Source organism: Synchiropus splendidus, chromosome 8 (genome assembly GCF_027744825.2).
Source record: "Synchiropus splendidus isolate RoL2022-P1 chromosome 8, RoL_Sspl_1.0, whole genome shotgun sequence".
Taxonomy (NCBI): Eukaryota; Metazoa; Chordata; class Actinopteri; order Syngnathiformes; family Callionymidae; genus Synchiropus; species Synchiropus splendidus.
The window spans coordinates 25,423,022-25,711,379 of record NC_071341.1 but is presented as its reverse complement, the minus strand read 5'-3'; the positions used below and the strand labels follow the sequence as shown (position 1 = coordinate 25,711,379).

Below are 288,358 nucleotides of genomic sequence, written 5' to 3'. Positions count from 1 at the left end.
TGTTATTTTTTAATGAAATAATGAAAAGAAATGAATAATGAAACTGAGGTTGTTTTTTTTTTTTTAGTTCTTAAGAAGTCAAACAGTCAACAGATTTAATTGTGTTAAACACTCACTAGAAAAACAAGCATGACAAAGGCGCGGCAACTCAACCCAAGCTAAGACTCGTGCTGTGGCCTTGAGTCGACAAGCTCCTCTTCAACTGAAGGAAACCAGAGGATAGATTCACCTTCTGCAGCTGATGACGAAGCACCTTATTGTGTTGGTAATGCCATTAATCTACCGCAGCAAGGTTGGATTCTTAGCTCCCGCCCTCAAAGTGAGAAGAGGAATCCAGACTGGAAGAAAGGGTGAGCAACACACGGTCTATCACTCTCACTTGACTGAGCAGCTGAAATGTGGAGGTGCGTGTGTTCGGCGCTCGGTGGCAGGTAGCCGCATGTGTTGCAGGAAAACTTGGGTTCAAAGTTTCACGTCCTCAGATCATTGCCTTTTCCACCAATGAATGTGCCTCCGCTCTGTAACTCTGACCTGTCCACGGCTCACGCTCTGGTCTGGTCGACATAAATCATTGTTGTTGTTGTGGAAGTCCCCGTCCCTGGCTGAAGGGGGAGGATCCGCCTTCTGAGGAGATGAGCAGTAATAGACCTGTCAGTCGTCTTTTCCCCAGGAGCAAAACCCCCCCCCCCACCCTGAGGACCACCGCGGAGACCTCACCGAACGGCGTGTTTCACTGCGAGTGACTGGATATGAAAAATTGGCAAACTTTTTTGATGGAAAACAATCTGAACGCGACTGTCTCTTTGCTAATGAGCTTTCAGCAGCTTGTCAGAGCTCTCACTTTTGCAGCTGCTCCATTTGTCACCACATGACCTGCGCCTTGGGTTCACGCAGGTCAAGAGTGCACATCCTGTACACATGCACTTCTGAACATGAACACTTCCGCTCAACCTTTACACTCAGCTGCACAGATTCCAGTTTAAAATGATTCGTTTTTAATATTTCATTAAAAGCTACGATCAAGATTATAGATATTATACAAGGGAATGTGTCAGTGTTTTTTTTTTATTCAAGTTGTACAGCAGAAGAAAACAAAATCTTAAATAAAGGATTACATGAAATTACACTCAAGTTTCCTCTCTTTTTTCTGACAAATAACAAATAACTTGATGGCTGCAGCGTCTAACTAAAGGTTCTAACGGACACACAAGCCTGTTGTCCCACACTATTAAAGACACCGGGGGATTTATGGTGAGAACATGCATCTGTTTGCATCTTTCAAATGTTGACCTGCACTTTCAGGCGTTCGTTTTTACGTCCAGGGAGGAACGGACATGAATTAATAAGTCAGAGTCTTCAAACCTGCAGTCGACTTTGCATTAAGCAATAGCATCTTCATAGAGCCTTTCAAAAAGAGTTCATGCAAAACTGTGCAGTGTTTGTAGTGAAACACAGACAGGTGCAGAGAGCTCATCCTTAACCTTTCAGCTCGTACAGTAGCTCGTGTGCAACATACAAAAATAAAATAAAATAAAAATACTAAATGTAATTAAAAGGTAGTCGTACTTAAAGGGTCCCATGTTTCACAATGGTTTTTCAGTGCTCCAATATGACTAATGTGCTATCACGCACACATGGCACTGTCTTCGTCTGAGTGAGTCTCCGGCCATGTTGACTGGACTTGGAAGACACCGATGTTGCTACTCACTGATTTTCATAACTCCACAACACTGTGCAGAATAAATTCGATTGGTCTAAAGTACAACCATTTCTGAGTGAAAAAGGCAAGCCTCCAACCACATGCCCCAGTTTCAAATGACTCGCGTCATCTTAAACGTAAGCAGTAGACCAAAGCAAAACTCGAAGCTCCCATGTGACTGGAGACAAACATCACTGCTGGTTTCACACGTCAAACCTCTGTGGCCCAGATCACACTCCTGTCAATCAAACTCCCTTTTCTCGCTGATATTCTGTTGACTTGATCGGAAATGTTCGGATTCATTTGCTCGTTTTACATTCATAGTTGAACTTCCCAACCTTCATTTTGACAGATATTTTGTAGAGAGATCTTGTTTTGAACCTGCGTGATGCCAACAGAGAGCAGCAACTGGGGTTCAGGAGGGAGACGAGTGGGTGGTGGGTTTCTCTGCCTGTGATCATAACTCTCTCCCAGGCACAGCTGAGTACATGAGAGTCATCCGTACAAAATCCACCAAAGCCGGCTGTTCTGTTTCGTTTTCTTTCTCCCCGCTGTGACCTGGCCTGGCCTCTGAGGGACGGGCTCTTCTGCACCAGTTCACTTCCTGGTGTTCACCTTTCTGATGACCTTCACACACTTGTGAAAGGACCAAGATCAGAAGTTACACCTTCAGAAATTCTCCCAGCCACAGTTTCCATTTTGTGAAGAAGAAGTTGGTCACGCCCCCTTCGTCCCTGTAGCCGTCCGTCACGCTGTCCGAACAGACTTTATTTAGGCTACATGAAGAATGGGCGCAATAAGCTTGTAATCCAAATTTTACACCGAGTCTGGACTTCAGAAAGGAAGTTGCTGTGAAAGCCAAGGGGAAAAGCGCCGACGCTGTAACGTGGGATCAACTGAGGGGCTGAATGGCTGAGCAATTACGTATTTGTTGACAGCATGTTACATAGGTCTGTGCCCAACTGAAATAATACCAACTGGAAACGTGTGTGCGCCTGCCTCCTCTGCTCTCCTCACTGTTTTTTTCTTCCATCCACTGTTTTTCTTTTGAACTTGAGCAAAGACAACTTCCGTCATGTCAAGGTTTCTCAGCGCAGAGCTTCTTTTCCGACACAAATCCCGCAGCGCTGAAGCTTTCCGGCGCTGACAGAAAGGACTTTTCCTTTTTCACTTAATGAATGAGCGTGTGCCCTGGCAGAAAGACACGCAGCCACTTCGAGGGTGACGTGTGGAGCCAGCGGGCGCCCAGGTGAGCGAGCGCTCCCACCTGGAGAGGAGACCATGAGCGGCTATCTGGCGACTGCTTTGACAGCGGGGCATGTCAGGGACGGAGCTCCTCTACCTGGGCTGATGTCAGAGAGCAGGCTGCGGTCAACTGTCACACTTCAGGGGCGGGGTCTGTGGAGGGCAGGGCGTCCCTACCTTCAACAGTTACACAGCAGTGTCTAATTCACCTGTATCCTCGGGTGAGTTGCTGCAGTTGTCCCGACACAGACGGATACGTGAGTCATGACCCTTCTAAACTGATGTGAAGGAGCAGCTTTTCATTTCTTCGCCCAGATGAAAAACAACTTCTCTAAACTCATGGTTGAGAATGTGGAGGACATGTAAGTGGGAAAGGGATTTTTAGACGCAATTATCTGGCTGGGAAAAATATGGGTGTGGTTGAGGTTCTCATGGTCGGCACGGGTGTGCTGTGTTTGGAAAAGTACCTTAGGTTCGGCTTGGCAAAGACTGACTGCCCTACCAAAGGGCATGTGCTGCATGGCACATTTTTTCTCACGGAGTGGCAGAACGTAGAGCTTCAGCGACCTAAACCGTCCCCATGTAGAGATGAGAAAACATGTTCAATGATTGTTAACCACAGAGCCGGGGCTGCACGCGCCCCCAAGAGGGCCCCGAAAAGCTTTTTTGTTTCACCCGTCTGGACCGTGAGACGCTCAGTTCTCATACATGAGCCACGCATGGTGGCAGAAGTGTCTCACTGAATTGACTTGATAGCTGCAAATCTGTGATAGTCACCAACTATGGAGAAGTTCTTGAGAAGAAAAAAATGATAAAGAAAGTGATGGCGTCCGCAACAGTTCATGAAACCTGTTGAAGCAGTTTTGAAAATGAATTAAAACATTTTATGGCGATACTTTATTGACACCATACTTATGTCTTCTTTGGAGTTCAAATAAAATATATTGTTTTTATTTTATGACATTTAGTCATGGTTTTATTATATTTGTTTTATTCAGAAATGTGTTCAGTTTTTCCAATTCTCTCAACAGTTTGCTTTTGTTCTTTTTTCCTTTAGTAAATTTGATGACTTGCACCTGCTTCTGCTGCTGCCTGGACTTTTCCATGACAAATATCTTTGCGATGATGACAACAACAAACATGGTTTCATGTTCACGAGTCAGTAGATTAAATATGGTTATTGATGGCAAATGAAATCACGAGTCATGAATCAGTCCTATTGAATGGGCCCCGGGTCCATTTGTCCTGGGAAAGGTGGCCCCGAGATTGAAAAGCGTCAGAACCCCTGTGTTAATCAACTCCCCAGAAGGAGCAGGTTTCTGGGTGGGGAGATGTCTAGGCCTCTGTGCTGCGGCTGCTGCCCCCGCGACACACAAGCAGAGACGGCGACGGGTACAAGAAGGAAGCAAGTAACAGATGTTTGTTGAAAAGCAGCTCCTTAATAAGCAGCTATCCTTGGCCACATTAAAACGGTAATTGAGGAACCTTTCCTCCTGAACAAAGGCAGGTTTGTTTGGCATGACAGGCATGTTGACACCCCGATCTCATCTGTTCCTGTTGGCGCAGTAACGCACTGAGGGAGCGGGCGTGAGTCAACACGCTGCCACTCAGAAAGGAAGCTGCCACAAATGACTCCTCAGCCTGGTAAATAACCCCTCTCACACACAAATCACAGAGGCTCGCAGGATTCAAAATTACTCACATACATCTGTTTTGATAAGCCTCATAAGAGCAGTGGTTATGATGCCAGCCCCGTCTGGCGTTGATAATAACAATACTACAGAAGTTAAAAACCGTGTAAATGGAGCAGAAAAAAATGGGAAAAGGCTGTGAAACCGCTGGGAAATGGTGTGATTTCTAAGAGAACACAGGGCCTCTTCCCTTCCCTTCCACTGCAGTCATGAGGCTTCAGGAATAACAGCTCCATGAAGAGCTGCGAGGCTGCCAGGCTGCCAAAGGCTCGTCCCACTCCACCTGTTGTGGTGCTAGTTGCTATAAACATTTGAGTCATTTGAATTGACGGTGCACCGCAGAAATGTTGCCTTCAAGATGCTATCTGCCCGCGGCTGGCCCCACGCCACACACTCAGGGCGTGTGCGCGCACACACACCGACACACACCGGCTGGAAATGTGTCAAAAAGGAGCAGAAGAAAATCATAAAAAAGAGAGGACGCTGCAGAAGGTGGGGTCTGAACTGGGCCTTGACAAGGTGAGCAGCCCCGAGCGCTGACTGCGTAAACAACATTACAAGCTGGTGAAGCAAAAGGAAACGTCTCTGAGCCATCAGTGCAGCACGTAGATCATTTCATAACCACTTAAAGCTGATGAAACATAAGGGCACGGGAGATGGGAGCGATGCGAAGGTATGTTTTCTGACCTTGAATGTGTGTGTGTGTGTGAAATGACAAAAAGACAGGCACACTCAATCACAGTGACAGTCGGTGCCAAACGGAGGAGAGGAGCACATTCTTCAACAATGGAGCACATTATCCCAAACTGTCCGGTGTTTTTGGATAAGCCCTTTCAAATCTTTGTGTACAGACACTTTTTTTATTACTTAAACTCGTGTCAAATCATAATTGATGGTGAGATGATGACTCAGCAGAGAAGCAATGGCGTGTGACTTTGTTTATTCAACAGCTTCTTGCTTAACTGTTTCTTCATACTGGGTTGAAGAGTTTTGGTCAGAAAACGATTCGTGGGATCCTGATTTATATCTTCAACATTGTTTCTGGATGGGTGGTTTTTTTAACCGACTGAAAAAATTGAGACAGTGGAGAATGGTTTGGAGCTTCAGCAGGCCATGCTGATGCTGATGCCAAGTGAAGACAACGGTTACTCTCTGGTGAAGGGCTGAGAAATGTGTGCAGTGCATGTTTTTACACAGCCTTCCCTTCATAATTAACAGTGCTATGCCAATGTTAAAATTGTGTTGCTGTATTTCAAGCAGCAACCTACGAAATTATGAAATTAAAAAAATCATATAAGCTGGAGTTGATGGTCATCGTTTGACTTATCGGACAGTGGGGGAGCAAAAAAAAAAACCCTATAATGTGATCCATTCAACTGAATGTGTTTTGTGCTGGTACATGTTCACTGTTTCTGTTACATCTCTGACAAGGAGCTTATGTTTTCGACCACGTCCGTCCGTCCGTCCGTGTTCAAAATGACTGATGGACGGATTATGATATGGCACAAGGAACACATGACTGATCCGGATGATGTCGCAGCCATCGTTTCAGGCGTTCACTACACAAGATGTACAGACTTGGAAGGACTCCACGGATTGGATCTAAACCTGAAATCAATTTATTTTGTAGGATTTGGAAAGGAGTCGTGGGGGCTCCCAAAGTATGTTGGGCTGAATTTAATGTGTTTTCCTCTCAGTAAACTCATCATTCCAACACTTTAAACGTCATACACTGCATGTGCGATATGAGGCGATGGTCCGTCCGCGAGCCCTCGCCCAAGCGTGCGTCAACCACTCAACCCTCAAAAAGTCTGTTTTCCCCCAAATACTGTTTTTTCAGCTCTCCAATATTGCGTTGTACAGCATATAATATATGCAATATAAAAATCTCAATCTCAAATGAAAACAAGACACTGCAACACCAGGAAGAAATCCACTCGAGTGGCTTTAAAGCGACACAGATCAGTCTTTACAATTCTCCAGGCGCCGCCTCAAGATGGCATGTTTGGTGCAGACTCAGACAAGCCGGCCTTTGTGGGGTTAACAGCTCTGAGACCACCTGTTGGTGAGATTTATCACTTCACGATTTTCACTGTGGCTTCTGCCATTCATCACTGTCACCAGAAGCTTTCATCCGCACTGGGGAATCAAACATTTGATTTGAAGTGCAGCGAAGATGGTGATGGATGAGATGACATTGTTTCAATGCGCATCACTTTGCTTCACACTTCATCATCGTTTCAAGATAAGGATGGACATGTATATGATATATTCATTTAATAATATTGATGTAGAAACTGATAAAAGGCCGACCCTTCTCACCCTGGTCGTGGACTGTCTGTCCCTCTTCTCTGTGGCAGGAGAACCTCCCGTCACAGCAACAGCCGCCAGACTGTTGAATTTGTGATCAGACCTTATTTTATTTCATTTTCTTCTTATTATTACTATTGCTATTTTGTTTCTGAGTTAGTCCTCCTGTTAAATAGTCGTTGCTTATAGTGCAGAAAATATGGCTGTTAGCGGTCGACAGTTAGCGGTCGACACTCAGCGGTTTAAACCTTCTTTTTCCTGTATAGTTGTTTGAGGCGATGGTTGGGAACATACTGACATGCGTGTGGCATTTTCAGAGGCTGTTCAACAGGCAGCTCAATACATTCATTTGGTGCCTAGGAGACTGAGAGAAGTGGGGTCGGGAGCATGTCTATTAAAGGTGAGCGTAAAACTGTGGCGCGGCTGAGAACGCTCCCAAGCAGATGAACTGCATTCATGACGAACAAAGGCACTGCCGTGTCCAGTCCAAATCATTCTGGAGAAATGTCGGGCCATTTCCCTGCAGCCGGGTGTTAATGGTGCCGAGACATAAAAAGGCTGGCCAAGATCAAAGCGTTACCATTAACCCCAGTCATCACTGTTGGTGCACCATGCATGAAGCTATTAGGATGTTTTCATCTTTCCTGTGGCCGTGGGCGGCCGCGATTCGATTTGCCCGGTAAATAGGCACAAGACACTTCCTGATTAGTGCTGAGCAAAAGAAGAGGAGCCGCTTTCAGGAAAAGTGCTCCGCGATTAAGGCAGAGATTGATGAGGCAACGTGTCCCTAACAAGTCAGGAAGAGAAAAAAAGACTTGTCTTTCACAGGCGGAACATGGCAACCGAGCCTGGGGGGGATTTTCCTTCCAGTCCAGGGGCTTATTTGAATCGGATCTGCTGTTGATTGAAATGAATCGGCTCAATATTACAAGTCCTTACAACCCGATCCTGGGCACAGATGGAGCCGTCACCCGAGAGGACACTTTCTTTAATCCTCACTTCTCTCATATGTGCTGTGGCACTGTGGGATTTCGAGGAGGGACCAAAGAGAAGGGCTTAGGCCCATGACCCTCCTCCGGCTTCCAAGCGTCCGCGCACACTTTCACGCACAGATTCTCCGCGAGACATCTGCGCCTGTCGGCTCGGCGGCTAACTGATTTCATGGTAGACAGAGGTATGGGCTCAAAACCAACAGAAAGGTGTAGAACAGAGTGTTTTTTTAGCCTCACATCCCAAACCATATTTGAGGCCACGTCGGGCATGAGGTCAGAGGTCAAGGTGTCGGCTGTACTTATGCAAACATGGGCCTGACCTTTCAATGCCTTTTCTCGGGTTGAATTTCAGTTCAGTTTTCAGTTGCAGAAGAAAGTATATTTTTGTGTAGCGTTGTAGTTTGGCAATACATTCACAAAAATATGGTAAACACTTTACAAGCAAACCAAACTGTACTGCGCCTTTAACTGATGGAGAAGCCACAGCGTCGAGGTCAAGCTACTGTGAATAACGATATTTTCTTGGGAGAGAAAACGCTGTTCTTATCTTCAGATCATGCACATCAAAACAAAACAAAACAAATGGAAAACACAAGGGAGAGTTGCTGCTACAAAGTGCTTTACAAACCTTGCTAGCTGATGAGCAACAGTGTTGCAATTACAACGTGTCGAAGCATGGAATGGTGTCAAATGTCACAAGATCCAGAAGGTCTTCGTGAACAGCAAAACATGTAACTTAGCCAAATAATACATGCTTGCGAAGCTAAAAAGTTAGGTCCATCTCTTGCCATTTAAAATGACATTTGACATTTATTGTAAATGTTTCTTCAAAATACAACATTCTAAAGGAAGCCCGCCCTGCTTCTCATTCCCAGCGTTTTTGACCCTGAACGTTCTTCATCTAATAACTCGTGTGCAACCACCGTGAGCACATTTATCATAAAATCTGTCAATCAAAACGTATATTTCACCGCGGTCACAGTGAGTCACAGAGGCAGCATTGTTCCCGACCTGCCTTGGATACAAACCAGTGGTTGCTATCCACATCAACACCGCCACAGTTCACATCTGTACATTTGTTTTCACCTGAGCAGATACGACTGACAGTGTTCTGCGCTGCCTGACAAATGCAGGGAGACATAAATGATTTACTCAGCCATAACAGCGTGGAAGAGCGCACGTCTGCGATGACACACGGAGGAAAATACAAATAACTGTTGAGCAAGCACATTAGCTGCGTGGATACATGAGCAAACAATCACGTCTAAATAAATACACTCCTCAGGCATGACTCACATGTGCAGCTATCAGGGGAGGCTTGTATTTTTTTTTATCTCTGTGTGCTGGGTTAAACAAACAGAGAAACCACCTTACAAACAATACCACTTCTCCACCAGAAGCTGGCATGTACTGTTACCCAACCGTTTCAAACCGTTCATTTATCGACCAATATCACCTGTGATTCTGTAGACAGGCTGTTCCATTGCAAAAGGAAAGACGGTGTCATCATGCTATTGAACGTTTCAAAGCCAAGTTTTGTTTCTGCTACTGTTTTCTCAACTTTTTTTCAAAAGAAAAGAACAAGAGAAAAGATGAAAAAATAAAAATAGAGGATACTATCCAGAGGTTTTGGATTTGTCATTGGGTGATGCGCAACAGTGTCCTCATTTCCATTAGGTGGCGCTCTGTGTTTTAAAATGACCATAGTCAATGATTATTGCACAGAGAGTGTCGAGTGTTAGCTGGTGTTACACGGGCACTTTTCCCACAATCTTGATCAACGTGTTCGAACCTGCGATTAAAGCCAACGTTACGCTCAACGTTACGTACCAATCAGGATACGGACAGATGCTTCTGTCCAAGTTCTGCCTTCATTTCCACCATATTTCTGCAGGTCTCCACAAAGCTCACAGATACGGGCCAAGCCATGCAGTACCACCTGAAACCATGGGGGGCAGTGTTGCTGTTAATGCCCAATACGTAGCTCTAATGAGACATGAAGAAGACATAACTATGAACATGAAGTGGTGAAATCCTAGAGCTCTCTGACATTCCTCAGGTGGCATGGATGAGATGTTCCGATGAACAGCAGCGGACCTCCTCACAGCAAATGAGACCATTCAGCCTTTGGACTTTCCTGCGCCAGCTTAGTTTCTCCCTCTTGTTCGTGGCCACTGTTCATCCCTTCCAAAGGACAGTAGGAACTGGTGGTTATTGTTGAGGGCAACCTCCAGATGATAGTCCGCTACAGCGGTCTGTGTTGGAAACTTAGGATGGGATCTTCTCTCCCTCTGAGTGTTTCTGATTCTTGTTGAAACTACTGTGGTGTTCATGGCTGTTCTTTTCCATCCTATAAGTGCCATCCGGTGCGTGGAAAGGAAGGAGCAGTGGCTTGTCCTCAGAGCGACAGCACCGACACTGGCTACTGCCAGTACAGTGAACGGAGCTTGATCTTTCTGGAGACATCATCCACATGCTGGTCCACTCCACAGCACTGTCAGTGATTCCTTCAACGGCTCCTTCCTCCTCTCTCCTCTCCTTTTTGTGTGTCTTCTGTTGGAAAGTTGGCCGCTCCTCCTCGCACCAGGCCAACTCTCTCTGGCTGTTTATAGAACGACTACTGTCTCCACAGGAGTCGTGTTGCTTCATTATTGCGTCGGTGTTCCTCCTATTGTGGTAATTCCTTTAGTTTGTCAGTGAAGGCTGCACCAGAGCAGAAGACGAGCACCGTCGTCTTTGTATGAGATAAAAATCGAATTATTTTTTGTGACTCTAAGATAAAATCTCAGAAGTAATTAGGGAAACAAGAGGCAGAAAATGGAGGTCAGTGTTTCTGAGACTGACTGAAATTGACACTCCCTTTTCAGCTGGGTATTTTTCACCCAAACGGAGGAAAGACTGCATCAATAACTGCCACTTCAAAGCTCCCGGGCAGCGCAGGGCTCGTAATATATCGTTCTCTTAATGAAATGAAGACCTCCCACAGCCGGCATGTGGAAAAAAACAACGTGCAGAGTTCCATCTGCAAAAGAAACACTGGCCTTGATGGCTATTAGACAAAGGTCCTTGTTGTAAATTCTTTATTTTATGGAGACAATAAATCCATCATCTCTTCAACACAAAGCAGGATGCGCTGCGTTATTTGTTTCTCCACTTGTTGCTTCCGCCTGGAATAAAAACAGTTGCTCTGACTGCACTTTTATGTATTTTTTTCTTCCTGCGGCTCCTCCCTCCTCTTTGTCCCCAGGTGAAAGGAAATTGTTGGCACATGTACGAGGAGTGCTCAGTCAGTCATGATGTACTAACCTCGTTGACAGTAATCCTTGCTGATCTTTCCATGTGTGTCTGCTCGCTGCTTATGTGCGTGCCTGAGTGGACGCTGCGTGGCTCGGTGTGTTGGGCTGATGCTGTGTTGACAGCAACCTGCTGGGCGAGCTGAGTGCAAAGATTAAACTGGAGCGATGACACTGTGACACATGTCACCGGGAAGCATCCTGCTCACTCAGCAGCCTTTTGTCAGGCTGGAGCGACACACACTCAGGAAGTCAAAGAGTCGGTTGAGTATTTATTTTATAAATCTTCTGATGAGAGGGAAGAGCGCTTGTGGGACGTCAAGCTCAGCGAACACTCACACATGTGAAAAGAAGGAAATGATTGTGTAAAGGTCAGTGTTGTTGTGACTCAGGCGCAGGCAGGCTGTTAAACGATTACTCATAAATGTGTCTGTCAGAGACGCTGCTCTCATGATCACGCTGATTTGTTTTCCAGGCCCAGAGCAACTGCCGCTTATCTTAACACCTGCATCTGTCTTATTATATTCATAGAATTCACGGATAATGAGATGTCACCAGCTCATCAGCTCACCGTCTTCATTCCTGATTTAACCACTCAGGTTTGCAAGGCTGCATCTTGAAACATAGACACGTGTATCTCTTGTTGACGGGTGCTACTTCACCCATGCGGTAACAGGAAATACAGGACAATAAAGCCAAAAGTGTTTTTGTTCAGAAAACAATAACAAAACAACAACATTTACAAGTCGGAACAAGTCAGAGAAAGTTGGACTTAACTTTGACGCCTAAACTAACTTACTAAACTGCAGTCGAAACAAATCACCAAACTATATATTGTATGTTATAACTTCAAGTCAAGTCAACACACAAAGGCAAAATACCAAAACACATCAATATGTCTGATGTCTGTTTCACAATTCAAGTACTCAAAAACAGACATATAAAGGCACATTCAGTGCAGGAAGAGAAAAAAAAAGCATGTTTAACTTCGGTATTGCGCCATGGCTTTTTTTTTTTTTTTTTTTTTTTAACCTGTCGCACTGCCAACGTGTCCACATGTGACGCTGCAGGCCGCCTTTATCGTCAGTATAGGACGCAAAAGGGAACTTCCCTTAAAGCCAATATATTGCACCACTGGCTTTTCAGAGGTTCGGGTCACAGACATGCCCCACAGCTCTTTTGGGAGTGTTCCAGTGTTCCAAGGCCAATCCAGCAACAGTCTCTCCTTGGTCTGCCCCAGGGCCTCCTCCCATGTCAACAGGCCTATAGTTTCTCGCAGAGAGTGCGTCCAGAAGGTACCTGCACCGGCTTGTGAAGGAGCTGCGGTTCTGCTTTGAGTCTCACCAGAATGACATGCCTCAACATTTCTTCAACACTGAAAAAGCCAAATCATATTGTGCAATATCTGGAGAGAGAAACGGAGACTCTATTGTTTCTACGCGTTAACCTTCAACATATATACTGTGTTGCCAACGTGGACTGGCAGGGATGAAAGGCAGACATGCTTGACAAAACAAACCAGTGTCTGCTTCTCAAACACACCGCCAGTTTAAGCATATTCAGCACTCATATGTCCACAAGGGCCGACTTGCTCATCTGAAGAACCCAATCCTCCCTGAATTACAGGGAGATTAGGGCGGGATTACGCTGCCTCTGAGAATCCTCGCCAGAGAGCAGCTATTATATCCATCAGAGGAGACAGTGGCTGCACCTGTTGCTTCGCAGCCGCACGAGCAGGAACACTTCAGGCCCAATTTGGGACTTTCTTTCACTATTATTGCCGCAAATATTCATAAAACCTGGCTGTGTTGTTTTAACTTTTCATATTTATTCTCCAACGGTGCAATTTTAAAAAGCACCATATGTGAAATGTGCTTGGCGTTTTATGACATGACTTCATATTCTGGCCTCCAGAAGAACGTGGCTGTGTCCACGTCCCACGAGCTTCTTTATTGTGCCTGCGAGCACTTGACTACCAGCAGTTACTCACTTAGAGGTACTGGAAAAGATGGACCATAAAAAGGCCGGCAATTTCAGGAAAAACTGTGGCAAAAAAAGTTCATAAAACTGTGAGTTATTTCAGGGATAACTGCATGAATGGCTGCTAATGAGGCCGTAATGAAGGAGGGGAGGCAGCGGACGCTGCCGACTGTCGCAGGTGCAGAACATGGAGAGCATGTGGAAAATTTCCAGTCAAAACACTGCCGAAACCATGAAGAGTCCACACAGTCTGGCACATTTGGGTTCAATGCATGAGCAGCTTTGTGTGCCAAGCGTGCGTCACGGCGCAGGTATTTCCTATGTACGCTGTACATCATGACATACATTGCTCTGCTCTGCTCTCAGCTCCAGCTGAAGCAGTTGCGAAATGCCTCCGTGATCAAGTCACCTTCCCCCCAGTTGTGAGCTACCTGACTTAACCTTAGATAAATTGTCTTCAACGCTTCAACACTTGAAAGACATGTTGTGTAAGGTGGACTTTACTGGGCTGCATTATTCGGAATTCCTGAATAAGATACCATTAATCCAGTGATACAATTACTGAAAGCAACTGAAAAAATGCCAGTGAATGAGGAAACGAAGAGATTAATCTGACTGGACTGCCAGGGATTTAAAGGGCTGCGGGTAACTCCCTCTTGCCCTCGCAGGTTCTGGATGCACATTGCACAACCTCTCAGTGACCACGCCTGAGTCTGAAAGAAACTCTCCTGAGGTGTATTTACGCGGACAATGGCAGCCATTTTAGTCCTGCCAGCTCGGATTGAGCAAGTACTTAATGGTTTTACGCCACTGCATTTCTGTTGAATCAGCAAACCTGCAGCCTGTCGTGCAGGACGACGTCGTCCACCATTTGGACGTGGAAATACTCCAGAATATGATGGTTTGTTGGGAAGTGGTCGTACAGGACAGGATGTGCCCTGAGCCGAGACAAAGACTTGTTCTTTGTCACCAGTTAAAGTGTCACCAAGTCCAACTATAAATAAGGAGAGACACTTTACTGTCTTGTCAGATGACAAACGGGACAGGTAAGAGTTCACCCGTTTAAGAAAAAAAAAACACGACAGAGTGTTGCTAAGGCAACAGGCAAACAAACACAGGCGAGAAATGATGTGTGGCGTAAATCAGCCTAAAGGGACAAGGGGCCCGTCAGTGAAACACTTCGAGCCAGTTTCACAAGGCAGGCCGTGCCAAGTATTATTCACCGCCGAATACCTGAGACTAATCGTTTACGCTTTTTTTTTTTTCAGCCATTTCTCTTCTTGTCATAAATACTCAATTTGGGTTGGAAAAAAAAGGGATGTATGTTCTGTGTTCGTCCAAGCGAGGACATGCGCAGCGCCAGTCTGCACGCACTCATGAGCACATGCCTCTTTTGCTTCTTCAGGAAAAGAATCCGTTCCAAACACAAAAGCAATTCATTAAAAAAAAAGATAAAAATTTGATAAATCAACACGTGGTTGAGTAGTTACCACCTTGATGAAACTGTGTACAGAGCTTCAAATGATTGGGTCAAATCGTGTCTCTCGTCTTTGCACAAAAGGCTCAGTGGGACCTGCATGCGCTCAGCTACAGCAGGAGGCCTGACTTTATTGTGAGTATGAACCAGCCAATTCACTCTTAAGAACCAACTCTTCCCCATGTAAACTCCTGGTTCTGACCTCTTGAAACTCCGTCAAGACGTTGAGTGTGCAGCGTGTCATTTCCGTCCTGCCTGGGCCGATGACAGACGTGATAAAGAGCGGCGGATGGCTCTGCCTCTCAGTGTCATTGGTCGGCTGAACTGATACTGGCGCTCTGGTTTCGATGCAGTTCCGCTCCAGCAGGTAGTCTGGGGACATTCCTCAGATGAGCAGGGCACACTTCGCCGCTCTCTGACACACACCCCTGTCATACGCTGAATTCAGACAGCAGCATCTCATAATGTCTTTCTCTTCCTGACATCTGAGGAATGTGCGTGGAAGGTCCTCAGCAAGGCTCAGAGACCTCGGCCTCCCATCCCCATCTGGCAGCGATGAATGACTGACCACAGACTCACACCTCTGCGTCGGACGCTTTTATTCCCAATGAGAGTCGATAAGAGAATGGTGCAGCAGCATCAGTAACTGAATCAGAATCTCATCCCTGCCAGTCACCTACTCTCACCATGACTCCCATCGCTGCTCAACACTGGTGGAGCTCTGCGAGCCACGTCCCCACAAGACACTCGAATGACATGCACAACATCCCGTCTGTCTTTGGGGCATCACCACACACTGCTGTTTCTATCACATCTCCGTTGCAGCACACTGGAAACAAGCCTACCCCCCAGCACTTCTCCATGATCAGACCAAAACCTGCACAGCACTGTACAACCTTCATCCAAAGCTAAATCACCTGCGCTTTATTTAGTCAGGAGCATGAGTTCAACAATGTATCCTTTTCATTCGAAGATGGCAGTTTGGTGTGAAGACATAAACGTTAGAAAAAAAGGTTTTCCTGCTGATTTTATAGCCTCCTCGGCGCTGGCTGTTGTCAACACAGCTGCTGGTAACATCACTCGGCACCAGCGGCGTGAGCTAATGGCCCCCAGGTTACTTCATCGCGCTTCTAAGTGTCGGCTCATTTAGGAGAAGCCAGGATGACTGCAGAGGCACTAATAAAGCCATTCAGACCAGAGAGTCCCCAGAGGGTCGCAGGATTTGCTTGTGAATCACTGACAAGTGGTTCCAAAAGACCCAGGTGCCGCCTTTGCATTTAGCTCCGGTGGCTTAATGTGACCTTTCAATTCACCCCGTTCACAGCTCCATTAAAGAAGGAGAAAATCTAGTGTTTCTGTCTCTGTGTTGTTTTGAGGAAACAAATGCTCAGATCTGAACTCAGAAGATGTGAGGATGTACTTTTGCTTTTGAGGGCAGGGCTTCACTCAGATTCTCTGACAAATATTTCCATCAACAAACCCCTCTGGAGGGTCTTTATTCTGAAGAGGCGGTGACACGCATCATGGTCTTGGGCTCTGCCTCCAGGTGCTTCGCCCTGTCCAACAGCCTGAACCAAATTCTTCAAGTGCTATGAAACATCTCAAAGAAATCATGTAAGGATTCACAGAGACACCTGTCTGGGCGTAATGTGATATTTATTCTTTCCAGCAGAACTGGAGCATCAATCATGTGTACAGTACGTGCGGGTTCTCAAATGCTGGACGCTTCCATGCATCAAATCCTTCGTCGCTCCTGCACACTTCTTTGCTTTTACAGCTCGGGCTCTGCCTTCAAGGCGTTAGATGTCCATAAATGAAACAGCAATTACACAACTGGTTGACAAAGCCCACGGTTGTGTGTGTGCGTCTTGACATGTTGGCAAGGCTGTCAACACATGAAGCACGCAGGCAGCGTGGAGATGGTCATGTGCAGGAGTTTCACCTCAGACAAAGTTGGAATTGAGAAGTAGTTCACCACCTGGAATGGAAAAAAAAATCATTAGCAGTTGTTGTCACTCAGACGTTGACAGTGTTTTTCATTTTCACAGATCAAGCCACTGTCTATCGGACCCTAATATGTGTGTTTCAACTGAGTGAGTTGAGATAAGATTTTAGTGCACTTGCAGTGAGTCGGATCCTGAGGAGTTGCGCGTGAACTGTTGCTAAAACACCTCAGAGCCAGTGTCCTCATGAACAGAGCTCAGCAGGTGGCGCTCTTGGTTTATACATGATGTGAGGATTCATTGAAATGGTTGTTCAAATCCAAAGATTTTTGAGCAGAGAGCGCCATCTAGCGAGCTCTGAAAACCAGAACGCTGTTTCATGAAGCCTCATCAGCCCATGGTTCGGAGCTGGGTCTTGAGAAGTGAAGAGACGTGAACTGCTGAGATTCTGAAGATACAGACCTGATACACATCTTTCTTAAACAAAACAAAGACTGAATCAAAGTCTCAGTTACTACAAATGTCTTTGTTGACAGTTTCTTGGATAAAAAAAAAAACAGCAAAAGGTTTTGATATTGAACTTGTGAGGTGTGGATGAGGCGAGGATGGCAGAAATAAAAGCTGAAAACACGGCTAGATTTATTCACAAAAAAGTCCGTCGTCGTCTTACAAGTGGTCCCGGGAAAAAAGTCGGTCTGCACATGCGCAGAGGTCTGAACTGAGGCAGCCCCCTCTAGTGGCCAACCCTGGGGAATGTTGCCCATACATGAGCGTTAGCAACGAGTCTGAGATTCCAGAGGTCCTGCAGTTGCACAGTTCAAACATGACAGTATTCATGCACTTTTTCACCCTTATTCTTTTCTTTTCTTTTCGAAGAACATTGCCATCCCATGGTAATCCCTCATCAGTAGCGTCCTTGATGTGAATCCATGTGATCCCATCTCTAACCATCCATCTGCGTCATTCATGTTTCACTCACACTGAGCAATAACAAATAGTTGCTTAGGAACAATCCATCAAAATCAGCACAGTGACTCGTCGGGCTTGGACATTCTTTCTTGCAGGCTGTGGCCGACGTCTTGGATGACACGTTGGTGAACAAATCTCAGCTATGTAAAATAAGCCGCTTTGGAAAATAATGCTCAGGAGTTTTAGAGACAGCGGTGAGTAATACTTGTGTAAAGCGTTCATATTTCAGATTAGCCGGCGCGGTGTGACAGCAGCGCGCGCAGCATTAGAGGATAACTCTTAGCACTCTGAGGTTGATAAAACCCTCTGCCGACAGATCGACTCTCCCATGTCTCACTGTGCAAAGAGAGCAAAGACGGAGGCCCAGTCAACAGGTGCATTAATCATCATGAAGCTTCGTCTGGGCACAGATACGGCAGATGTTGTTGGAAACTGAGGGCCACGCTCTTTGAGGGTTCAGTGCTCAGTCATGACATCACTCCGCAAAAATGGTTTGCTTATCGTTTGTTCTGTTGGAGAGATTAAAAAAAGAGAAAAACCATCAGACCATGTCGGACGAGATGGAGGCGGAGTATGAAAAAAAAATAAATAAATAAAAGGTCCTTGATGACTCGATGTTTTCCTCGGCACCTTCTGTGGAACGTACTCCAAAAAAAAAAAAAAACTTCTGATGATGATTGAGCGTTTCATCTGTAACCCTGTCTGCATGTTACAAATGGTCCTTGGATTATTCGCTCACGTCCACGTTGCCGTGTTTGTTCCTATCAATCAGGAACTCTCTTCTGATAGAAACGAAGAAAGCAACATGCTGCTGCAAAGAAGACAGATTTTTGGCTCGCTGTTCTACATGGTAGGGATTTGAAACATCAATAAAACATCACATCAGTCTTAAATCCAGAGCGCCACCTGCTGAGCTCTGAAATAAGAACACTGTATCATGAAGCTTCGTGAGCTCATCAGAAATGTATTTTCCCCTCATATATATCCTCATTCATGACGTGTCCTTGAACACAACACGGCTTGCTTTGGCAAAGTTAAGCAGCACTGTCGACTGGAGGAAACAAAAATGTATTGAAGACATAAGCAGACTCATGACTCAAAAAAAATACCCATTTTAAAACAAAATTTGAGTAGAATTGTTTGCAGATTTGAGAAAAGTATGGAGGATGAGTCCACTGACAGTCTCCTCCTCAGTAAAATACAGGGACCAACATATTTGTGGGGGAAGATTTCCCATGACAACAACAAAAATTAAACCATTTGTTTTCACTTATTCATGAAGATATACCATAGTATGTGTGTGATGGAGGGCAAAGGCACTTTAATGAACCAAGAAGGTTTGAGGTTCTGGTTCTGTGATAAAAATAAAGGCATCATTCACATGGTATTGTACATAAGAAGTAAGAGTTGGGCATTAGTTGGTCTAAGTCAGTCCAACACATCCAGTGGGTGATCTGTCCTGGAACCTTCCTTGACCCCGTGGGAGGTGGTGTTCCAGTCGGTGGAAGTCTGTGCGAGCTTGTAAAATCCATCAGGTAGTCGGAGCTGTTTCTCTCACTCAGACTTGCTAAAGAGAGCTGTTCAGTTCAAGCTAAGACATCTTCAGAATTGGCCTGAGGACAAAGGGTTCAAGGAAAAGGAAGCAAGAAAGGCACCTATTCATAACAGTTAAAAACAGATGCCTGAGCTGCTGATAGACTTACGGCCATTGACTGATAAGGAGGATGGCATCTTTCAGCATGTACTCTCCTGCGGGGCTCACTTGAAGAGACGTACAATCCAGCATTCAGCAGAGAATCTGGTGCTCAAGTGACCCACATGAGGTTGAGAAGAACAAAAGCTGTCAGCTGATGTGGCAGCCAGCGGGTCACAAAACGTAGGGAAAACAACGTGAAACGTGTGCTGCGCTGAGGAGAGAGTCAGAGACAGACAGAAACACTGAAAAGAAATTGGGAGGCAGCCAGCAACTGTCTGGCAGCCATCCAGCCCCAGTGATGTAATTGCAGGGTAAAGTAGTTCAACAGAAGACAGGAGTTGGAGGGAGGCTTTTATACGTTTGGGGGTGACTGGAGAGCAGGTGAAACATAACAGCGCTTGGATCCGGTTCCCATGTATCCCTCTAGCGGAGCCTCAAAACCAGCGTGAGGCGACGGGGAGCTGTTAAATGCCTCTTTTATCCTTCCCCCTCATCTGTCACTGCGCTGCTCGGCGTCGGCGCACAGAAACTCCGTCAGCCGGGAGTGTAACAACACTGTCCTTGTCACTCAGCCACAGTCAAGCTTGATCACCGACAGGCTCAGATTTGTTCATGTGTACGAGGTTTTTCTACCATCTTCCAGTCCGTTTTTTTTTCCGGATAACAATATGTATTCAGGGTGACCCCTGAACAATTGGACTTTTAATATGACAAGACACATCTTCATGTCTGAATTACTTGCAAGTTCTAACTTGGATGTGTTATTGCCACATGTTGGTTTGTGGTCGGCATGATTTTTTTGCACAAGTTTTTTTTAATTTACAAAAAAAATATATAGATTTCCTGGTCAGAAAAATTCAGAAATGACACAGTAGATTTAGTTATCATAAACAAACATGAACTCATTGGATTGGCCTTAAAAAATGGTATAAGAATATTTGCCACAAGATTTTCAATTTGAATGAATTTGGTATATTACTGATTCAAATGATGGAGCCATACATACATTTAAACAACAAAATATTGTTTATTTTGCACCAGTCTGACAATAGCACAATAAACTGCGATGCTGGCTTTATTCCAGTTTTTATATCACCTTATTTAAACTAAACTACTCTTTTAATATCTTGAAAATATTTGTATCAGAATTTCAATGTGATAAGAACTTCAAGTCCATTCAGAGTGGTGGAAACCCTGGACATTGTGTAGTGAAAAGATTCCTCCATGTTTGTTGTTGTTGTTCTCATCCTAGCTGCCACGTGTCTGCTGCATCAGTGGCATCAGTGGAGCAGGAACTCCTGCACTGACACAGGTTCCCTGTTGTCTGGAGAGCACACTGGTCAATAAAGTTCCTCCACTAATATATATATATATATATATATATATATATATATATATATATATATATATATATGAATCTCCTGTTTATCATTTGGAGCTTGCATGCATTCAATAACAGCTCTGTCATTCATCACCAGCATAAATCAATCCGCCGTGGAAAATGAAACGTGTTTCCATCAGGAACATCATCATCAGAGATCTGACACACTTAACGTTCAGGTGCACAGTTGCCTGAAATAACACGGCGTTGTTTATCAGGTGACAGATTGAACGCAGCATTACAGCAGCGCGCATCAGCCTTGTTATTTTGTTTACGACGCCATGATGACACATCCGTCCATGGAACACATTCAGGGGTGTGTTTCTTCACGTATGCACGGTGCACGTGAAATGAGTGGCCAGATGGAAGCTGTTTATACAGCGGCCGTCACACGCTGCTCTGTGATTGCAGGGTGTGGAGGTGTATTGTGACATACAGTCGAAATAACCCAACTGTTTTGTTTTTTGTTTTTCTGTGACATTTGTTTGTTTCCTGTTGAGGTAAAGATAAGACTGCTTGTCTAAGTAATTGGGGTTAATGAGGGTGATGGATGACAAGTTTCTCTCAAGTCTGACAGGCGATTATACGCCCACACATCAGCACTGACACTGTATGAAAACATCGGTCGCATCTGATTCTAACTCCAGATATATTGCTATGAAACACATTTGAATGCATCTTCAATAAGAATAAACATAAAGCCAACAAAGTACTAAAGGACAAATCCATGAACTGATGGAGGGAGAGAGATTATCTCGACAGAAACAGCGTCTCTCTATGTTATAATGCAATAGCAAACACCAAGATGCCAATTTCATCTGAGCCGCTTTTCATTCTTCGGTCTTTTATATTCCGTAATTTTATTCCTTTCAGTGGAGAGCGGAGTGGAATAGCTACAAATCTGCTTGGACTGCAGCCATTTTTGTAGTCCTTCTGACTCCAACCACTTGGACAGGGCTCGAAAGGGCACGTGATTTTGCAATGCATTGTGGGCGATGGTCACCAAACTTTGTTTACATTTACCCTGGGATCCAGTGCTGCGAGAGCGTGAGATATCACGATTCAGCCCAGCCAATATGGAGTGTTTTCCAGTGCTTCGTCATACTGTCGTCATACAGGACGCAAGAGACGAGTGAGCCTTTTGCAGGCATGTTGGCGGCGTCCAGAGGAACCTAATAAACCCAGTGTGCCCCACACCTACAGTTGCTTCCTCAGTTGTGGCAGCAGGAACAACCACGCTGCCCAAGTCCCGTTGCTTGAAGATAATGTGTGTCAGTGCTAAATTTAACCCAAACATGAGGGCGAAACGCATCAGTGTTGCCATGGGAAGACACAAGTTGACGGCACAAGAGATGAAAAAAGAAGCAGGGGCAGCTCCAGGTAGCTGAATATAGCTTGGCGCTCACAGTCTTGATATGGCCGAGGGAAACCATACCCTGAAGTCAGCCGGGTCCTACTGAGCAAAATGGGAGGAGGTTTGCCAGCGCGCGAGCAGTGAAGCCGCTCTAACATCCACATGACATTACGGCTCGCTCTGCCGTTATTGGTCCGGGGAGAGGACATGGGCACATTCACGGAGAAGGCCTTCATTTACGGGAAGCTCATAAACGTTTGGGTTGGCGCTTGAAATATCAAAATGAGGGACATGTTATTCTTTGTCAGTAACAACATTGGGTTAGCCTTCAATCTGTATTTTAGCTTGCTTATTTTCCGATGAGACTCAAGTAATGGACGGCAGAGGATTACTGCGGCGCATTTCACGCACGCAGCTCGAGCCATGGCAAGTGTTAGATGAAATGTATATTATCCAGTGGGTCAGTAAAACTTGGATATTATTAAAAATACTGTTATTTTAATGACATTTGTACAGGACCAAACCCAAACCCAGCTGGAAAGCGATTGAGGAATTAAAAACGGAGTAAAATAGGCTCTTTTTACTCTCCCCGCTGGAGTGTCTGTCATGTTGCAAACCGTAGTAGTGTTTGTGTCAATGTCTGTAGTCTGACATGATGCAAAACAGTCTTTTGCAGAGACCTTAAATGCCAACATTGTAAATGATCATCATTATTCATTGTTTAATCTCCAACAGTTAATTCAGATTTTTCACTTCCCAGTCCAGACATCATTAGGTCCCGTTACCTCTTTATCGTTCCTTCTCCACCCATGCAAGCAGATCAGCAAACTAGGACATTGTTTCACGAAGCCCTATCATCCCATCTTTTGAGGCTTCATGAAACATTCCCCATAAAGAAATGTGATTTTGCAGAAGATAATGGTGATTACAATGTAGAAGAATCATGCAACACATTGTTGACAATTTATAAACAATAAATAATAATTGCAGCTCTACATAGAGGTGGGCTTATGAGGCTTCATGAAACAGTGTCCTCATTGTCAGAGCCCACGGGAGGGCACCCGCTGCTCCAAAATCTTTGGATTTCCACAACCATGTAGATGAACCTTTACACCATTTCTAAACCGCCAACTGAGCTCTGAAAATGAGGACACTGTTTCATGAAGCCTCACACTCTTTTCCACTTGTGCTTTGATCAGACTTGCGAGTGAAAACATTTTAAGAGACACACAGCTGACACATCCGGCCTGAGGTTGATGATACCACCTTCGTACGATCGGATAAGAGATGAAGACAGTGAATGTTTTGTATTGTTTTTCACATTTTCAATTGGACCCAGAGTGTGTGTTGAGGGGAAACAAGAAGCAAATCCTTTCGGGAACCAAAAAAAAGGATGGAAAGAAGAGTGGTAAAACCCAGAACTCAAGTTAGTCACGGTGGTCTCCCCCCCACCCCCATTTCCTTCCCTCTCATCTCGTCCTCCTCCACTCTCACTTCCTCTGGCAGCTCCTCTCCTTCAGTGGATCAGAAAGTGGCCACCTCTGAGTATGGCACAGTGATCTAACGGCTATAAAATGCCAAATGAAACTTATGGAAAGCCACGGCCAGAGTGCAGGAGCCTATACAGCACAATGAATCATTGTTATGGAAGAGATGAGGTCATGACTGTGCCGCACTGTTCCTCTTCACTTTTTTCAAAGGTAGGTTATTATTATATCTCCGTGTATGATGTCATGTTTCTCAATTATTATATCTGCGCACAGATCTATCACCATTATGAAGCCGTAAAACAACAGTAAAATCACAATTCAAAACACATTAAAATAAATGAAATTCTTTCTGCAATCTGTTTTACTTTCTGTTGGAAATGCAAGATCTAGTGAGATTACTGATTCTCTATCTCTATTAATAAATTCACTGAATTATAGTGAAGCAGAAGCACAAAACATGCAAGAGTGAGCCTTCAAGCAATGGCTCTGCAGATCAATCCTGAAACCTCATACCCGATGCTCTTGTTTGTCTCTCTTTCCATCCACACCTTTTGCAGCAAGATCGCAGTGTTCCGACCTGGACGTGGTCCATTACGTTGCTGCATCTTGGAAGGTCCACACAGTTGTTTACAGTTCAGTGAGGCGCACTCCCAAGTGTGAAGACTGTTATTACTTCAGGGACCCATTTTCACTTGCACTTTCAGTAGAGTATCTCCATCTCAGTCGGACTGGAGGTGAGTTCACCTTTGTGTCCGTTCTATCTGGGTCTGTTGTGGTAAACTGTTGTGGTAAATGTTTGCATGAGGATAGTATTAAGTTGTATTTAGAACCAATATTTATGATATGTATTTCTTATATAACACTGTTGTTGTCTGTGATGCATAGCAGTCACCTTGAAAGGTGTCACTGAACGCAGCAGGTTCTTGGGTGGTGAGAACCTGTGTGGTGGGGTCTGTTCCGGTGGTAGTTGGTCTCCTCGCCTCCTTCCCTGAATCTGGCTTGGCGATCGCACTCAGGTGTGTGTCTGTGTGCATGTGGAATTCCAAACTGTTGTTTTGATCCATAAGTAAATGGTTGAACTTTTATCAAGCAATATCAAATACAAAACCACGTCAGCAGCTAACACCGTGATTAAAAACTAAAGACCTCTTTTCATGATTGTTATTTTAACAGTTGCATTCCTTCAGGTCAACATCATCGTTGCACATCATCACCGTGGTTTTCTCAATGTTCAGTATGCAAACTCAGTGATCACTTGACTTGTTGCCCTGATTTAGAAACTATGTGCGCGTAATAACTCATCATGAGCTTCATTGGGCAGGTAGTCATTAAGTCGCTCAGCCATAAATCTCTGGCTCATCTCGTAAAAGAGGTTAAAAGGTTTTTATTTCTCTGCACAGTACCTGCTATAAATTATAATCCAGGCGGATATGAGCTGCGGAGGACGTAAGGTGAAGTGCACTGGCACAATATTCTCTCTGAGCGTAGCCTCACATTCAGTGAACAGCCGCTGAAGTGGCGTGTCATTTGTGCAATCTCATTGGACCAAAAAAATGACTATCATTTTGAAAGAATTCAGGAGAAAGCAGTCCCCACAGTCCCCTCTCAGAATTGGTTCAATGGAGGGTCAGGGTTCGCAACGCTATAGCTGTGCCACGGCGCTGTTGTGGCTGCTGTGATTCAGCCGTCTGGGCTATTGTTGGTTTGTGCTTCAGAGAGGTTAACGGAAGCCTCATCGTGATGTGTGAAACCGCACATGGGCAGCCAAAGCAGCACATGCTCGGAGCCTCCACATCTCCCGTCAACATCTCCAAGCGTCAGCTACCACGGCTGCCCAGCAGCAGCAGCAGCAGCAGCACCACCAGGCGAGGCGTCGGCCGCTCGGCCGGCCTGCGCTCCGTCACCCTGGCGTCGCATGACATTCTTTCCCACAGGCAGCCACATAGTTCCAGCGTCTCCTCATGCGAGGGGGCCTGGGACCATGCAACAGGCGGGGGGCACTTCAAAGGTCTAGCGGCCCACAGCTGCAGTCTGTCGCTCCAGCAGCCAGCTCCAGTTTGTAATCATTATTAAAGGCTTGACCTCAGAGGCATCTCTGCCGCTGTTCACACCCCCTTCCCACCCTTGATAACGCTGCACGGGGCTCCTCTCAAGGCGACTCCAGTTACCCATCAGTCCACTCCACTGTAAGAGATGGTGCGGAGCCATTGTTGTTGGTTGGACCGGGGCAGCCCCACGTCTGATGTACGACTGTATGCCATTTCTCATGGGAGGAGTGAACACAGCCACCAAGTCAGTCAGTCGAATGACATGGTCAAACCATATAGGTGACCATATCTTGACCCTTTTTGTCTTCAAATATTATTTCACACTGCTTTATAATAGCAGGTATTGGCTTGACCCGCCACTTGTAAGTGGGTCAAAAATCCCTCCAATGGATGTGGGTACTTTGTGGCGAAGACTCGGCTCTACATTGATGCAGAAGCTCATCCTGCTTTCAGCATATTTCTTCTCCTGGCGACGGCATTATTGCACATGACGGTCGTGTTGTGATTTTATCAAACACATTGACAGTCTCAGAAAAATCCCTGAATGAAAACCCAAACCTTCATTGTATTGACTATTAGCGATAGCTAAACACCACACTGGAGGTTCATCATGGACGGTTTGGTTTTGACATCAGATTGTGTAATGTGATGCACCCGGAATCGATCCACAGAGAAAAGAAAGTTTTCTCTACTTATTTCTACGCTGAAGTGCATGCATTCAAGTCCCTTCGCTAACTTCAAAACAGCATTTGAGGACGGAATTTTTTTCAATTCATTTCATTCTTGTCTGCAACATACTCAGCCTTCTGACTTACCACGGGACGCCGACGCTTGTCAGGACAATACAGAACAGGAAACAAAAGTTCAGTACTTAATAACAATCATCACCGGAGCATTGTGCTCGTATGTCAGTCATCCCGAAAAAATCTGTTGACAGACGTCGCTGTGCCAAAAGGCAGGATCACATCCTTTCCTTTTCTCATTAATTTCCAATATTGAGGTAATGCTTCTGAGTCAGAGCAAAACAAGAGCAGGTGTCCAATAATGGCAGCCCTGCCAAACCATTGGGAGCGGTCTTTACCAGGTGTGCTGTCGGTCACAAACATGTTGCATTATAACCCTTCATTAAAGATTCCACAATGAGTTCACCTCCACCGCTCTGGTTCAATCCTCACGATACCTCATGGGCTTTATTGGAGTTTTATATTGATATACTGCAGATGGTCTGGAATCTTCACGGCTGTTAATCTTGTCTTGTCAGAGGAAAGAGCTGCAGACAACAGAGGCTTGTTTTCAGTCGTAAAATTACCGCCGCCGCCGCCTTCTTCATTCACAAATTTCGCAAACTTTCCATTCGTAATACGGAGCTATTGGCAGGCAGGCGTCTTCCTCTGTGGGCCAGTTGAGCAGATTTGCTTGACAAAGACTCAAGTGAAATATTGAATATCAAGTCATCCATCAGCGGGAGATTAAAGAGGCAAATAATACGGCTTGAACGCTTCAAACTGAGCACATGAGCCCAAAAACCTTTGACCCGCCCGTGTCCTCGAACAAACACTTTGAACCAAGTTTCAAGCTTTGGAGTCACACTTTACAACTTCACGTTTGGATGAAAGAAAAGCTTCAGCCACACACCAAAAAACAAAGCAAAACAAAAACAAAACAACAACTTCATTTTGACCTGATTGTATACTTTGCACTTGTGTTTTGATCCAAGGTGAAAGCAATAAAATGACTTCATCCCTTGACAAAGTTAACCATGTGAGATTTGTTTTATGAAAGGCCAATACATAACGCAACCATGTATAATATGGAGGAGTCTTTACTTTAACTGAGATGAAACCAAGTCAGCTGCTTTCACACTCCTGGTTAAAAAGAAAACGCTCATAAATCACATTATAAAAGTGACTTCAGGTCAGGTAAGTCAAGTCGTGTCCGTACCGCCACTAGTGTCGACTGGCAGTTTTAAAGCAGTAAATCAGGAGGTAAATCTTTCGTTCCCAGTGACTTGTGATCTTGACACAAACAAAAACAAAACAGTTTGACTCGACTCATAAACTCACCGTTTTTTTTTTCAAATTGTTCCCTGAAGCCACACGCCCACAGCTGCAGGGAGGGACTGGACAAACGGCAGTTGAGGATGATAGACATATCACCATCCGATCATATTGAAGGGCTGGCAAAAATGATTGAACTTCATTTATTTATGTATTTATTTTTAACAATAGTCTACATTCCACAGATGACTGAAAATTAATCTAAAAGTCATTGGGGCAGGCGAATACTTTCATTTATTATTATTCAATTTTTCATCATACTGGTAAAGTGTCTAAAACAGGGGTCTGAAACTGACCCGCAGAGGGGCCACAGTGGAGGCAGGTTTTTGCTCCAACCAAACACTGTTGAACCAGTGAGGTGCAGCAGGAACAAACAGCACCAGACCGACAGTCTTCAGACACTGGTGAAGAGGTGCACCCACTGCAGCCCTTTGGGAGCGGTTTGAGACCCCTTCTACGACTTGAAAATTGGAAATAAAAATTCACATAATCTTCAAAATATCTCACCACATCAGGGCAAACACATGAGCACAGACGACGCGGCAGGAATAATTCAGTTGCATCAGCAGGAAAATGTAAGGTAAAGTCCAACATTGAGCTGGTGGTGGTTGAGGACACTTCACAATTGTTTATGTTGGTGTGTCCCTATAGTCACAAGCTTGTTGAGCCCCGAGCTTGAGGAGCTCTAGACATAATATAACGGTGGCAATAGATGAGAGGGAGACCACGGGACAAGACCTCCCAGGCAAACGACTGGAGCGGGATGCCAGGCATGGCTCTGCGGTCCCAGCGGCACGAGCCTCCCACACTTAACAAGCGCCTTGCAGTTGTCCCCGGCCTTGACCCGCCTCAGCCTCCGGGACATAATCCGTCACTCTGTCGTCCGAGGTGTCCTTCTTTCCTGTGCGTTCAGTGTTGTGCTCTGAAGCATGCAAGTGTTAAAGTTGGAAATATAGATGTATTTCAGTACTGCCTTCATCTTCATCTCCCTGTGAGTCTAGAGTTCTCCACCGACTTTGCTTGAGAGGGAGCAAGGACACATTCCCTGGCTCCATCAACTTCCTCTGGGACCTGCAGGGTCACGTACTGGACTCCGTGATGGCGGCTCCATGTCAGACAAGACGCTCTCGAGCAGGAACTCTTGCCAAGCCTTTCGTAAGACTTGGACCGGCGTGGAACGTCTCATGTTCGCTGCAGTCAAACAGACAAAGCCGAAGCCAGAGGATGGTAACGGGTGAGTGGGTGGCACATGGACCGCTCACTTGTCTTCTTTAGGTTGTCTTCAATTCAAAAGGGGAGGCACTGTAATGTGCCGATTCATGACGCTTGATTTCATTTGTGTTCAATGACCATATTTAATCTAGTGACACGTAAACAAACCAAACCCTCGTGAAATGACATGAAAGCATGTGATCATCGCAAAGATATTCATCATGGAAAAGTCCTACCAGCAGCAGAAGAAGGTGCAAGTCATCAAATTTACTAGGGAAAAAAAATACACTGGATGCAAACTGTTGAGAAAACTGTTAAAATTGTATGCCATGAATAAAATTCAGACTAAAATTAATACAATAAAACAATGTAAAAATATCATAAAATAGATCATCAATTTTATTTTCAAAATAAAATGTATGTGTAAATGAAAGTATCAGCAACAATTTTATTGAGATATTTTTACTGCCAAACTGCTTTGACAGATGGAGGTGGCATCACTTTTTCACTTTTACCATTTCTTATTTTCAAAACTTTGCCATACTTGCTAACTATCACAAATTTGCAGCTGTGAAGTCCATATGACGACACACTCCTGCCACCATATGTGCCAAATGTATTACAGCTGAGCGCCTCATGGCCCAGAGGTGTGAAACAAAAGAAACTTTTAGGGGTCCTCGAGGAGGCGCTCGCGGCCCAACCACGGGCCCCGGCCCTGTGGTTGAGAATCACTGCTCCTGAAAGCGTGGCCTTTAATGTCTCTCTAATTGGAGAGGCTACGAAGGGCCATAAGCATCTGTCCACCGTCCATTTCTCTGAGCCGAGACCAGCTGGCTCTCAGCCCACGCTCTGCTGCAAGGAATCACTTTTGACTGCATCCATCAAAGCTGCATTAATATTGCGTCTTAAGCAGCCCGCTGCTTGGAACAAGGCCGGGGGCTTAGTTACCCGGGGCCTTGCCAGAAGACGGGGACCGCAGGACAACTGTATCAGCTACACTCCGTCAGGGAGCAGGGCTCCTCCAGGCCCGCCCGCCTGCACCCGCACACGCCGGCGCTACAAAGGGCCCGGGAGGGGTTGGGTGTCAGAAATCAGGGACAATGGCAACAACTGCACATCTAATTTAGCTCCTTGTTTATCACAAGTTTGTCATCAGACCCCGCTGACAATGAAGGGGACACAATGGAATGGTGATCAGGGAGCTATTGTTTTTCAGGCTAATTAGTCTCTGGCCATACGTCGGAATTCAACCCGGGACTTAAATGGAGCTAAAAGTGGCCCACGGCCCTGGTGCCATTAGAAAGAGCCTTACAAGTCCATGGCATTCGGGGATGTGTTATATGACGGCCTGGTTATCTACTCATTACCAGGCTCTGCTGGACATAGCTTGGGCGTCTGGCCGCGCGGCGACAACGCTGGCAACACTTGTCTTCACTCTAATGGGCCCAGTTTGTCTGTTATCTGGCCGATTTGCTCTGTCCTCCGCAGGACGCTCAGTCAGTCAAATTCAAGGAATGCCACGCTACAACCCAGAGAATAAGTGACTCTATACTGCTGTTACGGGCTGAAAAATGTTGTTGACTCAGGTACAAACACCCTTTAATAAAGTGTATAATAAAGGTGTTTTTGTGTGAAGGAAATGTACTGCAGAGACTCACTAGGTGAAATGAGTCCCCCCTCTCAGTCTGAGGAGTCCTGGCTGTTGACGTGAACAATCGCCACACGGGGTGGGAACTGCCTCAGAATCAGAAAGCAAAAGCTGCCAACAAACCTTGTGGAAATAACCCCTGACCCGACAGCATTAGCCTCTGACCTGCGACAGGTGGAGACAGTGTCACTGCAGCCAGCCACCCCAAGTGTCAGGGGCTTTCCAGCATCGACTTGCACCTCTCTGGACAAATATTATCATTTTGCTGAGGAGTGCTGCGACCAACAGGGCCCAGACTCCATGTGAGGTCCGAGGGCACATGTTATTATGTGTGTGGATGCTGTGTCTGGGTGTTAGGAAGGGGACTGACCTCCCATGCACCTGTTTCTCCCGTTTCAGGACCCAGGAATTTTCATGAAAAACAATGGTTTATCAATTTTAAATTGGGTTTTGGACCGAATGTGTTTCTCAATAATTGTTCTGATGATAATAATCATCCATCACACAATAACCACACAGATCCATCAATTACGATGTAATGACTGTGTTATTACTTGTCTGAATCGAACATGTACAAAACAATTAAGATACGAAATGGACTGCCGGCATCCAGGATGTCATTAACCTTTTTAGTCGCAAATCACTATCTTATCAGAGAGCGAGACAGAGGCGGCTGGTTGTTCCTCATGAGTTGATGCTGTGAGGCAGGTTAAATTCTTCAGACCATCCACGAGACCTAACACAGTCACATTGTTATCACACAAGAAATAACTGCATTTCAAAGTTCATATGGAATTTCATTTTCAATGAGATATATATATATATGTAATCATCATAATGCTGCGGTATGTCATGTTATATCTAGCGCTGTCAGTCGATTAAAAAATCAATCGAATTAATCACATTTTTATGTCATATCTGCTAAAGGTCTCCTGATAAAGAATTTGAGTTCTAGGATATTAAGAAATTGTTGTGCATGACTAATCGATTGAATACAGTAAGAAGAGAAGATTTGAAATCCAGTTTTTTATAGGTGAACTGTGCTTCACGAATGAAACCCAAAAGTAAAGGTCGAACACATCCACAGACCAGTGAGGCCAGGTGCATGGTTCAACAATGTCAAACACATACAGCAATACAGTGAAATAAAGTGAAGCCGTCTTCAAAAATGTAATACAAACAGCAATACAGTTAAATATAATTCTAAAATAAAATAAGGCCGTCTCAAATAGGCACTAATAGACTTACACTTTCTTTATTGTCATTGCACAAAAGCATATCACCTTATTATGGCAACGAAATCTTGGTCTGAGGCCTCCAGTTTCCAAAAATAAAAACTATATGTCCAAAATAAATAAATAAATATCAGATAAAAACAAAAATAAATAAACAAATTAAATAAAAAAGAATAATAGCAATACATAAATTATTATTGTTATTAATAATAATAATAACCATAATAATTTTTAAAAATAAGCTCAATATAACAATTAAAAAATGAATAATAAAAGTATAACGCGCCTCTAAATGAGGCAAAATGAAGAACCGTTGATAGTCATAATTAATTGCGTTACATTTTTTAACGCATTAAATTGCGGTGTAATTATTTAATTGAATTAACGCGTTAAAATGACAGCACTAGTTTTATCATGTTAGGTTACAACACAAAAAAATGCATTGAAGCCATCCAAAATGTTAATACATGAAGCATCAACAAAACTGATTTTCTTCATTCATTTTTAATCATATTTTTGCGCAGTGATGAGAATGTGTTTCTCACAAATTCACTGTTTATAGTGGCGGTTTGGATTCAGATGCTGTGACCCAGTGTAACTACATTTTCGGAATTTTCGTGCTTTTTTACTGGTGAATTTAAGCCACTTCCTTTGCTGCTGCAGCCCTTGTAGGAAAGACACGTTTCACAACCTTCTGAAAGGATCACCCTCTGATGAGAATTGGAATTTTACAGACCAATCGCATTATATTAGATCTAATCTGCTCCACACGCTAAACTAGTGCTTTAAAATACCAGCTGTTAGTTCAGTGCAGAAGTTGATATATTGAATCTATTGCTGCAGACGTGCTGTCGAGGTGTAATGCAAGTTCCTCTGCATGGCAACACAATCCAACTTGGTTTCCCTCTTTCACCAGGAGTTCTGAAAATATCCATGCAACACAGCAACAGCAGCCTTTAAGAGTCTCGTTCAGTGTTTTTAATCTGTTTCCAACTATTTCTTAATCTTTACGGCTCCAGGACTTGTGCATTAGCGCTGGGCCAGGAGAGTGGTCTGTTGGCTGTGAACCAAACTTTGAAGTGCAACTGTGCAGTTCTTGGGGTGCGGACTCATGAGGCCGCCCAGATGAAGCGGCAGGCGCAGCCTCCCCAATAGGTGTCGGCAGTCGCCCTCCGCTCCGTCCTCGTCGCCGCCGCCAGGATGCCAGCAAGTGGTCCTCTGACAGTTCTCATGGAGAGGTCAGGGAGAGTTCCTGACCGACGGGCCCTGGGGCCAGGTGGCACATCACAGCGGCCCCGTCTGCAGTCATCCATAGAATGCGACACAGTGGCGTCGGCGACTTGGTCTCTGATCTGAAGGCTGTTGGGGCTGCTGCGCCCGCTCCACTTGCCAAGTGCAGCGCTGAACGTGGCACTTTCCAAATCCATACAGGAGGCGCAACATTGAAAAAAAGCAAACAATCCAATGGCATATCTTTTCTCCTCACTTGTCCTCCACAGAGTCCAACAGGCATTTAACGTTTACATTGAGCATGAAAGCAACTCACTATTAGTGTTAGAAATTGCATTGTGATTGTGTGATTTATTTAAAGTAATTTATTACTACTAGTTTCATGAAAGAAAAAGGCATGATTCTTGGCGTGTTTGGAATGGAAAGACAGGCTGAACCCATCTGAAGGCAGTGGGCGACACAGGCCTGAGCGACAACGGCGGTGAGCAGCGGTCCAGTGGCGCCATCTACTGGCCGCACACGCTGCACTTCAGCCGCAGCAGCAGCGGCTGGACCACCTCAGACAAGTCCGAATCAAGAGCCATCTGTCAACACAAGTGGAATCCGATGGCGCTCTCCACCTCTCGGATCCCTTTTCCCCACTTTAATGGAGCTGGGTGTCTTGAAGAGGACGCCGAGGACGAATGAGCCCGCGCACGGGCCACAAAGTGGCTCCGTCATCTGGAGGCCCCTGACACGAACGAACAGGCCCTCGCCATTCTCAGCTGTTGACATGGATATGAGGAGAAGAAAAACATTTGGAGACAGCAGCTGTCCTGTGGTTTCCACTCAGGAGAGCGGTGCTACGTCGGCCCCCGTCTCTCCAGTTAGAGGCCGGTGCTGTTGTGCCGCATGACACTCTTTGAGGAGATCGACTTTTATGAATGAGCTGCGATTCAAATAAAAAGAGCTGAGGAGGACAAGCCCCTGTGCAAACGCCTCATATATACAGGTCTTTCTGCAACATAAGCAACGCCTGTAGTACATGGTGGTTTGATGCTCAGCTGGTGAGATGATGTTTGCACGGAAATGATGAGAGTCAGTCAGCCTGTTTTTATACCTCTCTTATTTACCGGTTATATTGACCATGCGTACACAGTGACCTTCATCATAAATGAATCAATATTACAGTTTTTCATTTGTTGGAATAAAATCTGGACACAACATTCATTGCTTAGTTTTCTTTTCTGCTGCAGACATCATGAATCATAAGCAAAGAAATGAATTCACCTAAAACAGGGTTAAATACATGTATTCTGAAATTACCTGCTTCAGCAAAGTAGATTAGTTGTAATGTGATTGTATTTATTGTAGTTATTATTTTACCGCTTCGCTTCAATTTTCAGCACATTGAAATCTGTGGCAGCTGATCGTGTTTATTCCAGGGGGCGCTATAACTCCAAAATGATCCGTTATCACAAAATCTACTGTTTCACAAAAGTGTATTTACACAAATAAAAACCAACCAACAAAGGGAACAAATGAACTAATGATATTTCAAATGCTGCAGTGGTATTGGATGATTGTGGCAAGTCATATTGAGATAGACCATAAACCAATGTGAAATAATAAATAAATAATGGTTCATTTCCTTTAAACACTTCGCTACATCTGCCAAAATTTGGTGGATCCCAGGACCCTTCGTTTGAGTAAACACCTTGTAATTTGGGCTCGGCCAGTCACGATAATCAATGAGTCGATATTAAATAAATAAATACACATTTCAATGGACTGAAATGAATTGCTCTGCGCATGTTCCCTTGTTTCATTTCCTCTTCTCCTGTTTCCTTCAGCTTCGTCTGCCGACAGGAGGAGTCACTCTGCATCAATATTCGACGCTTGTCCGGGCACATTTATGAGCCGCTTGTCAGTCGGTACTGAAAATACGTCTTGTTGCCAATGGTCGAAATACTGATAATAAATGAAAGAAATACATGTAAAGATTGTGCTCGCGTTATCATTCAGAGTCATTCCCACTGTTGGAAGGCATGAATGAAAGTGAGCTGCCAAATGGGAGAAGTTACTGAACCCCCCCCCACTTTGTTCTCTCGGTTTATGAATTTGCGGTCCTATGAAACGGCCTCCTGCTGAGGGAGTGCTTCAACAGTGTGCACTAAAATAATCATCAGTGAGACCTGCCGTGTGGATAAACAAGTGTTTAGCCTAGTTTTTACACCTGTACCGTTTCATTAAGGAGCCTCCCCAACCTCCCTGGGGACCGCCAACATTTGAAGGTGGAGTTTTCATTTGCACATGGTGTGAATGTGAAACGTGGTGAATTAATGAGTCAGTGGTGCCGCAGCCCCGCCTTGTTATCCCACCACATTAGACAAGTGCGCTGCAGGAGTGCGGGGATTTCCTGTGGTAAAACAGAGCAGGTTTTTATCCTGAGCATGAATCATTAAGGGAGCAGCAGTTTAGTGGTTTGTCATGGTGAATTATGGAGGCTCTGTGGAGTTTCTTCAAGTTGAAAGTGAAAGAGAAAGCACTTTCAGACGCACAAGTTTGGGTCACGCTGTGAGCGCAGTTATTGTTTCAAGTGTTGGTTTAGTCCTGGGAGTTGAAGACTTTTTTTCCCCCAGATTTGTGGCACATGCTCATGCTCCGGTGGTCCCCCAGCACAACATGACGGCTTGGAATAGTCACTGTTAGGATGACGCCAGTCTCTTCCTTCTCACCCTGCCTGGTTGTTCTGTCAGCACAGCACCACATACTTCACTCAGAACTCAATTTCAACAACCATTTCACTGAAGCCTCGTGTCAGTTTTAAACAAGAGCGCTACCTCCAGGATGCCGTTTCATGAAGCCTCATCCATGCTGCAAGACCCTCCAACATCACAGACTGACTGTGTTGAGCACTCATTTGCACCCGTTTCATTTTTTTTTCACACAAAAACAATTTCACATTAATTCCACTGATATGTTGATGACGTTTCAAAATGACGTGGATGGCTCTGAGCTCACATGGCCAGTAGGGTTACAGACCCAGTTTGCACATCACACAAAGTGAGAGCAAAGACCAAATAATGGCAACTACAGTGGTACAATCTGTTCGAGAAGCGAATTGTTCAAAATCTGAATCGATTTTTCCCATTACAATGAATGGAAAAAGAACTAAATGTGTTCCAAGCCTTAAAATAGTCTTTTGTAGGAGTGAATGTAGAGTGTCTGCTGCAGGTGGCTGTTCCTCTATGTGTGTGGCCGCTGCATGTGGGAGGGGTTGCCGAGTGAGTGACGTCTCTCCAGAAGTGAAGAGGTGCCCGGTGCGTGTCCAGCTCTGAATGTGCGCTTCTGTGCAGTTTGGCTGTGACAAAGTCATATACCAAGTCACGCTCTGTCCCAGACTGGCCTCATCCCTGTCCCAGCTCCAGCCCACAACAGGACATCAAACCCTGGAGTGAGCGCTCCAGCACCTCCCCTGTGACACTCGACCACGGTCCAGTGTGGAGACAGGAAAGGTTTTACACCTCAATATGAAGAAAAAACAGTCAGTAGCTAACGGGACACGTCTGCATACAGAGGCTGTGTTATACACAATAACAAAGTGCGTCGTGGGTCAGTTGATCGGTCCGCAATGCTTTTTCCGGCTTTTTTCGGGGGCGTTCGAAATCCGAAGCAAAAAAATCTCGAAAATTTAGTTCGAACTCTAATTTGTGTGAATTCCAGGACGTTCGAAAACCGAGGCTCCACTGTACTTCCAAAAGGTTTGTGAAATCTGACGCTATTCTGGGACACCACAATTGAGACACACATAGTGGCGGTAAACTTCAAAGAAGTTTGAAGGACTGTTTAGCTCTGATTGCCTCCCTAGATTCACCCGTCTCACCTTTTGGAAGTTGCCGTCCTCTACGTTGCAGCTACAGTGTTGAAATCTCTCACCCGTGAGACCAAAGTCATTGTCCTCGACCTTTCCATGAAGCACAGCGTGGATGTGATATATATATTCAGCGATCATTATCTGGGGTTTAAGAAATGAAACTTGTACAGAAAGTATCTGAGAACACTTGGCTGATGGATCTGCACAGTCAACACGGATTGTGCTGGCAGCATGATGTAACAGACGGCCTGACCTTGATCATTCCTCACCAGTACTTAAGCCCAGATGGATGGATTGAATGAGACGAGCAAAGATTTTCTTGGTTTCGTCCTCAGATGCAAACGGCTCCTGAATAATTAAACAGTGAAACACTGAAATACACAAAGAGACCAGATTAAAGACGTGTGAGCGAGCCTCTCAGGGACCGGCTGGTTTGACAAATCCACACCATTGATGAGTGAATGTGGCTGATGATATACGATAGGGCCGAAGATCACCTTTCGATGGAGTGATGAAGGAGCGCATCCATTTTATTTTTGACATCTTTTCCCCTCTGATAAGCCTCAGAAGGCAAAGAAAAATGGAGCGCATCTGGCTGCTGCTGTATTCCCTGCACCACCGTCTCCAACAGATGGCAGTGGTGCTGCGCGGCTCGTGACTCGCTTCGTGTCTGCTGCTCGGTGGCTCCTGTGCAGACATGCCACATACAGATATGAGGATGGGCTTGATGTCATTTGGGCAGCAGTGCACGAGTGAGCACGAGGGTTGAACCACTGGCTAAAGACAGAAGATGGTCGGTCGGCTCAGCATGAATCTGTTGTTGGTCTGCTGAGCAGTGCACCGGGGTCAGCAGTGTCAGTGTCTGCAGGTACGTGTTGGACCACCATGATATTTTAGCTTGGATTTAGGACCGGTCTGTTGGGAGGGACCAGTCTGTTGGGAGGGACCGCCCCAGCCTCTCCTTAAGCACATGGATAAGTCCCCTATTAATTCAGCAACTCAGCGTTGTTTTTAATCCCACTACCTCACAGACAAAATGGCACTGTTGGACTATACCAACTTCAGATGATACCACAGGGAATTTTTAATACATCATTTAGTCTCTTTTTTTCCCCCCACTGGACACAACAAGGGACAAGCTGGCCAGTACAGGACACACATAGGGTGTGGACGGGAGTTGGGTTGACCGCAGTTTGCCGTGTTTCAGTGATGGCACATTTTTAAATCTGGAGTGCCTCTGTCAGAGCTCTGCACTGCAGACAATGCTTCATGTTATAGTTCTAGACGCGGGGCAGGACCCAAGTGCAGTGTTGAAAGAGCCACAGGAGGCAGGAGCGAGTCAATACAATCATTTAATCACAAGATACAATATATATATATATAATAAAAAGGCATCACCGAACCGGGGGAAGAAAACAGAAAACAAATCCAGAGCGTCACCGAAACTGGGAAGAGTCCACAACGGAATGAGTCCAAATCAAAAGCGTCACCGAACCGGGAGAAACAATGCAAGAAGAGTCTGTAACAGGAGAGCAAACACACAATGAGCAATAAAACAAAGTCAACTACGCACAAGTAGGGAGTAACAGAAAACAGAGAAAAAACCAAGAAGCCACACAGAGCAGGGAGAACAAAGGGAGTCTAAATACAAAAACTCAGAACACCAGGGTTTAGAAATCACTGAACAGAAGATCATTCAAAACATGTGATAAAAGTACGGGGGAAGACAGGAATGAACGCAAAATGAAGCAAAAGATCTGGCACACGTTGCTGGAGTCCAGGTGCTCTTATTCACAGGTGATCAGAGGGTGATTGGCTCCAGCCGTGTGACACAGGAACAGGAAGGAAGGAGGGAGAAAACAAAACAGCACCAAAATAAAAGCAGAATCATGACAGCCTCACCAGACCATCAGTAGGAAGAACATCCATCTTCCCTGGCAGTGGTCAACTTGGTGGCGCTTGGAAGGAGATTTGGGGAGTCAGGCCCGACAGGACACTCATCACACGACAAAAATATTGTTGTTGTCACGGAAATAATCAACTTTCATGCGTCTAGAGAATGTATTCTCTATGTCAGGCCTGGCCAACCCGTGGCTCCCCAGCCTCATGCGGCTCTTCACCTACTGAGCCGCTGAACTGGCTGCGGTTTTGGTCAAGTTGCTGTTGAGATGATGGTTTATACAGGAAATAAGAGGAAAAAGTAAGAGCTATTCCGGCAAAGACTTTGACTTGACTTTGAAACCTAAACAATAAACCTTGCGGCACAAGCCGGGGGCAGCGGGGGCAGCGGGGGCTCAGAGGGCGTTTCTATCTACGCCGCTTGATATTCCAGGAGGATCACAGAAAAATGTATGAATTTGAAAACTACACGCACAAGAGACGTACGCTGGACACGAACCAGCAACCTCGTGACACACAGGGATGTGCTTTAACCACTATACTGCCATGTGTCAAGTCATGTGACCAGCCGTTCAGGCTTTTCAGCAACACAGTGAAATACATGCATACATACATACGTTTTGCAGTTATAATAATAGTTTTGCACTCATCAGTATTTTATTATTGTTTGATCAAGCAATGACATTTCGTTGCCAAGGTCTCACAGTTGTGTTTCATTGAGCATTGACTACTAAAGGAAGTCTAAGGTCTCAGTCTGTACTGGTCAGTGGTTGTGGTTCGCGAACATCGGCGTGACGCGAAAGGTTGCTGGGTCGTGTCCAGCAAATGAATGTATGGAACCGATGAGAGAATCTAAGAAAAAATGGGTTCAAGAAGGGGCACAGCAGCCAAAGCACTGACTCCTCCATCCACCGATGCAACACCGAGGATGGGTGACAGTGCACACCTGTGACCTGCATGGCACATTGTCAGCACATCACCGCCGGTTTCTTTTTAAATGTAGAAAGTGCATAGATTGAACTAATTCAGCAGCTCGAAGACTAACTGCTGTGCCAGTGGGAGCAGAGCCGAGGCAGCACACGTGGCTACAGCAGGAAAAACAAGGGTCATTTTCCTGCGTCATTTAAGGGAAGGAACAACAGGATTTTCTGACATCTGAGCACTCTTACCTCATGCAAGACGTGACGTGCTTTGTTTTGCAAACAGCACATTTGCTTGCACCGGGCAAGACAAAGACTTCAGAATGTGATTGAAAAGATTTGTTTTCTGCTCTTTTCAATTACCTCCTGCCTGAGTCGGAAGCCCATCTCCTTCGCTGTGTGCCTGTCCAAGGATGAAGAGGGGAAACTGTATTGAGGAGAAGGAGGTGTGGGGGAGGGCTGCTTCCTGTTGACATGGAATACAAGATGGCACGCGTCACAGTTCATATGGTTGATCAGCAAATCCACAGGAATGTGGAGGCGTCGCGTAAAATGCAGCGTAAATACACATCCAATAGTCCGAACCCGGCAAACAACAATGCGAGTCTTTGTGGACGAGTCCCTCTGTAGGCCTGATGAAGTACAGCACCAATGATACAAAGATTAACCCAGTTACTTAAATGAGTTCCAAAACACACGTCCCAGTTGCCTCTCCCCCACTTGCACGTCTCCGTAATTAACAGGCAAAAACACTGAGTTCGACTTTGAATCCGTGGCTCGGATGAGGAGCTGTTACCCAAATATGTCCTTGGAGTGGAGTTTGCTGCAGCGACGGACGTTTTCCATTCACATGCGCGCGTGGTCTTTTCTGTCTTCCCACACCGGAGACCTCGACGGCGGCGGCTTTTAAAACCCACCGCCCACTTCAATCAACGGGATCATTAGCATGTTTGAGACCTGCTCCGAGCCGCGCTGACGAAACCCAACACCAGCCTCCAGCCCGCAGCCCTGAGGAACCAAGACGGGTCCAACCCAAGGTCGCACTCCTCAGGCAGCTGACGTGGTGTAGCCTGTCAACAAGTTCAGGTTGGTCAAGCAATGGCATGGAGAAGGAACCTCCAGCTCGACCTTGCAAAGGTCCAGAAGTCACTGCTGCTTCCTCAAGGGAAGATTGGAGCCATGCCAGTCTTTCAGTTTTGTTTTGGGTGGTAACTGTGAATCATAAATCCAAGCCTATAATAACCATAACCATCTAGTACTACTTCACCTGTATGAAGCACAAAACTGTTCTGGTCAAAAAGAATATAGGAAGAATTGATTTGAACTTAATCTCAACTCAAACTCCGTATAGTGTCAGCGACAATTGTACACACACGGTATCCACATGAACTTGGGGATAGTTTTTATTGATGTATTGTTTAATAAAGAGTGGAAATAAAGCGTGTTTCATTGTATTGTATAGTCCTTTTTCTTCAGATGCTGCATTGGAACACAAGTCATGTTTTCTTTTCCTTTCATAAAGATAATTTTCGTGTTAGTATGACACTCTTCTGCATCTAATGCCGTAAAGGAACCAAGAAAAAAAACAAACAAATAAAGAATGGCATCTCAGACCATCTCTGGTCATGTGACCATCATGAACATATTCTAAGCAACCAAACACTAGAAACCTGTGTCTTCGCGTACAAAAAAAAAAAAAAAAATACACACGTGTCTATGGAAAGTACATGACACAACCTCGAATGGCTTGAATGAGTCTTGATTCCCCATTTTGCACATCAGTTTCAGTGAGTTGAAAACGTCTCAGCATCCGTCCACCTGCATTGCAAAGTATCTCTCCGCATAAATCCAACAGCTTGGTTCATCGGTGTTGCCTTTTCACGCTCCTCCTGTTTTTTGAGGACGACTAGCGTTTTCCTTCAGTGTGACGCCCTGTACGCAGCGCCCCCATCAGTTTGCCAAACAACCAACACCTCATGATGGCGAGACAAGCTGGTACTGTCTTACTTTTTGCACGTTGGTATCGAATTGGTACAGAGGCGCTTGTTCTTGAAAAAAATACAGAAGACTTTCTGATGACCAAAGAAAACACAGGCTTTTACTTTGACAAGTGAAAGGTTTCCCCGGCCTTTCTCTGAAGACGCAGCTTGACATTATTCCACCCCAGACTGCTCAGACCCACGGAACATGCTTAGTTTTCTCACTACAACAGACGATGTTCCATCGTGACGAGTGAAGACGATGATGCCGACACAGTTGTGATGAACGTCCCGGTACAGTATGTCTCTCTTCTGACAAAACAACTGCATATCTCTGAACGAGTGTAATTGAAGTGATATATCAGGGCCATATCCTCCACATGTCATGCAACATCTATGGTGAAAAATCAAACCTCGGGAAGGTAACTGATCACAGGATGCCTCTTCTTGATGCTCTTGATCAAAATACACTGCGTTTCAAAGTCAGGCATTTATGCTCAGAGACAACAGCGAGCAGCTTTTTCTGGGAAGGATATTACAGTAGCACCTTTATTCTCTATCGCGAGGTTTTGATCATGAAGGCACGGCTCATGTTCATCAGAGACCACTGTAGGGTGTTGAGCTGTTACTGTTCTTTCTGCTGCCACCAACGTGGAAGCTAAACATTTGCAAAGGGAAGCGTGTTGGTGGAGCAGCTCATGTGGTTTCTCTACACCTGCAGCCAGTGCCAATGTGAGGAGGCATGTCGCAATGCCACGGCCGGCGGCTCTGTGGAACCCCAAAGTTACTGAGTCCATATGGAGAACAGCTGAGTCTTTCTTAGACCTGTAACTTCTGTTTATCTGAAGCGAAGCTGTGTAACGTTGTCTTCTTCAGTAAACATCACCACTAATCTAGACACGCTGTGGAGCTGGGAGCATCTTCTTTTAGGTAACATTTTTCACTTCACTAAAACAACGACATAAAACTCCTAGCACTGACATGAAACGGAGAGTAGACAAGTGACTCCAGCAACATGGTCCTCAGATCTTTTTGTCTCACGAAGCCCAAGTGGACACACATGAAACCTTGAAAGCCAAGTACCGTGGCATGTACAGAAAAGCGTCATGATGTATTAGCAAAGTCATGAACAACACATATGAGTTTCATTCCTGTACAATATATACTTTATTTTAGACACGCAGCATTTGAAGCATCATTGACTGCACTGAGCTTAATGGGTCAGCAGGTGGCAGCAGCGTCCTGGAACTTGTCCACAAACAGTCACAGAACCTCGGCTAATGTTATCCAACAAGTATTGAACAATGAAGGAAATCACAAACAAAACAGTTCTGTGCACGGTATGGAAGATGGATCAGACGGCAGGTGTGGTCCACAGATGCACAGACACGGGACAAAGAGGCACAGACTGGACAGAGCTGAGGAGGAAGAGGACACCTCAATCAAATGAGGAGGGGATTTTTACAGACCTTGAGATTCATTTTGATTCATTACTTAGATTTTTCCTCACATTATAACCAAAACATCCATGATGGAGGAGAAAAACTGAGCAGATAAAAAAAAAAATACATATTCTGATTATTACTGTCATTGTTAACAACAACAATAATAAAAATGCTCATCACCTGTGCACTTCCATCCATTAAAGAAATACTAAAATAGGATTATTTGCAATGAATGAATCATCTGACTCATTTTTATTTTTTCTCAACTGAAGTCCCAGTCCTTATTGAGTCATACTGAAGCAATAGTTTGTGCACTGGCTTACACGCACGGCCAACAAGTGCATATTTCAGTATAAATCTCTCTGACCACGTCAAACAACCGAGGAGGACGCGTGGCGACGGCGGCTCAGAGGAGCTGCGCGAGGAGCTGCGTGCGCATCAGTATGCATAACGCCTGTGCCTCCTCTTTGGTTTTGCGGGAAATTGATTTATTATTCTTTGCGAGGATGGAGTCAACTAAATCAGTCACCAATCATGCTTTGAAGAGAGTCCCAGCCTCCGTTGCTCACTCGCCAGCCGCCACTTCACGGCTGACCTCTGTCAGCCCGCCGTGCTCCTTTCCTCTTAACAACCTCATCGCACAGTCCTCTCTTCCTCTCACTTTCACTCTCTGCTCCTCCGTCACTGACGCTTAGCCCTTCACGAGGATTTCCTTTGCATCAGCTGACAACCTTCTCAGTGTTCAAGAGCAGGAGAAGTGAGGGGGAATCATAGCCTCTCCCTGACAGGCATTCAGATGAAATATTGAACTGAGGACTGATGCGCAGCCTATGGGATGTTTGATGGTATGATGAGGGTTTAGCATAGATGTTGAATAAATCACTTCCTTTATGTCTCTCACATGCCATCAGCATGGAGCTCTTTTTTTTTTTTTTTTTTTTTTCTATATTGCATGAGCTCCGTCTTAGCTACTGAAGAGCAAGTGATGCATTTTTAACAGAGGGTTGGCGTGGCGCTCTTATTTGGGTTTTTGGAGGCTGGTTCTCTCCATGGCTCAGCTCCACTCAGGGCTGCTGGTGTGCGGCTTTACAGTGTCATCCGCCATGTGTCGCTTTGGATTCTGCGATAGACAAATGAAACCTTCCCAAACAGATTTGGACATTCAAATGAGGTGTGAAAAAAAATAAAAAATAAATCAACAGTCATTGACCCACCACTTTTCAGGATAGCTGTGTGCCATATATTTTTGGAATTGTCAATATTCAAGCGAAAATGTGAAGCTAAATTGTTCTGTTTCCTCTCAGTTTGGATCCCGCTGTTAACATTCCCAAATTGCAGTGTTAAATGAGACCAAATAAAACAATGTCATAATAGTGGAGATTAGCGTGGCAGGAATGAGTTAGAGACTAACCAAGTGCCAGCTGCTGTTGGAGAAGACGTGAAGGCTCTCCTCCGTGTCATAAAGACGTCAGCGCTGGAGCACTCTCCGAGCAGACAGATAAAAGTAACACGGCCCGTAGGAATAGGCCTGTAATCTTTTACTTTTATGCCTCTTCCATGTTCTCCTTCCGTCTTGTTGTTTTTGTCGTGGCGTGAGGTGTTTTACATCGTTTGTCTTTTCAATGTGATTTGAGGAAATTGCTTTTTCTTGATTGTTTATTTCAAATGCGAGCGTTGGGGCGGGGGGAGGTGGAGGGGGGTAGGAAGGGCTGACAAACCCCGGATCTTCAAATGGCCATAAAAACAGACGGATCAGCAGCCCAAGTATATCATTGACACGGGAGGAGCGTAAACGTCGAAGCAGTGTGCTTCTGGGGGTCGTGCACGTTTCTCCAATGTAGACATTCAGGGATCAGGTTTTTCCCTGATCCAGATTCTTTATTGAGCTCATGAATAAAACCTTAATTGATGAAATCGAGGCGGAAATGAGAGTGACCTGAGTGAAAATCACATTTCTCTCTCAGCCTTTGAGGTTATTGAAAATAGGCTCCTGCTCAACATTGTTCACAGGAATTTTAGCCCCTCGACGTCGAAATATGGAGAACCAAAGGCAACACGCTGAAATCAATAAATAATTCAATGCATTAATTCAATTAATTATTTATAGTGGGATTTAAATTATTATTTATAATGGGATTTAAATAATTAAATGTTTTTGTTTCCACAGTACCGGGAACCAAAAGCTACAAAATGAAATACATAATTGAATAAATGTGTCAATAAACAAATAAAAGGGTATTAAATACTGTATGATTAAAAAGCAGACAATTAGAGCTCAACAGTTACATAAATGGCAGATACCAAATATTCTGCTAAACACGAGCCGTGAGAGAGGGAGCCCGAGATGAAGGTCGCCAGCCACAGCTGAGGGACTCGACGTCCAGAGAAGAAAAGAAATGAGGGCTTCAGATGACGCTGAAGGTGCCCAGCTCACGTCCCTTTAGAGTTGCACGAGTAAGCCAGCACTTTGGTGTGGTGCAGTCCAGCTCTCTGATGGTGCTGAGGATCATGTCTTTGCAACGCTTGCTTTAGAAAGTGAGTCAGAAAGTAGTGATGGGTTGATGAATCTTCATGAAACAGTCTCCTTATTTTCCGAGCCCACTAGATGGCACTATTGGGTTTAATTGACACAGTTGCTTAAATCCTTAGAGTAGACGGTGCCATCTAGTGGGCTCTGAAAATAGGGACATTGTCTCATGAAGCCTCATCATTTTTTTACCTTGTGGTGGACAACAAGGGAGGAAGACCACGCGGCTGCTCTGCCCTACCACACCAGCTAAAACGCCTGGACACTACACTGATCGATGGGCAGAAATACTCAATAATATTCTCATAAAAGGGCTGAAATTAAAGTTTATATTTGGCATGTAAAATAGGTCACCTGACCTGTTCATTGTTCTTTGTCATTAAGCAGGAAGAAGAGAAAAGAAAAGAAAAAGAATCACTGAAGCTGAATGCTCCAACATCGGTGGTGTCATGAAGGCCCATTTCCCATTCTCACTTGTGATGAATTTGGTTTTACGTTTAATGTAGCGTTTTAATTCAACAGATTCAACTTTGTGGACGTGAGATATGGTCATTTCATGCTACACATTCATTCATATCTCATAGCACTCTCACGATCAACCTGATATGACGCCCAAGATTTGAATTGAATTTCCTCTACAAATCAATCACTGGATATTTCCAGCCTCTCCTTTTTGACTGCAACTGTAGTTTAATGATCAGATGAGCCGAGTGGTTCTTGATACACGTGCAGGGGAAGCTGCTGCACCAACATTAGGCGGCATGTGTGGGTTCAGACACCAGGCTTTATGATGTGCTACACCTACTGTGGCTTTCATGTTCGTGCAACTCTTCCATGTCCTCAGGGCGCTGACGTTTTTAGGTACGACACCATCACGTCGGCTGAAGGTTTACACCTGGACTGGTGCAAGTCGCTCTAGCATCAGACCTTCATGGGACTCATGAGTACACTGATCCACGGAGGCTTTATGGAGTGAAGCTTCTCCGGGTGCTGAAATAGAAAAACCTCCACTTGGATCATCGACGATGACCTGAGGAAAAACTGAATGTCAATGTGGAGCCCATGTTTGCACATGACTCAACGGAGAGCAAGAACTACAGTGGGTTTCTTAAACCCCACAGACTTGAGCCTAATGGGGCGAGCAGAGTCCCTCGTAAGGAGGGAAGCATTCACCAACACATCTGCTCTCTCCATGTCGTGTCTTCGTCTCGGACCTTCACTTTACCTTTGAGCGCTATCGTTTACTCAGATGAAGGACACCGTCAGCCCAGCCTCACTGGACAGACGGCTCTTGTTTATCTGCTCCAGACGGTTGGTTTGCAAAGTTCCAGACATTTCATCAGCGTTAGGAAAAGTATGAAGAAGGTGAGCACCATGCATGATGAAACATAATGCAACCGCACGATCCACCTGCTGAACAGTGCGAGTTTTGTTGACTGAATACACAACTGAGATTTTGTTATTCACTGGTGATTGCAGATAGCCAGGCTTGGGAAAATGGCCACCACATTACATCACTGGTGTTAAATGTTTACTCAGCTCCATGTTTTTCTCTGGTTTTACCACAGGAAACGTGTCATACCTACGCGTCCTGAAGTGTGTGTTGGGAGCAGGGTCTGCCAGAGACGCCGAGGATGACGATGGAGGGTCACTGCCACGAGATCCTGCCTTTTGTGTTGCTCAGTGTTGAGGAGGAATCTAAACCCCAAATTGCTCTTGGCGTCCTAGAAGGGGCCTTGAATAAGAATTTTTCATTAGCTGCTTGAACACAATATAACGGTACCTTTTCTGCCCCAAAACTGCGCCTGAATCCCTCTGCAGAGACCCAAGCCTTCTTCCTTGAAGGCAAATTTCCCCACTTCAAATGTTTATTTAAAGAGTTTTATACATGTTAAAAGAAAAAGGTTTCTATTCTGTTCAGTTTAAAAGAGGATACACAATCCTTTGTTCAACTCACAGGTGAGGACTTTTATAGAGACGTTTAAAGTATTAATATTTGAAGCCAAATAAATTATTTCTCTTTCTCCATGTTCCAGAGGAGCCAGAGTCTCTTTTGGTGTCCTTTGGAACCACAGGTACTGAGTCATTCTGACCCAAAATAGACGTGTTCCGGTCTTACTCGCTTATTTGCATCGATGCCGAAATAAAGTTGAGAATAAAGTTAAGGATGGAGTGGTGGTGTTGAACAACTCATCGTCACTCCCACGCCGTCATATATAGATGTTGGGAAAGTGGACTTTTGCTCCCTCTACTGACAACAAAGGCAGCCTTCCTCATCGCATTTCCTTTATAACCCCTTACATGGCGCTCCTCCGTACCGACAGTGCCGTCAGGTCTGGGGCACCATCCCCTGGATTCCCCGGCCACAACCTCTGTGTTGTTTATTTTTATATTTTCACATCCCACGCTGCCGATGAAGTCAGGAAATGCAGTGGATGGCGGAACATGTGCTTCAAAAAGTCCAAAAGACTCAAAAGTCCACTTTCTTAGCATCAATATGACACCAGCGGAGTGAGCATGTGTTCATTTCTAACTTCGTACTATTCATCCTACCTGACGGCATGCTTGCCCTGATTGCTGGTGGCTCAGGAGGAAGTGTTTCTTTTTTCGTTTGACGACAGTGACACTGCGTCCGTGTTCCAGTGTCCGTCAACACCCACCACCAGGGTCACAAGGCAGACTGCGTCTGAAGATCATGACCATGACCTTGGATTCTTCACAGATGAAGTAGCTCGTCTGGACCATTCACGCTGTGGTTTCTGAGGAGGAAGCTCACATTTAACAGAATTAGAGAAGAAATGCGTGTGTCAGTGAAAAAACGAATCTTGAAATGATTAATAATTTCCGTTTCCTAGTCTATTTTCCTTTTCCGCACAAATGTATCTTGCTTTCTCAGAGAAAATACTTCTCTTGAATCCTTTGGATGTTTCGTCTGCCAGGCCAGGAGTGAGCGTGTGCCAAACGTTGACCAGTCCTCCAAGACAGAGCTCCACAAATTGCTCTGTTGATGAATATGTTTTCCTCTGAGTGGAACAGTTCACTTCCATCGCCAGGCCATGTGCCTTCAAAGGCAGGTTCATATGAAAGAGGCTTGAAGGCGGCAGCGGCTGGCGGAGGTGCGTGTTGATGGAAGCCTCTTCCTCACATGACTGCTTCTCTCTCCTGGCCTCCAATGGTGCAACAAGAGATGTGGTCTCCAGCAGAGGAGCGCTAGTCACGCGGAATCAATGCGCAGAGTTTCGGCGAAGCAGAGGATGCAGCGCAAGGTGTGAAGGTGCTGAAAGGTGCTAGAAGTCAAAACAGACTTAAAGTGGTGAGGCAAAGTCAGCCAGTGGTCCAGGACTCATTCTGGTATCCAACTCACTATTGATTCTGTGTCTCCTAATGAGTTGTTGTGGGCCAAGTGGGATTTGGGTCTGGCATTCTTCCCTTGACTGACTTTTTTTCTCCCTTCTGAGCAAAGGTGTTGTTTCCACTGGCATTGATTTATGAGCTTTCTTTGATATTGTCGACACATTTCCCTCCAAGCGATCTCTTTTCCCCAACAGATCCACCCCCCCCCCCCATCACTGCTCTGTCGTAACCAAAAACTGCTGCACGCCACGACCAGATGAGGTATAAATAATAATAATAATAATAGAATATAAATGAATACAAAAGGAAAAAGCATTAGAGCAGAATGTTTTCATGATTCTTTTTGCTTCGTAGCAAAGTTATAGACGCCTGACATGAAATGAATGGCATGGAGAAACTGGTCAGTGCTTCACTGCTCCTTTACATTCTCTGAGAATATGATGCCGGATTGACGGAGACAGACGGTTTAAACTGTATCAAATGATCTTATCGATGCCAAGGTTAGCGTCATTGCACCGATTCCCTTGTTTCTGCAAGTTCATCATGAAAACTGAACTCCTCTCTCACGTCGCTCACTCGGGTGGAACAGAAGGAAGAGGGGCTTTTTTTTGGTGCTGCTTTCCAGCTTTAGACAGAAAAGTGGGCCCCAGCCTGTAAGAGGTTAGAGGTGACCCCGGCCCTGTATGTGTCCGTACCAGACCACGGACGATCACTGTACCGCTGAATCATTTTCTTCAAACCAAGACTCACTTTCCTGATCATCCCCAGCTCAGCTCCTAACTTCCCACTTCAATAACTCACTCTGTCCCACTGGCTCTGCTTCGATCCGCCTCAGAATCATTGTGTCATTTTGTCTTTAAGTTGGCTTCACATTTGTTGTCCCTTTTCTGGAGAAAAGTGAGACTAGTTCATTGTAGCTCTTGATTTAAACCCAAATGAGTGTTGAATCCAAAGCTGACAAAAGTAAACGTTTTAACCAAGTATTGAGGGGATTACTTTTAACTGTGGTGCAAAAAAAAAAGGGTGGTGGAGCTGAAATCGTCAGATACTGAGGAAGAGAAAGTATTGATTCTCTCTCAGCACTTTGCGATGCCGGGACACCGTCTGCTCTTGGAGGGAGATCCTGGCTCTGTCAGCTGAAGTTTATCTTCAGTTGAAAATCAAGGCTTTAAAGGAAGAGAGTGTTCCCCCATGCAGTGTGAGATGTTTGCTCAGACGTCTCGATATACATGTGATTTGGGACTGTTACTAAGTCGAGCTGCTTCGGTTGGGGCCCAGCTTTGTCCATGGCTGGCGAGGAACCAAGAATCTCTGACACTATTATGGGGTATAAGATGGAATAAAATTGAACAGTCAAGCAGTGGAGCTACAACAAGAAAAAGTGACTTTCAAATTGCATTGAATTTTAATCGGGGACCTGAGCACTGCACATCCACGCGGGCAAACCTTGCTTCCCACAGAGCTACTACCTGCCAGTGAAAACTGTGCTCATCCTCTGCTCTGACCAAGACGCTCAGCAGGGGAGAGTCTGAGGCGTGAAGGAAAGAAAAAAAAAAGAAATCAGGCAATAAAAGAAAAAGAACACACCCACCCAAAAACATAGCAGAAATGAAAGGATTGGAAAAGAAACCGTTTCTTCCATCTCCTGGCTGAGCATTACAGACCATGAAGCCAGCCAGGTGCGTCACAGAGCAAATAAAGATGTATGAGAAACGGCTACTCTATTTGTCTTACTGCTCTGGTGTTGGATCCAAACCCAAGAGATGAAATAAATCAAACCAGTCTTTACAAAAGAGACCCACCACGACTGTTTACAATTGATGTTCAATGAGACCCTTCACTGTTGCAGTGAATACGCATCTCAGCCATTTGATTTGACATTATGGTAGTGTCTTCTCTGGGTTTTTTTTTTGGTCAATAATGTTTTATTTGTTCCTGTTTTTGGCCACACTTTAGATGAGGGAACATATAAACCATAAACAAACCACCAGCACATATGTGCATGAGCAGAATATTAGCTTGTGATGAATCTTGATCAAGTTCTTATTAGTGTCTTGTTCAGCCTGAGCACATTTTACCCAGGAACGGTCACCAAAGGTTCACTGTAAACAGCATCAGATTTACTGAATAGCTAAACTAAAAAGCAGCATGTGTTCCTCAGTGTAAAGTATGAGCCTTAGATATCAGATTCCTTTGGATGGCGTGCACGTATGAGCAGTGGAAGTTGTGGAAAACTACACGGATGTGTTACTGTAAGTGTGCTGTGCGTGTGTGATGTCAGGTGGGAGGATCATCTCTAATGCAGTGCAGCTGCGTGTAATTACAAAAAAAAAGAAAAAGAAAAAACACCAGCTGCTTGGAGAAAGCTGCATGAGAAGCAGTATAGAGGAACAGCATCACGGAAGAGTATGGAGCAGAAGGAGAAGAAAGAGGAAGAGGCATTTCTCAGGCTATAAACCCGAAGTGCAGGTGGAGCGGAGTGAGCTTCCTGTGGTGCTGGAGCCACACGGAGCAAAAGCAACGTGGTCCTGAGTCACCGCTGCAGATGTGGCTCAAAGATGCAGTTCGATAATTATAGAGCAGATTTTTCTTCTTTTTCACATGCTGGGTCCCAGCGTTGACAGGTTTTGTCTGTGATTCAATGTCGCTCCATGTCAAATGAATCGCCGTGTTGGTTCAGAATTTGCCAAAGGTGACTGGCAGCAGCAGAGGATCAAAGTTTGGACGAGAATGAGCCTCCAGCCGTTCATCTCATCTCCCTCTGGCCTCATCATGAGTCTCAGTACTTGACATTTACTTAAGTTTGATTACTTTTTTGCAAGTCCAAACATGTAAAGGTGGATTTTCACTCCCAGCCCAAGTGAACTTTGCCTCATTTGCCACTTCCTCTCACTTTCTTGAGACGTCCTCAAGAATGATGGTGGATTCCTCAAACGTCTGCCTTTGTTTATTCAGCGTTCTTTACCGCATGCTTTGTGCTTCTGCAGCCAAGGCGATGTCATGCCAGCACCGGAGACAGCAGCACGCCACGTCATGTGACATCTTCTGTGCCTCCAGTTTGTGTTCTCATCGCAGACGACACGAGTCAATGAACAAGCCCTGACCACTGAACTGGAAAGTCAGAGAGACGTCCTGCGGGGACAAGGCCAGGCGGGGCTTCGGCCGAAGCACAGAGGCGAGCAATCGACCAGATCAACCGTCCTACCTGATACTGCCGCCGCTGCGACGGGGTTTCTCACATCAGCTTCATGTTGCACAGAGCTGGCTATTTTCAGACTGGTCATACATCTTCAACACATGGACCAGAGGAGAGGCAATTATCTGGTGAAGAGAACAGTCACATGTCTTTTGGCTGCTGCTGTAAAAAGAGTTTTGAAATCGGTGGAGATTTTAATGGCATGAACGCAATGTATTTTACATTGAAAAAAAATCATTTCAAGTGTGTTAAGGTATGTGGAAATTATATATATATATATATATAACTTGCATTAACTATGTCTTTGTTTTCATCAAAACCACCTAGGTTTTCACCCTCTGTTTTTGCAGACAACTCTACATTCGTGCGGGGGTGAAAGGGAATGCAAAAAATAAATAAATAAATAAAAAAAACAAGAAATGTTTAAGGTTTTTGACATTGACTGCCTTCCTCTCGAGAGGCAGCTTCTCAATGATCAGAGCGTTGGACTCTGTCAGACGGCGTGTGGATGTTTTGCTCCCTTCCTGATGATGGAGCAGAGTGAAGACAACAAGCTCCACTCCACTGCCAGCTTCCACCCACTGCTATCTGGCGTGCCACTAATGATGCCACTGCTGTAAAAGCTCGGCGCTGCTCCTCGTCTTCTCCTCTTCTGCATCTGCTCCACAGCAGAGATGAGAGGCAACGATGGAAATCAAGAGATGTCTCAGTCAAATTCAGTTCATTCAAATCTTCTTTTTCATGGTGACGCCCATTTAAGGAGATATTGTCGGCTGAATTAGTTTTAATCTGAGTTTATGGAAATGTATTGGGGTATATTTTATTTATTCGGCTTTGCCTCCTAATCAGTGTGTTATATACAGAACATCCTTCATGTCACACTAAACAGGCTTTAACACATTGGCAGAAATGATTGAAAGAATGCAGCATTCAGACTTTTTTAAAGGTTTTCCATAATTTTATTTTCATGTGTACAATATAATCTGAATCATGACACACTTGGAACGTTTGTTTTTGCTTCCTAACTATCAGCTGCACCCTCACAATGCACCACGGAGCCTCGGCTTTGCTGGAGCTCTTATGGTGAGGAACCAAGAAGCGAGTGTTAGGAGGCTCTTACACGTGACTAACACAACACACACGAGGGCAGGCAGAAAGGAGAAGCCAGGGCATCATCAAGCTGGCAGCGGAACACTGGACTGGAACCTAGGGATCGAGACCTGATAATAGCAAAGACATGGTGATCGGAAACAGGAGAAATAAAATGGAGATCAATACGGCGGTGGTCACACAATAACTTAACCACCCAATAAAAAGTGGTGGTCAATACACACTGATGGATCTCTGTAGAAATACAAGAAGTTAGAACAAGGTAGAAAAGGTGTGGGGATCAAAACGCATCCACAGTCAGAACTGGCCCATGGAGACATACACTCAAAACCTCAAGCGCCAGGAACTGTGCAGTCCAGTCACCAGCAGGAGTGAAGTCATTGCCTTCACATCACACGACCTCTGAGGTCTCCTCCCCGTCAGGTCTCCCCTGCAGAAGCACACCTTCTGCAGTATGTGGTCTCTCCTTCCATGCCCTTTAATTCCACGGACATGAACCACTTCATTTTATCGCTGGTGAACCTCAGCCCTACGGCAGGGTTGAACTCAGGAGCTAAAGTTGCGGAAGACACCAATGACACACGAGTAGACGGCACTGTTGCTTTTCTGCTGATATTGGCACAGCTACCACCGCAATCCTCCCGATAATGTATGTACTGCATGTACAGGGATCATGGAGCTGAGTTCAACATGAGCATCGCTCAGCTTATTTAGCTGAGCGATGCTGAGCTATCTCAAACAAGTTGAAGGTGAAACAGCCGACAATGAAAGCAAAGTCTGACAGAACGATTAAGAAAAATGTCACTCAAAAACGCAGTGATGTGCTGATGAAGCTTCATGAAACTCCCGCTGTCTGTAAACAGAGAGCCCCATCTAGTGGGCACGGAGAGTGAGGGCTCAGTTTCATGAAGCCCCATGAGTCCATCACTAATAAAAAGTGATCCAAACAATGAAACTCATTGAAGCCTCTCCAAACTGCAAACCACTGTTGGATACATGATGCAGCAGACATTAAACCTGAGGCTACAAACTAGTTTATATTCACTTAAAGACTCACACCAGAAAAACACCAATTCTTCTGCTACACATTCCATTCCTCATCTTGGGTGTAATCAAACAATGGGATGACATATGGATATTGTTCATTATTCTGTACTTTAACTTCAAAGTAATTTGTTTTTGTGAATGAAATGTAGACGTTTGCGTTGTAATATACTTTTTCCAGTTATGTCACCATTGCTTTTTTCACCTCAGGCAAGTCGATCAGTGAGCTGGAGAGATGGTCGGCCACTGGCGTGTTTCATCTGTCTGATGGCTCGCTCAACGTTCATCTGAGCAGCCCCTGAACAGCCTTTATTTGGGAAGCGCAGCGGGAATTTGCCTTGGTGGCGTGATGCGAATGCTGGCCTCGCTTTGTCGAGCGCGCCGGCAAACGTGGACGTTGCATTTATGTTTTTGTGGGATTGTTTGCCCCAATTTAAGAAGTTGTGACCTGGATCCGAAAACTTCATCAGTTAAGAGTCCAGGTCCAAAACATCATTTTATAAATATTACTTTAATATGCCTTGGTGTGACTGTGTCTTGTTGAACTTTGTTTCTTCATCAAATCTGTGACAGCATTTCACGAACCGGTAAAAAGACAAAATCAACACAAGATAAACAGAACGCTCTCACGCACACTGACACACGAGTATCAAAGGGCCAATGATCCAGTTATTAGAGGCTCCAGAGAGAAAATGCGTGAATTAATTTTCTGCTAGTGACGAGGAGAGCAGAGGAAGCATGGTCCACTTGGTCTCCATGGAGACCCTCCTGTAGCCAGCTGCGGAGGGGTATTGTGAGTTCAGCGAGAGAAATGCAAATGGAACATTTGTCATCGTCCGAATACACCTTTTGTTCAGCAACACCACAGTGATAATGCACTTACATGATGCCCCAAAGAGAGCTGCCCCCAAAACTAACCCCCCCCCACTCCGATTACACAGCCCCGTGATTCTAATTTGAGCTCCGGCATTCACTGTGGGCATCGGACCCTGAATTGAAGCACCGACAACAGCGTCCTGTGTACGTTAACAAGTCTCTGAAGCCCTTATTAGAATTGCATTAGCTGAACGCGTTGTCTCGTCCAGTGGCCTCGATCCTCCACAACAAACAGTTGTGATACACAACACGTCCACAGTTAATCACTGACCATTGCCCACATTGTCCCTGTGTGCTCCAAAGCAGACGCGGGCTCTTGTGTTTGTGTGGTGGAACGAAACAAGGGAGATGCAGCTGATACCATCTTTCTGCCTCCTTCATCAGTGGGCTGAGCGTCTGGGGACTTGCGGCGAATTGCCACAAATAAGCAGCATGTAGCCGAGACGACCAGCTGCGATAATCCTGCCGAGATCAGAGCTCGCCGGCGGAGTTAAGCGCAACGAAAACATTTGCGAGTCTGAGTCTGCAAGGTGCACAGCCATTTGATGTACAGGTACTGTATATATATGTTTATATACTCTATATACAGACACATGGAAAAATACAAACCAAATAGAGTTTGAAGGCAAAAACGCTCAGAAATGTTGGAAGCGCTGGCGAGTATTCAGATCGGAGCTGTCGCACCCTGCTGGCTGCAGTGCATGGTGAGGACCATTAATCAAAGTCAATACATCTTTGCGACAAAAGTCGGGGTCAGTGTAAAGAAGCAGCGCAAGATAAATTGGGCTTGACAGCAGCAATGGTACATGACGGCACCAACAACAACACAACTTCGTGGATCATTGAGTCAATAGGTTGCAGTCATCTTCTTCGTCGCACACCTCGGCTGCTTCCCAGTCGCGATGGAGCGCCGACGCTTTCATCACACAAAACCCATGTTCTTTTGTTTCAGTCATGTCATGTTTCATTTTTTGGTTCAGCATGGACTACAGTTCATCTGCACTGATATGGGGTTTTATGAACGTATGAAATATTTCCTACTCGACTGTGCAAAATGTTTGAGTGCAGGTTCATTTTCCCTCCTCTTGACTGCTGAGTAAACCTTTTATGTGAGCAACCGTCTGTCCTCCAGAAGATCAAATCTGTCTTTCTGCATATGTAGTGTTTGGTGAGTCCTTGACAGCGAGTTTATTTCTCCGCCAGACCAAGTGCTTATATCAATCCGTCCTCACTCTCATAGTGTCATATATTGAGGATTTTTTTTGTGTCCTGTACTGACATCAAAGGCAGCCTCCAGCACATACAGTACGCATCGGCGTGTCAGTGAATTCCCTTACTATGTAGCATTGTAGGCACAAGGGTGTGGATTGTGTGGGAGAGAGAAGGATGGATGTCTTACTTTCCGTGTAGAGTTCCCACCTGGATTGCTGGCTACAGAGTGTGAGGAGGGGCAGCGCGAGGGACGGGAGATGTACGGAAGCTCTTTTCACTGAATCTTATTCGATGTCAGTTTCTATTTATAACCCAGACTTTAAATAGCAATTGTTCACACTGTTATCCATAGAATGAATGGAACGCCATCCCATGGCTTACCTAACCTCATACTCCATCTCATTGTTTTGTCTTGCCGCGGAAGGCGGAGCCTTGCATTCCCATGCGTCGCTGAAGGCTGTCTTTGACGTCAGCGCAGGATGCAATGGTCCACTTTCTCAACGTCAATATGACGCCATGGGAGGGAGGCTGGGCTGCTTGTCTACTGATCTTGTGCCAATTGGAAACAGTCATGAAAAGTAACCTAAATAGAATGATTATCTATAGCTCATGCAATAGCTATTCACTGGTCATAATTGCCTTTTTATTGTTCCCTGTTTCTTTTCCTTCATGTTACGCTGGCACCTTTCATTAGCTCCTCCCAACCTAACCCGTTTTGTTTTCAAGGACTGCACATTGCATTTCCAAAGGGAGGACGGTGGCACAAATCAGTGTGTGAATACTGGTTACTGGTCAAAAGACTGTGTGCACAATACACCTATGAAGTAGAACTTTAGCTATCCTCGACGACCCCCTGCTTTTTTTCTGCCTGTGATCATTTTTACATCATAATCCAACCTCCAGTTCCACCACTCTGGCTCCATGGAATGACTTTTTATGAGCAGTCTCTGTGGGCTGTTGAACAGGAAGTGTAACGGAATATTTCATGGCCGCATGTAAAGAAGTTCTGAAATTCATTGTCTCTGGGATTCAGACGAGCTTTCACAGCAATAGAAATGCTGACGAAGCTCTGCATGATGGATGAAACGTATATTCTTTCACAATAATTCAATCGAAAATGAGATGTTGTCAGTCAAGTCTAAAGGACGACATCCATCTGGACCTTTTAATCCATTTAAACCCTGACTGAAGTCACCAGGAAAGGAGGGATCTGGCAGCCTCTAGTCGTAATGATGAACTTGATTTCTACAGCAGATTTGCCAACATTATGTACACTGTTTCCTTCCTGTTTATGTATCCTGGTGCGGCTGGGTACGACTGTCTCCGACACTCGGTCTCCTCAGGGCTGTGTTCTCTCTCCATGGCTCTTCTCTCTGTACATGAACTGCTGCACCTCCAGCCACCAGTCCGTGAAGCTGATCAAGTTTGCGGATGACGCCACCATCATGGGGCTCATCTCAGATGGAGATGAGTCGGCTTACAGGAGGGAGGTGGAGCGGCTGGTGTCCTGGTGCAGCCACAACAACCTGGAGCTCAACGCCCAGAAGACAGTGGAGATGGTGATGGACTTCAGGAGAGTAACAGCTCCTCTGTCCCCTCTCATGTTGGCTGGTTTACCTATTCCTACTGTAGACTCCTTCTGCTTCCTAGGAGGCACCATCACTGAGGACCTCAAATGGGAGCCGACCATCAGGTCCCTCATCAGGAAGGCCCAGCAGAGAATGTTCTTCTTGAGGCAGCTATGAAAACTACTAACTACTATCTTTTGTAAGCAAGAGTCATACAGGAAACAAAACAAGTGTGAAGTGATATCAATCACCAAACAAGATGCTCATGATGCTGAGAAGTCTAATTTACTCCTCAGTTCATTCAGTAAAAATCGTAATTTGTCTGCTGTGGGTGAAAATCTTTATTTCCCTGTGGCAACACCGGCTGGAGGTGCGATTTAGATGAAGTGTCCCACGTGATCCCCCTGACATACAATATATTTTCAGGTCAACGCCAATTCAAAGTGAGAGGAGAAGTTTCAGAGATGCATGATACACCTCGGGATATTTCGTGAGAAGGTTTTTCTGACACGTAATACAGTGCATTTTTGTTAATTGATTAGTTTGGTAATCATTTCCTCTGCAAAAAGGATGACAAGGGTCATGAAAAATGCAAATCAGTTAAGATACGATGAGAGAAAAGTGTTGATATACGTTGGTGTAAAGCAATGTATTTAATTTCACTGACTTTTGCCTGGATGGAAGCTGGTCAACAGGGCCTTCAGCTTGGCAGTCCATTATTCAAACTCTGATGAGAAGAAAAACATGAATACGCTCTACAATTCTGCCAATATTATTATCATTTGGAGGCCAATCTGTAGCCTTCAGCCTCCAAATTTCCCCGCCACTGTTTGCCCTGATAATCTACACTGGCGCACAAAGACACTTGCAAGGTGAAAACAATAGCCTGCACATGCGCCGGCTGCTGCTGCTGCTGGTGAATGTGTCGTGCCAAAGCAAAGTGTGAAATGGAATGCAGTCAAGGGGATATGACAGTCATGGATGAGAGGATGTTCTGCCAGATTTCACACTGTCAGGTGTTGACAGTGTTACTCCGCATTCGACCTCGAGCCACGGAGGCAGTCATGGAAGGTGCCGCATCATTATAGATACAAGAGGAGCGCCGTTAATTACCACCTATCATCTGGTCTTTATCAATTGTTCACCAGATGAACATGACTTGCGCTGCAACAAAAACATGAAGTCAATCTAAAATTACACAAAAGGTAGGGCAAAACTTTTCACACAGAACATGTCAGCTCGCGGAGCTGTACCTCTCTGCTGTAAACAAAACTGCACTGAAAATGCGAGTACTGGGCAGGAAGAGACAAAGTTGGATTGAAAAATGATGGAACGCCTGCAGCTACATAAGACGCAGAGAAGCAGTTAGTGGTTGCAGTGGATTCTCACGTAGAAAGCCTGCTATTTAAATATCCTGGGGTAGCTTCTCCTTAGATCCAATTGTCTGAGCCTGGAGGGTGCTGAGCGAGCGTGTTTATCTGGCCTGTCAAAAACCCACTGGTTGGGCAATAATATTGATTTACACAGCGCCGCCTCCCCAAACACAAAACATTCACGGTATGCACGGCCTCATATCAGGAGCTTCAGCTCCGACACGTTATAGGTTCATGCCTCCACTTGAGTGAGAATATATCTTTATATATATATATATATATATATATATATATATATATATATATATACGTTTGACGTGATGCTGTACTTTCCAAACCTGTTTGTAACACTCCTGGCCTCAGGTTAGAGCATTTCCAACCCAAACACTGCTGCCGAGAGCTACCACCCAATCCTCCGCTTCATCCTACAAGTGATTCTAAAATAGAAGAAAATGATCCGACACCTCTCGCTGTCATTCCCGGCCTCGCCTTTTACACTTGCTTCAGTGGAAGCAGGGAGTAACGTTGATTTTGTGCAGATCGGTGACGCTTCGCGAAGCTCTGCTGACCCCCCGGTGTGATGGCATATGTTAATAAAAAGCACCGCGGGACGTCCCCTGCATCCTAATCTGCCGACGTCAAAATAAATTATGCAGCGGGAGGGTGGCGGGTGTCGGGGAAGTCTCCCAGCAAAAGCTGCCAGTTTGTCATTTGCCGCGCACGTACGGTGCTCAGCCAATCTGCATATCAATGTCTCTCATTTAAATGCAGCACTTATTGGGTGATGGTGGTAATAATGACCTGTTGTGCGGTGAGTAGGTCGCTGGCTCCCTCTGGGATGATTCCCTGGTTCGGGTCACTGTTTCTGAGCTGTGGAGTACGGTGCTGTGACATCAGCATTAGGCAGACCTCACGCAGTTTCATGAGGGGGGGCTGAGGTAAACAAGTTAGATGCTAATGCTCCACAATCTGACTGCTGGATTAGCTGCTGGTTCTTAAAAATTGCTTAAAATGCATTTTACACTGAGTTTGCTATTTCAAGAAGAAAAAAAAAAGTACCCAACCCACATGAATGTCTATGAAACTGCTTCTGCTTTTCAAGCTCACCTAGCTTACACCCCCCGCCCCGGCAAATACAATAAAAAGAACAAACCCAAAAACTATTTTCAACTTATCTCACTGTATATTTTAACTAATATGAAGCTTTATCATTTAATTCCATATTTTAAGAGTCAGCTTTATTCAGTTCACAACTTGGACGACACAGACATTCACTATCCACACAAAGCCATATACCTGCAGCGCCACCACATTGGACAACAGTAGCATATTAGCTAGTTCGGCAAAACACTTGTACACAGTTTTATATGCCTGCTCAGTTTTGTTTTGATATTTCTGAAGTTTTTTTTGTTCCACTGGAAGTGTCACCGATGCCTGAAGAAGTTGTGTCCTGCCGACATGGCTTGTCCATGTCAGACACAGCTGTGTATCTCAGAAGACTGAGCCTCAGTGGCAGGCCAGCTCAGGTGATACTGTGCATCACCGAAGTTGTGTTGCCTCATGGTGTGCATGTATGCAAGAAAATAACCCCTGACACCATATACCAAGGGAGAACACATGATAGTTCCTGACTTTCAAGTGTCAGTTCAAATATTTTCTGGTTCGTGGCTTTGTTTACTTCATTTTCAGTTCAGCTTTTTGGTGGTTTGTGATCGAGGCTGCAGGTCAAAGAAGCTTGATCCAGGGAATGTTACAAGGCCATCTGTCTCCATGTGCTGTGGTGCTGGACGGGTTGGAAGTAAAGGGAGCGGATCGTCCTTCTTCAGTTTGGACCTCAAACACAGAACCTCATGCTGTTTCTCTTCATTTGCATGAATTATCAGAGGCATCAGGACACAGCAGCGAACACAAGATCTGAACAGGCAAGTGAGTGGAAGAATTTAGGCTGCAAAGAAAATGGCTCCATCTGGCAGCTGCAGCTCTTTAAAGGCAGGTGGATGCCACTGAGCTAATCCTGTGGCAGGTCAGGGATCTCAACAAGATCTTTAAATATAGAACATAAATATAAAAATCATGGACATAACCACCACCAGTGCGCTTGAGGAAACACAATTCACTTATTTTTAAATGTCAGTCAACACGGTATCAATATATTGACAGAGATGTCACTTGAATATTCTTCAATGACAAATGTTTGTTAGTAGCAATAATAATAAAAAAATATATCAAAAAAAGCAGAAAGGAAAAAAAAAAAACTTCCAATGCCAAATGAAAATGTATCATATTGATTCTGAATCAAACTACTTTTGGTAGTAAATAATATATTTCAGTTTACTTTTAGATTTGGGATTTAAATGGGCGCCGCCGAGGCAAAAAGGAGCAGGGGAAGTGTGAGACAGGATTAGACGCGGCCCATGTATCTAGAAATGTGCAATGTTTACCGAGCAAACAGAACGTGTAAATGATAAAACAATAACAGGCGCAGGCAGCTTCATTTCAGCAGGGATTCTTCAGAAGGCCGCTTCATAGAATTATTGGATTTTCCGGTCCCGCGATTTCCACCCCAAAAAACAGTCGAGACATTTTGTGCACAAGCCGAGAAACGCAGCAAAAAAAAACGGTGAATGTGCGTTTGACTGCAATCAGCTGTGTCTGTGCCATTATCCTGCTCGGCTGCATCCTGAAGATGCCACTGAACATTGATAGCATGCCTGCTGCTTCTCCACAGTTGTATGGTTTCTGCTCGGCGAGACCCAACTTCCAAAATACAGTCGTAAGTACTTGTCAATTTAATTACCCGTCCTGTAGCTGGGGCTGAGCGTTGGTGGCGCACCGTTGGCTGGCTGGCCCCGCAGCTCGCCAGCTCGGGCACCTGGAAGACAAGTGGGCAGCAGCTGTTGGCCAAATCAATCCTGGACGTCCAATGACTCCAAATTCATCTTTTATTGCTTCTGTTTTGCCTCACGTCTTCTCAGCCAGATCTTCAGCACGTTTATTTACTGGAGTTTAAAAGTAAACCCTGAGAAATTTGTATGACTCCTGAAGTATTGCCAAGTTTTGAGTCTCCTGCCACAGAGGTCCAGTGAGGTTGTGCATCAGTTCCAGCGTACAATTTCATGCTTTACGTTGCCATTCAGACAGATTCACACAGAGACATGAATGCAGTGCTTCTGTGGTGCTTGAACTCTGAGTCCTTCTGTTCGTGCTGATGGTTTTGATGTTGTTCACCCAGTGACAAATGTAGTTTGTAATGAAAAGGAAAGCTCGAGTTTGTACGCGAGTTAAGGTAAAAAAGTACTGCGTCTAAAACATAACTTGGGTACCAGGGTAAAGACTGGATTGCAATATGAGGGCTGACTTTGACAACTGTTTTTATTTCTACGGAAATTTTAAATTTGCTTATGGTAACGATACTTATCAAAAACTGCAGCCTGCGGCTTGTGAAAAAAATCCGGTTGCATAAAAACAGAGGACAACAGGGAAATGCCACCAGTCTGCAAAAGAAGAGTGAAATGCTACATACTGAAATGCTAGCTACATGAATGCCACAGTACGTCTCAATGTACCACTGATGTAGCTAGCACGTAGCATGTACTGTTAAACCTAACTTTAACTAGTCTAAAAATGAAACCAAAATAAACACTGAACCAGGAAGAAAACAGTGGTGATGTCCTCGGTTCTTCCTTCTGTCGACTTGTGCTCACAATAACATGAGCATGTATCAGTCGACGTCGCTAAAGTATATGGACCGTTGTTGAAGAACAAGCATGGTGGTCTTCATGTCACAGGCCGGCGTGACAATATGTAGGAGGATTAAATGTCGTACCAAACGAAATGAAAAGCTCGGCCATCTACAAGTGCAATTTAAGTGCAGCAAGTCGGTATGGGAACGTACCCTCTACGTCTTCGTCTGAAACCACGTCTTTGGCCCTGTATTCCAAGTGGATTCATGCCTGGTCGGAGTAAACTGGCTCTCATTTTAGTGTCTAACCAAGGTCCTGTATTCAGGGCAGGATCTTCTTAACTCTGAGCCACACACACAACATGTCACAGTGCTAAACATCAACATGTCCAATGCTCTAGGAAGAAAAGGCTTGGCAGTTTTCGCCCAGAACACTTTCAGAAAGCCGTTTTTAAATTCAGTCTGTCTCCCAGCAGAAGTGTCCTCACAAGCCAAGACAGGCAGCAAGGTCAAGAGGACGAGGCGAGACAACCAGGGATTCAATAACAAGAGGAGGGCGTCAGACAGCGGCACGTTTGGGATAAACACTATACAGAGGAGTGTGAAGGGAATGTGGGTGAGGAACTCAGGTGTGAGGCAAAACCTCCAGCTGATCATCAGGATAATCACAAGAGCATGTCAAGCAGCTGAAGCAGTAGATGCTTCCACAGACTTCAGTCGTTTCCTCAATAAACTGGAATTATTCATGCTATTTTGTGGACATGAAAGCAGACGCTGCACAACTGAGGTGCGTTTACGGAGCGTTGGACGCACGTCCGTGTGCTGAAGCAGGATAAATGAGAAGAATGTCATGGACGTGTTCGCCCTCTTTCTTCCGTACGGTTCTTGGAATTACTTCACTAACATCCGCAGAGAGTACGCAGCCCCCGGGATGAATTCAATTCGATTTTAATTTTAAAGTTTGTGTGTTTTCTGGTTCTTTTGTTTCTAGTCATGACACAGACGCACATGCAGAAGATTTGGATCAGCCTCCACACAAACAAATCACTTCAAAATATTTTTCTTCACGGCCCCAAGTAAAATAACAATGCATTTATGTTGAAGGTAAACCATTGCAGTAAGACTTGACTGAATACATGAATTTTATTTCTGTAAAACGTGGACTTGAGATAAAGAGGTGATATTCTCTGTTTCCTAGTGCAGCACTTTCACAGCGTGTGGTGTCTGTCTGCATCGAGAAGTGAACGGCGAGGACGTGCGAGCAGGGCCTATTATCCGGGGATCAAACATCACACCTTATAGGCCAACCTGCAGCCCTGCTGTGGCAAACACTGGCATTGATGTGAGCCGTTCTGATTGTGGTTTTAACAGTGTCCAATCTGTGTCACCCACCTGTTGAGCCAACAAGTTGGGTTGGAAAAGACATATAAGGTCGACAGGCCACACTTTCAAGACTGCTAGCATTGTGTTCCTCGGCTATTTTAACACCTAGCAAGTGTTAAACTAGCAGCCTGAACAAACTTACCAGGCCGGCTTCATTCACAAGGTACATCTTTTTTGTCAGTATAAATGCTCTTCGCTGTGTAGTAAAGATTGCTTTCAAAATGTTTTGAAGTGTCATTTATGAGTAAAAATGTAAAGAAAAAAAAAAAGGTCCCTGTGCAAAACGTAATCATAAGCCAGCAGCTGAGACTCTTTCACTAAGCAAAATACAATTTTATGTGCTTAAAAATGACATAAGATCCATCTTGCATGAGGTGTGAGAACAAATAATGGTTAAAATACATTCAAACAAGTATGAAGTATGAAATGGACAGTGCCACACATTAAGCAAACAAGACAGTACATGATGGTCCTTGTTGTGTTGATGATGAAAATGAATGCAAGACAATTGTACTGTTGAGAGTTGGCCTGAAGAGGCTTCATGAAACGGTGCCCCTATTTTCAAATGGCACTCTCTGCTCTGAAATCTTTGGAACCACCATTTCAATGAAACATCACCTCCTTCTTAAAGCAACAGTGCCACCTACTGAGCTCTGAAAATAAGGACACTGCTTCATGAAGCCTCACCGGCCCATCACCACTGACAGATCTGATGTTGGGAGGACTTTTCTATTCCGCTTGTTCGGGTGCGGTTGGACACAGCTGTGCAACGTCATGCAACTTCACACACCGGTGTTGGCCGACTCACATTTTCCGAGCTCAGATGCAAATACAGGAACTGAGAGTTGCGGAAAGTTTCCAAGAAGAGCTGTATTTTTCTCATCTATCAAGGGTGTTGCTGCACGATGAATAAGCAAGAGGGAGTGGACTGCACTGCGAGGGATGGGACGCCAGTAAGATATATGGAGCTTCAGAATTCCTCATGCACACATCTAAATACTCAATTCATTTGTCCAGAAGGTTTCCTCCCTACTTTTCCGCCAGAATATGTTAAATATCAAATTAAATCTGAGCAGCTGCCAGACTGAGAATTATAAAATGTCCTGCGGTCTGTGCCAACCTCGCTCTCCCTCTGTGTACACTTCTCCGGTGAAATTCTATTTACTCTCCTTTGCTGTACTGCACTTCTTTTTTTTTTACCACCAGGTTCCATTTTCTCCCTCCATCTCCAGCCTTACAACAGCTCTTAACTCTTTTTTATAGGATCATGATACTCCCCTGGCAGTATTGAGGAGCGAGACAGGGATTTCTCCTGGATGGCATTACCTTTGCCTTTCACCCAGTACACTCAGCCTTGATTTACTTGCTGCTGTTCGCCTCTGATAATGCCCCGTTTCACCTGCTCGATTTGATTCTCACCCTCAAAATCCCACCCTGCACTAGTTTATGGTATTTAAGGAGTTTCTTACAGGAAAAAAAAAATGGTTTGAGTTCTTTACTGTGAATTCGATAGGAGTCTCTGCAATGAATTGAATTGAACAAAAGGTAGTTGGCAGTTTTGAAGTTAGAGAATAATGAGGCGTCAAAATACTTTGTGTTGAACCGAACTGTGACTGAACAAGCAACGCTAAGCCAATGCAACGGGAACGCAACTGACGACAGACCCATGATGTTGATATGTTTGACCCAAACCTATCATCAATATACCGTTTAGTTGCTGCAAAAATAGATATTTTTCGGAATATTGACATTGCGGAGTCATGGTTGGTTCACACAAGCTTTCTTCGTCCTCCTTCAGACTGAAAACAGAGCGATTATCTTGGCAAAGGTGGAGAAACTTTATTTACAAGGAAGATACCTGGAGGTCACATGATTGAATCCCATCTGGGAGCAAAGCTGAGGCCTTTATGCTGCCATGTTTTCCCTGCCCTTGGAGGCCACTTCCCTCTCTGGGTTCCTCTCAAATTCCTAAAATAGTCCGAGATGAATTGACGAGTGTGAACGTGCTTGTGTGCCTTGTCGTGGAATGGTGACCTGTCCGGTGTGTAGCCAGCGGCTGAGATGTGGAACAGCAGGCGGTGTGTGATGTTATTAAAGCTGGGAGATAATGCATTCAGTTATCAGCCGCCACCTTATTTCTCAATTCAGCTCTGACTCGCTGGCGACTTGGCTACACCTCTCCCCCCTGACCACCACAGGCTGCGTGTCCTGAAAACGATTGAGGGACAAGTCAAAACATTTCAGTTCAAAGTGCACGGTGTGCATTATGTGGTCACAGAACTGAGCTCTCGGACAGTGGCTAATGATGAGTCTCAGCACATGCATTTTACTTATCTGATTGCTTGTTGGTGTTTTGGGCAAGTTTTGCTGAGGCTCGCTGAGTCTTGTTTGGAGCATTAGCCACCAAGCTAGCTGATTCCAACTCCTGTGACTTGATCTCAGGTCCAGTTGGGCCTCCGCTCCGTGTACGCAATCCAAGATGGCTTCCCGGAACGTAAACAGGAAGTGGACGTTTTGAATTGAGGAAATACATCAAAACATTCATATTAGGTTGCTCATATCCAGACAAGGCACGTGTGAACACAATTTGGCAGATGTGACCATCTTATTTCTAACTTGGATACTTGGAGCAGCAGACTCGGCACTGACGTCGGGGGAAACTGCCATGCAGCATCATTGTGCTGACTGAGGAGTGTTACTGCGTAATTATCGCCATTTTATTGAATTGACTTTGTTGGTGTGGTTCTATTTTTATTATTATTATATGTTTTGTATTTTATTTAGAGGGAACAATGGTTTAATGATGTATTGTGACTATATATTTTTACATACAGTTTGCTTTGTTTAACATGAATACATTGTTTAAAAACAGATATTTTTGAAGTGGTGCAGTACAATATGGAGTCAAAAACAACACTTTCATTTCCAACAACTTCAAAATATACAATGGTCTTCAGAATGAAGGTTCATTTTAAACAACAGCATTGACATTATAATGGTTTGGGCAGGTCACGACGGGTACCTTCTTCAGTGCAAACCCCAGGTGCAGAAACAGATCTTCTTCCCACAACACCTCTGGATACTTCAGGTTGTTCTACACCTTCAGTGGATTTCAATCGCAAGTGTCTTAAACAGGAACACTTTGCTGTGTAGAGGTGACCCCCTGCCTGTTGACAACCCTGTTGAATCCCCATGTAGAACGTGTAGAATTCTTCCATTCTTCCTGTATGAACTTCAGCTGCTAAATACCTTTGTGGCATGGGATGGAAGGTTATGCGAGCAACATAAGCAGGTGAGCGATATATATTCTGGTCAAATCCAGGCAAAAGGATTTCTGGAAACAATAAACAAGTTGATTGAAAAGAAAGGCTGGGGGAGGGGGTGAACGACTTTGTGCATTTTTATTGCATATAAAAGACGTTCTATATGAGCTCCCTGGGAGTTGTTTCACAGCAGCATATGTTCCTTTTTCACAAGTCGGTTTGATGTAATGAAATGCAGGATATGATATTGCTCACCGTGTCAATGTGCAAATAAACTCGGTATCTTGGCCCACACAGAAATCCAATCAATAACCCTGCATTTGATCACGGTCCAATTTGCCTGCTGCACTTACCTAACAGCGAACACAACAGCTGCTGGGCTCCAAGCTTCCATTGCAGCCTTTGCTTTCTTCTGTCTTTTGTATGGGTTAAATAAAGACGGCAGTCAGAGATCTGTGCTGCTGGTGATATAACTCGTCCACTTTTCCTCGCCGGTCTGTTGTGCACTTGTCTACAGAAAGACTACAAAGCCAAGTCCTTCCTCAAGGTCATGGAGGGAGCAACACGCCGAGAGGCAAATAAGGTCCAGTGGTTTAGAAAACTTTCTTTGGAGGTCTATGAAACGTGTTCACCACCAGTGTCGCCTCCGCCAGAGGACATGCAGGTATTGTGTTCCTCATTCTTCGTGCGCTCTGGACTGCACTACAACTCAGAGTGAAGTTCCCAAAACTACTGTGGAGGATAATAATAATAATAATAACAAGACAGCAGCAAGGGTCACAATAAACCAGCTCAGGAATGAGCAAACGCCGAATGGACAAGATTTAAAAAAACTCACGCACAACTCAACAAAACACAAAACAACTCACCAAAAACAAACAGGTGAAAAGTATAATAAATAAATAATCCCCCAAACAATAGAATTCATGACCTTTATAGCCATAACACAACAGCCGTCAGAAAGAGATGGAGGAAGAATGGATGTCAATACTGAGCGTCGAGCGTCTTCATGTAGCTGGCACTCACCAGTTATAAAGGTGAGGTGATGAGGCGAGTCAATGCAGCGGGACTCCCACCAGTGAGAACACAGACTGTTCACCTGCTGGCAGAACCAGAGAAATACGAGCCGGCAGACACAGGTCCACAAAACAAGATGAACTTGATCATGTGATGATGGTGATTATATGTGAAAACTCAATGTTTTCTGTCCAAATAACACAGACTCTGTCAAAGCATTGATGTGCAGATGCAAGTCAATGGGTTGTTCTCCTTCTTTTTGTTGGTAAAACAAAAGACCTGTCGATGGTGAGCCGCATCAGATGGAATGAAGAACATCAGCGATCTCATGTGTGTGAGTCTCAAATAAATACCTAGTGTGACTCGTAAGTTACATATGGACAGTAAATCATTTTAGTAGAACGTTATCTTGCTTTCTAAGGACGTACAAAGGTGACTGACTTACACGCTGTATATGCACCTTTATGCTAGTTACACATTATGCCAGCTGTCCCCAAGTCTAGACTTAAATCTAGCAGTGACAGATCTAAAACACAATGTGCACCACCGCCTTTAAATCCATGCTAAAAATGGTCTCATCTGTCATATCCTCTGTGTGAATACTGAAGTGCTATACCAGTAATGTGTTCTTATTTACAGTGTATTTTACCGTTGTTTTTGCCACAAAGGGCTCTCACTTTCTTCTTTGTCTCAGAGCCTTGATGTTCTGTTTCGTCTTGCTCATTCAAAACTTGGAAAATCCAGCGTCATACAACCATTGTACCAATCTAAAAATAAATCCTGAATTCCAAGAGAGTTGAAATGTAAACATTTGGCTGGACGACGATGCTCATATTCTGCGCGTCAGCTCTGCCGTCCTCGGGTGTCGTCTGCCCCAGCGTCATCTTCATCTCTCTCATTACTGGAGGAAGTGGAGCCAGCGTGCGTTCTTGGGTGAGGCCGGGTGACAGCAAATGAAAGGAACAAGAAGGCTAATTGGGAACAAGTAGTCCTGTAACCTCAGCATGTTACCCCCAGCTTCAAATCATGACATGGAGAAACTAACAAGCAGAGTCAATGGAGCAGCGCAGCTGAGCACTCAATTCGGAGACGGTGTAGGCCCGAGCTAACAATGTCTGCCATTGAGCCAACACCATGATCACAAAGCAGTTTTAGCTGCTAGCCACATATCGGCTAGAACGCCCGCGATGCCTCACTAAAGTAACTAACAGCACATTGTTGCTCATGAAGATGAATCCAAATTGTGCACATATCATTTGATGCAGGTCCCATTTCACTTTGTAGAAAGCTTCTGGTCAGGCGCCACATTTCTTCGTCCTTCTGCCACTGAAATTGTTTCAGCAGGACTACAGCAGGAAATTGAATCAGGTCCTGTCCTGTGGAACGGCAAATGATGCATTTCCTCCTGCTGAAGTGAAACTGCAATAAATACAACTCAACGCCCACAAATTGATGGAAAACCAGAGTTAAGAGTAATCAGCATCTGGAGCCTGGGAGCATTTATTTCATCCACCTTTGAAGGTTAATGGTAAATGAAAACAAGACGGCAGCACATGATATCCAGGCAGACGTCTCTGGAGGTGCTCCCCAGTCACGTGTTGCACCTGCTGATTACACTTGACATTTTTCGCTCAAAACTACCTGTGAATGTGAAAATTGGCAGCAGATTTCTGCACCGGTCCCAGCAGAAATGTTTTCACACCGAGCTTGACTTGTCGTTGGTTTAGAAGAAGGATCGCGTGAAGACCTTTTTCAGACGGAGACTGTAGACGCAGGGAAACGCGCGTGGGGTTTATAAAGCCAGATAGTGTAGCAGCCCGTCATACGCGACCCTCAAGCACAAGACTGAAGCAGTGGGACTTGTAATGACAGGCATGAATAAGTGTTTTTTTGGCGCATGATAGGCAACATGTTATGGCATATGTATTGTTTCAACGTGGAAAGTGATTTAACGTTTCATAATTCATATCACAGCAGACCAGAAAGGCTTTCTCGGGAGTAAACACAAGGACAAAAGCAACTGTGACCCCAGACGCGTCTGTGTTGCGTAACATCTAGTAGGGTTGGGCTGATGAAGCTTCATGAAACGGTGTCTTCATTTCAGAGCCCACTAGATGGCGCTCTCTGCTCTAAAATATTTGGATTTAAACAACTGTTTTGATGAATCCTCACATCACTTATAAAGCATGAGCGCACCTACTGAGCTTTGATAATAATAAGGACACTGCTTTACGAAGCCTCATCGGCCCATTGCTAGCGTAACAGTCAACTCAAGTCCAAAAGCCCTACTCGGTTGAAGAGGTTGGGTCTTATTGACATCTTCATCTTCATCATCTTATTGACATTCAGTGAAGAGCGATCACTTTCGGACAGTGCCTGTCAATTTTCTGTTGCACCCCTCCAGGAAGAAGTACACAGTATACATAAGTACACATGTACATAACATTGTACTTAAAGTGTATCAATCTGCTTGAAATTATAAAAAGAAAAATCATGAGTGGATGTGCAATGACACTATTCTAGTACGGCAAAAAATGTTCCGAGGTCACATGCACTCCCCCAAGCACCGCTCCACGCCCCACTATTTGAGAAGGACTCCTTTCGGAGAAGAGTTCGTGGCCATGAAACCAAGTCAATAAAACCCTCTCCGGCTTGAACTGAGCTCAATTCATGTACGCCTTCACCACCAAGTGAGCTGGACTTGCCAGAGCTGCTTTCTTGTGCTCATAGATTTGGGGCCAAGTAATAGAATGGTTAATGGTTTGTTTTGGATTTGAATGGTTTTCTGTGCCTGACAGAGAGCCTTGGATGTGGTTTGAATAGTGAAAAGAGGAGCAGAGCAAACAAAAATAAGACACACAAACAGAAGCGTACGCAGAATGCAAGTGGGTCAGAGGAGCAACAGTCTGCAGGCCTGACCCCGCCGCCACAACAGCACCCCTGGCTACGTCCTTCAATCCCGACACACAGCCCTTATTGGTCGAACACCGGGGGGTGATGAGAAACCAGGAGAAGAGCCAAGACCACTTTTATATGAGGATGCACGAATGTTTGTGTCAATACTTTCATCACAGTCTAGATCACTGCCTCCGTCATTTTATTTGTAATTGTGACTATTGAGACCCTTTATCAGTCCCATCGTAATGTGACACTATTAAGGATCTACGATGCTCTTGTTTGACTATAAAGCCTGTTGTGGAAATCATAACTGACTCTGTAAAATAAGTCTGAATTGAAAGAATATATAGCAAACAAAGAATTATTTTAACAAAAGGTTCCAAACTAAAGAGGCTTTGTGCTGTAAATATCAACACATCCCGTGGGCTCTCAGACATCTGGTCCCACAGATGTGGCTGTTAACGACAAGAAAGGCCAGTCAGAAAACACGGCGTAATGACTCCTGCACATGATGCTGTTACTCTTGCCATCACAGGGGGGCAGTATGGAAGCACCGTCGCCAAGTGTCTGAGCTCAGGCAGGAAAGTAAACTTTCTTCTCAGCCTGTCCATCTGAACATGAACCATGTTTACGTCTCCCTCCTCATTTTGTGCTCTACAGAACGATGTAGACAAACTCCAGCAGGGGTTTGTTCTCTAGCCGCGACTTTTGTTCTCCTTCCTGCGGACGCTTTACGTGCGTCTGATCAAGAGGCACTTAGAGGGAATGGTGTGCTCATTAGAGAAATGACTCATTGTTTTCCGTCTCTTCTTTGACTGCAGGCCTGGTCACAGCCCCCCGTTTAGCCCTCCCTCCTCCTTCCTCCACGCTTGTGTGAATAACTCAATAGCTTCCATCCATGGCACAATTAAGGCATTATTACACCCTCCACTGGACCTGACGCTGCGGGCTGAATCGTGGGGCTGACCCTCATTCTGATCCCAGCACACTGGGAAACGTTGGCAGCTCACATCCCTGACCCATTTTACACTTCCTCCTGTGCCCCACTTCTACACACTCACTCACACACAGTGACCGCCGCGTCCATCCAGCAGGCAGAAACATGGCATCATGAGTCATGTCAGAGCCAGCAGCTGTGCAACAGGCGCAACGTGGGACGTTCATCCAGCCAAGTAGGTGGGGGTGGGAGAAGCATCATGAGGGGGCGGAGGGTGGCGTGCGGGCACCTCTCCTCTGTCTCTTTCGTCGGCGCGACGTGAAGGAAGCCATCTGCCGGCTGCCAGTCATCAGAATCTCTGACACGTTGCATTTGTCCACTCGCCACCCACTTGCGGTGACACAGTGAGAGAGCCCACGCTGAGCTCCACTGTTGACCGTCCTCGTGTCACGTCTAACTGCTCCGTCATATATTGACATCGGAAAAGCTTTAGCGTCCTATTCTGATGAAAAGGCAGCTTCAACGTTGCTGCTCGCGACAAAAATGCTGCACATACGTAAGTTCTGATGTGCCAATGAGGCTTCATGAAACAGTGTCCTTATGTCCAGCGCTCAGTAGGTGGTGCTGTTGGTTAAAAAATGAGGTGAGGTTTCATTGAAATGGTTGTTGGAATGCAAAGACTTTTGAGCAGAGAGCGCCATCTAGTATTTCCTGAAGCCTCATCAGCGCGTCACTAATATTGCAGGAGGAACCGTGTGAGGATGGCTGCAGGTTGGAATGAGATTTACCTGTAATGATCCATCCATTCAGTAGCCTCCTCCTTTCTTTTTGCGGATTTTCGGATCGGCACCATTCATGTTACACTCGGGGAACGATTAGCTAATAGAGAATGTTCTTTGCAAATATTGAACGTGTTTAACATTCAGGACTGTGAGCCCAGAGCTTTTTCAGAGCCGACCCAGACACTCTTATATTCTCTTACAGGATCATCTTTTAACGATCACCCTCCTTGGTCAGGAAGGAGCAGCACTGGGAGAAAATATCCCGATTATCCTTGTGAGCTTGCCCCCATTTAGGAAGGCAAAGATATTTGGGTTCACATTTCCCAAAATCTGCCCGGTCGTTAATCCCCTTGTCCAGTTGGTGCAGACGCGAGGCTCTTAGATTGCGATTTATTTTATGTTGGAGACATGCCGTTAATAACCACAAGCAGGGTTATAATATAACTATATGATCTCATTTGCCTAAAAACAAAAATACTATTGACACGCTAAAGAAGAAATGCACTTTTATGATGAAGGAAATGCAATTTCCCTCTTTGATGCCATTTGCCAATCCTGAGCGTCACTTGCTTCAGCCAGAGTTTGCAGGGTGGACAGAAACTGGGGATGTGAGGTTTGTTTCTGACGGGGTGTCTGTTCCAAGTGGGGCAGAACGGCGCTGGTTAGTGCACCCTCCTCCTCTGCTCCACTCCTCCTTGAGGCAGCCCTCTGTAGGGAGTGAAACTGGCTCCGCTCACAGCGAGTTTGTGGAGTTGCCTCCTTGTGTGTCGACATGTGTCCGAGTGTTGCCGTCGCGCTCCACGAAGCCGACCGTGATCCCGGGAAGGGTACAAGCAGTGGAAAACCATGGGCAGAAGATGCTTGCAATTTGAATCTACTGGGGTGAAAACAGTCCTTTCATGTGCTATAAAATCTATATAACAGTGTAAGTGCTTCTATCATTAAACCTGTTTAAGAATTGCGTTTTTGTTTGCCTCTGAACTCAGATATGAAACTAAAATAGAGACTTCAACTGCAGAGCCACTGGTGTTTTTTCCTCACAAATTTACTTGATTTATCTTAATCCACACAGGAGTGAAGCTCCGTCAAAACAAAAACACAAAACTCGCTCTTGTTCTTTGTTGATAAGACTTTGGTTTGTGACTGGTGATTTCAACTTTTGGAGAAACTATTTTTGAGGGATTACCTCCAGTAAAGGTCATCGCTGCCTTTCATCAAGCTGCAACAAATATATTTGGTTGTTGTGAATCTACAGGATTTAATGAGATAAGCTTGAAGCGTTTCTTTTTTTCTTCGCTTTCCAAAAGCTTCCGCCAATTAGTCCTCCTGGTCAGGAAATGTGTGTTTATGTGCTCCTTCCTGGTTCTTTGTTACTCAAACAAATGGACTTGAAGAGAGCCTTGTGCTCCAAATGTCACCACCACAGGCAGTTGTTTGTCGGCAGCCGCTCCACAGCAGAAATGCTCTTCTCATTATACCAGTCCTGATCAGAGGAGCACCGATAACACCATTTTCACTGTATGGTTTTGTTTTAAAGCCACGCAGTAGAGCGCAGAAGATGAAGCACATTCATCAACATCTTCTGTAGAAGTTTTGCAGGTTGACATTTAATGCCTCTTAATTGGCTCCTAAATCGAAAGGATCACCGTCGAGCACATGATTGAGAAGACAATTACGAAGGATCTCATGGATCTTTCCCTCCTCTTTCTCCTCGCATCACCACGCCATGACGTTCACTGTCACTTGTTTGTTCTGAAATGTCAAGGACGCAGTGGCTTATGCTCTTATCTCTCTCTGTTCTGGCTACAGCCAGACACGCGCCGCGCGTTGCTTCTCTGCATGTTTGGGATTAAAACTGTCGGGAGATGGACTTCACTTTTAGATCATGTCGATTTGAAAACTTATTTACCCTTTAAGGAGGAGAGAAAGGGCTTGTATTTTCCTCAGTGGCTTGGCCCAAAACAAACATGGAAGTCGCTGAGATTTGTGACGATGATTTCAAGTTGGTTTAGAGGATGAAGCGGCCTGCACTCTGTGCTCCATAGTAGTTCACTTCACAGCAGCAATTTCAGAGCTCCAGAAATGAGATTTCAGTCTGATCAAAGTTAAACATGCATCGTCATTCACTGTTGCTCTTACATCTGCTACCAAAAGCTTCGCCTTCATCTTGCGTCATGATTTGGAAACATTTTTAAAGCCCCCAAAATATGAACTCAATCTCTGTCATACCTGTCACACCTTTTGGGTGAATTCCAATTCCGTTCTGCTCAACCTCAAAAACAAAAATATCGTCTTCAGTTTTGAGATTTGCCAACACCTACCTTAAGACTGGATAATTCCCAGAAGGCTTGGCGTATTTTCAGCCAATAAAAAAGTGGTGAGGAACGTAAGCTACAGATACAAGTTATCACATGACATTATTTTAGCCCTGACTTGACTGTTAGATTGCATTTATTATTTAACAATCTGAACTGACAGACTGGACGCCACTTTTGCGCGATGCACGGTGCACAGGACGTGTATGGATATAAAGGGTGTGTGATTTCTGAGTCATATGGAGCCCTTGGTTTTGAGGGCTAAGGCTGTGTCCCATTCCTCCCCCTAACACTTGGTTGTGAGCTCCCGCCACTATGAAGCTCCCTGCGACCACCAAGTGAAGTGACTGACGTCCCTCAGACCTGGGACGACACTTGATGAGGTCACGCGTAAAGACGGCGTGTCATTGGCTGCTGTGCTGTGTTTTGTTTCCTGCATATCCAGTGTTGGAGACAACAGTTTGGAAATGACAGCTCCAACGTTTCTGCAACCTCTTGCATCGGCGCTGATCATCTCACCTGGCTTGGTGAACCAACAGAGAAGAAATGGGCGGAGCCTATGTTGCGGCGATAGATGTGCCAGAGGTGTGAGGATGCTAACGTTAGCCTGGATGCTAGCCCACTGTTTGTTCAGAAGAAATCCAAACCTATTGTTGAACATCCATGTTGTATTGCTCATGTTGTGGGACACGGTGGAGCATTTGGCTGGCTGACGTGTGGTTTGAAGGGATCATGTGATCAAGTGGTGAACAGCGAGTGCCCTCGCTCTGACAGAGAATTAAGGGAGCAATTTCAGTTCTCAGCATCCACAGTATCCAGCTTTTCAGAGCCCACTAGATGGCACGCTCTGCTCTTGAACCTTTGGATTTGAACAACTATTTCAATGAAACCCTGCATCATTTTAAAACCTAGAGCGCCACCTACTGAGCTCGGAAAACACGGTGTCATCAAACCTCAGCTGCCAATCGCTAATTAAAATCAACGCACTGCAGTAAATTGATCCGATATCAATTTGACGGTTCAAGATGCGGGACAGGAAGGAGAAACAGGACTCAAGGGAGCAAAATAAAAGCAGAATCGTGACACTAAAATGAGAAGCAAGGGGCGTCAATAACTCAGTGATAATCATGTGTTCAGAACGTGATAACAGCAACAAACAAGTTATTTCTGATGAACATTGTGTCTGATGCCAGGATTATTAATCAAAGTAGTTCATGAATCACCAAGCGATAGATGAGAATCAAAGCCATAATTCAGGTAAATCACATGTGACGGTCGGCGTCTTTTTAAATCAATAAATATGGTCCATTTAAAATGAAGAATGCACATTCATTGTCTTATCAGTAGCTTCACCAGTGAAAGTGTGACTCTGCTCTACAGAACACTTTCATGAAGCCTGTTTCAGAAACAAACCTCGATTCCAAGTTCCCTGCTCCTACAGAGCTGCTGTGACTCAAACGCACCGTCGAAGGGAAATAGAAGCAAAGAGAAACAGACTTTCAGCTCACACTTCGCAACCCTCAGCTTTCAGAACAATTCATGAGTGGAACATGCAAAGCTCATGTTGATCAATCCACGTGCAGCAGTTAGTCCAGTCCACAGAGCCGGGACAAACAAGAGTGAAGCTCAACAAGATCAAAGGTCCAAAGATCAATACTTCATTGAAGTTGCTGACTTGGACTGACTCGACGTGCAACTGTGGGGTGACATGCTTTTTCTTGATCAACATTGAAGTCTATATCCCAAAGAAAAACAAACACACGTGCCGTGTCGTTTGGCGCGGCCGCTGCATTTGACTTGGATTAACCCGCCGGACTCCTTTGATCATGGTTGAATGAAGCCTCAGGAGAGGAAGGGCACGTCCAAGGACGGGTGCAGAGGACAACACTTTGGCCAGCATCAACCTTTGTTTTCTGGAAGCAAAACTCAAAGCAGAAATCCTGCCTCTGACTCACTTCAAGCATGCAGCCGTTTTATTTAATGTCATACAGAACCACCTCGTCTGCTTTAAATAATGCAGCCGCGCTGAGTGGAGGCATCCTTGGGCTATATGTCAACTCAAATGCCTAAACTAAAATATTCAAAGATGTGGCGTATGGACTGAAAACTAAAACCAAGATAACGTGAGACTATGAAATGATGTGTAGTATTTCAATTGAATGTATATTTTCAGGATACACAGAAGGATTGCCATCCACTAACCAAACTGTGAGGCTCATTTTAATCTCTGCATCTTTTTGGACTGTGGGAGGCAATCAGAGATTGCAGGTAACCACCAGCAAACCCAAGTTTTCTATTGCTTCCCCTAGTTTTCTTTTACTCAACTAACAAACAGTCTAAATGACAGCTTTGATACGCAAAGACATGTTTCTTAAAACAAGATTACAGTGCAGGTCTGCAGCCACACGATGGCGAGCGTCATGGCAACACATGAAACATTCACGTTGACAATAATAGGAGACTAAAGTGTGGTGCGACTCGACGAAGAAATGTTGCTCCAAATGATTATTACTGCTGAGGCTAAGCTAAAGGTGCAAGGTCACCATCAGTGCGGACACAGGGAGGTGCAATGCCAAGAAGAAGTGCCACAGAGCCGCTGTTTGCTTTAAGGATGTCGGGTGCTTGGACGCCATCAGCACCTGAAGAAGACACTCATCAGGAATATGATAACACTAGGAAAAGTCACGTTACACACAGTCATTTTTGTCATGGATTATTTTTGTGGGAAATGTTTTGCTGCCATTTTCATGGTTGAAGTTTGTGACTTTTGTGTTCTATAACATGCGAATGCTGCCAGAGTGATGTCAAATTTGGGTGGTTTTGCTGAGGTGCCAAGAGACGTTGCCACATGTTGGAACAGATACTGCAGCCAAATTGGAAGGAAAAGCTGGGCTCTTCCGAAGGGCAGTGGGGTCAAGCGAAAGTGCATTCTCAGATGTTCTTCAATCATTTCCTTCCAATGGACTACAACCAGTTCATGACCTCATTCTGACCTCCACAGTAGCAAGAAAGCTGAAGCAGAAAAAGGAAAATATCACTTTTCAGTCAGGTGACGCATTGCACCAGCCGGTCATTAATTAGAAAATGATCACTATCGGAGGCGGCAGAGGGACATAAAGGAAGCTGCTTCATTCAGTTAAGGTCATGAAATACTTGGTGTGACGGCCAGCTGAGCAGGGTGGACCCCAACAGAAAAATGTTCAGGGAACAACAGGAAGAACACGAGGCAGGAACAGTAATTCACACAGTGAGAAGAAACAACAACTACACAGCCCCGGCACCAAGGCAAAGATACAACATAGGAAACCAGAACAGAGTTCAAGTAACAAGACAACAATGGGGAGTTTTACCAGGCTGGCACCAGGTGGACTTTAAAGGCCTCCAGCAGGTGATTGGGGATCACTTCCAGCTGTGTACCAAAGGTGACGCTCGGAAAAACAGACGAGAGGAGAGCGGAAGTGCCGGTCCAAATTAAAACCAAAATAAAAGCAGATCACCACACCTTGAACCCACAGTTTTAAGAAGCTATTAATAATTAATATGTGCTCCCCATGCTCAAGTGCTACTGAAAAATAATATTATGACTATCATTATCTATATTACCTATATATATATGATCAAATGTTAACAATGACTTTTTGTGACTTTTTTTCCAGAAAATCTGGGCTGAAATTTTAATGTTGGGAATGTTTTAGGATCTAATAGATGGTGCGAGTCATGACCCACAGTGGCCTAATGGGCAAAAGACCAAAACCTTCCGTTAATGGTGGTGAAAGGCGAAGGAAGTCTGTTTTGTTGAAATTAAAGGACATTGTGTGATGTGATTTGCTGGTGATTTCTGGAAAAAGAAATTACTACCTACAGACCCTTTCAACTCACTGCTATCAACAGTATTTCAAATGCTTAAAAATGATTAGATAATAGAGTAAAAAAAATAAAATGAAAAGATAAAGTGCATGCACGCTTGCAACATATACAAAGTCACATTCTCAGGGGAAATGTTTTTTTTTTTTTTTTTTGCAAAAGTCTACTTTCCCAACATCAAAACATTCCGCCTTGGGAGTGAAGATGTGTTGTTTAATGACAGCAGAAACAACAATGACCATGTTCATTTATATCAGATGTGATACAGGTAGTGTGAAATAACAGTGAACCAGTGAAACATTGAGACAACAAAAAAGCACCCTTTTGTTGTGAAAGTCAGAATCTTTTTTCATTCCAAACTTGCTTCTCCAAATCCTTCACGCTCCCCGCAACATGGATTGACGACGGGCACATCATGCTCCATCAGTACACCAGACTGCGTGCACGCTCAGGTGAGGGGAGCGGGAGGATTCCACATCCTTACTTTTGGATCAACTCCATAACTGGCAACAAACAGATGCCAGTTGTGTCGGCTCTCCTCTGGAACAGCTGTCTCTAATACGCAAACGACTACAAAGGAGACATTTCAAAGGCAATGTCATCAAGGAAGACGCGACGTGGAGTTTTGCTTTCAACACATTGTCACTCATCAGCTCGATCGTGGACCATATGGTATTCAGCTCGACGAGAGACAAACGGGACAAATTCAGTCTGTAAATGTTTCCAGCGAACATCTCCTCCAAGTAACAGTGTCGTGAAAGAAAAGGGGCTGTTTTGTCTTGTGTCTGCTGTGACGCACGAAGAGCAGCGGCCCGGAGGGAGTGTCCCGGCGGAGTGCGTTGGCTCTCCATGGCACAGTCGCCGGCTTCAGCTCCTTCTGTGGAAGGATGCACAGTTATTTATGAGGCATTTTGGAACAATACTGGATCAGGTCTCCGGGTGGAGGTGAAGCCCATGGCTGGCGCAGCAAGCGCTCTACTTTGTCGGGAGAGGCGGAAAGGAATGATGAGCGCCTTTCAATAACCCGCTCCTAGGAGGAATATTTCAAGCAAACGGCGGGCCGCCTTGATTTATTTTGGTAATGAGTTAGATCACAGCGATTAGCTGAATCCATCACAAGCCGTGCTATTAATGTTTGCAAAACACTCCCATTGGCTCAGCCAGGGAAGGCTTCCCAGGGAAATCTCGCCGTTGGCTGGGAAGGAAACGCCAGAGCGCTTGCTTCGGAGGAACCCGGTGGAACGTCTCGTGTCGAGGAGTCCTCTCCAGAAGACCAGGAATCACAAATCTGGGAATTGTTTCCAGAACTGGCCTGGGACCACGCTGGTTTCCACGCACGTCTTGAGCGGCCTAATCCGGCTCAGCGTAATTGCCCCTGTATTGTCATGCTTTCATGCGCGGGGGGATTCGCATCACCTTTACGTTCCACTTCCGCAGGACCAGAGCAAGTGCTCCAGAGAGAGCGTCGCTGTTTATGTGAGATCATTTAATTTGAAGACCGCTGCAGTCCTATTAACGGATTAGAGGGAGCATGCAAATGTTCCGGGATAAAACTGCTGACTACCTGGAAGTCGATTAGACAGGGATGTGTAATAACAGCTGCAGCGCACTCTTAAAGAACAAATCTGAAGTGCAGCAAAGTCAACAAAAATACTCTCCGTGGTTGACGCCAGATGACCAGTGCCTCACCCACTTCACCCTGCACACAGCGCGTGTCACTGGACACGCTTCATAAGAATATTCATTTAAATATGAAGTCATACTTCTCTCATCTGTGGCGCTGCATCGGCGTGAAGAACTGAACAGTGAATCAATGAACGACCAGGAGAGGTGTTCAGAGTGTGAGTCACCGTCACTCTGAGATTTTCACTTTTTTTTTTTTCCACATGAACTGTGACACTATGTTCCAAGGTCTCTAGCGGGGGGGATTAGTCAGTTCACAAGAACATGGCAGAGCAGCCATGGGAGTCTTAGACGCCATGGAAATCCATCCAATCTATAAGAAGATCTGTTCGTCGTCTGATTCACATGTTGAAGTTGCATCACATCACATGAGGTGCAAACCCTGTTTTCACATTGCAGAATGTATTAATAGTAATAATGATAATCATAATAAGTGTTAGCCATGTGTTTTGGATGATTTGCTTTGGGCGAGAGGCTGGGGAAAGGGTTATGGCAATGAGCAGACCCCACCAAGATGGAATGAAAAACGTGTGTGTGTGTGTGAAAGTGTGGAACCGACTCAGTGATACAACACAGCTTGACAAATCTTTCACCGAAGCCCAGAAGCTGCCGCATTAAATATTTAAGACTTAAAACCTTAAAAAAGGCCGACCTGCTGCAGTTGTTGTTAGTTTTGCAACCGTTTCTTCTGCAGTTTGGGAGCGTTCAAAGGCAGTCAAAAGCTGAGATATGATTGTTGTCTCGATCATTTTTCTCAAGGTGAACTCCAGCGGCCTGTTTCATTCTCACTCTCGGTGACAGTCTTTAAGTGACTTGTGCGTCCTGCGTTGGCACAGAAGGCATGTTGACGCGACAGGCTTTTATTTGAAACACATGTTCAGCGTCAACATACGGCTCAAAAGTCATTTGAATATTGTTGCTCCATTGGGACTGAAAATGAATGGGTTGTTCAGAATGGTGCTAAAGTGAGTAAAAACCCCAGTTTTTCAGTGTCAAGAAGCAGGACCAGCGTACCCGAGTCAGTTACTGGAACAACATTTGCTGTGTGTCTAAGGTTTGCCTCAGCAAAGCCTGGGTTTCCTCTGTTGCAGCGCTGAAACCACTCAAGAAGTTCCAGTTCACAATTGTCACGTCGACTGTATGTGACAATTGTCCCTGATCTGAAGCTGTTTAGGTTTTGGCCCACGAAAACATCCCTGTCCTTTTCAAAGAGGCTCCCACGTGTTCTTTATGATGCTTTTCACCAATGTACCCACCTGGGGGACCAACCCAGAGTCCAAGGTTCATGACAACAAGTCCAAAATCAACTTGGCGACTGTGGAGTCAGTATTGATCATGTGGCTCTTACACAAAAGAGGTAACGCCGGCAGCGTTGTAGGAGGCGGTGGTTCGGTGAGGCTGGTAAATATATCGCCATGGAGAGTTTCCACCATAGTTACGCCTTCTTCGTGTCTCATTAGAGCTGCGTATTGGGTAGTCACAGCAACACTGCCCCACCTGGCAGCTGGTGGTACTGCTCAGCATAGGAGTGCTCTTGGGAAAGATTGGAGCTGTCACTGCTTGTGTTTGCATGTTAACCTTGCTGGATCGGTAAAAGAGGAAAGTTCATATCAACATGCATCTCTTGTTAATGTGAGTCTGTGAGGTAGTGGTCCATAGTCAAGTCATGTGTCTCGCCAGCTGCTGAGCGCGTCATTGCATGTTGCATTCATACATTCAAAACGTGATATTGAAAGCTGACTCCCTCCACTGTGCAGCTCGACTGGCGCTTTTACAGTGAGCAGCGTGCAGACCTCTTGGCAAGTCTCCGTGCATGGAGTAACTCACTTTCAAGACCTTTTGAAAGTCTTGTCAAGTTCTTTACTGACCGTTCAAAAGAGTGGCATGAAGATCAAACCTCTGAGCCGTCGTCATAAAGTTGAACTGGAATTCAACAACATTCTACAAAAATGTCCTTTCAAAACTGAACACTTTATCCCCTAATAATAATCATCATAATAATAATATGAATTGTGTCATTGTTTGTATTCAATTCTTCAATAAAACTGAAAAGGCATGGCACGTTGGACAACATACCCTCACATGTCAAAGTCAAACAATGTTTTTATTCTCCAAATATACAGAGTAAAATCATGGTCGATTCACAAACCAGCACAGTTAAATTACAACCTGTTCCCTCCCAAGTCGGTGTGTTGCTGTTCGTCTGGAAGATTTTACATGATGGCTTTTTATTACAATGATGTGCATGATTTTGTACAAAGTTTTAAAACGTCCATCTCGATCACAGTAAATAGTTCTCACCGACCGCAACGTTTGGAATTAAGACAACAGAGCGTACAGAGAGAGAAGAGCCGAGTCTTTTGTGTGGAAGCACACATGTAAGAATCTCTGACTCAGCCTTGGTGGCCATGGCTCGCGTCCCCGTCTGCCATGGCATGTTATCAAAACATAGACGGCACAGACATGAACGGAGAGAGACATGACACCTTCACATCCAGCTTGCATGGCATCGCGACATGGCTTCTTGCATGAGCAGTACGGCATGGACAAACAAAGAATCTCGGGAGAAAAACAGAGGTCTGCCCTTCAGTGGATGAGTCTTTAGAGTCTCTCAATAATACATGGAACTGCATCCACAGTCGCTCTTTTTTTTTTTTTTCGTTGGGAACAGACAGCAACACTGTTTATTCATCTGCCGTGCCCTGGCAGCGGAGTGGCGCTTGCGTCCAGGTAAACAACCACTGCCAGAGAGTGGTGGACAGGTGAGCAGGGCGCAGTTTGACCCCACGTGGCACTTTGATTCCCAACGTTGTACATGGCACTCACATTGCTGGGTTCAGCGGAGCCCACAGTGGCGGCTGCCATTGTGGGACAGAAGGTTGGCCTATCAAATATTTATCTCTCTCCCATGCGGGAAGCAGATTCTCTGGACTGAGAAGATGAATTATATTTGGATCACTGCGGGGGAGGAACTGGAGGAGCGAATCTGGGTCTTTTGGCTATTTATTTGTTTTTTCCAGACAAATGCTTATTTTTGCATTTTCAAAATGGGACACGATCTTGTGATGCCAGATCTTTAATTTTAAACTCCAGTCAACATGACTGGAGTGACTGTTTCAATTGTGGCGACGTTTACTGAGCAATTTAGTCTACATTTAAGCCCAAAACATGTTGAAAAGATAAAGCAAACAACACATAATCTCAATGGATTTTGAGCAATGTTTCTTTTTTTTTTTTTAAGGATATCAAGCAACCATTGCAGTGAAAGTAGAAAAATGTTTTTGTTGTCAAATATAAGAACAAAAAGTAAATGTAATGTGATTAGTACCTAAAAAATGACAACTTTCCAATAAAAAAGAGAAAATTCAATAGAGTAAAGAATCAAAATGACCAAATGTGAACCACTGAGGCGTCCAGCGAGTCACTTATGGTGCAAAGGAGGCCATTTCCAGCGCCAGTAATACACATCTCAGCCACACCAGTATTCACTCATTATTTAAAAACCAAACATGAAGGAGGAAGATGATGAAAAAAAGAATCATTGGTTGTGCAGGATGAAAATAAATTCACCCTTTTGAGGTGAGGCGCAAGATTGACGCTCGTCATACAGGAATTCCGTATGCGCACGGCTCAAAATGATTCGCCTTAAATCTTGGTGGAACATTGGCGAGGCGAAAACTCTGATCATAATAGGCTTTGTCAGATGAATTATGGATGTTCCTTTGTGGAGCCAAGTAGAGCGATTGTCTGTACAGTTGTGGTGCGTGGGAATTCATTGGTCTCAATCACAAAAAAATAAATCTGACTGAGAAGAAAGAAAATCCTGGAAAAATCATATTACAGGGGGGAAGACGCAACAGAGATTTATTTACAGTCTGCTAAGTGCCAAGCTGGATTATCAGTGTTGAAACAGAGCTGTCTCTTAAGCTGTACAATGGGCACCAATCCATTTGTTAAATTAGAGACTGCACCACTGACACTCCAGTGGAAAGCTCTGTTCAATTGTGTCAGCTCTAATCACATGTAAAGTGCTTAGGAAAACAACTTCCGTTTGAAATGCTGCGTCTGGACTTGCTTGCGTTTGATAGGGACACTCTCCTCTCCTTTATATACTGCAGTGCAATTGGAACGCAAAGGTTTCTGACTTGTCATGGCACATTAAAATGTGTTTTTCAACACGTGAATCACACGTTTGGCAATGGAGTCAATGGAGAACTGACGCTAATTCTAGTGATAGGCCAGTAAGGCTTCATGAAACAGTGTCCTCATTCTCAGACTCCACTAGATGGCGCACTCTGCTCAAAGATTTTGGGATTTGAACAGCCATTTCAATGAAAACTCACCTCATTTTTAAGCCAACAGCGCCACCTGCTGAGCTCTAAAAATAAGGACACTGTTTCATGAAGCCCCATCAGCCCATCACTGATGTATTCCAGCCCAATTTTCAACAAATCCGTCCTCTGACCATACACCGATTGTTGTATTCTCAAACGTACTTGTTGGATTTGCTCCATCAATGTGGTTCCTGATTGTACGACCAAGACGTCACATGACTTCAATCATAACTCAGAACAAATCATCTGGAGGCAAAAACAGTGGGAGGAACGCTACTGAGGCTGAGGTAACACATTTAGCGGCTGACTTGCTTGTACTAAATTGCATGTTCTACAAAGAGGTTTGGACTGGACCGTAAATTGCAGGTGACTCACAAAGACTGAATCTGTGTTGCACGGTTTGCAACATGACGAGTTTCAAGAGACACAAGTGGACGAAACAGGATTTGGCACTACCAATAGTGATGGGCTGCTGAGGCTTCATGAAGCAGTGTCTTTATTATCAGAGCTCAGCAGGTGGCGCTCTTGGTTTAGGAATGATGTGAGGACCCATTAAAGTGATTGTTCAAAACATGTTCAACATGCGCAGAGAGCGCCACCTGGTGAAAAATGAGGACACTGTTTCATGAGGCCTCATGTGCCCATCCGCAACAACCACCCCGCGCAAAGGTCTTCACAGTTGAGCAAGTAAAGTCGTGTGCAGGAACCGTCGGAATGTGCTCAACTGAAACTTCTTTATGCAAAAGTTTCATACATCAAAATGTCCCAAATCGCTAAAGTACCCCGAAATAGCTTGCGTGAAAATATTTGTTTGGATGTTTTAGTACTGCCTGCAAATCAGCCTCTTCACCTTTGACAGCAAATACAAGTCAATGTAGGTGAAACAAAGGAATATTTGATGACAAATACTTGGTCACCGTCTCAGCAGAACATAAAGTGGCAACTGATAGATTTCACTGAAGTTCAGTGGTGCGGCCAATGACACGTCCTGCGATCTAAGACGCAAGTCACTCTCTCTCTCTCTCTCTACTATCCAAACATATATGCAGGAAGTGGTTAAATAATAAACCAAACATCATATACAGCATGTACGTACAGTGCAAAACTGAGCAAAATCCAAAGATGCACTTAAATAACTTGGCGTTCTACCAAGCGGCTCCACAGTAGCAAAAGATAAACAAATCTGCAGAGCAACTTTTTTCTTTGCCTCTCACCTCCCGTCATGACCAACAGGATGACAGGAAGGTAAACAGTCCAGATGCACAAAGCCTCGGCGCCATCTGTCGCAACGTTATCACGCGCTAAAGAGCGCCATCAGAATATGAAGTTTACATTTGATCCTCAGTATATGGCTGATGTTCTGTGGCGTCAGCCAGTGCCGACGCTGTTTATGGACTTTTCCCCGCCGCATGCCTCGGAGCTGCGAAACACCAGGGAGGAAGCCGCCCGCTAAAGAGCTGATGGCGTGCGTCTACCTTGGCTTAGTCAATGTTGTTATTGACAGTGTGTGAAGGAACCCTGGAGGCAGAAGTTGATCGGGTTTGTGGACAATACGAAGTGCTCATGTCGTATCTCATCAAGATTCAGCCGCGTGTGAAACCAGAGTCAGACGTTCGAAAACAAATGACACTCACATATGTACACTGCTGTTGTTTCATCGCCCAGTGTCAGAGTAAAAATAATGACTTGGGATTTCAAATGAGATCTCAGCCCTTCTTCATCTGCTCGGCTCTGTAGCGCAGAGAGCCGGGGGAGGGGGGCGGGTGGGGCACTGACAGCAGTTCCTCTAAACGCCCCAAATGTCTGTGGGCACATGGAGAAGTTAGTCTTTAGTTTCTACACAGCAGAGAAGTTTCACCAAACCAAGGTCAACGTTGTAAATAAAAAAGAAAAAAAAAGTAGATTTCAGCTGAGACAAATGTGCACATTCGATTCCTGCGCTCCAAGAGAACAGCCTTTTGTTGAGCACTGATGAGTTTGCCTTTAGTGCCGTTTGACTCCGTCGGCCAATAACCTCCGAGGCTCAGATCTGGCTTCACCACGGGGGCTGACGATCGCGTCCAGCCTGCACGTCCAAGTCCAAATAATCCCATGGCAGTGAGCTGGCCGGCCGCGACGGTGCGATCGATGAGCAGGCGTGGAGGAAGTAAGGCTTCTCCATCCACGTTTGGGACGAGTCTGAAGTCATGTGGTGCGGCCGCTTCCAGAGATCCAGGCAGGTGCGTCCTTCACAGTTCAACAACCCTGGGCCTCAACGCGCGGCACCTTGTCAGACGTGGGTCTGCATGCGCTTCTGAAGGGGCCGGGTGAGGTCCGAGTTCTGCGAGGAGGACTGAGAGTAGTGGGACGAAGACGAAGCGGACGCCTTGCTGTCTTTGTCAAACTGCACGTAGCCGTCTGGCTTGCTGTAGCTGCTGACGCTGCTGTCACACTGCGTGTCGATGAAGGAGCTGGAGTCGCTCAACGAGCCGCGCTGGAACTCGCGCTCGCACAGCTCGATGGAGCTGCTGCCCATGCCCAGCACAAAGCGCTGGCTGTAGTCATACAGGCGGTTGGGACCCGCTCCCAGGGTGGAGTAGATGTTGGTGAAGGACATGCCTGTGGGGACCCGCTGTTTTCCCAGGGTGCCAGTGTTTGTGGGGTTCCTGGCCTCCGTGCTCTGAGTACCCGCGATGGTGGGGGTGTGGTGCTCCTGGAAGGTGTTTACACTGTAGTAGCCATTAGTTGGGTCCTGACGAGAACAAAATAAATAGAGATTAACAAGAATAACTGAGTCATCTACATTTGTATAGACACTGTCCTCTTTTAAAGTGTGTTTTTGTCCAGTAACAAAATGTCACATAGTCATGAATTGTACAATAAATTGTTTGTATTTACCGAGTCAGTGATAATTTAGGAAAAGTTTTGTTTAACACTGAAAGAGAGTCTAGTCTTGCTAACACCAAAGACTCATTTTAACACAGGGAAAGGGCCCACTTAGCGTCTAGAACTACGGTGCGTCATCTGCGGTAGTCGCACATCAGTCACTGAGAGCAACTCCTTACATACTTGTGTGTGAATGGGTGACTTAGAGCAAAGTGTGATAGAAGTAAGAGCCATTGACCAATTGACTTTAAACATGAGCGCAAACTTTTCCCATACGTAATGAATCATTCATTCATGAATAAATCCATTTGATAAAGCGTTCTGTTTAGCTAAGATAGAAACAACTCCACGTTCATGCTGTCATCTTGAAGGGCTTGTCTGAAACTTTGACGGTCCAAGCCTCAGCATGACATGCCTCGAGCGGTCAGGTTGACTCATCCAAGCAGCATGGCTGCCTCGCGATCTGAAGTGACCACTGAAGTGAAAGCTCCGCCCACCTTCATATGCACCGTCACGTATTTCGGTTGAGTGAGTATCTCAATGCATTTGAGGTGAGCAGCCTGTTTACACTGACCACACTGTTTACCCAGGTGAACTCACCGTATTCATGAGTGCTGCTGACGCGCTTCTCACTTTGCCCTTTCACCTTAAACCATGTTCCCCACTAATGAACTATTTTGACATGGGAAATGTCATGTGGTTTGGCTCACATCCCGGCTCTAATTGGACCACAAAGCTCGGGCTGAGTGAAATTCCAGCGGGCGTGCGTGTGCTGTTGTTGCCAGGGCCCAGTCAGCGGCACGCCTGCGTTCCGCCGCCCTAATATAAATAATTGTGAATGTCAAGCACAACAAACAGAGAATCAAGTCCCAGACCAGGGACAGGCATATTGGGTGAATGTTTGAAGAGCCTCATTATGGCCGAGCGGAGCGGGACTTTGTCTGCTGCTGGCCTTTGTCCACGCTTCAGTTGCCATTAAGAACGGCAGGGAAATGGCCCCGTGTAAACACAGGTGAGTCAGCAAACACAACCACAAGTCTTGTGTTCCAGTGCCAGCACCAACAACCTGGAATAGATATTTGCTGCTCTCGAAGTAGCTGTAATACAAGGTCTTTTTTTGAACTGCCCCATTGTCAGGTTGTGCCCCAGAACACAGCTTTGATCTGCTCAAAGTGAACTTTCATTGTCTTATAATTCCATACCATGTCTATATATGTCACACAGAGACTAAACCCCCGCCATCTGCTGTCATTAGATTAAGTATTTTTCCAGACAAAGAGAAAAAATATCATCAGTATAGTCAAGGATGGAAACGTTTTTCTTAGTACTTAGATCTTCCATCCCATTTTTCTAACTTTATTAATATTAAAAATATTTTTTTTCCATCCATCATCACACTCTCATTGACTCTCCTTCATCATGGATGTTTTGGTTTTGACTACCGATGGACTCACGAGACTTTATGAAAGATTAGTGCCCACTATTTTTTTTTTTTTTTTATTTAAACACAGCGCCACCTACTGAAAAAAGGCCACTGTTTCATGAAGCCTCATCCGCCCATCACTAGTCAAGACATCGCATTGTATCATGTGGTGCACATGGAATTGGTGACCAAAGAATGTTCTCTGTGAAAGAAAGTTTGTACGTGATTCATTGGTGATTTGCATCTTTATATTGTGGACTCTAATTCGTCAAAATTTGCATGTTGAAGTCCCGGCTCTCATATCTATTATATGGTCTCTGGGTGGCAAGAGACTGAATGTGGTGCCAGCACCCCTCTAAATTGGTGGAGGTGTTCAAGGATGAAGGACCTCACTCATAAAGACGCACATCTATACTCTATTTTTTTTAGTCTATAAAAAAAAAAATCTTTAAAAAAATGGTGTTTTATTATTAAAAAAGAAACATGCAACACAGAGTGCATGATCTCTAAATTCTACGGCGCAAACCAGTCAAAAATCTGGGGAGCAAAAGGGGAAGAAATGGTAGCCACATGGGATGAATCCAGTAAATAAGCCGCCAACACATCAACAAGTACTTAATGGGACACATAAAGACTGAGCTCCAGGGGCAATACGCCTCTAATTTCTTCAACCACCTTTGATGAGAGATTAATTGATAGAATTAGACCTGGTGGAGTCATTTCGCCTCAGGAACTCATCCATGGAAATGAAGAGTAAAGCAGGACCAACGCATTCCTGCTATTTTGGACCCACAGCGACCGACCGTTTTGCCCCACAGGCATTTCTCGGTGCACCTCTTCTACCCGGCTGCTGTCTTCAACGCTGCTACTGCTCATGAATCCTACCTTAATGTGCTGGTATTCTTTCTCCTCCTCTTGCAAAACCTCCAGCTGCTTGAGAACAGACTCCTGTTGGAACTCTCCCCGTTCAACCTGCTTAAGAATCAAGGAGAAAAAAAAAAAAAAGTCTTAGCTTACAAACCTCATGTTCAGAGTAGATATCTTCGATGGAAACGTTTCGCTTTTATCACTCCTTTTAAAAATATCAGTCAGACGTATTTCACCTTCGCTCGGTGCTGGCAGCCAACATTAATAATGCATCTGTGGAAGTCTTTAGCTTGACAAAATGCAGATTTGTAAGCTAGCCAAGCTCATTTCCTGGCTCCAAGACATACTAGTATAATGAAAAAATGGTAATCTGAAACCTTTTACCACAAATAACCCAGCCCTGCGGCGAAGTGCATGATCACACTGGTGCAGCTCCAAAAAGAAAACTGTCGTAATGTGTCTCCAGGCAAGTTGATACACAAGTACACCCACTGTAGGATTAGCCAGGATGCATCAGCATCTCCATAGTAACAATATATTGGGGCCTGCATCATAATGACAAATATAGCCCCTGTCAATTGACAGCATCCCATATTCATACGCTTCTGTGCCTCATGCAGTGATTAAACCAAGCGGCCATGCCAGTAAAAATCCACGGCCTTTGTGAAGCTGTCAGTTTAGGTTGACGGGGAAATATCCAAATGTGTTATTTTGCTGGGATTTGCATCGGAAAAACAGGCAGGAGGAGGAAAGTATTGAAGCGAGACACTCACACTCACCATCAGTTGCTTCATGGAGGTGTGCTCTTCGTTCTCTCTTGCTGCGTTGTGGTCTTTGTGGACGATCTCCACGCGGATGTCGTTCTTTGCCGACACCACGCCTTTGAGATCTGCGAGACAGAAAGGCAAATACGGTTAAGGGAACACGACTTGGTTGATGTTGACAGACTCAGATTAGAGCTACGCGACAGAGCCAGCATATACACACCCCCCCCCGCCCACAGCAGTATTCATTATCACCAACAAATGACGCTATTTTCTGCGTGCATATGTCTCGCACAGACTTCCGCAGATGTCCGGGACAATACTAATGATACTGTCAGATAACAAAGTCTTACTTTCTGTTTTAATTTTGCTGGCAAGTTCTCTCTGGTGAGCACAGATGGAGACGGGCAGTGAGGGCATAACCAGGTGCGCTTCCTCTGCAGTGTACAGACAACAGACATGCTGAAGGGACCAGTAGGACACTTTGGTCAGCCGTCGCTAACTTGCTACATGGGTGGCTGGCTGCGAACGTGATGGAAGAACGTAGCCACACTGAAATGATCGTCTGGTCAAAAATGTCCATCTCCAGAGGTGATCTTGTTTTAGCTACTTTTTCCCACAAATCATTTATGGCACATTAAATAATCATCTTTCAAGGCGAGCTGAGGCAGAAGTTATCTCCTGACATCCACCTGAGAACAACAGTAAGAGCTAAACTGGCACCTTGGAATGGCTATTTGGAACTGTTTTTTTTTGTGTGTGTGTGTGTGTTTAGTCGACCAACTCTCACACGAACACGATTGCTAAAAGTGATGCATATTAAAATCAGTAAAATGCTATGGTGTGCGAGACACCACTGCAGAAATGGGTATCGCAATTACCGTAAATTCTAGACTATAGCGTGCAGCGGAATATTAGCCCTGCTTACTAAATGTAAGAAGGAAAACAGATCTTGTTCCTCCATAAGCCGCGGGTGCAGTGGTGCTCTCTGCTTCGTAGAAAGGCTCCAAAATGCACTTGTAAACTAGAAAACAGGCTCCAGCCTGGAGACGGACTCATGAAACACACTGGAATCATCGACTCCTCACATCTGTTATTGACATGAAACTGCTCCAAATGTGTCCCAAGCTCCGACACCACAGCTGCTCTGCGATCCCTCCAGGAGATCGGCTCTGAGGGCGGAGCTTTAAGGTCAATAACACGCCTGTGATGTCATCGCTTTGATGTGACCAGACTCAGTATTTTGGCAGCACGATGCACTTCAGCCAGTAAAAACCCATATATTAGCTGCAGGGTTGTGTCAGCAGCAGGGTTCAGACCGTGAGAAAAAAGTAGCAGTCTAGAAATTACGGCATACTTCTCTCATGTAAGGATTGGATTGAATATCTGCAAGTGAACTTTTGTGTTCAGTGTTGACATGGTTGAAAATCATGAGCTCTAATGGCTACTTGAATTTAGACGGTCTATACAGAGCAGATTATGTGCCATGCACACGTAAGTGAAGCTCGTGGCAATGCTAGGTGCCATAAATACCAAGTGACGGCTAAACACGAGTGAAACCTCATCGCGTGATTCTCGCCCTGTTTTCCTGTTGCGTGACACGTTGCCTGCGGCATCTCAGTTGAAAGCCTGGAAGATCCGCTTGACAGTGTTAGTCACTCAAAGAAAACAGTCTGGACGGACGCCATTCATCAGATGTCGCTACTTCCAGCTACACCAGTCGACTGGCAGATAAAATAGAGTCGGAAACGCGCTACAAGATTCACGTCTGAGCAAATGGACATTTTCAGTCAGGATGGGAAGCACATGCTGATGTGAGTGTGATGGCGAGGACAGGGAGACGTACTTCTCTGTGAGCGGGTGCAACAGAACGCTCCGATGGTGCCCATGAGGACAATGAAGGCCACAAAGGCTCCCACAGCGATGCCAATGATCACTGCCACAGGGAGCGTTTCTGCAAGAAGAAGTCAGTCTGTTATTCAAAATACATCCAGTCGCGCAGCGCGCGGACAGCAGCTACCCAAAAACATGAGCATCAAATTGCCTGAGGAAATGAAATTCATTCTGCCTTGGGAGCGGAGGTGTGGATAAATAATACAAATACATTCCAACAACTTAAGGGTTGTTCATTTCCACACAGGGGAATGATCCATATGCACCTTTCAACGTTTCATCAGCCCGTTTTAACGAAGACCTGACGAGGTTTGGTGTGTGACCTTGTAGCGTCTCTCCGCGCTAATGCAAAACAACACAGCGCCTCCTACACCATTAAAGCCCTTCTAATGTCTTCATTGATCAATGTCACTTTCACGTAAGCGGCTTATTATTTATGATTCGCGATAAGTGGATAGAAAACACAGCTTCCCTTTTGTTTCAGGGGAAAAGGTCACGGCATGAAAAATACCCACTTTACAGTGTGTTAATGGGCTGCTTTACATGAAGGAAGAAGGGGACACATTCTGGATGCAGCGTACCAGCGGGGTCGCCCAGTTCAAACGACCGGGGAGTTGCACTTGAGTTCACCCAGAAAACTCATTTGTGCAGTGTCACATATTTCTGGAGAGAAACCCGGCGGTAAAATCCCACTTTCAAGCAATTGTTTAGAAGCTCGCAGATGGAACGTCAGATACATAAATGTGGCGCCAGCGCTTCAGCCTCATGACATTTTAGCATGTTACCACGGGTTATACATATGAATGAAGAGCACTTTACCCTAAGTGGTACCTTGGAAATGAATCATCGCACAAAGGAATCCGCAAAACGCTAAGTCGAACACAATCACCACATGAAATCGAAAAAGGAGGAAGGTGGAACCTGTCGAACCTTGGCTCCCACCTTGTTCCTTCAGGCGAATGATCTCAGTGTCCGAGCCGAAACTGTTCCAGGCAGTGCAGTTGTAGATGGTCTGGAAGTCGGCTGGGACAATGTTACTCATGGTTAGTGTGGAGATGACTCCTTCCTCTGTGGTGACCGTCTCCACGGTGTAGCGGCCGGACGTTCCCGATTCAAGCACCGTCTCTTTCCACGACCAGGCCTGGGGCAATAATGCATGTTAAACATATTTTCCAGCAGTCTCACTTCATTAGTTGATACAGAACGAGGAAATTGGAGTATAATCTGAACATTACACTTAAATTTCCCATCCATCCATCTCATCTGTTGTTGGACACCCACTTCCTTCATCACTGACGTTTCGGTCGTGACGTCACATTTACAATATTTGATTTATCCACAATGTTTGTTTCTTTCTTTTTCTTTGATTGATAAATCACAACACATTAAACACACTGATATGCCAAATATTCTATTTTTCCCTGTGTTCATCCATCCAACTTATTCAAGGTGGGGTCGCAGAGGCAGCAGCCGGAGCCCAGAGGCCCAGACTGCCCTCTTTCCAGAAACCTCCTCCAGCTGTGTTGGGGAAATACAGCGTCCCCAGACCACTCCATAGACACGGTCTGTTCAACAACAGGGCCACGTGGTATACGTGCTCTGAGTACCTCCCATGGACGGCATGTGGGAGGCACTGAGCCTGGATGGCTGAGCTCCTCACCTTAGCTGTTTGGGAGAGTCTAAATTCGGGAAACTATTTTCAAACCTGCAATATTGCTTTTACGTTCAATACCAAAGGTTTTGGGTTGAACTGTGGAAAACACACATTTCAAAAATAAAAATAAAAATATGTAAGCTGACAGATAATGAAATGTACCATTTGACTGGAAGATGATTTGTAGCCATCCATGGACGGCTTATATCTAGGGATTCATCACAGTCTGTCAGTTCTCTCTGTTAATGGTTGTTCAGAGCCAGATTTTTCACGTCGCACTAGTGCAGATTGACTGAGGTGACGGATCACGGACGTCAGCAGCTGTGCTCAAACAGCCATGCAGAGAGAAAACCACTTGGAAAATACAGAAAAGTATGGCTGAAACTTCTTCAGATGGGAAAATATCTGCACAAATGAAAGAAATGGAACAGGCCTCTGTTCAACAGTAAAAGAAACAGAGCAGGTACGAGATCACCACATGAGATCCAACAATGTAGAGATGACCTGGGTTTCAGTGGCCCACAGATTTTACATTTATATGATTGCTGTAGCAATGCTTTCATGTGCCTCCAAAAAGTATCTTCGGAGATGTGAGGGACTGAATTTAAAGCAGTGAATTCCCGGCTGCGTGGCGTGTGAGTTTTTATTTCTGTGCTCAAATGGTCAAGGACAAGTCAGCCCCAAATATATCATTTAAACACCAGAAATGGGGTGAAATACGAACAATATGGTTTTGTGTCGCTCCCTCTCACTGCAATGGACTTTTGTGTCAAAGAGTGTCCGACACATTTACACATGAGGAGTTCATTTGAATGATGTTTTCCCTCCATATCTTCATGCCACAGGCAGTTCATCACAGGGGACCACATGGCTGGGGGAGCGGTTCTCACTGACTGACATGCAGGCCACATACAGCAAGGTCCTACATGAACCAGGTGAGATTATAAACCAAATAACAACACCATCTGCTCTTCACATCACACAACAGTTGGTTCAACTGAAACACGCAAAACTCCATTTGACACTTTAGGCATTAGAAAAAAGCTGAACCCATGTAAACACTATGTTGTTGTTAGTAGCTGGTGCTCAGCTGACCAGACATCTGCACTTCATGCTAAAATATACTTAGCTCTTCCTCCTTTCACCAGAGGAATTAGCTCGTAGCAATAATAAATGTCCCCCTCCCCGAAGTCCGACTGGAAAAGACAACAGATAAAGCCATGTTTCTTCATAATCCTTAGAGAGTGTTGCAATAAGGTGGAATGAATTAATGGCAGTAATATCTTCGAGACGTAAGCTCCTTTTGTTTGTGGACGGGCTCCATGACTCAGACACGTCTCAGCGGGAAAAGAATCAAGAAATACTGTTGATGTTTTGTGGCTTGGAAGTTATTTAAACTAAAGCTCTTTTAATGTCATGAAAAACCTCCCTGAACCAAAGCAAGCAGATGCTTTAGTTTGCTTTGGTTCAGGGAGGATTCCTCCATGTTTGTTGTTGTTGTTCTCATCCTAGCTGCCACGTGTCTGGTGCATCAGTGGGATCAGTGGAGCAGGAACTCCTGCACTGACACAGGTTCCCTGGTGTCTGGAGAGCACACTGTTCCATTAAGGTAAATTAAATATTTTTTGTTGTTGTTGTAATCAATGGTAATAATGTTGTCATGAATGAATCATAATCAACTCGTGAAAGTCCCGCCACTAATCTAGACATTTGAAATTCTTTTTCCATGTGTGGGCAGTACATAAGACACGCAGGCATTGTTTTTGCTCAAGACAAAGCTTGTCACTGACTCAACTGAACGGCTGATAGCGTCTCACCGACAAACAACACAGCGAAATTGGACCAGGTTCAGGAATATTTAATTGGTCTTCAGCCGCGTGCCGTTTGCTCACTCGACCAAAAAGGCTGGGAGCCACTCGGGTTATAAATTATCCACAGAGTCTGGTTCTCCAGCCGCAGCCACAGACCTGCCCCTCCTGCCCACCGCTGCACCCAAGAGGCTCCACGCCGAGAGATTGTTTGGCTGCAGCAGCCATTAATTTCATGCAAAACAGTCGACTTGTTACGCGGCCGCGGCTGAGCCGGAGGAGCAGACTGCACGGATGTGTGGTTGATGACCAGAGTGACCCAAAGGTTCACTGAAGGAACGGGAGTATCTCATGTTGTCTGCAGGTGAGTGAACAGCAGAGGCACTGGAAACATGAAGATTTTCCCACCAGCACAACAAATGCACCAACAAACTCAAAGATGTTTGTATGATCTCTGTACCGAATCAATACTCACAATGCGATCTGGAGGTGGTGTACTGCGAATAAAACATTTGATTTGTCCTTTCTCTCCGTGCAGAGCTTGCTGCGTCTGTGTGCTGGAGATGGTGGGTGGCCCTGAATAGAACAAAACAAAACAAAAGTTTAAGCATGAGTCACAGCAGCTGAATAATGACACTTGAGTCAGAGGTCGAATGTAACACTTCCGCCCAGTCGGTCCGGAAACAGAGCCCTGACACCTGTGTGACAAACACGACCAGTGAAGAACACAGCTGGGATGAAGTCACGGCCTTTAACTGGGAGTCTCGGGTTTCATTTTTAGGTGTATTGCCGCGCTCTGTTCCCCAAGCCTGATATGATCATTGTTGGGAATTGCGCGAGCGGCTCTTTGAAGCATAATCAGAGCTGCGCACATGGAAGGAAGAAAATGCCACCATGGGGAGATAACACACTTGTCACAGTGTTTCACCTCACCGCTTCCCCAGCGATGGAATTGACCTCTAAAAAGCACAGGAGTCTCGCCGGTTTGCCACAGAAATAAATAAATAAATCAAAGGATCAAGATAAAAATCGACACTTCACGGTAATCACTGGGCACATTTGCCGCAGGACGCGCTCCACGGGGGCTCAGACTGTGAGGCAGCATGTGTTAAACCGTGATCAGGCGGAGAGCTTCGCTGGAAAGGCCAGCGCCACCTAAACGACTGGTCTGCCGGCCATCTGGTCCGGGGGCTGTTCGCACCAGGTGACGACTCACATGTGAGCGCAAGATGGCTTGTAACCCACATTTGTTTGACGTGGACAAACCAGAACATTGCATCCGTCTGCACAGGACGCAGGACGTACAGGATGCTTTCCCCCAAAAAATATTAACCACAGTCATCCTGGAGTCAATTCCACACAGCATGGACGTGGGGATTCTGGGAGGTGTCCCACACTTGGCAGCCATCGCTAACACCAGTGGCACTTCAAGATAAAGGTGGTAGTGAGGGTGTGGAACTGGCACGGCGGCCAGCCGAGCGTCGTCGTGATTAGTAGGACAAGTTGCGTCACTAACAACTTCCCCCGAACTCCTGCTCTCTGCCATCACCGAGATGATACATAATTGCAGTTTATTACCTGTCTCTTATTAAAATAAATTAGCATTTTAATGAGGCTTTGCCAGATGGCATCTTGGTGCGCGACTGGAAGAGGCTGGAAGGCTGCTCCTCACGCAGCATCGCCGCAGTTTAAGGAGAAACATATTCAGTGTTTCTTCACTTTTCTTCCACTGGTTTATCAGAACGAAATAGCTTCCTCTGATGTAGACGTTGGTGAGTGTGATGAGCGTGATCTATATGGTGATTAGGAAATGAAAGGTATGAGTTGGGAACGCGCTCAGACTCTAAACGCAGCGCCAGATCAATTGCTCGCCGGCAGTAAGCGGCTCCTGCTTGCGGCTGCTGGATCTATTCTATGGATCAGAGCTGCAAATGAGGAATATAATTAGATCGGTTTATCTCACTGACTCAGGTTGAAAGTTAGTGCTGCGTGTTTGTGCGTGTTGTTTGGGCTGTCAAGAGCACCAACTTGTGGGTGGCACACCGCAGCATCGGCGGCAGGGGAGGTCATCAAAACCTCGAGTGCAATGTTTCATTCCCTCATTTGAGGAGGTGTTACAGTAAGTGTTTAGTGGACATCGCAGTGTGACTGCGCAATGCCAGTGTAGGTGTCAGAGGACAAGTGCTTTGCTTTCCTGAAATAAGGCATTTGTTGTCGGACATTTCATGCAGGCGACTGCAGCTCTGCTGACAGATAAAAGTGTTTGTTTAAGGAAGGACAAAGCCAATACAGGATCCAGTGGAGGCTCCATCGTGGGCTCAAAATACCCCCTAAAGCCTTGCTAAAGGGCAAGCGCAGGTTCCTTTGAAAATAAGTTTGAAGTGTGATTCTTTTATCAGAGGATGTCTATGTCTACATCACTTGTTTAATTCAGCAACGCAGTTCTGACATTTCTAAACTGCAACCACTGATGTTTAATATGAGTCTGCTTTTCACCCTTTGCTTCTCTTGACTTAGAGCGTATAGGAGTCGCTGTGCTCCCTGAGTCAGTCAGCGCTGCTCTCCAGTTGGAACCTTTGGAATACACAGCCTGTAAAGACTAGTCATTCACACACAGCTCCCACAGATGTGGAGTAAAGATCTTCAGCACCAAGGACAGCGCACTTTTCTTCTCCACCAACAGACCTACTCGTTCGGAGTAAGTACAAATGGGTGCGCGCGGAAGTAGGGTGGAATATGGTGGCTTTTCAAGCAAGGTCAGACAACTACGTACAAAAGATGACTCATTTTAGGAGACGTGCAACATGAATACTTGCACTTTACATAGCACTTTAGAAAGCTGGTTCTGACAACTGGACATACAAGTAGACACATTCAACACTTCTGTTTTCCACTGAACGTTCACTAACACGTCCATATAGATGGATGTAGGAGCCACTTCTCCAAATCACATGCATATGTTGTGATGGCGTCGGTTGTAAAAGGACGGCAGGCACCACAGCTGCGCTGGATGTCTCATTATTGAACTTTCCAAACATTTCACTCAGGCAGCTATCGACTGACCAGCTTTTGTGCCTTCACATTATGCACCTCTGTACCATACTGACTACATTTGAGGGAAACTTTCACCTTCAGCAACTGGAGAACTACTAACAATGCACCCTTGAATAAAATATGTTTGCAGCATCTGAGCCGAGTCCAGACGTTGCCGAGCACAAGAGGAAGAACCTGAGTTGAACTCGTCTATGACTATTTTATCTCCACAGCGCTGCATCGTCTTGGATTTTTGGCACCTTTTAAGAGTGCAGTCACTAGACACCTGCTGTCTAATTAAATAAGCGCACGGAAGTTGTCTAGAGAATGTTAAAAATAAATACATGGAAAGAATTAATGGAAGACTGTGGATGGATTTTCAGCCTCTCACAAACATAACAATGTTCATGGCGATTTGTTTTGAGCACTCGGTGGCACAGGGGTCGTTTTAATGAAAGACTTAGCCATATATTCAGGTAGGAAATACTAGGAGGAGCTATTGAGACGCTCCATAAAAGGTGAGAGGTAGGACATCACAAATGACTGTTGAGCTGGTCTCCATTGGACCCAAGTCAAGTGACTGACTAGTGTCCAAACAAGAAGACAGATACAGCTCCCACATAGCGACAGTTGACGTGAGTCGATTTGAGTGAGAAACATTGGTCTTCCGTGCAACTGCGGTCCAACTCGTGACAAACGGGTGATAAATGGGTATGAAGAGAGGTTGACATGATGGGCGGTGTTTTGAAATAAAGATCATCAATAACTAAAAGGCTCCTCACCTTCTCACAACCTTGGCTGAATGCTACCTCCTCAATGCTGCTTCCTTGTTTTGAACTCATGAGTTATGTTCCGCTGCAGCCTTTGTGTGAAATCTGTGTGAAAGTGTGTGTTGACAAACTCTGGCTTGGAATCCATCCATCCACACGTCGATCAATATGCTGCCTTTTAAAGGAAAATGCAGATAGGTCCGCGTAATTTCACTGCAACATTATTCTCAAGGGATTGAGGAATATGTTTCACAAACAGTGGAACAGCACACACACACGGAAAGCCCTGTCCAGCTTGTTGGCTGGCCCTCTTGAATCGCAGCACTGAATAATGGCACGCACGGACATGCGCGTCATGTGAGTCTTACGGCAGTAGAAGCTCATCAGAAACGCCGACAGGGTTTTAATTCTAAACGTTTGACTGGGGAAAGCAATACGCATCCAAGAGTGGTTTCCGCCTTCCCTGCTATCAGTTTGATTATAATTCAATTACTATCTTCCCAGAGGAGAACAGGAATCCTCATGTCTACGTGGCCTTTTCTCAGCGGGACACTGCAGTAAACAGAGGACGACGGATGGGATGACAAATTATAAACCCATGCAACTTTAATGGAGAAATTACAGGACGGCGCACAGAAGTGCAGGGAAGAACAAACAGGACGGAGACGGTGATGGGAGAGAATTCTGCCGTCAGGGGTGTCACCCCCCAAAACGTGGTCATCCGTTACGTCAGCTCCCCCGTGTCGGACCCAGTTGAGGACTGCTGACTGTCATGACGCGGTAAGAAGCGCGGCTGTAATGGTGACAGACGACAATCAACGAGGCTCCGCAAAGAGGCTACTCAAACACAACCACCCCGACCGCACTGTTTACACTTTGCCAGGTCTGACAGGCCCATTTGCCTCAAGGACCGAGTAAGAGGTTACTTAAGATTCCCTGCGTGGTTTGGGAAAAAAAAGAGAGATGCGTTTCAATTATTCAAAGGGGTAAAAGTTAGGAGTCTCTCGAATGTCAAATCCAGACGCAGGCAGGGTTGAAGTATACGTTGAGAGAAGTACATCAGTAAATGAAACACTCCGAGGTGCCGGGCACTTGCTTGACTGACACTCACAGTCGCTGAATAAACATCAGCCTTATGTTGGCTCGCTAAATATTCTCCAAATACATTCATATCTTACATATGAAGCAGAGGCATCAGCACTGGCAGAAAGCACAGCGGTTCATATTCCATGATTCGTGGGCCACGTTTCCTCTTGTCTGAGTAATGTGTTTCTTTCCAAAACAGAGTTAAGTAGGTCATGTGACAGCACGCACCAGTGATTTCATTTTTCACGTCTGATCTCCATAGATCTGACCTCAAAGACGCACAGCAGCGCTTTAATTGAGACCATTCTCTAATTGTTTTCAGCTCAATTAGCCTCTCAACTGCACTTAAAGCAGGGAAAACACCAACAGGCTCCAAGTGCCGTGAATATAAAGGAGGGCACTTTTAACCAGGGCTGCCAGCAGAACACGCCAGGGACCTTCTGAGTACCTCTCCCCGTTTAACTTTAGTCTGAGGATTGAAACTTGTGATGTGATAAAATATTCTGGCCACGATCCGCCGCTGAAATAACCACATGAAAAAGAAATGAAAGAGTCCATTTTGGATTGAAGGAAAGCGACGTGGATGTAACGTCTTTGTGTGCAGTTTTGAAGGAATAGATATTTGATAAAGTGCCGCTAACTTGGTAATGATTTTCTGCTTCCAGTGAAGTGTGGTGAATATCCATCCACACTCCCTTAATGGGACATCATGACCCCGTCACAGGGCAATCTACGGTCGCCATTTCAGTCAGAGAGTGTCTGAAGAACAAAACAAAAGCTCTTTGACTGCATGGTGAACAACAGGCGAATTCCACGTCCCCCTTGCATGGTATGAACTGGACCACTGTCTGACAGGGCACAGGTTTGATCTCATGCTACAGGGAACAGTAGCAGCTCACCTCCTGTGATACGCAACTCAATTGTCTGAATCTGAGAAAAAACAGGAAAACTTCAGGCACAGTTCACATTCTGCTTTGCATCTTAATTCCCACCACATGAATAGACGCATCAGCATCATGCTGCCACGGCTCTCGCTCCGGTTTTGTTTTTGAAGCCATGTTGCTTTTCACATGGAATCGAGGAAAATGAGAGGCACGTCGATCCCGCCACTCAGAACCTCTGCCACGTTCATGCCAGCTCCCGGAATATCAAGCGCTGATAATGAAGTCATTTGTTTGAGAGTTGCCAGGTCTCCCACCAGGACTCGTATTCATTAGTCACTCGGTTCACTCGAATACCATTTACATGTAAGTGTGTGTTTCAGAAATGTTGAAGCAGCTCATGAGAAGCACGAGATGGATATTCCTTTCATTTCAAGTTATTGCGAGCATAGTCTAACGGATACATACCTATGGTCTCCATCTTGCACTGCGCCTTGATCACACAGTCAAAATCAATTCATCATTTCACTCAACTTCATTTTGACCCGAAGGTGAATGAATGCTGCTGAACTTTAGTCCCACTTTAATGAGCATCCTTGACGTGTCATTTGTGGTGCCAGTGGTGAACGCTGTCCCAGCCATGCTACCATTGGATGAGAAAACAAGCCAGACATACCGTTGACGGTCAGCGACACCTCCTTCTCTCCTGCTCCGACTCGTGGCACCACAGCGCGGCAAACGTATTTCCCTGCATCCTCTTGTCTCACTGACTTCAGTGTGAGGAGGTTTTCGTTGCTGAGAACCTTCAAAACAATGAAAACAATAATATGAGACATCAACAGGACAGTGGCGGCACACAAGACAGCTCTCCTCAATTATATAAATCCAGGTCAAGGTTACGGTCAAGGCCAATTTCACTTATATGGCACATTTCCACATCAAGTGCCACACAAAGTTCTTTACACACAACAATAAAAGAAGTGTACAATTGCCAATACAGAAGGAGCAGGACTAAAATAGGCATTTAATACATGTTGGATACAAATGCATGCAAAGAAAAACATGAAATAAAAGCCATTCAGGTTCTGGACTCGGCAGGATTGACTTTGGCCCGTAACCATGGTCATATAAAAATGAGTTTGGAATTCTTGTTTGGCTCAAGACATGCACCATTGTGTACTGGGAATTTGTCACCACAAAATGTTAACAAACTAATTGATGGTGGTCTGAATGGAATGACTTTAGCAGCCCGTCACGTGTCAGTCAGGCGTGCGAGGAAAAAAGAAAGAATCCAATAAGAAAGCACGCACCACTCCAGAGCCTCTTTTCATCCACACGATTGTAAGAGAGGGATTCCCTGTCCAGGCACAGTTAAAAACAGCATCTGATCCGAGGTCCACCTGAAGAGACTGAGGCTCCGCCGCCATTCGAGGACCGACTGTTGAGAGAAGGATTCCAAGACAGAGATGTATATGAAGCATGTCACAGCCCTTTTATAGTAACACTCGTCTCAATGTCAAACAACAATTTTAACAAGATGATAATTGCGTTTAAGTCACTTCAGTGGGCATTAAGAGACTGCTGTTGACCTGGAATCAGTTGGATAAGATGCAGTTTTTGCTGAGGTAAAAGCTCACTCACAGTAGACATCGACGTTCTGGCTGACGTTGGTGCTGCCCAGCTGGTTGGTGACCTCGCAGGACACAGGCTCCGTGAAGAAGGAGTGGTCCACGATGACCTCATAGGTGTCGCCCGACACCTCCTTTATTATACTGCCTCCTTTGGCCCATCTGATTCGAAGCGTTGAAAAGGAGAGAGACATTGAAAAATGAATGGAAGTTGGGGGGAAAAAAGTATGACAGATTTTCTTTTTTTGGCGAGTAAGTCATTTTACGAAGCTATGGGTGCTGGCTTCAGCATCTTAGTGTGGCAGTGCTCCGTACTGTGACAAGCTCCCTGGTGACTCGGAGCAGACATCGCATTCCTCATTATGCCAGGAGGAGAGCGCCAACAAAGAAAAGCAAATCACACAATGACAAATAGGACGCCCCCCCCCTCCTTTGACAACATTCTTTGGCTTGCAGTGAATCCTGCCGACTGATGTGAATAGAGTGCGGCCGAGTCACATACGGAATACGAAGGGCTGCATCTGCGTGTGAGCGATGGTTCGTGATGTCACTTGTGCGGACTACTTTTAACACAGACCCATTCATAAAAGTGAAGGCGAGCCATTGCTTATTGCGAGCAGATGGAGAGAAACAGGGATATTACCTGACCTCTGCCCTGGCTATGGCAAGACAGAGGGCTCATTTGTTTCCCTTGACTAAGAGGCAGATTTGCGTGTTCACACAGGAGTGGAGCAGAAACGTCCCCAGACTTGATCAGAATTTCTTTGAGCAGAAGCTTCTATTTGGTGTGATTTGAATGCATGAACTGCAAGAGAAAGCTCATTATTCAGACAGGGTTATCTGTCTGGCCTCTACCGTGTCAAGTGTGCTTTAGAGCAGGTAACCACTCGTCTCCGCTCATCACACTGATGTTTCCCTGTGAAAAATAAGTGCAGAGAACCTTCTCAGCAACAAGCCACGGTCCTGTACCTGGTGAAAACCCGACTGCGTCTCAGCACTGGTGCCATTAAATATGAGTCGCATCAAGAGTTTCAGATCAGGACGGTCACTCTGCAATGGCGGTTATCATCATTAGCACAATATGACGGCGGCCATTCCAGAGCGGAAGACGCTGGCCGGTGATTGGGAATCGCCGCACTAGACTACAAATCTTCCAGTGAAATGAAGGTTGGCAGAAGTGGTGCCAGTAGAGCCAGTCAGCTCCAGCTGCAGTGTCGTCCATGTGTGACACCGCAGCTCCTCAGGCCGCCAGTATAACAGCCCATGCCTCCTGGCTTCCCTCTCCACTGCTGCCCAGCAAACACTCCATTCTGCCTCAGCATCATTATTTACTCTGGGAAACACAGTGTTTCAAATCTTAATGAAGTGCCAGAAATCAACCGGCTCCAGCTTCACGTAGTCGTCCGGATGGACATGAATAACAAACTTTTCTACACTTATTTTACAAACCCGTATCCCTGAATTTGCTCTACGTGGAAGCTCTGTCCATTTCTTCGTAAGAGAAGAGCAAAAAAATCAAGTGAATAATTGGACCTTCTCACAATAATTGTGACCAAGTAGGTGGTCATTCGTGATGGGCCAGTGAGGCTTCATGAAACAGTGTCCTCATTCTCAGAGTCCACTAGATGGCGCACTATGCACAAAAAGTTTGGGATTTGAACAGCCATTTCAATGAAAACTCACGCAGGTGGTGCTGAAAACCAACAGCGCCACCTGCTGAGCTGTAAAAATAAGGACACTGTTTCATGAAGCCTCATCTGCCCATCACTGGTGGTCAGCATGTTGTGACTATGGGATTTCCGAACATGTCTTTAATGAGCATGTTTCCCCAAAGTCCGTTGAACAATGGAGTTCTGGCTTAGACTGTTGGTTTTCAACACTAAACAATGGAAACTGACAAATGGATCAATATTATTATTACTGGGAATGAAAACTGGGAACCGTCTCTCAGGTGTGGAGAGAATTTCAGCGTGCAGCGCTGGCGCAGAGCAGGTTGATGGGACTGTCGCTTCTATTGACAAATGGCCAGGTGTGATCCCTGAATACACTTGCACCAAGGTAACGCAAACATCTGCTTTACCCCCGGGAGGTCAGCGAGTCTGCAATGTGCTCCCTCACTGTCTGACTCACGGCTGTTATCTATTCAGGGATTTGCCTCAGAAAACAGACAAGAATCCTGAGTGCTCAAGTGTGTAAACCCCCGACACGTACAAGATGTTACTGTGTCTGAAAGGGAGTGTGAACCAACACGGCTAAACGGGTTATCATTTAATACAGTGGAAGAGGAAAGAGAGGAGCCGCTGTGTGGCGTGTCTATTCAATCTGACTCACTTGTGTCGCGACTCTGTCAAAGTCTGTTTCCACCCCCACGTTGGAATTAAAGAAAATACATACAATTAAAGAGGGAAAAACGAGCGAGAGAGCGGGACACGTTTGGCAAACCTGCACGCACGATATTAACATTTAACTGCAAATATTAACGCGTACTGCTGCTGCTGCTGCTATGAAAACAACTGCTGATAATGATTTCACTACCAAACAGCCGCACGCTGTCATTTGAATAAAAGTCTGACATTGTTTTAGCTGGATACTTTGTGCATTTTTTAATGAGCCTATTCACTCACAGGCGAGCAGGCATGTGTTAATGAGCATTAATTAACTTTTTGTGTGCAGCCATGATTAACACACCGCAGTGTCAGGCACGGCGCACGTGCAGACTTGGCTGTGACGGATGTGGCGGGAAGAGCGCGAGTCCAATCCCCACATGGCATCCTGATGTGCCGTCACTTTTCTTCATGTCAAGCCAACTTCTTTTCTTCAACAATTCCAGAGTAGAAATAAAATGCAAGGGGGATTAGAGGTGGAGAGGCGGGGAATGGAGCGGCACTTGCTTTCCACGCGGCGTCTGCGTGCACTCGCAGACGGGGGACCTGCTTTGCTTTGTTTGTTATTCTCCCCCTGCTCTCCGGTGGCTTGGTGTTTGGATCTTGGAAACTCCTCTGTGTCTTCATCAGGGCTGGTTGAGCGACTGTGACGTATCCCAGTCAGCCCCTATAAGCAGTAATGAAGATGTTCTGACCCGTGCACCGCTCCCCCCAGACTCTCTGGATTCCCTAAATGCTGACGGTAAACAGATGCTCCGGCTTCCTTTACAGAATCAGCACCAAATACGTCCTCTGTTCCGACACGTGCTTTCACAGCAACGGCTCCAAAACGGATTCATCTGTTCCATCCAGTCGGGAGATTGAGAGTTTGAAAGTTTTGGCCTGATCCGATGATGCCACTTGTGTTGTTTTGGAGGCATTGACAGCCATGTTCATTTCACTTTACACAGACCTCTGCCAAGCAGCTCATTCCTTCCCTATTTTCATATTGACCCACATTTAAATTTAGGATCCATGTTTACCATTTGAATCCATATCATTCGTGTTAAATTTCTCAGTGGGACGGAGGGTGGGAGGAGCAACCCGGGTTGCGCCCACTACCAGGTTGAAACCCATCGAAAAGTCAAGCTGGTGCTTCAGTGTTGCAGTGCTAATGAGGCTTCATGAAACAGTGTGCTCGTTTTCAGAGCTGTCTACTCTAACTACTTGAGCAACCATTTCAATAAAACCTCACATCATTTTTAAAACAAGAGCGCCACCTACGGCACTCTAAAAATGAGGACACTGTTTCATGAAACCGCCCCTCACTATCTACAGGTTCCAGGTGGTAATTTGCAGTGATGGGCAGATGAGGCTTCATGAAACAGTGTCCTTATTTTCAGAACTCAACAGGTTGGTTCAAAATGAGGCGAGTTTTCATTGAAAGGATTGTTCAAATCCAAAACTCTTTGGGCAGAGTGCGCCATCTAGTGGGCTTTGAGAATGAGGACACTGTCTCATGAAGCCTTGTTGGCACATCACTCGTCATTTGGAAGACAGCCAACGTGGAACCATGTGGTCTCTGAATTATTATCATTAAAAATCTACTTCTTTACTTTCGCGAGTCATTGAGCTTACATTCTGACAAAGCCCAATTTCTCAATATGGATTCCTACCTGATCATTTGGCAATTTTATATGAACTTGATGGAAAAGCCAAAAGGGAGCGTGGTGCGATCCTTCAGTTGAACTCCTCGATTAGATTGGGATTGATCGAACCGGCGTGACAAACACCACAGACAATAGCCAGCGGATGACCCCGTTCCGCGCACTATTGCTCCAAATATCTTGATTTCCACTCTCAAGTGTCCATCGAATTGGAGGAAGTGACGCGGCGTGCATTGGAAATGGATGACTCTCCTGAGGAAGAAAAAGAGGCTCTCCTTCTCCGCGCCTCTCTGTCCTTGTGTTTTATCCGATCCTGGATAGAGGGAGAATATTAGCACTGAATAATGGCCCTGCGGTGCTTGACCAGCTTCCTGCACTCCTCTGTGATATTGCTCTCTGGAGGGTGAATTTGTGGGGGAACCTCCAAAGCCCAAGCCTTTCAAGAAACCATTACAGGGCCAAAAACCTGAATGCCAGTGGTGCATGGAAGTACGGAAGTGCTTCTATAAATTGCAGATAAATCTGGGCGGGAGACTGTGAAACTGCAGAACTGGCAGAGAGTGTAACCTTGAAGTATGGAAAGTTATTAGCACGCCTGGGTATTATATAATTGCACAATGAAGTGTGTGGAAGGGCGAGACGGAGGAAAGCAGTTCAAAGGAAATTTTAGAAAAGATAAAAAACCACGGGAGCTGGTCTGGGTCGCTGAGCGTGTGGTACCAACGCTAGATTTGTTGGGCTAAAAGACGTCTTTTTCTCACATGGCCACAAGTTAAAATGCTCCTTTGATGCGCTCAATGCAGAAAATCAGGTACATTTCACTCCCAGCTCAGTAATGAGTTTCTATTTCTTTCAGCAATTACTGGAATCTTGGTGTGGACAAAAAAGCAAGGCGATGTAGACAAACATGACTACACAACTCCTTATTACCTGAGTAACTGTAAAACCCAATTAACCTTCGACAACCTCGCAGCAACTCCTCAACATCCAAACCTGTCGTCTGGAGTTTGTCTTGTTCATGTGCCAGTGGGGCTGTGTTTCTCAGTGTGTGTGTGTGTGTGTGTGTGTCTGGCAATAGACCGCTAACCTGTCAGCGTGTTCTCTTTCTCTCACACAATGTCAGCTGGAATTAGCTCCCAGAACCCACAACCCGCCATTGTCGGGACAGGCGATAGACAAAGAGTGAAAGAGGGAATAGTTTTGTATTTTCCGCGGCTTGAATTCTCTTTTTTTCCTGTCTCAGCAGGTTGACAGACGTTGATAAATGGCCCCAAACAATTCGTCCAACCTGCCTCGCCAGTCCAGTCGCCTCAGGTACATCACAAGGATTTTCTTCTTGATCTACAGACGTGTGCAGAAACGACAGGCCGCGAGACCGTTTTTTGAAGACTAGCTTTCCGAATCCCATTGAGGTTATCATGATGTAACGTTTTGGGCTCACACGCGTAGTTATTATTTTAGTTTGCAATATATCTCCTGGACTGTTCTTTGTCACGCTACTAGAGGAAAAGTAATCTCATCTGCTATAGAGGATGACTGCTGTTACTCCCGGGAGAGGTGGGACTCACATTGATCTGGCCTCATAACAATAGCGGCCAAATCCCTCTGCAGGTGCGATAGACGTCCTGTCGCTGCTCTGCACCCTCACAATCAAATACAAACCTTGTTTTCCACTGTATCTCTGCCCCCCCAACCCTCCCCACTCCTCCTTGGGTTCATGTTCCAAAGGCCCGAAATCCATCACACAGGCAACATCTCACTTTTCCCACATGCGAGTGTGTTGTGTAACCATTACATTTCCTGGCGCCTTTCCACGATTACATGTCGGCCAATTCACTTTCACATCGATTTCAATCCTTCTTTTCTTTTATCAATCTTTCATCAAAAAAAAAAAAAAAATCAAATTCACTTTTGACAAATGACGTTGGTCTGGTGCTCCAGGGTTTCATGCCACTCACTGAGGTTCACTGTCTCCTCACTTCATCGACATTACACACTGTGAAACGTGACGTGAAACAAAGAGCCAAGAGTTTTGGTTGCTGTTTTTTGTAATATGATGCCAAATTACTGCTCAGGCTTCACAGAGAGAAACAACGTCGCCATTCCATCCATCACACGGAAGTTCAACAGGTCTGAGGAATCTTAAACCGTTCATGCAACTGATTCGGCCAATTTTCCTCTTGACCCAACCAGAAACCAACTTACCGGAACATGGTGACAGGAGGGTTGGCTTTGGCCGAACAGTGGAATCTGACAAGGTTTCCCTCCAGGACTGGTTGTGGTTCCACGGACAGATTGACAAGTGGCAGATCTACAGAAATAAGACACACACAAAACAATTCATGAATAAATATGATGGTACGGACCAATCATTGTCACCATCTTGCACAAACATTAGGTTGGTGAAAATAAAGGTTTAGAACACAGCTACTGATCATGATAGAGCATTTGCATTAGTTAAAAAACACTGTAAGTTCGTTACAACAATAATAATAATAATAATGATTATTGTTGTTGTGATAGGCTAAAGGTAATCCGAGACCGTGCTGTACTGGGTTTGCCTGCTACTGAGGATCAGCAACGTGGCAGTATCATTTACGGCGGAAGATACGCCTGTCTGTCTCCTGGGGACTTTTCCATGAAAAACTTTGACAAAACTTGCTAATGACTTTCAGTTAATTGCAATTAGGGAATTTTCCATGGAGCCTTCCACAGCAATTAAACCAATAAAGACAACTTCAACGATTGTGGTATTTGTGGGGAAAACAAGCTCTCCGATTATGCAAATCTCAAGGAAACTCTCTTCCGCCTAATTGACAAAGGTGGGATCCCTTTGAAGGTATGCCTTCATTTCCATAGCAATGTCGTCCCATGTGGAGGGGGTTCTACCTCGCAGGCTCGGGAAATGAATTTTAAACAGGTGCAGCTTTTCGGTATCATTTTTAATGATATGCTTGGGAGGAAATGTGGTCGGAACGTTTCCCTTCCAGTATGTTTTAATAGCATGTTTTCACGCTTCATTTTGTTTGCATGCACTTGTGAAACCAGTTCATGAAAACCTCCTTTTTTAGTGGTTTTTCAGAGATATTTTTTGGTGCTGGAACAGTAATTGTGTCCAGTACAGTGTCCTTCCCCAGTATGACTCATCGTAATGACGCTTCATGAAACATGAAGCATTTTCAGAGCCCACTAGTTTGCACTCTCTGCTCTAACATCTTTGGATCTGAAGAAAGATTTCAATGAAATCACGCACCGTTTTGTGATAGCTCTGAAAAACAGGACACTGTTTCATGAAGCCTCACCAGTCCATCACTGCGTACAGTGCCTCCCTAGTCATACACACATTCCTCATCTCCCCAGCCATGAACCTCATTCTCCTGCTCCATCTCTTTGTCAAAATGAACTCATGTTTGAGGTGAGGATTTTCTGAAATGTTAACGCAAATGATAGTTGATTCTGATTCTGATTCTGATAGTTGATGAGGTTTCACGAAACAGTGTCCTCATGTTCAGAAGCCTCTGGATGGCACTGCCCGCTCTACTGTACAGTAATCATTGAACACATGTTTTTCAAAAGACCTCTCATGGAGAACAAGCTAGTGAGCTGTGCAGAGTAGGTTTCACCAAACCGCACTAGCGCCTCAATAGTTAGCTGTTGTTACTTGGCCCCTGAATAAAGACGTGTTCATCACTGTCTCTATTTTCTGGTAAGATGAATGAATAAATCATTGTAGTGAAACGTGTGTTGTGTTTGGTAATGTGGGAATATCTAGTGTTGGAGTGGCTCATGATATGGAGGGAAAACTCCATTTGCCCTGTAGCTGTGCAGATGCTCAGGGCTGGCTCAGCTGTGACTCAGCCTGAGAGAGGCAGCCGGTCCAGGTGCTAGAATTTCATCCTCCATATTCACACACCATATTCCCCCTAAACAGATGTATCCCCTGGGGACAGCGGCGTCACCCCCACCATCCACTCCTCTCCTTTCCAATCCAGCCCACTCGTGCCAGTTCTCCCCGAGCTAAGAACTGAACAAAACAACAGCAGCGTCGACCCTTAAGGACTGAGAGCCAAGGTGAAGAGGCAGGCTTCCACAGGTAGGGAGCTGCTTACTGAATGTCGGATCTGAAAGTAACCACCTTTACGGGACATCAAAAGTTGTCACTTGTCAAGGCTTCGGTGCACTTTTAGCAAGAATGGTAAAAGAGCAGAGCTTTTCCAAGTGGGCATGGGCAGTTCCACAGAAGTGCCTCTTTGTGTTTCGCTCATTGTGCATGTCCCGGTGTCTTTTTCTCTGTCACTTTGTATTCTGTAAAGTTTCATTCATTCATCTTCCACGATTCAACCGGGTGACGAGGGTATCAGTGAGTCTGAGACATCCCTGAGCTGCCCACTTGATTCCTTTCAGCCAAACGTGCCTGGAAAGCCTCCAAAGTATGAACTCTATAAATGTGCTTCTTTCCATGTCGGCGAGGCTTTTCAAGTCATTACACCTTCAATTCAAAGCCCAATCTGTCCACCAACTAGTAAACAAGACGCCAGGCTGCATCTCATTGACGGGAGTCGAGTGTTGGACGACTGAATCAGAGATCAGGAAACAAACAACACGGGGAGTCAGTTTAATGAAACAAGCGATAGGCTTCATGAAACACTCTCCTTTTTCTCCCAGAGCTCAGCAGGTGGCGCCCTTAAAAACAATGTGAGGTTTCAGTGAAATGGTTTTTCAAATCCAATAATTCTATTGAGACCATCAAGTGGTCTGTTGAAAGTGCTTTCTTCGAGGCACCAAACAGATTTTTGAGTCTCTTTATTATGTGCAAACTGTTAACAAGTGACCTTATTCTTCTGCAAAGATGATCAAATATTGTCTCCTCTCAGTCTACTAAACATCTCTATTGAACCATTTGGTGACACGTCATGGAAAGGTCTCATCTATATACAGCTTTGCAGTTACGAATGTTATGATGCAGTAATGTCATGTTATGAACATTCATAATCATGTATGGTAACTCATGACAACGAGACCTTCAACCTGATCATACTTGTTTCAACTTGTCATATATGATGATGACTCAACTCTATGGAGCCGTTGGTGTCTCGTGGCTGTGGTCATCACCCACCAGAGTCACACATTATCTTTAGGGATTCTCCCATCAGGATTTGTGCTGCCCATCACATGGATTGACCATGAATTTGTCATCAAAATGATGAGACCTTCTGTGTACAAGGTTTTAAAAACGGCCGTCAGCCTTGTTGTTATTTTATTTATTTATTTATTTGTTTTTGTCAGCACTTTATTCCAGAACACTTTCCTAGTTGGTGGGCACTGACCATGGCAATAAATTAAATTCTGACTCTGATTCAGACACATTTTCACACACCACCGATCCTGCTGATATCGGCCAATCATGATCATGGTGGCCGATAAATCAGAGCATCCCGAATTATCTCCGTTCACAAATGTTTTTTTTTTTTTTATTGAATGTATTAGGGTAATATTGTGCGATTAAAAGTGAAAACTCACTGAATCGCGCTGAATGGTTTCAGGTCAAACTAAACCGATGTGTTAACCAAAGCAGAGCACACAATGCTGTCCGTCGTGCTGGATGAAAAAGACTTGTTTCACTTCCTGCCTGGGGCCAATTCCAAAGGAAGTGGGAGTTCATCATGACATCAGCCATCATGTCTGGCTGCCGAGCCCATTAGGCGTTTTAGCGCTGGTCGTGGTTAATTGCATGGGCAAAAATGAGAGCAGAGGGGAGCTGCGGGGAGGAATGACAGATGTGGCAGGAGTGCAGTGGAGGTGGGAGGTAATAAAATTTTGCAGGAAGCTGGTGAGTGTCAGACATTAAGAGGGGACTGTGGGAGTTTTCCATGCTAATAAAAGCATTAATGTGGACGCTAACTCACAAGCCTTTCCACTAAAAGTCTTCATTCACTGTACTCCATCATCGCAACCTTTTTCTGTTCCGCTCGCCAAGGCACTTCTGAGGACACAAATGCAAATGGCTGCCAATCTGGCAATGTATTAATCCTCAGTTAAAGCGACTGAAGCATGATGAGTGACCCGTCTTTAAAAAGTTGTGTCCTGACAACTTTGTTTCCTCCCAAGTTCAATCGCTCTTCTGTCCACCACGTGCCACAGTCAGCGCTGCCGGACACACTTTTCCGCGTGAGGGTTTTTCATGGAGCCTTCGGCGCTTGACTCTGCGTGATGTGTAAAGGGACGTGCGCGCGCATCCGTCCGCCTCGCATCAATATGCAAGACTGGTGATTCATTAAGAGTAGTCATGGCGGAGCGATGGACCCACATGAAGAGAGGAGTGATGGAAGTTCCTGCAAAATCAACACGATGACGATGTGGGTCGGCCATGATGGTGGCGAGCGGCTTTTGATTGCTTTCTTCAAAGCGATTAGCAGATGGTGTTTCTGGAGCAATCTTGAAACTTAGCTCTTCGATTATTTGCGTGTTTTTTCTCCCCCTCCAGACTGTTATCGGTTGGTTGAAAGCCTTTCTTCCCCCTCTCCGGGTGGCAGAGACCAGCTGTTCGAGTGTGTGACGCGTGTCAGTCTTCAGGAGCGGCAGCTGACTGAGGCGGATCGGAAACCTGTTCCGGGTCATCGTTCTACCGTCGGCAGCGTGGCCACTTCTCAACAGCAGCTGGCCAAGCAGATCACGTGCAGTCGCAGACTGAACTGAGCAAAAATAGCCCTTCCGTGAAATGCTAATGCTTTATGCTAACATAAAGAAACTTTCCATTAAATAATCAAATCTTCAAACTTTTCTTTGTTGCGTTGACTGTTCAGTCATATCTTTCCATAATCATTGTGCATATTTTTCTAGACGACACGCTTCGGGGTTTATCCAAAGGCTTGTTAACATGATTTTCCCTCCAGAAGGAACTCTCCTCCCATGGCCACGCCTCCCTCGCTGCCACTGAGTATTTCATATGCATCAACATATTCAATGCCCAAAGAAAATGACAAGAGTCAACAGGAGTTCTGTTACATAACCTATTCTTTGCACTCACTCCCCCTCACACGCGCGACGCTGATAAGGTAAGCGAGTGGAAAAAAACAAAAATTGAATTGAAATGGAATTTCAATTGGAGTTAAAGTATACACTATTAGAGCTCGGTAGGTGGCGCAGTTCATGTAAAAATAAGGTAAGATCTCATTGATATGGTTGTTCAAATCCAATGATTCTTGAGCAGAGAGCGACATCTAGTGGGCTCTGAAAGTGGGACACTGTTTCATGAAGCCTCATCAGCCCGTCACTACTGTACATACATCTTTTACATGCATGTGGACCCAAAATAACAACCCAAGTGGTAAAGTGAGTTTGGAGTTCATGGGACCTGAGGAAAGACTGACACACGTCATTACGACCTTCTGATAATGCCTCCCATTAAATCCTCGATTTGGTCACGTTCCACGCTTCTCAATAACTCACTACTGTTTACTGAGTGAGCAAAGGAGACCAGCTGAAACTACCACCAAAAACAAATCCTCACCAATTGCGAATCTGCATGTTCTTTATTAATTAGTCTCAACAAATGGTATTCATTTTCCTCCCACGTGGCTCAGCTTGTTTGCAATGCAAACACCGAGCCGCTCCCCAGAGCTGCAGTCGATGTTTGAAAGCATTTCCTCTATTTGGGTCAATACTCAGCAGATATAGTGCTGGACAAAAATATTTCTGGGTTGTTTATTTAGCACTGCAATGTGATCACTATTAGATTCCATTCCAGGCGAGCAAACTTCACCAACGGCTCGGCTACACCAGCAACTCATACATTCCGAGCTAATGGACTGAAGTCAAAGACAGAGTCAGCACTTTATTCTCTTATCTGTGTCTGCAAAATATCCCTCTATTTTTTGCAACATTCTATTAACATGCTTTATTTAAATGCTAATTTGTTGAAGTTCCTGGTGATGTGGACGTGAACGCCGAGCCAGAAAGCGATAAACGTCCTCCTCGACAAAGGATTGAAATGTAGTGTAATGGATTCATACGATTTGCGAGGTGTTGTATACAGGGCTTGGACAAAATAATGGAAACACCTTAAAGCTGTTTTAGCATTCAGGTGTTTCCATGATTTTGTCCAAGCCCTGTAAACATGTTTTTCTCGTCATATATGATTCAAATCCCAAATATCGTACCAAAAGTCATATATAAATAAAAAAAAAAAAATAAACAAACATTACATTTATTTGGAGATCGACGGCAAGGAAAGCACCTCCAGCTGGAAACCATGTTTACTAACACAAATGCACTCACATGACGCTCCCTTCCTGAGTCCCAGGGCTGAAAATAGATGACGAAGAGATCAAAGAGACTTTCACATGGATTATCATGTAACTCCTTCGGGTTTTGGAAGGACAGAGGTGGCGATAAAGTGCAGCAGCAGCCATCACTGGGGTTGTTGCACTTAGACTAATGGCAGCCGTTCTACGCTCCACTTGCAATACACCAGATCTGTGTGCTACCAAGTATCAAGGAATTGGTATTTAACACACTGTACGTTGAAAGCTGTGAAGTCAAGAGATGGAAGAGGACAGAAATTGATATTAAGGAGAGAGCTGTCTTATTACAGAGCTGGAGCTTTTCCTTCTTATCGATGCACAAAACGGTCTACAATGAAGCAACAAACATTAACGGTCAGTTTTGTGGAGTGCTTTTCATTTCTCTGTGCTCCGGACCTGACTGTAGTAAGTCGTTTTTGGAGGGGACAAAGGTGTTTTCAATGAAAAATAGCCGAATAAATAAATACACATTTCTTGCAGGAATTGTCTATGTTTTTCAGATTTTTTTCGTTTTGAAAAAAATAACTATTTTTCTTATCCATAGTTTTGCCCTGCAAGTTGGAGGTTCCTGCAGGATTTCCAATGAAAACTCATAATAAATAAAAAGCTGGATTGAAAATAAACAAAAAACACAAACGTAAAAAAAAGTAGTTACCACCAAATGACTAAAGTGTTCAATTTAAATTAATTTTATTGATTCATGTATTTATCATTTTTAAAGTAGACACAACATGCTTCCTCCGGTTGATAACTGAACGTCAGTATTTCAGGTGTGACAAACGTTGGTTTGGTGGCTGCCTGTAACTCTTTGGCCGATATCCCTGCATCTTGTTGTCACTGAAACAGGCGTAATGTTGCTGTTTCTCGGCGCGATGATAGTTTGAAAGAGAGAAAAGTCCTGCGAGCGGCAGGTGAACCGTGGCGTGGGGGGCGTGTGATGCCAGGGAAAGAAAGCCTCTGCTGCTACTGTTTAAACCTGACTGTGGGGAGAGTTTGTGATCAGAAGGTTCAGTGGGAGAGATTTTAGAAATGCGAATTAGAACTCAGCGCGGCTCATCTGTCAGGGTTAAACGACACACTGGTAAGTGAGAACGATGCTGTGATGAGCCTTTATCGCCGCCACATCATTATACATGTGGACAGATCAGTGTTCATGTGGGCAGATTTCTCTCGCTGACTGTATCATGAGAAGAAGAAGAAGAAAAAGAGAAAAAAAACGATGAGGACAAATTGAAAGTGTTGGACGCAGCATAACAACAGCTCAATCATTTGCAGGCAGGAACTTGAATGGGTGAGATCCTGCGGTGGCTGCACTCAACACGGCTCTCTCTCGCAGTGCAGCGTTGAGAGGAAATAATAGCTCCCTGCGAAGGCATTTTTCAACTGTAATAATCATATTTAACTTGGCTGAAGCTCCAGCGCCAATCCTTCGGCTCGGAGCTTCAAACTGTGCAAACAAGTCCTGCTCAACGTTAAAGTTAAAAAGAGAACAAAAACACATTTGCCACGCTGGACTTGATTTATCTTGGAGAGGAGTTGAACAAAGCGTCTTTGAAGAGATTAATGAGGTGAATGGAAGGAGCGCGGGGGAGGAAGGAGCCGTCAGGTAGAGCTGCAACGCCAAAATGGGATGCGCCCAAAATGGGATGCGCTTTGATAATTCCTGGAGAAGGGAAATGACGCCTCACTAATCCATCACCCCGCCTACATGCCGCGTGGAAGCCAACCCTCATGTTCCAAACAAATCTTGTTTAGAAGTTAATGAGGATTTATGAGGGTCTTTAGCGTGAACCTTGATGACTGTTCAAATATGGGGTTTTATTTCTAACCTCACTCTCGCAGGGCAGACATCTCTGTCACTATTGCATCACTCTATTGTCGTAGCAGTGGTCTGAATTCGCCGACAGAAAGGAGGAGGTCATGTGTTCTTTTTCTCCCAGTTCCCACATTGGACGTACTCACTGTAACAGGTTGAAAGATTGTAGAAATCCAAATATGTTAGAGAGAGTGCCATCTAGTGAGCTGAGAAAATGAGGACACTCTTTTATGAAGCTTCATCAGCACATCACTATCATCTCAGCCCATGAGGCTTCGTGAAACTCATTTTCTTGGCCCACTCACAACTGGATGCGAATGTGAGACTCCATTTTCATTTTTTCTAGTATTTTTTCTCTTATAGTTTCAGCGACTGTTTATGATATCGTTGTGAGTTTCACTCTATACCAAACCCAAGACATACAAACCAACGGAAATTGGATAAAATGTGTGTGAAATGTGTGTCGGGCCGATGAGGCTTCATGAAACCCCATTTCCAAAGCCCACTAGATGGCACTCTCTGCTCTTCGGAGTCGAACAACAATTTCAATGGAACCTCAACTCACTATTAGAGCAATAGCGCCACCTACTGAGCTCTGAAAATAAAGGCACTGTTTCATGAAGCCTCATCAGTCATCGCCTATGTTACGTTAAGCTATACTAAACCATTAAACAATTCTCCATCCACAAGCACTACAAAAACTTATGTGTCAAATACATAGTGGATATTTTAACACATATTTTTACATATAACATTGACATTTAATGTATGACTCTAGCTATTTCATCCACAGAAGCACTCAGAGAGTGTCGACACCCACACAGACGCTTGTTTACACTGCATTCATTTTGCCTTTAAAATTCGATACCACAGTGAAGTTATGATTTGGGCAGCAGGTGGAAATCATATTACCACATCATATTAAGATTCTAACAAGACACATTTACCATAATAAAAATTGTTACTTTGTGATAACTTCTTTTCTTAATGTGCTGCCAGCTTGATGACCACTGCGGCGAGTGTCTGTCACTTCTGTTTGAGTGAGAGTAGGGAGTGGTTCACTTACGCTGGATGTCAATGGTGACGCTGGTCTCTTTTCCATTGGGCACTGCCTTGTTTGATGCCTTGCAGATGATCTGTTGACCAGTCTCAATGTTGGAAGGCGAGAGAAAGAGTGTGCTCACGGTGCTTTCTCTCATTCCGTCCCTGAGTAAGGTCTGGGTGGGAAAAAAAGAATACATGGAAATCAGAATGTAACGGGATCTTTGGCTAAACCTATAGTCAAGACGCTACGTACTCAGATGCAGTAGAGTGCAAGTTACAGCAGTGGAGGGGAGGGAATGTTCTGTTACATAATGCCACGAGAGACCAAAAAAAAATTCTAAACGTGTAAAACTTGTCCCCAGGGAAACCAGGAGCAAACCCTCTTGCCTCTAGATAAAGTCCAAGGTCTGCTGACATGAAAGGAAAAATAAAAATAAATGTGTTTGCGAGCCTCTTTTGTGAGCAGGAGAGCTGTGCTCCAGTGCATGGCTTGTCATACTCCACAAAGAAAATCAATCTTCTTTTCAGTGCTCATCCTCTGAGCCCTCCATCGTGGAAAACATCAGGAATCGCTCGGTGGAACTCTTCCTTTCACTGGAAAACTCAGGGGACGGTTCTGCATGTCTGCGCTAACCAGTGCGGAACTGATCAGCAACTAGAACAAATTGTATGGGCAACGGGGCATTTTGTGGTCAACCACGACGTCGAGATACATTTCCATGCGAAGGAAGACTTGCGCTTGTCCTACTTTACGGGGACGGGAGCAAGTTATTAACATACAGCTGTTGGTGTCACAAAATTCTTCTGGAAGGACTCAAACAAGGGGAAACTGTGCATTCAATGCTGTCCAACAAAGGCTGCGTTTTCCTTAATGATTCCTGTGAATGACAGATAAATATTTGCACTACAATTGTATTTGGGAGTTCAGATTATTGAGTTTTGGCTTCGAGTATACTATATAACCTGGCGTCATATTTAATTCACATATAGTCACTTGACACTTCATTCACAAGAGTGGTTCCGGCGGAGCATCCGGGACACATGTTCACAGGTTTGGAAAGCCCATTTGCATGTTAGGATCATGCGATGAAATTCATCACGTAGTGTGAGTCACTTCTGAGGCTGAACGCGTCGGCTGTCAGACCTGGGATATGTCAATGTAATTTACTCTCTGACACCAGCAGGATTGTTTCCGCCATCTCTCTGAACCTGCCTGAAGTCATTAATCTTGGAGCAGAAGTTAGCAGGCTGCCGCAGTGAACTCTAAACCACAATACAATAGAAGGAAATCTCCTCTTCCTTGTGCCTTGAAACAGCATTCGACCATGTATATATACATATATACATCACTTCATTCTTGAGTTATTTTGAAATAGTGAGGACCTTTTCTTTTGAAGTAAGAAATACATATGCGTGCCTATAAGTCCAGTACAGTAGACTTCTGCTTTCATATTCTGTATTCAGTTTGGCCTCTGTCTTGGCCTTTGTTTGTTTTGACTACAAAACCAGTTTCTGCCGTTTCACTTCATAGCTATATATCATTTCACAGAAAAAAGACCTCACGAATAGAGATGGGATCATGTAGTGATGGGTCGATGAGGCATCATGAAACAGTGCGCTTATTGTCAGAGCTCAGTAGGTGGCGCTCTCTGTTTTACAGTGGTGTGAGGTTTCTTTGAAAAGATTGTACAAATCCAAATATGTTAGAGAGAGTGCCATCTCGTGAGCTGAGAAAATGAGGACACTCTTTTATGAAGCTTCATCAGCACATCGCTATCATCTCAGCCCATGAGGCTTCGTGAAACTCATTTTCTTAGCCCACTAGAGGGCCTTCAGTGAAACCTCCAATTGTTTTCTACGCCAAGGGCGCCACATATTGAACCCTAATAGTGAGAACACTGTTTCATGAAGCTTCATCAGCACATCACTTCTCACAACTGGATGCGAATGTGAGGCTCCATTTTCTCATCTTCCATTGCAACAACATTGTTTCAAACGCCATAAGCATTTCCACCCCAAGTTATGAACGCTAGCATTTTACTTTGAAGCGAGTCAATATCATTTCATCGGTTTCAACGCAGACGTGCGCGCTCTCCAATTTTCCTTTCATTATCAGAGTTTATGTTGAGGAGGATTAATGAGGATTTCCAGTGGGCGCTTCAATTATTTCCCAAATGTAAGTGACCCGGAGTGACTCGACAGGCGGCTGCGGACGCCTCGGTCGGGTTTGTGATGGAGAGCAAAGAAGCCTGCCAGGGATTATTCACAATTGACAGACTAAGCAAAAACGAATAATTCATATTTCATTAATATTCTGCAAGCACATGCCCACACATCTTTGCTTTAGCCAGATATGAAATTTAGCAAGTGCCGCACATTGTGTCTTTTTTCTATCCGCAATTAAAAGCTAATTGGATGCAAAAGTGGAATTCCATTTTCACCATTTCCTCTGCCACGGCAACAGAGGTTAAACAGACTGCTCTGGCTTCATTTGAATACATATTCAAGTCAGAAGGATCACTTGAGAGCTTCTTCATGGAAGGTAATTGAAGTGATCCGCAGTTTAGTGCGGGATATTAATGGCGCCCAAAATCTCAGGCACAATGACTCGTGGACAAAATCCTGCCGTAACACGGTGAGGCAAAAGAAAAGCAGCAGCAACTCCGTTTCACTGCAAAGCAGTTAAAAGCACAATCTTTCCACTGCCACGAGCTCATCAAATCATTTGCATTTTTTTTTCATTGTTCCAAAAAACATTGTTAACCGTCTCTTGCAAATGCCTGAGCGACTGTGCTGTTGAATGGTTTTCTGAAAGCATTTTATCATCACAGCCTCTGCTTTCTTGTCATTTGATCATCTATTCTTTTGACACACAGCCATAAATATCGAGAAATGTCTATAGTTCAGTTTCAGGAAACTGTCTTGCAATGACATACCAACGATAAAAGGTAAAATGTAAGAGACATCTGAATGTATTGTCTCCCAGCCACCTTTGGACGCCACATGTGGCAGTTCAAACCTGAAACACTTCAGTCGGCACATTGATGTTTGCCTTAGGCATTTTAGAAGAAGTTTCCTGACACAAACACGAAAGCAAAGAAGATTAACTGCAACAACCAAACAAGGTGAAGCTTGGAAATGCAGTTTAATTAGGTCCAAGCTTTTGGATGAAAGTGCAGGATATTATCCAATATTGGTGTCAAAAAGATTAACATAAAAAACCTGGGACGGACGCCAGAAGTTTGGAAATGAAAGATTTTCCCTCTTTAAATGCTGATAATGGGATTTTAACAATTCACCACTTGACCACGTGTGACTGCTTTACAAGTGAGAGCTGGCTGCGCTCCACTGTAGCAGCAGGAGTCCAACACAACTGTTCCCAGCAGGTGAATCGGCGGCGAAAATGACGTCATGTTCAGGATAAACCACAAAAGACGGCCACCACTGACGCTGTAAATCCCACGGTTAAATAGAACGTTGAGCATCGACAGACACGAATGTCAGAAATAAATTCATGTTCAGGATGAAATGTTCCAGAAAATCCAATAAATCATACCCCTGTTGTAAAGTCGCTGCACAGTGATGGCGACCCAAACCCTAACGCCACAAAAGAACCAGGTGCTGGGATGAGACTGCGCCATGTTAAATGTTTGTTTCAATTGGTTGGACGTGCGGTTGTCCCACGCGAAACAATGCGTAAGCTTGCATTGAAAAACGGCAGGATAACCTCTTAACCTCTTAAAAGAGGAACTGGAGGCTGCATTGCAGGAGGCGGTGGACGGTGAGGCTGTTAAATATGTTGCCACTGGAGGATGGAGCTATGTCATCTTGCTGTCTCATTAGAAATATGTATCGGGTAGTAACAGCAACACTGCCCCCTACGGATTACTGCGTTGTGTGGTTTGTATCCGGAAGCTTAGTAGAAACATGCAGAAATACAGACAAAATGAATGTAGAGCACAGACAGAAGGATCCGCTGTATCCTGAGCCGTACGTTACGTTGAGCATAAATGGGCCTTTTGTCTGGTCTAAGACCTGGACTCCAAGATGTGTGGCTAGATGGAAAGTGGAATGGAGGAAAGAGACCATTGACAGCTAAGTGAGTCGAGGGTCATGCACAGAATTCTTACATTTAACATTTTGTTGCAATGCACAATGGCACAAAAGGGGAGCGAAACTGTTCCAGAAACAGTTGGTGTCAGTGATTCCCAAAGCTAAACCACTTGGGAACCGCAAGAAAGATTGTCACCCACAGGTAATACTATTTTTTTATTTTTTATTTGGTTTCTTTTTGGGTTGGGAGTGTTTCCCATGGAGAGACTGAACGTTCACAATGTTACGATACGATCTGCAGTCATTGTAAAAAGAGCGCCAGATTAAAATCTGGCCACTCTTGATGAAACCATGCGCTCAAAGAACCATTCATATTTCGATTGCTTTCAAAGGTCTGAGGGAAGAGCTCCTGAAATGGTCTCCAGGTCAGAGGCATGATTACATGTGGCACTGTTAGGAATATCATTGGTGTTAATCTTCCACCACATCTGTGAATCTTCGTGGCCCGGGTATAAAAAGACCATCAGTGCGGACCATTATGCTCAGTCTACAACTCTGCAGACCCCCAAAATATAAGTCATCTTCTTTAAATCGAAGCCAAAGGTTATTAATGGCTGTGAAAGGAGGGAGGAAGAGGCTCAGGGACCGGAGAGTCCATCAGCGTTTAGAAGAGAATGTGCTCATATCTGTCGCCTTTTTATGAGGAAGTGAGGATTGGAAGCGTCGTTCTCCACCCACCATTAACAGGCAGCACCTCCAGCAATCGCTTGATTCAAATAAGCCCGCTGCCATACGCTGACATAATCAATGGCATTTATCTGCACTTAGTAAAGAGCTGCTACTAGTGGGAGGAAACTGGGGGACGAAGGAGGAAGAGCGTCTCGTCTTTTATGTCATTGGCTTTCGCTGAATCTGACATGACAGCGTGGCATGTTGAGAATCAAGAGGTAACATCGGCCGAGGTGTCAGTTGTCAACAGGTCCTGGTGCTATTTTGAAAAGGAGCTACTGTGTGAAGACGCAATGTGTTCTTCCATCCATCCATCCATCTGGTGATGGGCCGACGAGGCATCATGAAACAGTGTCCCCAGTTTCAGAGCCCACTAGATGCTTGGGAATCTTTGAATTTGGACCAAACTTTCACCTCATTTGTAAACCAACAGCTCCACCTACAGTACCGAGCTCTGAAAATAAGGACACTGTTTCATGATGCCTCATCGGCCCATCACGACTGTACATCCATCCATCTACCCATTTATGACCCATTTATGCTCCCTTCACGTAGGGAATTGTACCGTCCATTTCAAACAATGTCCCTGTCATTTGCTTCCATGTGTTCTTTACGTTTGCATTGCTGTTCACCAATGTGTCCACCAGGGGGAGCAGCCCAGAGTCAAAAGCTGATGACAACAACAAACTCCAAACCAGCATGGCGACTGTGAAATCTGTATTGATCGTGTAGCTCTTGGGGAGGAAGCGTTGGAGGAGGCGGTGGTCGGTGAGGCCGTTATTATTTATAAACATTTTGCCAATGGAGGACGGAGAATGTCCGCCATCTTTGTGTCTCATGAGAGCTATGTATTGGGTTTCTGGTGGTACTGCGCCGTTCTGTATGCTTTGTTGTGCAGAAATAGAGACAGAAGGCTCCGCTGTGTAACATTGAGCATAAATGGACAATGGACAATCCCTCGTAGGGCGAGGGGGCAGCCACAGGGAGCGAGAGCCAGAAACGCCAGCTCTGACTGGGGGATCGCAACGTGCTCCCAGGACCAGGTCCTGGGTCTCCTCCCAGCTGGCCATTCCTGAAACACCTCCAAAGGAAGGTGCTGAGGCGGGAAGATGTCCGAACCACCTCATCTGACTCCTTTCAACAACGTGTTCTAACAGTCTTTAGACAATAACCCTCAAGCACCCGTGGCTGACCTCTGCTTACGTCGCGCCGCCAAGTATCGTCTGAATTATTGCACAGACTTGGAACAAACAATCAAACCTTTGTTGGCATCAGCAGCAGTTGTGATTCTGAGCGACTGAGATGGCAGAATTAATTGAAAACCAAGGTGGCTTATACTGGGCGCATGCTTAGAATAATAACTCCACAGCCTCTGTGAGGAACGGCACACAACAGCCCACACAATACACGTCATCAAGTCACATTTGAATTGCATCCGATGAGATGGGTGGGTGATAAAAGCGGTCCTGTCTGGTCCCTGGGTGGACCACAAACCTGATATGACACACACCTGGAAGCTTACCTTGGAGTACATGGCCCCGTTAAGGACCTGTCCATTCCGGATCCATATAATCGATGCGGCGGGCTTGGCATTGTCGGCGTGGCAGGTCAGGTTGAGAGGGTCTCCAGCTCTCAGGCTCACCACCGGCCCTCCGCTGATGACTGGGTCTTCAGGGGGAACTGTCAACACGGAGAAAGGAACATACTGGTCAGACAGCCCGACTCCGACACCTAATCGGTGGGTCATGACTCGTGTCGGAATCAAGTCACTGTCTAACATTCTGAGTTGGACGACAGCGCTGCCGAATGCATCCATATGAACTGTATTGCACACGCTGAATAAGTATAATTGTCGATAGTTGAGTGGGGAAAGGTCCCGGTGGTGGACATGTCAGGTGCGATCAATATGAACACAGTGACTGGTGGAGGGTTCATGTGTTCGACCCCCAGATACTGAGATGAACACTTGTTCTCCTCCCTGCGCTCCGACATGTTTAACAGGCAGAAGAAAGCGCCTCTACACTGCGATGTGCTTCGACATGCCAGTGATCAAAGTCCTGCTCCTGTTCTACCCCTGAGCTGTTTTTTTATTTAAATAACTGAAACACCAGTGAATTATTGATTGACCTGAGTTCTCATTTATGGGAATAATATTAAATTACAAAATAAATATATTAATTAAGCTATATTATTAAATAGAATTTATAATGGGTTGTTAAATAATAAAAGGATTGAGTTCAACAGATGCAGGGTAAGGGTAAGGTGTCCTCAAATTGTCCCTGTATCTAAGAAAGAATGTGTGGAGTAAAAATGGTGTGTTCTAAATGGCAGGAATGGCATCTGATATGAGGAACCTTTTGGAGACCATCTGTGGCGTCGTAAACCAATTAATCAGGTGGAGAACGGATGAGTTGACAGAAGCAAGATACCAAAGAAGGACGTATTGGGTCATCTGCTCCACCATTGTCGCCAATAAAGGACAAATGTATAAACATCCTAAAGGGATTTCCAGACGTGGTGGAGGCGACACAAGATTTGGAATGCGACTCCAGTGGCCTGGACCATAAGGAGACCTGGACCAATCGGTGGAGACTGCACCCCAAGATTGAAGACTGCAGACTGAAAACATATAAAAAGGGTCAGGGCCAGATAGTCTTTGTCACTCTACACCACTGGAGCTAAGGCTAAGTCAGGCGTAGTTGTGGACCCAGAGCTCTGTTAGGGTAATTAGACTCCTCTGTCAGGGAATAAATTCTTTTTGATTTTAAGTTGTGGGCTTTTGGTAGTCATTCTCACGAGTAAACGAACACGCGGAAGATACATTAAAGGTGTAGATTCCTACAATTTGGTGACCCTGACGTGATCGTGAGGTGGCTGGATAACAGGACAGAGGAGTCGGACTTGATTTCTGTTGGACAATTGGTCTCCACGGTGCACCGGACTAAAGGTGAGCAGAAACCTGTTTGAGATATCACGAATTCTGCATATTGGATAAGAACTATTTTGGAGACTGGTTGGAAGACAGTGTTTGGTCCATAGTCATTTTAGTTAAAGACAAAAGTGGGGTTTGGTTCATTTTTTATTTGTGAATGCAAATCAGCCAGAGAGCGGGGTTTGGTTCATTTTTTATTTGTGAATGCAAATCAGCCAGAGAGCGGGGTTTGGTTCATTTTTTATTTGTGAATGCAAATCAGCCAGAGAGCGGGGTTTGGTTCATTTTTTATTTGTGAATGCAAATCAGCCAGAGAGCGGGGTTTGGTTCATTTTTTATTTGTGAATGCAAATCAGCCAGAGAGCGGGGTTTGGTTCATTTTTTATTTGTGAATGCAAATCAGCCAGAGAGCGGGGTTTGGTTCATTTTTTATTTGTGAATGCAAATCAGCCAGAGAGCGGGGTTTGGTTCATTTTTTATTTGTGAATGCAAATCAGCGAAAAAGCGGGGTTTGGTTCATTTTGCATATGAATGCAAAGCAGCCATAGAGCGGGCTTTGGTTCATTTTGCATGAACGCGAGTCAGTTTGGAACTGGACTCGGTTCTGTCCCGCCGTAGACTGGCTTGAGATCGGACGCGATCTCATTTTGCAATGTTGCTGTACACATAGGGGATTTTTGGGACCCCCTGAAACAGCGTAGAGTTTTATGCCTGGTCGGATACCAGGAGAATAGAGTTTATACTTGATCGGATATCAAGACAGAGTTTTATGCCTGGTCGGATACCAGGAGAATAGAGTTTATACTTGATCGGATATCAAGACAGAGTTTTATGCCTGGTCGGATACCAGGAGAATAGAGTTTATACTTGATCGGATATCAAGACAGAGTTTTATGCCTGGTCGGATACCAGGAGAATAGAGTTTATACTTGATCGGATATCAAGACAGAGTTTTATGCCTGGTCGGATACCAGGAGAATAGAGTTTTATACTTGATCGGATATCAAGACAGAGTTTTATGCCTGGTCGGATACCAGGAGAATAGAGTTTATACTTGATCGGATATCAAGACAGAGTTTTATGCCTGGTCGGATACCAGGAGAATAGAGTTTTATACTTGATCGGATATCAAGACAGAGTTTTATGCCTGGTCGGATACCAGGAGAATAGAGTTTTATACTTGATCGGATATCAAGACAGAGTTTTATGCCTGGTCGGATACCAGGAGAATAGAGTTTTATACTTGATCGGATATCAAGACAGAGTTTTATGCCTGGTCGGATACCAGGAGAATAGAGTTTTATCTGGGTCTGATCCCCAGTATATAGTTTTTTATTTTTGACTTTTATTTTGATGGTCTGCGATAGTGAGGTCAGGAACTTATTTTAAGATTTAAAAAAAAAAAAAAAAAAAAAAAAAAAAAAGAGAGAGAGAGGAAAAGGTAAATGTGCGTATTTTACACGGATGTAATAAGTAGAATCACGAGAGAAAAAGATGGATGACTTGTATGCAGAGATAGAGACACAAGTTTTGGCTGGGGTGGATAAGGAGAGAAAAGAAAAACATAGAAATAGATTAAATAAAGAGTGGGTGGTGTTAGGGAAGGAGAAGGAATTTCTGAGGCAGAAATGTACTATGAAACATTTATCTGAGAATTTGCAGCAGAAGGAAAGAAGAGTTGTGGATAAAGGAAAGAAGTTGAAAGATGAGGTGAAAACAGCTACATGGTTGAAAACAAGGGAGCTGAAGGAGTTGATAGAAGAGAATGAGGAGACCAGAATGCTGTTTGTGACATGATGGTAGTGGCTTCAGTGTTAGGGGAGGAAGCAGCCCCACCCCCCGTGACGGAGTCCACAACAGGTCACAGACAGGAGCGTGCAGACGAGCTATCCAACTATCCAATGATGAGCCACAATCAGGGAGTATTGCAGTATCATGAGTGGGAGATGCAAGATCTGACCCTGGTAACTAATAAATTGCCAAGTTTGACTGCAGGTGGTGAAGAGTGGATTGGAGCATTAAAGACACATATGGACAGCATTTTACTTGCAGTTGGCGATGTGGTGAGAGTCACCCGTGCATGTTACAGTTCAGTATAACAATTTGACCAAATTCTTTACATGACTGGACTTGATTCTGTAGAGTTAACTTCTCCTTTTGGAGGTTTTGCTTCTTATTTTTTACAGTGATCAGAGACTTGTTCCCTTAAGTGCCCCGACAGTTCCGACTCTGCCAGACTACACGCCAGCCACGGACCCCAGCTCTCACTATGACAAGTGCCTGACTCTGTGGACCGATAAAACTGCTGCACGTGCGTCCAGAAATAATGCAAAAGAGGTGGTTTTTGGAATTGTAATCATGAAAAGAAGTTAAATCAGAATTGGGTATAAACCTGGATCTGATGGATGCTGAGCAAAATATTTTAAAAGACATGTTCATTATCTCAAACTTTTTGCAGATCATCACGCTGAATCTGAAAAAAAAATGGCAAGGGCAAGCAGGACCAGCTTTTGAAGCTGCGACTCGCACCAGTCCGTCGCAATGCCATGATTCACAAACAAAGAGGGAAAGGATAAAGTTAAAGGGGAGAAACAGATGTGGATGGATCAGGGAACCGGTCAATCGAGAGGCAGAGCCATGGATCGTGGGAGGGGTGACCCTGGAGGCGGTAGGGGAAGCATCACTCAACCCGCCTACCAGCAACAACCTCAAGTGTGTCATCGCTGCGGAGATCCAACCCACTGGGTGAGAGACTGTCCACACCCTCCTGTGTTACAACAAAGTTTTGGAGGAGTGGCAATGAGAGGCAGCCAGACCCGGACCTAGGGGAGGGGGAGCCCCCAGAGGTCGAGGTGGTCGAGGACCAGCGCCCTGGAATCAACAACCTTATCTACCGCAGCAGCAGAGTCCAGTCTCTGTCAAAGTGGAGGGACAGACTGTCAACATGTTAATGGACACTGGAACCACACTGTCCACCATCAAGCCTTCGAATCCCACCAAAGAGACATTCTGGAAATCACATGATGCTGATGGGACTCACATGAACTGCAGCCTCAATGACTCAAGAGCAAGAAGGGGAAGGTGGTGTGTACTCAACCTTCCTGCTGTGGAAGCCCTGGAACGATCCAGTGGCCTCATTAAGACCTCCGATTGACCCCCTCCACCTCACTCTGTTTTATGGCCAAAATCAAGATTTGAACTACCAAGAAGCATTTGAATCAGTTAAAGGGGGAAGAATGGCAACTCTCAAGTACCTGCATTTATGTAGGGAAACAGGGAGTAGCTGTACCTACCAAACTGACGTCTTCACAAGGTGAGTGGTATATGATGTCCGAAACATCTAATCCACACATCTTTCTTGAACCAGTTCACGAGCATGTGCTCAGAGAGCTGGGACCCATGGTGAAGCAGTGTGAGGCAGCGGAAGACTGACAGAGTGGGCAAGTACCAAACGTGCCGTTTTCACCTTCGCTAAACACTTTTTGTATCCAGGATAAAACAGGAGATTCAGATGTTCTGGCCACACTAACTAGGTTTCACGGACGAGAGCGCTCTGATCATGAATTATCAGCAGAGCTGTTGGACACCCTGCCTGATTCGCTGTGGTCATAAAGACCGGCGGACGTGGGCCACTGTGTCGATTGTGAACCAGTGACGTTTGAAATCACACCTGGCGCGTTTGTTAATGTTCCACAATATTCACGTAAACAGGAGGCGTCTGAGGGGATTGCTAACACTCTGGATGGATGATGGGAGTCAGGAGTGCTGGAGGTTTTCTCATCGGCGTGCAACACACTTATTTTACCAGTAAAGAAAGCAGACTGCGTTAATTATCGTATGGCACATGACCTCAGAGAAATTAATAAGGTAACATTAACATTGTGCGTTCCAGTGCCTGACCCGCACAGATGTTGGAATGTGTTAAGTCCAAAATTTCTGTGGTTTAGAGTGAGCGATTTGGCAAATGCGTTTTTCTGTATCTCATTAGCTCCAGAATGTAGAAAGTTCTTTGCGTTCATGTATCACATGAGTCCCACAAGGGTGGAAATTGAGCCGTGGGATTTTCAGCCAATATTTGTGTGACATGCTCTCCACTGTTTCATTACCTACAGGTGCTTTCTTGGTATGGTATCTCGACGATCTGTACATTGCGACAGAATCGTTCTGGTATTTGTTTGGAGGCTACCAGGATGATTTTGCTCAGATGTGTTAGTATCTGATGATGTTGTAAACGGTGTACTCAACCAAAAGAAAGGTGAGGATATTTGGATTCTGTGTATGTTGTGAGTTGTTGATTTGGCATTTTGGAGACGCACGGTTTTGTAACAGCGACTGGGGATCCAGTTGCATATGGGGATCTCATTCATAGGTTGGACAAGGCTGTCAACCCTGCGCAGCGGTGGTGGTAGTTGAATGCCCAGGACACATGAAGGTGAACACATAGGTTGCCAGGGGTAACCAGGCGGCAGATGCAGCGGCAAGGAGGCTGCAGGCTGTCAGGTTTCTCCTCAATGAGGTAAGCAAGTTGAGGACTTGTTACCTGAAATCACTTTACAAGTTATTCAGCAGCTACAGGCGAATGCGCTGGACAGTGAGAAGCAAGACTGGAGTGCCACTGGGGCGTGATGGAACGCTGATCAGGGGCTGTGGTTCAGCCCAGTGAAGGGACCAAGAAGAGTGGTCCTTCCTGATGATTTGTCAGAGTTTCAGCATTGGTCCAACGAAGAGGGTGATGCATTCGATGGAGTCAGGGAGGACTCCGGGTGAAGTGGTGGTCATGGATTACACAGACATGATCACACCGGTGTAGATAAAGAGGTATATGTTGGTGATGGTGGATACTTTTTCAGGACGGCCTGAGGTGTATCTGTGTGCAAGGAAGGATTTGTTGTCTGTCATCAAAGCGCTGGTTAACCATTATATTTCTACCCATGGGTTTTCAGGAATTATCATATCACATCACATCACATCACAGATCGCATGCATTTTACAGCAAAATTAATGGAAAAGTTGTGTAGTTCCTGGGATTGATTTATAAATTTGGTTCTGCATATCATCCCTAATCTCAAGATCACGTTAAACAAAGGAATCATATGCCGAAATAGCATTTGGCCAAGACATGTGCACAAACAGGGCTGAATTGGCTGTAAGCCCTGCCTATAGTTCTTTTGGCAATCAGACAATCTATTAACCGCCGGACAGGGTTCACACTTTTTGAACTCCTGACTGGTCGTCTGATGCCTGGTCCAGCCTCGGTGCTGCTCCAGCCGGAAGTGGACCCACCAGCCGGCTATAAGCCCTACTGGGAGCAACTTTCTTCATGTTTTTGTGCGCAGGATGATGCGACTTTTGCAGCTGAACCAGACGGACCCCCGCCAGCGTCATCCATTTATCTTCATGTGTTGCAGAGAAAGTGGTCCGAACTACTTTGGACTGGATCTTTTGAAGTCATGGTTCAAGCTAAATGTATTGTCACTAGTTTTTGTTTTCTTTGCTCATTTCATATTTTGCAGGAAAATATAAAAAGGGGGACAATAAGATGATGGTGATGGACAAAGAAGGACAGCTGGTGACTTTTGGGGATCTGGTGATCTCCTTGGGAGTAATGTCATGGCTGTGCAGGCTAACAATAGGGGACAAGGAACCCAACCTGGTAGGATCTGGCAATGAGACCCTAATAATGAATAGGAACAAAAGATCTGCAGAGCCATGAGAGGTTTGAAAGCCATGTCCATCAAACGAAGATCAATGTGGATGACCTGCTACATAATTTGCTGACGGGCTGGTTTGGCAACTGAAAAGGATTGATAATAACATTGTTTATAACAACGATGATACATGTGAACTACTTTACTTTGTGATGGTGTGGATGTTGTATGTAAGTTGTGTTTTCGAAAATGATTAATAGGGCATTTAAGGAGGACGATGGCAAAGGAGTCTATGTGATGCTATGTGTTCCAGGAGACGATGGGAAACATCTGGAAGAAGAAAATATTGTATCCTTGGCATGAAATGTTTGAAATCCTTATTGTCAAGTTTGAATTTTATTTACTTCAATCCTGATATTGATTTTAATTTTAATACCAGGGAGAGTTTTGTGAACTATGTTTGATGTGTTGTTGATCTCTTTAGGAAGAGATCAAAAGGGGGATTATGGGAATAATATTAAATTACAAAATAAATATATTAATTAAGCTATATTATTAAATAGAATTTATAATGGGTTGTTAAATAATAAAAGGATTGAGTTCAACAGATGCAGGGTAAGGGTAAGGTGTCCTCAAATTGTCCCTGTATCTAAGAAAGAATGTGTGGAGTAAAAATGGTGTGTTCTAAATGGCAGGAATGGCATCTGATATGAGGAACCTTTTGGAGACCATCTGTGGCGTCGTAAACCAATTAATCAGGTGGAGAACGGATGAGTTGACAGAAGCAAGATACCAAAGAAGGACGTATTGGGTCATCTGCTCCACCATTGTCGCCAATAAAGGACAAATGTATAAACATCCTAAAGGGATTTCCAGACGTGGTGGAGGCGACACAAGATTTGGAATGCGACTCCAGTGGCCTGGACCATAAGGAGACCTGGACCAATCGGTGGAGACTGCACCCCAAGATTGAAGACTGCAGACTGAAAACATATAAAAAGGGTCAGGGCCAGATAGTCTTTGTCACTCTACACCACTGGAGCTAAGGCTAAGTCAGGCGTAGTTGTGGACCCAGAGCTCTGTTAGGGTAATTAGACTCCTCTGTCAGGGAATAAATTCTTTTTGATTTTAAGTTGTGGGCTTTTGGTAGTCATTCTCACGAGTAAACGAACACGCGGAAGATACATTAAAGGTGTAGATTCCTACACATTACAATGCAGATCTGGGGCAAGATGAAATCAAAGGCTGCAGGCAGCTGCCACATCCCCTCCTTCAAAAGCAGCGAGATTGGAAGAAAGGCTGTTATGGGTCAGATTTATGCTGTCAAAACGAACTGCGGCCAACGAAAATGCGCGAAAAAAATCCATAATACGTGGTGGTGTTTTGCAGATTTGATCAAATACGGCCATGTTGCAGGGCACTTTCTCCGCGGAAAGCAACATATTGAATAAAAGGTAGCCGCGAAAGCTGGGGAAAGGTAATGTGATTTATTCATTCGTTTACTGTATATGAATTTCATTTTGGCGTTGACTTTCTTCACATGCAAATGGACAAAGGAGGCACCAAGACAGAAATGATATTTATAGCACCAGGGTGTTCGTAGCAAGAAACGTGTTCCTAGCTTTCCAGCCGCTACAACACAATCTATTCTTGAGAAACTGCATCAATGAAGCCTCTAAATGGCCTGTCCAGTTTCTGCATACCACGGATCAACATGATGAAACTGAAAAAGGTTCCAAATTCAATATTAAGTTCTGAAGTAGACCGGGGTGAGAGCTCCTTTGAAATGAGTCAATAGCATGATCACATGCATTATTATTATGATGCTATTAATGAAGCCATTCTACTGGCTCACCTCCACTCCAAAGGCGCTGCTCTTCCTTGGTTTCATGGCTTACTACGTACAGCTACTTGAGTAACCTGCATCGTCCTCGGGTGACTTGACCAGCGGTGCTTTCAGTTTGAGGTCCTGCCTCAGTACTTCCACACTACCTCGCGCTCAAAACATCCAGCCTCACAACAAAGCTTGGCACGGTTCAGTCCTGTTTGATGCAGTTAGGAAGCATCCAGAAAATCAAAGCCATGACTCAGAAAAGGTTCTCCATCATCTGCACCCGTCTGGACAACTGTAACGCCCTCTGCACTGGCATCAACAACACATCTCCATCAGGCCTCCAGCTGGTCCAGATCTCAGCAGTGAGGCTTCTAACTGGCTCTGACAGGCCGCAGCTCACCACCCCACTTCCAGCCTCACCGCACTGCTCCTCTGCCCAATTTAGAATTAAGATTTGTATCGATTCATTTAATCAGACAGCAAAGAATCTCACATCCTTGCTGGTCACCCCACAGTTCTCTGCTTTCAATTTGACCTTTTGTTCTCTGGGAAATGCTGATTCCAATGAGAGAGCTCCACAGAGACGAGGAAAGATTCAGTCCAAGTTAGATTTAGGGAAAAGAAAACCCAACATGAACAAACAGGTGCCATGTTGGTCATCTGTGGTCATGGCTAATCCTTTTGCCCACATCTGAGCAACAAGTTTGGAATCAACAAGTGCTGTGTTACTCAGTGAAACCGTGAAGGAAAGAAAAAAAAGTTTAGTCATGAGACAGAAAACAAAGAAATCTCACCAACTGTTATCACGATTTTGACGTATCAAAAGCCTTCACACGTCTTCTATTGCGCATTTGGATGAGAAAAGCCGTGTTAATTCGACATGGCTCCCTTTCATCTCCTCTACATTAAAATGCAGAGGCAGAGGGAGGAATCTCAGGTCAGCACGAGCATGACAGAGTGCTGATCTACGCAAGTCAGAATCTATGAGAGAAAGTGGTCACCCTCTTATCAGCAACTGGATACAAGGTCAAATATCTCACACTGGTCTTATGCAAACAAGTGAGACAAAGCTGCGTGTGAGAGGCAGCGTGAGTGGCTTCGGCGGGCTGTGGGGAGGAGTGAGTGAGACAAGTCTTCCGTTTGTCACGAAGGAAAGCGCTTCAAATCTGAAGCACCACGATAGCACCGTGACAGTCGACGGCAGAGATGCCGGCGTTAAAGGCTTGCTGTCAGCGCTCCATCGCACGCGTGGCTGAAATGTTAATTAAATGTCAAGAATAGAATGGCATCATAAAAGCGTTTAACAGAGAGAGTGGCAGGGAAAAAAAGGACGCTGCTATTTGACAGATATGGATCAGCTTTCAACTGCAAATGATTTCTTATTAAAACTTCTCCAATGCTCTTGGAGATGGACACGGGTGAAGCGGGGCATTTATCTGCACAATAATGTGCCGAGACGCGATGGTGTTTGGAGATTACATGGAGTCCAATTAAATCAATGAGGGAGACGTGCTTGAATCACTTCTTGTGAGGGGGTTAAAATGAAAATTATTGCTGCGGAAAATGTGCTTGTAAGCGGATCGAAACCATCTAAATTAATAGAAAAAAACAGGTACCGGTCCCGGACTGTAAGCCACTACTTGTGGCTCATACTGTGACAGAGCAAATACATGGATGTTTACAGGCTCAAGAGCCTCATGCTGCAGCCTGGTCACACGACATCACAGGCGTGTTATTGACTTTAAAGCAGCTCCGCCCACAGCGTCGATCTCCTGGAGGAGCGGAGAGGAGAAGCAGCAACTGAGAGCTGCTGTGGTGGCGGAGCTTGGGACACATTTGGAGCAGTTTAATGTCAATAACAGATATAAGGAGTCGATGATTCCAGTGTGTTTCATGAGTCCGTCTCCAAACTAGTTAACAGGTGATCCTCATGCATATTGAAGCCTTTCTACGGTGAAGACAGCACCCCTGCACCTCCGACTTCTGGATGAACAAGAGCTATTTTCCTTCTTACATTTAGTGAGCGGGTGCGCTCTATAGTCTGGATTTTACGGCATGCTCTTTTAGATCTGCACTCTGAATTTTCCCAGCTGATATGAAGCGACAGTGGGCGGGGAAGCCTGACTCAGACGGATGTCTTTCATGTGACCGTGGGGCGACACCCACGCCATCACAGACAAAACTCAACCCGGGACACGGCACCAAAGATGGGAACGGACAAGTTTGCGCCGCACAACTACCGTCCTTTTGAGATCAGCGGTTTAGAGCGCCTGCATCAGTGTTTCGGAGGGAGACAGGAAATTATGACGGCCTGCTCTGACAGTTACACAGAGGGGCCAAGACTTGAACTTGAATGAGCCATCATCATTACTGGGCTGTTTGCAAACTCGGCAGTCCCTAATGGTCTTAAATTAGCTCTTTACTGCAGCTATTCGATGGACTTGGCATAAGTCGTGTGGTCAGTGCTACTGATTGATTGTTCCTCTTTAATTACAGGGCTGATTCACCGCAAATACCCATCCACTCTCCAGCGGGGGATAATAAAGCCATCCTTTTCCAAGCTCGATTGCATTGTCCCGTCAATGCAAATGTATGCGCCCTGACACCAGCAGGGGAAGTACATTTGGCCGGAAAAGAAGAATTCACTCATAAATAAAGAGATGAATCGAAAAGAGCCGTAAAACACAAACGTAAGCTTCGCTAGCTTTTGCTGAGGGAGGCCAGACGTTGCTTCGACAACCTGCCTCCTCAGTCGTGATGCTTTGAAAACAGGAAACCATGTTCGCGCCCTCGTGTTTCCCAGGCCCAGTGCATAACAGGAACACACGGCAAGGAGGAGGCGACCGGGCAGATGAGGGCTCTCCGAAGGAGGCTGCGTGATGGAGCCGCTGTAGTGGCTGTACTTCAGCAGACGTGTCCTGAACAACAATGAGCTTCCTGACTTGTCTGTCATTTTCAGAAGCAAGCTTGCACGAGCCGTCTGTCGCCCTGCTGCGACAGCTTGCAGAGATTTTGATAGATTGATAGATTAGGGGAGGGAAAAAAAAGTCTGAGGAGGAGAGAATACTCATGCGCTGCAGGTGGATGCAAGAAATGTGTGACTCGCTGGCCTTTTTCAAGTGTTGTCATTCTGCATCTGCTTAGAAACAGAAGGTATTCAAGAGCACATGGATGTGTGAGCGGAAGCACATGGCCAGTGTGCACCGAGTGAATTCATGAATAAGAAAAACAGATGAAGAAATTATGAAATATATTCCAACTGATCACAAATCAAGACTGTGGTTTAATGTACGTTTCCCGTCAGATAAGAGTGCTGGACTGTATCAGGACCGGATGGTGCCGAGCCTCACCACCAGCGCAGCTGCGTTTGCATCAGCTCTTAGCAGAATGGACCAGCGGAGTTTACATCCCGTCGAAAACGGTTGCCAAAAACAGAAACCTTCAAAAACTCAAAGTGGAGAGAGTACTACTACTTTATGTATCTTTTGCTGAGAACTTTTAGGTACAGAAAATGTGTCATCACTTGTGTGCTGTGTGTTAGCGTTGGCTTGGCACGGAATTCTCCAAATGATTCCGTTTAGAGAAAACAGCTTCCTGTTTATTGCGTTCGGCTCGTGGGGCACTGGAGAAAGTAGGCGATCAGCCGGTCCAAGTCGTGAAAGGGTCTCACAGAACCAGGTGTTTATCCGGTGAGCACGCCACTCTCTGATCCTGCTGCTCGACAGAGCATTGCCATTGTGATGCTTAGGTTTCATTATATGCAATGAGATGTCGGAATGTGAATATGAAACTGGCACTGCCAGACCCTGGAACCCGACACACGCAAGATAAATGTGACTCCTGTCACGAGCTGACGTGGAGTATGAACTGAATTTAATCACCGACTCACAAGATTTTATTTTTTTTTTTTCCCAAGGGAGTAGACGTGTTTTTTTATGGAATGGCTTTAGTTTTTGCATTTTCTTTTTCCAAACTACAGTTTAATATCCATGGCAGGTTGTAAAATATCCAGGTGGAAGACACTCAGCAGTATAAATCCGCTCAGCACCTGCACACTTTTGGCACTTTGATTTTGCCCAACACAGATGCATTTGTGTCATTTCTCCTTCTGTTGAAAATAAAATATGGACAAAAAGGACGACGTACAGTCTGTCGACTATAATCTTGCACCTGTTTCTCAATTTTATTGATGTAGTTAGTGTTCCATTTGACATTTAAGATACAAAATAAAAAAAAATACACAGGAAGAATATCATAATCACATCCGGCTTCTTCATGGGGAGTGATGATACCTTTCAGCCTTCAAATACTCAGCAGGCACGAAATCAAATTTCCTTTAAGAGAAATGGAATACTGAGACAAAGAACAGAGGAACTTTAATGTAAAAGTGGTAAAAAGCCTTGCTTTCAGAAAAAGATAAAACCGGATCCCTCTCCGTGGGCAGTGTAATGTCTCAGAGAAAACTGGCAAAAGTTTTGTGGACACTGTCAAAGTAGAGATTGTAATGGATGACGCTGGAGGCTCTGGAAGTGACAGCAGTGGTGCGTCAGATTCACATCCCATCAGGAAGGTTTGGGATGAAACTGTGGGGAGTTATGGTTCATTCCTGCAGGTGTGGTGTTAAACTAACACTTTTTCAGCAGCATCAGTTTGAACGTTTTGCCGAACCATTTCCAGTATGTTCATTTTAAGCGCAGTCACTTATCTGGCCACTTCCAACCCAATATTACAAAAATGACTCCATGTCATTTTTATTTTATTTATTTTTTATTTGCAGTGTTTTCTAATCTACCGCACCTTACTTTCTAGGTTCATCCTGGATAGTGTGAAACAATCTCTGGATGAAATAGCTTCCCTCCAGTGGTAATATTTAAACGAATCCTCGCCTCGTCGTTCATCTCTGTCCCAAAAAACGATGACAATAAAATCTTGGAGAAATAATGAAGCTGAAGTTATTCAAGGAAATGGCTGAGTCAGCTCCCACAATTTGAAAAGACAATGACAAAATACACCCTGGGGCTTTGGTGTGCATAAATACCGTCACAGAAGTGGGTCCAAAGCGTTCAAAATACAGCGGAAGGAAAACAAACATCTCGGGAACAATGGCTGCTCGGAGTGACGTGCTATCAATCAGCATCTGTCAGAGAGCGGCATCAATCTGTCCATGAATCTCAGTCATTGTCAGACAAAATGGGATATTTTTAGTCACTCTTCTAGTCAGTGTATTGAGCAGTTTATGCATGTATGAGTCTGTAGTGTTTTGGTGGCAAACATGGAGATATTCTGATGGCGATCGAACTGGTCTGAAGCACAGTTTTGCGGCTGATGACATCTTCCGCATCCTTGGTCAAAGGCAAGGTCAGACATCGCAGTCCTCAGAGCTGCTGCCGATGCTAAGAGAAAAGCAAACCTCGGTGCACTGGAAGGCTGCTCTCTCCACTGAAGGTTTCGTCTCCCCTCATTTCTTTATGTGTCCTTCACTCTCCTGCCATGTTGAGGTTGGGCTGCTGGAGCCTATGTCAGGTCGGAGGTCAGCCAAGCCACTGCTCATGGTCTGACCTCCACATCAGGACGTGAATGGCATGGACTCATTTGTTTGTCATGTTTCATTCCATTCATCATCTTTCCAATTGCAAGTAAGCAATTTTCAATGTTACGTTTAACCAAGTTGAAATGTACTTCACAGATAATAGCAAAGAATGAGACAATCTCCTCTGTAATAACAGGTCCAGGACCTTGGATTAACAATCACTTTCCACATGAAGAAAAGACCCGACGAATTAGCACATTAACGCCGGGTCATGATAAGATGGCAAGTGACACGCACGCTGCAGGTCAGCCGCACCATTTCGCTCTGGGTGGAACTGGCTGTTTACTTTCCACTGAAGGTCAGTGGTGAAAAGATAAAATCTCCAAAGTGGAAAGCCAGCCTTCAGAGCATATTCTCATCTTGTTCCATTTTCACTGCATTCTTTTCCGCTCGTGACGGATGTCCAGCTCTGAACCGATCCTATCTGGACCGCTGTGGGGACAAAAGGCAAAGCCCGAGCGGCTCAAACCAGCGGCAGCCCAAAAGTGTTTGCTTTAAAGTTTCATCTTGCTGGGCATAACAATAATCATAATAATAATAATAATAACAACATACCGCTTGTATCAGAAGCAGGACTTGAAAACTCAACCTACCAGAGACACTCTTAAGAAGTAAAAGTACGTTTTTAAAATGAATTATTTGTGGACATTTAAAGGATAAAAAGTCCATGAACTGTTTCACTTGAATGAAAACAGAGTGAGGTGCAGCGACACTTTTAATGATGACTAATTTGCCTTTTTGTATTCCGTCAGATTAATTAAGATATGTTGGAAAGGTGACATGAGTTTCTGAGCCTTTTGTTCTCATCGAACTTGGAATGGTTGGTAAGATGAAACTGTTGACCTTTCACCTGCACCTCTGAGTCCAAAGCCATAAACAGGCCGTTCATCCAACACTGATCTGGAACATACGTTTGGGTCTGAAGATTTCAAAGTCAGTGGCTTTCTTTCGAATGACCTGTGCTCACGCCAACCAACCAGCCCCTCCTCCATCATTTCAGGTTGAAAGACGATGTGATATAAGCTCGACTCGTGTCTCATCATTTAAGCTAAGACCTATTTGAGAAACCGATCACAGCCATCTGAGTGAGTGATGAAAGGAAGGAAGTGGAATGAAGTTTTCAAAGCATATCTGAAGTTTGGGGTTTTGACATGAGAAAGACAAGCCGAAGATGATTCCGTTCTCATCTGAGAGAAGAGAATGTGAGCGCTGGTGCGTGAGCGTTTGTCTGTGTGTGCGTGTGTGATTGGTTGGTCATGATGGTTTGTGCATAAATATGTGGGGAAACGACTGTCTTCCATCTCAATGGAGATGCTGTCACCAGAGTTGGCAGTGAAACTGTGCTGCATACATGCCTCCCTTGGTTTGTATGTATTTATAGTTTATATTTATCACTCAGCCTCGCTTGGCAGGAGGTGCGCGACCATTGTTTGGAAAACAGGTCTGAAATTTAAAATGTAAAGGGCCCCACATGCTTATCGATTATTTGAAAAACCAAAAAAAAAGGTACTGCATTTCTATCTTTTTCTGATTGATGATTCTGCATCGGGACATGAGCTACTGTTGTTATTAATTCGGCTTCAACTTTCTATTACGCGGACAGCGAGTGCAAATTTGCCCACGCCTGGACAGAAAGTGAAGGCACCTTTCATGCATTCTGAGTGGCTGCCATCGCTCTTCTCTCATTGGCCACTTCATCTGACGGTCTGAGCAGGTTCATCGCTGAGTCATCATCTCACCTGGAGTTGCACAGCTGATGTAAGCAGCTGAGCAGAAGCCAATGCTTTCAGATAAGTCGTCAGTTCTTCAGCAAAATAACTCAATTTGAAAATAGTGAAGAGACTGAGTAACTCATTTTCCAGTTTCCAGTGAATGCATTTCGCAGTTGACAGACTAAATCTTCGTCAGTATATAAGATACTCCTCATACACAGATGCAAACAAATGTGAGGCTGTTGCCAGAAGAGTTTCCGTAATTATCCGCTTGCACCCATTTGGAAGCCAAAGAAACATTATGGTACAATTCGTCTTCCTCTCTGTTCCGCTCCTGCCGCCTTTGCTGTACAAATCGTTACTTTCACTTTTCATTAGGCTGGATCAATAAGGCGGATCAGTCGCTCGTGGCAAGGATGCAGCGTGACAGACATCCCTCTTCCTCAGCGACTTTGGCTCATTCCCTCTTCCTCTTTCTTTCTCTATCGCCTCACCAGCCGGCCAGCGTGAGCAATGAGAGCGCACAGCAGCGGGAGGCTGGGAGGAATTTAAGAAAGCGCCACCCAATGAGGCAGAGAAGGTGGCGCTGAATTATAAGTTAATAAAGTTAAATGAAGAATCGGTCACCTCTCAAGCTCACTGGAATGGCTAGAGTTGCAGCAGCAGGCTGAGTCCATCGTCACTCCCATGGTGCAATGTATTGTTTTTGGGACTTTTGCATCCTATACTGACGACCTGGGCAGCCTTCAGTTAAGAAAAAAAAAGGACTGAGGTTGTGGTCCATTGTTATTTAAAGCCTCGTCTAACAGCCTTCACTAAGGAGGAGAAATAATATGATAATGATAATACTTATAAAAAAGTAACTGACATCCAGTATGATTCAGTGAAGAGAGCTTCCGCACTTCTCCCCGCCCCTCGCTCCACCAATTCCAGGGGCACCATATCATACAGTGTGATGTCGTCACCAAAACATCTGTGGTGAAGGTGACTGAATGAGAGACTCAGTAGATGTTTTTCTGTCTCAACTTCCCTCAGCGCTGGGGCACTTCCACCCTGATGTCTACGCTTGTGTGTACAGCGTGAGGCTGTCAAATCTGAAGCGTTCAAACAATGTGTGATCCGTGAGTCAAATATGGCTGTATTGAAATGCGATTAATCATGAAACATGTCGTTTTGTATTATTATCATCATCATCATCATCAATGAACAACGTGCTGTTGTTTGAATGCTGTGTTACGTTTGCTAATGACATGAAAACACAGATGTTGACGTGCCCAACAGGAGATGTAGTGAGCCAGAGCCAAGATAGTCCTTAGTGCCAGTTCGAGTCATTTTCATTACTTCAATGGCTTCTCTGCGGCCACAGAAGCCTGTTAGTGAGTGAGGCATTCTTTATGGAGTGTTTCATTCGGACTCACCCAGAACAGTGAGACGAGCAGAGTTTGATCTCTTTCCAGCCTCGATGGCCTGGCACTCAAACTCCGCGTCATCCATCAGCTCGACATGCTCGATTCGCAAATGATGCTCTCCTGAACGGTGGTCACCAATGACTGTGTAACGAGGGTAGCCTGCGGAGCAAAGACATTTGTTCAGTCACTTACAAAGTCCGGCACATTTTCACTTTTCCTCAGCGCCACACTTCTCTATCAGGGATGAAGTCGACTGGGGAAGTGTGTTTGGAGCAGAGCTGGTGTTTATAATGCCCATAAATAGATGCGCACTCGCTGTATTTAATTTGGCGACACTACCAGAGAGATGGCAGGCGAGAAATGGCTTCATCCACAGGAATGATTTTCTATTGTTTACTTGTTAATCTCCGTGCATTTGCATGTATGTTTTTATGGAAGTGCTGCTGGTGTTAATGAGATGTTGCGAAGGGTACTACATTCTGGAGAGGATGCTTTATTGCATCTGCAAGCAGCAGGAGCGTTAATTTGACTTGTTTCTCCGTTTGTTCCGCAAAGTGATATGTAGTTTAATAATGCAAGGAAGCAGGGCGGGAACCAGGAGACACGCACGGTGAACTCAAGTCAAACACATCCCTGAACTATTAGCGGGAAATGAATTCAAACTTTGAGCTGGATTGGATTCATCCACAGGGACGAATAACAATGAAATGTATTTCTTTGAATAATAAGATTCATGGCAGTTTTATCATGAAAATGCTCATCTCTGAGGTGCCGTTACAGGTTCTGAAATTCTCCGTTTAATAATTAGAGAAGCAGTTGTAAGGCATGAGCGTTTAAAGGATCGCTCTCCCAAAAATCCTGCAAGTTTCCAGCAAAGAAACTCTCATTGTTTTTTTTTACTGCAGCAGCAGGAAATAGAGAGGATTTTTTCAAACCGCCTTTGTAGAATTGAATAAAGCATTACAGAAGAAATCATATCTTTTCAACAATTTGGTCCCACACACATACTGGAGCGCGAACAATGGATTTTTTACTTGGTCAATATCTCATTGTCAGAAAACCACAGAGGTGTTAGGTTTGGCAGTGAGCACTTTTAAATTATAGAGCTCATTGTGGAGATGAAGCCGTTCCTCTTTCTCCGTTTTCAGTTGCATTATAGATGTATGATGATGCAGATGGTGACAACAAGCGCCGTTACAATCCCACCGCAGAAGCGCTATGAGAGACGACACCTCTGCCAATGACTTAGTAAGCAGTCATATTGATGAAAAGATCCAATATTGAAAAAGCATTCACCTGTCACGGGAGGAAAATTAAATACATTTATCCAGCTATCTCTACTATGCTCAGCAGTCGGGCCGTATTGCTGTGTCTCTCTTTATGTCTTGCAATTCAAGTGCACGTTACACCTTACCTACATGTCAATAGTTGAGAACTCAAAGCTCAGCAAAAAACAAACATGGGCATAAATGGCTGTCAAGTGAGACACGCACTTCCCCTGCCTGATGGTAGGGGGCAGTGCACTCATCGAACTACAGCAGATTCTTGCTCCATGGCTCAGTGTTGTCAAATGTACACGTATCCTCGTGTCTGTGCACTGACTTTGATCCGATCCACCAAAACTGCCTGATATATAAGAAGATCTATGAGACAGCTAGGAGACGCGTTGTGTTGAGTGTGTGTGTATGAGATCTTATAGTTCAAACCTCAAAACAGTGGAAATACCGTCAAAACTGTGAGAGAAAAGGAACTTTTTTTTCTCACCACAGTGAGTCAGTCTCATTTAAAGATTCATTTGGAGTCTTTGTTGCTGTCAGGTTTGGGCACATCACCAGCAGTGGTTCAGAAGCCGAGTGAGCAAGAAAGCTTCATGTTGAATCAACGTACAGATGAATGAAACAATATCACGTTATTGTATTGTCAGCTCCACTCTACGTGCTCAAATATGGCGGGGGTTAAATCTGGAGTGCGGCGGCTGAGATGATGTATTTCTGTTTTTGATGGCAGACGTTGGTCGTAAAACGTCTCCTTCAGCTGAAAGTGTTGCTCCACATCAATCCTCCCAACCATTGATGGCTGAGACGCAGTAAAGCGGGTTGTAAATGCAAAATGGGGTAATTGCGAGCGTCCATTAATGTTGTTAATAATCATCCACTTAAAAGGAACAATCTGCGTTTTTGTGCAAGAAAGAGCGTCCCGCGCTGAGGACAACCCATTCCAAGCACAAGGTCACCCTGGAAACCATTGCACTTTTATGTTCTACGATGAAATCGCGGACCACAAGGGTAACGATCATTGCACATCATGATTCACGTGACCTTTGTTTGACTCCAGGTTTGAGTACAACGTGTAGCATAACCTTCATTTGCATCCGCTAAACTCATCCTTCAGGATGGAGAATTCCAGCGATAGAGATAATTGAATTCCGACACGCAACCAACAATCCCTCACATCATTGCAGATGGTTAGAAGTGATTTATACCATGCAAACGGCGACGGTACTTTATACTGTCTCCAGTACTTGACGTGTCGGAGGTTCCATGAAGCAGGGCGATTCTACATGCACATGATGTCGTCCGTGTTGCTGACACAGACTGGAGCAAAGAACAACCCTCGTCTCACAGTTAGTGATTCCAGTCCAACTACACTGCTTACACCATCATCGGTTTCTCAAGTGTTTGGGGTGGAAAAACACCTAACTATTATGCTGACCACATGCTATCTCAGCTATCAAGTGGTAGCATGTGGAAATCGCACCTTGAGTTAACACACCGTGAACACCTTTTTTGCAGCGTTTGTAAGATCATCCTTGTTTACACAGAGTACTTCATCCTTCGTTTGAGGCTTTGCTGTCAATCGAGTTGCGTGGACCTTTAGTCCAGGGATGAATGTTTTGAGGACAGATTTTTCTTTCTTTCTTATTTTATCATGTCCTAAAAATGTCAGGAAATCAGGGTGGGTGATGTGGAACTAGACAAGAAAGATAGAAAAAAAGAAATATGAAAATACAACCGCGTACTTATCCTTGATGAAGAGTTTTTTTTTTTTTTCTGTAGCTTCTCAAAGCGCTGACTTTGGGGACTTCATTTGCCTTCCAAACCCCACCATAAGCCAGGAAGGATATACACACAGTATATGTAAAATCAGACACAATCTGTTCCTCTCTCTTCTCAGGGGTCTGAACAGTGCAGTTACCTAATACAAGCAAACAGGGATCTTCATAAATCTGCCCCTACGCACAACGTTGCTCCTGCTATATGGACAGATTCACACAATAAACTGACGTTAAATATTGAGGAGAAGGCAATAAGTTACCATTAACTTGGAAATATGGATATGTTGCATTTTCTACAAACATCTCAACACTCTCTGTGCTCAGAGACAAGTGCCTAATGTGCCGCTCTTGGCTATTAATATTCCACTTTGGAGAACCTCCCTCACTTGATTTGCGTAGAAAAGTATTTTGCTCTCGCTGATCATTTAAAAGACTCTTGAATGTGTCTTCGGGCGAGAAGTAAAACAAATTAAAGTTGAATGAAAACAAATGCAATTGTCACCGCACTCTCTCCACTGAAGGTTTTGCTTCATTCTTCTGAATCGTTTTAACAGGACGGCGACGTCACTCGAACGTGTCAGAGGTCTGCAGGACAAGCACTGCAGCTCATTTCTGAGACACGCTGTTGTGGTCAAAGAAAACAATGTAAAATAGGCCCATTAAGGAGTAATGAATCCATCAAGGCGGAATGGATTTGTCTGCAGGCTGGATCAATGATCTATGTGCGCCCGCCCGCGCGTGCACATGAGCCACTGATTTATCACACTCACCGAGGACATGTTTCAACCTGTAGCCACCTGGGGATAAGAGCAGGCTCGCTGCAGCTGTGAGCAGGCGACCGGTCTTCCTCCTGGCCTCCTGAGAAGCAGGAGCAAGCGAAAGGTTGACTCACCGCCAGCCTCTCCTCTCCTCTCAAGAGAAAGTCTTCACTTCCAAGGATGTATACAAACACTTCCCTCTCTGCCTCTGTGGAGGAGTGGAGTTCATGTGCCGGCTTCGGTCCGCTGTCACAATCACACAGTCACGTGTTAGCGCTCGCAGACTGATCCTCTGATGCATATTCATGGCGTCGATGGTGCAGCAGTGTTGTTGAGAGGCTAGTTTACTTTCCTTTAATGATCAACACAGAATGGCTGTGAATAGGAACTTCAGCAACAGATAGGAATCATTGGCTTTTGTGTTGCCAGTTCTTGGGCTGAATGGTAAAGAGTTTGCGCGGTGTAATCACTGCGGGTGTGAATGGAAACATGGAGCAGGCCTTCCATGAATAGCTGAGCAGACCCATGTTATTCAAGGGCTCAATACAGCATTCGATTGGTGGCTCGTCGTACGGCGCTTTTATGTCTCCAGCTGCTTTGGTTTAATTGTGTACATCTCGCTCTGGATGTATCGTCACTCTTTTACTGCTGTGTGCATTTCCTTGTTTAGGTCGGCAGGAGTGATAGAAAGGAACAGCTGTGGTCCTTTTATATTTGGAAGACGCAACTCTTTCAGGCTACGGCGGCACGGTTTGGGTGACTTGGCACTTCTGGAGCTGTGATTTCAAGTCAAGCCCACGCTTCTTATTTATCCTAAATTGTTACTTTTCAGCGGTGACGACAAAGTAGAGAAAGAAAGTGGTTTTCATCAAACTTTCAAACACGTCTTCAGTGAGTCATCGAGGCTAAAGTCCTCATGGAGCCAAACATTAAAAACTGTTTCACTGAAAATGATGGAGTACACATGCCAGGACTGTAGGGGCGCTCTAGTGCTCTGACAACAAATGACAGAGACAGAACGGCAAACGCATGCTTGACGTTTTTGCTTCGGTATTAGCACAGCTGGTGCTAGGCTTTTGACGTGTGACGTGTGACATGAGAGAGTGGCCAGCGAGGCACGGCCCTCATGTTTCAAATGTTTGTAGTCACCGGTTTCATGCTCCATTGGCACCATTGGGAGTAATCTCAATGAAACTCAATCCCTATCTTTCTATCTATCTATCTATCAATCATCTGTCCACCCATCCGTCCATCCGTCTGTCCGCCTATCAATCTATCTATCCATCCATCTGTCTATCCGTCCATCCATCCATCTGGTTCCTCAACCCTAACCCTCTGCAGGACCTGACTCTCTCACATGTACTCGTTTCTGACGCCAGACAACCTCAGTATTTTAAGATGATGCATTACCGTGTACAAATGAAAAGCATGAAAAATATATTCCACAATTGTGTGAGCCTTATTGAGTCCCAAGAAATGACACTGGCCAATGTAATACCCAGGTTATTGGCCTATTCCTGCGTCATCTCCTGATTGAGGCTCTGTTTCCATTCTGGCCATGTCTCTTTGTACGGCTTGTAATATGCCTCATAGAATAAAATATATAAACCAAATGAGATGAAATCAACTAAAGCAGAGGAGAATTGAATTAGCTCCGTGGAACGCAGCAGCTATATTAAATTGTATTCTTTGGCCGTCACTCTCTTTTAGTGTTGCCACGATGATGCCTGTCCAAAGATGCCTGGTACCCTTCTGTAGGAAAGTAGCAGCCTGCAAGGACGCTGTTGCCTTCCTGCAGAATCCCAGGGTGTCGTGAGGGTCGACACGTGAGCCTCAGAGGTTTAATTACAGACGGAAGCAGCCGTCTATTCCGACAGCAGGTCAGAGATCTCCAATATCACGCCCAGTACATGTTTCTGTTTCCATAATTGTCGGAGTAAACAACGTGCCGTGGCAACTGGGAAAGCTCATTCATGCTCTCTCCAAAGCTGACCGATGGCGGCCATGTTGCGCCAGCGAACCCCATCCAAAATCATGTGTTCACTTATTGAAATGATTTTTATTGGAGCATCCGCTGCGCTGGTAAGGAGCCGCTCGCTAACAATGAAGTTAGAATCAGCCGTGTGTGGCAGAGGCTCCCTCCTCCAACAGTACTATGTTTCCATTGATTCTTCCGCTCCCTCTGCATTGCTAATATCATGAGTGGCGTGCGATGAAAAACAACCAAGGCACATCCAGCGCCAGCATGTGAAGTAGTTCCTCTAAATGAAACAATGAAGTCAATTACAGATGAGTTGTGGTGTCATTAGAGGACAGTGTCTCCTCTTTAATAAGCCTTTGAGCAGCCTGCGGCGCTGAGCAAACTCCAATAAGATTATTGATTTCACATTTTCACCCCCCCCGCCCGACAAACAAACAAATAAATAAACCGGCAAAATGATTTCATCCACCATAAACAAGCAAGAGAAACAGTCCAGAATCCTTTTGGTCACGATGACGGCAAGACTGACACTTGCAAAGTAACCTAGCGCGGCGCCCGCCATCCATCTGGGAAGTGATATATTTGGCAGTCTGTTGTTGTTGATTTGTGGGAGTTAAAGGTGGCACAAAAGCTTCCAACCGCTTATGGCAGATTTACTTGAAAGTATAATTAGCAGGACCAAATAAAAGTGAAGCAAAAACTTTGATTTTTCGTTGTTGCTTACCAGTGAGGTCCCTGCCAACCCCCAGTGCCAGACCGTCTTTAATCCAAAGGATAACTCCATGGTAGTTAGGCAGGGTGCAGGGTAAGGTCACAGGCTGACCCGCCACCACCACCAGGTCTTGTGGCTGCTGGGAAAACATGCCGTCCGCTCCTGGGGGAAAGAAGAGATCAAATGTTAGCGCATCGCCAAAGCTGAGCGATGAAGGTAAAGTTACAAGGGGAAGAATCTAACACAACAGATGGGAGCGAGCAGCTACGAGAAGGGTGACAACTTTTTCCTGACAGGCTATTATTCTGTTCGCTCTGTTCTAGAATAAACTATGACCTCTAAATAACAAGTGGTAAAGAGCAGACAGCATATTTGCTGGTGTTGACGATCCCTCTGTCGTTTCAATCATCACTCACTTGTATGGCTTCGCCAAGTGAACTCCTGGTCGTGAGCCTACTGCGTGCTGTCGCTCAGTGGTGTCGCTCTGTGTGTTCAACGCTTCACAAAAGCTCCAAATGATACGGACATGATTGGCAGTGGACAAGTCAATTGTCTCCTATGACTGTTGTTGAAGGGCTGTCAGGCCAAAAGGTAGGACAGATGAAGAAGAGTCTTTCATTCAGCTTCAGTTTTGTCAAGGAAATATTTTATACAAACAGTCTGACAAAATAAGAAAAATCATTTTTACATGTCTTTATTTTCAAATGCCTTAATATGACTATTGAAATATTAAAAATTCATATACCTACGAATGCGAAAAAGAAAAGAAATCTTGCCACATGTGGCCCTGAGCAGTAGTTGGTCACATCAGTATAAGCTAAATGTAGGACAATAATATTGAGGAGTAGTTGAAGAAGTTGAAATAAAACATCTATAATAGCATGGTGACAGGGGCAGGCGATTACATTTTCTATAGGGACCCCATTATATACAATGACAATGTGGCTAAAAATGATACAAAATATATTATCACCAATGTTTTGTTTTTTTTCAGGAACAAGAAATATATTGACAATGAACGTCACTAGTTGGAAATAAACTATTTTAATGTAATAGATTGATAAAGAATTAAAAGAGCAAGGAATGATGACAAGTCATGTTGGAGGTCTGCTGAGTCATCACAAGGGCCGCGTAAGTACAGCCCCAGGGCCGAATGTGGCCCCCGGGCCAGGTCTGCATGGCGTAGTCCTTCACCATGAAGATGTGCTTTGAAATGAAGGTGTGCCTTTAGTTGACCACAATGTTCCTCATTCAATGACGTAAGAGGCTGTGTATTATTCAGAGTGCTTGAATCAGGTTAACTCCGGAGTGCGCTTTTACACGACTGAAGCCCAGCCCAAAGCGTGATTTAAGTGAAAGCCATATGTGCTGGACTCCCAGAAACTTTGACATGGCATTAAAAATGAATGGGTTAAAGCCATCCAGAAGTGATGTGGAAACACGTGCAAACATCCAAGGTGTGAGTGAAGGCGCTACACGGACCACCACAGCCGCTCCACCGCACTTGACTCATTCATGAGGGATGCCGCCGCAGCCCGCGCAGGAAGCATGATCTTATCGAAGAGGAGCCTGGTGCCACCCCGCCCCACACCCATGGCCCTCACCAGTTAGCAACAAGCTGCTGTCACACACTTGGCGAGCGGACTCCATTAGAGGTGTGCGCTAATAGCACCAGTGGAAAGGAAGGGGGGGGGTGCGATTCCTCCGCGCACAGTGGCATAAACACTGACAGGCTGCCGATCATCTGGAGCACACATGCGTTCAGGCTGACATACGCACAGACAGAAACTTTCACTCTGATTTGGGATCAGTGGAGATTTCTAACTGTCACTTGGCTGACAGTCTCCCTCAAACTTATTTTTGCTTCTCGCCTGATGGATAGCTGCGGCTGGCCATTCCAGAGACGGAGTGTTTTCATCAGTCAACCAAAGCCGCCTCTGCTATTTACTTCAATCGCTCAAAATTGGAGATTATTTCAAATCAGCTCATGCTTCTCATTGCTATTCCACGGTCCGTGGTTGACACAGGCGACTGGCCTCCTCACGCAGACGTATGTATAAGAGCAACGCTGCGGCGCATACCAACACCAGCCGGCGCAATCTGGAATCCACCGACCAAATCATATGCAAATAAAATGCTGATAGCAGGATAACTCCTCGTGAATTACAATAATACGCAGAGCGTGTTTTCATTTGGCTGCATCTTGGTATCACATTACAATCACGGGGGCCAGCGCTGTGCATGCTTGGTTTACTATTCAAGGCTTATCCAAACGGAGCAAAGGAAATCGATTAGCCTTCTCATAAGACTTCAAACAGAGTCAAAGGAAAGTACTAATGACTTGAACGCGGATGCAAAATGTCACGAGGTTCCCTCCGAACATTGAGACATCCGGAAGGAAGAGTCATGTGAGCAGAGGATTGACTATGGATTCACCAGCGTCAGTTACATACAGTCTCACGTCACCTTCACAAATGTCTGTCGCTCAGGTGGTGCTGGATGTGAGAGACGGCATCATCGCGCTTCATACTGCGATGGCTTGGTTGAGTGCCGACTGTGTTCCCACATGTGCAGCTTATCTCCCCAACTCAGCTCGCCAGTCAGCACACAGATGAAGCCCACCAGCATACAGACAGATCGTCACCAGATCTTCTGGCATGTCATGGAAAAACAGTGCAAACAACGGGGAATCTTGTATCTGCTCACTGGTGACTGAGACAATCAGATAGTTCACCACGTCCGGTCATTGATTTAGTGCTGGAAGGGTCTCTCTGTTGGCAGCAAGAGCCTTAATGTTTCCAAATACAGCTCGACGGTGGTGTCAACCTGCCCGCTGTACGCAGCTCCGCAGTCCGGTGAGACACCTGTACATGTTGAAATCGGACCTGCAAGTCATGATCACCATCTAAAAACTGAATACGTCGGCGCAAAATGAACATTATTGTAGAAATCCAACTTCTATAACATGATCCTGTGACCATGACACCGGACAAGGCCCGGTGCCAGGTCCATTTTCAACTCATGTTTTGATCCTCCGTCACGTTACAATGGTCAAATTCAAATGAGTTGGGCTAAGGTGCCAAGAGCTCACTGAAACAACACTCACTCCCATGGCCTCGTATCTTGGCCTGGGGAAAGTGGACTTTTGCATCCCATACTGATGAAAGAGGCAGCCATGTGTGTGTTTCAATGGACTGGTTTCCTTCCCTTTTCCACAGAAAGCTAGACAGTCGCGATGCAATACATCTCCGTGAAGGAAATCACAACCCAATTGCAGTTGGCAATATGTAGAGCCGCCTCCATGGTAAGGCATGACTCTGGTCAAATCACTGCACCGCATTCGTTGCTGCTACAGTAAGAGGCTAATGAATGAAAGCCAACAACAACAAAAAAACAATGGGCTCAAGTTGTTGTCAGCCTGTTGCGGCTTTCAAACAATTCAGTTGATCATTCCTCTCCTTTGAAAGTGGCAAGGCAACGCGTCTCCATCCACCCTTCCAGAAATCTGCATCAGCTTCTCCCTCGACAATGTTTGCTGAATATTTCATGAAGATTTCTTCATAGGTTTTTTTTCTAACAGTGTGACAGACAGATCACTTGGCGGAGATTTAGGATGAACATCAATCTTCAGTTACAAGAAGATCAAGAAGTGTAGTCGCACTTTGATTGCGAGAGGCAATTAAAATCTGTTGGTGATGGAGAGCGCCGCGACTCCGGTGACACCTGCTTGCACTTGTCACTCCAGTAGTTAAAAATTGACCTGCGTTTAATTTAAAGCCCGACTGGGTCAGGAACGCTCCCTCCCACTGAAGTGGAGGCCCGGAGTGATGTGTCGGAGAGGACCCAGGCGTACATCAAGGTGCTTCCACTCATTCATCCAGCACCAGATTCATCTTTGTCAAGGCTGCCAGATTCATCCTTCACACAGTAGCACGGCGAGGAGAAAGAAAGCCAGCCACACTGCACCATCGACATCTCTCTGCCTGTTTCCAGGCATGGTATAGCTGACATCACCGCTGCATAGACAGTGACTCAGTCTGCGGATCCTCTGCATGTAATATTCAACACTCAAACTTAGCAGAGTTAGAATACATTATATATATATATAAAAAAAGAGATAGAAAATGTCTGTCTAGACATTAGAAAAAACTGCTGATGGGTTTTAACGTCAGGGTTTTATGAAGGTGTGTGGGCATTCGGAGCAGAACCGGAGACCTTTAGTCTGTCGCTATAGACGGCAAACAATGATGTGGGTGCTTTTAATAAATGCAGGAGAAGTTTGTTCAGACCCTGCAACTAATGCATATTCCAGTTGTTCATCATTATTTTCTCTCGTTTCTGTATGTTTTTTTTCTTCATATTTAACCTTGCAGACTTTGAATGAATGTGGATAGAGGCAATGCTTGTGTGAAGGAATTAGCTATGGTGATGAACTGACAAAGCTTCATGAAACAATGTACTTATCTTCAGAGGTCGGTAGGTGGCGCTCTTGGCTTGATTATTATTTAATTTAATTTTTTTTTTTCTCTTAAATAAGCGTTCAAATCCTTTTTTTATAGCAGAGAGTGCCATCTAGTGGGCTCTGAAAATGAAGACAGCGTTTCATGAAGCCTCACCAATAAGAGCAGAGTTGCAGCTTATGTTTATGCGACTGGAGGCAAAAAGAATGTGAACTATTCTGTGACACTCAGGGATTGATTTGCGAATAGTTTGCACATACTGAGAGACAAACCTGTAAATCAAGTGGGGAATTACTCATCAGTCGTGGTGGGTGGATGAGGAATCATGAAACAGTCTGGCAGGGTTGATGAAAGAGTGTCCACATTTTCAGAGGCCACCAGATGGCGCTCTTGGGTTAGCAATGATTAGCTTACAGGTCCTGTGAGCTGTCATTGAATTAGCTGTTCAAATCCAAACACTCGACAGCAGACAGTGCCATCTGGTGGCCTCTGAAAACCAGGACACTGTATCATGAAGCCTCATCCACCTGTCACTCCTCACCAGTCCTTCAAAAGTGCGACTGCAAAAGAACTTTAGTTCAATGATTGTACAGTGTCGGCATGTCTCAGGGTCGGTGTTTTGTGTGTTGCAAGCCAGACTGTAGCTTCTCAGGTGCAGTGACATAGCACTGTTCAAAGTCTGTTGCTCTTGGTTGACTTCCTCCTCCTCCTTGTGTCTTGCTACATTTTGAGGTCCGCACCTTCTGATTTGGGAGGGGTCTCTCTAACCAGGTGAACCTGATTCCACTTGCTCATTTCGTAAGTCACCAGCGATCCATAGTTGCCTAAAAATAAATATGCTAACAAATAAAAAAATGATCATTATCAGCGAGCGGATGGAGTCACAGTGTCTCCCTTTTGGATCGGCATTGTATAGCTCCTCAGACAACTGAGCTTTGGACGGATGTTCACCTAAAAATCCCGCCAAATGCATGGTACGTCGAATGAGTTCACCTCCGATTTTATTTGACTGAGAATGAGATGCAAGCGGCTGTGCATCGTCAGGTTTTCATATCCATAATCCGTGCCCACACTTCCAACCATCAAACGCTGTTATTTCAGTTTTAATGATTTGTTTACCGTTGGACAGCTGATGCATTCCCACAACCTCCAGCCCTGTTTCCCCGTCAGCTCTAACCGCTCCCAGTACCGACGCTCGGCTGGTGCCAGGAAACGCCTGCTACAGACACACATGCAGCCAACTTCTGAGAAATCATCAGCATTCCGTGCGCGCGCCTCCTGGCCACCCCACGCCCCGAGCGCTGCCCAGGATCATTATCCAAAATATTGCTCTGCTGGCCCTGGCTGTCGAATTCAACAATTTGCAAACAAAGAACGATTTGGGAACGAAGAGGTCACGAGAGGACCTGGAGTGGCACGTTAGAATTGGACATGTATATGTATATATTGGAGGACAACAACACAAGCCGGCTGAAGACGGAATACATGTATTTATTTATGCGCCAATATGACTTGTGTGTGTGTGTTTGAAATGTAGTGTAACAAGAGGGCAGCAAAGGTGAGTGACTGCCCAACAGTTGGGTTGCGGAATTTGACTCGATTCCTTCCAAAAACCTGCTGTATTGGTGCGACAAACGTGTAACAAAACCAGCAATAACTGACTGGAGTCACGCATGGCGTCTCAGCGACAACAGAGTTTCACATCAAAATGAGCCCAACTTCCAAATATCTCAACATTACCATGACGTTTCAGCAATATATTTAGTGTTTCTCCCACAATGGCACAGATTATGTTTCATCTTTCATCTCATTAGAGACGATTAAACATCTTAAATGATGTCGTTTAATGTAAGCACAACCCCCCCCCTCCCCTTCATCGCCACAGCTTACAGCGACAAATGTTTTTGTCCTGCTCCCAGACACCAATTAGTCAGAAGCCAGGGCGCCTTCTCCAATTCTCACCACTGGTCTAATGACCAGGATTTGTGCCCTTTAATTATCGTCATCATAATCATTGGTTTGACAGTGTCAGTGAAGCATGTGCACCAAAGAGTCACTCGTCCATGTGGAGGATGGATGCCGACGGTGGCGTGACGCGCGCTCACGGGTTCAAAAGGGTTTTCACTACAGTCAAGTGTAAAAGGAAGAAAAACACAATACAGGCCATCGAATCGAATCTATATATTTATATATATTAGTGGTGGGACTTTTAAAAACCTCTTCTCGTCTTTTAATTTAATGTAATTTAATGTAACAGTGTGCTCTCCAGACACCAGGGAACCTGTGTCAGTGCAGGAGTTCCTGCTCCACTGATGCCACTGATGCACCAGACACGTGGCAGCTAGGATGAGAACAACAACAACAAACATGGAGGAATCCTCCCTGAACCAAAGCAAACAAAAGCATCTGCTTGCTTTGGTTCAGGGAGGTTTTTTTACTACACAATGTCCAGGGGTTCCACCACTCTGAATGGACTTGAAGTTCTTATCACATTGAAATTGAAATTAAAAGAGCTGTAGTTTAAATAAGATGATATAAAATATAATACCGTGATTAATTGTACTGATGCAAAATAAACAATATTCTGCTGTTTAAATTTATGTATGGCTCCATCATTTGAATCAGTACTATACCAAATTCATTCACATTAAAAAATGTGGCTTCTCGTGGCAAATATTCCTATACGATTATATTATATATATATATATATATACTCCAACCAAAGTTAGGGCAAGAATAATTTGAAGAAAAGATAATATAGAGTTTGTTTTTTTCCAAGCATCAAGCAAGTGTAAGTCATCGATGCGCTGCCTTCATGACAAATAAGTGGCGAGCGGAGAATTCCAAAATCCGACTCCAGATACCTTCAAAAGACTTCTGATTAAGCCCTCCAAGGACGGAATGTCTAAAGATCCATGTGGAAAAAAAAAAGGAAATATTCTGCAAAGAGATCCAATAAAATCTAATAAAAAAGCAAAGCCTCTCAGCAGAAGCGAGCTTTTTTTGGTTGAATGTGTCCAAAGCTGATTGAATCGATGTTCATTCTTTCTTGGATTCCGAGAACATTTCATTTTTTCATGTAGATTTCACAAGGAACATTGAGCTAATTTCCCATTTCACAGTTCATCGTAGCTTCGGTTACAGCACCTCACTCCCGACAACCAGCTGAATCTCTGTTAGAAGCCAAGAGAAGCACGAGACTATTGATCAATAATGGATGTTTTAAAGCGCCTCCTCGAACCTCGGCCAGAGAGCACTGTTATCAAGGACTGCGCTCGGCCAGTTGTAAACAGAACAGGCCTGAGAGGAGCGCCGCTCTGTCCAAGCCCGAGCAAACTGTATCTGAGGGAATGCAAATGTCTGAAGTGGGGAGGACAAACAAGAGTGTGTATCCATGCCCTCTCTCGCACTGAGCATTAGTAGAGCATGACAGTTGCCAAGGCACCATCAAGACCAATCGCCTCAGATGATGACGAGAAATTACAAACGGCAACAGCGGGAAGAGCCTGCAGGCGCGCGCTTCATCATTAGCCGCGCGGCCAGGAGACGCGAGGCTTCGTGGACATTGGTGTCTGGAATATCAGAGGCCACAACTGGTTTATTAAATATCTCCAGGCGCATTTATGTTTCTCTTCTGACAGCTGAGTCGAGTCCAGAGGTCAGCAGCCGCATGGAAGCCATTCTTATCATCATTCAGCGTCCAGCCGCCAACAAGTCTTCTTCATCCTTCCCCTTGATGAACAGAGCAGCTCGGCAATGATACGCTCGGCGTCCGCGACTGCAAGTGTTGCATGTGAGCTTTGGTATGTGACCCCACAACTTTATCTGACCACTGATGGTAATTACTACTATCAAGCAACTGCTCCCGGGGGCCGGTTTCCAAGGTAACCGCGGTTCAAAGAGAAGAGTTCAAATATTGCAGTTAGCATAAATGCGAGCCAGCACCGTACTGGCCTCCTCCTGCGGTGGCTATTGATTAAAAAAAGTCCGGGGAAATGGAGCGACTCTCTTTTCAAACTGGCCGACTTTTTTAGCACACACTTTTGCATAATGGGGAGCAGGCACATAAAAGAGATGCAAATGAGTCTGGAGTCATGGAGAAGCGAAGGCCTTTGAGAGTTCAGATGGCGCCTGATTGAGAGGGAAAGGTCTCTTCTGGTTGGAAGACGCCTCCTTTGTCAACGCTGACAAATGTATTGTTTCCACCTCTTTAGTCACTGGAGTGTTTGTTTGAACGCTTGTTGGGCGTGCGCCAGGGCAGCGGGGCTATAGTCTCTGTTGACATGTAAACACTTCAGCGTGACTTCAGAAGAATCCATGATTTGCGCTGGAGATCACGTGATGGTTCAATGCAGGACCCTGGAAGGGTGAGCAAATGAAATGAAGAGCCTCACGAAACGCCTCAGGTCGAAGAGAGTCACATTTCTATTGCTCGGTGTCACGAGCACTAAACATTTAGGAGCCTTTTGTCCGGCTTCAACAGGTTTTTGGAAGGTGGAAAAATGGGACGTGCACTTCCTGTGAAGCCTCTGAGCCCTGGTTTTGGCCCAGAATACGCTGGGATCTCAAGAACGATCAAAGTGGAGGGAAAATAAAGCCGGAAGATTTGTTCCTGGTGAAGGCGTCAAATTCATCATGAAAGTGACAATGAGATTCACAGGTTCTGTTCTTTCTGTTCTTGTATAGGCTTCGCAATATATCCTCTATATCATTTCTCACCTTCAACGCTTCCATTTACAGGTTCTGAGCCTCTGGAGAAACCTCAGCATGATTGACATGGACGATTGAACCATTGAATAATTTGAAGAATGACTCTACTGTTTCGTGCAGTGTCCTATTTATCATCGCAGTTTCCAAGCTGTGAACAAAATGTTGAGGATAAAAGGAGAAGACATGACAGAGAGATAGTCATCCTGCACGATGGGTTTGTTTGTGTCCCAACATGATGCGGCTACTCACAGGGTTTGCAGTAGTGATGGGCTGATGAGGCTTCATGAAGCGGTGTCTTTATTATCTCAGTAGGTGGCGCTCTTGCTTTGCAGACGACGTGAGGATTCATTGAAATGTTTGTTCAAATCCACGTACTATGGAGGAGAGAGTGCCGTCTAGTGGGCTCTGAAAGTGGGGACACTGTTTCACGAAGCCTCATGGGCCCATCTGGACCCTGTGAACCCTCCCATACGTTCTGGTTGTGAGCTCAACCACCAGCTTGAACCCTCTCTTTGGATGTCACAGCCATTCAAAATAATAACCACCCACAGCACAGCTGTAAAAACACATTCATAACAGAGATGTACAACGTCGTCTCTGGATACTGTGGTTTCCCGTGTAAACATCACATTTTATTCAATACCATTTTGGATGAATTCATTTGTGCTTCAAGGCCTTTCGACTTTCACCATAAAACGCTCTCAGAAGAGGATTTATTGGCTCAATAACTGCACCAGTGAGAGACACTTGGAAGTAAAACTCGTCTCATTAATGGCTGTTGACGAATGATTAATTAAATGACAGGTGTGATGCGACTCTGAAACTGATGCTGCCGATGAATCAAATGTTTTGGCCTGATGAATGGAAAAGCACGCGCGCACACCATGAGTGATCATGCATGATGTAATGATCCGCTGCTAAATCCGTCAGCGTACGCTTCAGAAACATGTCGAACGCTGAACCGGCAACTTGCTCTCCCTGTCTTTTCCGCTCCCCAGGAAGATAAACAAGTTGTTCCCGTACGTGGAGGAACATTTTTTGCCGGTATCCTTATAAACTGCTGCAATAATCTCATCCTTGCCTTTTTCTATCTTGGACTTGTGCGTGCTCCTATTAAAAGAAATGCTCTGAGTGAGCCTCCTCTGACTCATAAAATCCCCATTTGACATCCTCCGCGCTGGAGACATCCATTTTCCTCTCATCGCCTTCAAACTATTTGCTTCCCTGGGAGACGGCCTCATCTCATTCTTCCTTCCTGGCTGCTGTGACATTGAGAGAGACCCCTAATCAAAACATTTGTCTTTCTTTCAGCTGCCGCTCAGACCGCTGAATGAGAGCTGACACCAGAGGGAGACGAATTTGTCCCAATCAGGGCCTCATCTCCGTGTCACCGCCGGGCGAGTGTTTCATCTCGACAGGGCACTGATGAATCCACCACTTAGCCTTGATTTGAAGGAGCAGCTCGCCACTGCTGAAGTGCCAGGTTAAATCACGCCGTCACCGGCTCAGCCAGGGCCGCGGCCGCCACCGTCTTCACCAGAAAGCCTCATAAATGTTGCAAACGCAGTATGGCGCCGCGCCGTTCCTGAACCCTGCCACAACACTCGTACTTTGGACTAAACTGATGCTCGAATTGTCTCGCTATTGTCTTCAAACTCAACGGACTCATAGCCATTCAAGTTCAATGGAATATCTGTCAATTTGTTTACGACTGAAAGAGGGCGAGCGAGTGCAAGGCGGGAGAGAGGGGCGGTGAAGGTGTGCTGGACATCACTGACACCAGATAAGTGCTCCAAGTCAGAACTGCATTACGCCACACCTCCGCTAAGTAAGTACTGTCAAGACCAGAAGGAGAGATCCATTTCAGTGCTGAAGCCACCACAACACTCGACAGCACAAAGCCATTACCTTTCAAGTCCACACTCACCGGTAAGTGCATATAAGAGAATACGCAGCCTCTTAATCCTGTAATTTAATTTGGATTCTGCAAGGCTGTCTTTGAAACCAAACCCAAAATTTGCTCTCGGAAATGTGGCGAAAAGAGGAGCGCGGCGGTGTTCGCCTTGATAACCATGAGTTCAGACAGAGCTCACAACTCCCTTAATCACTGAAACTATTTCCACCACAGACAGACTTGAGCGTCTGACATAAAACAGCATCTGCCTTCAAATAAATACATTTGCTTATTACACCGGTTTTAAACGGTGTCAATGGAGGAGCTGGCAGAAGACGGAGCTCGTCATATTTTATGACATGTACAGTACATTAGCAAATGCCATAAAAGTGCACAGCAGCTGGAGAGACGCACTCGCCGAAGGATTTAGAGGACTTAAGGCAGTCATATAAATGGGAGGGGAATGATAGAAGAGGGTTTGCCAAAACCTCGGTGGGCAAAAGGCCTAGAAACTAATTGAAAATGCTGTTTTATGTCCATCTGATTTCTCTTTGGAATCCTAAACAGGCCGAGCTGTTTATCAAACCATTTCTTTAATGGCAAAGCTAAAGTATTATTTTGGTCCAAATCAAATGCGCAGCATATTGTGTTGTCTGTTTCCATTTTGAGGATTAATTCTGGAACTGTTCTGGAACTGCAAGAGCAGGGACATTCAAGAGTATATTCATTTATTTCATTTCATTTATTTCCTGATTTGACATAAAGGATTATTTAGAGTATTTGTTTTTCTCTCTCTTATTGTTAATCATTTCTTTAATGGAAATAAATTGCTTTATTAAAAAAAGAAAAAGACACAGATGACGAACTTCTCCAGCACACCAGGACCACTGATGGTGTTTATGTTGGAGAATCCGAGCACAAGTCTTCAGTGGATCACAAGTGCCCTGGTACCGCTCATCTGAGGTTAGCATCTCTCGCCGCTGCAGGCCTCCCCTGAGGGCCTTTCGCCACTTCCTGGTGACGCGACTGTGAAGTCCAGAAAAACCCGATTTTAGACAGCTACACTCTTCTCTTAACACCATAGGAACGCTTTCTTCGCCTGCAGCGTTGCCCAGAGGCCTGATCCAGCTCACAATAGAGGGAAAGCTCAGCACCATCTTATTTGAGAATCCTTGCTCCTCCTGCTTTTTATGAGCACTGATCACATCTCCTCTATCATCCTCTGTATATCCTGACATGGGACGGAACAATCGAATCACTCATCTCCATGACCTTGCCGTGGTTTTCACTTCTACCGTGGCAGCCTCCTTCACTTCCCCTGCAGCCATAGAAATAGCTGCGTGTTTGAACATGTGTCCCTCTTCTGCGTTGGACGCCAGTTAAGTGAAGGTAATCCACAAGCCTGACTGTCGACGCCAGTCAAAATGTGGTCACGAAACCTTCTTAAATATATGTGACACGACTCTATATATCGGTGAGTCAACTGAACTATACATTGTTAACATCCCATTTTATTCACAACAAAAATCATGTTGTCATTTTTGTGGGGTCTAAATCAGGAATCAGATGTGTGTTCGTCTGTCAACAACTTCTCTCTGCTGATGATAGTGATAACCAATGAGTCATATGTTTGAATCTTTTGATATCGTGACCCGCAAACATCACAGAGCTTTCCAGAAAGAAGAGATGCCTCCCAAAAACACTGATGCAGTCTGAAGGACGCCCAATTAAAGACGGGAAAACAGATGCATGTTTGTGCTTCAGGGAGAAAAAAACAGTTGTGTTGCGATGAAGCACAGAAATGGTTGGTGTTAAAATTACCTTTCCATAATCACAAGGAGAGAAACGGCACGACATTTCCTCTTTATAAAAGCAAACGCTGTTGGCCGACCTTTCATGTGATGGAATAGCAGGGGAGGCAAAATGAGGAAATGAAAATGGAAATAAAAGCGGAAAGATCCAAAGTGTTGAGTTCATTTTGACGACTCTATTATAATGCATGCATAATTTCACTTGTCCCTGTCCTGCTAATGATGACAAAACAAACTTGAAATTCAGCCATTGCTCTTTATGTCCTTGGCTCTTTGTTCAATACTTGGTAGAAATGCCACGCAAGTGACTTCCCGACACAATCCTGCAACAATTACTTGACTGCAGACCGTTTCCCTCAGAGATGACTCAGTGGGTCCTGGGTGTGGTGTTGTATTTGGAAAGCACAATGCACATTGTCGCTCTCAGCGTGATAAGGCGTTACATAACTGGCCGAGCGTATACTCAAATGAAATGCCACTTTTGGAAAGACAAATGGAGATGATATCGTGCCACTGAAGGTCAGGACGTCGTGGGATTAGAAGGGCTGCTCTGCATCGACAGGCTGACCTTTAATAAACAAGTGCTCACAGTAGAACTTCACTCCCGCTGCCATGCGGCACATCAAACGCCGACACAACACACTCCACTCTGGAGCACAAGATGATGAGGGTACGCACTTCCTATGCTGTTTACAGTGGCAGAGCGGGCTGGATCTGCAAGCGCCCGGCCACACAAATCTCCTCAGACAGTTGGATTAAATTGGACTGGGCGGTATGATGAGCTGTCCCTCTACATTTTGCTCTTCTGTTGTCGAGGCTGCTGCGGCTGCTGGGTTCGTGTGCCTCGGTTTGTTTGTGTCAGCGCATTCCATCAAGTGCGAATGAAGATGGGAGCTATGACTTTCGGGCAACTTTGGAGCCGACAGCATGACAACTCTTCTCTGCACCTGGCTGCAGAAGAGCAATTAACATGTCACAAGCGCTTTCTTCTGCACAGCTCCTGGCTGGCTGCTTGCCTGTCTGGACCCCGGTGCTTCTGCCTGTCACTGCATCACGCCCTTCATTTCGACTCTAAAAGGACACTTTATCTTCTTTTTTTTTTCTTCTTAACTTGGGCGGTGGCTAGTGTGCAGGGAAAGTTCGCTGCACACACAGGGAGGTATCAAACCCAGCCAGCGATTGGACCCGCCAGCAAGCCTGTGCCCCACAAAGTCACTTTGCAAAGAGTAAGTAGAATCTGCGGCAGCAAAAGCACAACCTGAGGGCAGGGCACCCAAACAGACCTCAAAGCCCTCAGCACTGGATGACCTGCCATGCCATCGTTCCCTTGATAAAAATAGAGGGGAACCGACTCTGGAGCTACACGTGTCCATGCTGGAGCATCACAGAGAACATGGTTGATGGTTCTATCACCTTGTTTGTCAATTTCTACTGACATTTGACCTTGACTGTGGAATGGGAGTAATGGTAAACCGCTCACCGTTACGTACGGATACGGATATGGACGGGATCCTTCTGTCCGTTCTCCGCATGTATTTTCACAGTATTTCTGCATGTTTCCACAAAGCTTACGGATATGGGCCAAACGGAGCAGTACCACCTGAAACCATGGGGGGCACTGTTGCTGTTACTACCCGATACGTAGCGGTAATGAGACATGAAGAAGACATAATGGCGGGAATTCTTCGTCCCCCTGTGACGATATATTGAACAGCCTCATCGACCACTGCCTCCCGCTGCCTCCGTTTCCTCTTTTGTGAGGTACATTACACACAGTACTTCTTCCACAGTCACCATGTTTGCATTGGAGTTTGTTGCTGCCATACACCTTTGAGTCTGAGCTGCTCCTCCTGCTGGATATATTGGCGAACTGCAATACCAACGTAAAGAACGCATGAACGCTGGCATGGCAAATCTCACTGGTTTGCATTTTGAGTATCTTTTAGACTTAAAATGAACCTGTTCTTGCCTAATATTTGAATAACAAATGAAATAAGAATAAGATTCTCAGCGCGGAGGTAAAGAATGGTTTCCTATCAACGACAGAAGAGCCATTCACTTCCACACTACAGGTCATGTGACCTTAACACTTCGACACAAGCATATGTTGCTGGCAAAATCCACCACGTCGCTTTACTTTTCAAGTGATGGACACTGTAGTATGTGGGACTTTTGAACAAACATTCAAAATAAGAGACACCTCCAGGAAACACTCCTGGCCTCCAGAACCAACAGTCCACAAGACATGTCTTTACTCCCACCAGAAGGGTCCACCTGTCTGGTCCACAGCACTTTCTCATCAAAAAGATCAGGAGATTGTTTCATGTTTCTATCACCTTGGTGATTGATGCCTTTAGCGCTGTGACCCAGTAGAGGCTTGGCAAATCACACACCTCTGATTTCTTCTCATTACAGACCGTCCACCGCCAGCAGAAGAACATAATTCAGGAGGAACAACACCAAGCAAAGAGGAAGGACGGTGTGGTCTGTTTCCTTTTCCCCTTCCATTTTCAGGCACGGCAAATCCCATAATCCCACTCCGGTCACCAGTGGATGACGCTATCATCAGGGATTTCTCTGAACTTCCGTTCATTTGTCGTCACTTAAAAGGTTGTGAAGAAACAGCAGCTGAAGGTCCAGCTGAGCTGGCTTCAAATCGGAATTGAACCAGCCACCTCCTCGCAGTGAGGGAGCAGCACGGACCACTGACCACCACGCTTCACTTCAGCCATCTTTTAATGACAATAACACACCAGATAAAATGCAGTTGTTTTTTTCTGAGGAGCAGCAGTAGAGGGCAAAGGCCTGGAGCCAGAGAAGACAAGTAGGAACTTGTTAGCACCAGTGTTGAGGGGGTCATCAGAGGCCATTCATCGAGGCTTCTGCTTCATGTCGCACCAGCCTGGCAGCCGGCGCCGGGCAGCCAGTGCCGTCCACCACACGTCAGACCGAGCCTTGCTCCACCCGGCGTATTGGTGCAATATGTAATCATTACATTCAAACATAATGGAAAGGGAAATGCCTCAGCACGCACCGCTGGGCGGCTGCATGCTCCCATGCTGTCTCTGCGCTCCAAAGGGGCCATCCATCATTTTACCTTCATGTGTTTAGCTGCACCACACAAGGACAAGGGATTTGGAACAAAATCATAAAGAGCACTTAGATTGCCGTTACATGGAAGAGGGAATCCCATAGATCACAGCCCATTGTATGCTCATTTCCAGCATTGTAATAAATGGTGGATCTCATCCTCCATCTCCTTGTGTCCGCCTCATAACCATTTGATATATAGAAAGATGCTAGGAGAGGATAACGGCGGAGGTTTTATCAGCTAACCCATGGCTGCAGTTGAAAAGCGCCCATTGCCTGCTTAAACACAGATGAAACAGAAAGTGGTTTATTTCTTTCATTTGAAATCCTCAATTCTGTTCACTGCAAATTCGTCGAATCACTTCTTCCACTCAGCTCGACTCGACAGCGACTTCTTTTTTTGTTCTCTCCGCGACAATAAAATAAAAGCTCCTATCTGGTAGTTTAAAGGCCGAGACAATGTGAAAGAGAGGGAAATACCCCGGGAGAGATAGATGAACTCATCTTTGATCTTAAGTGACAATTTGACTGGGCGCTTCACCGACAGCGCTCCGTCCTGATGAGCAGGGTGCACAGACGGCAACAGCCAGCCACAGACAAGGGGGAGGGAGGGAGTGTTGGGACACCTCCGGCTAGGTTCCCTTGCCCATTACAGAGTTTGGATCTGACTTCACTTGCCATTAGAGAAAGTGTAAATCAGCAATTAGGTACACAAATGAAGAAATGTCAGCGATTACCTGGAGCACAAGCGGCTGACAGACCTGGCCACATCCTGCTGCCGCACCACCAGGATCTGTCATCGCGGAGCGAGCCACCCACCCGCCCACACTGGCTCACACTGGCAGCCGTTCCAGCATGCACAAGCACACCCACTCGGGTCTCCACTCACGGTTCAAATGAGCAGCTCTTGACTGGTTCTGGCAAGAGAATTGTGCCGCAGCTTCATGGCTTAATTAGACATGTTGTTGTAGTTTACAATATGACAACTGCTCCCTGCAGACCTACTTACCACCTCTCTCCTCTGGTAAGAGTCTCCACAAGCTCAAGTGGAGGAACCAAAGATGAAACGAGTCCAACGTATAGCTCAAACACATTTTGGTACCACAAGGACTTTAAGATATACAAATCAGACATCTGAAGTCGCTCGCGCATCAAAGAGCTTTTCATTAGCCTCGCGTTTTTTTCTTTTTGTTTTTTTCCCATTGAATGTAGTCACCAGGGAAAGGGCTCATCTTGAGAGACGGATGAACGCTGCTACCCTTTGCATCACTTTGGATATATTCCTCACATATATATGGGGTATATTCCGCTGAAGAGTTTAGCTGCCGGGCCGCATGTCCATGTCACAGAATCTCAAATTCACATGTGGCGAACACTGGAGTCCATTGAAAGCCCATCTCATCTCTATGAGAGGGTGAAGGCAAATTTTTGCATCAGTATAAGCCATGAGTGTTTGTAATGTCTTGTGAGTGAGAGTGTGTACATGTGCTGGACTGATGTTTTGGGGAAGGAAAACATGTCTATTCCAGCTGCAGTTTATTACATGGAAGACAGTGGTGTTGGCTAATATAGCACATGACTGCACAACAAAAGGCATCAGCTCAACTCCAGCACCATGGCTAGAAGGAAAGGAGAAACATAAACATTTTCCTTTTTTCCTTAAATAGATTGTTTTCCATATAAAGTATGAATGACAGTGACATATGTGTACATGGAACGTCCACACAGGCCCTTTCATGCTATTGTTACTGTCACTAGCCATATCATATCATTCTTTTTATTTCGGAATATTTCATGTACTTTTCCATGGATGGTTTATTTCTCTTGCTCCAAAGACACATCTAGCGACCAGGATGAATAAATGGAAACCTCAGTATGGTCCCTTGACATGAGTGTGAGCCCAGTTCAGTAGCTTTGCACAGGATGATGGCGCCGCAGCAGAAGATGCGCAGGAAGAGAAGGCCGCTTGGCTTTGCTTATACATCCAGAGTGTGTTGTCCTAATTATGCAAGCGCCCAAACGCAGTCTCGTCTAATCCCCCAGCACTTTGGTCTGTCAGATTTTGTGTGATGATCAAGGCCGTGCACACGTACAAACACAAAATGCAGCAAACACTTTCATGGATTCACCTCATACTCAGCAGAGTCATAACTTTTTAGCATTGGGGGGATTTTAAACATGTGTGATGAGATCAAATATGAGCACTCTGTGGCCTAGATTTGCTCCGGGTCCAAGTGTTGGCTCAGCAGTGTGAGTCGTGGGGTGCTGCCACTTAATCTCAGAGCACCAACCCTGCAGGGATGTGCTCACTCTCATGCGAGATATTGAAGTAAATAGCAGCATGGGCCACAGGGAACCTTCTTCGGCTGTGTGATGCTGTGTCTACATGTATGTTTCTGAAGTTTTTCTGACCTTTGTGTTCGTAAACATGCTGTTGTTAATGAGCTGCTAAGTAATTACCTGCTGCACGTCCCCAGTGCCTTCGTAAACATTAACGCTCATTATACACCTCATACTGTATGGTTAATTCCACAGAGTGAGCCAACACATTTAATGGCTGCCGCTCTTTATCCCTCTGTGACATGCATTGTGCAAACAGATTCTAATCTGGCCAAGACGAGATCTTCTCTCTGGTTAGCTCCTGAACAAACTGCACGCACGTTTCTCTGGTCAGTGCAGGTCAGACTGGAGTGTGTGCAGCCGGAAAGTTGGTGTTGCCTTTGACCCACTGTACCACGCTGGTGAAGCTTAACCCAAGGGCTCGGACATGTAAACTCAAGCGGACATATTCAAGGTGAATCAAATCTTGCGTCGGAACTCAGATGTCCCCGAGCTTGAATTCCGTATTCCTTTGTCCCCGGTGATTCCATGTGTGCAGGCATGCTGTCTCATTTCCGCTTCACATATTGGTATTGGCTGGAAGGAGCCAGAGCCTCGGAGGGCAGACGTCTGCCTCGGTGCTCCAGGCCGATTCTCACCACACTATTCCACTTCACCTGGCAACAAATACGTATCAGACCCCCGTAAAAGGCACTTCAGCTTGTGAAGCCACCAGCATTCCCTCGACGCACTGAGTGGACATGAAAGGTGACAGAATATATTTCTTCATTATTTCTGACCAGACATCGCTTCCCCCGGTCACTTCAGCCATATCCAATGGGTTCTCAGGAGTTTTCCGGTCTTGAGGGAACGTGGACTCTTCCTATTCCCAAGCCATAGCATTTCTACGGACAATTTCAATCTCCTTTGTCAGAGCTGTGTTCAGAGAGGCCACCGACTACATGACCCCTACATTCCAGTGAGTATTTCCATCTGTACTTGAACTAATTTCACAAAGGATTTCATTCTTTTTACGCTTACGAGTCTCGCTCTAGTTCAGAGTGAATTATTTACTCAAAGGAAACATGTTCATACATCAATGTATCTTAGCAGAAAGCATGTGTGTATCTTCTCGTCAGATCTTTCTCTCTTTTCATTCACCCGCTTGGAAGCTATATATGGCAGCCCCGATGCTTTACAATTCTGGAGGCTTAAAGGGGCCCTGCCCTGCGTTTCCCGCCTCTCTGACTTCAAATGCTCAACTCTTCCTTTGTTTTTAAATGGTTGACAACAACAACCTTCCGCCCATGTGAGCACCACAATGGACGTCACAGTCACATCATCCAATGACCTCTGAACTGAGGACACTGTTTCATGAAACCTCATCAGTCACTATCTACCAAATACAGATGCTCTGATGAGAAAGCAGTCGCCACTAGTGATGGGCTGATGAGGCTTCATGAAACAGTGTCCCCATTTTCACAGCGCAATAGATGACACTCTCTGCTGAAAGATCTCTGGATTTGAACTAGCATTTCAATGAAACCTCACCTCACTTTTAAACCAACAGCGCCTCCAACAGAGCTAGAAAAAGGAGGACGCAGTTTCATGAAGCCTCATCAGCCCATCACTAGCTGCCATACACATATTGATCTGCATGTGAAGTCAGTTCAGTCCTTCCCAGTTTTCTCATCAATGCAAAACGTGTATAAGGCTTTTCTGCCAGAATGATCAGCAGCACCAGAAGTGGTTGTGGTGATGCTTCATGAAACAGTGGCCTCATTTTCAAAGCTCAGTCGGTGGTGCACTTGGATTTAAAATGATGTGAGATTCAACTGGTATAATTGTTGAAATCCAAAGACATGGACACTGTTTCGTGAAGCGTCATAGACCCATCATAAACCAGGAGTCACGGCAACAGCATGACTGATCCTTGCCAAATGCTCAAGTACATTTCCCCCAGTACGGAGATGTTTTTGTTGCATTGATTAAACTACGCCCCACTGAGGTGAAACACCATTTTAAAATCCCCTGGATGATAGTCTTGGTCTGCACCAGGATGCTTAACAATTCGATGGCTAAAAGATTCTCTGCAGCTCTTCAGCAAGCTTCCGTGCTGCTCGGTTGTTGCTTTGGGTGGGAAGGATTATCGTGATGCAGTCTCCCAAAAGCACCACAAAACCGTCATCTTTAGCCCTGGCAGCTAGAAACACACACAAAGGGGGTTAAGTCAGATGAGCCAACTTGCTTGCTGCTATCTGCCACAAAAAGCCTCGCTACTAAAACATGGCTTTATATGCTAATGAGACTCTGCCGATAAGCAATGGCAAGCGGGAGGGGAAAGAAATGTGCAGGGTATTAAATCACACCACTGCAAGCATTAAAGAATAATAAGAGAGAATTCGAGACGTCGCTGGTTATTGATGTGTCTTTTATGACAGGCCTCTATTGAACAGAGTGTGACACTAATGTTTGCCCCGTGGCATAAAGAGGAGAAGCATTAGAGACAGCGACGGCTGTTCATTTATTTACATAAAAAAGGGATGCAATGTCATAACACATATACAGTAATGGCTTCAAAATCCAATTCTGTTTTTTTATGAGTGTACATTAACAACAATACAGAATTGGGGGTTAGGGTTCAGCTTAGGGTTTCTGTAAGAAAATAGTTTTCGACGGCGGAGGAGATGAAACACTTGAGAAAGTGGCTGGGAGGAAGAAGGAGGAAATATTCTTTCCCTGATGCAGAGTTCATTTTGAGGAGATCTGAGCCTACGGTGTCCCTCTGTGGCAGCTCAGACTCAGATAGATGTGGACCACTATGTTGGCAGTCATTTGCTTCTTAATGCTCAGGAGTGGGAGACGCTGTCAGAAAGTAAACTTTATTTCTATTAAGAAGGGCTGATACATCAGGGTAAATAGTGCACACTCTGTTACTTAAGCATGGTTTTGTTCTTCCACCAAGGTAAACACTGCCTTTTCTTTTCATTCAAAACCACCTCAGAAGCAGACAAACATGCCCAAGTACTTGATCTTCATCTATCGCTTTTACCAGGGACACTGTGAGTTGGAAGCAACTCCTTCAAATCAACTCTTTTTTCCCCCCCTTTTCTGTTTATTGACTCCTGTTTATCTGCACTGGACTGCATGAGATTCACCTGTACAATCTTGGCCGGCTGAGCAAGTGGCTGGCAGCAGATGTTTGCATGCTGCACAGCTTCATCCAGTGATTCCATGTTCCCCGGGGAGTAATGGAGCACAGTCTTCCTGTAGCAGTGGCAGAGAGCAACGTTAAAAGCATAAGAGCTTGCTCATAAGAGGGAGGGGTCAGCGAGCGCTCTGGAGAGGCCAAGCTTTTACGGGCTCAACCTTTGGCTAGGAGTGAAAGCAATCAACATCGACTCTTTGTCCAAGGCTCTCAGAATATCTGGCTGTTTTTATCTGAGCTGTCAGTCCTTGGCGTCGTGTCTCAGGTTCTCTGGTGACAATGGCCTGAAACTCACTGGGAGATGAAGATGAGGGAGATGAAGATGCTTGGCCTTCATGTAGCAGTGGGGGGTGGTGATTATTATTTATTGATCTGATCATTTGTCGGACGTGCCGGACGGGTGGATCATATTTGGTGGAGTTGGATCAACTCTACAGAAACGTCGAGCTGTAACCTCTGCTGGCTTGTTGCTTCGCAGCCTGATGGCTCTTTAATATCCGCTGCCCTGCGACCCGGGATGGATGGCATCTGGCCGGGAGCAATTACGCCACCACCGAGAGCTTGAAAAGTAAAATCTCCAGCAGACACTTCAAATTAACAAGGATCAGTGCGAAGTCTGCTGAGCCTATGAAGAGGAGATATATGCGCTGACTAAAAGGTTTGGTCTAATTAAAAGAGGCGAGTGTGTCTGGACGGAGAGGCAATAATCAGGTTTGGGGGGTTGAGGAGGAGAACGGGGACGCGGTGACCTAGGAGGGGAGACTGGCGGTGAGGAGACGGCGATGGAGACTCCACTCACTGGAGCAAGGACCTTGAGGTCAAACAGAACAGAGGAACCTCAGTGCTTGCTCTGAAACGCCAATGTTTTGTTGCTGATGTTCCTTATCTATGTGTTAGAATTAGAGTTTGAGGATACTGTCTTTTGTGTCTGACCCATTGTATGGGTGCCAAAAATACACAAATGCCTCAACATTTACTGGCACGCTCCCTCAGGTCCACACAGAATAACATTTTTATTTATGAACCAACTTTTTATTCATTTCATGCTTTGGATTATGTCACCGACATGATGGGCTTGAAATGGATTGACTTTTTTGCCACATAAAAATAATTCTTTGTACAGATCCTACACTCTCACATACCACCCCGTAACGGTCACAAGTTCCTGCGATTCCAAGGACACTTGTTGTTTCGGTGACAACACAGGCGGCAGGTGACATCACCCAAACCCTTGCAGGAGCCGACATCTTCAGTGTTTCAACTGTACTGTTTCAGTGAAAGCAGTTACACTGGTGTATGACGTACCTGCACTCGTCCTGGGGAGAGATTTCAGGAAAACACTCGCACTATGGAGTGGTAAGGGGAATGTATATATATATATATGTGTATGTATGTATAGTTATATATACGTATAGAGAGAGAGAGAGAGCACATCGTGTGCCATATCATGGAATATCTGTCAGCAAACACAGCTTTCAGCTCCCCAGCTAAAGTGTGGCCCGTATCTTTGGTCTTCAAACTTCTTGGCAGGATAAAAACATCCTTTCCTCAGTCTGTAACAATTTTCCAGTCCCTGCCAATCATGGGTCCCCCCACCCCCCACCCGCCATCATCATGTTAGATTTAAAATTCTGAAACCATTTCTCCGACTTTGATTCCCTGATTACAGAATGTGAAGTTCTCTTCATTTGTAGGTTGCTCTAATTTGACACCTGCCTCATCATTTGCAATTAGGCATTATGGGATGTAATTGGCCATCTGCCGGAGCCATCTTGTGTTCCTGGAGAGGGGCCATGTTTGTTGCCTGCTGTTCAGAGATTGCACACACTTGGAAACGCCAGTGCTCTCCACGTGACCCCTTGGTTCCAGACCAGAAATGATGGAAAGACACGCAGGGAGTCGTGACTCCAACACGCCGGTGCGTTGCACCTATGGCTCTTGTGTGACCCATGACACGTTCGTCTTTCAGTTTTAACAAAAGAAAGGATTTACAAAATGTATTTTGCAAACATCAAAAAAAACAGCATAAACATAAATAGACTACGAATAATGAAACTTTCCCCAGTTTCATGCGGCTCTTCGCCGAATGAGCCGCCGAACTGGCTGCGATTTAGGTCGAGTTGCTGTTGAGATGATGGTTTATACAGGAAATAAGAGGAAAACGTAAGAGCTATTCCGGCGAAATGTCAAAATATTGTTCAAAGACTTTGACTTTGGTGCGAAGCAGCAACCTTGTGACACACGGGGGTGTGCTTTAACTGCTATACTGACGCGTGTCACGTGACCAGCTGCTCCGGTGAAGCCTCACCGCCTGACGTTTCCAGCATGTGGCTCTGTTCAGCAACAGAGTAAAAGAATGTGGCTCTCCGACTGGTTGGCCTGCCCAGTTGTGAATGAAAGCTGTCATAAACTTTTATGGCAGAATGTAAACCTACTTCTCTAAGGTGTATTTTTATCGTCTGTTTATCTTGTTTCACCACTAGGGGCTTCCCACTGTGGAAGATGAACTGCGGCCATGTTGCAGTGATTGAAGTCTCCGTTTATAAATGTTTCTGTCTCTTTGAGTTCCATGACTGTGGTGCGTCACTAAAGTTTCTCACATGACACAAAACTCGTCATTTTTACTTTCAACACATTTCATGCAATGGAGAGATCAGGGATAATAATATACTTATAAGAATGTATTCTCGTCAGTTAAGCTCAGCTTTGAAGTGTTCAAAGGCCACTGCCGATTCAGAGCAGCAGAGCAATTAGAGAATCAGTAATTGCGCCGCTCTTCCTGTCAGTCAATCCCAACTTCCATCATCAGTCCCACTTTTAGCGCCACCTATGCCCCTGCCGTGCACCCAGTGACATGACAGGCATCGCATTTCTGATGACAAGCGCAGGCATGTTGAGTGACAGAGGCTTTCATCTCACCATCGCTGTCACACACAGGCAGCCCACGTGGAGCAAATGTTCCCTCTGTTGTCTCTGTATTGTGAGAGCTGAGCAATGACAACCAAGCACGATGTGGCCCCATGGCGCTTCTGACTGGAGGAAGTGCAAAACGACCCGATGGAGCTTCGGCCAACAGGTACTTTTTTTCGCTTCAGGCATATTGTTTCTGGAGGTTTAACAAACATAATTCATGTCTTGAAATTCAACTATTTATAAAGCCTTCAGAGAAGCTGGGATGCCGTGCAAGCAAACTCACATTTGTTTGTCGCATCCTAAATTCATGAATGAAGCAAATAGATGCATTGATCCACTTTCCAAAAAATTCTGGATCACCTTTCACAATGTAAACGCCAAAGAAAAGCAGCATGAGCGCAGCTATAATTCATCCCAAAATAGATTCATAAATTGAGACTTTAATGAAAATGCTCCATCACACCACCCTTCAAGTTTAGTGTATAATAGAAGCAGAATATGTGGCGGTGTTTGTCACATTTGTTGTTAGTTTCAATGGCAGTCCGTCCAGTCTAGACGCTTCTTCAATAGCTGCATCTGCTCGTGCTACTGTTCAACACAATCAAGAGTGAGTAATGAGATGCGTGCGTCAAAATTTGATGATGAATTCTTCGCCGCGGCACTTATTTCTTCATAATGTCACTTTCCAGAAAAGAAGAATCTTTTTTTTGTTATTTGCACAAACACATGCGGCTTAACTAGGGAGAGCAAGTCAGATGATCAGGGTTCTAATCTCACTTTTTTATCAATATTATAATCATATAATATTGATAAATAATATAGAATATTGATATAATAATAGATAATATTGCTATAATTAAAATAATCACAGCAACAGCGTGGTCAGAGTCCCACCTCTCTTTCATTCTTCATCTGGTTTGCAACACAACCACGGCCTTGAAGATCATTTTCATCTCAAAAACAAAACAAAGAATCAGAAAAAACCTGATCTCTTAATACCCCAAGCTTTGCTCATGACGTGAGAGAATAAAATACAAATCACTTAGAGGCTGAATATTGACTTTGCACTTTTCTCTTAGGTTACACATAATCGATATCCGCAGTCATCAATACTGAGCAAGTCGGAATGAAAACAATTCACACTGAATACTTTTGCAGAGTTCAGAAAAAGGCAATCCGAGGTAAAGGCTTTGATGGGCTGGTTCTGACACAGCGTGCTCAGAGGACGCCGTGCGAGCATTTGAAATGTTCAACACGCGGGCGTATTAATGCATTGTTGGGAGACAGGCTTTTTTTTTGGTCGTTTTTGATCAACAGTTCATAAAAACGGACCCTACTTAGTTGAAAAACTGGTTTGTTTATTTGGTGCCACCGTTGGAATGTGTCCCCAGCATGAATATAGCTTCTATGTGTCAATTTGGAGTTTTAACAATCAATAAATACATGAATAAAAGCAAACATGTTTGTGCCTTGAATCAAATGGTCAATTCTCAGAACGGTATTTTATCAACCCACTGACACACTTTGCTATTTACTTTGTTTTTCCACCACTGCTTTCTTCACTTTCAATCTGTTTTACCTACGGACGAGCGGATGGGGCTCCATGAAACAATGACCCCAGTACACAGCGTGGTAGGTGGTGCTCTTCTTTAAAAATGATTTAAATTCCATGGAAATAGCAAGTCAAATATTACAGCATACAGCAGTGAGTGGTCGATGTATCATGAAACAGTATTACAGGGTTGAGCAGAGGCCACTAGATGGCGCCCTTGATGTAGAAGTGATGTGAGGTTTCCTTGAAAGACTTGTTCAAGTTCTGCAGCAGACAGTGTCATTTGGAGGCCTCTGAAAATCAGGACACTGTTTCATGAAACCTCATCAACCCTTCAATACCGTGTCATGACACTTCATCTACTCCTCCTGAGCAAATAGCATCATGGGACACGAAGTCTCATGAGACTTCGGCAGGTTTTATTTGTTGACAGTGATGAGCCAGTGAGGCTTCATGAAACAGTGGCCTCTGATATTGAGGTCATGAACCCACACCTGACCATTACTACAGTTGGTCAAGTCACACTGGAAATACCAGCTTGAGGTCATTTAAAGTGGCCCTTTTCTGCAGGGCTAATTCCCAGAGGTTTTTTCTGACCTGTGCTTCACTTCACCCCATGTACCAAGTAAAATGAATCCAATGGAGGATGTTATTGTAAAACAAGGTCTGTCGGTCGCGTTGATGTATGAACCGTCAGCTGCATATTTCACTTCACATTATTTCTCATTTACCAGATGAACAAAGCACATTATCTTACTCATGCAGTACGTACAGGGTGCGATATACACACACACATATACATGTTTAAAGTATGTGGATGTAAGAGTCCCTTGCCCTTTAGTGTGATCTAGTGCTTCCTGCAGCCGAGGTGGTATTAGCTGGTAGCTGTATCACGTTGACAAAATGTGACAGATGTGTTTCGGCAGTGGACTGCCAGACCTGCCACAGCGCATTAGTGTCACACAGTCAAGAGAGTGGAGCGGAGGGTATTCCCACACTGGGAGTTCAGTTATGGACATGGTGAAGGGTGGCCACCAGGTTTTCATGCTGGAGCTGCTTGTGCAAGACCGAAAAACACCACTGATATATGTCATATCTGCCGGCTACTTTACACAGTAAAATGCCGTTCCATTGCTGAATGCCCGTTAATTCTTAGTGGATGAGAATGTTGGTGTAACATATATGACGCTCCACGTTTCTGTGCGCAAGCGTGAGGCTGTGGAGCACTGACTTCCTCAGTCTGTGCCGAAGCCAGGTGTCTACAAGGTGTCTATTGTCGATAGGTGATGGGAATGTGCCGTGACATAATGGATTCATGGAAGAACTTTGTTCTCCCAGGCGCTCATGGTTGAAGCACTCGTCAGACCCTGTAAGAAAGAGCTGACTCGGACTGATAAAGAATGTGGACTATTGTCCTCATTATGATCTTAGCGGTAGCGTGACTGAACGGAACAAGGGGGAAAAAAAAAATACCCCTGATACCGTCTCTTGCAAATGTTAAGTCAGCATAAAGCCAAATAGGACTTGACTTTGTGGTTCACCTTGAACAGCCGCGCCTTTCCTGAGCATCAAATGAACAACCATTTTAATCACAAAATGAGCACGTGAGGGGGAGGAGTGGAGGAGGAACCGGAGTTTCTGAAACCACGTCCAGATGAATCGGTGGCACACGCCAGGAATCCAGCCTCCACACATGACTGTCACTGGAGTTTTCCCTTTGCCTCCAGCTCCGGCGCTCTCAGCATCATGAAGCACCTGCGGGCTCTTTTTTTAATTTTATTTTATTTTTAATTTTTATTTTTATTCTCAGTGAGCTCTTCACGTTTCACTATTTTGAACATTTTCAAATGATTGCAGCTTTTTCTACCCAAACTTGAGCCTCTCGCCAGCCACTGAGAGAGAGGCAAGAAAGTGTACCATTCAAGCGCAGAGTATTTTCTACGGCCAGGAATGAGACTAGATTACCACTCCTTTCATTTGCAAGAGGCAGTTAACAGGAAATCCAACAATATTGTACTTTATCCTTGAAATCTAACGTGGGTGGAAGGGCTTCAGCTTCTGGTGAATGCCACATAGAACCTGTGCGTTCTCCCGGAGCCCATGAAAGATAGCTCGCTCCTGATTTCAATGATGACAGCACAGCGGCTTCCGACATCAAAGTGTGAATATATTCCGTTTGTCACAAGGACTCCCACATCAGTCCGTGTCATTTGTCTGTCTTCGAGTGAGGTTCCGAATGAGCACTAATGAGAGACACGCATCAGTCATCTCAGACAGATGCTGACAGTCAGACCATCACACCATCCATTTGTCTGCCCTTGTCCTTGTGGCGCGCAGTTTTCCTCCCAACGTACACGACAGCACCGCAGGCTGCTGTGAGACGCTTTAATAGATACATAGGCTTTGACTTTCAACCAAAGATTGAACACTTCCTGGTGAAGAGCGTGCATGACATTTCCCACAGAGCGCCACACACACTGAGACGGGAAATAATTGCAGGATGCTGCACTGAAGGTGTTCCCTGATCGCGTCTGGACTGGGACCTTTTAGGACCAGTTAATTGGCTGGAGGACCTTCTCAGCCACTTCACTGTGCTGTTTTACCATCGTGTGGGACCAAAAAAGAAAAAGCTCTCTCCAGGAAGTGCTCCCTGTTGTCGAATTTCAACTCCAATTTAACTGCTGGATCTCAAATGTACTTTTGTTTTTTTTTCTATAAGTGTATGTTTGATTCTTACTTCAATGGTAGAAACACATAAAAAAAAGGTATTGATATTTTAGATTAGTGTTTAGCTTGATATTATAAAATTCTGCTGAACCTGGTCTGTTGGATGAAAGACAATAGGTTGGACTCAAGTGATATAATCTACCATCATTTCCAGACTATAAGCAGCCACTTCTTTCCTGCGGTCTGAACCCTGCGGCTTATACAACAATGTGGCTAATACATGGATGTTTACAGGCTAAAGAGCCTCAAAATACTGAGCCTGATCACATCACAGTGATGACATCACAGGCGTGTTAGTGACCTTAAGCTCCGCCCACAGCGCCGATCTCCTGGAGGAGCGGAGAGGAGAAGCAGCAGCTGAGAGCGGCTGTGGTGGCGGAGCTTGGGACACGTTTGGAGCAGTTTAATGTCAATAACAGATGTGAGGAGTCAATGATTCCAGTGTGTTTCACGAGTCTGTCTCAATGCTGGAGTCAATTTTCCAAACTAGTTTACAAGTGATCCTCATGCATTTTGAAGCCTTTCTACGGCGCAGACAGCACTGCTGCACCCGCGCCTTGTGGACCCCTGCGACTCATGGATGAACAACAGCTGTTCTCCTTCTTACATTTAGTGGGTGGGCTAATATTCCAGTGCGCTCTAGAGTCTGGAATTTATGGTACCTGCCTATGTGCAATGCATATTTTCTAAAATTTCTACTCATATTTTGCTGCATTGTTGTTGCTTGTATTGCATTTTGAGGTACAAACAGTGTTCATGTTTCAAAACAAATTGGCATTCAGTCCAAGCATTCTTCGTCTAAAAGCACATCTTTCTGGAGCATTTCATTATGTGAGGAATGTGAATATTTGGATGCTACTTTAAGCATATCAATGGTTCATTAATGTAGGTCTGAAATACTGGTGGCAGGTCGACCATCCATTTGAAAGTATAATGCATGAAGAGAGCAGCCCTTTCCAGGTGAGCTCATCCTCTGACCTTAGCTGCCACTCAATGTTTGTTTATTATTGACTCTGTGCTCAGCGCCAGGCATGAGACAGCTGAACGGGGCTAATGGAGAAAGCAGCCCCAAGGTTCTGCTTTCCACCCTCTGGCTGTAAAGTGCTCCCAAGCAAACGGCCTGAAGAAGCCTGAGAATTAAAAACAAGCCCTGTCAATTTTCATTACGAGCCATCAGGTGCGCTGCCCGGGCTGGCCTGCATGCTCGGCTGCTCTCCATCGCCCTCCCGGTCATTTAACCCTAATAGACAGCCTTGCGTCAAACCGCTGCTGTTGGGGAAGTGAAACGCGTCCGACAGTATTTTGTCGAAAGGAAATGTTGTCACTAAATGTGGCTTCAAAGTCCAAAACAGCAGCCCGATCGCGTGTGAGTCCTCAAGCAGTAATGAGTTTATACGTGAGCAACAATGGAGACGTGGTCTCCTTCCAAGCCCCGCCCTGCCATCTAATGCTAAACTGAGCACGCCACGCTAATCGCCGGGAAGAGGCGACTAAAGCTACTGCTAATCCATTCTGGAATTACGGGGGAGAACAAATTAAGAAACTTCAACTCATTAGCTGAGTTTTAAATCGCCGCCCCTCCTGAAGTAAATCCCCAAACTCAGCCTCTCCAGTTAATTATACTGCGGGCCTGCATGAGAGCACGTCCATTGTGCTTTGCTCTTTCTTCTGGAGAATTCACTTCTCCTGGCCATGTGCATGCGCGTCTTTACCCATCGATGACCAGACCACTTTTGGTTTGGACTGAAAAAATGTGGAATTCATCCAGTCATCCTTCCCCATTTACATCATAGATATCAGAATAATTCTATTTTACATTCAAATATTTTGCCTTAAGATTTACAAGATAGCGAGTGCATTATTTATTTACGTTGGTAAAAAAGTTTTCGTTCGGAGGGGACGATAGGGTCGGTGCATTTCCTCATGTGTTGAAGGAGTCTGTCCATTGATTGGACAGATGGCGTTTGATGACACAGTATTGAAGGGTTTCATGATGTTTCATGATACGGCGTCCCCCCCCAGATAGCACTGTCTGCAGTAAAATGTTGGGTCTAATCTAATTCAATGAAACCTCATATCATTTGTAAAGCGAGTGTGCTATCCAAGACACTGTTTCATCCACCCTGCAACACTGTTTCATGATACCTACACATCACCACTATCTAGTCATGGCCTGATGAGGCTTTATGAAAGCAATGGTGGTGCGGTTGGTTTAAAAACCAGACCATACATCTTTGAGCAGAGACTGCCATCTAGTGGGCTGTGAAAATGTGGAAACTGTTTCTGAAGCCTCATCAATCCATCACTGTTCCTATCGTTCCAACAAATGGTGAGAAGCAAAGCTCTTCATGAGCTCCTCATGGCACTTATTAATTCTTTGACAGGTGTATTATAGAGTGTAAAATATACCTTTTAGTTCCTGAGGTGGTGGTTTTTCAAAGTAATATTGGCCCAGGGTTAAATATTTGATCACTACAAATGAAATCATGAGTGAATGGCAGTAACCATTCAAAAATATTCCAAGCAGATGAACAGTGTTGAGGACAATATCAAGAGTGGCTCAGTGAAATACGCGGCTATATTAAATAAATAAATAGGTGAATTGCTCTAACCTTCTGCCAGCCCACGTTATACAGGCTGGCTATAGAACCTGTTTTCAGTCTAAAAAGGCAAAGTGTTTTTCACCACATCTTTTGGTTGAGCGAAGTGCCATAATAGAATCGAGGATTTCAATAGCTTTTGGAGCTGGGCAGGAGGCTCACATTTGAACTTTGTCATTACATGGGTGGTAAGCCACTCATGAGAGCGGCTTTCGCATTTTCAACTATGGACAAGTGGCAGTCGAGGCTCAAGCAGCAGCGTTGGATGGCTGGATGGGTGGTTGGATGGCGGAGGTTTACCGTCAGGCTTGCACTTAAAAAGCACTCCACGTGCCTCTCTCAGAGCCACCGCAGCGATTGTTGTCATCGGCCCTCAGTGCTGCCTGTTATCGGCATAGTTCTGCCTCCTCTTTCGCTTTTGTGGATGTTCGTCCCAACAAGTGGTGTTATCATCCGGAAACAGCCCCTCGGTAATTAACCCCGAGTATTGTGGAGCCACGCAGTGGGCAACCAGTCCAGCAGCCCTGGCCTTCTCCATCCTGTTGTGACGCCATTGATTTGTGGTCCGTGGGAGGTGACTGCACAGGCCGCTCGCCTTGGATATCCCATCAAGCTAATGAGGCGTGCTCTGACAGACACGGTCACTAGGTGAACAGAGGGCCGCGTGTGTTGCACGTACGCGTCACCGAACACAATCGCACCTTGGGACTGGGAGTTTGTGGCCAGGTCATGCTCCTGTTGACTCTACAGAGAATTCACTTTTGTTTCACTCTTTCAAGCAACAGGTTAAGCTACCTTGAATTGACACGACGCGTATTTTCATTGTTCACTGTACATCATTTTTTTCTTTATCTTTTTATGTCTATATTTTAAGTTTCTTTCCTACGTGAGACTATTTACAGGATGTCGTCTTTGTGAGTGTGTTTCAGAACAATGAGTCTGATTGGCTGGACGTGTTATGATGAAAGTATGAAAACTTTTTCCCAGCTGACAACACAATGACTTGTCGAACTACCGCCACCCGAGCTCTTTGAACCCGTAGCATTCTAGCTACGACAGAAAGCAGATTCCGGAGCCTCCCTCAGTGAGGTGCAGTGAGATTCAGAGTTATTGCTCACTTCCGTGGGCATTTCCCATCATCAACCTTGTTCCTCTATTGCCACATTCCTCCTCCAACATGCCCATCGTTCCTCCGCTCTCTGTGTCAGCCCTCTCTAATTTTCATCTCCCCACTAGTCGACTGCGATGAAGCCATTTCCGATCCTGTCCTTGATAGCCAAGCCGATGGAAAGCTCCGTGTCTTCATGACTGCCTCTTCCACCTCTGTCAGTCCCTGAGGTGTGCGTCGTGGCAGCTCTCATTACTGCCCCGCGATGCTTCCCTTCACCAAACCTGTCGGAGAGAGAGATCGCAACCATCTCCTCCTCTGGAAGGCAACTTCATGAATGTTTTGTTTTCCTGCCCTGCACTGCCTTTCATGGTGTCATGAATTTTCAGGAACGCTGTGTTCATTAAGTGCTGAGATAAATTGTCAACACAACTTGTGCAGGAAGCCTGGCAGCCGGCAGCACGCTCTCGCCGTAACACTGGACACTTCCCTGAGGCCTGGAGCAGACGGCAGACTGGATGCTGTCTGACGTTGTTCAAGAAGAGAAGAGAAGAAAAGACAACCAGAGGGACAAAACAAGCGCTGGACTCCTCCGCCAGGAGCAAGACTGAAACACCGCGACTCCAAAACCTGAACCTCATTAGCACCAAAATCGGAGGTTAATTAAACAAAAGGAGGTGAAATGATGTGACTGGGATTTAAGTGGCGACATGGCGGATTAGAAACGCCCCCGTCTTTCCACTGAATCACTCATCCTCACAGTTCACAGAAATCCTCCTCCTTTATCCTCACGTTTTGTACAGATTTGTGCTGCAACTCCAGTTCACCTGCTCAGATTCTGTAGTCTTCGTTCACATTTATTTGCACCGTCTCCTTCACTGCCCCAAGCTATTGTCTGTTCATTTAGTCCAGTTTACACTGCGCTGCGGCTGGTGTGTTGGGTGTTGCTCAGAGATCTATTATTGATAATAAGGCATCCATAATAGACTCTCCTGATGTGCATTTTTATGAATACTGTACAAACAGGAATGAGATGAGCTACAAAGTTACAAAATCAAAAGGTTTTTCTGGTTGCATTCCCATTAAATGTGTTGATCAGATATATATGATAAAATTGTGATGACAATGGAAATTAGAAAATGAAAACCATTTACATCAGATGTACAGTAACAGTAGCTTTCCTCATTAAAATGACCAAACTTATTTTTCAGAATAGTTATGAATAGCTGTCGAGGAGGAAGAGCAGATGGGAAAATGGGTGAAAAAAAGAAAATGACTGTCTTAAAACTGATGAAAAATAAGTACTGTATTGAATTCAGATATCAAGGACAAGAAAAGAAATTGTTTTGTAGTTTGGACCTCTGACCCTGTGAGGCCCACAGCACTTGGGTTACAGTAACAATGGCTTCCCCTGATGGGAAATGAGGAGCGTTAAAGATGATCATATGAAAACTGACCCATTTATTATGTTTCCACCGTGACTCCAAAACAACATTATGCCAGAGTTTGTTTAAGAGCAGACACTTCTCGCTGAGTTCCGTCTCACATTTGGAGGGTGGGAGTCTGTGGAGCGACACGTTCTAAATGTTCAGCAGCGGATGGCACTCGACTCGAATAACACTCATGTTGACGTGAGATGCAAACCTTGTGTTTCCCCGCCATCAGACTGCCACTCCGATATTAATATATTAGATTTATGGCTGGGAATCGAAGAGAGATGCAGAGTGAAACCGCCGCTGTTACTGGACGGCTCGGAGGAGCACAGCCATCCCGGAGATAAACTATTCAGCTTCCATATAATCATGGGCTTTGTCGGCAGGCACTTAGTTTAACCACTATTCTCTGTCCACTGGAGGTCCATTATTACCGGCTACACAGCACGGGATACGACTCTGGCGGCAGACACTTCTTCCTCATGTTGTGGCTACAAACATAGGACCTTCTTTGACCTCTCTCTGTGGTTCACGGTTTCTGACCACGGGGAAGAAATAGCCTTCAGAGGGTGACTTGTGTCTGCGGCCCTGTTCCAATATCCTTTAGCTGCAGTCCATCCAGAGTGATCGCAGGGATCGATGTAGAAGCATGTAGCACAGCGACAGGGAAGTGTCTCGTCTGATTTTAATGAGACCAGTGGGGATTCATTGGCATGGAATGAGCCTGCAGTGATGAGAAGTTAGTGGGGTCAGCAACAAAGAGCGCAGGTCCTCTACCTTGCTACCTTCTCATGCAGTTCCAGACACAACAAGGCTGCAGCTGGAACTCCCTTCAAGCACATTACATTTCTATTGATCAGAGCTGCATATGGAAGACAATTAGATTGAATTATTCATAAGATGGTGATTCTGCATCTACGTTACAAATGATGCTCTGACAAAGTTTTGCCGGAGCCTGAGGTGGAAGATACGGCTCTCAAGGACTTCAACTCCCCGGAATTAAGGAGCATTCCAAAGGGCGTTCCGAATGAGACCTTCTACTGGTAAGAAAAATGTCTACTTACAGTTCAAGGACGCTTAAGGACTTTTGTCCAAACTATGGGACCAAAGTAGGAGAATCACTGAACCATCCGGGGGTTTGTGTTTTTTCAATAAGGGCCTTCACTTAGTGAGTTTACTGGAACCATTTTTGTCAGCGTCTATTGGAGCGAGCGGTATCGTGAAAATGGCCAGAGATTACGAGGATAATCTTTTGACTGTGGTTCCTCCAGGAACCAGCAGTGAGAATGAATGGATTACATGAAACTAATTCCACGCTCAATATCAGAAGCTATCCCGAAGCCAAGAAAACAGATTCTGATCTCATAGCATCGCTGTGTCCTGCAGCTCTCAGCAGCAGTCTAAGTACCTTTGAGAGGCTACAGTGCATAAACCACCTTCGGTTTAGAGCACTGTCAAGGTCACAAGTTCGTACGGACACTTCTTGCCATTTATCTCGCTTGCAAATAGTCCGAAGGCGGGTGGAAGAAGATGCGCGTTTGTTGGAGGGGCAGTATACATGGCAGAGGTTATGTCAACATCCACACACAAAAAACCTGCTCCTTCACTCACTTTGAATCAAATGTAAAGTCACGTGTCATTTGCTTGGGTTCGCCGGAACCTGAGCTCCAGTTGCAGAAGATCTGTTTGACATATCTGCTTTCAAGCCAGTTGATCCAAAACTGGGAATTCCTTTTTTACTGAAGGCACCTTTGAAGGAAGCCGTTCAGTTTGGCAGCCATTTCATTAGACGTGACACCTTGCTCTGATTATAGATTTAGAAAGAGTTGCATATCCTCCTGTCCTAATGACCCGTGGGCTGTTTGGTATGCATGTGATTCAGCCGTGCTACTTTCAGACAGTTCTCCTCACTAATCAAAGCAAGAACGGCAGGATGTGCGCTCTCATCTCTGACTGTTTTGAATGCTGGTCGGCCCAATCATGTTCAAAATAAAACTGAAAACTAGAAAGCCATGTGCCTGTGTAATGCAGCTTGACAAAATATGCAGACGTAAAGTTCATAAAGGGAAAAAAAAACTCTGCTGAGGAGTAACACGACTCAATAATGGAGTGCTTTTCTTGCTCTGAGATGAGGCCGTCAGTATTATCATATCGCAGTGTAATGCGTCTGTGCAGTATTGTCACTGGAAATAGAAAGTATCCTTATTTACACATTTGCAAGATCAGCCGGCTTAAAAACGAACTTGATCTCCCGACAAGTCACACTCTGAGTTTCGCTCTCTGCCTCATTAAACCGGCTCTTTTTCTAGCCTTTGTGAATATTTTATAGAAGAGGACAATTGTGCAAAAGACAAGTGTCTGCGTTTTGTGCCGCTGTTTTCTCTCTTTTTTTTGCCACTATATGGCCCTAATGACACCCGCGCTCTCAGTGGTCGTCTGCTAAATGTCAGAGAGAAAGAGACTATTTAAGTACAGTCAGCACAAAGGCCCTTTTTAAAGTCCGCTCCGATAAATTATCAAAATGAATCCCTGACCTTCATTAACGTGTGAATCCAGTGAAGGTTTGAGCATATCAAATAGTCATGGAGGGTAAAAATAAACAAGGCTCAGCGTGGGATGAATTCAAAGGCTGGACCTGCTGCTGCTGGAGTGAGGCAGAGACCGGCATTAGGCCGATATTAGCCTTGGCTTTTGACAGTATCGGCTGGGTCATTTATGGGCTATTTTGCTGGGAGCAGCGGCGGCAGCAGCAGCGCTGGCTGAGGCTGGAAGCAAGACGGTGAGCTGCGAGGTTAAATAACCCATATTTCACCCTCCACATTGTATCTCTCTGGCGTATTGCTCATGCCTCAACTCCTACCTACGCTGCCGCCAGACCGCACAATTCCCTCCACTGCCTGCCCCCGTCCTCGCTGGCACGTAAAAATATCTCCCTCTTAATACACACACACACACACACACACACGTGGCTGACAGCTAACAAGCTACAGCCAGCATTTACCTCAGCAGCTGGGTTCACCACCAGCTACAATTACAGCCATTAGCATGCTTAATTAACGGCATGGCTGGCAGCTCGTGCAGGCAGAAGATGCTTCCGCCGCTCTGACACCGCGACCAGGCCTCCTGAGATCCAACTCCCACACCACGGGTGCGAGGTTTGCCACCAAGCAGCTTTCACGTCTGCCCTGTGCATTGCTTGGGCGCGGCCCTCAGGTCAGGTGACCTCTGTCCTGGGTGGAGGACACTTCTTTTGAGGATGACCTCATCAAATCTCAGACAGTACAACCTGTAATCTTGTCTGTGGTGCATGATTGGTTAAAAAACACAAAGTATATTTTGTGAGTTAAGTGTATTTTGACCTTTTAGGAAACTACACTGTTGACAACACGGCCGTTATGGTATTAATCACAGCATACAAGTTCGCCGATACATACTGTAAAATATCCCAATCCTAATGACAGATTATATTCATAAAAACAGTAATGACTGTACGGTAACTTTATGACACGGTAGAGCAGAGAGGGTTACGGTCGTGATGATGCGGAGGGTTTGTGGCTCATTCTGCGTTGTAGTTACTTGTGAACAGACTGAAGCTCAAGGGATTTTTTTACTATTCCATCGGGTTCTTTTTTTTTTTTTTTTAGCTGCTGGCATGAGTCCTCACCGTGTCACCTTAAAAACACGCCACTGGTGTAGCTGAACTGGAGAGGCAAGTCGTGGCAAAGGCAAAATGCTCCCCATAAATTACCCATGATGCACCGAATCCACAGGCCGTGAACCCCGATGGAGCAAGGATTGCTGTATATGGAATATACATGAATATTATTCATCTATATATTTCCATTTTTCACGTGTAACTACTGACTTAATGAATTAGATGTCAAAGATCTGAAGGAAAACACATCAACCTCAAACAACTACGGTCCAAGGCACAAATTCTAATGAGACCCATGTGTTTTATTCATCACTTACTTGCTGTACCTTTATTTATGAATGATCTGATGAATGAACATCAGTTTTTTTTCATCAGTTTTTTTTGGGGGGTTTTTTTGTCGCAAACATAAGATGCACTTGAAATAGCAGAGTTCAAAGTCATCCACTGGCTACAAGAACAAACAGCATACCTCTCCTTCAGTGGCCTGGCGCTGTTTTAAATCATCTGAAAGACAAATTTCAATTTCTGTCACCAGATGAAGTGTGAATAAAACCCATCTCCGCGGAATCATGTTGGGTCTGTTTTTATGTATTTCATAAAGGAATGAAATGCATGTTCTTCAGCTTTCCTACAGACAAACAGTCATCACAACACGTAGATGATGGAGGAAATCAGCTTTCTTATGAATATGTTGACCTTTTCATTGGCATTTGAGTTTTAAGAAATAAATGAATGTTTAGCTCTTATAGTCACACACTGACAAATTAGCATTTCAGAAACCTCCAGCATGGAGGAGCCAAATAACTTGAAAAGTCAGCGATGGATTCAATTCTGGTGGTGTTTTCTGGATGACTTCCTGGATCCTGCACAGCCACCGACTCCGCGCTCACTTATGTGCTCTGTTTCGGAAGTGTGTGCCTAAACCTTTACATGAAAGGTAGCAGTCTGCCTGGAAAGTGCCATGTAAATGGATGCAGAGCCCAAACCCAGTGAGATGAGGGCGCTAGTGACTGGCTCTGGACGGAGTGATGCTGAGCTTATTCAGATGTCGTCTGGATGAGCTCCCAGGGAAAATGCCCCGGCGGCACATGCTGTGGGGGCAGGTCGCTCCGGCCTGCCATGCCTCTTTAATAAACCTCATTCATCGGCTGCTTCATAAAAATCTTGGCTTTTTTTCCCCTAATAAGTCAGGAGGGGTTTCATTAAGGCACTGGCGAGTGAACTTTGAAATGATGTGTCGGGGAATCAAGTGCGCAGGTCACGTCATACTTTATTTTGCTCCTGAAACTCACTGCCCCCTGGGTGACATGAGGAATGTGGCTGGATCCAACGTGTCCAAACACTCACGTGCCAACAAGACTCCACAGCACCACCTGCTGACCTGAGACTCGCCTCTTCTCTGGAGGGGGGGGGAGGATAATGGAATCTCCCGAGCCACCGCCGTATTCATTTCAGCAGACCTTGGCCCTGAATTAATGTTTACTCAGAGGCCCATCTGCATTCCATTGTACACAACTGAGCTTGTTTGTTAACACAACAGAAGAACATTCTGAACAACGTGAATGGAGTCATCGCAGGGAAAAGAAAGGATTTGGTCATTCATGCCAGTTAATGTTCCTGAAGAGGTCATTTTCAATCCCATGCGGTTTATGGGAATACTCCCGGGAAGATGAACTTAAAAGGTGACACATTGAGAGCCATTGAAAATTCCACAGCGAATAAAGCAAAATGATGTGTATTCTGGAAGGCAACATTCCTCAAAAAACAGTGAATTGCTTGATGCGACTCTCCACATCGCGATCGTCAACAGCATGTTGACTTGTGCGAGTTTGTCAGACAGATGAATGCAGGCTGCGTTTCTCTGCTGGCGAACAGTTGTCAGGGAAATGTTGGAGACAACACAGCAAAGACGACAAAGACAACATCCAATATCACTGTGGTGATATCAGAAAAGCAACCAAAACACTGAGTCTTGGACGTGAAGCCATTCATCTTGCTGTCTGCTGCGTACGGACGACTTGAAATGCCGATGTAAAACAAGGCCTGAATCTCGCACTTTGCGCGCCTCGTGCATGCAGCAACACTCCTTCTGTAAACATATTTGCCTTTTGCACTGTGGGCAAGGGAACAGCTGTGTTTGGTGCAAGTGGAAGAGCAGCTAATGAACCAGACTGAACGGTTGATAATTCACATCTGCTGACACTCTCCAGCTGCTTCCATCATCTCGGCCTTCGTCCAAGACCTAACGCCAGGGCAAACACCTGATGAAGATGCCACTGACAGTAATGCACTGCTTCCTTCACCGGCAATGCAGTACAGAGAGAGAGAGCCAGCCAACTGGCATCTGTATATTTACAGGACGCAAACAAATATTTACATTATACTGTAGTGTAATAGAATATATGTTTATATTATAATACTGTATATACTATTAGGTTAGATTTGATTCGATGTCTTGTATTAGTAGCACAGTGGAGAAAGTCAACAACAGTGCGTATAAGTTAAGGAAAAAAAATGGGGGCGGAGAAAAACCGTGCAGATAATTATCGAATACTGTGGCTCATTTTCAACTAGAAATGAAAGCAAATCTGTTGTGAAATAAATGGACAATGGAATGTATGTCAACTGTATTGTCATTTCACACGTGTTCAAACAACAGTCGATTTAGTAGGATGCGTCTCCGACAGTCGGCAGCTGCTTCAAGGGCGGCTACACCGTGGTGGTGAGACTCTTGTCGGCGTGTATCTGGTCACGTCTTTGTCAAGGCTCCTGCAGCCGCCGCTGAGTGCCAGTCCCGTCAGCAGCTGTGGCTAATTAGACACTGTTGCCGGCTCTTTTGGCTCAGCCGCCACTGTTTCTCTTGGCCCACAGTCATCGAAGTATAAATGACAGGACTGTCAAGACAGACAAAGGCGGTAAGCAGAGGGAAGTGGCAAAAGTGACTAAGGAAGACGTGAAAGGCTTGACACTGGTCCCATCTCTGTCCCAAAGCGTGTACTAATACATCAAGCTGGCAGTGACAAAGAGTGCGATGCCCACGTACTACAAATGTGATTTTATAGAGTATGAGTGTGAACGGGCCGTTATTCTCCTGAAGTCACAGCACAGGGTTAATGGCACTGAAGACGGTCACCAAACCATATAGAGAGAGCAAATGATGAGACGTGGGGGGGAGGAAAGGCAAACCATATAGGCCCGGGTGTCGAGTCAAGGGCGAACACAAGAGATACTCTGCTGCACACTATCGTTTCTCCCTGTTTTGATTCATTCCCTCTGCTGGATACAGTGTCATCAGCAAAGTCAGTGTTAATGGGGGCTAAAGCAGAATATCAATGGCTCATATGAGCACGGCGCACTTTGTTTCCTAGTTATTGGAGTTCAGCTCCATTTTCTAATCGTCCGTCCTCAGGGGAAACAATGCAATCCTGGTACATCAGTCTGTGGATCAGCGTCCTCACACCTGCACCAACTTCCAAACCCTATTCTAGTTGATACGTGCTAACAAGTGCAACAATAAACACCAGCACACTGGCATAACCGAGGTTCGATCACCAAAACAGATGTGCTACAACACGACTTACAAGGAGAAACAGCCATAATAGCATTATGTGAAAAATGAGGCTGAGTTTAATATCACAAAATGTGAAGCCATTGGGAAATAAGAAGGTCTTCAAATGGGAGGATGTTTGTCTCTCAAGTAAAGAAAGAGAATCAAGTAGTGGGCAGAGGAACTTTTTCTAGGTCGAAAATAAACAAGTGTGTTTTCTGTTTCTATCATGGAGCGCGTACCGACTGACCTTACTGTGAAGCCAAAGGTATGGAAACTTGTGTCAATTTGTCCCCAACAGAAGGGAATATGACATCAGCAGCAGTCAAAAGTAAAGTAAGAAACTTTACTACAAGGAGGCATTTAAGCGTCATTGTTGTGGTGCTTCTTTCAAAGTTTTTATTTGTTTATTTAAACCTTCTAGTGCCTTAAAGAAAGCTCAAACAATGATGGCACTTTGAAAAGCAGCTAAGCAGTTTGAATTTGTGTATCGACCTTCACGTGTCAAGCTCCCCTACTTCACAAGGAATAAGTTCTCACTTCCAGCTGAGAGAATTCATTGTGTGTGCATTGTTGTCATTCAATATTAAACTCGTCCATACAAAGCAGTTGACAAAGAGGGAAGAGGTACAAAGGATTCCGCCAATTCAGCGACAATTTTACGTGAAACGGATCACATTGTCCTGACTGATGTTGTATTTATCGATATAATATGTATTGATACACAACACGTGTTGCTAGCCTCACATTAACATTCTGCTTTCCTCACATCCGTCACCATCCCTCCAGCTTCCGTAGAAACAAGCAGCAATGTAACGACGGAAGTGAAAATGACAAACTACCCCTCCAATAAAATTGTCCATACGTCTGACAAATAATGGTGTTTACATTAACGTCACAGCCGACAGTCGAGAGATGGATGGTAGATGTCGGAGGCGCAGAGGAAAATCACATTCCCCACCGGCTGCGTGGCAGAATTATTCTAATCAATAACGTTGCCTTGTAAGAGGAATCCACCTCCAGACTCCCTTGGGGTTTATTTGTGTGTGATTTTTGCGTGGCCACTTCCTCGCATTATCGTCCCATTATTCTGTACCTATGTGACTCACTGACCTGGTTTGCATTTGTGAGAACAATTCCACCTACAGTGTGATGGCTGTCATGCACCGCACATCTCTGAAGGAGTCTGGAAAATGTGAACATGGAATGTCACTTCTGTATTTCTCCTGTTCATGGTCTTTATCCGTGAGTTATGTTGAGGTGTGAGGGAAGGGAGGAATGTGAGATCAGTGGCGGATCCTGCATGGACCTACAGGGCTGTCGCAAGCTTTGCATCGTGACTTTGTTTCGGCCTGCTTTATTTTGTCATGAAACGTCCTGTTTCCTGCAAAGTGCTGGACCTTGTTTCCAAAATTAGCAGCAATACACAAAGTGTTGCTCCCACATCAAACACGGGGAAGGTGTGTGGTGTTTGGAACTCTTGGCTGTTGGTTGGTTTTCCTCGTTTTTCCCTGCGCCCCTTGCTTTTTGACTATCCACAGCGTATGCATGTCTATAGTCTGTGATGTGAAGAATCCATATGGTAATATGGTCAACACAAGCTTCTTCGATGAACCTTTGAATACTGTGGTGTCCATATGGCGGATCCCCATCAGGTCGTAGCTGTTTGAGGCAGCGATCAGGCACTTCCTTAAACTATGGATCCCCAAACGTCCACATTGAATCACGCTCCATCTGCGCTGACTTTACAACAGCACCCTATAATGTGTCTGTCTCTCCTTTGGCTAGTGACTGCATCCTTACACCCTTTTACTTTCGCTGCATCTGCTTTTGCCATCGCCGGTCAGTTCCTTGGAAACAGGGTCTCGGAGTCTCACCACTGCTACGTGCGTTTTCCATGGCTGCATTTAAGGGTGTGTATTTCATGCATGTTTTGGGAGCGCAACTATCATCAGAAAATACAAGCTCAAAACAGTAACATTTTAATGGGGTCAACTCGGACCCAAGGGCGAGAACAGAACGGCTATTCAAGTGGGAATGATAAGACAGTGAAATGAAACATTTGAATCATCCATCACTTTCACTCCGGCTAATGCCACGGACGTATCTGTTGCAAATCGAGTTTCACTTCAGGGTTGAACACTTGGCTTTTGTTCTTAATTTGTCAAATGCAGACGCTTTTAATCAGCTCGGCTCACTGTAAGACTCAAATAGCAGCGGAATGCATCAGAGCCCAAGATGCTTCGCCCTGCAAGATAGTCATTGTCTTAAATATACTCTGTCACACTGTCGGGCGGAGTTGATAAATGTGCCAAAGAATGACGTTCATGATAACAAATTTGTCTTGGGGCAAGGAAAAAAAAAGAAATCCAAGTCTTGCTGAGCACAGACAAATGAGCAAGCCTTGTTTGAAAAAAGAAGAAAACATTTGGATAAAATCAGTGTGAATTGCGGCTGATTGTTTTTGAGTAATAGCTCTGCACACGATGTTAGCCGCTGCAGGCGCGCTGCCTCGTATCTGCGAAACAGACAAAGCTAATCGCAGAGGACGGCCATGTGAGGGATCGCGGAGGATGGGTCCACCGCAGGGCACTTTGGCTCACCCTGGGTGTGATGTTTGTGTGCCGCACGATGCTGAGCTCATTGTGGGGTCATAGCACACACATCACAGCGGCTTACCTCAAAGTGAATATGGCTTCCTGTTTGCTGAAAGTGTGTGTGAAGGATGCAGGTTTGGTTTGAAGGCTTTGCCCTCAACTGCACAAATCCTGTTGTTTATAAGCCAGATATGAATCATAATCAACACCCTGTAGGTCGCACTCTTTTTTCCTCCATTGCTAACATAGGAACAATACGTGTTGTGAGTGGATCAGTGGAGGATCTGGTTTGTGGCTTCAGAATAGCTGCTCTTAGCCTCCATCATTTCGCTCTACTGCTGTAAGACACGTCCAGGCTTTCCCTGTCCATGTAGTGCAGCAGGCAGTCCCAGATCCAGATGGAGGAACCGGACATCGCAGCTCCCTATGAATCTCTTATGAGCACACAATTAGGCTCATGAATTTTCATTATGAATTCAGCGTGTCATTTGTGGGACAGTGCTGTGGAGTTTATATCTTCTCCCCAGGTTGTCTCCCAGCACTCTGCTTTCCTTCCAATGGCCAAAAAACATAGAGAGGCTGATTGATGGCGCATAGATGTCTCATATGTCGGAGTGGACACGAGCAGTTATCTGTCTATTCAGACTCCATGACGGGGCGGCCAAAGTGCCCCCTGCAGGGAAGCCTATGAACGAATACAGGTATTGCCTCTTTTAGACACGGTACTTTCTGTTTCGCTTTCCACATCGGTGGGATTTTCCCATGATTCCTTTTCATCCAGTGTAATTCCTTTACCTGCGCGTCAATATCAGCCCCACAACTCAGAAAACAGGAAGCTCTTGGGATAATGGCCAACAGGATGAAGAGAACGTCTGTCCTCTTACCAACATAGCAGCACGTGATCTAACTGGAGGAGCCTTTGATTTCAGTGGCTAGGTTTGAAAGGGGGAACGCACAACCCTCCCAACGTCTCCTGTGGGAGATGGATGAGGCACGTTGTATCACGGCAGACAAACGCGGTCTTCAAAGAATGAGATTGGGAAGGAAGTAGTCATTTGCCAACTTTGACACCACAGGGGAGGTGTTGTCTAACACAAGTGAGAATATTGAATGAGAGATGTGAAGGGGAGCGAGGGAACGGCCTGCTGGGTCCTCTGTAGCGGAGCAAGCGGGAAAAGTAATGGAGGTTGTGAATAACAAATTAATTAGAAATGGGAGCAAGATAGCGATGGATGAGAGGCCCGACGGACAGGGTTTGGGGGTAAAAAAAGCCAATCACGGAGCAGTGAGCTGTGAGCCCCATCCATTATGTGGGGACTGACAAGTTACCAGCAGTCAGAGAAGGAGTTGCACTTAATAAATCAAAGCTGACAACTCCTCCTTGGCCCTATCTCAAGTACAGCTTTCCCACTTCCCCTTCCCCAGCAGCTTCCATTAAGCTTCACCTTCTCCAGATAGCAAATCCACCTCTGCTCTGCTTCCAAGGGCTTCCTGCACGCACGTTATTATTCAAGCTCACAATAAAAGAAAAACGAAGAAGAAGAAGAAGAAGAAGATACAGGGTTGATAGAAACATTGTACTGAAATACTGGCCACATGGTATTTTCTTTTCAAAATTATATGTATATTTGACATGAATTGAATCAAGTTGAACTATATTCTATTGTTAAACATGTCTCTTTACTGACGGTAATAACATGATAATTACAAACATGATGATTCTAGCTTTTCAGTCTCCAGACAGATGCCACGTCTTCCCAATGACTAAATAAATAAATGAACCTAACTTCTTTTCACGTGTTATTGATTTTTTATTTTTTTCCGAATCACCCATTGTATGAGTGAAGAAAGACTTCATTGTTCATAAGCAACTCTTTCTTTGTTGTTTGTAAACAAACACACAACAGATGGAAACCAATTACGATTAGTGATGCATCTTTGTATCTGCCAGCGACTCTGTCAAATGTTCCGAGTCAACCTTGGCAATTGTTTCTTTTCATATTCTTTCAGGCGCCAAGAACATGCACACCTTTGTGTTGGCGCACGCCTACGCACACACGCACACACACCTGAAATTAACGTTGCTGTCTGCAGGGAAAGGGTTAAAGGAGGCAGTCATCAGCCAAGACCACTGCTTTGTATGTGAAAAATCATTTCTGTAGTGGGTGGAAAACAATGAAGCAACGCCAAAACCGAAGTGCGACACTTTGTCCGCTGCTCTTACGCAGCGTCTCATGGACTAGCAGTCGTCCCTGCTACTGAAGCGTTGCTGGGAGATGGGTAAATATCACGGTGAGTAGGATTTTCTCTCTGGTTTTTTGAAGTGATTGTGTGTGTGTGTGTGTGTGTGAGTGAAATTGTTCAATAGTGTGTGAAGCCAAGAGAAAGTAATTTTCTGCAGCGTCATTAGCAATAGGTGACTGTCCCATGCCCAGCTCTCCCATCCATGACCTGGTCCACGTTTGGCAGCTACTGTCGTGGCACTCCCCAGCTCACCATCATGGAAACGTTCCTTGTCACAACAATCACTGCCAACCGGTGCCAAGAGAAGCTGTGGGCCGAGCTCAGACAAGCGCTGCAGAAACAAGGGATAATTGGACCAAACACACTGTTTGGACCCCGCAGCATTTTCAGACTCTCCGCTCTGCGCTGACATACACGGTGAACTGTTTACCTGCAGCTCTCTAATAAAAGCAAAGAGATTGCCGAGATTCACTGAACATGAGTCACGGAGCAGTAATTGTGTGCAAGGACCAAAAGGTTTGTGCAACGCATCAGTGCTCCTGACAGCAAGTTGGCATTTTCAAACACAAACTGACATCATAAATAGCAGGAATAAAACTGGAATTGAATGTTTAATATGAATCGCTCTCCGTAGTTTTGCCGCCTCTCATTATCCATAATCACAAGTTGATGATTAAGTGCGGCAGATAAAGATACAGCTAATATATTCATGCCCAGCCAACGTCAGTGCCGAGTGCATTCCACTCCAGTGTGGCTCGGCCTCTTGGATCATCTTGGATCACCGGCTTCCCTGTGCCCTCTTAGCTTATTCTTGTATTTTTTTTATCTCAGCTTCAGACAGGTAGATGGAGCTGATACTTATAGTACTTCCTTTTACAGCCCACTCTTACTTGCCAGTACTTGTACTGTCACTGTAGAATGCCACTTTTGCTCCCCTTGGCCTTCATTTTGTTATTATTTGTTTATTTATTCATGTTATTTTAGTTATTTTTTATTAAAATCTATTTTATGGGTTCGGTCAGGGGTCATATATGCACTTTTTTCAAACATAATATGTATTTAATGACATCACTTCAACTGCAAGCATTGGAAATATTTACTGATCCAACAAGTGAACCACAGATACATAAAGCAACATGAGCAAGGACCCAATCGTCAGGCGTCACTAAATGACTTCTTCTTTTTTTCAAATTGCCACTCACTCTTTCACCATTGGGAACCAGCGATAAGGGACACTTCCGATTTCAAGCCAGTTGTTTCCCCACCACACATGACATGAGCCTTTCCAGCGGCTGAAGTAATTGGTGAGCCCGTCCATTGCCCAGAAGGTGCGGGTTTGGGGACTCAGAGGGAATGGAGGAAACGGTTCACCGGCAGCAGGTACATCTTCACAGAGCCTTTCTGATGAGGTCCCATGAGCTTGGTGCATCTGCTGTCTCCGATAAGCATAGCTCAGATGCCACCGAGGGGGAGGGGAAATGGGAAGATGGATCATCTCATCACATTTCGCTTTGAGAATGAAATGACGAGGAAACTTCTCCAAGAGAGAAATACGTAGACTGTAGTCTGTTCTGCTTCCCGGCAGCAAAATCAGCCTTATAGAGCGGAGGGTGTTGCCATATAAATCTCAGCCGAAGTTGTCGCCGATCACCTCCTCATAACTCCACCCCCCAGAGCCTTCCAAACAAGACATTCCACCAAACTATTTTTGCCATTTGTCGGATTCCCACCTGTTCGTCTGGATATGAAGTGATATAAACTATTTTTTTTTTGGTCAGAATTTCTCTCCCGCAGCTCTGTGACAGATGGCTGTCGCGATGATACAAGTCGGATGTGCTGCATGTTCTCTCGCTAAAGTAGCTGCACGTGATGCAGGAAAACCCAACGCTGGTGTGAATAAAAGAAGAAAAACGCCAAGCTCATGCATGTGACGGCGAGATGAAAGCATCATCGCTAAAGTAACATTAGCATCAGCAAGTACAGCCTTGAATTCATCTGATGACTCCGTGACTCGAGCTGGTTTTAAGTTTGAGCCACCGACGACGCTGCAGAAAGCGCCTCAGATCAGATGGACTACAGCTACATTTGCAAAAAAACTGGGAAGCTTCTATGACATACCATCGAGTCAGTCACGTGAGAGGAACCTCCAACTCAAGTGAGATAACGCGTGTTACTTTCTGCCTTCCAATCTAGCCAATGCTACCTGGGTTTATCGTGTGGGAAACGTGTACTTACAATATCAATCATTTCAGTCAGAAGCAGCTGAGAAGAGAGCGGCTCCCTCCAGGTCCCGTGTACCCTCTATGTGACTTTGACACCATTTCCCAGCAAATCTCTGGTTTAATTAAAGCCTGAGATGCTTCCCAGTGAACACCTGTGCGATCGTAAATCCAGATGAATGAGCTGGCGAGAGCAAGAGGGGAATTCAGAGCCAAATAAGATTTCAATGGATGTGTGGCTATGTAGGAGGGAAGGCTCTTTAAGAGACTCCTTCCGTTGTCTGTCCCGCAACACCCTTGACCTGCCTGTCACCCATCTGTCATGGCGGCGGAGTGACAGCCCCGCCACGTCTCTTAACCTTCTTTTAATCAACCTGTCTCTCGGCATCGCCTTAAACATGAGACGTGGCTGAGAAGGGACAAAGGGCATTTGTCTTTGCATTACTGCCTGACGGCTTCTCCTTGAGAAGCCCACCAGATTCATCAGCGCGATAAAGTCACATGTGTTCATCTTCAAGGAGGCTCATCCTTGGCAGGAAGGTTGGAATCAGAAGGCAAACTGAACATGACAACGTGGTCATGTATGGCTTTGTTTCTATTGAAGCTTGAAAAGCTTACAAAGGGAGAACTGGATCAATGAAGTGAATGGATGTCCGAGTGACTCTGTCTTTACTCCTAAAATCACTGAAAGTGTTTTTTGTTGAGAGTCTTTTCTACACAGGGCCTCGGACGAGCGGTCTGCCCCAACACACACGTGCAGAAACTCGTCATCACTTTCTGTTTACAAGATCTATCTGTGAGAATGATCGCAATCCAGCCCCAGCACTTGGTACTTCAGCAGCCATTTCATCACTTTATTACCTGTCACTATTTATCCAACCTTGATGGCGACATTAACATAGCAGGTCCATCAATTTCATCTGGATGGTTCCTGGCTGTGACAGGCAGGTCTCCACCCCCACGTCACTTCCAAAAGCTCCGGGCCAGTTGTTGTTCCGCCTTCCTCCAACCATGAATCTTTATGAATCACCCTTTCGCTCCGTCATGTCAACATGTTTCAGGATGCAAAAAAAGGGACTTACTGGTCAACACAAGATAACAAGTGCACATGAGATACTAATTGGCTCACACGTGACACTAACTGGTGAGCACTAGATGCTAACAGTTGCTACACACGAGATACTAACTGGTTCACATGTGACACTAACTGGTGAGCACTAGATGCTAACAGTTGCTACACACGAGATACTAACTGGTGCACACAAGATACTAACTGGTTCACACGTGACACTAACTGGTGAGCACTAGATGCTATCTATTGCTACACACGAGATACTAACTGGTGAGCACTAGATGCTAACAGTTGCTACACACGAGATACTAACTGGTTCACACGTGACACTAACTGGTGAGCACTAGATGCTATCTATTGCTACACACGAGATACTAACTGGTGAGCACGAGATGCTAACTGGTGCACACATGATACTAACTGGTGAGCACTAGATGCTATCTATTGCTACACACGAGATACTAACTGGTGAGCACTAGATGCTAACAGTTGCTACACACGAGATACTAACTGGTTCACACATGACACTAACTGGTGAGCACTAGATGCTAACAGTTGCTACACACGAGATACTAACTGGTTCACATGTGACACTAACTGGTGAGCACTAGATGCTAACAGTTGCTACACACGAGATACTAACTGGTTCACATGTGACACTAACTGGTGAGCACTAGATGCTAACAGTTGCTACACACGAGATACTAACTGGTGCACACAAGATACTAACTGGTTCACACGTGACACTAACTGGTGAGCACTAGATGCTATCTATTGCTACACACGAGATACTAACTGGTGAGCACTAGATGCTAACAGTTGCTACACACGAGATACTAACTGGTTCACACGTGACACTAACTGGTGAGCACTAGATGCTATCTATTGCTACACACGAGATACTAACTGGTGAGCACGAGATGCTAACTGGTGCACACATGATACTAACTGGTGAGCACTAGATGCTATCTATTGCTACACACGAGATACTAACTGGTGAGCACTAGATGCTAACAGTTGCTACACACGAGATACTAACTGGTTCACACATGACACTAACTGGTGAGCACTAGATGCTAACAGTTGCTACACACGAGATACTAACTGGTTCACATGTGACACTAACTGGTGAGCACTAGATGCTAACAGTTGCTACACACGAGATACTAACTGGTTCACATGTGACACTAACTGGTGAGCACTAGATGCTAACAGTTGCTACACACGAGATACTAACTGGTGCACACAAGATACTAACTGGTTCACACGTGACACTAACTGGTGAGCACTAGATGCTATCTATTGCTACACACGAGATACTAACTGGTGAGCACTAGATGCTAACAGTTGCTACACACGAGATACTAACTGGTGCACACATGACACTAACTGGTGAGCACTAGATGCTAACAGTTGCTACACACGAGATACTAACTGGTTCACACGTGACACTAACTGGTGAGCACTAGATGCTAACAGTTGCTACACACGAGATACTAACTGGTTCACACGTGACACTAACTGGTGAGCACTAGATGCTAACAGTTGCTACACACGAGATACTAACTGGTTCACACGTGACACTAACTGGTGAGCACTAGATGCTATCTATTGCTACACACGAGATACTAACTGGTGCACACTTGATACTAACTGGTTCATACTTGATACTAACTGGTGAGCATGAGATGCTAACTGGTGCACACTTGATACTAACTGGTTCATACTTGATACTAACTGGTGAGCATGAGATGCTAACTGGTGCACATGAGATACTAACTGGTTCATACTTGATACTAACTGGTGAGCACGAGATGCTAACTGGTGCACATGCGATACTAACTGGTGAGCTCTGGATGCTATCTATTGCTACACACGAGATACTAACTGGTGCACATGAGATACTAACTGGTTCACACTTGATACTAACTGGTGAGCACGAGATGCTAACTGTTGCATACGAGATACTAACTGGTTCACACTTGATACTAACTGTTGAGCACGAGATGTGGAATGTGTATGTCCGCCATTTTGCCCATCTGCTGATAAGCAGTCAGCGTCTCAGTGAGTATCCCATGTTGAGCCAGTAGGTCTCCTTTTATCCTCATTTCCCTTTAGGGTATGTGTAGATTTGATTTGATTTTAAGACAGTTTTATTCACGCAAGCGTCCTGAAACATGTCCAGTGAATAACAACCCAAGCTGGTAGTCTCTTAAGTCCGGAACCTGGGCTTGGATTTTGCATCAGTTGCTTTCCAGTTCAGGTTTCTTTGCCATTAAATAATTAACCAGCACATTCCAAAAAAAAAATAAAATAATGGAGAGACACAATCGGATCTGACCAACCAGGCATTTCTCTTTTTTTTTCCACCCCGCTGATAACACAGCTTACCAGACTAATGCATACATATGAAATGACTGTCCCTCAACCTTGGAGCCACATGCAGTTGTTTACTTCATTCTGTCTCTTCTCATAAAAGACGAGCAGGAACAGTTCATGCATTAAAAGCTTCCTGAGACATTCCCCGTATTCTTCAAGGACACTTTCTCTCACCACATTCTTACTGGGGTACGCACAAACATTCTTTCTTTTCAGCTGCGCAGACAAAGCCAAGCGCATGGATCCTTCAAATCATATTCCATCTGCATCTCAGTGGTCTTATTCACCTTTAGCTGTGCTAATCCAAGTACCTGTTCATCGATTAGCGGCTAGTGTGTCAATGGACTGAAAAAGGTCAAGGTGTGGCGCCATGCAAAGGACAAACACCACAGGCAGCGGAGAAAGGTCACAGCCCTCTTTTGCCTTTTCCCAAAGCAAAGGACGAGTGGACGAGCGAACAAGAATCCCAGTGGAGACACAGCGTGAGCAACTTTGGGGCAGAAGGTGTTTTTTGTCCAGCTATGCGCCTTCAAGCTGGGCGTTTGGAAACTTGAGACAACAAAATGCCGCTTTTGTTTTCTTCTGGATCAATAGTTTCCCCACTGCAAGCTAAAAATAGTCCAATAAAGTTTACTGGACAGTAATAGTCAAATGAAATTGGAGTCCGTTTCCACAATCGAACCCTTTGTTTCATGGCTTTAGCTTGCGTTACATGACAAGTACAAATGGCGCACCAAAACGCCAGACAAATCAGAGATTTAATTGGAACATTCTGCCTCCTCATCCACATTGACACGTCTTTAGCAAAGCTTTGCAAACCCTGCGCGTTTGAGTTATCTTTCCCTGTGATTTGCCGAGGAGGAATCTTCATTTACCTGCCACCGTGGAGGCTTTTAAGCTGGTGTCTGCACACATTACTTTGGCAGTTTTATCCACCCTTCGCCAAAACGCACAGTGAGAAACGCTGCTGACAGCCACATCCTTGCTGGAGCAGGACAGACATCGCTTGTTAACACATGGAGAATGAAACAAGACTGATGTACATTTCAAGGACAAAGGAAGAGGGTGAATAATTGAAAGCCCTACTCTCACCAGGACGACGTGTTAAAAGAGCCTGACAATCACATCGCATTGCTTTCACTTTTCCCAGTCAGTTCTGGCCAGCGTCAGTTGGAGCATTAGGTATTCCTGCACGTAGCCCCATTCCCCAGAGTGCTTCTGCTCCATTCCAGGTACAAAAGGGAGGCAGTGTTTGCCGTCTTTGATTCACTGATAGGGCCACAAAAGATTGAAGTCAAGCCTCACAAAATACCTGACTTAGTAGACAGCAGTTAACCAGCATGGCTCCCAGTGGACCGGCTCCTCCATGTCAGTGTCACACACTTTGTGTCGCCATTTACACGTTCGCTAAGGAGGGTTAGGTCCCAGTGGGGGCCACCACACGCTCGCTCCTCTTTCATAGAAGCAGCAGCAGAAATTATTTACCTGTCTCCTGGTAACAAACCTGGTTTTGCACAGTGAATTTTCTGACTGTTGCAAGCATTTAAACTCAGAGACATATCGCAACAAATATGTTCCCACCAATAAACATCTTTGCACAGATTGTCATGCAATTGTCTTTACTCTACCACCCCATTGTGATTCACTCCATTCACGGCATTTCAAAATGTTGCATCATAAAAAGCACAGCAGACATTATAGTTTGTTTGGGGGCACTATATCCCCAGTGTTGTGGTGCGATCCACTTCACCTCAGAATAACCGCGCTGTTATTGATGAGCTGAGCGTCCATTCAGTTTAAAGATTAATCTTCAATCAATGAAACTGTGTGGGAACTTGTCTGTCTGCTCGAACCCTTGGCTACTGCAAGGACTTTTGGAAATTATATATATATATTTTCACACTCACACTAAAGCTGAGTTAACAGTGAATTTAAAATGTTTTTTTCAGATTCAAGATGTTAATATAATGAAAAAATAATTTAAAATGACATTGAAACCTTATTGTGACAGTATTTAACAGTAGTAAACAGTATTGTGTTATTCCACTACACTTGAATAAACATTCTAAACAGCTTCACCGGGTGCTAACTGAGAGCTCAGGAGAAGAGCCCCACACAGAACTGGAGAGTGGCTTGGTACCTTTGGACCTGTGGGCCATGAATGAACAAAACACCCCTGATATGAAACAGAAAATAATTTGAAGCATCATCGACTTCGGCGACTGAACACCTCTGCTATCAAGGAAAACAGAGGCCAAAATCAAGTGGTAAATGGAACCCCCTCGGATGAAGGTCACACAAACAAAAGCCTGTGATTTTCTTTGAAATGAGCCTGGCTGATATTAGCAGTATCTGACACCTCCTGCCAGGCATGCACCTCCTCGTGCCTGGGCTGGTGCTACATAGGTATTTTAGGAGTATCCTGGGGCTGGCATACACTGCGTTTGCTGACACAAGTGTATTTTACAAAGTGTCAGATCAAGGAAACTGTGGAGGTGGGGCCAAGTCGGAAAGGACTGTAATCGCTGCGACACATAATATGGGAAGAATGTCTGAAGGAGCTGCGCTGCTTTTCAGGCCTCTTCCAAGGTAGTTCTGTCCAATTACTGTCACGGCTGGGGAGGACAATGGTGTGGCGTGCGACTGATCGGAAACTTTTGGTAAAGCCGTATGGCTCTCCTGATCGATTCGCTCTCGCCCTGTGCTTCGAGGGAGCGGCCTGACTGAGAGGAGGACGGAACAGCCATCAATATGGCACTTGCCCACTGGGTCTCACGGCTGCATAATATGAGTGAGTTTATCTGCAGTTGGAATCATCTTTTAAATCGATTGTCTTTGGAAAGAAAGTTGGTTCGAATGATCATTGCTCCCGCTTCTTCTGTTTGGACTGGGAATTCATTTGGGTGTTTGTCACTTCATTCATGAGTGAATAACTGAAATGTCAGCGAAAATAAACATCACTGACTTATTGCAGCACGATTCTTCATTGTGATTCCTTTTTTTAATTGCTGATTTGAATGTATTACACTTCCATTTGATGGATGGGCATGTCAGGAAAATGAAGTCCAAATTGGATTGCTCTTATTGAGTGAATGAGCAACTGAGAAACTAGACTTTTGGGAGGAGACGTCCACTGTGGCATCACAATAGTGTGGTGTGGATGGTTAAATGAATGGCCCACGATTTGACCATCACATTCAAAACCAATGCATTTCCTGATGGATCCATCTAAAATACAATTCCGTTTTACTATAGAGAGGGAAGTTGCTCATGACTTGTTACCTATCTCCCTTCAATGGGTCTGTTTTGTGTGGCATATCATGGCAGGTGAGGTGTAAACCAAGTCACTATGTAAACACTGAGTGGTTCTTTCAAGGCTTCTGGAGTGTTCAAACACTGTGCTCCCTGTATTTTTTGCGCAGTAGAACTGTACTGCAGTCGATATAGACGATAAAAAACACGTCAATTTCTTCACACCCCGCATCAACGCGATGCCCCTGGGCACAAGCTCGCTTCAGTCTCCGGATAATCCAACTCCACGACTGTAAACAGGGAGCGGTCAGCGCTAAAATAAAAGATGATAAAAATGGATTTAAAATCAATGCTGTCTAATCATAATTAATGAAGTTCATCCACAGCAACCCTGTGATTGAAGCCTTCAGTTTTTGTTTTTTCTTTCCCTGAATAAACAACAGACTACGACTACTATTACTAAAAATGACTTACTAAAAACGAAATATATTTTCGCTCCCTTTCATGCTCTGAGGGGAAAGCAAAACCCGTTGAAATGTTGGAGGGGAACGTTGTTGATCCGGCACAAGTGCCTCACATGAAACAGAGAGTTTCAGTGGAGCGCTTCCCCGTGAGAGGTGCCACCATTGAATCGACGGATAAGAACAAGAAGAACATGTTTATGTGAGAACAGATCCTATTTATGAGATGAAACGCACAGATGATTGTTTGTGCGTCCAGACACACAATAAAATATGTTTCTTTTTCAGACAGCAGAGTGATGGCATGTAATTATTTCCTCAATGGCCGGCCATGTGTTTATCAGAATGGTAATGCATTCATAATAACAGGCTCTGGAACGGCGGCAAGAATGTCAACGCTGTCGTTCTGTCAATCAGGCCTCAAAATAGAATGCCAAATAAGTATGCAGTGGCATCATGTTAAATGACAGGCAGAGCCCCCTGCAGCCCCTAAGCTGGGAAATATGAGGCCAGCGTGTGTGTTGTGGGGACTCGCTCGATGCGTGGTCCTCTCGCCTCCAGAAAAACAAAAGCCAGGGAGAGCGAGGAAAGAAAGGAAGGAAGGGTTTTATCGAGAAGACAAATGGAAATAAGCTGAAGGTGACCATCAGAAAAGATCTCAAATACGTGCAAACCTGACACAAGACGCCAGCACTACTTGGAAACGTATGGAAAGATACGAGTCCTGTAATTTCTAAGAAAAAGAAAAGATGCAGAGGGATGACTTATATGTTGTATCACATTGATTTGGCCAGCAACAGTGTGAGAATTCTCTGGCACCATCACCGAGAATGTGTTAACTGAAACAAAGCTCCAGCCAAAAGAAAAACAAAGAGAAAGCACGACCAAAGACACAAATCAATTCCTCCCAAAAACGGTGACTGTCAAACTGCTGAAGGACTGGCTTTTCGCCACAACAATGTTTTAGTCTAATGTGCCTTGAGTAAAACTTGAACAAAGTTCTGATGGACAACAGGAGTTCCAGCACGGGGCATGGATCCATTGGCGTGCAGTCTGTGAATGGTCTTTCCAGGGCGTCATCAGCGAGCGAGCGACATTCAACCACCACCCACACAGTCCCACATGCACATATTTAAGAGAGTGAGTGCCGGAGATGTGGGGACAGACTGGCGTGCGGTTTTGTCTGAGCGCCTGCCACTGAATCGGGTTAACCAAGCAGAATCTTCTCGCAATAATCAATTCTTAATTTCATGCTGAATGCCTCACATTAATCTGCGCAGCAAAGAGGAGTGGGATTCCAGGTCGCTTTACCAGAGGAATAAGAAAGAGTCTGGAATGCACGTGATGGGAGGAGGATTGTCACATTTCCCTCCAAGCCCTTGTGTCATGTCATGTTCATGAGAAGAGACCAATCCTGCCAAATCTACTGGAGGAATTACCTTGTATTTTTGCTGACGTATTTTTCCAAGGGGAAAACTACCTTTATATATATATATATATATATATATATTTGAATTGTCGTGATCTCTGGTGCTGCTGCGACCACTTGAGCAAAGCAGGTAAACATGACCTCAGCACTGAGACATCCAGTGTGACATGAGAAGAAGTGGCCGTTTCACTGGTGCTGCCACTGTTCGTGACAGTGCCTTGAGTGTTCAGGGTGCTATGAGTGTGAGGAGTATTATAGTCCCATGAAGAGGCAGACATGGCCATGACTGTCAAAGACTGATTCAGTCGCTGACCTTGCATAATTGAGTTGTAACCAGTTGTAATTAGCAGTCAGTGGACGGAGCCACCCACCTTGTACGGAGCAGTACATCCTGCAGAAGCTAAGCTGGCGACCCAGCTGCCACTCTGAGAGCACAGCAATGGAGGAGTTATCACTCCACACGCCCAATACACCCATCAAGGGACGAGGAACGTGTGGTGGAACGTGGAAAGGACCAATGCAGATGATGTTTTGCAGCTTCTGAAATATTGAAGAAGCCTAGAGGAAAGGAGTGTTTCCTTCCAGTCAGCTTCAGTCTTCAGACTAGACTCCAAAATATCATGAGTTGCAGTTGTAAGCAGCTGCTGTGAGTTTACATTTCAAGCAGATGCTGCAGATGGTATGTTTATAATTATCTGGTGGGATTGACTCATCCAAAAAAGTTAGCAGGCTGAGAAAGAGGGTCTCTGACGTTGGCAGCGATACAGTCAGCACATGCACGTACAGGAAGTGAGTTCAAAGCAATAAAGGCGTCACAGAACTGGTTTGGGTTTGAATACAAAGCCTCAGATACCAACGCACTTCTGTTTATTTTGGTTCCACTTTATGATCCTGACTGAAAAGAATGATCATGATAATATGCTCCTCCCTATTTGCACTTGAAATATCGCATGAAACGATGACATGGACTTGACTCACATGCTGTTGTGCTTTCATGATTCAAATCCAAAACAGTTTGTCATCAGATGCATGTTTGAAAGTGAAAAAAAAATGTCCCTAATAATGTGGCACAAGATGCGGAACTCAAATCTCAGAACATTGCAGATGTGTAAAGAGCAGCGTTTTTCCATTGGGGTTCCTGGAAATGAATGGTTCAGCTCGCATTCGCCGATGATGAATTGCGCTTCATCTATTATGCATCACCGTTAAAACCACAATGGGTTTCTGACAGATGAATGAAAGTGGCTCTGCCTGACAGTCAGGTTTAAATTCAGAGGGAATTCAAGACGGCTGTGATCAATGCCTTCTGAACAGTGTGCCAGGAAAATCTGTTCTGATGATCCCTTTACTTTGCAGTGTGGACTCAGATTGAAATTATTGTCCTTTCTTGCCAGGTGGTAGAAGCATAAGTGATGTTGAAGGTTGCTGTCCTTTTGGGAGAATCCATTATGGCCACTGTAAAAATGTCCCCGTGGAGTGGCTTACAGTTTGCTTGAAAGACTGTCTTGTGGCCACAGGAGGAAAGAAAACGTATAGTAGTTGGCCTGAATTATGAAAAACTGTCCCTCCTTTTGGTTATTTTTATCTTTTTTATCTCAAGGATACAGTGAGAGAGGTGTCCTCTGAAAGACACACAGCAGTCAGAGGTGGATTCAGTGGAACCAAGCGGACTTATCAAAGAGAGTGAGGGTACCTTGGCTTCATCCAGTGTTCATCCCATCAAGCCCTAGAGAGACCCAATTCCACGCTATGGTGCTGAAATTGCCCTTTAACTATGGAGCTGCGCTGCCTGCTGTTGACTTTGGTCCTAACCTGTAGCCCTCATGTCAAGGTTCTTGAACATCAATAAATGGAAACGTATAGCTGTATAACAATAACGTATACTGTGGAGAACTACATTTTACACATATCTATCTATCTATCTATCTATATAAAATCAGACGCGATGAAACCAGTTGAGACCGGCTGTGGGGGTCAGAACTTCGAGCACGCGGGCGAAAACGGCACATTTTGAACACTTTATATGTACCACACAAACTTATTTAACGCTCAAAAACCAAACTTCAGTCGTAATAAAGTACTTGTTCTTTGCTCCTCTTCACCCACACAACACTTAAAACAAGGGGGAGGCGGCGATCTTGTAACTTCCTGCCCAGTAATGTGGGCTTGCGACATGGATTAAAAGAGGTCCTAAGCCGAGTGCTACAGATTGTGGGGATTTAGAGATTTGGTTGGGAGGGATTGATGGTGCTGCATGTAGATGGAGGTGGAGATTGAGAGCAGATGGCTGTGATTTGGGACCGATTATCCAGTCGGTATTGTCAGTGATCTCCATCATCCTGTTTCCCTTCCTCAGGAAGTCAAGCCAGTCCAGCTGCATACACGGAGAGAAGCCATGGAGACCTGCACTTTTCAACTTCAAACGCGTGGATTCTACAGTTCCACCGTCGTGTGGTGTGGCGGCGTTTCAGCTGCTTTAGGACCTGACATTCAGGGTCACACGCGGTAAACGTAACACAAACCTTGGCATGATATCAGCACAGTTGCGGCCAGCGTTATGGCGGGTATTTGCCGAGGAAAATGATTTGAACACAGCACATGTTGTCAGACGGCTGTTGGCCCGGCCGTCGACATGGACGGACCGCATTTTTCCAAAGTGTGAAGGCTTTCTCCAAACGCTGAGGTAATTGCAAGGTCAACGAACGGTACATTTGAGTCCAGTGGAGGAGAAGCCACTCTCTTCCATGGCTGTTGTCACTGCTGCTGTGAAGCGCCACAAGCACGTCCATTCACATTCATTTGATTATGGACGCTCAACATACATGCCTCTTTCTCGCAGATGCTAATACTGCTATTGCTGATTTTTCCACTTTCTGATATGTACAAATATAGTCCTTTAATAGTCCTCCACACGCTGCTTCTCTCTGTTACTCCCATATTTGAATACCAGTCAAGGTTGCAGGCTCTTCTTCATCAGCTACACTGAACAAATCTTATTTTTTCCTCTCAAAGTTGGAAAAATCCAAATCTAAGGCCTACATACAAGAAAAATGGTTTTCAATAGATGAACACTATTGAATTTGCAGGGATAATCATTGTTGAAAATGTGATCTCTCATGTCACTTTGCCTGGTTGACACCACCGCTCACACAAAGAAAAAGAGTTCTTCAGTGAACATTGTTCCGCTGGTGAAATCCAGGCTGCTGGCATCAACATTCACATTCGATCACTGGTCCAAAAATCATACTCAGGTGAATCGTTGACACTCAATTGTGTTGCTTGCAGCAGACTGACTGCCCAGAGTAGCTGGGACAAAGCTCCCTGTGTAACTCCCACAGAGGAGCAACACAGCTTCATTTAAAACTTCCACGTATTTTGGGAACTTATTTGTCTTCACAAAACTGCATCATTTCTTTTCAAGTGAAGCCTGATTCTTGTTGAGGTTAATTGATTTGGTTGGCATAAAGACATCAAGGATTTTTCAAGTTATCGCAAAGACTAAAAGCCAGTCCAACTCCAATAGAGAAAAGGTGCGGCTAAGTACTCACTCGCGATCGAGAAGTAGAGAAACAACACAGTCGACTCGAGGCAACAATCAAAAGGGAACAGACAGAGCAGAAAAAAAATGGTGAAAATATGATTTCAATTCATTGAATATTTGAAGCCATGTACTCAGAGCAAATCCCTGGAATGTTGTCGGGATTTGCAGCATATGTATATATATATTTTTTTCTTTTCCACTTCCACAACTTCCACAGTTTAAACAACAGAAAGAGACGATGCTGATCCATCCATCGACAGCCATCAGCAGTGAACATGCAATAGGCTGATATTTAAACCGAATGTGATCCAAAGTCCCCGTAATTATGACTGGATATGGTGCGTAGAGACCACGTTTCTAACGACTTTGTTCGTTGTTTTCCCAGCCTGGGAACGCGCCCCAACTTTGTTCTATAAGAATAGAAGCATTATGCTAATGAGATCTTGCCCCCAATGAATACATTTGCTGTTGGAAAACATTTTGGCTTCCACCTTGGGAGCTAATTGAGTGCTCTGACAATGCAGTGCTTGGCTGCTTCACATTCACACAGCTGTGGAAAATTCAATTTCGCAGCAGTTTAGTGCCTCGGCAGGGAGAAGTGAGTGTAGAAAGAGGCGTCTGGATTTGAAAGTTTGACTTGGGTCTGGCTCAGTGCGCAAATAGTCTCCGGCACTTCTGCGTTGTGGTTTTATTAGACAGCGAGCTAAGACACCGTGTGTTGCTTCGGCCGGAGCACACATTAGTAATTACATTATATCTATCTGGAGTGGTGGGAAGTGATACTTTATACGTCATACGTCTCGGCTGAATAGTTCAGATCATCTTTCAATATGGAGATATTCAGGTAAATGCCGTTTTTTTCTTTCACACTACTGTAAATACAAAGCAAAGGTGCATTACCTATTTACTTACAATTTCTATTCTGGGTATTTATTTATTTGTCTTGTGACTTGTCTTTTTTTGCAGATGCTTAGTGGCTGTCTTTGATGTGTTTTTATTTTCATTGGCAGCTGTGGCACTGTGCTACTAATCTAATCTAGAAGAACAAAAACAAGACCCAGGGTCCACAACTACGTGAGCCAGGCTTGTACCATGTGCTTCCTCTCTGTGCTGCAAGTGGCAGCAGAACCCAGCTGGTGCCACTGGCCCAGACCTTGACCCTGCAACAAAGCAGTCACGGAGGATTGCTCTTTACGCATGTCTTGCTGATCCAAATTCGGAGGACACAGGAGACTGGTGGCTACGGCTGGGTTTAGAAAACTGACAACAGACGGGGAAGGAGATCTGTCTTCTGTATTGACCACCATTGTCTCTGTGCTCAGGGGAGATGCTGGCGTGGACATGTTTCGGATGTGAAGTCTATATTCAATATGTTTGTACTGAGATGATGTGGAGAAGATTGCTGTAAAGTCCAGACTATAGAGAGCTCGGGAATATTAGCCCCACCCACTAAATTTAAGAAGGAAAATAGATGTGGTTCCTCCATAAGCGGCCTCCTTGTATAAGCCGCAGGGTTCAGATTTACCAGTAAGTGAAGTAGTGACTTCTAGTCTGGACATTTTCGCACTGGATGTTCAACTCATGCAGTCACCCCACTACACATGAGATCTCTTTGCTCTGCCTTCATGACCCTGGAGGAGTCGACTTGCAACACAACAAATTCATCTTGAAAATCCCCCAAAATGGACACAGGTAAATGGAAATGGCAGGACTCCGGAGTCATGAATCGGTGGCGCAGGGGTCAATGGCGATCTGAAGCTAACCACAGAAAAGCCTCACCTTCGTCCATTCAAACGGACGCTGGTATTGGATTTTGTTCAAATTGCTTCTTTTCCTACTTTGAAGAAATCAATATACAGAGCGTTCAATTAAAAGGATTTTTTTTCTCGGTTTACAGAAAATAAAACAGTTTGTTTTCAGTCTGTGATATCTTTGTGCATTGTTATACTGTTATACTATATACTGTTTCACCAGCGTTTTCCTTGTTATGGGGCAAACAAAAACATCTCTTTCAGCTGTGTCTGAAGCACTATTGACTCATCTGACGTTTATGAAGTGTAGACCCCGTTTCCAAGGTGCCTCTGCAACACACTTGGGACCTGGCCGATTTCTCAGTATCACGCCACAGACATGCCCTTGCTCAAAGACAAACACTGACCCCATTGTTTTGCACCTATGTTTGGGGGAGAAAACACTTCATGGCATCCTCCACGCCACCGGGGAAATCTCTCTCTCTCTCTCTCCTCTGAAAGACATGTATCATATTCCACACATATGTACAGCATGTGTGAGGGTTTGCTTGCTTCATGAACTCTGTTTCCCACTACATCAATAGTCTGCAGACCCGAGGACACTTTTAATGAATTGCTCAAGCTTTATGCTTGACCCTTTGAGGTTTACCTGACGGATCTGTTTGCTCCACGCAGCTCACCGCTGTCTTTTGTTCTGCACAGTGGATAGAATGTTTCGTTTTGAAGCGATAGAAACTGTCCTTTAAAGGGCCAGTAGGTTTGGCCTGTAATACTGTGTACTGCCAGACGTCATTCAGGAAAGCACTCGCATGCATTGTTAGTGTTTTTCACTGGACTCAAGGTTCAGCTCGACAGCGTGGCGACGAGCTGGTGGGCACTGTGTTCACTTGAACTCATTTCCCACTTGATGTCCTAATCTGTGGGCCGTGTTCTCCAACACAGAGCACTTGGCTTTCCATGCTAGAGGTGGCGTCGATTGTTGGCACCGCTGTGGGACCGAGGGCGGAGTGTTGTGAACGGCAGCATGAAGGCGGCTGCAGTGGTAGACGCTGAGATGGAGATGTAGCTGAGCTCGAAAGCTCTGGCCACCATCCGCCGGATCTGACTGCTGTCATCACCGGGAGAAGTTCTCCATCTCATTTGCACTTAATGCCTGAAGTTTGGAGGTGGGTCGCCAGCAGGCTTTTTAATGATACTGCCCAGAACCCACCCAGCTTCACGGTGTGGCAGGAGAGGATGGATGGAGGGAGATAGCGAATAAGTAGGGCATCTCCAAGCCTGTCGTGGTCCAGAGAACAAAGAACATCAGCGCATCCTTTTGTCTTAGCCTACGAAACACTAAGAACCAGCTTCTCAACCAAGTTTTCCCTTTAAAATAAATATATGTCCAAATTTAAACATATTTCTACCATTCCTTTGAGGCTCCAAAACCCATATAAGGTGGGAGAGACATGGCAACACACCTATCCCACTGGCCTTAGGACACAGAGCTTGGCCATCAGTCATCTATTCGCTTCACTGTCATAAAGGCATATGTTGGAGTCGTCCTGTCATGTCGCATTAGCTGAACTTTAAGATGCCCCTGACCTGCTTAATGTCGCCAGAGGGTGAGGAAGCTGCAGGGTGGGATGATTGGATGCACGCTGGTGAGCGCCAGTCTCTGGGGTCAGGTAGAAGTAAGTGCACATGTGACATGCAGTCATGTTCGTGCTCACATGTTGGTGTTTATTGAAGTATTTCCGCGCTGTCACAGCAGGCTTCTCCAACATGCTCTGGTTCGGTTTCCTCACTCCCTCCTCAGCCGTGTGACTTAATCAGTCTGACAGACTTGGGGTGCCTGGGGAAAGACTCTCTCTCTCCACAGTTCCCCCTTCTCCTCAACTTTATGCTCACTGTGACAAACTCATTCTGGCACCTTTCAAAATCTACCACTCTCTGGCGGATGGCTGGGTCTCTTCACACATGTGCATGTAGGCGCTCGCATGCATCGCGCAACTCTTCGGAGAATATACACCTCCCAATATGCAAGCCAGACTCATGTAATATTGAAGCTAATACACAGCATATTTCATTCTTTTTTTTACATTACTATGATCAATAGAAGGTACATACTTCTTATTGTTAGTGGATGACACCTGTTGACACCATGGTGGTCGATGCAGTTCTTATTTCAATCTACTTTGATGCTGCAATTCATCACTATAGTTGTTGCTGATAGACTCTGTATTGGAATCTGTCTAAACACACTGTATCATAAACACGAGCTTGTCCCAAACTCTGAATGGACTTGAACTGACATTCAAACTCAGATTGAAGGAGGTACAGTTGAAATCACGAATGAAGGTTTTCCAAAGTCATGTGTCAGTTTCAGCCAGGAAAATGCAATAATAATAATACATACATACAGTGGAATTATGATGTCTAAAACAAGAGGGATAAAAGGCGGGAGCACTTTGAAGACAGCACATTGACTGTATGCACCCCTGACAAATACTGTACGTCACCCACAAAAGTCTCCGACTGACCCCTTTAGTTGGGGCACGCAGGCCCTCCACCGCACAGCCGTAAACATCTGCCTTCACACCGGCGCCTGTTAGTTATCCACAATCAATCCAACTGAAAGCAACCGGCAAATATTCCCTTCGCCTTCCCTGTTCACTCACAAAGCCTCTCATTATTTTCCTATTGGAAGCGAAACAATGATGACAATTAAACATTTCCCATCTTTTGACAACGTAATTTGCCAAATTAATTCCAGTGTTGTGGGCCTGACTTCCTTTCATCAGCTCGCCGTTTTTCCGCTTTATTCCTGGGCTGTTCATTTTCACTTTATACCCATTAAGCTTTGTTTGTTCACAGCGACGTGTTGTCGAAATTTATTGGAGCTGTCAGTATAAATGAGGTGGCGTGCCGACATGGCATAGCAAATAGAGAACCCCCCCCCAAACGCTCCCGCCTCTTCTCTTCTTCCCTTTTATGGAAATATGCCCCACTTCCTTTATCACGTCCAGGACGAAGCGAGAGACGTTACAATTAAGGTGACGCCACATATGTCCTGTCATGGAGCGGCTGGCCTTTCCCTCTGGGTGGAAATGTGGTTCAGGTCTCGGTGGGAGACTGCCGCTCCTGCTCTTTGATTTAGGGACTGTATTATGTGGCCTTTTGCGAAGGAGCAACACTGTAATTATATGGCTCATTCATAAGGCCACTGGAATGAATGGTAATCTCACAATGAAAGTAACATTTGAGTGCACATAACCAGTTCTCCCTTTGCTTCACCAAGGCCTCAGAGCAAATGTGAGCCCACACTTTAGCCTGTTCATGCTCAAGCCCTGGATACCGTTTTTTTTTTTTTTTTTTTTTTTTTTTTTTTTTTACATTGTCCTGCTTCTTTTTCTGTACAAGACAGCTGCTGGTTCTTTTGATGAAAGACACTTGTTTGGCAGCCTTCAAACAGTAATACATCTCTAAAAGTCACTGGTATTGCGGGGCTGTTCTGGCTCCATTTTGATATCCGGCATAGGGCTGATGATCAAAAGGACTGGGGCTCGGGGAGAAGGTAAAATATGTCTTCTGTGGCGTAAACAACCACACCATCCCTGCTCCGGTTCAGGCATCTTGACAAGATCATTCCAAAGTGTACCTGTCTTTGTACGCAAGTCTGACACATTAGCACATGACTCATGTGACTAATGCATATACATATATATTCTGAGCTCATTTCCTCATTTCCCTCAGTGGGAAGTTGTATCATGGATTGTGTTCATAAACTGGGTCAAGGGGTTTGTTTGTTGTGGGTCATTTTGCTCCAAATGTCTTTTCAAATATGAAGATGAAAAGTGCTGGTGAAATATAGTTCAATATAGACACTGCTATTTGCTACTGCAGCCACAGTTAAGTAGGTTTTCCTCACAACGTTTTTGCAAGAGTGAGACTTGCTATAATTTTTTTATTTAAACAATAATAGGGTAAAGGGATTTAACCCATTCCTCATAACATTCTTCCGTTCTGTTGCTCACCAACAACACTCCACATCGAGGCACTTTCTTTGCATGCTTATTTATTTTAACTTTAAGCTTCTCAACAGGAACAAACCCTTGTCATTTGAGGGTTGGTTTGCTTTAGCATCCCCATTTGTGTAGATTCAGATCAGTGCAGACGAAGTGACAACACAAAAATAATTGCCTTTCAAAATGAAAGATACTCAGTAAAGCAATCTCATTTCACTCCAGAGAATCACCAGGAAAAAAAAGGAACAAACATGAGTGGCTAACTCTTTTGTCAACTTCCACACTGATGAAACTGCTAGTGTCATCAGTGTGGCATCTCGTGGTCAAGCTCAAGTTGACTCAATATTTATCACCAGGAGAACAGCAACTGGACCACAGAATGGTGGTCATCTACTGAGGTAACAATCTGAAAGGTGCAAACTGTTCTGGACACTCCCTTGTAAAGGCAGATGGCATCATTCATGGTTCAAGTTCAGAGAGAGACAAGGGAACTTTCACGTTCCAAATGGCTGATGAGGGATTTCTGACCAGTGCTTGGGTCAAAAGAAACACATTTCATGGATAAGATGCCGTTCAATAACTCAGATTATTGGTGGTGTATATTCATATAAATGAAAACAAAAACAAATGAATAAAACTTAAAATAATTCACTATTGAATGAACACAAACTGTAAGTTTCTCTTCAGCGAGTCTTTGCTTGTAACACGTGTTCAGATTAATGACTTGCATAATGCAGCTTTAAATAATCCATCAGATTGATTTTATCCACTTCTCTGGAAAATTAGTAATATAAACACGGAAGAGTCACAGAGAAGGCCCAATCGCACGCTTTGCATCATTAACTCTGCTCAATGTGAAGCAGGCACATCTGGAAGAGGCTCTTTGGGCTGCAGGAGACTTCACATAAATTCATGAGATACTTCCTCAAATGAAGCTGCGCTGCCTCTGTGAAAAGTGCATTTTTAATGGGACTCTCCTTCATGATTTATACCCATAACCTGGGGGGAGCATGAGGGCCATGGACCGGAGGGGATGAGTGGAGTGGTGACACTTCTGAACATTCAAGTGTCGCGTGATCATGTTTGGATCATATTTTTTAACAACCCAATCCAAAAAAATGTGCATTTATTGGGAGTCTCACCACATTAGAATCCAAAAAGCGATGTCTTTGGTGAGGCAGTTTCCATCTAATCCTGGGGTGTTATACAAGACTGCCAATGGCCTACAGTTCTTGGAGGAAAATCAGAAGCAAAGCTGTTTATAGCATGAGCACGGAACAATGCGAGGTAATAAAATTAGCATACAACAGGGGAGAATAATCACATTTAAGCTTGTTTGCGCACTGGGCATAAATACTCAACTCGGACAGCTAATACTCTGGCATTCTAAATAAGGAGTCCAAGGCGAAGATACGTTTTAATTCACGACAACAATGCTTCCAGAAATGTGTGGTTCTCCGCTCGTATCATTTCTCAGGCACGAGATATCTCTGTTTACCTTAGCAGCCATTGTACTGCCATTACTCTCATCCGTCTTCCATTAGATAGCATTGTCTACTAGCTGGACCTAAATCCTCTTGTCCTCGTGAGAAATGACAAGCAGGCGTTAACGGCACTGCTCCTTTGCTTCTCTCCATTGACTCTACGAAATCCCTGTTAAATCCTTCTTTGCATTCTTTTGCCTCCTCTCTGTTGGTTCAAGAGCATATGGTAAATGTACGAGAAAGTGGAGGGAGAAGCAAACTTTTGTTGGCACCCTAGACCTTCAGCAAAAACATTCCCTCCTCTCATGTGAACAGCGAGCCTCCTTCATCCCATGTATGATGAAACGCTGAGGAAGTCAAGAGCAACCACGTTGGTGTCACCTATATACACCAGTTCCCACGTGTGTCTCAGAGCGGCGGCCACCAAGGACGTCCGGCCGTCTCTGGAAAGTGTTTACCATCCACTTGTCAGTCAGTGGGTGACGTCCTTGTCTTGTTATCATTTTAGATATGGCTCCAATGAACTTTCCGTCGCTTTCAAGCCTCTCTCTCTCTTCCCACTCTAATCCAATTTCTGATGTGGAGTCAGTTCATCATCGTGCACCACAGGCTTTCTCTCGTCCCTGCGCTCTGGCTTGTGCAGCAAGTAATGGATGGCCTTGCCCTTGGCCAACCCCACGGCCTCGGGTTGCTCTTCAACCGTTTGCCTTTAGGTTCGTCTCCAGCGGGTGTGTGCTGTGGTATTTTGATGTGATTTAATCTGGTTTATAAGGTTACAGACTATGGAAGGCATCAGGGCTGCCCTGCCGCCACTTAGCATTGGGCAGCGGCCAAAGCAAAGTGAAAAACCCAAATGACTTCACCGCTCTTTGAGACCTGCCCTAATGTGCTTGTCGGATTAAGCAGTAGCTATTGTGAATTCTCTTGGATCCATTACCACAGTGAAATTCTTGCCAAGAGATATAAAAAGATATTAAATAAGTAAACGCATCCAAGTGTTATCTGGCATTGATATACGACTCCTGCCACCCGACGCATCCCAGACCAGAGTAATAAATGCTCAATAACCTTATACAGGAACGTAATGAGCAACATTTCACATTTTCATATTCAACAGTTCAAACGTGCCACCATACTAAAAATCACACTTAAGACTCATTTATGCTCAATGTCACGTCCGGATACAAACGGAGCCTTCTGACTGTGTTCTGCACGGTTTTCCACAACGCTCACAGATAACGTTTTGACTGTGGGCTGCCCCCCGCAGTGGATATATTGGTGAACAGCAATACCAGCGTAAAGAGCACGTGATCAGTGACAGTAATGATAACAACTTTGTACGTAAAGGGAGCATAAATGGGCCTTAAAGGAACCCAAGGTATCCACAACCCATCAAGTAATCTTTCCTCTGTGGCTTCGTCTTTGTTGAGATGCCACCGCTGGTCTTACTGAGGACCTCTCTGCGAGAGACGAATCCATCCACTCCTATTCAATCCATTTGCTTTGCTCAAGATCCAGAGTCCAAGGCTGGGGGCAAGGGTAGGCTCTCTGATTGGATTTGGATCCAAAACAGTGCAAATGATTTTCCATTAAACCTTCAAAAGAGTTTCTTAAGTCGGAGCCGTTCATTTCCCTACGTACAGTACTGTCTGGTGCAGATGGAGTCAAGTGACAGGAGACAGAAAACCCATCATAGAAATGTGGGCACAAATTGAATAATCTTGAGATGACATTTTCTGCACCAGTCACCACACGATAGAATGCAGAGAGGCAACTTTTCCCCGCTCTTGTTCCTACACCGTTCTTCTCAACATTCAGTCCGTGCAACCAAAATAACCGACGCTCAAGACTGATGGAAAGTGCTTGCACAAAAAACCAAGTTGGCCCGATGTCAACGGTGCTCCACATCCATTATGCTGAAAGAGAAGTATGCAGAGCAGCTCGGCCTTTACATTGCAACCCCCCACTAATGAATGGAGCCTTCGTTCCCAATTGCTTAATTGTCTTAGTCCGGCAAGCAGGTGGCTCGAAGCTTTATTTGGGTCTTGGTTTGAAACAAAACAACACAGATAACAGGGTGTGGGGCTGCAGGGGGCGGGGGATGACTTCAGTTTGGAGGGTGCCAAGGCAGCCTTTCAGACTCCAGAAGTTCAGCGCAGCTCCAAAATAAAAAGGATTCCCACGCCACCAGGACCAGCTCTCATTTAGCTGTTCCTCACTCTTTCCACTGATACTGTGCCTGTTCATTAGTTGGATAGGTACAGAGCAGTTTTCCGGTGTTTGGATAGCAGTAACAGCTAATGGAGTTCAGGATATTCCCCCGTCCACATCTGGTGGAACACGCCTTGAATCTTCAATTACAAGTCCACCACAATATACCGCGTGTTAGGAGCGTCTCAGGTTTTCATCCATGGCGATTTCCATGTATATACATATATATATATATAACAATTCAAGAGGCATAGGGGCGATTGCCATGTTCCGTATGAGTACAAACACGGCGCAGCAGATGCACACAGTCGTAAAGGGTGGGCGTTAACAGTATGGAAGATTACAAAAGAGGATGAGGCGAAGGGAAGAAGAGGCAGCAGGTAGCTTTATCCTGGTTGTAATATTGAGCTGTCCAACAGTCCTCTCCAGCTGCATTGGGGAGTTGTTATCAGATCGGCAACCCGATTTCTCAAGTGTCTGGAGTGCCACGGCAGCACATGCATCTTCGACTTCCTCAACATAACCTTTTCTGGTTTACAAATACTTCTGCCAGCCAGCACCAGAATACATAATGTGACTCATGTTGAACTGGCAGGGTGCGATTTCCTCACGGAAAATGCTGGAGAGGCCGTCATCGTGCTGCACTTTGACTTTTGGCTACTTTATGTTCCAAACCAAAGCATTGCTTCGTCGCTGAGAATATTTCAGTTAAACACTTGGAACAAAGGACGGATATGATGACGTATAGGTTTCTTTATTTTTCATCAAGAAGCTTGTTGTTACAGGTAGAATGGCTCGATACCACTTTCTGTACCCCGATTGATACTGTAGCCTTGAGGATCGGTCGATACCAGTCCGATACCTTCGACTTGTCACTCAAGAAGTTAATATTTATGGGTGTGAACTGCCTAATACTGACACCTAAAAACGTGAAACCACAACTGCTTTGTCAAAATGTAAAGCTTTAAATGACATTAAAAAGTGCAACACGGCAGAAAACTAAACCAAATATTTTAACCAAAGCAAAAATACTAGACTACACACCATGTTCGACACACCACTGTACAATTTAATCGACATTACAGTACGTCACACAAAGATATTTGGGCTTATGGATCAGATCAGACAAGTTCTTGGAAAAAAAAAATGAAGAAAATGGCTAGTGGGACCAGATGCCGATCAAGGCCAATGCAAATGACCATCGCTAGTTATGTGGACGACAGATGACTTCTTCATGTGCCAAAATATAAACAAACCTATGGTACGGGTCATACTGTGAACTCCAAATGGCAACAGACAACATTGCGGTATTTAGACAAGTCAAGCTATAAATCGATGAATATGGTGGCTGGAGTAGTTACACAAGCAGATGGTGGACACCAGTAACTTCAAGCTGACGTTGCTCATACTTGTATGCAAGTTTTGGAGTAAAATAACTTGGATCATATAATGTTACAGATTGCGACAGCTGTAAACGATAGTGATGATGTCCAGCCATCATCATCACTAGTGCAGGGACGATGAAGCTTCATGAAACAGTGTCCTCATGTTCACAGCCCACTAGATGGCACTCTGTTCTAATACGTTTAGATTTGAACAAACTTTTCAATGCCACCTCATAATTTTCAAACAGAGAGCGCCACCTACTGACTTTCGTGATTAAGGGCACTGTTTCATGAAGCCTCACCTGCCCAATCATCGTTGTTTTTGCTTGAGAGATTAGGAAGAATGTCACACGTGATTCAGATAAACGTCTGCAAAGTAATGCCATTAGTTATGGCTGGTACCTGGTGACTCCAAAGCTGAATGTTTCATTGAATAAACTCTGGTGCCCAAAGATCCAGGATGTGTGTCAGGTTTTTTTTTTTTTTTTTTTGATAGCGTCTGAATAGAAATGTAAAATAAATAATAGTAAAACCAGCAGGGACACAGCCTTCACTTGTACCAATAAAAAAAAAAAAAAAAAAAAAAGAAAAACGAAAATGGGCAAGTGTCTGTTGCCTTGAAACATTTATAAAAGAATTCTGTTAAAAAAAAAAATTATATATATATATATATATATATATATATATATATATATATATACACACTGCAAAGGCAGTGGATGGATTAGCAGCGAGTTTCATTGCTTCTGAAATAGGTCAACACTTTGTCACTGTGTGATCTACTCCTCAGCTTCCCCACATCCCTGTAGAGCCACCTCGCACAAACATTTCCTGTTGTTTCCTTTGCATTAAAGCGCAATTTAGAAGCCATTAATCCCCCTCATAATCTGTCACCAAATAAAATCCCGACCGAATTGGATAAAGCTCCTTTTAGCTGTCAGCATTTCTTTGAAACACCACTGCCCAACTGCTCCTCCGTTTGGCTCCCCAGCGAGGATCAAGGTGGGACGACAGAGGGGCGCGGGGGCAGATGCTTGTGATGCATTCACAGGTGACTCGGTGATCACAACAGCATCTGCTTGAATTACTTAACACTGCCACCCAACAGACATGTAATCCAGGATAATGCCCTTTTGCTGAGTGCTCCAATCTGGATGAATTCATCCCGCAGGAATGAGATCCAGCAGCAGGGTCTCTGGGTGAGAGAAGATGAGGGGATTGTGGCTGACTGGTTGGCAGCAAGGAAAAGGACCGTGGCTGGGAGAGCCTCTTGTTCTGTGTGTAATGGAACTGATCATAAAGAGCGCGCGTCTGATGACCGGCTGCTGACGTGAGATGGAGCGCGTCATGTCATTTATTCTGTTTTTTTTTTTTATCCAAGAAGACTCCGATGCAATCATTCCCCCTCTCTTGGCCGGCTGACCTGAATCCTGACGGACTCAAAATGAGGATTTAATCTCAGCCGCAGACACCAAAAACCACTGTACTTACAGTCGACGTTGAGACACAATACACCTCGACAACAACAAAGTCCAATCCATCATTCCATTATTGTACTCAACAGATTCTTGTTGTTGACGTGAGCAACACTGAAACTTCTTCCCTGCGCGGCGTAATCCAAATATTTTCTTCGACATGCCATTACTTTTTAATAGCGCGTCCAAATATTGGGATTTACAAGTTCCAGCTGTCCAGAAGCTGCTTCCTCGATGATTTATTCATATGTTTACTGATTACCATAAATATCCAGCCGGGCTCTGGGCTCAGAGGGATTACACAGGGCTTAATCTTTGGTGGCACAGAAATGAGCAGGGGTCCAAGCAAGTGAGGTGTCTTCCACTGGCTCGCCTTAACGGGACAAACAAGAAAACAAACTGGGCGCCAACAGCGTGACGTCATCCGCCGTTCAAGCAGTGACAGCGCTCGAGTGACTGAATCTGGCTGTCATAACTGGTGGACGCCGAGTCGTCTGAGAAGGACAAGGGCACTTTTATTAGAGCTTGGATGCTCCGGCATCAAGCCGCCGTCGACATCCACCTTTAATGAGCCCGCGGGGACATCAGGGCGCATTAAGACAAGCAAGAAAAACCCACCCCGGATCGTTTGAAAACAGCCATATCACTTATGCTCCAAGTTTTCACGGTCATAGAGGAAATGGAAAGTCCTGGTAATGGGACAGTATTTCCCTCCCAAAGACATGATGCCTTTCATTGTAGTTTTCATCCCAAGCGTTTACCCGAGGAAGACAACCAAACCTCCGTCAATAGGAGGAAATGTATAATTCAGCCACCCAAATACAACATTGTGAAGACATTTAATTATACTTTAGTTGAGCAATATGTATCAAAGCCTGCCGCCCAGGAAAAGCGGATTTGGACGCGTCAGACTGCAGTTAATAGACAGCAGTAAATGGAATATTGGGGGAGTACTAAGACATGCTTTCCAGGACTAAGGAACGGCTTAATCTGGCTGCTGATGAAATAAAGAGTTGTGACACAAGATATATGGGTGGGTGGGAGATAATGAAGGCATGCGGGGGTGGGGGGCGATGGGCAGGGGATTTCAAAGGAGATTGGGATTTCATTTCAGCACAGAACTACTCCTGCGTGATTGAGATCGAGTCAGGAAGAGCCCAGACGTCAACTTTGAATTTCTCTCCAAAAAGGTGAGCTTCACAAGGAGACTGCTAAAGGAGCGAAATATCTTGAGATGAAGTTTCATCTCAAACTCTTATGTTAAACGGTACGTGAAACTGTCGCAACAGAAGCACCATTTCGACTGATTCAAGAAGAGTGAATCCAACAAGGTTTTTAAGTTTGGTGACACGAAACAACAACTTGTGTGTCACCAATTCGAGACTGACTCTAGGGTCACAACGAATTCAAGGAGAATATCTTCAACTTGTTGCGAAACAAAACCAGAATATGACTGATGTCAGAAGGTGGAAAAATTGGGGGTTGAAGTAGGGAGATGGGTTCAGTTCAAGTTTGGCCTGAGGTGCACGTGCTTCGAGAAACTGCTTCCCAGAGCCCCTTGGCTGCCAGGTGCCGTGTCATCCGTCACGAGCAGGAGAGGTGACAGCAGCATAAAAGGTGTCCTAGATGCAGAGTGTGGCGGTTTCCTTTTCTCATTCCCTCCACCCTCCTTTCCTCTTGCTCTGGACCATTTATTTCTTAAAGTTGAGCTGCCATATTCCAGTGCATAAAAACATCAGGCTGCATATGTTCATTCTCTCCCTCGCACCCCGGCTGGCAGCAAATGACTGCCGCCGCCACAGCTCCCCTCTGTCCCCGTGTTCATAAAAAACAAGATTGTTTTCTGTGGCTTTCTGCTGACACCAACTCCGCACATAAAGAGAGCCGTAATTTGTCCGACAATGGTGAAGTACGAGGAAGCCTTTTTTTTTTTTTTCCCCTCCCCGGGGGTACGCGTTCGGAGACGGTAGGTTGTTATCCCCTGTTTACCTGGCAGGCAAAGAAGTATGTTATATTATGGTAATAACCACCAGGGCTGAAATATATCGCAATCTTGTCTCATTCCAGCTGAAGCCGTCGCCTCGCGGGAACAGCAACTGCGTGGTGACTGTTGAACCCCACTCGGCGGCTGCCGACAAATAGGATGAGCACAAAACAGTCTCAAACTTCACGCACTTGGGAACTTTTAATGACAGGATAAGGACCAAAGGCTCGGCGATCCCACTGCATTATTGGACGCTTTCTTCAGCCACACACAAACAGAGCAATGCCAGTGCCATTCCAGCTGACATTTAAATAGGCAAAGCAACCTTGTTAACACAAGCTACCACGAGTGACATCACACCCAAGCAACCCAGCCTCTGTTAAACACACGGAAATAAAGGGTCACAACGCCAACATCAGCTTGCGACAGGAAATTCAATAGCTATGTGCAATTTCACCAGCGTGGACATGAGCTGTCGCTTCTCTGTGGCAAACTGTGAAAATCACAGATCCCTTTGTCAGTCAGAGGAGTTTAAAAAGAAGCCAAGTTCTACGTGCAAGTCAGCCTTCTTTCCACCCGCGTCTCTTTTCTTTCCTCGCAGACCCCTGTAGAGGCACTGAATGGGTAAAAAGCTGTCAGTTCAAAACAATGTGACTTTGGATTGAACGCTTGGCTGGACTGGACTGAGGGTTGGGGGACTCGTGTTTGCATGTCTCCGCGTGTGACAGGAATATTAAGGGAGGCCATTTAACTTCCCCGGATAGAGAGAACACGGCGGCTGAGCAAGTTCCACGTCTGTTCGTAGATTGGTCATGACAAGAAAGAGTCCTTTGAGAATTCAGCGCAGACATGAGCCGTGTCGTTCCGGCCGCCCCATGACAGCACAGGCTCAGACATCATCGCAGAGGCAAAATGAGCGACCCGGCGAGCAATGGCAATCACAGGAAGACAGGGTGAACTTCATTCGGAAAACTTACCATGTGAGAAGATCCACAGGAGCAGGAGGACCCCACGTAGCATGACTGGAGAACGGAGAGAGCAAAACCTATGGAACACAGTGGGCGAGTGTGAAATTGAAGTTGGCAGGCACAAAGACATGCACGAGATGAGACGCTCCTCTGTGCTGCCGGAGGAGGGAAGGATGCTCCGGTCCTTACTGGTATGTCTCCGCGAGGCAGCGGACTCTGTGTCTCTGTGTGGCTCCTCTCCCTTCCTTCCTTCCGTCGGTCGGTCGGTCTGTGGGACTCTTCAGAGTTGGTCCGTGCTCAGCTCAGCCGCACATGCTCTCGTGTTGACGCCAGGTTGTAGACTTTAAGTGTCTTTGGTGATGACTCGGAGCGGAGATGCGCTCACTCTCTCACTCGCCCGCTCTCTCGCTGGCCATCCATTCTCTGTCTCGTCAGCCCTCACTTGCCCCCCCTCCCTCTCCTCTTTCTCTCTCTCTCTCTCTCCCTCTCCTCACTCACGTAGCAAACAGATTCAGGGGATAAAGCTCCACATCTAGACTCCTCCCTCCCTCCCTCTCTCTCTGTCTCTCTCTCCTTCCCTCCCTCCAATGTTCCCTCTCTCTCCCTCCGTCTCGCTGAGTGCTGGGAGTTTTGGTCCTCACTCTGGGAACGGGAGCTGCCGTGGGAGAAAAGAGGAAATTAGAATGAGAATAGGAGGCGTGCATTCTTTTCTCTTCCAAAACAACGTTCAGCGCCCCCCCCTCCTCCTCCAGCATAGACCCCATCTCTTTATCTATTTAGCACCACTGAGGTTTGGGTAAAGGTTAAGAACAAAAATTTGGCTTCTGCGAGGGCATCTGAAAACATCTCCACTCATCACGTGGCTACTCTTCACATATTCACGGCACCTCTCACGCCTTCATTTGAAAGTAGGGCAACATTGCTACGCAGCCTTCAACTTCACAGGCAGGTATGTTTGAAGAAAGGGCGGATTTTCAAACATACATGAAACAAGAACTGCTGTAATTACTTTTGGATATTAGAATATTACAACACATTTTCCGTTCCTTCTGTGAAGCTGGAGCCAACGTACAGCATGTTCTCACTCACACACAAATGGTCCTTTTCAAGGAAGTACTTCACCGCTGATCCCACAGGTGATGGGTCTCCTTTCTTTCCCCCTAAAGCAGGCGGAAAGGCTCATTCAAGATGAGCTTATTCTTCCTCCCTCTTCTTCATCAACTCCTCACACACATTCGCGTTTTCTCCACACAGCAGAGCCAAGTGTTCTGCTGTGTGGGACCTGCACTTTTGAACTTGCTCCCCTGGCTCACCACTCTGAGGAGCAGTGTTCTTGCTAGTAACCGTGTTGCAGACGTCTGTGGCGGTGTCCTATGCGTTTGGAAAGAACTCACCTTTAGAAGAACAGTCTGATCCGCATCTTCTTTCTCACACCATATAAAAGGTCCCTTCTTTGCTTTTTTCGGTCATCCACACCCCAAATACACTGTCACAAAACACACAGACAGAGATAGACTCAAACACCTTAGCTTTTAATACAATGAACTCACATGTTTGTCTGTGGACTTACTTCCCTATTTATATACAGTACACACTGATTTAAGCAGTTCATGATTTTTATTAGCTTGAGCTCTGTTTTTGACTGTTCATTTTTATCGGATCAATGATTGACACTTAAATTGAGAATGAGAAGTTGTTCACACTCATCAAATTGCTGTACTTTAATTGTGTACTGTTCCGCACATGCACACAAAATGTGTGCTGTCTTGCAAAGCATTCACTCCGTACCGTCTACAGGCAGAGGTCGGACGAAGCTAGTGAGGAATACGTGGTCACATGTTGTGGTGGACCTGTGAACAACTCCATTTCAGTGCTACAACTCACACGGTGGTGATGGTGGTACTGATGGCAGGGTCCAAAGATCAATATTAAAAGGAGTCGGGAAATGTACCCTGAGGTATCCCTGCATAACTCAATGACACCAAGTAAAGAACTTGGTGCTCAAACGACTGCAATTCCTTCAGGGTGGTAGTTTGTAGTCCAGGATGACGTGGTGTTTTCCCAATTTCGACGACTCTTGGCTTCTGTGCCAGCAGTATTGTAGACAAAATGAATACTTTGCAGCTTCTCAAGTGGCTGCACTCCCCAGCGGTTTCTGGAGCTCATCCCCGCCACTGGCCCCGAGTTCTTGAAAGCACCAGTGTGACTCTGTTGAGAACAGAAAAGGGTGCTGGGGCATCTTTTTCCTGCCCTTATGACGACACATGAATGATCCCTTTCCTGCGTGTCTGAAGAGACAGTTAAAATCCGCAGCCATCCTCAAGTGAATGCATCAGGCTATTCCGACCCAACAATGCTTATGCCTCCAAGTTTCTTGGGAGCTTTAGGCAGACCAAAGAAACAAGTCTCCAGCAGCTCAACGGTCACCCGGCGACCACTGAAATGACCGCGCTCCCGCGCTCTGAAGCGTGGGAGGGTGGCATGAATCGGACGGCTATTGACTGGACTCCAGTCAGGTGGATGGCAGAATCTGTGCCATGTTGTTTGGTGGATTAGCCTGGAGGGGAGAGTGGAAATCTGAAGGTGCTGGAACTGACCTTTTGAAAATTTACGTCAAGTGCTGAGAAAACTGTAACAGCTTGAGCAGTTGTGACTCTGACTCATGACCAGAACTGCACACAGGTAGATTGTGTACCCTCATCATCATCAAAAACCAATATTCCAGATCTTAAATCTTGTAAATGTGGATCAACAAGGCCTTAGGTAATCGCTTTAATCTGTTGAATCCTATTAAAAATGTTATCCCTCGGACATCACTTTGGAATATTCCCTCTCCTTTCTTTTTAGTTTTGGTTTGCTTGGTTGGTGTTTTTAAGACAACACCTGCTGTCCAGGACGTTTATGACAACACTTTGAATGGATCTTTATTTTGAAAATATGACCATATTTGATGGCCTGTATTCATGTTATGAATTCCGGTTTTTAAATACTTGTTCATTTGTTGGACTTGAGAATGTTTTCTTCTACATTTCAATCCCATCCCTGGGCTTGACCCGCTAATCTAATCAGCGGGACGGCAGGTGGCCTTTTCATCCACGCTGTAACCAGCCCCACAGAAAAACAAGGCCCAACCCAATCCACGGCCACAGATTTATATTCTGGGACAGAACATGAGAAGGCTTCAGATAATAACAGTGGGGTTTGCGTGTCTGGATGATGAGTGAAAGCAAGGGAAACAGGAGACAAACCCCAATTGGACGCACTGTAGGCAACAGCAGAAAACAAGCGCAGACCTCCTTTTCCAATTCAGTCAAGTTTCTATAAATGAAGCGACGCCTACCATTTCTGCTGCAAATCACTTCACTAATTCCCTGCAATGTTGTTGGTCATTTGGAATATTAAAATAACTTCTTTTTTTTTTTAACATTGAGCCTGCTTGAGAATCCAGACTTGCAGTGTGTATTCATTCATGAAATTTGACTTTGGTTACAATTCTCTGCTCCACCATGAGAGGGGTCCAGGAGAGGTTCCTCTGCAGGAACCCACCTCCAGAGCTGCAGACACCTTTGCATCTTCCCAACAACATCTGGTGGAATAAACCCAAACCCATCTTTACAGAGGTGTTCCCTTGTCATTTGCATAAAATTGGTAAACTTAATTGTCTTTGGTTCTCCTTTTCATTTTTCATTAAAAAAAAAAAAAGTTGCATATGAATAAGTTTAATCTGAATGGTGCCACACAAAAATGTAAGACAAAAGCAAATGAAAAGAAACTTTACTGGCAGAGCTTGATCAACTTTCAACTGTATATTCATCCATCTTGGTCCATGCTGTGCTGTAAAATTGGTCAATTATTTACTGTAACCCCTGGTCATCTTCTTCCTCTCCATTCACCTTCTCCTTTTACTAGATTCACTGTCAACACTCTTCCTACAACGTGTAACCCAATTCTCTCCACTTGTCGAAGCCATCTCTGTCACCTCTAATTCTGTTTCCTGTCTTGGTGTGAGAGCTACTGTTTCTGCTTCTCAACTGGTCTGTCCATGGGACCCAGTGCCATCGTATATCACGAGTCATTTCTCAAGTGAAGAGATGGTGCACCGAACAAAAAGCGTCACCGAAACAGGAGAATAAATGCAAGAAGAGTCTGTATCAGGAGAGCAAACTCACGATGAACAATAAAACACAAAGTAAACTGTCGAGGTGGTCAAAGCAAACGCATGAGTAGGGAGTAACAGAAAACAGAGAGAGAAAACCAAGAAGCCACGTGGAGCAGGGAGAACAAAGGGAGTCAAAATAGAAAAACTCAGAACACCAGAACAATACAAGCACTCAGAACCACCACTTCTGTTCAGCTATTTAGAAAAGGCTGAACAGAAGATCACGTAAACGACGGATAAATGTACGACAGCGGAGAAGAACGAATGGAGCATATTACCAGTGGGAGCAAAGGAGTCGATCTGGCACATGTCGCTGGAGTCCAGGTGTTTTTAAGCTTGGAAGATCAGGGCTTGATTGGCTCCAGCCGTGTGCCACAGGAAGAGGAAGATGGGAGGGAGAAAAGAAAACAGGACTCAAATCACCAAAACAAAAGCGGAATCATGACATTTAAGTCATTAAAAAGGTACTTCATTTGAATTCTAAGTAGTACTTTTCTAAAGATGTTCATTCATGTTCTTCTTGGTAAGAATAAGGTGGTGATCCGTGCATATTAAAATGATGTACTGTGGCGAGCCCAATTTAACTGTCAAATTTCTACCCCGACATTTCAGGCTCGACTGGTTCCATCCTGATCTGTAATTGTTTTGAAGTCACGGTGCCCGAAGCGCAACTCATACGAGCGAGAGCGAATCAAGATCATGGATCCAGGTTTTGTTGGACCTTGTTTTGTCCCATAAACTGCTGTATTGCACGCTCACAGATCAGGTAGCACTTACAAATACGCTAATGAACAGAAGCACAGGAGGTAGGTCAAAACACATGAACACATCTCTGGAACGTGTGTTTGAAATGAATCGTTCTGCGAGAGCAGGAGATTGATCTGATGTGTGAATCAGAATTATTCAGGCCAGCCCTTCTTTGAAGTGAGAGATGGCAATAAATCTTGTTTATCCGCTACTTTGTCAAGCTAGAGGCGAACATCTCGCAAGGCAAAGCAAAACAACCACTTCTGACACAGTTAATATATGAAGTTTGCTAGGAAAGTGACCTTTGAGACGTGAAAGTTTAAGAATGACCCAGAAGTGATTGAAAATCAATACGCACTGTAGTAGGCAGAAGGTGGATTTCAAGGAGATCGGCAGTGTCCCTGAGAGGGTCACTGCAGTTGTCTTTATCCAGCGCTTCATATCACCTTCTGTGCGATGCAAAAACCTGTGTTTGCTATTGGGCCTCATCCACCAGAACCACTTTTTGAGTTGTGTTTGCATCACTGACTTGGATGTGCGTGCGAGTGAAATAGAATGTGACGTTTCTTCAGGGCAGGGCTGCGCAGATAATTCCCCAAATTTGCCTCATTATAACCCAGGACTTTGTGAGGTCCTGTCATATCAATTCATGATCAATTCACAGCAAACTGACATCAACTTTCAAAACACCAAACAAATCTATATTTGCCCACAAATCTGGATTCATCCGGCCAAAGGGCCACACTTGGTCGCGGTCAGCACACTTGAGTGTGATTTTATGTGAAGACGTCCAGGCATCAGTTTGAAAAATGTGTCTTGTGTTTTTCAGTAAAGGGCGTCCACTCAATCCTCGTCGCTCTGTTGATTCCCCAGAGACGTCTCATTTATGCCTCTCCTTCTAATCCATTCTGCCAAGCAGCTGAGCAGAGGCTCTAACTGGAAAGAATGATGTGTTTGGTGGAAGGTCCTGGTAAGAGAGGCAGCATTCCATCCCATGTCAGGCAAACATGCACGGTATCACTCTGGTACCCAGATTGAAATGATGTTGTGGTGTTGTGTATCGCAGCTTTTGTTCTGCAGTACCAAAACATCAAATATATTCCACGTCTGCTTTTTCCTTGAAAACAGTCATGAAAAATAGCTATCCTTTGGAGGTACTACTACATGATGCTACAGTTCTTCTCAAAGAGAGTCAGCAGAATCGAGCAAAGTCACAAGTAAGCGTCATGGCACGCTGCAAGACGTCAGCCAATATGATAATAGAGATGGGTTGTCCAGTCTTGTTACACGTTCCTTTGACTTCTGCAGGACGCGCTGATATTCGTCGCGCTCCGCCGCTGGCCCGGAGCCACCAAAGCTCTCTCTGCTTTGCTCTTGGACCACGGACCAGATCAGCCATGAAAGGCCTCGCCTTTTCTCAGGATGCAGTCAAATGAGGGAACGAAGAATGATTCTCATTCGTCTTGCACCTTGACATCAGAAGGATTGTGTGCCCAGACAAAATATACCAGAGAAAGGTCAAGAATACAGGGGGCAACAGGAACCATATCGTGATTATGCACTAGACACAATTATATTGGGTGGCTTTACCAAGGTTGAAGTCCGATGAATGGGCTCTTGACACAGCTGACCTGATCATCTTACTGACTGGGTCACTCACATTCACTGTTGAAAGCTACTCGTGTCCAAATAAACACAGCAACTGACCCAATCCATAGAAAGACTCTTACATCACAAGCCTGCCTGGACAGAAGCCCCAAAGGAATCCAGTCTCCATGTGAGTTCAGGTCGATATGTTCGGGTCAGAGGGCAAGTCAGATATCATGCACGCACCTTTTCAAGGCAGCATTTCAAAACATTTTTTTTTTCATCCGATGGAATGAATATACTTGACTGTTTTTTTATTTATTTACCACCGAGATGTATTTTCCTCTTCGTTGGAATATGGAAATGAGTTGGTTTTGGTTGAACCTGGACTTGCAAATGGTGTTTGGATTTGTTTGTTCTGCTCTGTAAGATCAGGTGCAGATCAACGGTCAGTTCAGGAAAGCTCAGTGCGGGTTGACATGGCTTTGCATAAGTCAACATGTGCTTTGTGATTTGGAATAAGAGGAATAATTGTGTCTCAAATTTGACCGATTGTCCAACGCGATCTATTGCATGGGTTGAGGCCACGTCTGACTTCACAGACACCATGCACTTTAAAGAAAGGGCATTCTGAACATTGGATTTGCCTGTGGGGGTTTGTGCAGAAGATGCTGAATATCAATGGAAATGAATGCAGCGACTATAAGGAAAACAGCAGCCTATAGGCCGATAGCTTCGGACGGAGTTGATGATCGGAATACATTCAAATTCAGTGCAGCTCATACGTTGATTTCATCTCCCTGGGAATTGATTTCAAAAATCAACCAACAGTGATTTCCAACAAATTAAAGCTTGAATTTCTTCAACAGCTTTGCATTTGAACACATCAATTTCATTCAGTGTGTTGAGGAAATCATCTCATTTGGGAGAAAAGGCAGCGTGATCCCGCTGCGACCCCAGGCGACTGTTGTGTTCATGACTTGACATAAAGAAAGTGACATATATAACACTCCTACAGTACTTGAGGCAGAAACCTTGGAAGAATCTGACGATGAATAATTACGACTGCTTTTTTCTTCTATCATTTCAATAAATGAAGCGGAGAGTTTTTTAAATGCTAAATGAAATGTTGACTCTATTCTCCTACTTAAACCACTCAACGATGTTTTGCCGAGGGCTTGAAACTGCACATACTCTGTCATGTTAGCTGGGCTGAACTGAGGCTTGTGGGATTCTGTTGAACAGAAGGGTGAACAACATTGAACCTGTGTTGCACGTTTCTCAAACACAAAGCGAAATTCATCTGATAGAATGGCCAGACATGACACTTGTCCGTCCAGCTGAGCAGTGCATGCTCTCCTGTCTAGTCGCTCCACGTGGGACATCAGGAAACAGTCAGCAAGACTGATGCACAGGATGGGTGAAGCAGAGGCTCCCACCACTGCAGACCCTCCAACTTCAAGGTTGCCATTTGGCTTTGAACCCCCAAGCACCAGTCCACTAGCACTTCAGATTAAAGGCTGCAATTGTTTCCTACAGAGTTTGTGGCAAAACATTCTTGCAACCAGCACCAACACCAAAATCCAAGGACTGACGGATTTGTTCTTTTGGGGCTCAGCCAGAGCTGGCTCACACAGGTGGGCACGCTCCATGCACAGCGGCGTCCTTGACAGCTCTCACTCCCCCACTTCAGTCAGTCAATGTAGCAACATACAAGACCATCCATCTGAAAGCTCAGACAGATACAGATCTGATCACAGGCACAAAAAAGCACAAACCCTTTGATATACCACAGCAACCTTTCATCTCTCATAACTTTGGTGTTTTCAACTTGGGAAGGTGGATGGTGAGACCAACCCGCCTCTGTGAAAAATCCACTCCAGACGGATAAAACAAATCCACTTCTTTATTTGGTGCATGTTTCCTTCTCACTCCAATCACTGCAGCCGTCTAGGACTATGAAGGTACACAAACAATGTTTCGACCTTATCCGTATCCACCATTTCTGTCTGCAAAAGTTCTCTCAGGTTTAATGAATCCAGTTGTGCAAGCTAATCCATTTTCACTTTTTCCTCCCAGACAACTCACACTTGTGTGTGCACGCTCCAAAGTGTCTTTGCATTGCAGCAAATATACCAACACGCTAGTTAGAATCCGGAAAGTTGAAGAGCACAACACAGCAGTGGGGAAGCAGCCGGCAGTGTGCAGTAAAGTACAAACATGATGCTGGAATATCATCATCAAATATGCAACAGTTAAAAAGCAAGAGTGAAATTGTTGGACTCCTGCCAGATACTTATGAGCGCGGCGGAGCAGCGGTTAATTCAGATGGGAGGACAGTGGTGTCCTCAATTGTTGGTCCTCGATTCATTTCAGCTCATGAATTAGTAAACCTGTTACTTTAGCTAATGAATACTGACCTAAAATATACTTGAACTGGGCACAAGAGATTTACAAAATATATTCGTAACAATAGAAATACCAGGCGAATGCTGGGACTGTTGTCCGTCTCAAGTTTTAAGGACCAGGCTTCATGAAGCCGGTTGCTGCCTGAGAGACATTAATATGAATGACTTACAGTTGCACTGTCAAAGGGACAAAGTCTGCAATAAATAAATACATGTGGTGCGTGAAACTAATACTTTAGATTTGAAAACCATCTTCATTGGTGCAGTCCAAAGATTGCAGAAACCACAAGCCCCCCCTCAGTAATGTATGTCGAAGGACAATGGTGAACCTCAGATTAGAGTGGAGCAACATAGCCGGGGGTCCAGATGCGGAACAGTGGACGACTCTAGCTCAGGACTAGATGCTCAGAGGGCTCACAGCAGTTGGGACAACAGGAATTTTGATGTCTTGGAGAAGGGAAGTGACACTTCCTCTGGGTTTCCTTGGCATTATTTGGTTCCAATCCATTTAATTGGTGTGAGTGTGGCCTGTATGACCATTAACTAGATCTGATTGTCACAGTAATGGATCAATGCTGACCAAGCTGTGGTCCATTGGGTCCCATTAGGAAATTCAGGCAAAAAGTGAAGCGACCTCTCAAAGACCAAAACCATGGTTTCCAGTCAGAAACCGGTGAAATCTCTTGCTACTCCTTCTCCAGGTGGAAGAGTTTAAGTAGTAGGTGGCGCCCTTGGTTTAAAATGATGTGAAGTTTCCTTGAAATGTCCAAAGAGTGGAGTGTGCCTTCACCTTCACCTTCACCTTCACCTGCCGCTTATCCAGGTCGGGTCACGGAGGCAGCATTCAGATCAATGAAACCCAAACTTCCAGATCCGCACAAACCTCCTCCAGCTCCTCCCGGGGGATCCCGAGGCGTTCCCAGACCAGACCGGAGACATCATCTCTCCAGCGAGTCCTGGCTCTTCCCCGGGGTCTCCTCCCGGTAGGACATGCCCGGAACACCTCCCCAGGGAGGCGTCCAGGGGGCATCCGGATCAGATGCCCGAGCCACCTCAGCTGGTTCCTCTGGATGTGGCTCCACCCCGAGCTCCTCCCGGATGACCAAACACCTCACCCTATCTCTGAGGGTGCGCCCAGCCACCCTGCGGAGGAAACTCATCTCAGCCGCTTGTATCCGCGATCTCATCCTTTTGGTCATGACCCAAAGCTCGTGACCATAGGTGAGGGAGGGAACGTAGATCGAGTAGTATGGAGTGTGCCATCCACCTGAAAATGAGACGACTGTTTCATGAATCCTCCTAAGCCTATGGCGAAGTTCTCACTCGATGTGATGTAGGGACGGGTGTTGCATGAGAGTGAAAGCGAACCAAAAGACAAATATTGCTCTAGTAATCTCTGGTAATGAGCTTTGGGCAGAAGATTGGCCTTTTAAAATATATGCACTGAATTAGGACCCCTTTAAGGACCCCTGGATCCTGGGGACTGACGGTTCACATGTTCTGAAACATGCACCTCTTTACTCACGCTACAAACACCAATTACTGAACTGCACTTTTCAAAGAAGCAAACTGCTGATGGCCAAGTTAGCACTCCGGCTGCATTGCATTTGAAATTTGTCAGTTTTACAGGCAACTTGGCGAGTTTCAAGCGGAAGGAAAACAACCACTCCAAATATATATTTACCACCTGCCGTCTGATCAAACATAGCAGACAGACATTTCTTCAACTTGTTCTGAAGGTACTCTCCCGTCTGGAATGCAATTTGTGAGCAGCATTCTGAAATGTGCCATATAAATAGTTTTATCATCAGGGTCACGGTGTTTTTCAACGCCTTCAGCCTCTCGCGGCTTCCAGGCGTTCCTCACTGGCTAAAGTGACGCCAGTCCATTCCCGCAGTCGAACAAAAGGACACCATTTCTGGACTTCCCTTTTTATGGTTGATTCTTTGGTGTATTTTGTCACATAAGCAGACAGTTTTTGCCGTTTTTCCACCAATCTTCCTTGTAAACACGACCGGGTCTGAAGAATGAGTTTTGCGACAGTTTGCAACAAGACTCGGCCACCAGTGGCGCCACCAGAAACTATGTAGTGCTGCTTCAAGGGCTTACAACAGCTGCCCCCAGTTAGAATTTACGGAGATATCAAACAGCAATAACAACTGTAACTGTAATGTGTTTGCTCGGTGACGTACATTTGTGCGAAAAGCCGACTTCAGCCAGGGAACAGCAGCGATGACTTGAACAGGCTTTAGGCGTCCCGTCTGAAAATGTGAAATTATGATGTTCCCGCTAATCTCAATACATATGACGTGTCTCAAAAGGCGAAACAGAAACTCATTTAACTGTTGAGTGACGTTTCAATTAGCCTTTTTGTCCTCCATCACAAGTAATCAGATTGTGAGCAATGTATAGGACAAGGCAGGTCATTAAAATAGCATCAGAGCCTCTGCAGACGTACTGTTCTTCTCAGGAAATCTCTGCTTGTATGTGCTGACAGCCGTGCCGCCGCCACCCTCTTGCCCTTCCCAGCTGAAATAAAAGCTATTTTGCGGTAATTGCTGTGGAGAACTGATTTACCAGCGTCAGAAACACTTGACGTGGCCTCGTATCTCACCCAGCTCTTCCTTCGAGTCCCGCTCCCGTCATGTGAAGCAGCCTTGACTCAAGATACCCAGGTTAGACAGGGACCTACTTGTGACAGTGCGATTGAATGTGCTCATTTACAAAAAGAGAAACAAAAGTTAAAAATACAGGAAGCCAGTGTTAAGGAATTGGCATCAATTTTCACTGCTGTGGAAAGGACAATGCCTCATCTGACCTACATCAGAGTTTCATGGTCAGAGACGCTGCTGAGGAAAGTGAGAAGATGACAAAGAGAGACAAGTTGAACTTGCAATTATCACACACACACACACACACACTTTTGAAAACATTCTGTCACAAACTGGCTTCACAAAAAGCCAACACAACTCCTCCACTGTGACAAGCTAATGATAGACTTATGAGGCTTCATGAAACAGCACACGAGTTGTCACTCTCTAAGGTCTCTGGATTAGAACAACCATTTCAATGAAACCTCATTTTCAGACCAATAGCGCCACCTACCGAGCTCTGAAAAAAACAACACACTCATCAGCCCACCACGTGGTAAAGTGGTGGCCAGGTAGTAGTAACGGAGGCTTCAGGAAACAATGCCCCCTATTTTTTCAACGCCTAGTGGGTGGCACTCTCTGCTCAAACATTTGGATGAAAGCTTGCGTCATTTCAACCAACAGCGCCTCCTACAGTGCTCTAAAAATAAGGACACAATTTTATTAAACTATTTCCACCATGTGTTAGGATGCGTACAGATACAACCAACCAATAATCCAACTTTTCATATTGTGTTTGGAGCCTGTTTGATTTGATAAACGGAAAGACAATTTTGTCAACAAGCTGAGACTTGTCAATCACACATTTAAAGGCCAACAAACCCACTAATGTATAGGACTAAACGGTATTTAGAAGTATGACTGGGGAAGAGCGAGCCATGGGGAGCAGGCTGGCGGCAAACATCAGCGGCGTCTCTCCAAGTCTCAGCAGGAGAGTGTACGTTGGCATCTTACGAATCCCCCTCGCAGCAGCAAACACTCATGATTGTGTCGACGCTGCGTCTGAAGACGGCACTTCAACAAGCAGCTCTGTCTTTAATGGGCACCTAAAACTCCGAATGCCTCCTCTTTCCCAGCTTATTTATTGGTGGTAACTCTTGTAAAATAATTACCTGGGTATTTGTCACTTCATCATATTTTATTGCCTCTGCAAGCAGTGGTGTTCTTGGACGCTGTCCATCATGCATGTGCACACAAAGGCTCATTTGCATGTTTGCAGTCGCGAGCAGACCTTATTTATGATACAGCTTGACAACCACAAGGTACTTGCAAATTGGGTCAGAAATATTTCACTTAAGTACCAGGTGTTGAACAAAGTGAAACGTCCTCCTTACTGTCTAATTTATTTCACATTCACAAGTCATTGTTTGGAGTCATATTACGACATCCTACATTTTCGAAAGCGTCAGTCCATGTTTGACAATCTCTGCTCAGCTGCCAGAGTCACTGCATTTCACGTGAAAACAGGGCTTCACTCGAGCAGAGGGACGTCAGCTTTAAACATCTGGTAGAGGTCGGCCAAGAAAGCACTCTCCAAAACCTGGCTGCATTATGATCTTATACTTTTAGTGGGCCCATGTGCTGGGTGCTGTTCTTTAGCCCGAGCTATTAAAGGTAAGTAAATGCAGCGATGTCGAATACTCAAGCAAGTGATGCATTAAATGGAGCGAGGGCAGGTGATTATGCCACAAGTGGATGTAGTGCCGTATTTAAATTTTGGATCCAGGTTCCATTTTGTGTCTCAGCGAATAAAATGCACGATAACATGAGCTCACAAGGAGCTGTCTGTTTTGTTTTGACGCTGATGTTAGGATGCACGGTGCCATACTTGACAAGGCCATCACGTCACGATGAAATAAATCGTGTTTTTTTGGACTAGTTTTGTCAGCTTTGGGACAGAATAAATGTTGCCAACCATGTGTCGCTGACAGATGAGATGCTCCTGTGAATACATTTGACATCACGTCGGGCGTTGGAGTCTGTGTTTGATACTCAGTGCTCTCCATGCTATCACTTTGGCTTGCACAAGTGCCTCAGCTGTGGGATGGATTGACCCCTTACGCACGAAGATGTTGGCCACGTACATGTTTCAGTTTTGCTTTTCATTCTGATGCTGCCCAACTGGTTTGTGTGGAGATGAAGATGATGTGGGAAGGGGCGTCGAGTTGGAGGGTGGGGGAGAAGTAGTGGAAGAAAGGCAGGTAATGTACAGCGTTTGATACTTTACAGAGAAGGACTTGTTTGACTTGAATATCAATGTCTAAGGAGATGCAGTTGTGAGGCGCAGTTGACTTGGTTAAGCATAAAAATTGCTTCCACACCTTTCCAATAAGGAGAAGTCCCTCCTACATTAGGTCAAGGACCAAATAACCTCCTGCCTTTTCCCGCTGTACGTTGTACTCACATATTCTCCATCAACTTTAGACAAATAGCAGAAGGATCCCAGGAATCAGGAACACCAGTGAGGCTGTTTGAACCATCAGAAAGTAATATTTTAAAAGAGAAATAATGGATGTCTGGTCAAAAACCTTCACAGCATATTGCAAATGTAATGAATAATTACTGGAGAGATTAAATAAAATGTTCGTATTAAGGCAGTACTTCTTGCCGCACATGTACTCATTGCCTTTTCTTTGACCTCCTTGGTTTGCAGCCCTCTGAAATGGAATGCCACCCACATCCCTGAGCATTACCATCAGCGCTGGAAAGCATGCTCTGGTCTGAAAGACGGGCCTCCACATCTGGTCTCTCATAGCTTTTGGATCAAACCTATGCGAAACTCCAGGACACACATATTTTTGTTCTACATATGTGTTTAGAAGTGAATGTAAAGCATTTGCTGCGTTAGACTACCTTTTGTCCACTCAATGTATTCTGCTTTTACACCGAGATACGGACTGATTTCATGATGTGTGAACAACTATCCAGCTTGTGTTTTTGTTGTTGGTGTTTCTCCTTCTAGTTAAGACAGCTGTTGCTGTGGAGGAGAGTAGGTGGAAGACAACCTTTTTGACCTGACAGGAGAAATGCAAGAGATCCAAACTTTGATTACCAATCACATTGTGTAACAGCGAGGTGTAACAACATCAGGCCACCCACTCATGCGCTGAGAGTATTACCAGATCCCATCTGATTTAAACACGGAATAATTGCACGGTTTTGCAGGTGCGTGAAATCCATTACACGTGCACTGTTCCCCACATTTCCCGGGATGAAATTATCTCAAATGGAGATAGAAACATGGCCTCAATTCTGTTGCATATTTACTCTCACGTTCTGTTCAATTCTGAAAACAGACACTTGCTTTGGCTATAGTTCATGATGTTCATGGGGACTGGTGGTGACTCATGGATAATTCACCAAACGTTTGTTTTAAGACTTATCAGCACTGTCAGGAGATTCATCTTCACATTTATTGTGATGTGGCCTGGGTGTAAACTAATTTTAAAAAGAAGCGTGGCACAATTGCTTCATTTCTGACATCAACATCACAAGTGTATCTGGTGTGTAGCTTAAGGCAAGGATCGACGTGGCCATGGCTGGACTTCATGGAAACACTTCCCCACTGCACTCATGTTTTTTTTTTTTTTTTTCAATGTGTTTTGGTATGTGCAAAAGAGAATCACTTTGGTTTTTCAGGATGGGACACGGCAGTGATGAGGTAACGTGGTGCGAGGGATCATAGCAATGGCTGTTGATAAGCCCACTGTTACCACCAAGGAGGCTGTGAAATTCAGGCCCCATGTTTGAGATCACTCGCCCAATGGAACATGAAGCCTTCAAGTGCGGACTAAATTGAACAGAACGCTTGTAATGAAAATACCACCCTCACTTCCATTAGATGCTGTTGTGCGTGTCAACAGCTGGACATAAACAACAGCTCCCTGTTTTGAAATGAGAAGCACTTCCTGAATCTACATCTATCCGAGTTGGGTTGATGTGCCGGTGTGTTTCATCATCGCACGTATAGCCGTCGCTGTAAACAATGGATACAAGAGTCGCAGAGCGAACATGCTCTGGAAGACGGCTTGCTCCACATAAATCAAAAGAAATCACTGCCAGATTGAGGATCGCGGCCTCTGTTGTGCAAATGAAGCCTTGCTGGCGAATAACTTAATAAATCCCTGCCACATTATTTCAGCTTTTGATAATGGGAGATCATGAGTGTGAGACAAGTGGAGGAGGCGGGAGAATAACTCTGAGTGTGAACACCTCTGACAAACTGCACACATCGTATCACTTTCACAGCACGTTCACTCCATCAGGAGGATTTCCCCCAAATGTCTTTCATGATGATTATTCACTGAAACAAACAGAAATGTTTTGAATGTCAGAAGTTGGTCGCTGGCACATACGGAGGAGCTGCCACCTCAGTGACTCACCAGAACACGAGAGGGGCGATCTGCACTCAGGGTGGTATAAGCCGCTGACAGATTTGGGATCAGTGTCAGATGCAAGCTAATGCCAAAGATGAAATGACTTTAGTCACCTGCATCTGTTATGTCTCTGTCCCAAAGCACCTGGAGAGTGACAGAAAAACAGAAGAAGAAAGTGCCTCGGTATGGTATGTATACCGCGTCTGTATTTGTGTGTAGGTGCGTGTGTGTGTGTTCTACCGTCGTCTTCAAAACATCAACGAGGTCACATTTGTTAGCTTGATAATGAAGTCAAACTTCAGCGCTGGACATCTAACTGGGCTTTTTTCTTGTCAACATAAATCAGGTTGTAGGGAAAAAAAAGGAATCGACATTGGTGTAAGGACCCGGCTTCTCTTCTGGAGTCGATCAGTGCTTTGGAATAATGACGTGCTGGCGTGCTGAGACTCTTCTGGCATGCAAGTGCTCTGCATGCAGCCGAGACTCGCCAGAGCTGTGGAGGGTTCCACAGGTGATGGCAAGGCGGTTAAAGAATTATAACGCCAGGGTGACTGGGGAATTTCACTCTGAGCATTTGTCACCAAATTACTGTGCAATCATCGTGGAGAACGGGTCAGACAAGGACCATCACATTGATTCAGACAATTATGGACAAACATTTATTGAAGTGACCCCGTCTGCAAGCAGCACTTTCTTATTTCACTTTTCCAGACATCATTATTGTTGCCTTTCCGCCTGTCATCTTCACAAACATGTTTCCAACACTCTCGCAGGGGAAGGCTTTTCTTTTTCATTGCTGAAAAATATCGAAACACAAACACCAATTTACCTTGCAGAACAGACTGACGCATGGCTCACCACCTGCCACCCACTGTCCTGCTTGAAAGTTTCATGTAAATGCAACCCGTCCTCACTCCCATGGCGTCTTATATTGATGTTGGGAAAGTTGCCGTTGGAGTCCTATACTGAGGAAAATGACACCCTTCAGTGCTGCATGTTTCCGCAGCATGACACATGAAAAAAATTAGTAAAGGAAGGAATGAAATGGTTTAGGAATGGTTTTTAGCGAGCGAGCCGTCAGGGCACGCCCTAGAAGCGGGACGCCCTAAATTTTCAATCCTTCGTGCCTATTTAGTTCTCTAATGGTAGTGCCATCATACTGCAAGTGTGTTTCCCCCCAGTCATTCTGTTGCATTAGAGCAATGTTTGTCGATTCCCCATATTTGTTCTGGGCAGAAATCTTGTGCTGATCCACACTCACCATTTGTGCGTCTCATATTTCATTGATGTGGCATGGGAGAGCGCTGTTATTGGTGGGAGGTCTGATGCTGTTGTGAGGCTTACAGGTGATATTGTTAAGGTTCTAGGACCCAAGTGCAGTGTTGAAAGAGTCACAGGAGGCTAGAGCGAGTCAATACAATTATTTAATAACAAGATATAAAATATACAACAAAAGGCGTCACCAAACCGGGAGAAGAAAACAGAAGACAAATTCAGAGCGTCACCGAAACCGGGAAGACTCCACAACGGAATGAGTCCGAACGAAAAACGTCACCGAACCGGGAGAAAGAATGCAAGAAGAGTCTGTAACAGGAGAGCTAACGCACAATGAGCAAAAACACAAAGTAAACTATCGAGGTCGTCAAAACGAACGCATGAGTAGGGAGTAACAGAAAACAGAGAAAAACCAAGAAGCCACACAGAGCAGGGAGAACAAAGGGAGTCAAAATACAAAAACTCAGAACGCCAGGGTTTAGAAATCACTGAACAGAAGATCATTCAAAACGACGGATAAATGTACGCGGGTAGAGAGGAACAAACGCAGATCACCAGTATGAGCAAATGAAGCAAAAGATCTGGCCCACGTTGCTGGAGTCCAGGTGTTCTTATTCACAGGTGATCAGGGGTTGACTGGCTCCAGCCGTGTGCCACAGGAACAGGAAGAGAGGAGGGAGAAAACAAAACAGCACCAAAATAAAAGCAGAATCATGACAGATATTTTTATTGACTAAAATAACAGAAATCAAAACCTAGCATTTCACTCTAAGATCAGGAGTCTTTGACACCCAAAATGCAGGGAATACAGTTTCAGTCGGGTTCAAACTGTCCCCAAATCCCCCGACAGAGCTTGCGCCTTCAGCGATCGCCCCAAACCACCATGCCAAATCTCAAAATCCTCGCTAAAGCCTGTTAAACGTGTTCAATATTTATGGCCAAAAATCGCGAGTGAGAGAACAGCTGATCGCTCCCAACTCGAACAGTGACGTGGACAGGAATGTTGCCAATCTGACACTGATCCGACAAAGGATCAAGGAAGCCTCCATCCACCGATCGATACACTTCCACAGTATTCTGTTGTCAGCTTGTTGTGTTGTCTCCATCTGGCCTCATCACATGTGTGACTCCTGGCTGGGAGGACCAGCTTGTCGATGGGTGCTGGGAGAGTTTTTACAGGATGTGTGCAGTGTGCTGCGATGCCATTATCGGGGCACATCACAGACAGGACGATCAACGCCAGATATGTGGGGTCACCGACAGTCTGAGTCAAGTCAACAAACAAATGTGCTAAAATACTGGATTAAAGAGAGAGTTGTCTGAATGGGAGTAAATGAATGATGTCACCACCCCAACATCCATTTCCACAGTGAAAGAACGTAGTCTAAACACTATTTTGAAATGATGAAAAAAGAGGTGGGTCTTCATCCTTCATCTTCAATAAGCATATCCCTTTGTATATTTGAAACGTGGAAAAAAAAACCTGTGTGGTGATTCAAGGATTTGCACTTCCTTCCCTGAAAAGATGCAGTTACTGAGTTGCATGTTTTTACTGTGAGCCAACAGTTTTGCTCATGTTTAGGTGCGCACCAGTCCAATTCTCAATGGGTCAGTTTTAAAAAGGTTTGTCATGGAAGATTTGCACGGAGGCCTCCCATTGTGTTGGTCGCCTGAAGCCCCAGTTATCAGCAGTCACTCAACAGCACCACAACTGTCAATTCCAGGCGCTGTGAAATGACTGGAAGTTCACAAAAGACACAGGTGCCATGTTTACTCTATTGTGTTCCTTCACCCCACCCATCTCTAGACATTTCGTTGTCTGCCTCAAAGGCATCGGAGTTGAAAGTCTGCTGTTTGTGCTGTCTCTCACTTCAATTTGGCCACTTAGCATTCAGCGGCGCATTCAGCGGCAGGCTAGCAAAGGGGGAATTGTTGTACCTGGCAGAAATATTGACAAGACCTATTGTACTTCTAAAGGACTCGTGATTTGAATGCACACGAGGGGGACTCGAATCAGGAAGACATTTATGCCACAATGACGCCACTTCAATTCCACAGGGCCAATACTCATTTTGAACATTTCTGTTCCTTGTTTCTTGTAAGAGTAAAGATACATGTTGAATAAATTGCCTTCGGTCTGGTTATTCCCACTAGTGAAGTGACTGAAAGAGTGTTTAATGACTGTAAAGTAGCTCACAACGCACTGCTCTTGTTAGATCGGTCGAAAGGTGCATAACATTTGCAGCTGCTGGAGTTGACATGAGTCTGCCAACATCAGGGGTGTTTCATATGACTGGTGTAACTCTTAGTTATGAAGAAATACTGAGGCCATTGTTTACACTAGCACTTAAACGAAGGACAGCGTCTGCTCGTCCTAGCGCTCTTTTGAATTCCAAAGAGCTTCCCCCCGTCGTTTTCACTTGCAGTTCACCTCTTCCACCCTGACGTCCAGCCTTAAAGTCAGTCCCCTGCACCGCGCAGGCCGCCAGCCCTTTTCCCTTCGCCTGTCTCCTCTTCCCGTCCAACTGCTAATGGGCCCAAATGGAGAGGGACAACTCATCCTCTTCCTAAACTAAATCCATGATTAATGTTTCAGTGATCATGTCTTTTTTAAAACCGTCTGCTCCTTGGTACTCGCTCCTGGACTGAAATAGATGAATACACGAGCCAAGTGCGCACGGAGACAGAGGGGTGTCATCCTCCCATAACGCTTGAGTAACGGTCATTGTTTATGGCACTGCTACACTCAAAGGTGCTTTCAAGGGAAGACTATAAAGCCATCCGCAGAGTTTAATGTGTTATCTGTCCGAATGCTGTATTTTGTCTTGGTAAGAACTTGAAAACTTGTTTTACAGCTTTGCATACTTGTGTTTTATCGCAGCTATTTAGAGCGGTGTTTACTGCTTGGACTGGCAATAAGCAAATTGAGGCTCGGTGGACTTCACCCCCAGAGAAAGGAAGAATCCAAGAGTTAAAAAGATGTGCTAGGTGGAAATCTACCATCGCTTTCATTTGGAAAGGGTTGGCAGATTAGGTCAGATAGCTATAGTCACAACTGGTGGCTTATCCAGCGCAGAACTGTGAATTTCAATCCCGGACATGGGCATCCAAAGAGAAACTCCTATCATTCTGGGGTCTGGCACTGCTCATTGTTTCAATGGTTTCTGCCTCGACCAATGGACCACAGTGATATAAGCAGCGGTGGCTGCTCAGCAGAGCCCTTCGACACAGTATGTCCAAGACATTAAGAAAAAAAGTTTATTTGCGAAAATAATCTTCAAAACAATACATTTTTGCTCATCGCCTCAGTGTCAGCCCTTTTAGAAGGCAAACATATGGAAAGACGCTCGACGTGAACGAGCACGTACATTTCCTTCACATATTGTGTCTATATACGAGATGATGTCAAACCTGAAAGCCTGTCGCCTCTGTCACAAAAGAAACATTCTTCATGTCCATGAAAATACGGCATACAATTTCATCTCAAAAAATAAACGAATAAAACTATAAATAACAGCCTGTTGTACAACAGCAGTGACTCATTCATATGACGATCATTAACATGAAGTAACTGGTGGACACACGCACGCGCACACACACACACAGACACACACACACACGCACGCGCACACACACACACCGGTCCACCCGCTTGTGCTCCAACCAAATCAATACAGCATACACAGATTGACCATGACACTTTCACACATACAAGGAGAGAGATTAGAGCTGGGGGAAATCACTGCACTGAGCTCAAGGATTGACGTCTTCCCCCATGTTCTTTGGATCAATATAATTTACCAACGGGGGTCATTCTTATTGGAGGCTGAATCTATCGCTCGCTGCCCATCTGGTTTGTGAGGCTGCTAATGGTTTTCTTCATTGTTTTCTTTTCTGCTTTTACTTCACGTTTATGATCACGCTCTGCCGATGACAAAGAAGTGGCCAGGGTTGATAAGGGAGTGTTTGAATAAAAGCTCTGTTCACCGTTCCTCCATACACTTTCATACATTCCTCTCAAATCAGATTTAAAAATGTCCTGTTTTCATGAAAGTGAAGAGTATAGAAGCATTAACGGGGCGCACACAAAACCTGTTCAACAAATCGATCTGATAAAAATAAAAATATGACGGTTGTAATTACCACACAGCTGGGCAACGATTAAAACTGTTTTGTATCCCAAACAATAATGGCATTTCTGCAGTGGCCCTGAAATGACAGACACTACAGAAAAACACCGTTCCAAAAACAGAATCACAATCACAAAAGCAAAATCGTGACCACGACTGGGGCGAGTACTTCCTGTTACAAAGCCAGTTCCTGAGTGGACAAATGGCACATCAATCGTCTCGGAGCCCACTAGGTGGCGCTCTCTGCTCTGTAGTCTTTGGATTTAAACAGCCATTTGAGTGAAACCTCCCATCATTTGTCAACCGACAGCTACACCTACTGAGCTCTAAAAACAAGGAGAGTGTTTCATGAAGCCTCTTGAAGCGCCATCAATAACTTGAGCATCTCATATTGACATGTCTAGACACCGTGTCACCCACTGAGCTCTGAGAATGTCTCGTGACGCTTCATGAGAGCCCATCTCTCCAGCTGTGTTTCCAGTTATGTACAGTAGAAGGAGATGTCCCTCCTTTAACGTTTCACTCCCCACAAGGACAGAAAACACGTAAATCTGAGGTCTGTTTGAAGCTCACTTGGGCCACAAGTTTAATGAACATGATCCCCCCAAAAAAATGGTCAGAATAATGAACCGGTGCTCAACATTAATATGGTGGCTGATCCATTCAGAAGCTGCTGTCACTGGGAAAAATCCCAAGACGGATTGAAGCAAGGTCTGGGGTAATAAGTGTTATTATTAAAGGAGGATGTAATGCAGAGAACCTTGGGAACTTTGCTGCACTGTGCCTCTTTGTCTTCTCCCGGCAAAGGAATTCATTCTGTTCTGTCTTGACATTGGCATCTTCCATGTCTCACACGATGAAAATCCATCCCCAGCCACGTGTTTGATGCAAAACACTTTCAATCCTCCATGCATTTTCTTGTTTTTTTTGTTGTGCAGTCACAATAAATGGAGTTGACAGCAATGAATTTGGCAGAAAACAATTTTTTTTCCAAGTTGTTTTCAAAATGAAATCGAAAGCAGCATTTAGCTTACACCACCACTGTGACAGCGAGAGACTGAGCTCATAATCGCTCGGTAATTGTGTTCAGGTGAAAAACTATTTCAAGAGTGGAATGGCGGCGCCGGTCGAAGAAACAACAGCCAGGAGAAAATATCAAGCAAGTCAAGTCTAGCTCCATGGTGAGGGCTCCAGATGATGTCAGAGAGTTGAAGAGAGCGCATCAGAAAAACAGTGCCGAATGGATCTAATGAGGTTTTATGATATAAGAGCTCCTTTTCAATGGACATGTTTACCCTGCAGACTACATTAGGGGCCTTGAAGCATTGCTAATGTCTGACAGCAGATGTCTTACCGAGGGAGCGCAGTCTCTCAGTGATCATGCGAGGCTGGGATGTGGCAGCAAAGCATGAACCAAACGTCTCTTATGCTAATTTAGCCTCCTACAGCTGTTAACTTGAGTTTAATGACGGTCCACGCCATGGGCCTCCCAGAAGAGTGGCACACTTAATGGACTTTGACTGAACACGCAGCTTCCACCAATGAGCGTCTGCAGAGGGATGTCGTCACTCGGGAACCTGCCGCGGTTCTACTGTCCAGGCGACCGGATCAACTTGTGCTCAGCCCATTTGGGACCAGTCCGTCCTTCCCTTTATTCAATGAGTTACAGAGGCTCAGGAGGAGACGGTTTCTCCAGGGTCTCTACAAGTTTCCTCATGAAGAGTCACCCGTCCTGATGAAGCCCAGAGCATCAGTGGCTCAGACCGTGTGGGAACTTCAACACCAATCATCCTTGACATTTCCTCACACAAGGACCAACAGAGACTTGTCTTCGACCCAGGTAAACATCTTGGATTATCTCTGTGTATCAAACAGCTTGAAGGTATCGTGTCATATTAGAGGAAGTTTGGTAAAACTCACTGTTGCCTTTGAACTTCCTGATGAGTGGAACGCTTCTTTCACTGCGCCTTTCAATGGGCTTTCTGAGTCAGCTTGCCCCTTTGTGCTTTGAATGCCTTTCCCTGTGAAGCTCTCAACTTGACTATAGAAAGTTTCAAACGTTTCCAGAGTTCACCGCCGTCACTCTGCTTTATTATCGACATTGCCTCCATTTTAATCTCAGCAGACGAGGCTGCTAGGCTGCAGACAATGGTGGTGTACTTTCTTTGAGTGTGAGGGCATCTTTTTCCCCCCACAGAGATCAGTGGCGCCTTCATCTCTCCTGAAAACATCTCCTCTTCCAACACCCTGAAACTCATTCTTACACTTGCTGCCTCCTGTTCTTCATGTCATTGTTTCAAAAAAAAAAAGTATCACTGTTGTTTGGTTTGGATACAGGTGCCGGTTATTCTACCATCATTCCCCTGCATCCCTCGAGTATTTTGCCTCAATGTAAGACTGTTTTACTTCATCTGAAACTGACAAAGGATAACAGGCTAAATTAGTCTTGTATCACAGAAGACATTTTGTCGGCACATGTGGGGGAGTGAAAGCTCCTGGTTAAGACCCTCACTTCTCCCATCTTGCCAGTGAGGGAAAGAGGAAAGTATGTGCAAGTTCAATTCACTAAATATTGCTACAAATATGACGTCAGACTGGCACTTCAAGCCAATGCCTCTGGTTTTGTGTAAAAACTGGAAAACACTGTACCCAGGGAGCACAGCGGTGCAAGTTGTTTGCACATACAACAGAAACACACAAGAAAAAAAAGGATCATTTCTATAGAAAGGCCCAAGATGTAAATCATTAAGTGCCGCCTTGATCCATTGATTTATTCCGGTTTTATTACGTGCAAAATCTGTTTCAAAGTCATGATGGGTCACAATGTTTTGTACCAACATTTGAGATTGTGAACTGAAGTCACGCAGTATCTGCACTGGGGTTTGGATCTGTATTCAAATCAGTGTCCTGACAAGATGTTAGCAGAGTTTGGGTCAGAAAGTGGCCGTGAATATTTTGGTTTCAACAGAAACCGCTTGTAAAGAGGAACGTTCCGTTCTTTTGAAACGGCTTGTTCTGGTTATGAGGCACAGCATTGAAGGTACTCTGTGTTCTCACCAGTCACTCTTTGCCAAAATAAAAAAACAGACGCTTTTAATCTATTTACAATTTAAAGTCTATATAGTCACAGAAGTTGACAGCATGTGCGGGTCTTTGCTCTCCTTCAGCTTGTAAAGTTTGGCTTTGATGTTGTACCTTTTCTAAAACTGTGAACATGTTTCAACAAAATACATATTCAACAGGTTCACTTCCCATCATCGGCAGGATAAGAGGACAAACCTCTCACATCTCAAAGGAAAAACATTCTGGAATATACTCAGACGTGAGGAAAAGTCCAAAGCAGAAATGTGAAAAAGAAATAGCAGAATGTGTCTGGGACCAATGAAACACATCACATCTATTTTGGATTTCAATACAGAATGAACTCTTGCAGTTTCTGTTGCCAAACTCCCAGCAACTTCATCCAGCCTTGCGCCACAACTCAGTGTGTCAAACTCAAGGCCTTGCGGCACGATCAGCCCCGGCATGTCATTTAATGTGTGACCAGATCATCCGTCTCAATTTTGTGCCTCATAACCACAACAGTGTCTCAGCTTTGACAAACACTTAAGGACAGGGTGGGAGAGCGATGCTGAAAAGAGGAGCTGTGGTGACGAAAGGCTGCCTTGGAAAAGTGTTTGCCTCTCAAAAAAGCTCAGAGGGACCAGTGTTGCATTAGATTTTCACAATCCTGTTGAACAAAAACAAATACTGGGCTATTTGAAGTTCGACAATAAAAGAAACTACGTTCTGCGTTTCCACAAAGCTTACGGATACGGACCAAAGCGCAGTACCACCTGAAACCATGGGGGTCAGTGTTGCTGTTACTACTCGATACGTCGCTCTAATGAGACATGAAGAAGACATAACTATGGTGAAAACTGTCCGTCCTCCAGGGGCGATATATTTAACGGCCTCACCGACCACCGCCTCCGACAACGCTGTAGCGATGACTGAAGCAGGAGACATGAATGGGCCTTAACAATACAATCCACTCCAGTCATGTAGTTTAGTTTTTAAGATCTGCTCTGCTATATTCATGGCATTTAAAAATGATTCATTAAAATGAATGAATTTTTCATATGATGCGCCTCACAGTGGGTGAAAGTTGGAACTAAAGGTGAAACATCCTCAAAGCACCAAGGTTTGGTAACAGAAGGTAGAACAGGAAGAATGGTAAACACTTGACAAGTCACTCGCTGCAACACCAGCACGAGGTGCACACGACAAATGAGTCACACACACACGCGCCATACACAAGAGGACCCATCAGTGAGGAGCTGCTGATTGCACCGGTGGAGGAGGAGGAACGGCTGAAAGATGGAGCTCTATTTTGTTATCAATCAAAAATACAACTGGAAACATCAAACACAACCTCAACTCACAACAAAAAATATATATATATATACACACACACACACACACACACTCCATCACCCTTTCCCCGGCCCCTAGCCCTTAACTTAACGTAACCCTCCAGAACACATGGCTCACCTGAACCAGGACTCACCAGGACCAAACTGAAACCTAATTATAATGACCCAGTTATTTTAAGGTTTGGACCTGTGGGGACCGGCAAAAGGTCCCCATGAAGACATAAGGTGCATTTGTCAAGCACTGCCCCCCCCCCCCCCCCCCCCCCCCCCCGGAGACGGAGTGAAATTCCCTTGCTATACATTTAAGTGAAACACAGTGAGCAGTGAAGTGATCTGCCTATGATGTTTCATGGCTCTCTGTAATTAACTTCTACTGTACATCGTCCTCATTTCCGTCCCTTTTTGTTTGAATTAACTGAGGCCGAAAGAGAAAATGGGAATAGGAGGGGCAAAATGAGGATGAAAAGAGATCAGATGTGAAGTAAGTGGCGCAGGCTCTGACAGAGAAATGGGATTCATTTCTCACACCGTGGAATCAGGGAGGTTGAAACTGATGAGTTCCAGGTAGATAGAAGCGCCAGTTGTCATTACAAGCACTGGTGACGTCATTCTACCTCCGGGGCATCTATTTTTCTCTCTGTTCATATTGTTATGATTGACTTGGAACATCCCAAGTAATAATTCTGCAGAATAACTCCACACCAGGTGAATGGATTTCAGTCAGACTGGAAACAGTTATGATGAAACATTTTGATTGTTCAATATCGCTGATATCACTGAGAATATTTGTACTGTTGTTGCTCCGCCCAGCTGCGAGCTGCGCAAGCACGTTCCGAAACGCCAGCTTTCCCAGTGAGTTCATCAGCAATATTGAGAAATTCTCCGAGGTATCAAAATGTATTGATAAAATAAATGCAGAGCAATAACCTCTGGTGAAATAAAATCGCAAAATGTGTGAATGCGTGAATTATAAGCCGCTACTTTCTGAACCGCTGCGGTGTCAAGTGTCAAGCTGCCAAAATACTGAGCCTGGTCACATGAAAGCCATGACATCACAGGAGTGTCATTGACCTTAAAGCTCCGCCCACAGAGCCGATCTCCTGGAGGAGCGGAGAGGAGAAGCAGCAGCTGAGAGCAGCTGAGAGCAGCTGAGAGCGGCTGTGGTGGCGGAGCTTGGGACACATTTGGAGCAGTTTAATGGCAATAACAGACGTGAGGAGTCGATGATTCCAGTGTGTTTCATGAGTCCATCTCCATATTTTCCAAACTAGTTAACAGGTGATCCTCGTGCGTTTTAAAGCCTTTCTACGGTGCAGACAGCACCACTGCACCCACAGCTTATGGAGGAACAGCAGCTATTTTCCCTCTTACATTCAGTTGGTGGGGCTAATGTTGCGGTGGTTGTAGTCCTCTATAGTCTGGAGGTTAGGTTACAGCATATATGATGTGTATATTTAAAATGCACATCTGAAGCTACCAGACTCAATTCTCTATCCATCATCATTCAGGAAGTGGCTTTGCATTTTCACAAGTTTGGCCTCTGATTAGCAAACAGCAGAATTTCTCGCGTTTTCCCCAGAGACACTTTGCTGTCCCGATTGTCAGCGAGCGTCTCGTGTTCCTTGCGTGCCTTACATGTCACTGCCGTACCATTCTCTTATCATCACACGCCGTCCACATGCAGGAAATCAGTCGTCTGCAACAACGGCTTGTCCAATTACGCTCCTAAATCAGAGGACGTAATACCCAAATGGTCAAATTAGCCAACTCTGGAGGTGTAAAACTTTCCGCGCGGCAATGTGGATTCTGCAACAATTCTGATCCGTGAAATTGTTCTTCTGTTCTCGACACAAAACCAGATCATTTCGACTTCTTCCCAGTAATGTGGCGGCACAGGAGACGACGACGATGATGATGTAACCATTGCTTTGGACCAATGCTCCGTTGATAATGACTTTCAGTGTATTTTATACACTCACTCCTGCTCATCAACGCTGCCTTCAGGGCGCTTGGAGCTGTAGAACAGAACTGCCCACCATTAACACATTAAAAATAATTGCTTCAAAAATGAATTTGACATTCAAAGTCCACGATAGCAAGGTCTATGGAATTAAAGGTCACAAATGCACAGCCATCATTACATATGTTCGGCAGTCTTTGGAGTCAAGAACACAAGTGTCAGACCAAAATAAACGGACAGCAAATGAAGCAAAACAGTCAAATGAACTGCAAAAAAATGTTCATTTTGGTATAGTGGGGAAGAGTGTTTTGGTGGAGAGCCTCTTACACTGGCCCTGTTCACCATCCATAGCCATGTTCCACAAGCCCTGGCCCATATTTGCGCTGTGTTTTTCCAGTGTCACTAACGGGTCCTGTTACATGAGCAGTCTGCCGTGGTGTTCCGTGCCAACTTTTCCCAGCTTCAGAGATGTGGTGAGCGGCCCTTTATCTCTGAGAAACAGATGCAGTCAATCACATGCTCAGGGGACTGATGTAGGCGCAGGGGCTGAGGAATGGGCCGAAGGAGGGTTTTCCACCTTCCATTTCAATTTAAAAGTCGCCAGAAATGCGACCGTTAAACGTTGTGCTCTCCGTAATGCATCTGTATTGTGAGCCTTTCTTATCCAAGGAATATTTCCATCGACTTCAGTCAAAATACATGCTAACACGATTCACGACATGACTGGAAACAGGTCTGTATTCAACGCCAAAATCCACAAGACCCTTTGCAGCAAATAGTTCCTCATACACGTGACATACTAGGTATCACGTTGTTTACTTCTCGAGCACTAGAAGTAGCAGATGCCAACACAAGAGCAGATCACTTAGCCAGATGTTGATGAATCTATTCACTGGATTATTTCTATAGTTTAGTCCGGCTAAGAGCAAAACTCTTGCTCAGGACTTGGTCGGACAAAGTCCGCTGTTTGAGATGTCTTGTAGCAGTAGTCGATGACTATCACACAAGGCTGTATTTTTGTCACACTGAACACGAATGCTGTAAGCTACACAGCCAAAGGAAGAAATGACGCGTAAAAGAATTATTTGGTGGTAGACGATATAATGCTACACATAATGCCTTGTCTGTTGTCTGCTGTGGCTTTTCACTGGCATTAAAAGGACAAACTACCAAAGTAAGCAACTTAGGAGAAAGAGCCCAAAGCCAATTGCAATACGCAAATTTCACAACCGATGCAGTTCTTTTGCCTTCTTCCTCTGGACATTTGTCAGTCGAGACTGGTTTGACTTAAACGAGAAATATTCATACATTGCTGTCTCACAAAATACTATTGTACGACATCTGAAACTGCTTTGAAATTGTTTAAATACATTTATATGAACGATCATTCAGACGCTTTGAGCCAAAGCGACTTACCATGCACCGTGAGATTCTGTCCCATGACTTCCCACTACCATTCGGTAAGTGATGGGATAAAGTAGCTGCAACACACATTGACAACATGCATTAAAGCAGCAATTGGTCAGACTTTGACATAAATATATTATTCTCTATGTGATGGCAGGCTTTATGTTGAATAGAGTCCGGCTCTCTCGCTGGGTGACCCAACAATGGGTGTGTCCTGGGAGTGCTGCCACAGCCAACCATGTGACCATCAGACGGGTTCCCAGCGGCCAAGTGAACTCAGCGCAGATCTTTCATTGAAGGGTCCAGAAACAGGAACCCACCAACCAAGAGCCCAGACCAGAGTGAACGTAGGAGTAAGAACCGAGGACGGCCAAAGAGCTGAACAGTCTTTGTACCAGACGTGTAAGTCGTTCTTTGGTTTTACCGTGGGTTTTCAGTGCGTTGTCAAATATGGGGAACATATTTTTGAGATGCTAACAAACATGTAAGTATTGGCTTGTTGTCATAGTCTCGTGTGGATTTAGCCAGACGAACAGCTCAGCTCCAACATCAGCCACTGGCACCTCGGTGAGCCACCTTTCATTTACACTTTCACCAGCGGCCGAAGCCAAAGTCCAATATTCCCAAACTGTGCAATGTTGCGTTAAGACTAATACGTTGTTGACTTTTTACAGAGAAAGACGTGAGAGGTGTCCTGTCTTTGCGTTAAATCCCTGGTATTGGGGTGTCTGCCTAAAAGTGTCAGCCAGCCGCCTTTGGTTGAGGGCCATGTTTGGGCCCCGCCATCTTTTCTGTTCATGAGTCATGGTTATCCAACCAGGCATCAGCTGGAATGTGGCCCAGTCTTGCCGGCGTTACAGGAATAAACGTCTTTTCTATCTGCCGGGCCATTCATCTGCCTCAGATGGGCTGTTCATTATGAAAGGGAGCAAAGACGGGCCTTTGCTGTGACTACATTGCTCAAGGCTAATTTCAGTCCGTGGTGTTTTGCGCAGAGAAGCAAAGCTCCATTGTGCCCACCAGCTGCGGAGGCCTTGGTCAAAGGTAAAGACTGCTGGCATCCTCACTAGGAGAATTCACTGACACGTCTTTGGGTTCTCTCTCAACAGGGTTACAACATCACTTCATACATATGCAACGGGCTCTGAAACGGCCCGCCATGCATCTGCCCCGACCCGAAACCTGTTGGGAAGGAAGGGATGCTTCCTGTTGTTGATCACTGTGCAACCTGCATTTGCAGGAGTGTGCTTTATCGAGCAGTCCGCTTAATCATGACCTGAGGCTTTTACTACCTACTCTTCATTCCCCTATTGCAATCTGGCAGCAGCAGCAGCAGCAGCTCTGCTTACAGCATCACTTTCCTCCGCTTAAATGTTTCCAGTGGTATTCAGCGACTCGTCTGGCCCTGGTTGTCATGCAAAACACCAGCAGGTACAGCCTTTCCCACAGCCTGAAGCTAATGAATGCATCACACACATCTGTTCATCTCCAAAATGACAGTGCTCAGAGGAAAGTTCCATTAGGAGGCCCAGCAAACCCCCTCATCAATGTCTTTTTGAAGCGTCCTAGAAATATGGAGGCAATTAAGATACGCCTCACTATACGGTCTTCTCCAAAGAGGTGATAAGAGCAATGTGCTCCAAATAAGTTCATAACATTGCTGCAGGTGGAGGTCCAGTGGGGGGTACTGATGAACAACCCCTTTCTTCTCATGACTGGATAGTTTGTGAATTATTATTGTAATTACCAGAGACCCACCAGGCGGGGCACCTTCTCACTGATCGAGACCGCCGACATCTTTTAGGAACGTGCAGATAAGGAGGCTTATTACCAGTCTGAAGGGCAGTGTTTCTGCTGTTTTTTCATCTGCGCTCCAGCATCTTATCTGCTCTCAAGGACTCCAGTGCGACAGTAAGGACGTATTTGATCGCCAGTCGGAGGAGAATCAGACTGTACTGTACCAGCAGATTCTGGGGGGTACTGTATAGAAGACTTCCGATGGGAAGTCGGATTTGCTTTAGTCCAGAGGCTTTGTTGGCGTCTGTTTTTTTTTTAAACCTGTATTAAAGGCCACGTTTCTACATGAATGGATCTGAAATAACACCTTTCTATGGCTGCCAGTAATAATAGTGAAGGACCCTTTCAGAATACGCCCATATTCAGCTCATGTACCGCACCAATGATAATGGTTAATGCCAAATTCTGTCCATGAATGCATCGTCTTTTCTGAATATTGCGGTGAGTTTCTGAGGCACTCATTTTTTATGAAACTTAATTTCCCCAGAGGCCTGTTTAAAAGGACCAAATTGAATAACAAGGCCATTGATTGTGTGTTTTTTGACCAACCAATCAACTATTCAAAGAAGATCCTGATGAATACCCATCATTTTGTCTGGGTAGCTGAGTCCGGCCTCCTCCTCAAGCCTCCATCAGTGAAGCCATCACCTGCCTTTTGCTGCTTCCTTTGACTCAGCAACAACAACAATAACCCACATTCCAAGGTCTGAGGGGGCGATACAAGTGTTGGCAAAGATAGAAATCAGTTGGTTTTCATTTGTAGTTATACCAGAATAGTCGATATCATTTGACAGATTAATGAATTATTATTATTAATGAATTAAAAAACGAGCCAAGGAATAGCAGCTGCCGTAGCCAGCTGGGACTCTGGGTTAAATGTATTCACAGAAGCACCAAAAAAAAACACGCACACAAAATTGATGTCATCATGAACGACAATCCGTTTTATTGTATTTGTATTTTTCTCTACATGAAATACATATTTTTTTAAATAAACAGATCAACCTGGCTCCCCCCTTTTCCTCCATGGTAATTTGTGTTTGGTGTAACTGACTATACCCTAGTGCATGATTAAGGCCGCTGGCATGCTCACTCCGCCGGTCAAAGGTCATGGGATTCACAAGCCAACCCTCAAAGCCTAGTCAGCGACTTGCTTTGAATAGCAATCAAATGATGAGCGTGGTAGGAAATGGGATTAAACCAATGAGTGCGGAGAAAGAAAAGAAAAAAAAAAATCTGCGAGGGTCAGAGTCAGGCAGTGTCATCAGCAAGTCAAGCTCGAGTTTCTCAACAATTGCCTGCTGAAACTTGTGGCTCTCATCCATTCGGTCCTGCTGTGTCGAGCGTCCTGACTGACATGATCACCACCTTGTAAGGGAGCTGTGACTCCCTCGACTGTCAGCCCCTACGGAGATGTAAGTTTTGGGAGGAAGAACATCTTTTCTGGCCCGACAAAAGGCCTGACGGATGAGCCACGGGCTTAAGACATCACACCCCTCATCCACACACTGGCCAGTGTGGAAGCTCTGAGGTCAGGGGACGCCTCTGCAGCCACCCAGTCTGGACTGAGAGTTTCTAGCCTCGGGCCCACTGCGAACTCATCCGGCACTTCTGTGTAAAATACTTTCTGAAAAAGTGACATTTTGTCAAGTTGAGTCTGACTGAAATTGAATGCCAGCAGAGATGAAGAAACTAAATCTCACCTTCATGTTCAAGTTTGTTTTTGGTTGGTTTTCTAATGACTGATCCCACCCAGTCTTTTCACCTGATGTACCTCGGATTCTTAAGTGCAAAATGTTCACTAATGGAGTCTTTAAAAGTAGTTCTTCAGCCATGAAACATCTTTGAGGAGCGACTTCTCTCAACACTGTGTTGGACCCTGAGAATGAAAAGCAAATGCTTTTAAATTGTTCCAGCTGTTAAAACTGACTCTTGGCATTGGTTTTTATTTCAGCAAGAAGTTACAAAAGCCCAAAAGGCTCCAGAGGAAATCTGTCACACTTACACAGATCTGGAGCTCCTTATCCCCAGAAAGAATTTCAGCAATCACCCCAATATTTTGAGGCTAATCACAATGTATGGGAAAGAGAAAAGTCTGCTGCTTTTTGATGTGTATTGTTAAACACTGTTATGTCAGTTAACAAACCTATGAAGGTGTGAACTACCACTGTGAGAGCAGGAAAGTCAATTCTGATAGAAAAGTTTGGCAAAGAAAACACAATCAAAAACAAAACAAAAAAGGGAAATAAAGCCTGTGTATAATAGAAAAACAGAAGATCACGAATCCAGAGTGAATTGGAGAAGTGTGAGGAAGAAAATTAGAAAACGAGCTGAAGTCATTCCCCAATTAAAATTCATGAATTCCATGCTTGTCTTCACCAAAAATAAGAAAACTGGGCATGAAAATTGGATGTGCCTCATTGGAATTCTTCAGTGATCCCCATAGTGACTGGTAAGATTAAAAAAGGGCCAGGGACCACGTGCGCACGGAACCCAAGTGCGAGTGGCGACCATCAGCACAGAGACTCCACCACGAGAATGAGATTTAACAAGTGATTATTTCATGCAATAACACAACAGAAGAACAGAGGGAAGGAAGAAGCGAGGGCGTCGCTGAACCAGGAGGAAAGGCAAACAGAACCGACCGAGGAATATGTCTGGGAACAGAGAGAAAACAAGAATCAGAACACACACTGCAGTCAGTCACTCGCAGGGAACAAAATAAGTCCAGGAACACAACACACACACACAACACGACGGTCAGACACTCAGTCGTGTCACAAGTCCAGAAAGTAACGTGGCGGTCAAAACTCACGCACAGGGAACAAGAGGAAAACTGAACTGACTCACAGAGGAGTTTGGCTAGAAAAGTTCAGGGACCAGGGTGCGAACACAAGACGAACCAAGAAAGAGCCAAGCGACCCGCCTGGGAGCAGTGAGGACCAGACACACAGCACTGGCCCAGCAGAGCGTCAGAGCAGGTGGGCGGATGGCAGGATCCGTCCCAGGTGTGAGCAGAGCCAGCTCAGGTGCACATGGACGGGAGAAGACAAAATAAGAGCGGAGCATTATTAAGCGCAGATCATGACACAATCATAGTCATAATTACGACGCAGGGCATTTACTCCCACATCATCTCACGTACGAAGACCTGGCAGGGGCGGAGTGAACGCCCTGTATTTCCGAGGGAAGACATACATGCCAACTATTGCTGAGTGATCAACAGGGTAAAAAGGGATGAACAAAAGACATAGAATAACATTCATCCATTTCATTTGCTGAGCAAAAATCTGTGGATTTTTCTTCGTGGTGAAGAGAGAACTTCTGTGGTCGTGGTGCTCAGCCATCAGTGTCAATCTGAAGGAAATTCACAAAATGTGCCACATTATTCCTGAAATGAGAAATAAAAACATTTCTGCCCCAGTAATGAGCCCCTCTCCGTTCCAACTGTGTCCATGATGAAAATGTTTTAGCTGGATGGCCATCTATTTTGGGCACACGGGGCACGATGTCAACGTGTGCCTTCACAGGACGAACCCAAATATCACGTACCACGCTGCCAGCAGCTTCCCAAAGAGTTTCAAGCCCAAACTCAGTCTAATGAGAAGTTAAGCAACACCATTCTGTTTTTTCTGAAAATGAAAATGAGCGCGATACACTTCTCAAACTGCAACCTCTTCCCCTTTCCACATCCCAAAATAGAATGTGTTTTAATGGCCCATCAGGAAGTGGTGTGAAGGTGGAATTGGTGTTTCCCCCCACCCATGCATTTCATTTGCATTCATTTGCTCTTATTATTTAAGAAGCATACGACTGCACAAATGATGAGATCATTATAGAGAACCTCGTGTCGCACAGTGCAACATGAAAGATGCAGTGTCAGACTGTTGTAATGAAGCACTGTTTGCCATCTGTGTCGCACGCTCTGACCTAGTAAAGTCTGTATTAACACAAGTCTAAAACAAACTGTCGGGCAAATATCACTTGGTGAATGCTGCGTGCTATTCCAACTTTTGGGCCAAGATAATCATCTTGGTTATTTTTTCTTTTTTTATTTATCATTATAAATGAAATTTAAATTCATAATGATAAAAGGCTGCTCCCGGTTTTTCAAGACTCATATCCATTACTGTGTTTTAAGACTCGTTGTGTCAGTGCTATTTTGGGGTTTTTCATAAAATCATGACTCACAAAGAGACAAGCACAGAAGCTCTGCCTCTTCTTTTCACTGTTTTCACTCGTCTTCACTGTAAATTATTTTGTGTTTGGCTTGACTGGATAATGCATGGCCCATGGTCCATTCTGAGTCTGGTCCCTCTCGAGGTGCCTGGCCCCAAAGAGTCAGTTTTTCCTCACAGCTGTTGGAATGTTAGTGTCTTAGAGAAGAGCAGGAGCTGCACAATTATCATGAAACATGTAATGGAGTGAGACAGGTCCAGGTAGTGCAGCCATCCAAGCTTCAAATAGATACATCTCACCTGTCACCAGCCAAATGTCACTGACGTATTATTGTGAATTCAAATGACATACAATGTGTTACATTGTCATTTCACCCATGTTGGTGTAAATACTTTGTAAAAAAAAAAAAAAAGATTAAATCAATACTTGTTCATTCAGTTTGCAACTAGTGATGAGAAACGATTTGACAACAAAAATCATGTAAATGATCTGATGCCATTTAACTTCCTCTCCATCGTGTCGTCGCCCAAACCCTCCCTCACCTCAGGAACAGGTTATCCATCACGGCTGCCAGATAACAAGGCAGAAAACAACAACAAAACACTCTGCAGAAGCCTGGACGGAGTTCATTTGTAGAGATATTTAGAACAGGGACCAGAATATGAGGCTTCATGAAACAGTGTCCTCATTTTCTGATCCCACTAGATGGCACTTTCTGCTCTCGAGTCTTTGGATTTGAAAACCATTTCATTGAAACCTCGATTGATTTTTAAGAGCGCCACCGCCTGGGCTCTGAAAACAACACTGCTTCATGAAGCCTCATGAGCTCGTCACTAACTTAGACCAAGCTCGCAAGTCATTTCTACTGACGGTCTCATGAAACTGATTTTCAAAGCCCACTAGATGGCGCTCACCAAAACCTTTTCAATGAAACCTCCCATCACGTTCAAACAGAGCGCCACCCTCTGAGTTGTGAAAAGAAGGACGCTGCTACATGAAGCCTCAGCACAGTAGCAAACAATGGTGACATGAAGCGTGCGAAATGATTGTGGCTGGATGCTCCTGTGTTGACAACACTTGCGTTTGATGACGCACAGAGTGCGATCCGTGTTTCCAGTTCTGGGATGCCAGGACGCTTGGATGTACAGAATTATGAGCAGACACACCAGAAACCTTCTCATCGAGTCAAACAGAGAATCACTGAAGCAAGGAGACCGAGGACTCGCAGAGCCCCCCTCCCCTCCGCCCCTGGGGAGCTGAGATGAGCCGACAGAGTCGGAGAGAGAGAAACATTGGCTGGCAGTACAAAGAGGAGTCTGTTTGGAAAGGAAAGTGGAAGGGGTTAGGGCAGTGTGGAGGCAGGAGAGAAATAGGAAGATCAATAAGAGCAAAAGGGAACACAATCGAAAACACGGAATATGAAGAAATGTATAAGACCGTAAGGCTAAAGTCACTTTTTGCAAGTTAACAGCAGTATACTTTGCCCAAAATATCACTACGCAGCCAGCCGGAACCAAATGAAATAGTGGAAAATAATTTTTTCATTATCATATATTGGAATATATTAGTGTTCATAAATCTTTTGGCTCCCTGAAATTTGCATGGAAGGAATACATTTTCCCAGAGTTGCGTGTCTTCATTCATCTCTGACAGGATTCAGGAAAACTTGCGGGAAAAGTACAATGCGACTTTCATTTCTCACACAGTTAATGCCGTAATGTCGTTGGTGTCTTGAGAAATGGCTTCATTCATGACTGTTCCCAATCTGTTGAAAATGGCTGGGAGGCTACTTCTCTCCCATTTTTCCCGGGGTAAATGGGTTGCCATCTGCCTCTCAGACAATGGCTTTGAAGCAGACAAACAACCTATCCACCACGTACACACACTCCTACAATCAATAAACTTAGCAAAATGATCCGCACTCGGACTCGGACGTGCGTGTTGAATTTTCTGGAAAATCTCCTCAGGCTCTGAACCTCCACAATGGATGGAGTCGACCTACACAACGCAGCTCCATCCCTTTATAAAAAATCAAGCTTCATTCTGTTGGTTTTTTTTCCCTCCACCTGGACCTCCCAGAGCTATTTTGTAGAGTACAACAATGATTGCCTGCAAAAAGCTTTACGAGCAGTGTCTTGGAGAGAGCCTCAGTCTTGTATAGTTTTTTTTTTCTTCTCTTTTTATGCCGTTAATTTTACCTCCTGGATCACTCCCCTTGGAAGATGATGTTATAAATCCAACTTCAATAATGTATAGCTCAAGGTGTCCTTGTATGATAAACACACAACCGGAGCACAGAAATGAAGGACTTTCTTGGCTCTCAAAGACCAATACTTTATGACTAAGAGAGATGTGTGCCTGCATTGCATCACTTATTGCAGATCAACTCACCTCCCCCTGAAGGTGACTAAAGCCTTATGCCTCAGTCATTAACAAATACTGTCTAAAGTCTCCAGTAAGCAGGTGCAGCCCTGTCAGTGTGGACAAGTTGACCCGTGTGCTCAGCCTTTTAAAAGAATGTTTTCACCCAGGTAGATTCAGAATCTCCAAATTTCCCCCTGGTGCTGCATGTTGCAGGCATCAACGTAAACAGAACAATCCATACTTCACTCGCCTATGGACATGGAGAGAGGAGAGTATTGACTGTATGGCAGGTATAAAGAGATGGTAAGCACCTTTAATAATTGATGGAAGCACAGCCCATTAACTGTGCCCCGGCACCGGCCTAAGGGCCGCTTCACAGAAGGATGGAGCAGAGGTTAGCTGCGTCCCTTGTGAGCAAAGTGCTGTCATCTCATGAACCGCTCCCTGTGATATATATATATAGATAAATAAATAGTATTCTGTTCAATAATACATTAGGAGCTCAACACTCCAAACACACACCAAACTTGGCCCCAAAACGTGGGCTAATTTGAAGTATCCTTGTGGTGCGCCTGGACTCACCAGAGGGCAAGTCAGCGGCTGCAGCCCAGTCACTGTGTCCAGTTGGAACCATCATTCCTCAACAATGAGCGCCATCCAGCGGCCTCTGACAAACAGGACACTGTTTCCTCAACCCTGCAGAAGTGTTTCACGATACCTCATGGGACGCGCTGAAGCAGGATGTTCCTCATGGATGGTACAGTCACCTGACAGCAACACGTACCAGCCGCGGCTGGAGGTGATTTACACATGAGCTTCATACAGCGACATTTAAAGACTCGACTCGCCAATTAGAATCTTTTTCCTTTTCCTCTTGTGCATAATGTCTTGAAGCACATTTATTTATTTGACTCTTAAGTCTTCAGATTCCCCTAAACAGCTCCCACATGACCTAATTGACCGCGGCGCTCTGCATTTATCCAGCTGTATCGACCGATGCCAGTAGCTGGCTCTGCAAGAAATCTATAGCAAACTTTATGGAAGAAGGCAATATCTCCCGTTTCGTCACGACGCAAACCTGAATAAACCTCAGCCCAAAGCCACTCAGCTCGTCGGAACGTCTGCCTCCTCGAGAAAAGAGCCGGAAGCAGACCTCCGACTTCTCTGGCGGAACATTTGTGCGCCTCGCTCCCGCCACCCATGTCTGGGTTAGCAGTGATGGAACAGGTCTAGTCTCGGGCTGACCTCGCCGACTTCTCTATTTCCAGATCTACTGGTCCAGATGATGGCTTTTGCTACTTCAATGGGCACAATCACAAGTATAGCAATCCAGAAGGGGGAAACAGCTTTACTAAGAGCAGCAGCAGTAATGGCAGCGGCAGATGGGGTGAGTGAAGTAGCGCGGGGTGGAGAGCGTGGGAGACGGATGCAGCGCTCGTCCAGGGAGACAAGTGAGACTATTTCACCAACGGCTCTCAATCTGATTTGGTCAGCCCAGATTATTGCAAGGACCTGCCTGACCCCACAAAACTTTCTCTCTTGCAATCTGTGGACAATATACTATTTAGATACATACCTCCTGACAAAATACAGCGTCAGTATTAAGGAGCATATTTCACAGGTCCAGGATCCATGGGAGAGCTCCGACGGAAGACCTTGCTTCACAACAAGAAGCAACATACAGACTGTGTTACGGATGTAAATATTACGGAGGAAATCTACTGCATCATTAATAACTGTTTGTTTACCGCATCACATATGAGCTGCAGCATGAGCTTCTCATGATTCTTTACGGTGAACCTGCATCATTTGAAAGCCTCTGGCAATTCTGCATGTGGGATTGCAACCAGTACATCATTCACAGGAAACTGTGGCCAATGGATTCTACAGTATTGTCTTGCCATCCATCATTGAGCAGCCAGGCGTTGGCAGACATCCTGATCTGTGCCTGTTCATCAGCACGTGAGGTCGGTTGGTCCTGCTTTTCACATGCAATGCACAAGGCTCAGTTGGGAAAACTAAGGGAACCTGACTTGGGGTTAATATCCAAACTGAAAAAGTGTAAAGGTATGGTATTTACAAAAAGGAAAAGTTGACACGTGAACTGTAATTATACTTGGCTTCACCCAGCTCACAGTATTGACCACAGGCACAAAAAATGCTTCTTTGTTTCTTCCACAGTCTTGGCAGCTGGACACAGCGGACCTGCAGATGTATTTCCCAGCAAGATGTTGGGTATGTTCTCAACCGCAGCTCCACCAAAGCCCTCCTTTAGTCTTACAGGTGAACACACGCGCGGCGTTCAGCATCTCTGGTCGCCCCTCGTGATATACAAGCATGAGCTGCAATATTGGATCTGGAACGTTGGTTATACGCCCCTCCTCTCCTTTAAAGCAGAAAACCATAATGAAATGTTTATTTTTGTTTGTATTGTTTTTCTTAAATAAGACATTAGCAATTGTTCGATTTGTTGTTTATTCATGATTCACACACATAATTATTGCAAATTATGTGCAATAATTTGAAGTTCTTGAAAAGAAAAAATGATAAAGGAAGTGATGGCGTCCCCAACACGAAAAACAGTTCATGAAATCCCCTTTACTTATGTCTACTTTGGAGTTTATTTTGATAAAAAAAAAAATTAATAAATAAAATAACATATTATTTTTTACAGCAGACAGCGCCGTCTAGTGGGCTTTGTCACTCACGACAGCGCAACATGAAACAGCTGTCAGTCGCAGCCAACTGGTGGTGTTGGTTCGTCAAAGGCAAATGAACTGAGCCACGGAGAAGGAGCTCCTTTTATACTACCCACCAGTAGCTCAGACAGCGCTCACAGGTGGAGCTGATGACCTCAGTAGCTGCAGCTGTGTGTGTTTATTTTATATCATAATGCATATACACGTTCATTTGAGGACTCCGCCGATCCCCGAAACATTGCACACATTTGGAAATACCGAGCAGGCAACGTCGCGTGGCACTCACATTCCACTTTGTTTGCTTCTCATTTCCTACAAATCATGATCATCCTTCCACACCAAGTGGTTGTGTCTTTATCCAAGGCATTACGTTTAATATTTGAACAATAAAGTCACAGTAAAGAAACTCTCCGACTCATTAAGATGCTCATTAGCGACCCGTGAGGTCGTGCATTGAGAAATATTTGTTCGTTCATTTGAATTCCCAGCTCATAAAAAATGCAGTCCTCTTCCATGACCGTATCCATTCGATCCCGATACCAAAGAGATCAGCATGGAACTTCTTGAATAATTTACAGAGAAAACGTTATTTTGCCGTACGACTACTGGGAGACGTTCATTTCATCGCTCATCCAGGAGACCTCGAATTTACATGAGGGTCTAAAAAAAATAATAATAATGCATCGGAAGTTAGTCATTCAATCGAATTACGAGACAAATAATCAGGTACCTTCTATTTATTTGAAACCAAAGGTCTGGTTTAGTTTGAGTTTTGTGTAGTCTTGTTTCTGTGTCTGGTTCAGTACAAGTGGATCTGCTAACTCAAGTTGACCCAATCCTTGAATCCAACATGAAATGAGACCTTTTTTATTGCTCTTATCGTTCTGCTTATGAAGCTCCAGGGGGCCATGGATGTACTGACTTGAATGAACGTAAATATTTATTTAGAAAACAAATGTGTTGTGGAATTCAAACTGGGCGAGCTGCACCGTTCACACACATCTCCATTCTTCTCACATGTGGCCACAGGCAAGCGCACCGGAGTGCACATCACCATGTGCGGTGCAGTGCCGGTCCAGGTCTGTCTCTGCTACAATACCTTGGCTGGGGTTTGAATATTCATTTATGCAAATGCCTCTGTGGGGCTTTGAACCAAAACTATATCGCTGTTTCAGGCATGTGAATACTAATAAAGAGCTGCAGGTTATTCATAACAAATTTTCTAATTGCATAAATTATGAAATTCAAAATAGGTGCTGTCTGTCCATTCTGTTCTGTTTTGTTTTTGCTTGTTTTCCTGTGACGTCGTGGGATGTCTGGCATGAATGTTTGCCATGGAATCATCAGGATCGACATCATTCACGCTGTGAGTCACATTCCATTTTGCGTGGACTTTTTTCTGGTTTTGTTTGCAGTGAAATGTACTGGTGGTGAGAAATATCGTCCTGCAAAACACTGATGTCATCGTCCGCCCCTCAGACGTTCCTGGACTTCTACCCGGTTTGCACTGGGGTTGGTTGTGGTATTCCTGGGAGAAGTGACTCAAGTCGCCTGGACTGGAGGAAGGCCGAGTGCAGAGAAGCAAGAAGGCACATGTGATCTCAAAAAGATGGAGGTTTCAAGTGGGAAGAGTGTGGGGGCGCTCATTAGGCCGGACACGGTGGGGATCACCCTCATTGCTGCTCATGAGACAGTGACAGGGAAGTGACCCAGTCAGCATGACAGTGACACTGACTACTCCTGGTGTAAAACGTTGCCTTCCGTCCATCACTGCTAACTCTCAGGTTCCACTGCTGAACACACGCTTGTGACTTGACTCCGAAAAGGTTTCAGGTTATTAAGGCGGTGATGATTGTGAATTTACTTTGGAAGCAGAGTCAGATTGGCCCTCAGGTATTTATCGACCGACATGGATCAACCCCAAGGCCGTGCACTGAAATATGTGAAGCGAATCGAAGGGAATAAAGGCGGTGTGTGACTTTGAAAGCAATTTAGACGTCGACAGAGGTTCAGGACACAAGTGGAGCGGCAACCCCTCTGACCTGGAATCCAAGTTGGAGTGATCCGTGTATCCATAGCGACACACTATGCACCTTAACAACAGCTTCCAGTGGATGTCTAAAAGAGAGCCAATTATGAAGCGGGGAGGGGGGACCTCACTGATGGGAGGTGGGCCAATTAGGCTGACGGAGCCCAGAGTTCCGTGTGCGGAGACGGAACCTGGCAGCGCCTGTGCACCATGGGAGTAACACAGAGTCTGTGGAGCTCTGACCGAGGACCCCATGATTTCTGGGTGGAATTGTGTTGTGTGTGAGTCGAAGGCAAAGACCTGGTTGAGATCTGGTAAGAAACAAGGCACGATTTTATAAGAGTGTTGGTGGAACACCCTGCTCACTACAAGCCAAATGTAAGACACCAATGAACTGAAGAAGGATTTCATCGGTCGCTGATGTTGTGGTGGTACTGGACAACTCGATGTGTTCAACAAGAACTGGATGCAAGTTGGAGAGCGCGGAGGTGGCGGGGATGATGATGCTCGTGCTGCAACTCTCTCCCGACCAGTTGCCAGTGCTTGTGGCGTATCGGAAGGTATCGGAATTCTCATGGGACCCCTGTGGCACTGCTGAATACCAACAAATTGTCCAGGAATGGACGAATTGTTGCAGCAGTTGTGGTTGGTCTTGATCTCCAGACCGGCCTTGGTCTCAGACTGGGCGGCCGGCTGGGACCGACAGACAAAACTGTCATAACTTGTAAGCAGAATAAGTGGAAGGATTCTGGCTTTTTCTTCAGTTGTGTTTTTTTTTCCTTTGATATTCATCAGCAGTCTCAGACTGATCCACTAGAGGGCCACAGTGGGGGCAGGTTTTCGTACCAAACTAAGCAGGAGGAGACCCAAACACCAGTCAGGGTTCTGAGGACTGGTCATGTGGTGCTGCCTGTTTCAGCTGACACCATGTGTGCCTGCACCTGCTGCGGCTCACTTGTGGATCCGTTTGGGACTGCTTTGGTCTGGTCTCTGTCTCGACCTCCAAATATCTCTGCCCTGTCTTGGTCTCAACACTCTCTGGTCTCAATAACACTGGTGTGGTCTCGACGACAACACTGGTGAAAACCCCCGTTCGTGGGAAACTACCCCGGACAAAGTGAGCCAGACCACTCAGTGGAAACATTGTGCTAAGATAACTCTGAGCACCTCTGCATGTTCACTCCCAACCTTTCTTTTGAACATCAAGAAAGGCCACGGCGGAGCCTCGTGGTGACTCCTGTCTTTGCTGCAGTGTTGTTGACTGGAACGTCTATGAGCAACCCTTGAATCCTTGAATCATATCCCTGGCTGCACCAACCAAACAATGGCCTGCAAGGCTTTCATTTCGCTTCTCCTTCCACCTTCTGAACTTTGACTTATCACTTATTACTATACTTCAGATTTTCAATGACAGTATTCAGCCTTTTATCATTTGAAGCCTTTTATCCCTTGTATGGCGGTTTGCTCCTTAGTAAAAAGCCAAGAAGTGTCTGATGGAAAATTCTTTTCAAATGTATCACCTTATTTTAGCATGTGACGTGTCGGAAAAGAGCTCACTTATTCTACTGAGACTGAATACGTTACATGATACAGAGTATGGTGGTTTATGAGGCTATGTCTTGTTAGCCTCTGCCTTCATTTCTGCCTAGTGCTAACGCTAGCACTAGGCAACCAACTAGATGAACTCATTAGCCAACAATGGTCAGCCTTCATGGATGCGTTCCTTTGTGCACCTTGACCACAACATTGCTCCTTTGATGTTTGGGCACCCAGTCAGGTCCGCTCTGCTTGATGTCCGTTATGATGTCCGCCCGCTGTGAGTAGTGCCGCTTGTTAAACCAAGGACAAACAAAAGAAAAGCCATGTAAATCTAACAAGACTGATGAAGGAAAGGCACGTCGCTTTGATATAACTCTATTAAAAAAACAAAAAACATCAACCTTTCAAGTGTGCTAAAGGTCATTGAACAACCTTTACGCCACAGTTACCGTTTTCCTTCAACAGCTGAATTCTGCGCTTCCTGACTTTGTAGTGTGTAAATGAAGTTTGCCAGACACCTGCCGCCCACACGTTTGCCTTGCTGCACTCGTCTGTCGCTCAACAACGGACAACACAAAATACAGGCTCTCTTCAGTCACAGCCCTGGTCAGCCACTAACGCTCACGTTGTGGATGAAGCAATACACAGAAGCAATCCAGGGAGTCTTCAGACCGTATGGGTGTGTGGTCCTGGTATGGCTGTAACCAATTCTTGGAAACACAGGGGGACCTGTGGTCGACTCCCAGACGTTTGCGCCTCGCCTCGGGGGTTAAGAGTTTACAGTTGAATTCAAGTTTGGTTGAGGTCCTGGTTCAGGAGAGCCAAGTGTTTTGGGTGGTTAGGTTCAGGGGGAGAGGCTGGGGGAAGCATGAAAGTCAGTGACATGTCCTCACAAACACAAGAGACATAACGTGTGCGTGTGTGTGTTGGTTTATCCCGCTCGCCGGCAGGTCTCTTCAATCTGGAAAAGTGTCAGACTCGAAGCGACGGCGGCCAGCTGAGGTGACCATTAGCCTAAGGCTGTCTCTCTGATTTGTATTGTGTTGCATGAACTTTGCCCAAGAACAGGAAATTGGCTGGAAATGTCACCCGCTCCTCCATCTGTGTGTAGTGTAGAAAAGTTTGACAATCGTGGGCTGGTATTACTGGCGTGTCACAGACATCAGGTCTCACGTCCGCTGGCACCTCAATAAGCCGCCACACTGTTGCCCCCGGCAACGCCAGCCTTCTTTGTTTCTCTGGATTGATCTGTCAATCACTCAGCCAACGCTGAGTTTGATGATCATATCTGCCATACAGCGTCTTGCAGGGAAACTCAGGTTACTGTTTACATTGAGAAAAAATCTTCATGAGAATTGTTCTATTTAATCCATCATTAATCATCAGTTGGACATACTGAACTGAAGATGAACAGAGTGAGTGAAAGTACCACGGGTGTGTATCGCCATGTGGCATTTAGTCAGGTAAAGTGAGCGGAATGTTTTATTTGCTAAAACAGGATCCCTGAGCCGTATACGCATGGGCGAGCGGACGGTGGCTAGCTTCAGTCAGTGGTGAGAATCACGGCCCATGAAACAACCAGAGATACTTGCACCACTGCTGTACGTTAATGCAGCCTCTTAGGTATTTTCCGATGATGTCACTGTCAAGGGCCAACTGAAAAATGGAGAATTCTCTGTTAATTAAATCACAGATTCTGAGTGTCATGGCTCAAGCACATGAAGCAACACAAGACAAACTAAGGCCAACATGAGAACAAATGTATTTAACATGTAAACATAAATCAAACAGAAACAAACAGCAGAAAAAGAAGCCTCCAGCTACTGCATGATTCTCACTGTTCAACACCAGACAAGTGTACTGTAGGATTCAGGACTGCTGCCTCTGTTCAGCACTGTCCAGGGGTTTTGGTTCCTCTGTCAATCCTTCCAATAACATGGGGGACGGGGACATGGCAAGGACCTGCACCACAGACGGACAGGTGAGCTCTCCAAAGGCCTGTGGCCCTTCGCTTAGTCCACCCATGTTAATACCACACCAAAGTACTTTGTAAAACGTCTCCTTCGCGTTCCGATGGCTGGACACATGAATGCACTGTAACACTTTTCTGGGAGCAATTAATATGATATTTGGGTCTAAAAAATAAGTGAGAAAAACATTGTTCTATAATTAAAAAAAGAAGAGAAAAACTTTGTGTTATTGGAAAAAGTCCAGTTTTCTCTCTAAGCTTCTCTCCGATGACCTCGGCGCTCACTGTCTCCAAAAATAGCTGCTGGGAATTAATTGTGCGTTCATTAATGAGGCGTCTTATCACAGCTTCAGTATCGAGATGAACGAGTTGTAATAACAAAGCAAAACCTACAGTGACATGGACTTCAAGGAAATTTAATCAGCCATGAATCTGCTCTGTTCTGGGAAATTCTTAATTGGGGAACAGATTGTGTGACTGCTCTTCTTGAAACACGTCCTCACAAGGTATTGTGCACCAAACAATGACATAATATACGATGATAGAATCCTGGTATCATGTGTTAACCCTTACAGTCTGACGGCAAATAGAGTGGCCACACACACACACACACACTCTCACACACACTCACACTTTCACACACACACACACTCTCACACACACTCACACTTTCACACACTCACACACACACACACACACTCTCACACACACACACTCACACACACACACTCTCACACACACTCACACTTTCACACACTCACACACACACACACACACTCTCACACACACACACACACACACACACACTCTCACACTCTCACTCACACACACACTCACACACTCACACACACTCTCACACACTCACACACACACACACACACACACACACTCTCACTCACACACACTCTCACTCACACACACACTCACACACTCACACTCACACACACTCACACTCACACACACTCACACACACACACACTTTCACACACTCACACACACACACACACACTCTCACACACACACACACACACACACACACACACTCTCACTCACACACACTCTCACACACACACACTCACACACACTCTCACTCACACACACTCTCACACACACACACTCACACACACTCACACTCACACACACTCACACACACACACACTTTCACACACTCACACACACACACACACACTCTCACACACACACACTCACACACACACACTCACACACACACACTCACATACTCTCACACACACACACTCACACACACACACTCACACACACACACTCACATACTCTCACACTCACACTCACACACACACTCACTCACACTCACACACACACACACACACACTCCACAACACACACACACACACTCCACAACACACACACACTCACACTCACACACACGCACGCACGCACAAGGATTTCAGCCAGTGTTTTTCTTTTTTTTTATACATGTATTCTCTCCCTTCCCCTTTTGGAATGCTGTGATGGTCTCATGAGGCTTCTTGAACAGTATTTCCATTACTGTAGTGATGGGCAGATGAGGCTTTATCTTTAGAGCTCAGTAGGTGGCGCTCTTAGTTGTGAGGTTTCACTCAAATGGTTGTTCAAATCCCAGTAGGAGACACTGTTTCATGAAGCCTCATCGCTAGTATTCATTGTCACTCAGGCCACTAGATGGCACCCTCTGCTCTAGAACATTTGGATTTGAAGCTGCACATTATTAACCAACAGCGCCACCTACTGAGCTCTGAAAATAAGTGAGAAAGTAAGTACGCTCATCGATCCGCACACTGCAAACCATGCACCATGCTCGCCTCACCTCACCTCCTGTTGCAGGATTCAGTCTTGGATCACAGGTGAGACTTCACCTGAGATGATTGTCATGTGCCTGTCTGCTGTCAGTAGATGCTCCATGTGCAATGAATGAAGCTGGATGAGTATGGAATATCTGACACATTTATTTTCTTCTTAAGGCAACCTCAGTGGTACATGAATACTACTTGCTAAACAGGATTCACCAGGTCAGATGTCGGGGTCGTGACCCCCCCACTTTAGGAGAAAAGCTGGCCCCGCGGCTTGAGTTGAGAAAGCAGCGATGCACTGCATTTAAAATTCAGAAGTGGGAGAACAGAGTCCATGTGATAATGACTGTACCTGCTCGCAACAGCCCACATGCGTCAGATTCTCATCTATTGAACCAGAGGAGCAAAAGCATTTCTTAATGCAAGGCTCCCAGCATTTTAGATGTGTTCCACTCTGGCTTTCAATCTCTTTGCTGTGGGAGTTTAATCTCATTCCAATTGACATATCCCTAGGCACAGGTTTCAAGACAAAAAGAATCATCGGAAACAAAAAAATTAGGACGGATGGAGGGAGCGGCAGTGTTAAGGTAGCTGCTTTTTCTTTCTGTCTTTCTGCTGGCTTCGTCTGTCAGCTCAGAGATTCAAATGTGCCGGGGTTCTGGTCCTGTGGCCGGAGGGCTTTTGTGGATATATCTCCAACAAAGCCAATAATAACCTGTCAGTTCACTGGAAGTAAACAGTTTTATCCCACCGGCGCATCTCCTGCCCCTGCTACATGCCCTGACTGGAACACAGGCTCTGGCTAATGTGACGGCTCGGCACCAAGTGACAACAAGGAGCATTCATTTGCATTACGCATCATTACTGTTACGTGTGTTTTTAGTTTTTTTGCATTTAAAAACGCCTTAATCCTCGCCTCACATTTCAACATACAGTCACACGATGAAAATTGCTATTTTGGAATGGCCACGGTGAGCACCGCGGTTGACTCCGAGCTTGTGAGAATGGCATGGAAATCATTTGGTCCAGACTGATACAAGAAGTGCCTCGGAGCCATATTCTGTCGTCGTGTCCCTGAGCGAGACACTGAGGCGCGGTTCAGAAGGTGCTCTGAGTCACAGCCTCGCGCCATCACCGTGTCATCATTGTCAGTGGCTGACTTCAGACGCCTTGTTAAACACTGGAAGTGAATTCAATATTCCCAGCTGTTATTCAGAAAATGTGAGGGTCTGAACATAGTTTGTAAACACTTGCTGGTGGCAAAAGTAATTAATTCAACATGACCACAGTCTGTTAAAAGAAGAAAAAAACCAAACAATCAGTCCAGCTAGGGTCAGAACATTGGGTGAAAGGTTACGAGTGGTTAAGTGGCAGTAAACGGCACTTTTTATCGACCGCTAACAACGGCGCCGCAGCATTTCGGACCAGAGCAGGCAATTAAAACTGGCATCGCCTTTTGCTTGTATTGACACAAAGCACCAAACTTTTTTTTCCGACCCGGGATTAACTTGTTGACCCTGCGCTCCACGGAGAGGTCTCGGTCCGGTCGGCAACGCAGCGGCGGGAATGTCGTGGGAGAGGCAATTTCAGGCATCCATTCTAATGAGCCTTGCTCTGAGCCATCTCCAATGACAGATTAGATATTAATCCTGCTTTATGAAAACGCCATTCATATGCACACCACACTGATTGCATTGTCTGGGCAGAATAAGAGCGCCATAAAAGGATATTAGCTCAGTGGATTTTTAAGTGGATTGATATTTGCCACACAATGCGCCGGTGTTTTCAGGTTCAACTCACAGGATTATGTTCTCGCTCCACCTCAGCCCCCGTCCGTCCGTGCTGCCCAGCTCTCGTCTTGCTGTCGCACCCTCCCTCTCGGTATTTCTTCCTCTGGCTTCCCTTCCTCTCGCTCGGGCCAGAGCCTGGAGCGTGTGTTTAGGGCAAACCTGCACTCATGGTTAGCCACTCTCACTAGTGAGAATGAAGCCTGTCAGGAGGTATCAGTGTGACTCATCTCAGGAGGATGTGCTAACACATCATTGCCTCGGACTTTTCAGCAAGGGTTGACCGTCCATGAACAGTAGTGCTCCCTCTGCGCACTCCCACTCGGCCAATTCATCACGAGCACCGTCCAGGGACACGCAGGCGGCTCTGAGGCCGAGAGTTTGATGTCCTGAACAACAGGTTTGGCTTTGTCTTCACACGGATTGACAGCAGCCGACATCATCTAGAATCTAAAAGTGTAACAGCTGAGCCTCTTTACAGTTGACTGAAAGCGTGGATGTCTTTTGGATATTGTCAGCTCGGTCTGGGGCTATTTCAGGGGCACCCCTGAGCAATACTCAATACATTTTGTGTCTATTTTCTTTTTTAGAGCGGAACAATGGTGTAGCGGTGGGGTACATGGTGAGGTTTCCATTCAGATTGTACATTTACTGACATTTCACAGACCACACCGCCGCTCCACCCCCAGGCTTCCACCATATCACATCAAATCACGTGACTGACGCTCCAAGACAGAGCAAAACTCCACATCTGAATTGTATTTTTTAATATATTTCTCACAAACACAGCATACGAAACTCTGAGCCTGAAGTGCAACCACAGCGGCTCTATCATTGTGAGGGAACTGTCGTGAACAACCCATCCTCACTCCCGCGGCGTGATGTGTTGACGTTGGGAAAGTGGACTTTGGCGTCCTATACTGGCGCCAGAGGCAGCCTCACATGTTGCATTGGCATTTCAATGGAGTACAGAGTGGAGGAGCATTGCGGAAGGAGGAGCCGGGGAGACATTTGGAAGCTTTCTTCACTGACTAGCACTGGATGTCAGTGGTCACATTTACATAGCTATCCTTGGTGACTGACACGCACGGCTGTTTGAGAGTCTTTAAATAGCACTTGACTTGTTACGTGCAGAACAAAGAGAGCACCATCCCATGGCTTACCGAACCCCCCTCAACCTTCCATCTTACTATTATGTAGTGACAGGCTGTGAGGCTTCATGAAACAGTGCCCTTTTTGTAGTGCTCAGTAGGTGGAGCAGTTAAAAATGCAGTGAGGTTTCATTGGCTGTTCAAATCCAAAGAACCTCATGCAGAGCACGCCCTCTGGTGGATGGCCATGCCACGCCATGCCGCGCCATGCCGCGCCATGTGTTGTGTTGCACCAAGACAATTACGCATAAAACAGTTCCGGGAGTTTCCAGTATATTCTCCTCTGCGTTTATTAATATACCATTTTATTGATCTATTCAATGTTGTTTGTTTTCAGTTGCTTACCTTATCACATTGCCATCATTGAATATCTGTCAAGGCATTGCACAGGTTCATATTCTCCCTTGAATAGTATGCATTCCCCCTTGCTACTGAGATAGTTTTGTCCCCGTATATGTCGGATACATTCGCTATTCTTGAAAAGACAGTGACAACTGACAGACGAAAGCTCCTCTTGACACTGTTTCGGATGAATGTTCTGAGGCTGATCTGCAATAGAAGAGAGACAGGAGCCTGTAGGTGTCCTGTTTGTTTTCCCGTCCATTACATGACTAGGCAAACACTTGTTTCCCTTTACTCCCAGACTGTGCTTTTCTGCAAGATTAGAAAACACCACTAAATGTCTTCGAGCTGTAAAACAACAAACACAGAGATGATTGTCCCGACCACTTCTTCTTATCCTCCGACTTTGAAACCGTATAGATGTTTTCATCCAGCATGAAAAGACACATTTAACACTTTGAATCTGACGTTGCTCAATATGTATTTTTGCAAAATGATTGCATCTCCTTCGAGACATGTTCATGTAATCGAGTGATTATTCCAAAATAATGGCGGCTCGGTCTGCATACAAATCGTTTGCCTGGAGGCGCAAATTAAAATTTACATGTCAAGGCATTCAAAGGGTTGAAGCCGAACCAGAAGTAACCTTCCAGAGAAGCAGCCGGCTGAGGTGGTAATCATTCATGGCTGATCCCCACCAGGACACGGATGTACAGCAGGATGTATGCGCATTATGCCAAAACACGTTTACGCGTCTGCGTTGACAGTACGGGGGATGTTTAGATATCAGATTCAGCCAGATGCAATTTGTCTCGGAGAATCTAGGAGGTGGACAGAATGTGTCCTGGGGCTGAGTGAATCAGTGTAAATTCACTTAGGCCAGATGCAAATTCAATTCTACTCCATTTACATTGTTAAGTTCTTCCCAAGCACTTGGACAATGTATTGCGCTGGTCCACTTTCGGACAGAACAGTCTGTGGTAAACATTGCACTTAGAGAGAGAGGAAAGTTTCATGCTCCTGAGCCTCCTGACTGTGTCCAGCGTTCATTTTGGTTCCACAAAGTTCACAGACACGGACCCAACAGAGCAAATATATATATATATATATGTTCATTCATGTACAGAAGACAGTAAAAGAAAACCATAAGCATAATGTTTTCATCTGTACTTCTAAGCCCTCCACAGGGTTGAAAATGAGAGACGCCACAAAGTGTTTTCCACATCATCATGGTGAGCAACCGACATATGTCCTCGCTGGGCAGGCGGCCGATTTATAAAGCAGGGAGAGCAGCCTGAAGGAACAATATCCAGCACTGTCCCTCACTTCTGTCTCCCTTATTAGAGCCGTGATTGGCTCAGACATCCCTGGAGATAGTCACATTAGGGAGCCAAATACCAACGGTCTCAAGATGACAGCCGGTTGTCTGACTTCATAATCTGGCCCAGATCTTGACCAAAATAATGGCTGAAATCACCGTCGCTCGCAATCCTTGGGCTCCACATCCCTCCTGGCAAACACTGTCTGCGGTGCCTTAAAGTTAAGTGGAAAAGAATCTGGAGGTAAAAGAGTTGGTCCCGGAACATTTCTGACATCAAGAAAAACAGAGCTATAAAATCCTCCTTTTAACTTCAGAAGTAGCCGCGCGGGTACGCCTTTGCCCCGCATCAAATCCAGGGTTTAACAGTGGCAGAGGCTGGACACAGACACCTGTGAAAGGAGCTGGGTGCATCATCAGAGGGTCTCTTCAGGAGACCCCGAGCAACGGTCAGTGTTCAGTGAAGAGCTAATTAGCGCCTTCACCGTGCTTTGACTGCTGCTCCATGGATGAAGGTCAGATATTGACATGAATACTTCTCTCTTATCACCGTCATTAACTTGAAGAAATCCCGCTGGGCCGCTGAAGGTCTGATGGAAGTCCGGTGGCAGCTGCAGGGAGCCGGCCGCTCCGTCTCTTATTGACCTGCTTGGATTAGGAGACCATTGTCTTTCTCCTGCGCGCAGATTATTACAGGCTTTGGGATTTAGTCCTTAAAAACACTCCCAGCACAATAACTTTGAGGCTGAGACACATTTAGTGGGATACCAATAACCCCTCTCAGAGAAGGAGAACATTATTTTTTGGAGGCTTCCAGCAACGGGATGCAGCCGTATCTTCCATCCTTCCACAACTCGTAAACTACCTTCATGTCAAAATTGTGCATGTGAGGCAAAAGGAAATAAAAAAGTTTATTTGCAAATGACCTCATGTCCCATGCTACTGATGAGAAGCGGCCCGTGTGGAACTTCAAATACACTTCTTTCATCAGGGGCGACGCGAGGGATAAACGCAGCCGCACTCCTTCCAATCGTCAATCTGCAGCCGAGAACACAGTGTCAGCCAAATCCAGCAGACGGAGATGAGAATTCCGTGCCAGGCATGACTTAGTACGTAATTAAGGCTCTGGCTCAAGGGTGGCAAATCAACTGGCTTCATTTCCCAAAGGAGTTTTAGAGGGAAGTTCGGAAGGATCAAGACAAGGAACTCACTTTCGGTCTGCTTTCAAATGGCTCTGTGGTGGGACTTGAAAAGACAGAGAAACATGTTTGTTTTGCCATTCAAACAGTTGGTTTGGGGAAAGTTCGCAGGCAGCAGGAACTTTGCGATCGATCGGAACGATGGGGGAGCAGAGAGCGCTGGGCTGTTAGCGAGGGTTTATCAGGAGCAAACTGGGCCGAGAGCTCAGCCGGCGTTGAGAGAAGCCTTTTCCTTCCACGCGCACAAAGATTGCATTTATTTATTTGATATTTGCTTTCCCTCTCTCTCTCTCCGTTCCCTCATCAGACCTCAGCGTCCACTGATGATGCCCTGGAGGGGAATCTGTGTGGGTTGCATACTAAGCAGTGCGAGGCTTCTTTTTAAAGATGTGGCCCAAGGAGTCGAGAGGGGCATCAAACACACGGCTCTGCGTGTCTACAGCTATTCAGGATGCTCAGGTGACATTTCATCAACTCAAAAGGAAAGTGGGCATCAGATGGCAGTGGAGTTACACTACTAAACTGGTGCCATTTCCTCTTTGCTTTTCTGCACTTTTCATCACTCAGAACAAGCCATTCACGTTATGCAAAACATATTTACTCACACTCACACTCACACTCACTGACATCAATCCCTGTTAATATTATCCCTTTTATTGTGACCCAAGTGTCATTTCGTGTTAAGTTTCACTTCAGAATGAGTTTCTTCTCTTTACTCTACAATGGAATATTTTATTGTATTTTATTTTCCTATCCATCATGGGTGTTTTGGTTAAGCTCATGTTCAACCCCGATTCTTTCGGCTGTTATTGCTGATTATGGAGAAATTCATGGAGGACCAAAAAGAAAAAAATGTGTATTTACTGGAGATCTCATGTAAAAGGCCTGGAGCACCAGCGTTACGTTGTTGCTGAAGCAACCCAGTTCACTTTGTTAAATACAACCTATACAACAGTCTGAAGTAAGGCTCATTCTCATTCACACTGACACCATGAGCTAAGGTGAGATTTTGTCTTGCTAACACTGTAGCTAACTCTTAAACCATGGTTTACCATACATTTCCTAGGAGCCACAATCACTGAGGGCCTCAAATGGGAGCCAGCCATCAGGTCCCTCATCAGGAAGGTCCAGCAGAGAATGTTCTTCCTGAGGCAGCTACGGAAACTACGACTGCCGACAAAGTTGCTGGTGGAGTTCTACATGGGCATCATCCAGTCCATCCTCACCTCCTCTATCACCGTCTGGTACAACAGCGCCACCTCCAGGGACCAGAGCCGACTGCAGCGCATCGTACGTTCTGCTGAGAAGGTGATGGGTTGCAGCCTGCCACCTCTTCAGGACCTGTATGTCTCCAGGACCCAGAGACGTGCAGGTGGGATCAGAGCCGACCCTTCTCACCCTGGTCATGGACTGTTTGTTCCTCTCCCCTCTGGCAGGAGGCTACGGTCCATCCAGACCAGAACCTCCCGTCACAGGAACAGCTTCTTCCCCTCGGCCATCAGACTGTTGAATTCGTCAATTTTGTCAGCACTTTATTCCAAAACACTTTCCTCGTTGGTGGGCTCCCCACTGACCATGGCAATAAATTATATTCTGATTCTGATGGTCGCCCTTACGGCCTCAGTATGAGGCACTTGTGATGCTACTTGTGATGTACTTGACTCCCAGTGGCCTAATTTGCCACTTTCCAGACATGTTCTTTATAAGAAATGGCTTAGAGTGGAGTATTTATATTCACAATGGAATCAAAACTTGTATTATTACGACAAGTATGACCTGGAACTATGCTCACTGATGTTAGTGTATTTATTTAGCCTTACTTCTAACATAGTTGAGACAAACAAATGTCCATTGCATGCTGCAGAATCTAGCAAACCAAAGCAGTAAAATCTTTTGAACAATATATATATATATATATATATATAATGTGACCTAATGGCATGACGGGGGGCATCAGCATCATTTCTGGCTCTCACGTTCAGCCTCCCTCCATGTGACTGACCCGCCTCAGTCCGTCAACAGTCGAGCCCCGATCAGCGAGGACCTTCACAGTCGCCCCTCTGCAGGCAGGCAGTGGCGGTGCCGATAGATTCTTAGCTCTTCCTTCTGTCGCTCTGCCTCCCTCAGTCTCTGCGGCTGTTGCCGTATTTAAAACCTAGCATTCTGTTTACTGCGGGATTATTGCTTTTGTATGTTTCAAATTTGACAGCTGCTTAATTCAGCTCCCCAGTGTGGAGGCTGCACGATAAGGCAGATATGGGTTTCTAATCTTTTCCCTGCCTAAATCCCTTCCAAATCTTCTCCGTCTTTCTCTCTCCCCATCATTACTTGCCGTAAGATTAAAACATTTTCCATCGTAACTCTTGGCTTTCCGTGGAGAGTGGCTGGAACAGTCTTGTAGGACGACTAATGAAGGAAGCTGTTCCTTTGACAGCTGTTGCTTCTGACGTAAAGGTTCCCACACACGGGCCCCGGGACTCCGTCCCCCAGAAGCTCATCCTGTAGGTGGGCGGTTAGAGGCAAGTTGACAGGGTGCTAAAGATAATTTAGTGACGAGGAAATATCACTCCGACGGCCAAGAGTGTGATCTCTGTCAGCTGGATCAACATCTTATTCCAGAGACAATTCTAACTAACGGATAATTCAACGGTGACTCGGTTTCCTTCCAAAGCAACGTTTCTCCTCTCAGTTCACTGGGAACATGCATCTGAATGGGCTCCTGGATACAAGGCGTGCCTCCTTAATGCAGGGTCCTCACTTCAGTGCCTTTTACTGTAAGCTGTGCCCTGAATACCACGTCACCATCTGGCTAAATCTTCCACTTGGACTTGCTGATGGATGAGGCCTGACGCTGGGCTAGCTTTTCCACAAAACACACGTCCGTCACGAGCACACTCTGTATGACTAATGCCCGCCTGTATGGAGCATTAGTCACTGGCTGCGCTCTTTATGTATTACTTTGGACAATTAGGAGCCGGCGTCCAATTGTGCATCCATCAAGCGGACAGCAATGGCATGGTCTCTGTGACGCCTTGTTGACAGCAGACGCAGCTTCCTCGTGTAAACCTGCGGATGATAAAACCTACGGAACGGTATGAAGGAGTGTGTGATTTATGGCACGAAAGCTTCCAGTGTGGCCCTCTTATTATAGAGCAGTCATTTCAATAATGCTTTTACCTCTTGTTTGCCGACTGTCACTGCTTAAGTGCTGGCTCTGGCTGGAGGAGTCTAATCTGCGACGTACACGTTTGCTCTCCATTTGTAAACACATCCCGCCAAAGGGAGGCACTTGACGAGGCAGCGTCCAAACACAAGAGGAACTGTGCAGAGCCCTTTATACTGCGTCGGCAGCTATATGGGGTCGCGACTATCGTTGCATATTTAAAGTGATCCCTCGCATTTTTATAGTATCTGGCCGCTTACGTTTTCGGTGCAGGGGAAAATATGGAAAGAATGTTTCAGGTATTTTAAGAACGTTTTCGAGAGACAAAAGACACTTTTATTCTCTTGGGGGTACTGCGGCAGAGTTTCACATGAAAGATGTGGTTCAAAGTGGACCAGTTAATCTTCTCAGTGTACACATCCGTTACGGGCATGACACCGCCGAAGTGATTTATTCGGAGCAATGACAATCCATGAAATATCGAGCCTCTTAATCAGCAAAGTGGAGCAGCTCTCGGCTGCCAATTCCGGCCTTTTGGACAACAGATGTGTATTTACCACTGTAATATCCTCAAATCTGTCCGTCCTGGCTGAGGCTCCTCTTATCAGTCTTCCAGTGGGGTGTGAACCATGACGGGCAGAGACCTCTTCAAGCAGGGAAAAAACAAATGGCTGCCACTTTCTGGCCCCCTGTTCGAGGAAAAGTAAAAAAAAAAAAACATCTGCAGTTCTTGATGCCTGCAGTTCTCTAACTTTTCCAATATTTCTCTCTTCTGCCTCAGCTAATAGTGTTATTTTAATGGTGGCTTACAGAACAGCATACGGAACAAGCTCATTTTGCATGGTCAGCTGGGAAATAAACATGTTGCTTTGCTACTCTACAAATAGAAATAATATTTATATTCCGCATATGGCCATAAAGTTGGCAGACAGAAACAGAAAATCACTGAAAGAATAAAAATAAAACAGTAATTTGTGTTATTTAAAGTCACAACTGTAATATAGCACCTTACCCACCTTGCAAAGAGGTAAATATATGCGGATGTAATCCATTTTTATTGTGTTTCTGTGGCTTTGGAGTCCCTCGTTTTCATTACATTTGATTTCAGATCCAAAATAGGTCGCCATCCTGTTGTTAAAAAAACAAAAAAAACAGCTCTTTTGGAGAATATGAGATGAAAGTCTTAAGCATAAGGCACAAGCACAGATTGATAAAAGTGAAATGGCGTTCACTAGGAAGAGGATACGAACGCTACCAAATCGTGAAAGGACAATTGCATTACTCACAAGATAGACTGCAGTCTTGTCCTTTCTTTGTCTTGAATTTCAGATGACCCTTGATTTCACAGGTTGATGAATTCAAAATATCCCACCAAAGTGCAAATGTCGGATTTTCTGAGATGAAAAAGAGGAGCGGATAATTGCATTTCTCAAGACAGACCGTTAGAGCAATGCTAGCAGCAGCCCTTTGTTGTGGTGCTCGGCTTTTTCATTGGGGCATTCCTTTTTTTTTTTATTTGTTTCAAAGTGTAATTTCCGCTAGTTGACGATCACCCATCCTGGGGCCCCCACTCTACCTCCAAAGCATGTGCAACATTTGTCTGCGATATGGAATGAAGAGAAAAGGCTTCCCTGTGGGCTCACAAGTGGCCCATCTCGAGGGCTGGCTGAGATTGATGCCTGTGATCCAGCTGTGCTGATTTACTCCCCTCACCCACAGGGGAGTGGGAGATTACACTGTGCTCTGCTGGAGAAGACGCGTGGAAGGCAGATCAAGAGAGAGGCAGTTGGAAACCCAGACAGGGAATGAGGCTGAAAGACAGATGTCATGTGGTAGATGAGGCCCACCGGGCTTTTTTCACGCCATCCGTCTTCTTTCCTCGGACCACACCTCCGATCGTTTCTCCCTGTTATTCTATTGCCAGAATAGCATTGAATCACACTGATGCTTTGTTTTATCCTCCGCAAACTTTGGGGGACGAAGACTTCACAAAATAAACGTTGTTATTTATGATGAAAGAATGGATCAGAAGCGGAGGGAAATCAAACAAACTGGGCTGCGGATTAAGAATGAGCGCACATAAAGCAGAGGGTGACTTCAATGGTAGTGCTGGTTCTGCGGTGAATATATGTCTGAAGCAGAAAATGACATCTGGTGAAAGGCAGGGGGCAGATCACATGACAAGTCACCTGCTTAAGTGTTTGGACCGTGGGAGGAAAACTGTCCGACCAGAGGAAGTTATATATCCATGCAAGTGGGTGAGGACATTGAATAGGTGATAACTGGATAACTGTATTCGTCCTTGTGCAAAAAGATTCCGTCACACCAGCGGGGCATGCAAGGAATAACCATTCAACGTATTTGCATGATCAGATACTATAATGGCATTGCCTTTCCATTCCATCCTGCTGCTGTAGCTGTGGGCAAGTGAGGGGCAGATGAGGCTTCGTGAAACCGTGTCCTCATTTTCAGAGCCCACTAGATGGCACCCTCTGCTTCAATAGCTTCAGACTTGACCTCACATCGTTTTTAAATCAAGAGCGCCACCTAGTGAACTCCAAAAACCATCACCCCGCCAGCACTGTGGGTGAAGCCAAATTGAAACTGAACTACCTAAACATCTGCTTTGATTTATGACTAGACCCCATTTGTCTTCAGTCAGCAACAACCATGTGACCTGAATTGACCAAGTCCAATTGACCAATCGCTGATCCATCACTCTTGTATTTCCAGTGCCACCTGTCAACATGTTGTCACCACTGCAGGTGTTTTTTCTGGCCGGCAGGTGCTCAGTGTAGCTACCTCTGTGCTGCGCCGCAGCAGCAAACGTGCCGGCCATGGTTCTGCCCATTTATTGACACTTTAAATCCCACAGAGTGACGCAGCATAACCTCAGCTGGCTGCATGAACAAGAGAGTGACACTCTTCCATTTGATGTGCCAGGTTGACGCTTTCAAGATGACCGCGCACCTCTGGCTTTGCCCATGTCACCAATACCAAGGGCGAAGTCGGTGATGATGGAGTTGTACGAAGTACACTTTTATAGAAGCCACTGACTGGGCGTTGCTGTAAATGTCACTGTCTCATTGCCTGTTACGTGGCTCTGAGTTTCAAAGGTCAGACATCAGTGACCTTACCTGCTGCACAAACCATTGATTGTTTGTGCCAGGAATTACTTTGTTTACCTCTAGTTCAACCTAGCATGGCAGCTTTTCAAAAACATCGGTATTGTGAGCCAAATGTCTCATAGCTCATTCAACAGATGTGTCATAAATAAATATGCAATATTCATCTTTTTCCTCCCCAAAACATCTTACATGACCATGTTTTTGACAATACTTGACAATTTGAATTTACTGGGTTTTTTTTTGTCAGTACATGTAATCTTACAATATACATACTTTATTCCGTCTGGTGAAAATGCTCTTTACACTCGAGTGTTCATCCATTGTGTTTTAGAAGTCTATTTTGAAAGACACACTCAAGTACTGTAGATGAGCTTAAAGTCTTTTGTCCCTTTGTATGCTTTCATGCTGAAGTGCCATTTATTTGAAGAAGCAATTTCATATCTTCATCCCAAAGTTTCCACTGACCTCCAAAGAATTCCTCTGAAGTACAGAGGTGTTCACTGATGCAACAGAGTACAGTTGAAATGGATACAGAATGAATGCAGGGCTGTATGGAGGGTTGTAGTGTTTCTTACAGACAACAGATTGAAAGGTTTTACCAGACTGGGCATGCAATGATAAACAATTTCCCAATTTCCATGCTAAATTGCACAGGCCAGATGTAGAAAGTGGAAGCGGCATAAATAAAGAGTGAGAGACCAAAACAAGGTATTTGTTAAGAGCAAACAGTGCAGGGGGTTGATAGACTTATTTAAACTGTAGCTAACTTAACACGGCGGCAACAGGGACATGAAGGACATCTAAAGACAAAACTCAATCAAAGAATCTTTATATATATATAAAAAGTCTGTCTGTACTGCGGAAGACAGTTCAGACTTTCCTAACACATACCCATCAAAGCCATGCATCAACAGCACAAATACCGGAGCTTTAGTTGTTATTCCAGCCGCAACATGAAAACAGTGACGTGACCAAACGCGAGCTGAGCAGGCACAAATAATCGCGGCTGCTCAATCAGTGCTCCCATTTTTCAAGTCAGCTCAGGTTGGTATTGGGCTTTTGGCTGGTCCACCTGATTGGCCGAGAAGTGCTGCAACCTCTCTTTGCTGGCGATGTGCGATCATTACGCTTGACAAATGAGTTGCCCCCTCGCTGAAAGTAAAGGGTCAGCACCTTTGTTCCATTGGCTGCATCGGATCGCAGCAATGTCACAACTCAGATCGGTGAAATGCTCTCGGGAATGAAAAGACTCTTTTTTCGAACTGATTTTTTTCGTCTTCACTTTTTCATCTTTAAATCACCAAGCAGAATAATGTGTGGGTTCATCTCAACAAGGCTACCTTTCTTTTTATCCTGCTACCTTTCCGAACACACTTTCCTCCGCCAGTGCTGGTGTCATTGACAGCTGAAGAAGAAGAGGAAAGTGAGGAGGTGGAGAGGGAGGAAGGCTTGAGGGAAGAGGACGACTTCTCCAGACTTTTGACTGTCCAGAACAACAGAACCGACCCGAGTTCACCCGACCCAGCAATGCCTCCAACTGTATTCTAACCTTTGACTTGTGAAACTTAACTCTGGCGGTCAGATATGGAGCGACTACCTGCCACGAACAGGTTCCTGACATCCCGTTTGACTCGTTCCTCCTCCCACAGTTGCCAAAATAAGTTTGCCTAATTCTACTTACTGTAATAAGGGTTTGCTATTGTCAGGGGAAATTACTTTTTCTTACAGCTCAAGCTCCAAATGTATTAAAATAAATCTTGCATTTCAATATGAGACTCCACATTTACAATTATGCAAATGCCAAACACAACATTGAATTAAAGTGGGGGTGAAAGAAATGTGCTCTGTCTGCAGCCTAAACAGAGGGTGCAACTGGGACATGAAAGTGCCCATGATGTTGACATGCCGTCGTGCGACGTGACGTCCAACAAGGTCACACAGAGTGCGTCTGGGAATGTCATCTTTTGATGCATATTTCACCATCATTTCATGTCAGTCACAGGTCAAAAACATTCCACCTGCAGTGTGAACAACATGCTATTACATACTGACTAACTGAACACAATGTATGGACAGTACAGGGATGTTTCTCATGAAAGGCTGTTGGGTTGATGTGACCAGATTCACAGGACTGAAGGCCACAAGTCAAATGACAATTCTTCCTGGATGAAACCCCGTCTTTCTCCAGTTGAACACTGGGAAAACATGAATTCATCCTGCCATCTCAGGACCGATGAATGGGCCAAACATGTGAATCGACAGTGATGAGGAACAGTCAGTTCACTCTCACCGTGTTTTGGAGCGGAAACATTTACACGTTTACAAAACAATCAGCACTTGGTTTATCGTGTCTTAATCATTTCAAAGGTGTCGTGAAAACATGCAGTTTTCCATAACAGAATTACGAGAGGTATTTGTCTCCTTTTTGAAAATGTGTCGTAGGGACAGCTCATGCAGCTTCTTCACGCTCCTGAATTATCCTCAGTGATCATGTCATACAGCAGTCCACTACTGAAGAATCTGAATGGCTCACCTCTGCCATCCACCCATTGTCTACCAAACAAATGATGTATCCGGAGAGAGGAGGCTGCTGCCTCAGGCTTCAAATGCCTCTTATGAGGACAGGAGAGGGTCAGGATTTGTTTCATGGATAAGAAAGATGGAAATGAATCAGTTCATTTTTCAATGACTCGCCATTAGAACTGGATAAACATTTAAAATCCAGGAAGCTGGAGCTGCACCTTTCTGGACAAGTATGATAAATCCACGGGTGACACGCTCATCTTTCAGCTGGCGGATGGATTTGCCTGGATGGATTTCCTCTTGGACACGACTCTGTCCAAAGAAGTACAGCTTCATCTGACACGCTGGGCACTTCTTTTCTGTCCGCTATAAGATGCATGGTCACAGAAGACGTCACAGTCCAATTGCTGTATGAGATTCAACGATCTCATTTTCATCAATGACTCATTCTTTTGCAATGCAAAACTCAAGGAAATAGTGGAACAGCAGCGTGAGCCATAAACCAATAAGGCACATCTTTACACAACTGAATAAGAGGAAAAAGGAGGAGCAACAGCGTCCATCATTCACTCTACTGGGTCTGACAAGAGCACCGTGACCTTAGGTTCAGGTTCCATGCTTACAGCGCTTGAGCCTTTCAAAATACACTGAACACATGTGGGTAATATACAGTTCGCTTTGCAAGCAACTGGAAGTCTGCAAGACGTCAGTGGGTCGGAGCTGGAGCTGGAGCTGCACTGTAATATCAGACTGGCTGCAGCAAGTACTGCTCAACATGAATGGGTGGACTGGACGACGAGAACCGCCATTCAACAGCCTGGTGACAGCTGGGTCGGGCGGTGTCAGGTCGCGGACATGAAAGAACCCAATCAGACTTCTGTACTGCCCGTCATCTCGCATCAACGTCGGTATTTGCCACTTGTCATAGTGCATGCTGGGGTGGATCCACATGAAGACGGGCGTCCTCTGTTGCCAGAAAATACGACTCACTGCTACAGAAGGGGAGGAAAGTAA

The 288,358-nt window shown here is 45.1% G+C and overlaps 1 protein-coding gene across 15 annotated transcripts; it reads right to left on the bottom strand.

Annotated features, from left to right (window-relative positions):
• Positions 1-83,066: 83,066 nt before the first annotated feature.
• Positions 83,067-225,650, bottom strand: kirrel3b (kirre like nephrin family adhesion molecule 3b). Of its 15 annotated transcripts, none has more exons than XM_053873595.1 (17): positions 225,424-225,650; positions 225,244-225,311; positions 149,758-149,907; positions 143,249-143,398; positions 125,625-125,794; positions 119,355-119,505; positions 110,375-110,480; positions 104,153-104,301; positions 103,822-103,949; positions 103,188-103,314; positions 97,217-97,317; positions 94,210-94,420; positions 93,233-93,340; positions 91,740-91,823; positions 91,396-91,511; positions 90,641-90,730; positions 83,067-88,198 (listed from the first exon to the last, which is right to left on the bottom strand). In XM_053873595.1, the coding sequence occupies exons 2-17, from the start codon at positions 225,284-225,286 to the stop codon at positions 87,737-87,739; spliced, it is 2,346 nt and encodes a 781-aa protein (XP_053729570.1). In that variant the 5' UTR covers positions 225,287-225,311; positions 225,424-225,650; the 3' UTR covers positions 83,067-87,736. The 15 variants fall into 15 exon arrangements, with proteins under 15 accessions (XP_053729570.1, XP_053729575.1, XP_053729571.1 ...); XM_053873600.1 differs by having other exon boundaries at positions 94,222-94,420; XM_053873596.1 differs by having other exon boundaries at positions 83,068-88,198; positions 90,641-90,727.
• Between the last annotated feature and the right edge of the window lie 62,708 nt (positions 225,651-288,358).

Excerpts from the sequence above, each read along its gene's own strand:
- kirrel3b (XM_053873595.1), bottom strand. The coding sequence starts at position 225,286 with ATGCTACGTGGGGTCCTCCTGCTCCTGTGGATCTTCTCACATG. Across the intron at positions 125,795-143,248 it reads TGCTCGTCTCACTGTTCTGG|TTCCCCCTGAAGACCCAGTC; the intron begins GTGAGTCCGAAT and ends CCGTGTTGACAG. Across the intron at positions 91,512-91,739 it reads CAGCAAAATTAAAACAGAAA|ATCTCAAAGGCGTGGTGTCG; the intron begins GTAAGACTTTGT and ends TCTGTCTCGCAG.